Source organism: Eretmochelys imbricata, chromosome 9, assembly GCF_965152235.1.
Source record: "Eretmochelys imbricata isolate rEreImb1 chromosome 9, rEreImb1.hap1, whole genome shotgun sequence".
NCBI classification, from domain to species: domain Eukaryota; kingdom Metazoa; phylum Chordata; order Testudines; family Cheloniidae; genus Eretmochelys; species Eretmochelys imbricata.
The window spans coordinates 85,127,974-85,399,260 of NC_135580.1; the positions used below are offsets into that span (position 1 = coordinate 85,127,974).

Below are 271,287 nucleotides of genomic sequence, written 5' to 3' on the forward strand. Positions count from 1 at the left end.
CACATTATTGCAATCTAAGTGTTAGATTTTAATCCCGCAAAGTGGAAGCAGTAACCTTTGATTTTTCACTTCTTCATATGCTTTATCCTGAGGTCCCTCCCAGGTGATCAGATACCATCGTTAGAGGCCTGATATAAAGCCTGGATCATTTGTACAGTGTATACATACAAAATGCTACATATGAGTCTAAAGTTTCATAGATTCCAAGGCAAGAAGGGATGAATATGACCTAGTCTGACCTCGTTTGTAATACAGACCATAGAACTTCCCAAAAATAGTCCCTAGAGCATATCTTTTGGAAAAATCGTGCTGTGATGGGGCGGCGTGCTATCCGCCACCTCTGCTGTGAACACAGACCTCTCCAAGACCTGCTTGCGTGTAAACACCACGGGGTAGTGTCTTTACTGTGTTTTAATCCCTCCCCTAATACATAGCAGTGTTGCCACATCTTTACAAACCGTGTCTTAACTCTCTAACCCCTTCTCCAAAAGGTGGGGGCAGGTGTCTCTACTCGGAGGACTCTAGGTGTCAGACTCCCCAAGCCTTCCGTTTCTCTCCTCCCCTTGCCCCCCCCTTGTGCCCTTTTATACAGGCTCCCTGCTAATGGGCTAGTTGGCTCATGGAGTCTCTAGACCCAATCTGGCCTGTTAATAAGGTACCTGTCCAAACAGGTGATCTGTCCAATTAAGCCTTCTCCAGGGGAACCTAATTAGTACTAATCGTGACCAGAGTGCAGGCTCAAATGCTAGCCCTCAGGATTCTGTCACATGTCCAATCCTGAAATAAAAATGGTCAGTGATGGAGAATACACCTCGACCCTTGGTAAATTGTTCCAATGGTTAATTACTCTCGCTGTTAAAAATGTATGCTTATTTCCAGTCTGAATTTGTCTAGCTTCATCTTCCAGCCATTGGATCATGTCCTACTTTTCTCTGCTAGATTAAAGAGCCCATTATTAAGTATTTGTTCCTCACGTAGATACCTATAGACTGTGATCAAGTCACCCTTAACCTCTTCTTTGTTGAGTTAAATAGATTGAGCTCCCTGAGTCTATCACTCTAAGGATTTTCTAATCCTTTAATCATTCTCTTGGCTCTTCTCTGAACCCTCCTTCCCAGGATAGAGTCCTGTAAGTATGGCCTACATTCTTTGTCCCTAGATGTATACATTTACTTTTAGTCAAATTAAAACACATATTGTTTACTTGTGCCCAGTTTACCAGGTAATCCAGATCACTATGCAGCAGTGACCTGTCCTCTTCATTATTTACCACTCCCCCAACTTCTGCATCATCTGCAAACTTAATCAGTGATTATTTTGTTTTCTTTCAGGTCATTGATAAGAATGTTAAATATCATAGGGCCAAGAACCGATCCCTGAAGGACCGTATTGGAAACACATCCACTCAATGACGATTCCCCATTTACAATTACATTTGGAGACCTATTAGTTAGCCAGTTTTTAATTAATTTAATATGTACAATATTCATTTTTATGTTGTTCTGGTTTTTTAATCAAAATGTCCAGTGAAAGGCATTACAGAAGTACTAAGTATGTTATCTCAACGCTATTACGTTTATCAACTAATCTTGTAATCGCATCAAAAAAAGATATCCGGTTAGCTTGACAGGATCTATTTTCCATAAACCCATGTGGATTTGCATTAATTACATTACCCTCCTTTAATTCTTTATATCTTTTAATTCTTTATTTTAGGAGATGCGCCAATATTCCTCTGCCTGCCTGGGAAGCCTGGTTTCTTCCCTGTCCGCTCTTGCTGTCACTAGGGGCTGGCTTGCTCTGTCTCCCAGCTGATCTGTGACTTATTTGGCCAACATTCCCATTAGTCAAGGAGGAAGGAGGCCTCATCCCCCACTCAACTGGGCAGGAGACTAGGTGTTGTGAGGTGGGAGTTTGAGGGTGAGGCGCTGCCAGCACGCTAGGAAAGGGCTTCTGCTTTGCTCCTACCATCTCATTAGAGAATATGTGTGTGTGTGTGTTGGGGCGGGGCTGAGCAGAATTCTGATTTTAAAATAAATATTTTCCTCTTCATGTATGCAATCGTGGTTTGGTGTAAAGCCTTTATTTCTGTAGCAGAATAAGTATGAAGACTCCTATGGCAATTTGTTGCAGAGGAGCAGTGCTGGAACTAGCTTCTGTTTCCTAGTGCAGTAACAACCAGAGCTGACTTTTCAATCCATTCTCTGTTTCACTGGTGTGTCTCTATTGAGCCCAATATGTTTTACAAATGACTGTCTTAACCGAAAGCTTAATGCATTATTTACGCATTTTTGTACCATGTGTTTGCAGTCATTTAATTTCATTAAACAAAAGCTTGAACTCTTTTACAAGTAAATGTAGTTTGCTAGAACCCAGCATTAATTAATAAACCCTTGTGCTCTCAGCCTCCATGGAGCATAGCTTTTGTTAAGATGCATTTTGCAGCCAAGCCTTCAGTGGAACACTGTGTCACAAGTACAGTATCTGTAGATGAGGGAAAACTCATGTAGCCTTTTGTTTGGTCTTCTGTGGAATTCAGCTTACAAATCTTGCTGCAGAATAACCTTTCATCCTAGTTGCTGTGTCCTATACCACAAAAGAATCTGAAGAATGGCAGGATACGGGCTCAGTGATTCAACCACTGGTCTCTAGTCTGAGACTGTTGTTTGACTCTGAAAAGAATTCTGAGGAGTCAATATTCAGAGCAGTTTACAAGTTAAACACCTAGCGACGGTCTGTTTCTCTCACTGAGGCATGGGGATTCTATACCAGTACTAGCGTGAGTTACTCTAAGTGCAGCGTCTGGGAGCATGGATCACTCTGTAAAATTGTTGCCTTGTGCCTTAAGGAGAAAGCAGTACCTTCTCAGAGTATGATCCTCAATTGCTGAACACCCGTTTTCAGTAGAAGTTGGGACCACTCAGGTCCACACCCTCCAGGGCGCTCAGCATTCAGACGGCTCCTGTGAACTTTTTTCTGGTTATAGAAAGTATTTGGGAAAGTTTGTGTATGATTTATATATCAACATGCCTCCCCTCCCCCGCAACAAATGACACATTTTGGGACCTCACCCTGCTGGCCATCCTGCTTCCTCACACTTATTGTTTGTATTGTTTTCGTGCCCAGGAGCCCCAGTCACAGAGGAGGACCCCCTTGTGCTAGGATGTGTAATCAAAGTGGTATTATTTGTGGCACTTCTTGTGCCAGGATGTATACAACTTTCTCTGATGAGATGAGGCCTGAGCTATAAGTTTTGCATCCAGGTCCGAGCTTCCCCAGCTGGTCCATGACTGTTTAGATCTAGGTTTTTGGCTATTTCTAATTCTGAAGTGATAGATGTAATGCAGAGGTGGTGCTAATTAGCTACTTGGGAAGAGTCTCTAAAAGCAGTCTTCCATCTCTCTAAAGATTGCTTTTCCTGTTCTGGGTTGAGATAAACTTCGCAGCGGTATCGTGACCTCACAGTGCAGCTGTGCTTTCTACCATTGGCATATGAACAAACAAAGAGAATAATATTTTGTTATCAGGCGGGTTGTTGGTGCGATAGCTCAGAGAACAAATCTTTTGAAAATCGTAGGAATAGTTTCCTTCTTTTCCCTGCAGCAACATAAAAGATAAGCTTTGGTTTCCCAACCAACAGCACATTATTTCACTTAATCAGGCTTTTCTCCCTCTGTGTAGCCAAGAAATTCAGGAAACCAATCTGGGGCCAGAAAATACATCTCAACACCTACTCAGGGGACAACACTCAATGTAAACACACACCCCTCTCATGAACAGGGGGAAACTGACTGAGATTATTATCCTAATTTAGGATGATAATATTAAAATCCCCAAAGCGTTTATAGTTGGTTTAAGTGCAATTCTTTCTTTTAATGTTTAGCTTTGAAATCTGACACTTCTCCTCCACCATCCCCCCAGTCCTAGGTCTGAGAGGGACAACAACATATTTAGAGGCGAAGCAAGTGTTTCATGGTAAATTTGGCATTCTGAGCCTGATCCAAAGCCCACCTGAAGTCAATGGAAAATACATACTTGAATTCAGTGAACTTTAGATCTGGCCCTTTGTGATGGATAATGCAGAGAGCCTAGGAACATGCTCTCCCTCAGCTTCCCTTGTGAACATGGCATCAAACTGGTGAGTGCATGAGGGATCACTACAAAGGGGAGCAAAGGTCACCCACCATATAGCTTTGTTTCCCTTTCTCTTCTCCCTGGCAATGATACTGATGAAACCTTGCCTCTGGTTGAGAGGCAGACACTAATTGGCTCATAGGGATTATATGGAATGGGTCATATCACTTTTACTATATACCTTGGGCCAGATTCCTCTAATGCCCCAGGCAGCCCCAGTGGGTTCTATCTAATGTAATCTATTTACAGGGCTCCAATACCAAGGAGTTTGAGTGCCTGTGATCTCCATGACTAGGGAGCGAGGGTTCAGGACAGTTATTCAGATAGCAAAACATGATGCAACTGCTCCTGGGTTAAATAAAATTGTTTGATTGCTGAGAGATGAGGGAAGTGTCATTTCATAGCATTGCAGTGTGCATTTATACATCAGGACCATGCAACCTTAGCATTGTATGCTGGAGCATGCTTAGAAATATTGCACAGCAACTCAGGACAGAAAATGAAGTAACCCACCTTATCCGATTGAAATAGGGGGGCTGAATATAATTACCTGTGCTGGGATGTGGCTCGGACTCCAAGGTTTACCTTTACTGTTACAAATAGCGTCAAGGGATTCTTAATGACCCCAAGTTGTCAGGACTCCTGTTTTATGTCTCATCTATAAGAAGGGATCACCCAGCAGCATACCATGCTGGGGTATTGGTTCAGACTGGACTCTGATGAGTGCTTCCTGGTGAACTACCAGCACCACTTCCTTCAATGCTCAAATATTTCTTGGGTGTTTCCTATCCAACCATTGACCCAGCCATACCATGCTTAGGTTGGGATTTCTGATGGGGACACATGCACAAGGGTTTACAGCTGCAGGTATATGGGGCTATAATTTCCTGTGAAAGATGCATTTCCTGCTCTAAAAGACAAGGCTTGTGTAAATTTAATTTTTTATAACAAAAACAAAATAATGTGTAAGGCCTACCGTACAAATCCTTGGTGTCCTCAACAACTTCCCAATGGACAATAAGTGCTTAACTATAAGTGCTTTATCCTTGTGCACTAAAATAGTCCAATGGCCTTTGGTTAAATTAGAAAACAGATTGCTGCTAGTTGTTTCAATGGAAAATTTCAGATGACACAACTTCATCTTGCCATGAGCTGTTTCCTTTTTTACATTTTACTTGCATAACCACTTTACTGTAAGCAAGAAGCGAGACATTCACAATAAAGTTCCTTCAGTGGGCACCATCCTGAGTTAGTCAATAGTTGCACGTGGGGTTTGGGGTTTTTTGGGTTTTTTTGTTTTGGTTGTTTTTGTTTTCTGTTTGGTCGTTTTTTGCCATCTTGGGAAAATGTGTTATTATTTAATAATAATAATTCCTCCAATCTGATTTCTTCAAAGATGTCACCTTACCCTCCACTGAGCCGTTGTATGTCACCTACATACACATACTTGGCACATTTACACATGCAGACTATTCTTGCATATTACCAGTACCTGTTTTTCACTGTTTAATATCACTGTGCAGCTTAGAAAAGAAACGACTAAAGGGGGATATAGTAGAGATCTATAAAATCATGAATGGTGTGGGGGAAGTGTTATTTACCCTTCACATAACACAAGAACGAGGGGTCACCCAATGAAATTAGTAGGCAGCAGGTTTAAAACAAACATAAGGAAGTACTTCTTCACAAAATGCACAGTCAACCTATGGAACTCATTGCCAGGAGAAGTCTTGAAGACCAAAATTATAAATGGGATCAAAAAAGAGTTAGATAAGTTCGTGGAGGATAGGGCCATCAATGACTATTAGCCAAGAGGGTCAGGGATGCAATCCTAGGCTCTGGGTGTCCTCAGAACCTCCAGTTGTTAGAAGCTGGTACTGGACAATGGGGGATGGATCACTTGATAATTTCCCTGTTCTGTTCATTCCCTCTGAAGCATCTGTCACCAGCTACTGTTGGAAGACAGGATACTGGGCTGGATGGATGATTGGGCTGGCTGAGTATGGTTATTTGTACGTTTTTATGTTCTTATCAGTAGCATGTTGGTTTCCCTCCTCAGCCACCTTTGAATACTGAAAGTGATTAGGGCTATTAACATGCAATTTAAAGAAAAATCCCCAGAATTTTCTGAGTTGCAAAAATGAAACAAACACAAAATTTCTACTTTTTTTTTTTATTGTGTATGTCATGGGAAAGTATGGAATAGAACTTTAATGGTACATTATTTTTATTTTTTTATATTTGCTTAATTTTTCTTTTTCTTTTTCTTAAATGCACTTCCAAACATGAATGTATTTTATTTAATGTCACATGTTGGCTTTTAAAGGTTGAGTGCTCTTTGTTTGGAAGAAAGCAAACTATCCCCTTTCCCCACTCCCCAACCTACAACCACTTAAATCACCTAGGTGACTGTGCCTGGCAAGGTTAGAAGTAAATATATGCTTGTAGTCAATGAACTTTTGGATACTAGCCAGGTCAGATATCTCTAGGAGGATGGACACTGAATGCAGTTCCATTACTGAACCCCCAAGCAGCTGGCTTATGCTTCAGCCTTCCATCACAATTAGCTATAAATATGAAGTCTGACTATACAGTTAGCTTCACAGCCTGGTAACAGGCTCAGTTTTCCACTCTACAGTAAGTATTTGGTTTCTGTTTGACAGCTATTTTAGAAGAACTATGTTAAACTTCACGTGCTATTTCATGCACCTTTGTTAATTGAGTTTGGATACAACTGATGCCAAAACAAAGGCCCACGGGTCCCTGGCCATGCAGGGTAGAGGGAGGAAAAAGCTCTGGTGGGCTATGTAGAAGGTGAATGTGGGTTACGTGGGTGGTCCTGCCCATTGTATAACTGTCTTATTAACTGTCTTATTGCCCTTCCTCCCTGCAAAATAGCCGTACAGCGAATAGACAATATGGGCTCTTTAGGTGGGGCCAAAATCAGAGGGAGGAGCTGCATTTTGCCATTTCCCCTCCCTCTCCTCAAACTGCAGTCAAACCCCAGAAGAAGTCAGTGGAAAGTTAACACTGCCTGATGCAGCACTGATTCTTTCTGTACACTCAATAATTCCTCTGTCTGGAGTCATGATATGAGTCCATAGCTGTTAGCCAGGGGCAGAATGGCTGCAGGGTCTACTGTGTGGGAGGAAAGCTGCTGGGGAGAAGGAAGGATGCATCCCTCCACATAGTTAGACAAGATCTATGAGACTGGAAGCTCCACCCCCATTCACTCTGTACTCCTGCTACTCCCATGGGCTGGAGGAAGAATACTCAGAAGTGCGTTTATTGTGGAGATGGGGAATGTATGCACTAAAGTCTGTTTGCTGAGATATATAGCACGAACCTCAAGGAATTAGTGCTGAGATCTAGAGTAAGTTAACTTTCTAGGGGGAAGAGGGATAGATATAATATCAAATCACTTTGGCTGGCAGGACTTTGCTTCTTGAAGGGTTTTATTTAATCTACTCTTGGGGGTATGCTGCACCAAAAAATTAAAAATTCTGTGCACAATATTTTAAAAGTCTACAAAATTCTGCATATTATATTTATCAAAATAACACAACATAATCGTACCAGTTTCAATTATTTTGGTAATTTATTTCAAAATACCGATCAGCAAATATGTCTATAACAATACAGACAACAAAAAAGGTTCAGGAAATGTTTGTTGACAAAGAGATTTCTTACTAGGCATATTAATATAGAACTCTGAGTAATAGTTCATTTAAACTACAATACAGAAATATATTTCCTGCACCCCTCAGAAGCAGTGGAAAGGCTTGGGGAGTCAGGGTAACAGAGGAGCTTAGGGAGAGGGAAGTAATTGCTGGGCAGAAGCCTGGGAGTGAACCTGGAGTGTTACTGGGTGTGGGTGGGAGAAGTATGGAACAAGTTTTTTGGGGTGGGAGGGATTGTTAGGGAGTTGGGGAGTCTCCCCCATGCAGACCCTGGCTGACCCCTAGCCTCTCCCATTTAGTCAGGCACATCTGCACTATCCCAGTGTGTCCCATCTCCCCATCCTCATGTGTTCCTGCACCTTCATTCAGCAAACCCCCACCTCCCTTTTCCATGTGGCCCTGCACCTCCACTCCCATTCAGCCCCCACCCCAGTCTGTCCCCCCACTAGCCTTTCTGAACTCCAGTCTATGTGACCCTCCCACAAGCAGCCCTGTTTGCCCCACTCTATCTGTCCCACCCCACATATCCCATGCCTCCTCACCTGGCCCCGCAGGCAGGACACTGTGAGGAATACAGCCTCTCATCCCATTGGCTGCTGGCTGCTACAGCCAGAGCCAACTGCCCTCTGTTCTGGTGCCACAGCAGCCCCTGGTGGGGAAAAAGGTGCAACTGCAACACTTCTCTGGCAGAATGTATTTTATGTGGCGGAAAAAAAATCTGTGGGGGACATGAATTCTGCGTGTGTACAGTGGCGCAGAATTCCCCCAGGAATATTAATCATAAGAGCTGTTACTTTAAATTTAATTTAACAAGAGCCTCTTCTTTCATCCTTAAAGACCTGAGAGTGAGTTTAATACACCCTTATAGAATTCTAAGGGAAAGATTGGAACCAGAATAAACTCCTCTCCTTTCTCTCTTCATTCTTTCCTCCTCTGCCTCCATGTTACCCCCTCCGCTCTAAACAGAGAATCGTCTTACCTCCTTTAAAGTCTTTTGCCCACCCCATGAACAAGTGCCTGAAGTGGACCTCTGCCAATGGAGAACATGCTTCATGCTCCCCACTGACTAGCTGCTTCAAGTAGCTTTAGGGCTCTCCACCAGGACCATATCCAGCCAATGCTTCTGCCTCTTGCTGCTTCTCCTCCTGCAGCATGGAGTAGAAGGGAAGGCCAGGAAAGGAGGTGGAGGGATTCTTCTCAGAAATGGTTCCATCCAGAAGTCCTGATCCTGGCCCCACTTCCCGGCATGCAAAGAGTCTTGTCTGTGCCAAGGATAACACTCCCTACCCCACCCTCAAATCAGGAAACTGGCCAGTCCTGAATGTGTTAGACACCCAAGGATTGGACAGTACCAAAAGGGTTAATATCAAAACGTTATTTCAAATATTCAGCATTTTTCTTAGTCCTGTGCACTAACTTTATCTTTGTCTTTATGAAAACAGGCCATGAACAGTTGAATACATTCAGTCTGGCTTTTGGAACTGGACTATTGAAAGCAGAGAGAGTCCTTTAAACTCCTGCATGATGGGCTTTTTGGAAAGGCAGGAAGTTTGCGTTACAGATGCTGTCAAAACATAACTTTTCACCAAGCATTTTGGTCTTTAATCTGACATGAAAATGCCTTCGATGGTGCACGCAACATTTTCCAGTTAAAGGGACACTGCCAAGGTCGAGACCTCCATTTTCTCTCCTCCCAACTTGTGTCTACAATTTATTTTTTCTTTTCAAATGAATGCACTCTCTCCCCCTCTTTCTTTCTCTGACCTCCAAAAATAGACTTGCGTCTGAGAGCTACTCACAGTCTCACAAATCCCACTGAAGTCAATTGGGTTGAAGTCAAAGGTCACATCTCAGGTGTGGGTCTTGTGAAACCAGCTCAGCATGCAGGACACATCAGTATTTAGCAAGCAGTCAAATGTGGGGGAAATGATTGAGGAAATGGATTTCAGTTTCCTGGTTGCAAAGACTAGTTATAAACAACATATGGAGGAGACAGACGTTTATTTAAACTGTACCAAGTTGAGTGCTCATGAAAGGTTGCCAGACTAACAGCACTGGAAATTAGAATCCTCTATCCACTGAACACATGTGGACAGCGTCAATTTATCCTCAGTGTATTTCATACCAGACCTAGACTGAGCTCTGCTAGAAGTGAAATGGCAATTCCATCTCAATGCTCATTCAGTTACTGGCTTGCATGTTTACTGACTGTGTGAACAAGAAACCCAGTTATGGATGATCTGTGCTATGAGTGCCTGTCGCACTCAACTCATTTCACATAGATGGTAAAGACTTTTGGTCATGACTGACTGTTGATTTGGGTGCGATTTTGAACTCTAAGGGCTTGTTGTTTGTTTCTGTTTTTTAACTCAGGGAATCTGTAATGGAATACAAGCCTGGCAACTCTAGTTCAAATCTGAGCCAAGTAACTGGTGAGTTGTGACCAAATCTTTCCCATCTGATGGCTGTTCGGTGGTCTATATAAAATGAGTTGGTAATCACTGGACTGTGAAATTCAAATTCCATGCTCTGTTTGTAGAGTGCATTGAGCTCTGAGATGACAGGCACCATAGAGGTGAAGAGGATTTGTAAGGGACAGCCGCAGTGTAGAAAAGTTCAGATCTAGAAATTTCAAATGATCTTTCAAAAGGATGCATGCATAGTACAGCCTATAGACAAATATAGTGGTGTTTTGTGCATTAGTTAACTAAGTTTCTGTGCAAAGTCACAAGTTCTTTGTGTTTCAATCTTTTTCTTTTTATTTCTATTCTCTTGTAGCAATTTTTATAAGGCACAAAGTCAGATCTAGTGTACAATATGCAAGCTGTGGGGTGGCCTACCTCTCTTTCTATTTTATTCAGAGGATCTACTGACCCAAGAGTAATGCTGAGGTCAGATATCTGGTATGTTATTTAGATCTGTTAAGAGATTAGTTCTGATTGGATAGAAATTCCACACAAAAGACAGCATGTGCCTTTATTGCAGTTACTAAGATTAAGGGGGCCAGGTATAGCTGTGGGAAGTTGCTCAGATGAAAAGAGAGGTCAGTCTTTGATGTACTGAAAGATTGTTTGGTCTTGAATAGCTTCATCCAGCCTATTACAACAGGGTAGCATGATTTATGACAAACAAACCTGTGGCCTCATATAAAGAAATGCAGAACTCTCTCCCGCACACAGAATAAAAATGACTATCAGGAGGCATATTCTGGAGAATGTTCGGTACTGTACTTGGTAAGCCTGGTAAGTCACACTACCAAAGTATGCCAGAGAGACTGTAGTATGCAGTGTAGTTGTAGCCATGTCTGTCCCAGGGTATTCTCTCTCACCAACAGAAGTTGGTCCAATAAAATATATTACCTTATCCACCTTGTTTCTCTAAAGACATTATGATCAGTTTTGTGTGTGAGATCATGAACATACATCTTCCACTAAGTACCAAATACAGAATAAAGAAATATTGGTCTGGATTGGCAATTGTGGCCAAATTTACTGCTATGTGGACTTCTGTATGTGTTTCATTTTGGTCCTTTCAATTAGTTTTCTATCTCAGACCAATCTCCATGTTAATCCAGAAGATGCTACTGGTAGAATCGTGTTGACAGAGGATGTAAAATCAAGGAGTGTTCAAGAGACCCATGTGGACGAAAAGACTTGGTGCGGAGTTTTCTGAGTCTTCCATATGAGCAGTTTATTTCCCTTAGAATCAAATATAAAACCTTTAATGTATCTTGAAACATTTGGCCAAATACAGCTCACTCTTTTATATTAATATAAATCCAAAGTAAGTCCACTGAGTTCAGTGAAGTTATTTGGATGTACACCAGAATAACTGAGAGCAGAATTTGGCCATAAGGTCAAATACAAACTTGGTGCAGCTCAATATGTATTGATATCTGTGGACGCTGGAGTTGTATCAGTGACAAATTTTGCCCATGGTCTTTAACTGGAAGCGTGGTACATCAAAAGAGGAAAGGAACTGCAGGTGTAAGAGACAGCATGGAGCACCCCAAGAGAGGCAGCAGAGGGGAACGTGGAAGTATGTGAGTTGTTATCTAGGGTGGCAGAAGTTTCGGTGCTCAGATTATTGTTCATCTCACCAGGGAGATGATAGCTCAGTGGTTTGAGCACTGGCCTGCTAAACCCAGGGTTGAGAGTTGAATCCTTGAGGGGGCCATTTAAGGATCTGCGGCAAAAATAAGGGACAGTACTTGGTCCCGCTGTGAAGGTAGGGGACTGGACTCAATGACCTTTCAAGGTCCCTTCCAGTTCTATGAGATAGGTATATCTCCATGTTAAAAGGTGCTTCCCAGTTTGATAGCAAGATACCCATTAGAGCAAAAATCTGGACTGTTGAAGTCTGTTCAGGGCTTTCTCTAAGCAACCGTCTGTTTATGCCTCTTTCAGAAGAGACTGATATGGTCCAAGGTAATCTATGGAGTAAGTTTTCTCAGTTCTTTTGCCTAAAGGTTTGCCTCAAAGTTCTGGGCTTCAAATTTTCACCTTTTTACGCTTCCCCTTTAAACTGTTCAGAAAATCAGGGTTCTCAAGGATTGCAAGCTGAAGGCTTTATGCTTTAAAAAATGGTTATCATAGATGTACTGGGTACATTTCATAATCAAAAGCAGATGCCATAAGGGTGAAGACACTTAACTTTCTATGACACCTTTTTCTTATCAGCAATAGGGATGTTTATCTGAAGTTTGGTCAAGAGTCAGCCATCAATAAATCATCTTGTGAATACAGTAATGAAAAGAGAACATGGGTCAAATTCATCCCTGCTGTCACTACACTGATTTCAGTGGAGTTACATGAAGATAAAGCAGGAATGAATTTGATTCAGTGGCTTTTAGTTTTGTTGGGTGTTCTTGGCAACTCTGTTTTTTTTATTCCTCTTTTCTAAAGTGGTTCTTAAGTACGTTCTATTTGCCATTAAAATTTATGAATATAAGTATTAATATAAAGTTGGCTGCTGTTTTTGCAGCCCTTTCTGAAAAAAGCTCTTTTTAATGCAAGAGCTCCGGTGGCTTGTCTTTAAACGATTTTTTTCTGCTGGTGGTATTCAGTTTTATGGCCATAAGCATAGCCAATACTGAAATCTTCTTGTGTCAGCTGATTGCCTCAATTATTAAATCTGTGGTCCAGGATCTGAAACCCAAGCAAGACAAACATCGCCTTAGGTCCTAATGCTTTAGGATGTGGGATGTGTGCAGCTGCAGTAGCTTAAACAGCTTGCTGTCTGGCCTAGTGTCAGGACTAAAGAAGCAGGCACAGAAAGTTCAGTTATTTTCCGCACCTCCAGCACTAGAACTGGATGGGGAGACCTTGTGCTTTTGAAACCCCTGTGGGATCTTCATTGCTTAAGATCCCACAAATTATAAAGCTGGCCTTGAACTGTCTCCCTTTAGTGATTCCAAAGTGCCTTTATAATTCCTCATTAGAGTAACAAACCAGCAGGTTTCCATATGTGCCAGAAGTCTGTTCATTTTCTTTTATCAGAGATGATTTTCACACAATAAATTCTATGTATTTAAAGAAATAAGAGGCATTGTATACTAAAGAAAGCAGAAACACCCCTAAACAAAATGGGGGGAGAAAAGTGCAGAATATCTGGGTGAGAGAATGGAAATTTTTTTAGTATGATGCCTTCAGAAGATAGCAGCCTCCCAGATGTTTTCCTGCTATTGTTTCCATCGGATCAGTTCCTGTTTCAGAAAACGCTTCTTGTTTCTCACTGCTGATTTAAAAGAAATCTGTGAAGATGACCCTCTATAAGAGAGGCAGCACAGAATAGTGGTTAGATCCAGGAACTCAGAGTTCTAATTGTGTCATGGAATTATTGTATAACCTTGGATCACTAACACTTCTGTGTCCCCGTTTCCCCACATGTCAATGGGAATAATAACACTGACCAGTTATGAGGATTAACTAGCTCTATTTGCAGAGAACTTTGCAGATGTGACATGCTTCATATAGGCTAACTGTTATCCTCAGGAGAGGCTACATATGAAGTCTGAGTTTGAAGATTTCTAGTAATTAGATAAGCACCGTCTGTTCAGCCATCTCTGGCTTGCCACTTGTTCTCAATTTCCCCCCACCCACACATCAGGTACTGTAGTGCAGTCTCTCTATTCAAAGAGCTTTCTGTTGATGGCACTCTGAAAAACAGCTGGTAATGGAAATTTCCACTGGTGGGGTAGCTGGCAAGTTTCCCATTGCTAGTCTATTCATGCAGGCCAAGAGAGCAGCTGATATACTTAAAAGTAGTTAGTCTGACCCAAGAATTGAAGAATATTAAAGTTGCTTCTTTCATGCCACAATGCACTATGCCATCAGCACATAATTAGGCTTGTTGAAACAGATGTGGAGCTTGGGATGTTGCAACAAAGTGTGATGTATAAAGGTTCTAATGAGTGCATGTGTATATACAATCAATTGATCCTGGTTCTGTAAAGAAGCAGCAAGTAGCATGGCTTTAGGGTTGTTTAGCATCAGCATTTGTGCATGATACATTAGGGTCTGTCTTTTGTTTAGCTAAGTTGTTGGAAGTGCCCAAGTTTGGAGGTCTAATTCTCCCCTCCATTATGGCAGTTTTAACGCCCTGAATTACAGAGGTATGAGATACAAATTTGCCCTCCTCTCCACTTTTAGCCAGACTCATTTGAAGGTATGTATTACTACTGCAGTACTAAGATGCTCCTACAACCCCCAGGGCACGTGAATGAAATTGATGGGAGTTGAGGGATCTGAGAATCACAAGATTGGGTCTTTTGTCTTAAGGGGCCTGGTTTTCAGAGGTACTGGGCACGCACATCTCCACTGGACATTTTATAGAGGCACAGTCAAAATTCCTGGAAGCCCAAAAGGATAAGAATATAAACCCTTCCAGATGGTGGAACCACAGTGAAATGCAGGCTTAATTTGGGTTTGAAACAGTGCTTGGGTAAATATCACTTTAACTTCAAGATGAAGCATAAACATTATTACTCTTGTGATCCAGTACCTTGATGTAGTTTATGAAAGACCTTTAAGTGAACTCTAAAATCATCTCTTAAAAAGCAGATGTGTGAAGTAAAACATAGACCAGAGTAATTTCTTTTGATAATGGCATTTTGGAACTTTAATGACAAGGACTATCTGTTCTTTACTTTGAGAGAGTCCTTCATAAAACTCTGCTTATCTGACAAATTCCTTTCTTCTGCTGCTGCTGTGGACCAATCCACTTCCACTACACCCTTAGTCATAAAGAAGGGCAAGATCTACTGATCTTAATAGGGAATCTGAGGTGAAATGAGACCTGAAAGAAGGGATTTTACTCTTCTTCTGACACTAAATCTGTTCCCTGACTCCATTTTCGGACATGATTACCTCCATGGTGTATGAAATTAAAGCCACCAATAAAATAACTCCTCACTTACACCCTGGTATAACTGGTGTAAGAGTCAGCTGAATTCTGAAGTTGTTAGGACCATGGGCTCTTCGCTGTTCACGACTTGTGCCCTACCAATGCACCTTGAAGGAGACTTGGCAACCTCAAAATGGAGTTCTTCCTCTTGAAAGATCAGCAGTTGAGAAACATCTGCCTTTGTAAGAAATGTAAGCCCAGGGCAGAAGGAATTCATTTTGCTATGTTGTCTCCTTAGTTTATGTATTCCATAAGCTCATTTGCTTATAGGCTATTTGATTATAACAACAGGAATGTTAGTAAAACCGTGAGAGTTTTACTAACACCGTAAAAAGTGTTTAGTCTAATGCATGGTTTAAATTCCAGCAGCTGAGACAAGGGAAGTTTATCAGCCTCGGTATAATTATTTACTCTTTTATAATCAGTTGTAATGAGCTGGTACTTGCTCATATGGTCCTCTGACATGTTAGTAGGGGGAAATTTCTCTTTAGTCACGTACAGTCTGAGGTATTGAGAGCCTGTGTGAGGAAGAGAGATCCATCTCTCTGGCTCTAATACATGGCCAAGGTAGGGGCCTGGAGTGCAGCTCCCACACAGTGGTTAATCCAGCCTTGAAATAGTGGCAGAAGCCTCTCTGCACCATGGTGTCTGGGGGCATTGGATCTGTGTACATATGTGTAGTGGCCACTGCCCTGGACTACCCCTCACTGTCATGCTCTGTGCTAGCCTGTGCAGGTTTGGCATAGAGACCACTTCCTTAGTGTATTGCAAGAATACATAGCACCCTAGCATGGAGTTCTTCCTAGTGCCCCCTTCCCACATAACTCCAATAGAGGTAGGATTTAAACACAAGTTTCTTCACACCATGAGTGAAATTAACGCCTCGATAGGAGGGTTTGTTACACCTCTGTCTTTCCATAGAGGGCGGGTCTATTTGCAGAGCTCTCTAATAACTTTCAGACCCATAGTTTGTCTCCCACTGTTAAACATGAAGGTTCCTGCGTAATCCACTGGTGAGAGTGTTAAAGGGCTCCTCATCTGCTGATCTGCAGAGGTTGAATTGTTACAACCCCCAGCCAGAGCCTTGGATCTTTAGCTGAAACTGTAGCAGCTCATGCTTTTAGGTCTGAGGACTTTGTTTCAATCTCCAGTGTGTCAGCAAAGAGGTCGTTGTCAAACATCTCTGCATACGAGAGCATCAATAATTACATGGGCCCAAACAGTCCTTTCTCAAGCAGATCTGCAGGTGAATACACATGGGGCTTTGCTTGAATAAGGACTTCAGGGTTGGGCCCACAATATACACACATTATACTAAGAGCCATGGCAGCTAATCACCACTGGATAAAATATCACTTCTACTTGCTTCTAGATGGTGGGAGAAACTCAGAGGTGAACATGCAACCCATTAATCTGTTCTCTCAACAGGTGTGAAATTCAGATCTTCAGTTGGAGTTTTGCTATTAACATCAATGAACGTTAGATGCCATGGACTTGCTAGAAATCAGCTAAACCCTGAAATATTTAGAGAGAGCCTTATTCTCTGCCCCTTATGCCAATCGTCCTATTGGAAAAAGGACCCAATCCTGCAAGGTGCAACTGCTGTTTGAGTTGAGGGACTTCAACATTTTTTCAAAACTGGCCCAAAAACCATTGAGTCAGTGGGCCTGCTTGCATGAGCAAGTATTGCAGGATCTGGCCCTCAGTCATTACTTAATCAATAGGGATTTGCCTGACTAAGAACTGAATGAAGGGCTGCAGGATCAGGCCCATTAGTATTTTACTAGTGAAGAAATAGTTAAAATTCTCTCGGCAGTTCCCTTCCGTACCCTTATATTACAGGGATAATATTGCAGCAGTTTCCAGCTGCATCAGGCTGAGACAAGCCTAATCAAAATTTTATTTTTCTGAGCATGTTTTGAAGCTATTTAAATATTTCTCTAGATAACATTCCATGGCTTGAATTCTTTCCCCTCCTTCATTACCCAGCTTCTTCCCCAAGCTTCAGCTAAAGAAAGGAACAATAAAGGAAATCCACATTGGCGTGTCATTCCAGGTGCTAATGGAGGAAGGATACTTGTTTTGAAAAGAATAGCTTAGTCTGCATTTAACAATTTTTTTCATGATATTAAACATACTAGTCACATCATGTCAGGACAAATGCATGATGACTTCAATGGAAACTACAGTCATAATTCTACAGACTAATAGTGACTAAGGTATAGGAATCTTCAAATTCAAAAGTACTGTGCAAGCACAAAGAGGAACAGTCCATGCCCCAGACCAACCATGCTTTTTTGGCTGGTGCGTCTGAAAACTGTATACTGTACCTGAGACACCCTCTTAGTATGAAACGGAGACTGCTTTTGGCACAGTATTTTCAATGGGGCATCCTTTGCTCTGGAATTCTTTCACATTCTTCACTTGGTCCACCACATCCAGATCTGATGGCTTCCTGTGGACACTGAGGTGCACCAGGCTTCATAGGCTTTCTTGTGGCTTGGTAAAGAGGGTGTAGGATGGAATTTCATGGAGAGGGATATTGCTAAGAAGGTAGAAGAATCTTTTGGTGACACTGGGCCATAGTTGTTTTTCTACTTAAAAAGATTTTGTAACAGGCTCATTGTAAAAATGAATAAAAAAACATCAAATGCACTCCTACCTCTGGACACAACCGGATGCCTTTCTGAGGGCTGCAAGTGCTCTCACTGCTAAAGTTCCTGCTTTTGACACCATTTTGGGTCAGTAAAAGATCCCATGGTACTTTTTGCAAGAGCAGAGATGTTCATTTGTGTGTCCTGGGAAAATTCCAGCTTGGATAATTGTTAAACCTCTCTCCACAATTCCATTTGGAGAGGATGTTTTTCACTTCCTCCCCTGAAAACTGCGTTGAAGTGTTGCTGCGTGCTTTTCAACAGCTGTTGTGTTCCACTCCAGAGTTGGCCATGTTTCCCTGATAGGTGGGTGATGCCTTGTTTGTGCATTTCTTTGGGATCCTGCAGAAGTAAAGGCTCTCTATAAGTAGCATTGTTATACTCACTAACAGGTTCCAAACCATTGGCTCTTGCATGGGACTGATGGTGTGCTGGGCTCAGGTGAGCAGTCCTTTTAAATACAATGGATCTGATTCACCACTTAGTTATATCTCTGCAACTCCACTGACTTCAGTGGATTTGCTCTTGATTCTCACCAGCACGAGGGAACTCAGACTTTATTGCACATATTGTAACTGGCTGGCAGTGTTTCCCTGAAACACCCTACACTGCTAGCAGGTGTTGAGCCTGCTGGGAAAGGTTACAGTTAGTTCTGCTGTCTTGCTGTAGCAGGTGATTCAATATGTCATGTGGATATAAGGCATATGGGAGCAGTTATTTGGGGAGAGGGGATCTAGAGTGTGAGCTGCGCAGTTCAGAGAGAGGAACCTTGGTAACAGCCAAGCCTGGGAAAAAGGTTTGAGCTGAACTATTTTACCTTGTTGTTTTCTTTGTTGTTAAAGTCAAATCCCAGGGAAGGGGTGAGTTTAAACAGTGCATTGGTTGTAGAACAGGGGTTCTCAACCTTTTTCTTTGAGGCGCCACCCAACATGCTATAAAAACTCCATGGCCCAGCTGTGCCACAATAACTGTTTTACTGCATATAAAAGCCAGGATCTGTGTTAGGGGGTAGCAAACAGGGCAATTGCCTGGGGCCCCATGCCACAGGAGCCCCCGCAAAGCCACATTGCTCAGGCTTTGGCTTCAGCCCCGGGTGGCGAGGTCAGGGCCCTGGGCTTCATCCCCATGCAGCAGGACTTCAGCTTTCTGCCGAGGGCCCCAGTGAGTCTAATGCTGGCCCTACTTGGCGGACCCCCTGAAACCTGCTCGTGACCCCCAAAGGAGTCCCGGACCCCTGGTTGAGAACTACTGTTGTAGAACATATCTTGATCTGTTGCAGACTGGCACTAAATGAGTATCTGGCCCTATATTTTTAGATCAGTTTGGGAGAGTACCTATTCATATTTAACAATGTTATAAGGACTTTGGGATATGGAACATATTGTCTTTGTACTTAATAATGTCCAGGTAAATTAATGGTGCTATATCCAGCAATAGTAGTGCATCCAATCAGAAGTTAAACTACAAGAAATGTTTTCATTATTGCTTTCTCTGACTTGTCTGGTCCTTCAGTTGTGTTGCTGCACTCTAGCCTTTTCCATTCGAATGGATGACACGGAGCTTTGCTGGCTTTTTCAGGGCTGTAGGCCAAATATGCGGTTTGTCCCTTTAGAATGAAGGTTTATGACTTTTTTTCTGCTGTGTGTGTTTTGTTCTCCTTCCCCCCCCACCCCATTCCAGACTCAAAACGGGGGTGCAGGGTTCATGTTAAATCAGAGTGTAATTTGTGTATTTCAGCAAAAAGACTATATGCTAATATGTTAGCAATCTGAAACCACCTAGAATCTTGATCCAGATCCAAACTTTGTGGCAGCTGCTTTTCCCCTGTAACAGCTCTGAATAAAAATCCAAGATCTGGTGGAGAGGGGACTAACTTTTTAGAGACTTCAAAATGTCAAGCGTCATTGGAAGGTTGCATTGTATGGATTTGATACTACCTTAGGATGTCTGATGGCCATCTGCAGCTGAAATGAAAAATGTCTGGGTAGAGCTGTAGAGTGAACTGGATTTAGAAGGGAAGTTAGGAAGTCTGACTAAAGTGAGTTCATTGGTAGAGAACACCTGGTCAGCTCAAAATACAGATGACACTTCTATAATTTCAACTGGAAGATAGTGGCTGGGTCCATCTACAGCTGCATGACTCTTCTAGCCATCATTTTTACACCTGATGAGAGCACACATTAATGAGTTTCTTCTCCTCTAAAAGAAAAGACTATTTAATTTGATGCTACAAAATACTATGGAGTACGTTACACTGCCCAGCAGAGAGAATCTTGTTTGACATCACAAACCATAAACTTCCTGAACTCCTGAATTTCTGGAAGGTCTGTGAAGTAGAGTATTTTAAACTTTAATTTTATGCGCACACATCAAGTCTAAATTTAAATTCTTGCTCTGTGTGTGTATAATGGATCTCAGGTAACCCTTACTATTGGGTCATGCCTAGGCGCCTCAGTCATAGACCAGGGTTTCACTGTGCTAGGCGTTGTACAAACATTACAGAAAAACATTCCCTGCCCCAAACCCTTACAATCAATGTAAAGAAAAGTATCCCTTAGCTACCAAATTTTTTATAATGGAAATTAAAACTCTCCACAGGTATAAGACAGCACACCAGGTGCAAAGCAGTGAAGTATCAGGTGTGGCCTGTTGCCGAAAGTAAAGTTATTAATTCAGTAAGCAGCCCTCTTCCCAGCCAGCAGCGTACGCATGCCTCAGTACAGTGTTAGGGTGTGCTGTGCTGCTGGAGGTACCATGTCTATACTAACATTTTACAGGAAAACTTACCCTGGTTCAGCAGTATAGGTAACTGGCAGTGGGAGCCGTAGTGTAAGCAGGGCTTCAGCATTGGTGCCACTGTGTTGTCTGACCCTCAGGAGATTTTACCCCTTGTTACATTATCTGCTTTGAGCTGTTTTGATGCCATAATGCTATGTACAAATGCCTGAGACCTCTCTACACTTGCACTGCCTTGAGTAATAGTGCAGCTCTGGGAGAGCTCTCCAAAAAGCAGTGGTATGATGATAGCCTTTAAACTGAAATGTAAAATTCCTTGACTACTCATGGCCATTAAAAATCCCATGGCACTTTCTGCACGAGTAGAAGTGTTAGCATAACTGCTCTGGCCAAATTCTAGTCTGGAGATAATTCCATGTAGCATCCCCAGCTATAGGATGTGGGAGTCGTCTTCACTTCTCATCCTACACTCCACAAATCTCCAAGTTCCTCTCCACAAACTCTTCGAATTCCTCCTCCAAAATCCACTTCTCTGTGTGAAAATTTAATAACAGCTCAGCCCTCTTTCCTCAGGGATATAGGATCAGACCCTGTGAGTGTTTAGTGTGTTGTGGTTGAAAACTGTGTTTATCGAAACGCAAAGTGAAGAACCTGAAGTGAAGTGAAGAAACATGCAGTGAAGGAGAGACTCACTAAAATGCCAAAATGCCAGTGTTGTCATCACACCACGTGCCATCTGTTTATGGGTTAGTCAACATCTTGCTATAGGTTCGAAAATTGAGTGAACCTTTGTAGAGTCAGTAAGCTTTCTTTTCTAACCACCACCACCCTTCGCAAATAATCTGAAAGCAACCAACATCTTAATAAGACCCTGCTCCTCCCCGCTGCTCAGGAGTTATCTGAAAGGGGCCATTGTTTCCGTGTTTCAAGGTGGGTTTACAGACTTACACGTTGCCATGGAGTTGGCATATTTTGCGTTCTCAATTATACTTGCTAGTAATCTCAGAAGTTTTTCAGCAAATTAGCCCAGGTGCTTTGTGAGTGGCCGGGTAGTACGTGAGGCCAGTGAAGAACTTGCTTGGTTAATGAGGTGAGGAAATGTGGAGTCAAAAGAACATCTGGGATAAGCCTTGATTAAAGCAGGGAGAAGACATTAAAACAGAAATGCTGCCTGCTTACATATTTTCCCTCCTTATTAACAAGGAAAGGTTAATGATCTAGAATATACATGCTGGTTTAAATATTAATAAGGTGCGTCTAAAGCTCAGTGTTTAAAACGAACAGTTGAGCTTTGGCACTATAGATCTAAATAACAGAAAAAGGAAATAAAGGTATTGGATAATAACTCCTGCTCACAGATCTAAAAGACAAGATACCACCTGTGACAGGATAGTCTGCCCCATAAGAGAAGTACTGCCTGCTGGTCAGTCCTCCCTGTAATGTGGCATGGCCTTTTTAAGAGTTTGGGGTGGTCTGAAAGACAAAGCCTGAGGCAGTATGGGGAGATAGGAAAGGGGCTCTGGGAAGAAGTAGCATTTAGAAGGGACCCTGTTATTGTATCTCCAAGGACCTGGAGCCTTGCAGAAAGGGCAGGGCGAGGCTCACCTCTCACCCAGCCAATAAGGAACAACCTGGGAGAAGGAGCCATTATAAATGCTGGCTGCCTCCTTCATAGCAGGTCAGATGCCTGCAGTCATTGAAAGGAGTAAGAAGGCTCCTGCAGTTAACAGGGAGCAGACACCAGTAGAAGAAGGCTGCTAAACCCTCCGAGCCTGAGGACTAAGTAAGGCTAGCTGAGGGAGATAAATTGTAACCCAACTCCAAGTGGAGAGTTGAGGCTCCTGCCAGGAGGAGAGGTTTAAAGACTGAGAGATGACCCTCAGGGGACTGGGAACAGAACTTAGAGGGCAGCTTCAGATGAACCCTAAAAACAAGAAGTATTTTTTTGTTTATTTGGGACTTTTTGTTATAGCCTCTTTTTAGGAGATATTGTAAGAAACAAGCCCTAAGAGGGGATATTGACTCCAACATCCAGAGTGTCTGAAGTAGAATTATTGGATTCCTGGGAAGGGAAACTGAGGAAGGGAGAAGGTTCAGCACCATACTGACTCAGCAGAGGACAGTACAGCACAGGCAGGACATATGACAGCCCCAATTGGTTGAATAAAAACTGTACATGGTGTTTACATATTTTCTTCAAACTAATATAGATAAAAATACTTTTTTCATTACAGTTTGTTGAAAGTTTTCGAACTGAATCGTTTTCTGTCAGAAAATGTTGATTTGACAAAATCAAAACTTTGCACAGGAATGCAACTTCTTTGAAATTTTCTGCAGCAAATTAAATGTTTCAACAAGGTTGAAAAGTTTTGTCCTGTATCGTTTTTGACTTACGTTAGAATTTAATATAAAAGTCCAAACATTTTAACTCATAATATAAATGTGGAAACAATAAAGTCAAAATAAAACATTTAGAACTTGTTAAAATGAAATATTTCATTTTGCGAAACAATCTGAGATGCTGACTTTCTGTTCCAATTCAGGACAAAACTAAATTTTGAAATCTTGGCATTTTCCTTGAGATGGAAATTCAATTTTTTGGCCAGCTCCATTTTTTATACATATGTTAGGTGAACAATAAAACCCCATAAAGAACTATAAGCATAATAATATATATGACATATACCTCTACCCCGATATAATGCGGTCCTCAGGAGCCAAAAAATCTTACTGCGTGTTATATCGAAACCATGAAACCGTGATAGGTGAAACCGTGTTATATCGAACTTGCTTTGGCCTCGAGCATTTCTGTTAATAGTCACTTCCCGCCCCCTGACTGACCCCTCAGAACCCTCGACCCATCCAAACCCCACCCTCGCTCCCTGTCCCCTGACTGCCCTGACCCCTATCCACACCCCCGCCCCCTGACAGGCCCCCTAGGACTTCCACGCCCTATCCAACGCCCCCGTTCCCCGTCCCCTGACCACCCCGCCCCCAGAATCTCCAAACCATCCAACCCTCCTGTCCCCTGACCGCCCCCCGAGACCATCTGCCCCTTATCCAACCCCTCGGCCCTGGCCTGGCACCCTTAACGTCGGAGCCAGACATGCTGTCGTGCTGATCCTCCGGAGCTCGCAGCCCCGCCGCCCAGAGTGCTGCTTTACCGCGTTATATCCGAATTCGTGTGATCGGGGTAGAGGTGTATTTACAAAACAAATGCTATCAAAGATTTTTGGCCCTCTTTACCATCATATCTTAGCTCCACACTATCATTCATGGTTTTTATCCTCACAACACCGCTGTGAAGTAAGGTAGTATTATCCCCATTTTACAGATAGGGAAACTGAGCCAAAGGGTAGATTAAGTGATTTTCCCAAACTCACACAGGAAGTCTGCATCGGAGCTGGGAACTGGACCGCGGTATCCTGAATCACAGGCTAGTGTTTCACTCAGTAGACCACCCTTCCTATGCTGTAGTTTGGATCCTGTATTTTCCTTAAAATTCCTTTGAGTTAAACTACAATAATATATTCTGAGGAAATGTGTATCTCTGTCCCCATAGCCACTCAGATGGTGACTGAAGATGGTTTACCTTGTCTTAGGCTGCGCCTACATAGTGGATTTTCTGGAATCCTCCTGCCCTTGCTCCGGCCCTGGGGCAAGTGGTCATAGGAGCACTAGCATAGCATGGTGTTTTAATCACTGGGCCATATAAACCCACTCTGAAAAGGGTTAGACAACACTGCGGGAAAGATGGCAGGGGACGGATCTACACTGGTTGCCACCATTGGCAGACTCAGTGGAGCTGCACTATTTCTGGAGCAAAGGTTGGAGAATTTCAGGGAATCCTCTGTAGACACAGCCTATGAGACAGCTCCCTAGGTACCCCACATAGAACATATAAGAATCCTGCACACGTGTGGTTAACAGAATCTGTTTATCTAAGCAAAGAATGAAGAATTTCTTGAACACATGTAGAGTTTGTAAGCGATCTGTTAAAGGGTCACCATGACCCACCTTGCTCAGACCCAAGACGTGTGCTGGACCCCTTCCTAGAAGTCTGAATGATATTCCTGTCTCCAGTGGCTTCTTGTGTCGCACATCAGGGCAGTCTCCCTGCTTTTCTGGGTTAAATGTGTGGGACAGAAACAAGTTGCCTGTGAATGGTGCCAGCAAATGTAGAGTAGTTTAACATAGTTCATAATAAGCTTTGAAAATCAGTAGTTCTTTAATTTGGTATAATTATTTCAGGCCCATTCATGGTGTTGCTAGGAGCCCCAAGCAAGGGGCAGTGTGTTGATGTGCTGCTCCTCCAGCATGAGGAGTGACAATCTACCTCCTGGTTTTCCTCTGCTCTGCGGGGGAATTTCCCTGCAGTAAGCGTACTCACCCTGATGCACTAGTCAAGTGCAGAATGCCAGCTGGAGTGTGGTGAGGGGATGGAGCCATGGTCACCTGTTCCCCATTCTGCTTACTCCCACCTACTTGCAATGGTGCTGGAACACTTTTTATAGTGGGGGTGCTGAAAGCCAGCAAAACTGCGAAGCCCTCTTTTCACCTCATGCCCACCTTATCCTGTCCGCGCCCTGCCCCTTAGAGCTGGGGCTGGGAGCAGGGTCGTGGCTCCGGGGGGGGGACTTGGACAGGGTAAGGGGGCCAAGCCTGGGGCCACAGCTGGGGTCAGGTGCAGAGCCCTGGGCTTAGAGCTGGCAGCCAGGACTCCAGCAAGCAGCGGGATGGGGAGTGGAGCCTGGGTGTGGGGCCAGCAGCTGGGACCCATGTGCAGGGCTAGGAGTGGAGCCCCAGGTGTGGTGCCGGCAGCCGGGACCCTGTGTGCTAGTTCCCACGCCTACGCCCACTTGCAGGTGGGATGAAGCAGTCCCATGGAGGCTTCTCTCTTCTGCACATTTCTGCCTGTGGTACAGTTAGCTGGTGCAAGGGCATGAGAGAAGGCTTACACCTCTCATCTTCCTTGCGCAGGCCACAATCTGGCCCTTCATAAAAATATGACGATTTTGCTAGCATGTCTTGTTAGCCCCAATCAGTTGGATGCTGAGCTATTCCAGGAGGTGCTGAGTGCCCTCCAATCCTGCCAAATCTCCAGAAGGTGCTCAGCACCTCACAGGATCAGTTCCTTTGGGCCCAAGGTCAGTGGGAGTTTTGCCTGTGTCAGGAGTGCAGGACTGAACCTTAATGGCACGTGTATATAATTCTTCTTCGTTGCTTTCTCTGCACTAGCGTTTCTGTGGAGATCTGTGGTATCATTTGGAAATATCTAAACATGTTGTTCCTTCCAAGCAGAACCCTCATAAATGATCATATTTTTAAACTGAAGTCACATTTAAAAACTAGAGTCCAATGAGCCTCTTAAGGAAGCAAGTGGAGGAGTGATTTCTTAAAGGGGCACAGCCAATTTGTAAGAGAAACATTAATGAAACAGAAGTTAAAAGTTTTTTCAGGAGCTGCAGCCATCTTAAAATCCCCCCTGTTGATTTTTGTATAAACATATTTTCCTATTTAAAAAAATACACTTTTCCTTTTTTTCCCTGCCTGAAAGACCCATATAAGCAGAAGAAACAGACTGTACACAAAAGCCTATCAAATGAATAGAGGAAACTAACTGAAAAAATAAAATATCTATTTCTTTTTCTAATCCCTTTCAGCTATATTCATCAAGTTTTCACTTGTGACAATAGTTAGTTAAAACCGTTTCAGGCATAAGTGTGCCTTTTAAGTGGATGGTGTTATTCTGAAGGCAAGAAGTGCTAATTCCTGAAGAGTGACACCTGTCTGCCTATGGAGACGAGCAATAGCTAGAAAATTAGTTGATTGCTATCCTGATCCTGTAAAACCTTGCTCACAGGTCTGATCCTCCATCATTGCAATTCTTGCTGCTGATTTCACTGGGGCTACTAGAGAGAAGGGTGTGCAGAATTGAGCCTAAATAATCAAGGACACTCTGATCATATGCTTTTGGTAAACTTTGCCTCTGTGTTGCATACAACATGTATTTCCCAGCGCCATTGTTTCGGTGAGCCATAGCTATACCTTTTATTGGTATCTTGCACAAAAACAGGTAGTTTCACCAATATGGTTGACAGCTAGGAGTACATGAGCACACCAAGAATAAGAATTCTCTAGGGGCAATTGAAAAATAATCCTGACTCACCATAGTAATCCCACTGATTCCAGTGGGAGGATCAGGCCATAAGAGGCTGCTCAAGTGAAGTGCTATGTGCTCTCAGGGAAGGGTTTGGATGGCCAAGGAAGGCAGGATCAGGCCCAAAACAAATTAGTCTTCCTCTTGCAGCATAAGTTCATTGTTTTTTCAAAAGCTGTCTTTGCAAGCCTGTTGCTTGCTTGGATTTCCCAGCATCAAATCCCTCTGCAACAGTGTTTGTCCTTGACCTCCTCTTTATGAGGCTAGGTTCCTGAGTTGCTTTCTCAATCTTTCACTTATGTTCTCTTCCTTCCAGCCATCGACATGTGCGACTATCTGTAGTACTCATATAGCTCCCATCACTCAGATGTCTGAGCATTTCACAATCTTTAATGTGATTTTTCCTCATAGGGCTGTGCTAGTATCTGACTTTACAGATAGGGGACCGAGGCACAGAAAAGCTAAGTAGCTTGCCCAAAGTCAGAATGGACATTTGTGGTGTAACAGGGAATTACACCCATGTTTTCTAAGTCCTGGGCTAGTGCCATAACCCTGGATCATTCTTCCTTTTGCTAATGTATTCTAAGTGCTATGTACTGTAATTCTTCCATTAGAGAATGCTATATCTATTGGATTGGGTAGAAGTTGGAGGGTCACGTTTTGTAAGAATTTGCTCACTATTTCAACCAGTTGTTCACAGACGCACACACACCTATTGATAAAGGTCTATAGCAAAAAGGATTCTGAAGCTTGCTGGATCTTTTCTGGAGTTTATGTTAAATAACTGTTAAAGTTCTGAATTGGAGCAGACTCCCAAGTCTCTATTTTTACAGTCAGGTTTTGACTTTCTGATGACAGATCCCAGATTCTCTTCCTCCCCCCTTCCCCCCCCCCCCCGCCTCCTTCTCATGGTTTGAAAAAGACTAAAACAAAATAAAAATCCCACATGAGTTTTGTCAAAAAACATCTTGCCTTCTGGGATTAGCTTTCTTGGAAAGGTTATGAAATGATTTTAGAATGGCAACAGCACAAGTTTTTTAGTTATACAGAACATTAGTGCAACTGAAAACATGTTTGCGCAGTATATATTAAAAATATCCATCTGTAAACTGAATTGCATGCCTTGCTTTACATATTTTTTTTTAAGTTTTACAAGATGCAGCATTGAGTCCATTTAACAGAAATTGGGGAAATTAGCCCATTACGCAATATCTTTTTTCATTTTTGTTGCTTGTTTTTTCCTACTCTGTAAAATGCTAAGCAGATCCTTGCACACAGGCAATGTCACATGGATGGTATTGTGTTTCTGTGGCAAATTATAGATCTTAAAACTAGTGTTTGACGATGCTTAGCAAAGAAAACACATGCACTCAGCTTGGTTTTTTACATAGGGTATATTTTAAAGCACTTGTACATGCATCAAATTAATGCAGGAAATGGAGCCTCTAGGAACATATATATTTTTCCCCAACAGAATTTTTAAGTAGTTTATACTGCCTTCATATAGTGTTCTCTGGAGTATGGGCGGCTTACACCTTTTTGATACTACTGTCTCAAGGAAGCATCTTTTCCTCGTTTATCTCAACTCTGCTATTTCTAAAAATAGTTCCTTTGCCTCATTTTTCTTCCCCAACTCATTGCTAATTGACCATGAAATTTATTTGTGTGTTAGAGTAATGTACTGTTCCACGCTCATAATGCAGTGATTTTGTAACCTAGATATCTGTTAAGCATTAAGCTATTTGTAAATAAAAGGGATATGTGTATTCAGCCAACCTCCAGTTTTGTCCTTTTTTGGTTTTTTTAGTAAAAATGACCGAGAGACAAATCACATGAGATTTAATCAGTTATTTCCCTGGCAAAATGCACTCTTATCCCATCAAACACTGTATCAAGCTGCACCTACTCTGATCTGTTTAATCTAGATAAATCTTAAGAAGGAATTCCATCCTTTCCCATTCCAGACAGGTAAGATTATCCTCTGACAGAGTTTGTACATTTTCTCTTGGCAGAAATTTGCAGTGTCTGCAGATGATGAAAAGTGATCTGTTCTGCTCTAAACGTGTCACTATAAATTAAATGAGGTACAAACATTCCAATAAACACTTGGTTATGTAAAGGAATTACTTAAATCTCCTTTGACATTTTGAATTTTATTCCCTGAATCTTGTTTATCTGAGTTTATATCTTCTCTTCTCTTCTCTTCTCTTCTCTTCACCTCCCCTTATTTCTTAACTCTAGGGAAGAGGGTGAGCGGGGGATAGAACAAAGGCAACAGACTTGCCCCTGGTGTGGAATACATCTTTGTTTGTCTCTTAAATGGCTGTTTCATTTCAATGTGGTTTAAGTACTGTAGCAGTGAACTCACTGTGTGGAATTGACATGATCCTTGAGCAATCCATTTTCATGGCTCTGTGGGAGGCACTTGGCAGGCTGGTTCCTTCATGTGGACTGAGGGAAAGGGACTTCGCTCTGGCATGAAATGGGAACAGTTCCTGCTTGCACTCTGTGATAAGGCCAGAACCCCAGTGAAGGATGGAAAGAAAGAGCTGCCTAGAAAACTAGAATGCTCTGAAAGCTGCCCATATCAAATATCTAGCATGTGTACTGCTCCTGCTCCAGTGTGGGGATGGATGGCGGCCTGTTAAAAGTATGATAAAAGAGGAACAATCTCCTGTGATAACTGGGGAAACGGTTGATTCATTTAATGTGTCATGTCCAAAATCCTTAGCCCTGGAGTAAAGCTCCTCTCGCTGCCATGTATGCCTCCTCCACACATGTCCAGCCAATTGCCAAGGGAGTCCAAAGGCCCAAGGGATGCTAAAGTGATGTGGCAGTCCCTCCATAGCAGCAGGCTGAAGCACTGTCTGGCAGCATGCAGCTCATGTGCAGATGAGCACCCCATTCCCCAAACAGCCTCCTCTTTAGATCCTGGTTACCCCGTGGCCTTCATATCACTGGGGCCTGGGGATTATTCCTCCACCTCCCCCCCCCCCCCCCCGGCCATGACAACTGTGTGGCACCCTAAAGAAAGAGAGGCCATGACTGGATCCCTAAAAGTAAATAAAGAGTTCCTTGTTGAAGGAGAAGTTAGGAGTGCAGTGGGTGTTTATGGTGGCTTTGTATCGAATTTATGTCTATATTAGGAGGGGATTCTATTTAAGTAATATGCCCTAGGAGACAGATTGATCCAGGATTAGAATTTGGGAGTTCTGGCCTCCCAGCCTCCTGCTCATACCACTAGACTCCTGTCCCTTTGAACATAGCTGTTTCAAGAGTTAGTTACTCTCCTGAACTACCAGTTGGATGACTGCAGATTAACACAGGATTCTTCTCCTATCCCTGACAGAGCTTAAGACAGAGAGGGTCTGCTCTCGGGTCTCTAAATTGTAGTGCTTTGCTCTGCTTCTACAGTGTTAATGTAGAATAGCTTAATGGTAAAGCTCATCATGATACTTGGGGATGGAGAAATCACATTGACAATCCACAGCTATTTGTGGTAAGAGTTGGGGTGCTAGCCCTGTCTGTGTTGTTCTGCCCATCTACCACCAGCAGGTTCAAAATGTGATACTGTATTCTTCTTTGCTACATGTCTTGGAGCTGTTATGTTTCACTGCTGTGCCCCACTCACTATAGCTGACATATTTCACCTCAGAGGTATCTGTATGTCAGTGGTGGATGAGTGATCCCTTTGTATAGATTCGTATAATATCTACCCATGCTAGCCACCCCACTGAGCATGCTCAGTGGGTGGCTAGCATAGGTAGAGATTATAGCTGGTCAGAAATCTTCCAACAAAATGCTGATTTATCTAAACTGAAATGTTCCAGGGGAACATGTTGATTTTGATGGAAATTGGGTAGTTTTCTGGCAGAAACATACCTAGTACCTTGGCAGCCCTTGGGGCTGCCACCAAGCCAGGAAAGTAGGACCAGAATTTTTCAAAATTTCTATTGCACAGGAAATTTCGCATTTCTGACTTTTTGTTCCAAATCAGAATGACCTTTTTTAAAATGCAAAATTTCCCATGGAATAGAAATTCCAGTTTCTGCCTAGCTCTAGTAGAGACTACTTGTGTGAGTAACATCTTGCAGGATCACATACAAATTTGTAGAGCAATGAGAGATTAAATGTGCATTAAATATAAGATTATCATCATGGTGTTGGGCAGGATTTACTTATACTGGAATACTGTGTCCAGTTGTAGTGCCTTGTAAACAGGTCCCCCTTTCAGCCCCTGGCAACGCTGGCTGGTAAGTCATCTGGGTGAACTAAACAGCATACACAGTTTACCAGGGTACCTTCACAAGTGTCTTTATCTATCCAGCTGATGAGCTAATTACTTCATTAGCTCACCAGATTCTCTCAGGAGCAAATAATCCCTTCAAACGTTCCAAACCCTCTCCTATTCAAATCATACCTTGTATCCTGGGTGTTCAAAGTGACCAGGATGCTGGCTTCCAAAAGGCTCCATGTATAACTGCTACCAGAACCCTGTCATATGCCCACAATTCAAGAAGGATGTTGATAAATTGGAGAGGATTCAAAGAAGAGCCATGAGAATGGTTAAAGGATTAGAAAACATGCCTGACAGTAATAGACTCAAAGAGCTCAATCTATGTAGCTTAACCAGGAGTTAAGGGGGTGACCTGATTACAGTCTGTCTGTATCTACATGGGAAACAAATATTTAATAATGAGCTCTTCAGTCTAGCAGTGAAAGGTATAATATGATCCAATAGCTGGAAGTTGAAGCTAGACACATTTAGACTGGAAATAAGGTGTAATTTTTTAATAGTGGGGGTAATTAACCACTGGAACAGTTTACCTAGGGTCGTGGTGAATTCTTCATCATTTACCATTTTTAAATCAAGATTGGGTGTTTTTCTAAGAAAGGTGCTCTAGAAATTATTTTGAGGAAGTTCTATGGCTTGTGTTATACAGGAGGTCTGACTAGAAGATCACAGTGGTTCCCTTCTGGCCTTGGAATCCATAAATCAATGAAATAGCTTTAACTGCCACAGAATGTGGGATGTTTTTGTTGTTTGTTTTTTGTCCAGGGGAGGGAGAGTTAGAACCTCACTTTAATTAAAGCCCATTTTTGATTTGTCTATCAGGGACGCATGCTTGCATCATTCATCTCAGAAGATACTCTCCGCTGTTTCTAAACATAGTTTACTTTTCTTGATTTTCCTCCTTTGGCCTTTTCTTTGTATTTATAATACACTTTCAGTAGCTTAAAATTATTGTGTCGCCATCAGTTTTATCCTCTGTTTGGGTCCATAGTGGATGCCCTTCTATCTTCAATGGGAGCTTTGACTGAGTAAAGATTGTAGGACCATGCCCTTTATGAACCTTTTATTTTTCTGGGTTGTAGGGATGCAGAAGACCAACATGGCTATTTTGTTTGCTTTGTCAGTGATATGCTTGCAACCTTCTTGAGAATATCATTAGGGGTGTGCACAGTTTTAAGATCGAACCCATATATGCCATTCATTATTTCTCATTAAAATATAGAGCCTGATTCTCCACTGCTCCTTACCTTGTGTAATCATGCATGTCAGTAAAACGTGGGAGTAAGATGATACCACTGATTTGGTGGCATCTTACACCCACTTGGCACAAGTGTACAAGACTACACAGGGTGCAAAGCAGGGAGAATCAGGTCCATAATATTAGTTAGACAATCCTGAGAGAAGTAACTATATATTCTGGCCTGATGGCACCAAAATGTGGTAATTTTTCTGTCTATGATGGTGCGGTAGGCTTTGTAGAGATTACAAATTAATTTGTAGAGATTACAAAATTAATAAAGTTTGTTTAGAATTAATCATATTTATTCTGGTAATGCCAAAGGACGAACCAAGTATGGGATCCCTTTGTGCTCGGCACTGTACAAACACAGAAGAGTAGACAGTCTCAGCCCCAAAGATCTTAAGAATTCAGAGGTAATTCCACAATGAACTATACCACTCTTAAAGTAAGTCCAGGTTTGGGCATAAAGTGCTCGTCTGGGACTCTCTAATCACATTATTCTTATTATCATCACATTATTATTTAAGTGGCACTCGAAATATGTTAGGTGCTTCACAGAATAAGTTACTAAAATAGGACAGGTCCCTGCCCTGAAAAGTTTACTGTCTATGCTCCGTGGGACTGCTCATGGTAGTAATAATTGTGGGCTCAATCTTTTCCCACTGAAATCAGTGGCAAACTTCCACTGAATCATACCCTAATATGGGCAGCATGTAGAAAGACAAGAAAGAAGTGGGGAAAGAAAGTAAACAGGTACGGGTATGGCATAGGGGGAGGAAGGAATCCAGCAAATTAGTTGTAAAATAGCTTATCATGGAATCATAGAATATCAGGGTTGGAAGGGACCTTAGGAGGTCATCTAGTCCAACCCCCTGCTCAAAGCAGGACCAACCCCAACTAAATCATCCCAGCCAGGGCTTTGTCAAGCCTGACCTTGAAAACCTCTAAGGAAGGAGATTCCACCACCTCCCTAAGTAACCCATTCCAGTGCTTCACCACCCTCCTAGTGAAAAAGTTTTTCCTAACATCCAACCTAAACCTCCCCCACTGCAACTTGAGACCATTACTCCTTGTTCTGTCATCTGGTACCACTGAGAATAGTCTAGATCCATTCTCTTTGGAACCCCCCTTCAGGTAGTTGAAAGCAGCTATCAAATCCCCCCTCATTCTTGTCTTCTGCAGACTAAACAATCCCAGGTCCCTCAGCCTCTCCTCATAAGTCATGTGCTCCAGCCCCCTAATCATTTTTGTTGCCCTCCACTGGACTCTTTCCAATTTTTCCACATCCTTCTTGTTGTGTGGGGCCCAAAACTGGACACTAGTACTCTAAGTTACTATAGCTTGGGTCACTATAGTAGATTGAAGATGATGCAGTGGCCACTGATTACTTCTTATTGTGCTCCTTCTATTAACCATGAATCATTTTTTGTTACTTTAGGCTTTGACATGCATCTGTCTAGTCCACAAACTCAGAATGGTGCTATAACTCATAGCTATATGACAGTTCCAGGAGATGACTACATATGTTTTTATTTAGATAAGTATAATTATTTAGACTTTCAGCTGCCTTGGTAATTTTGATCCATTTGTGACTTGTCACATAGAACTCCGGTCTTGCAAAATAAAATGAAAGGGTAATTGGAAGAAAATGAATTTGTTGAGTTTGTTAATCTAGTGTGCCCCAAGGAAAAGAGTGTATTGACCTTGATTTAGACACCGTATGTGAACTGAAAACGGTGGGTAGACTTTATTTCTTTGGGGCATATAGTTTGGTAACTAAACCATGCCTTCACGTGGGAGTAGTTCCTAGTCAGTTCCACCCTGTCTGCATCTGACGTGTACTGACCTATTTTAGAAACTTAATCTAGGCTTGAGTATATGAGTAACCTGAACAGACTAACGCTGCAACCATAACCATTTGTTTGGGTGATGGGCAGAGCTTACTATTAATATATAAATGGAAATACAGAACTGATCTGCTTATAACCTCCATTATTTATGATTGGACTTCAAATACATCAGTTTCTCCTTGTCAGAAAGAAGTGTAGAATAAACCCAGTTATTAATCATTATTTTTTGTAAAGCGGTAGTACTCTTACTACAGTGAATAACTTTTAGAGTTGACATCCGAGTCACAGAACTGAGGTTACCAATAAATCTGGCAACGTGGAATTGGGAGACTTTGAAATGTATTGCATGAAACCATTCACTGAAGATTTCAGAATAATAAATTGATCCCTCTTATAACTGGTTGTAAAGGAATGCTTGTATTCCAAACAAACCCCACCCCCACAATGCAAGTTTTCATACATTCTTAGCCAAATCACCCAAACTAAAAGCTTTCCTTCCAAGAACAGTAAACTAATTTTTTTGCCAGACTAATGCTAAAAGTGATCCTTAGTGTGAAACCAGGACTTGGTGTGTCCTTCATTTGACACTCAAACCTTTTATATTCCAGTGCAATCATTCTCTCTGATGATTATTCTGACACATAACAGTGTGGCTTCTTAAAGAGATACCAGTTATTTTTATTACTGTTCCATGTTATGCAGAGCTTACGGGAAGTTTGTTGTCCCCCCACCCCTTTCCCCCACCAAGTATATTTAGTGTGCAGTATCAGTGGCTACCTTGGGAATCCTTTTTTCTACGTAGTCATAGAGGAAAGTTATAGTCAGGATATTTTCAGTGCTGTCTTCATACAGCTTCCGCATTTATTTGGGTCTGCCATACTCTCAGCAACACATTTTTAATCCTCCAAAAGGAAGGGACTCTGAATTTTTCAAATACAGCTTGATCTCATTCTTTATTCAAGATTTGCACAAAATGTATACAACACTCCAACAAAGATCTACATGGCATATTTTGGGACTTAGTTAAAATATAAACAACTGATAAATCAGCATGTTGCACATGCTTTGTTTTCTATTTACAGGTGCTATACCATTAAAAATAATTGTTCCATTTTAAAGTGAATGGACTTGTTTATACCTGCATTTGGTGCACTTGACACCTTGTCTCCACCCTAAACCTAAGAATCATCCCAACCATGGGAAAGTAGGCTGCAGTTCAGTTTCTAGCAGGATGGGAAGCTTTAAATTTAGGCTTAGACTCTCTAGAAGCCTCTTAGGCTATGTCTACACTACCGCGGAAAGTCAGCCTACGTTATGCGACTCCAGCTACGTGAATAACATACTTGGAGTCGACATACCTTAGATTGAGTTACTGCGGGGTCTACACCGTGGGGGGTCGACAGGGGAAATTCTCCCGTCGACTTACCTTACTCTTCTCATCGGGAATAGAATTCAGGGGTCGACTGGAGAGCAATCTGCTGTCGATTTGGCGGGACTTTATTAGACCCGCTAAATCGACAGCCAGTGGATTGATCTCAGAGAATCGATCCCTGCTGTAGTGTAGACATAGCCTCTGGTACTTTACTTTAGACCCTGATTCAGCAAGCACTTAAGCACATGCCTAAATCCATTCCTATTCAGCAAAGCACCTAGGAAGGTTCTTAAATCCCATTGAAGTCAATAAGCCTTAAGTCTGTGCCTAAGTGCCTCGCTGAACTGGGTCCTTAGCTGTCTTTGTGCTGAAAGTGTCTAACAGGGCACGACAACATGGCATAACATTTTACAACAGGAGCAGTGGGTTTTGAAAGTTCAGATTACATTTTAATTAGGGAAGTAAAAGATCAAGCTAACATATGCTAAAGAGTTGGAATTTAAGGAAGCATTGACATAAATATTCTCTGTCTCTGTGTGCACCATGCATGCCTTCTTTCAGGACCTATTGTAATAGATGACAGTGAGTGAAAAAGGTGAACAAAACAAAGTAGCAGCAGATGATTTCTGATTGATTTATTTTAGCAACGGATTTTTTTTTTTTTTAGGAGAGGAAAAGTAAAAATTTAAGAAAGTAAATCCAGTAGAAGACCACTTGGAATAACACAGCTTTCCTTAGCGCAAGGTAGTCAGGGTATTTCAGAAAGAGGCAGGAAGTTTTGCCTCACTAAGTTGTTGGAATTCCTTTAATGATATTGCTACCGTGGTAGATCCAGGCAGTGCAGTGGGTTACAAGAGTTAGAACATGAAAGAAAACACCTGGTAGTTTTCCTCATAACGAGTCAGTATCCAAGACATGGAGGCTTGGAATAGCTGGTGGATTTGATTAGAAATTATTTGAGCAGAAAAGAAAGGGAGGTGGAGGCAGAACCGACTGGATCTGGTGTAAGCAGTTACTATTCAGGTGCCTTAAAGATTAAGGTGACTAGGTATTCCCAAGAACAGGGAGCATCCTTGTTGTCAGTTTTACAAAAACCCATGCTTTGTCCTGGTTTTCATAACCCATGCATACTGGCTGGACATAGGAGCCTGTGAAATTTACAATAGGCTAGCTGAGCACATAAATGGTTTAAGGACCACTTTTCCCTCTAGGCCTGCCACATTTTCACACCATCCATCAAGAGTTCTCAAACCAGCTGTTCCACACACCCACAAGGCCAAATTCATTCATGGTGTAACTCCACTGTAGTGAATGGAGTTACATCAGAGATGGTTTGGGTTAGAGTCAAATCCACAGGGTGGCAGGGAAGGACTGGAAGGTTGGCTCTGGAGAGGAAAAGGAAGGACATGCACGATTACCTCTCCACTTTGAAGCTCGCCATATCTTGCTATGAGCACCACCCTAACCTCTCCAAGACTATCTCCTATGGGCCATCTCACAACTGGTGTCCTGGTTTTTCACTTTGAAAAGGGTCACTATTGCCTCTTTTCTCTATAACATAAGTCTTTGTAGTCCACAGGTATTGAGAAACAGTGCATTTGGATATGAAACACAGATAACAATTGATATAATCTTTTCAAACCTGCTGACACGTGTTGATTATAGTATTTGAATATCCACCATAATTGAATTACTCTGATTGTAACTCAAGTAAATGAGTGGTGTTATCCTATGCTGCAAGTCAAGTAGACAAGGCATCGATAAGTCCGACTAGCCACACTTACATTTTCTGTCCTGCAATGCTGAATTTTTTCAGTTGTCCATTTCCTTAGCTAGAACTCAAACCTGAATACAACTTAGAGACATACATGGTTCAAAGACCCAGGAAATATGTCACTGTTCGGGTCACCTAACTCAGAATCTTATCCCAAACCAAGAATATCATAAGTCAATGCAAGAATAGAAACTTGTCGTATAACTGTGTGTGAGTAATGATTGCATTGGCCTACACTGCACCAGCCTCTGTTCTCATTGTTAGAGTTGAAATGGGTGAAGTAACCCAAAACACAATATTCCCTGTTTTTGTTTTGTTTTGTGATTAGATTTTTCTAGCCTCGTATTAAAACAGCTGTGTTACTGGATGACATCTAGGATAAGAAAATTTTGAGGGTGGGTAGAACCTGACTCACCATGTGATGGTACTGTATTGCAGATTTGTTCTAGAAGAGGCTGGTTTCCAATTCGGAAAACTTTGTTAGGTTCAAATGTGGACTTCATGTTTGTAATTTAAGATGGACCAATGTTTTTTGCTTATTAAGCCTTAGTAGCATTGAAAATCACGGTATCTTGCAACATAAAGTCTGACAGATCGTGATCCAGTTATGCTCCTACAAAGCTTATTACAGTGAAAGATTCCTCCCTCCCCCCAAAAAAAGAAAACATAACCATTCTCTCGTCAAGAGACCCTTAGTTCCATGTTGAGTAGCAAAGAAACCCAGTGTTCTGCTTGGATATGATGCTCTGCCAGTCTGGGAATGTTTTGACTGTGAAATGTAATGCTACTTGCAAATGCTTAACAGTTATTGAAGTTTGTGCTTCCATCTTGGCAGCTGATAAGGAGAAGTGAGACAGGTTTTAAGATGGCTCAAGAAGAGAGATGATAACATAGGAGAGCGATATCTGCATTGGGACTTGAAAGGCACGTTCAGCTGTGGCATTGGAATCTGTGGTCATTTGGAAATGAAAAGAGTAAAGACGGGCTTTTTGCAAAAATGATTTCCGTGTTTCTAATTCCCTTTCTGAGCATGAGCCCGGCAAATCAGAAAATGGTCTACAAGTTGAGAACCGACCAAATCAAATAAGCGTAGTTTGCTTCAGCTACTAAACTGCACATTGAGTAGTGAAAACACAGCTAGTACATTGCCGTAATTGAGTGGTACTTCTTTTAAGAACACATCTCCAACCTATATGGATATAGTATCAAACAGCCTTCTAAGAAGGCATGACATACTGTCTATAGAACTTAAATATTAATACAGAACTGAAAGGGCGTCTAATAGCAATTCTTTTGATGGGAGAGTGCACATCCTAAATTAGGGATTTTTTTTTCTCTTAGAAGAACTGCCATTGGTTTAATCCAGAGCGCTCCTTACAATTATTTGGATTGGTGAGGCGTGGTGGGGGCCTGCCTATATAAGGTGGTGCTGGGCAGAAGCAAGTGTTTCTCTGCTCCATCATAAATATTTCTGCGAAGTCCTACTTTCCCTCTCTTTTTTTCCATTGGGGCTCTCTGTTGTGTGTGTCCTCAGTATCTTAATTCTTTCTGGATGGAGTTGGTTACTATATGTCGAGTTTGGGAGGTTGTTTGTGGTCACAGCTGTTAGGCAGGTATAACATCTGGACTTTGAGGCAGTTATGCAGAAAAAAATCTACTGGTGAACTGTCATGGTACGAATAATTTATTTAACTTTGATTCCCAGGATCATATCTTGAGGTCCTGGGGCATAGTTTCTGGCCCTGCAGACTTGTGGCTTATCCCTGCACACTGGGCATCCAGCCCATCTTCAGTGGAGAGTGGCCTAAAGAGGGCAGGCAGATCATAATGGAGAATCAGAGTCTCGTTCTGTCCGAATGTTATGTGTTTTTTAGCTTTATGTGCTATGGTGACACATCAATGTGTTCCTGAAATCTGTCTTCAGGTAAATTTCCCATTGTCTCTTTCTGCTACTCATAGAGAACCTATCTCATTATAAAAACCACTCATTAGTGGAGCAGTTTCTTAACCAAGGGTTAAAGCAAATCCTCTGTATATTTCTTCTGCCCACAACCTGGAGTCAAGGTGTATAGCTCCAGCAGTCCATCCCCCTGGCAATCCCTTCTGCACACTATGGGTTGCAGTAATTCTGCAGCTCCTTGTTTTGGGGGGTAATGCATTTGCATAATCATTGTTCCCAGGACATGACACAGCATACCACCCCTATGCTGCCCATATGCACTGGCCTGCATGAGACCTATATGGAGAATTCCCTCCCACATCCCCTAGTGTGAGGGGAAAAATAGGCTCCCCCCATGGCCCATGTGTGGTCTCTCTCTAACGCATGCATACGTACCTGCCAAAAGTATTTAAATAGTGCAGAGAGCCCAGCGCAATATTCTGCATGAATTTCACCCCTAAGAAAGAAGGTGTGAACTCTAATGTATAGAAGAAACAACAGCAGCAGCAGCAACAAAAAACCCAACTATTTCTCGCCAAGCTTGTGTCCGTGGCTGGACTGTGAAGGTTCTAAATGATCTAATATAAATCACAGAGTCTGGTTCATAGGATCTAGTTTTGGAAGCAGTAAGGCATGCTATTCAAGACCTAAAGGTCAGGAAATGCTTCAGGTGTGGATGCTGTCTGTATAGAAATTATGATAGATCATGGTGCAGTGTGTTTCTTGCCATAACACTGACTATATAAGACGTGATAATTCTGTCTTGTATAAGGCTGTTTATTTTCTGACATGTAGTAATTATGCAACAGGTGGCCCAGCTAACTATGTCAGGAAGATTTCTCTTAGAATAATTGCAATATTCCTAAAACCAAGCAAAGAGGGTGAACTCTGATGAAGAGACCAGTTTTCACTGTGGCAGATGAACAAGGGCTATGTTAACAACTTTGCGGACAATAATAGAGACCTTGGTGGAATGAATGAAGAGGCATTCCTAGTGTTTAACCACTAGGATAAAGCTTTTGACTGTCTAAGTTATGTGATACTATTTGAGATGCTGTTATTAATACGTTTTCCTAAACATTTTATTACTCTTCTTCCAGTAATGTGCCGAGACCAGTGTCCAATGGCTAAAAGATATATTGTTCATTGCATGGTGATTTGAGGAGGAGAAGGACGCTGTGTGAGCTGATACTATGGGAATGAAATACTGTATTGGCACTGGAAGTAGAAAACACTTATCACCTGACAGGCAGCACTAAATCTGAATCCCAGCAGTTACTGTATTGCTCAAAACTGCTTTACCTAGCATGTGGATATTGGATAATTTAAACCTATGAGGATCACATCCATCTAATTCAGTGATGCAAAAGAGCTGCTTGTTCTAAAGCACCAAGTCTCTGAGAAGAGAGGAATCTGATCATTTGGATATCACTGCTGCAATTCTCCAGAGATGTTCTAAATGAGATATGGGGTAGGCATGAAAATCAAACCAACAAAACTAAGAGGCTGAACTTTGACAGATGTGTCAAGGGCACAGTCCTAGAACTCTTAATCAGGCGAATGGTCCCATTGGCCATTGAAGCCAGTGAGACTGTTTATGTAAGAGTTACTGTCCTGAGTATGGAATGCAGGATCTGCTCCAGAGCCTTATTAAAAGAACGGGAAATTTTGTCTCCTCAGAAAACACAATGTACTACATTACTGAATTTATCAGCAATTGATCTTTTTACAGGGGTCAGCTATATTTTTGGCTTTTTTAAAAAACACATGAACTTGTATGATTTTAATAAATGAATACATAAAATGAAATTCCAGTACAGTACAATAGCACGTTTTAAAAAAATAAATAAATAAAGGCGGAGGGGACTCTGGTCAATGAGAGTTTTGTCATTAACTTCAACAGGATCAGGATTTTCCCTTTGTGTCCTTTGAGTCTGACGAAGGGTTAGTTTCTTTTAATATCTTTCATTTAACCTGAGCTGCTAGTTAAAATATTTGTCAGTTCTGTGAAAGGAATGAAAATGTATGAGGAAATCGGTTTGTCTAACAAGGTGGTGAACCCGAACATTAACTAGTAAATTAGTTACAAATTCACATTTAATAGGCTCCGCATAAAAGATAAGCTGGTGGCTTTGAATTTCGTCCCTGCTGATGTAGGCCATAAATAAACGATCTGGTTTTAGCCACCCATGTATTGACTGATCAACTGTTCAGCAAAAAAGATGTATAGCAACCTACCAACAAACCTGGAAGCTATCAGCAGAGTTCAGCAGAGTTCCTACTTGCTCAGAACCAGATTCTGATCTTCTCACTGGCATCAAATAACCATTGTTGTTATTTAATATTTTGGTTGCAGCAGTGCCTGGAGGCAAGTAGCCCTTTTGCTTCAGTTGGACTATGTGAGAAATAAGGTGCTACTCAGGGTGAAGGGCTAATAATCCATTTTACAGTTTTGTGCTGCTGCAGCTTCTCACTGCTGTTGGTACCTGAGCTAGCTAAATTACACCTCTGATTGCAATGCAGACATACCCTGAGTCTATACCATATATGAGAGTTGGTGTGTAGGTAGGAATCTACTGTGATATAGATCAGTATTTTGGAATAGGGCTCTATACACTCCATTAGATCCAGTGGGGAAAAATTGTCATGCTCAGCACAATTTGACACTGGCTTATAGTTTACAAATATTCAGCAAGTTGCAGGAGAAACGTATTGATTTTGAAAACAGAGACCTCAAAGATATTCCCCCCCTTCTATGTGAAATCCTGGTGCCACTGAATTCAATGAGAGTTTTGCTGCTGACTTCAGTGGAGCCAGGGCGTCTCCCCTGTGTGTTTTTCTGTAGAATTGGTTGGATTTTGTTTCAGGTCTTGGCTGGAGCCCAGCAGATGGCAGGCACTTGCCTCAAAAGGTGGAGTTGGAGTCCTTTAAAAAGAACTGAGCAGTCAGGACAAGCTAGGACTCCCCTCTTGACTCTCCCAGAAGGAAAGTTGAAATGAGTTCAGGCAATGTGGAATCCTTCACGGAATTAATTTCTGTTTGCACTGTAATTTAATTGATGATTTTGCTCACAAACGTAATTTTATTCCCACTTGTTTGGCTATTTTGATGCCAGCAAATCCTGGCAACTGTTTCTACAGAAAGCTGGATTGGCAAGACTATCAATTTACTTCTGGCTTTTGACAATCATATGCATCTGCTTGGCATATGACAAAGCAATATTTTAACTGGATCACTTATACCCTTTCTGAGCAATGTGAATAGCTTGCCACATCTCTTGTCCGCTACTAGATTGTAAACTATTTGTGGCGGAGACTGTGTTTTTATTCTGTGTTTGTACAGCAGCAAGCACAGCCGGGTCCTAGTCCAGATCTGGGGCCCCTAGGTGTTACTGCAACACAGATAATAAATAATAACAATGATCCACAGTTTTATGGATTTTAACCTGAAGATCTCCATTCATGTCAGTGGGCTTATTCTGGATTTACATCAATGTAACAGAGTAGAATCTGGCGCATTGACTTCAGTGCAACTAGTTAAATGAAGAATGGCATATATCATATGGGCAAGGGTTCTTAGGATGAGGATCAAACACATATATGTATAAATATAATACTTAGAACTATGTTAATACAACAATGGAAGAAATGAACTATTTATATTTTTATAAATATGAAATTTAAATGTTAAATACTTAAAAGTTAGGAGATGAGAAAAACTAAGGTTTTCATAGTAGCCTTAAGTTGCTAACATGGCAAATAGTTAAACATTTAGGTATACAGTATATCTATCTAATCTAGCTAGGTTTTTCTACTGTGAAATACCAGGCTATTGGAATGTCTTGTACTGTACATTTAACATTCTAATTAGTAATCAGCAATAAATAGTGAGACCCCCAAGCTATCTGGAAAATATGCTGCCCTGCAGGTTCCAGAAGTTTTTATTGCAATCCATTTCCTGCAAACTCAGGAATATAATTACTAGGTTGTGGAGTTTCTCCTCAAAGTTCTGTTTTGGGCCATGTGAAACCTTAGCTCTCCTAATCCGTTCAGCTTCTTTGCAGTTTGGCAGTGTGGGAAATAAGTCTTGGAGGGGAAAACAGTTCATGCTCACTACTTCTCTTCTGGTGAATCCTGCCAGCCTTAGTATTGAGCCATAGTTAAGGGTATGTCTTCACTACCCGCCGGATCGGCAGGCAGCGATTGATCCAGCGGGGATCGATTTATCGCATCTAGTCTAGAAGCGATAAATTGACCCCCGAGCGCTCTCCCATCGACTCCTGTACTCCAGCGCCGTGAGAGGCACAGGCAGAGTTGACAGGGGAGCGGCAGCTATCGACTCACCATGGTGGAGACACCACAGTAAGTCAATCTAAATACATTGACTTCAGCTACATTATTCACGTAGCTGAAGTTGCATAACTTAGATTGATATTCCCCCCGCAGTGTAGACCAGAGCTTAGGTTCTCTCCATCCTCTAGGTTTTTTTTCTTACCAGAGATTCATGTCCTGTTATGAACAGAGGTGTTCTAGTCTTGTAGCACCTCACACCCTCCCATTTTGCTTCCCCACATTTCCAATTTGGTAGAAGGCTACCAATTTACAGTCCATTACCACCACTGATTCTCTAATAGACTGGTGTTTATAGTAGGCCTTGCATTGGTTTAGCCTCTTCCACTGCTGGTTCTTCATCTGTATTCTCTGCGGACATTTGGCCTCAGTTGAGGTGTAGTGTCCTTTTTCTTGGTTGATAGAAGTCTTGATCCTTTGTCAGTGGTTCTCAGCCTTTCCCATACCATGATGCTATGTTACAACTGAAAAACATGGGACAGCCCTCCCATAAAGAAAAGGAAAGTGGTTGCAACTCCCTGAAACCTGTCTTTGACGCACACCCCATGCTGAGAACCCACATACTATGGGGAAATGACTTCTTGAATTTGCTGGGTTTTTCCCTCATGTTGTAGCTATAATTTTTTTTTTTTTTTTTTGGTTTTGCAGGTGATGTAATAATTGTGTATTTTTTTTTTTACAATCCCTTGGTGAGGCTGCACAAGAACTATGTCCTATGGCATATTTTGTGGCATCCCAGCTGTTATATTCCTTTATTTTCTTTGGACCTGCTCCAGAGCACATTGAAGTCAATGGAAAGATTTCCATTTGGATCAGATTCTTTATGACTAAATCAATTATACATACACGCTTGATGGATATATACCAAAAACAGGAGGAATGTTATGTTTTTACAGAAGCATTTGTTTTTTGAATGGCTTTTAAAATAATTATTCACTTTCATAGACATATCCTAAATAAACGACATGTTCTCTCTATATTATGGGCCAGATTGTGATCTCAGCTACACTGGTGCAAATCTAGAGTAACTCAGCTGGAATCAATAAAAGAGTTACTGCAGATTTAAATGGGTATAGTATAAATGAAGTCTGAATCTGGCCCATTTTTAATTTTTATGTGTTTTATTCTTTATGGAAAAATAAACATTTACACTATTTTTAAAAAAACTAACTGCTTCTGATAATTGATATTCAAATAGCTTAACTCAATATTATTATAATCTACAGTACTTCCCACTATGTTCAGGACCCTTCTTTCTTTAGCCCTTGTATTGTTTCCCTCATAGTAGTCCTTGTCAGTTTCAGACTCTGAAATTTAATATTGCAGAACAGTTGGAAAGATCTTTTCCTTGAATATAAACACATACAGACACACATGCGGAGCCTGGAGTGCCCATGCTTACATATTCAAACTGCCATCTATAAATATTTAAATGAGCCTTACATTTGTACATTAGGGGTTCCCCCCCCCCCTTTTTAGTGAAAAATGGATGAATGATTTGTTTCAGAAGTGATGGATGCATTCTAAAAAGTTAAATACAGACCTTTAAAGTTATACACATAAATATTATGTGCATGGCCATTTGCTATTTAAGCAGCCTGGGAGTGTCTGATGTCAGCTACTTCTCCTAAATAAAGTACTTGTGACATGTAACACCTGGTCCATAGCCAACTAGTTTTGGTTTGCTTTCTTTCCCTTCTCAGATTCTTTCATTCGCAAGTGTGTAGAACGACCCCTCCTGCCAGGATAGGAAACTTAGAAATACAGTACAAACATGCCATTTTACATGAAACACAGACCAATTTTTCTGGTTAATATTTGTATTCAATACACCTCAATTACAGCTTGATCCAGCTCACACTGAAGTCAGTGGAAAGATTTCTATTGACTTCATTGGGAGTTGGATTAGGGCCTTATGCAGGTTCATATGCTAAATAAAGTTACTTGGAAAAACACACAAAATTAGGAAAGAATAATTGGCCTGTCTAGTCTAATCACCTGCAGTTTGGACTAGATAAGAGTCCATGCCGCCTATGATGAAAAAAGACTTCTCTTGCATAACTTACACCTGGGAGAAAAACTAAAACGTTAAGTAGATGGGACCTCAGGAAGTGCATGCTTGCTCACAGGGCTACTGGGGCAAGGACTAGACATGCAAAGGGTGGAACAGAAGCTAAACAATCACAAAAACTAAGGCTGAAATGGATGAAAACTTGGATATATCTGGTTCCTCTATGTCCTTGCAGCATGCAGATAGGTGCACAAGGCTGTTGCTGCCTAATGGGAGTGCATCCCGTTGACTTGCAAAGAGATTCTCTCTTTTTCTGCATTTTCCTGGCTGTTGTAAACTGACCTTTGTTTCCCAGCCCCAGTCTCCTAACTCGATCAGGATTCCTCCTGTGCTGGCTATCTTATGGCTTGTCATCTTTCTTTCTTTCTGCTGCTAGGATCCTAGAGGCCTTATGTCCTACTACATTTAGGACATCCGTGGGCAGTGCAAGAACTTTGCAGGAAGTGGCCCTAAAACAGGACAGCCACTTAGAATTGGTGCCACCTACAATTGCATGGACCCAGTCATGACTGATTTGCGGTACAAGGCAACATACCTCCAGGGCAAGAAAACATGTAACTGGCTATTAAAGCTCTTTGGTAATATAGGCTCACTCCACCCTGTAGAAGAAGTAGCTTGCTCAAGTAACTATGCGATCATCAACGTTTTAACAAATGAATACAGTTTTATTATTTTAAAATAGTCTTCAGTGAAAAATGCATTACATCACCCTCGTATTGGACTTGATACTGTTGCCCTCTCTGGCAACATTTTGCTTTGAGAAAGCCTTTGTAATGAGGATTCTTTAAGATGCAGTGAGAAGCTTACTTGTGTGACCTTTTCTCTTCTCCTTCCTTATGCTCCAGATGTTAAGAAAGTTTGAAGGCTTCAGAAATATTTTCCAAGAATGCATTTAGTAGGGAAATGTTTGACTCTAGCCTGGGCTTGTCTCGTACATATCTTGGTCATCTGGGGATGAAGCTGTTATTTCATTCAGCACTTCAAAACCTGGAGACTGCCCTTTGCATCATTCACTTGAGCACATCCATCAGAGAAAGGAGGTTTTGTTTTGATTTTTAAATTGGGGAAAAAAAACCCTTTTCTTTGTGAATGGAATGAATATAGTGCTCCTGAAGGTACTAGATTGAGAGCCATGAAGTGCTCGTTTTCGTCCTATTACTGGGACAGCATTGTCAGTGGCGTTGCAAGCCTCTCCTGCAACGATCCAGCAATGTGCTTCAACCCTGAGATGGACGGAGAACCTTCAGAGGGAAAAGGGTTGTTGAGTCTCACTAAACTAATTTAGTTAATTCTCAGACAGTGGGCACACCCCAAAAACACAAACAAAAGCAAAACACTACATTAAACTAGGAAAGTTCACATCAAGAGCCTGGGATAAAAAAAAACTTACAAAAATGTTGTAGTTATCCCCAAAATAAACAATCCAAACACATTATGGTTTGGAAATGCATACTTAGGGTACCGATATAGTCTTATCTCTGCCCTGCATTGACACGAGCCACCCAGTTGTCCGTTCTTTGTTCTTAGGGACACATTCTGCAAATCTTTACTTATACACTCGAGATTGTGATGTGCATGTTGTAAGATTAGGGACTTTAAGAAGGGTTTAAAAATGGACCTCTATCACTCGAGCTAAAGGAGTATCAGGAGCAAGAATCTATAGCAGGCTTTTTATCCTGTGTGGACTAGTCACTAGAAGGGCAAATGGCATATTTAACTGTTGTGTAACTTATTCTTTGAAAACTGCATTTCTCCATTGCTACAAACATAATAGATGAAATTTTACAGTGATATATAGCTATTTGGAAATGTAACAAGAAAATTCCAAGTTACGTAATCAGAGGGAGATCTGCTCTTTGATTGGAGCTGGTATTCAGTCAGCTCTGTCTCTAAATCCAGTTCACGTACTATGCCATTTGCTGACCCAGGTTTTCAAGTACATTCAAACTGTTACATTTCTTACTCTCCTCCTTACACTATTATGTCTGTTCTGTACTAAGGTTTTTTTTCCCCCCTGCTATTAAAAATGTGCTTAGCTCACAGACTGAGACTAGTTACAAATAGAGATGGGCATAAGCCACAAAGGTCAGATCTGGGTCTAAACCAGAGATCCCCAAACTGTGGGGTGTGCCCCCCTAAGAGGGTGCAAAGGAATGTCTGGGGGGCATGGTGGGCCCTGTCCCAGCCCCCATGAGGGGGCTGGGAGGGAGCGCCCCTGGCCCCACTCTGTCCCCAGTCCTGTTCTGCCCCTGGCCACAGCTGTGCTCCTGCCCCAAGCCCCTGCTCTTGGCTCCTGGCCCTCACTCTTGGCTGCTGGCTCCGGCCCCCAGCCCAGCCACAACTCCACTCCCAGGCCAGGGGAGCACGGCCACATTCTGCTACTGGCAAGGGGGTGTGCAAGAGGAAAAATCTGGGGATGTCTGGTCAAAACTGTCTCCAGGTCTGTGGGATTTGGATATGGGAGGTTGGATCAGCTACAGCTTTAGTTCCAAAGAGTGATCCTAAACTAGTAGGGTGTTTATTATCCCAAGGCAGCCTCAACGCCAGTGACACTCGAAAGGCCTAGAGAGCACTCAACACCTTGCATGATCAGGCCCAGCTTATAAATCTGTCTTTCCTCTAACAGTTTTAAAGACATTTTCTCCTGTTGAGATGATCAGAGTTTCTGAAAATGAGCCAGTTGCTTAAAAGGTACAAGTTAGTTAGCCTGTCTAGTTAATGTCAAACAAATCCGCATGACTAATGTAGATCATCGAAATGAAATGAAATGAACCAGCTCTTAATTACAGCATTTTGACTGCGAAGGATCTCAGATGCCGAGAAGGGTCTGGTTACTCAATTTTTCCTCTTTTTCTTTTACAGGGTGGGAAGAAATCCTATAACGGACCATGTGGGGGTCGAGATTGCAGCGCGGGCTGCAAATGTTTTCCAGAGAAAGGTGCTCGGGTATGTTGGCTCTTTTGCTAGCTGAAGAAAAACAGTCCTTGCATCTCTTATCTCCTCTTTTAAAAAAAACAAAGTTAATATGCTTAAGCCTCCATCTAATGACTTCATGAGACAAGGGAAGTGATGCAGACCAGCTGCATCCAAACTGGCCCTGGCCAGGTTTTTGAAAACTATTATGAAAGTTGAGGTTCATTAGTTCTGCAACAAGGCTTTAATGGAACCAGTCATTTCATTATGTCATCTAAGGGCTGATTTAAAAAGTCAAGTAGCTTTTACATACATAAGCTAGAAAGACAATTACAAAATATTAAATAATCAAATCAAGTTGGCTCCCATAACAAACTTTTGCAGTCTATACTCAAATGCTTCTACAGGGTTGTGAATGACAGATTTGGTTCTGGTCTTTGCCTGGACAATTTTATTGTGGGGTGGGAGTAATGCTGAATGTATTTTTGCATTTTTCTTTCACATGGGCTCTTGCAAATATATATATGTGTGTGTGTATATATATATATATATATTGGTTTAGATTTAGCCCCCTCTGAGTTTTGGGTAGGGTTGCCAGTTGTCCGGTTTTCAACAGGAATGCCCAGTCAAAAAGGGACCCTGGCAGTGCTGACCGAGCCGTTAAAAGTCTGGTCAACAGCACAGCGGGGCTAAGGCAGGCTCCCTAACTGCCTTGGCTCCACATGGCTCCTGGAAGCAGTGGCATGTCCCCCCTCTGGCTCCTACACGTAGGGGCAGCCAGAGGGCTCCGCGTGCTACCCCCACCCCAAGCGCTGGCTCTGCAGCTCCCATTGGCTGGGAACCACGGCCAATGGGAGCTGCATGGGTGGCACCTGCAGACAGGGCAGCGTGCAGCTCCACATGGTCATGCCTCCGCATAGGAGCCAGAGGGGGGACATGCAGCTGCTTCCGGGAGCTACTTGAAGTGAGCGCCACCCAGAGCCTGCACCCCTCCCATGCCCCAACCCCCTGCCCCAGCCCTGATCCCCCTCCCGCCCTCTGAACCCCGAAGTCCCAGCCCAGAGCCTCTTCCTACACCCCAAACCCCTCATACCCACCCCCATCCCAGAGCCCACATCTCGAGTCGGAGCCCTCATGCCCCCAGTGCCGCAACTCCTTGCTCCAGCCCTGATCCCCCTACCATCCTCTGGACCCCCTTGGTCCCAGCCCAGAGCCACCTCCTACACCCCAAACCCCTCATCCCCAGCCCCACCCCAGAATCTGCACCTCCAGCAGAGCCCTCGCCCCCCCCACCCCCGCTCCCCACACCCTGCCCTTGCCTGGAGCCCCCTCTTGCACTCCAAACACCTCAGCCTGGAGCCCACTCCTGTACCCCAAACCCTTATCCCTGGCCCCACTCCAGACCCCTCACCCCCTCCCGCATCCCAACCCACTGCATTAGCCCGGAGCCCCCTCCTGCTTCCTGAACTCCTCATTTCTGGCCCCACCCTGGAGCCCCACCCTGGCATCCCCAGCCAGAGCTCTCACCTGCTCCCACACCCCAACCCCCTGCCTCAGCCTGGTGAAAATGAGCAAGTGAGTGAGGGTGGGGAGAGCGAGTGACAGAGGGAGGGGGGATGGAGTGAGTGAGACCGGGGACTCAGAGAAGGGGTGGGGCAGGGGTGGGGCCTCAGAGAAGGGGCAGGACAGGGGGCGGGGCAAGGATGTTTGGTTTTCTGCCAGTAGAAAGTTGGCAACCCTAGTTTTGTGGGTTGTTCAAACCCCAAATCTCAAAGCAACACTAATAAGGAACTGCCAAATTTCTCCTGGTTTTGTGTTGGCTGTTTGAATGGGAGAGGGCTATCAGCTTGGTCTGATTGTGGTTGGTTGTTGTGTGACTCGGGATGAGGGGAAGCTGCTTGGCTTCACCTTTTATTAAATTATTATTTTAATTTTTTCCCAAGCACTCCTTTTTTTGGCATATGTGCTCTTTTGCATTGTATTCAGGAGAAGGCAAAATAAATGATAACATGACGTATTTTAGTGAAGGAAATGGAATTAGGAGAGAGTTCTGCTGGTGCATTGAGGGAATTAATCTGGAAGATCTCATTATCTCTGGAAGTATCACTGAGTATCTACATTACTTCCTGGATATCAGTAATCAAGCAAATTATTTTTGCTGAAAGAACATGTTCCTTTCCCCTGCCTGCACCGCCATATGGCAGATCTTTACTACATCATGTAGAAAAAGCCCAGTCATGTTACTGATTTTTCCCAACCGATTTGTTTCATGGATATAATTTCATAACAAAATTTGCAGAAAGAACAATAAAGTTCAGTTCTCCAAATTCCTAGCTGGATTTTTTGCTAACAAAAATATATTTACATGACAGGTATACAGTATAGTCTGCACTGAGTGTAATCACTTCCTGATGTGCATCTCCCAATGAGAATAACAGAAGCTGCAATCTACAAAAGCTCTGTGGCCTGTATCTCCTTCCTTTTATATTTTTGAAGCAAGCCCTTGAATGGTAGAGTAATGTGTATTTTACAGCTAAGATCTGCCTCCTTGGATCTGCAATAATAAATTAAGTCACTAGCAGCTGTAAAAAGAGTTTTTAATACTAGCAAGTTAGAGATGAGTTATTTCACTATGGAAAAAAATCACCTTTCAGAAAAAAAAATCTCAGCATTATTATTTATTCCAAGTGTCAACTGTGCATGGTAGGGAAATTCAGGACATCACTCGCCTGTTAACTTAATGAGGCTGAATCTGTTTCTTAGCCTCAATTCAGGAACACACCCTTATTCAAGATTAAATTTAAGCACATTCTTGAGATGGATTTATGCATGTGCTTAAGTATATCCTGAGTTCTTGAATGTTTCACTGTTACTCCATGTGCTATGGATGTTTATTATTCAGAACTTCGCTTGGAGGGTGGGAAGTATTTTTAAAGGGTAGAGCAGGAGGCTGGTTTTATTTCCACTTTGCCACTGACTCACTGTGTAGCCTTGAACAAGTCATTCATGATATGATCTCAGCCATTGATTGCAGTGTGTGCTGCATTGGTCAGCACCTTTGCAAAACACAGCACTCACCTTTGTGTTTCTCACTACACTGCACCCCAGTAAACTGAGTATAAAAAGAGTTCAATGAGCATTCCAAGCATTTAATTATTTGAGGTCACCAAAGTGGATGAAAGTCCTTGAGAAGCCTGAAGAATTTTTAGTTATTAAAGCAAATCTTTTGCATTATCTATTGTGAACAATAAATAGAACACAAAGGCTAAGAAATAAGCCATTTTCCTGGCACTTGTTGCTTGTGATGCTGTAGTACATAAAGCACGTGTAAGCCTTGTTGGACTGTGCTTGTTTCAGTGTAAAGCGTACCTTCTGGAACAGTTGACTTGTCTTGCAGTTTGTCCATATAGCATGTTTTTAAAGGAAGTGCTCAATATTCCATGAAATGAGAGGATGGGAATAAAGAGAGTCTAGCCTTCTTCATAAACCAAAGCAGATGATACAAGAGAAAGAACAAACTAGTGTTCTTCAAATGTCCAATAGGAATTATAGTTCTTTCTTTAATTCAGTGGCCTGATCCTGCAAAGCGCTGAGTGCCTCCTCCAGGGTACTTAGAGAGCTCAGCTCCTACAGAGATCAGTGAGAGTTAAGCACACTTAGCATCTTGCATGATCAGATCTTGACAGTGAGGCACAGGCCTGACTTGCTCCTTGGATTGAATATCCCATAAATTGCTCTGACCCTTGGGCAATGTGGAGCATCCTCCTGTTGTCTCTTTACATTCCCAGTGTTCAGCTTGATGTTTGAACTGGCTGCCACACTGTTGGCCTTGCAGTTCGAGCTCTTGGTGTCTCTCTTGTTAAGATGTCACAGAGATTTTAGACTGTTTTCGTTGCTGACCTGAGAACTCACTTGGCTTTTTAACATTTCCAACATGCCCAAGTCCCGCTGACTTTCAGTAATGTAGGCTCCTAAGTCACTTAGGCATTTTTGAAAATGTTAACTCTGCTCTTATTTTTTGCTAGAGACTATTATACTTGTTCTCTCAGTTTTAAGAGCATCAGATGTCCATATCTTTAAGGGAGCAGCTATGGAGATGGGTTTTGTAGAGAGCACCTGTCTGACTAATCCAGATTTTTTAGAAGGCAGTGTAGTGCAATATTTGTCTAGTGCCCACCTTGAGTATTCCAGTAACAAGGTGACAAGTCATGTTATGTATTAGTGCAAAACCACATCTGTATCTCCAGCTGTCCCTATGCTTTTCATTCACTCTGGGAAGTGCTGGTGACTGGTTGGTTGATTGGGGACAGTTTTCCCTTTTTTACGTTATTCAGTGAGGTTTAATTCAGACCCTGTTAACTTTTAAACCTAGAGGATGAGAGATCAGTTGTGGAAGAGCCCTTGATCTCAGTCATTGATTCAAATCCAGCTCTGGTAAATACTGAGCTGGTTAAATTGAAGTCAGTGGCAAAACTCCTATTGAGTTTGGGAATTGAGGTTTCCACCCTGGAAATTGTTATATCTGACGAAGGTTGATTGAGTGGAGCTCAATTCATTCTGCACAAGCCCAATGCCTGGTGGAGAAGTGTCATCTTCATGAAAACCAATGTCACAACTGGCAGCCTTGCTAGCCTTTCAGATAAAGAAGCCAAGGATAGAATGAACAGAGAGAAGGAGACTAGACTACAATTGTGTCTTTTGCTTTTCACAACCACAACAACTGCCCAGTCTTTAGAGATAGTCCCTTTTTTAAAGTTTAGTTGTGGTGCATTGTGAGACAATGTGGGGGAAGCTTGCCAAGTCATTGTCCCTTGCTGTACCTGGTACTGATGGAATACATCGTGTGGCAATTATGCATAGATGTTGAAACAACCAAGGCAGCTCTATAAATTAACCTCATTCTGCCAATTATAAACCTAGAGAGACAAGGTGGGTGAGGGTAATATCTTTTATTGGACTAACTTCTGTTGGTGAGAGAGACAAGCTTATGAGCCACACAGAGCTCTTCTTCAGGCCTGGGAAGGGAACTCCCAATGTCTCAGCGAAATGCAAAGTGGAACTGATTGTTTAGCATAAGTAGTTAGCACAGATTGTAAGGGACAATTCTGCTATAAATCTAAGAATTTCTGTGAGTTTGTTCTTGTTCCTCTAGGCAATATTGGTTTTAAAATCAAAACACATCAGCTCAGCTCATTTTACTTAGTTACTCTTGGTTAATAAATGCTAAATTAAGATTTGTGCAAGAGGTTTAACATTAAACATAAATAACAGCATAAAAGTAACCCACTGTTCAGTATTCATTACATTTCCTCTTTCTGCTCAATCCATAGAGAATATGACAGCTGCCAATTAGGGAACCTAGCTCTTTAGGTAAAGCTGTGTAGATTCAAGTGTCGAGGTCTGGAGTTCAATCCCTGATGTCAGCTAAGATGGCAACTATCAAATAAATACAGAAAGACTCAGTTTTTAAAAGGAGGCTTATGACAGTGGTCAGGGTAAGGTCCATGTACAAATGTGCACCTGTATTTCCTTGCCCTCTGGTATTAGTGCAATTTGTAGTAATTACACACACAGTCACAGTACTTGTGTGTGATCTGATTTGCACAATTAGGTAACCAGCTCCCCTTGCATTTTTATAGCAATCCTCCTTTAAAAATATGTTCAGGAATGTCAACTAATGAAGCAAAACTCTCTAGCTCGTATGAAATTGAATGGAAATGTAACGGAAAAAGGGGAATGAATGAAAATCCTGATGCCTAGAAAAAATAAGGATAACTAACCAAACCCTACAAAAAGGAAAATATAATTTATGAAGAAAAGGGTACCAAGAAAATCTGACTTTGGCTAGATCAGTTTTAAAATTAACAGATTTAAAGAGATTAAAATAAATTTTCATATTTAGGGAAATGAAAAGACAGTAGTTCTAATACATGTTCTCCATTATGTTGGTGAGTGATCTGCAGCTAAAACATTATCAGTACGTAACACTGTCAGCAGAAGTTACTGTGTTAAAATAACATTTTTCATCCTCCCCCACACCAACCCCTTTCTTCAGCGTTTGATCCAGAGCTTAGGTCAAGGTTAACTTTTGAGCTTTTGAAAAGTTCATTCCATATTGATGGCGTTATTGCCGAGACATGCATCTCATGTGAGCTGGTGGAAATGCATTGAGCAGTAGAAGGCCTGCAACATTTCATCTCTACAGTTTGTTTTGCATCTGTGTATGATGGTGCTGGCTTTCATTTTTTTATACTTTGTCATCTAGTTTTAAACACTTGCAAAGATAAACTACCAGCCGTAGTATTTGCGGAGCGTGTGCCATCTCCTGATGCCTGCTCACTTACCTTGGAAGTTTATATCAATAATACAGCTTTCTCTAAACATCACTTGGTGTATTTTGTTGCCTTCCCACTGATATTGGTCCTGTGTGCTTCATCTCTGTCTCTGTTAGAAAGAGTCAGATTTTTGGAAAGGAAAGAATTGAAATGACACCCAAAGCTCCCAAAATTAATACAGCGATGGTGTATCTAATGTAGCTTTTAAGTCCAAGGTTTACTGAAAGAGCTAAACTTTAGTTCATGGTGTTACTAATTATCTTTAATTATTCGTGTGATTTGTAGTCATGTCAATAAATGTTTCTGTTGCAAATCATGTGCTCTGTAAAGCCCTTCTGCCTGATTAAATGCAAGCCCATTAAGATAAGATGAAGTTATTTATCTAACTGCCCTGTCAATTATAAAACCATTAATGCTGTAAAGACTCTCACTCTTCTGACTCAAATACATTTGCCAGCATCTACCACACAGAGATATCTGAGATTCCACAGCTTCACCCTAAACTTAGAATAACTATGGAAAATGCATGGTACATTAGCTATGGGCAATGAATGAATACAACCACTGCAGGCCAAAATAGTTAGAAGAGGTAGACACATCTCCAAGAAATTTGGACTGAACACAGTAACTGGAGGCCACGTTTTTGGAAGATGTAACCTCGCTGCTATTTACCAAGGGTTAAGGTCATGTTGGCAACAAAGATCCTGTGCTCACCTTAATATTGTGATTAGCATCCCCAACTCACTAAAGGCACAGAGGAGCATCCCTTGGGATAGTTGGTTGAAATTTGATTGACAAATGTCATGGTGTTATTTTTCCCCCCAATTAATTTTTAAATTTAAACATTTTAAAGTCTGATTTTTTGTTTGTTTGTTTTTAAATGTGCTGAGACAACAGAGCTTTTTCTGAATTTTGCCTTGGACGGCTAGATAATGTTACCTCAGTACTTGCAGTCTTTTAAGTAGCATTATCTCAACATTTGCAGTTCCCAAGGGATTCCCTATGTTTCGCGTAGGGCGTCCCCAGAGAATTGTAAATACTGAGATAACATTATCTTAAAAGATTTTAGCGCAACCACCCTAAAAAGGAAGTAGCCATGTTCTCTCACATACATTGGTGTATAAACCTAGAACAAATGTTGACTTTTTAGTGGTGACTACTCATTATTAGATCGAGTTTGATAATGAGAGGCACTGCACAGCAGCAGATTACACTGATTTCATAATACAGATCCTTGGAATAAGTCCTCTAGTTAATATGAGTTCAGGAAGGAGCAAGGATACATTGAAAATGAAATGCCTTTTGCTTCTAGATAGAATTGTTCTTCTTGGGCAAGTTGGAAATAACCTGCCTCCTAACATCTTTTCCTCCCACTTGCCCACCCCTTCTCAGCAAGTTCCTTCTCCTTAAAATACAAGTTGAGTTTCACCATCACCAAAAACCCAACAATCTGACCCCAGCTCCTCTCTAAGTGTTGCCCAATGTACCTTCTTCATTTCACCTCTAAGCTTCTACAACCACGGTCCTCTCTCCAGTTCCATCCTAGGCCCTCTTCAGTCTGGCTTCCCCCCTTGACTCCACTGAAGCTGCTCTTACCAAAATCTCTAATCACCTCTTGGCGAAACCTCAGGGCCCCTATTTCATCTTCTTCCTCTGTGAGATCTCAGTGGCTTTTGACATTCAATGTGCCCGCCTCTCCCTTTTCCCTCCTTCATTTTTCTCAACTCTGTTCTCTCCTGACTTTTCTCCCACTTCCCTAATCATTTGTTCATTGTCTCATTATCGTGAGGAGTTCTCCTCTTCTCTCCCAGTTTTGGTAGGAGTCACAAAAGTTTCTGTTCTGTTCTTTCTGTACACCTTTTCTCTATGAGATCTTACACACTTACATGACTTCAGCTATGATCTTGCTGCTGATTCACACATTTGATCCCTTACTGGTCTCCCTCCCTCTACCCTCGAATCTCAGCATCTCTCCTGGACTTTTCCTTATGGGTGTCTCACTGTCAATCTGCATTGAACGTGGCAGAACTGAACTCCCATGCTTTCACCATGTCCTCTTGTCTTCTCTGTTCTTGGAATTTTTGGCAGCAACACTTTTCCCAGGCCAGTTGTTATTTTTGACTCAGCTCTCTCTCTAGCCCCACACATCCAGGGTTGTATTGAAGTATTGTCATTTCTCCAAGAACCAGCGTTTTCTCTGTCTAGCTAAAACTTTCGCCTAGGCCCCTTTCACCTCTGTCTTGACTACTTCAACCTGCTCCTCTTTGGCCTTTCTGACCCCTTCTCATCCCCCTCTGGTCCATTCTAAGATCATTTTCTTGGCATGTTATTCTGATCATATCACCTCTTTGAATCCCTTCACTAGCTCCTCTGTGTATCAAATACAAGCATCTAGTGCTTACTGTTTAGCTCCTCACTACATATCTCCTCCTATATCATACTGCATTTCCCACCTCCAGTCTATTCCACCAGTGATGTCCATTTGGCCCATGCACAAGAGGCAGCTTTCTTCCTTGCTTGTTCTTGCGCATATAACACCTTCCCGGAACTAATCACAAAGCAACCATCTTCTCCACCTTCAGATTCCCCCTCAAGATCTACAAGAGAGGCCATAAACTTGAAAATTGTGCATGTATCTAGCCCATGTAACCACCAATCACCTTGTCCTCCCTTCCTCACCTTCTCCACCCTGCTTGTTACACCAGCTGATTGTCTTGTCTGAAGTTAAACTGTAAGCGGGGACTCTCTTACTCTCTTATTCTGTATAGTGCCTAGCATGATGGGGCCTCAATCTGACATGTGCTTTTGAATGCTACTGGAGAGAAAAGAATCAGCAGCACCCAGTCCATTCCCCTCTAAACACCGTCTATAACAATCCTTTCAAGCTGTCTTGATGTTTTGAGTAGTTTTGATAGTAATGCAGCACTTTCAGCATTAATAAATATTGCGTTAATAAATATTGGCCTGTGATTGTAAGTGATGCTTGATGCTTGATCAGTTTCCGCTCTGGGAAGACATTACAATTATAATGCCATCATTTTATTTGGGAAGAGGATTATCTTCAAAGTTTAAAAAAATCTTGACCATCTGTTCACTGTTATTGAACATGGTTTTGGCAATATTTCGAGTGAAAATGAGGTAATAGTAAATCAAACAAACTACGTGCCTATGTTGTTTTATTAACAACCGCCAAGACTTAGTTTTTATTATTTCCAAAAATGTTGACTTCTGCCAAATGTGGCATTAAGCAAGTAGTGTACATTTCCTGTTCTCCCCTCCTTGACCGAACCTCAGTTAAATACATTGAGTCCTGGCCGTTCACCAGAACTGGAGTACATGCTAACTAAACAACACTCAGATTGCAGTAGGTATCCACATAATATACGATGGGTATCAAAACTGAACCAGTACATACATACAGATGACATCTGTTGTCTAAACCTTGAATACATTTGTCAAGACTTCTCAAGGGGACAGGCATTCATCTTGCCTTGCTTAGACATCTTGGAAGTTGTAATAGTCACTAAACTATTTTGAAGAGGTCCATGAAGAGGTCTTTTGTTGCTGTTTCTGGGTGTGTTTGCGACTTGACTAAAATAAAATGTGGGCCATGTTGTGTGTGAAATGAGGCCTCATCTACACTACAGAACATACTGAATTAGGAAACTGTTTAAAAATAAAATGGTATTGGCTGGCAAGGTTGTGGCACCAGCATGGTGGGGGCAACAGCTGCTCAGCTCTGTTAATCGTACCATTTTTAAAATCTGCCTGCTAATGTGGCACTTCACGGAGTGGTGTGGGGGCCTGAATGAAGATGTTTTGTAATGTTTACCTTTGAAATACCCCAGAGCAATGGTTCTCAAACTGTGCTCCACAGAGCACTTCCACATGGTCTACAGATCCACAGTGATGAAGTATCCGTCCGTCTTCAAGCACTGATGCTTCCTGCTAGATATAGCATAGGCCAGGACTCTTACAGTTTCCAGAGGCTTTTCTGGCTAGCTAAGCATTTTTAAAGCACCTCTCTGCACCCTGCAGGGATGCTTTATGCCTTTTTTGTTGTTGATTGATTGGTAAGAGAAGAGATTACAGTCTCACTCCATCCACTGGGTCACCAATGCATCCTTCCTCTCCGGCTTGGTCTGAAACCAGGCCCTGGTTGTCTCGAATTTGCCGCTCTCCCCCCCCCCCCCATTGGGGCATCTCAGATTAGTGGACACTTATGAAAACTGAGGCTTAAAAAACGTGCCCAAGGCCACACAGCAAGTCTGCGGCAGTCAGAAACAGAGTCCAAATCCTCTTACTCTCAGTCTTGTCCTGCAACTACAACACCATCCTTCTCATCCACAGATGGTATTTTTAATGTTTTAAATGACAATATTCTGTATTTTACTGGTGCTGGCACCTTAAGCCACATGCATGGGCAGGCTAACATAGAAGTTTTTGTTGTTATCTATTATTTCCTGAGTACCCATCCTACTGTAGGTACTGTGGGTGAAATCCTGGCTTCATTGAAGTCATTAACTCCCATTGTCAGTGGGGATCAGGATTTAATGTTCTGACTCCAGGTAGACTGGGGATCAGAACCAGACCAGCTGCTCTAAGCTTGGGTCTACTCCCTGCTTCTTTGGAGCCTTGCCAGCAAAAGAGTGGCCCTACACATCCTGTGTTCCGGCTCTGTAGTTACAGCACTCTACACATCCCTGATCCTTGGAGAAATAAAATTCCCCTCAACTATTTGTTTTGGATATTTTGTCTGGGTGGGCAATAAAAGAATTTAACAGTGTGGTTTCATATTCCCCCCGCTCTTTAAATGCGGGAAAGAAAATCCAAAGATATTGGATGAAGCAGTAGATGCATTATGACACTTCTGGGTGTCTCTTTCTGACTTTTAATACTATTTACTGCTGCTGAAGAAGGACTAGAGCAGGGTTGATATGGCCTTTCAACTTCTAGTTCATCTTTCTCTAGTGCAGCGGAAGGGGAAGAATCTAACAAGGTCCTAACATTGGGAGAAAAGAGTGAATCAGAGTTCTTGTCGTTCGTCCAACAGCCAGGGAAATTTCCAACAGCCTTATCCAACAGCCAGGGAAATTTCAAAAAAATTACATTCTGTAAAAATAAAACTTCTCCCAGAGAAGCTCTCCTTCTTTTCAGATGGATAAAAGAAAATCTGTTTGTTAATGGAGTCCAACACAGGTAAGGATAAATAAATGTTTAAGTGATTCAGTCATCAAGGTCAGCCAAAATAGAGCCCAATGCATTGCAATGTAAGGCCAGAATAGACCACTCCGATCATCGAGTCCAACCTTCCGCTTAAGACAGGCCATATAATTTCCCAGTGATTCTTGTGTTACGCCCATAAGCGATCAAAGAGAAGTTTGGAGCCTTCTGTGCATTGAGAAACAGCAAGAATGCTCGGCTTTTTTCCAGGAAGACGAACAAGGGAGCAATGTACTGTCCTGAACCTGGCCAAAGACACTGGTTACACCTTTCCTTCCTTCACACACTAACTCTTCACTTCCTATAATTGCCATCAAGGCAAGATAAGAGCTCACCGTCTCTCAACAATATTTTTTTTTCTATATCAAAACCCTTTCTTCCAGCTCCAAGATGCTGTTTTCTTATTTTTCCCACTTTTGACTACTTGCAGTCTTGGACTTCCTGTTTCAATATGTTCCCCTGTGGATGCATCTCTGTAAAGTTTCTAAAAATGAATAGAGGCCCATGACCAGGTTGCCTCTGCAGCACCTTCTTGTGGCCCATCAGGACATGACTCATCCAGCCACAGGTCTCTACTGGTAGGTCATTGTTTCTTGTGAGATCCAAATTACTGGTGCTTTGACTTTCCACCAAGGCATCTACCCATTCTGTGGTGCTATGGTCCAACAGAAATCAGGACCAGAAAACCACAGCTCAAACCAGGATAATCTGATGAACGTTCGGAGGGAACTTGCCCTTTTCTTCAAGGCTTGCCTTCAGAAAGTCTGTGCTTCAGATGGTCTGTTCGTCCCTTCTAGTAGGGCCTCATAAGGCTGTCAAACTAACACAGCACTGGGCTGCAATCAAGCTTCTCTCAGGAGAAGCAGAGCTCTGCTGTCTTTCCTGGATGGCCCCGAACTGAGCTAGGTTTCCTCCTTTTAATTACTGTCTCTGTGCCTAATATTTGCTATAGGTGTAACTGGGCCCACGGGCTCTCATTAAACCTCTCGTTGCCAGCATGCGGCCTCTCTGCCCCATCACAAGGATACATTATTATCCCTACTTGCACCATCTGGGGTAATTTTTAAAGATTGTCATGAGACAGGATGTACAAATGCTGGTTGTTATGGTAAGCCTTGCCCGCCTTTGTCCTCAAATAGAGTCTCAGATGCAAGAGCCAGTGAGCAAGGCCTAGCAGCAAGGAAATGGGCCAAGAGTCGAGTAAGGAGCCAACCTATGTCCCAGGAAAACAGCAGAGATTGTGTCAACAAGGCAAACTTAATTAAAGTAACAGATAGGAAGGATTTTCTCCAGTTGACAAGACTGCACCCAGATGGAGCTTAACAGTGAAAATGGCTAATTGGGCAAATCTCTTGTTTGAAGTGGTAAAAAAGAAGCTTTGGTTCCAGTTAGCTAGACGCAAACCAGAATGCTTGGGTCCCTCTGGCTAGTTGTCAGTCTGGCTCGTTCTGAAAAAGAATGCAGTAGCCTGGAGGCAAAGCAGAAATAATCCCCAAATATAGAGCCACAGATTCCAGGGAAACAGGATGGCACCCTGATGCATCAGTGCTTTTCATAATGATTCTGAAGCTGAGACTCTATTTAGATATGGCTTCCCAATTTTATTTTAATCTAAAACAAAAAGGGAAATAACATGGGAGCAATTGTAGGTTAAGACTCCTTTTCAGAGGTAATATCACATATGATTTAAAAAGTAAGGAAATACCCGTGCATTCTCCTTTGATTTTTGAAAAAGGTAACTTCAGGAAGATAAATCAGTGAGGAAAGTTTAAGTCTTGAGATCCCAATATGGTTGATAGATATAAAAGGTGTATTTTAGGCATTTGTTTTCATTGTTGATGATCTGCTGGAAGATCATCTGAGTGTACAACCTGATCTCCTCTATATGGATATTCTTCTGCTTATTTTTATCAGATGAGCTGGCCAAGGTTCATTCAGTCTGATCCTGGAGTTGTCCATGCTTATAGTCGTAGATGACTTTAGTGTCCATACAGATGACACTTTTAGATTTTCTAGGATCTTCTGGCCACCATGACAACCATTGGCCTGCGCCCGCTGGTTTCTGACTAAGTGTGTATCTGAGAGGACCTTTTGGACCTTTTTCTAAAATTATCATTATCCATAGGTCTGACTTTCACCACCGCCGTTTTCTAGCGAGAACTCACTATAACTCCTGGCAGAAGAGTCAGTGGTCCTGCGTCATTGACCCACCATGGATTGTGATGCTATCAAGTTGGTAGCATGCTAGTGCACTATACATTTATTCCCCAGCTTGCCACTCACTAACTGGTCATATAGACAAGTCCTTAGTAGGATATTATGACCCTCTATTGTTCATGGCCATCAATATGACTCTCAAGCATGTTATCCCCATAAATCAACCTCACAGTTACCGTGATTTACTGGTGGCATGAGACAGATAAAAAATAGTAGGCAAAGGCTAGACACCAGTGGCAGTCATTCCATTCAGCATCTAATCAGTTGTGATACACAGAGTATTTAAAATTCTATGCCATAGATCATAGAATATCAGGGTTGGAAGGGACCTCAGGAGGCCATCCAGTCCAACCCCCTGCTCAAAGCAGGACCGATCCCCAATTAAATCATCCCAGCCAGGGCTTTGTCAAGCCTGACCTTAAAAACTTCTAAGGAAGGAGATTCCACCACCTCCCTAGGTAATGCATTCCAGTGTTTCACCACCCTCCTAGTGAAAAAATTTTTCCTAATATCCAACCTAAATCTCCCCCACTGCAACTTGAGACCATTACTCCTTGTTCTGTCATCTGCTACCACTGAGAACAGTCTAGACCAATCCTCTTTGGAGCCCCCTTTCAGGTAGTTGAAAGCAGCTATCAAATCCCCCCTCATTCTTCTCTTCCGCAGACTAAACATCCCCAGTTCCCTCAGCCTCTCCTCATAACTCATGTCTTCCAGTCCCCTAATCATTTTTGTTGCCCTCTGCTGGACTCTTTCCAATTTTTCCACATCCTTCTTGTAGTGTGAGGCCCAAAACTGGATACAGTACTCCAGATGAGGCCTCACCAGTGTCGAATAGAGGGGAACGATCACGTACCTCGATCTGCTGGCAATGCCCCTACTTATACATCCCAAAATGCCATTGGCCTTCTTGACAACAAGGGCACACTGTTGACTCATATCCAGCTTCTCATCCACTGTAACCCGATGTTGTGAAGGTTAAGATGATCAACAGCTGTAGCTGACCTCTTCTGCTTTGTCGTCAGAACTGCCATCACTTGGAAACGTATTTCTAGCTGCAAAAGGCTTTCTGACATTTCTGTACATAAGGATTTGGACTGTACCCATGAGGATAGATCCATGTGTGGAGGGGACAAATGCCATCCTATCTCTGGTTAAGTTTTAGCTTGTTTGGATCACGTAGCCCTGAGGGCTGTTTCTTGCAGAGTTCTATAGGGTGTGTGGCAAGGCACCTCCTTCATCTCGCCAGACCAAGCACTTCCCACTCTGGAAATAGTGGGCCTGGGGTAAATCAGCCCCACCCCACTGTAGGCAGCATTTGTCCTCCTCCCTTCTGTGCTCCTTTGGCCGTATTTCCTGGGTAGGCCTTAGGGGTGATCTTCCACCAAACAAAAGGGGAATAGTCCCATAAACACAAAATCAAAGGGTGATACCTTCCCCTGCCTCCTTGCTGGGGCTGGGTGTCACCCTGTAGTCTGCCCCAGGGTGTCAGTCCTTCCCCTAGCAGGCACTCAGGCTTGTCTGCTTCCCCTATGGGAAGGAGCACAGCCTCCCTTCCAGGAGAAGCTTACTTCCCTGCTGCCACTAGCCTGATAGCAGCTTGTCTCTTTCTCCCTCCCTCCTAGTTTTAAAAGGTCTTAGGCAGCCCTTAACTGGATCCAGGTGTTCCTAGTTGACCTGAGGTAACCCCTTCTCAGATTATATGGAAGGGGACCTTTAACATTCTAGGGCTAACATATCTGCCTTCCCACATGCTCTTGCAGCCCTCTGGCCTGACTCTGTCACAGGCTATAATTTGTCACCCCTTCAGCTTGACTTGTGAGGGAGACAAGGAGGCAGATGGGACTGTGGTGTTACAAATCAACGGAGCTTCAGTAATTCAGGATCTGTGCTTCCTCAGTGCCAGGTTGAAAGAGAACCTGTGAGAGAGAGATGGCCGAGCTTCAGTCCAGAGAAGAGGACATCATGCAACTTGGTTGGGGGAAGCATCTAAAGTTTGGCAGGGATGGTTCCTAACTGCGCTGTGGAGGGTATATCCTTACCCTTCATCAAGGAGGTAGGCAACCTGGTGGTGCTTTTAGATCCCAATTGCACCAGGAGCCACAGGAGGCTTGAGTTAGCCAAAGATGCCACTAGCAGTTTCCCTAAATGTGAAATTAAGATGCAAGAATTTAAAAAGCAGAATCCGCTGGGTATCTTTTTAGTTTAGCAATTGAAGAACCAGTCAAGGATATCTATAATAACAGTTTCTTTCCACCCACAAAGAAAGGAGTAAGAGGAAAAACAGAGTTTGCTTCTTTGCTTATCTCAGAAGGGTAGCCGTGTTAGTCTGTATCCACAAAATCAACGAGGAGTCCAGTGGCACCTTAAAGACTAACAAATTTAGCTGGGCCTAAGTTTTTGTGGGTAAAAAACCCACTTCTTCAGATGCAGACTCTTGCTTATCTCCTTCTCCTAAGCCATTGCATTAGGCATTTCAGTTAGCATGAGGTCCACATAGATTTGAAATATTAAGCATTTAAGCATTATTGTCTTTTATTAAAAAGAAAAGGAGTACTTGTGGCACCTTAGAGACTGCATCCGATGAAGTGAGCTGTAGCTCACGAAAGCTTATGCTCAAATAAATTGGTTAGTCTCTAAGGTGCCACAAGCCCTCCTTTTCTTTTTGCGAATGCAGACTAACACGGCTGTTACTCTGAAACCTGTCTTTTATTAATTGCAATTGTTTCCAAACAGTTGTGAAAATGTGATTGTCCTAAAAACAATGTTACCTTCATTTTGTGGTAGTGTATTTTATATTGCTGACTTTTGAATAACATTACAGATACACATACCAATCTGAATGGGTTGCTTTCTCCTGGAACTTGTTCAGTGTATCCCATTCTGTTTTTCATGTGCAAAGAAAGCTGTATAGATTCTTCAAGTTAGTGTTCAGCATGCACCAGAACTTCCACTCATCAGTCGTTTCTCATCAAGTTTTCTGGAAAACACATAAGAGCATCTGCTTTTCTGTGTAGCAGATCAGATGGCACCTTTGCTTCTGAAGGCTGAGGGGAATTCAGTCAAACCTGAAGGGTCAAGATGAAAACTGTAGCAGGCAAACTTGTTCCCTAGCTGAGAGCCTTCATGTTAAGTATGTCATCTAATTACTTGGTCTGAAAAAAAAAAAAAAAGAAAAACCTGTACTCTAACTTTTGAACAATGTTTTAAATGTCTGTGAAGTTGCCTGGATGTAAGTGGCCTATTAATATCTGGTGTGTTTGGAAAAGTTGTTGTCTTTTTTTATTTGTTAAGACACAGCAGACTCTTGCCAAAACTAATAAACAAAAAAGCCATGCAATTTTAAATGTCTGGTTTTAATCCACAAAAAACAAAATACAAAACACAAACTTAACTTTGAAGGGGTATTTAAAAAAGTCTGTGTTTGTTCTTTAAAGCTTCTTATAATTGTTTTAATGATGATCAAAGAAGGATCTCTAATAGATGGCTCAACATATGATAAATTCTCAGTATTCTAAAACTCTTCTTTCACTCTGTCTAAAATCCTAAGGGAGATACGGTTATGGGGTTCAAGTTATCTTCTCAGCTGATGTAATGCAGTCTACTTTTAAGTTGAATCTCTCAGATTTGTGTTCAAATCCTATTCGGCTAGCAACATCTGTCTTTCTCCCATGATATCCAGGTGCTATCTTTTTCAGTCAAGCTGCACAGATGTAACTGAAGGCCCTACAAGTGGAACTGAGCTACTGATTCGATTGATGTATGAGGGAGAATATAATTCAGCTCACTCTCCCATAGCTGTACTGGTTGTACACTGTTGAGTAGTAATATATATACTATTCAAGAAGATTGCCTTTGAATATACACAGAGAGCACATATTGTTATGCAAAACAGTGACATTTTTACAGTTATTTTTCAGAGCACACCTGCATTTTAGATGAATTATTTCTATAACCTGGCTCTAGATTATCATGATTTCCAGTTTTAAAAGGAAAGGCATTTAATTAAAAGTCATTGGCAAAATGAAAACATTGATGCTCATGTATTTTATAAGTATTTATCAGGAAATGTGTATGAAATAAAGTAAATGATTTGTTGAAAAATTGATAATAGTGCCTGATTTCTAGCAAATTGTAAACTGATTTTACTTAGTTTTTTCCCCCTTGATATTCTATTGATTGTGGTTGGTGTTCTATTCATATGAATGCTACAAAGATTGCTCTAAAAGATATGACACTTCATTTTGAATAACCTGTAAAATATTTTTCAAATATTCTGAATGCCTAGTTGTTTCATTTATTTGTAGTGTGGTGAGATCTGAGCCAGAGCTCAGCTGTGCTAGGAGGTGTACAAACATATAGTAAGAAAACATCCCTGCCCTGAAGTGGTTGCAATCTAAGTAAATTGTCTGAACTTATTTAAAGGTAATTTATAATTATCTTAAATGTTAATTAAGTAATGAGACACTCATGTTCCTTACTCCTATTTAAAAATGTGTTTTCAGGAAAATAGCTGGTTTTGTAGCAAATCTTTCAGACTGAAGAAACAAAAACATCAAGAACTTTGATTATGCTGTGTACCTTTTTATAAGAGAACTCTGATAGTAATCTAACAAAATTATGCTGGAATATCCCTCTTTCCAAATTTAGGAACATATAAAAAGAAAACCAACACTAATGCTTCTTGTCCTGTTTTCATTATTTAGGCCACATCCTCCAAGTAGCATGGACTGTTTGTGGGAGTAGTACAGAATATTTGTGCACCAGGTGGTCATTTTCCATGTAACTCCAGCTGCAGAAGAGCTGTAAATCCAACAGCATTATAAAACCCATTTACAGAACATCCAATGGCTTCTTTTAGTTTTGGATCAGTGTTTCTGGGACGTTCAAAGGAAAACGTTCCTAAGATTTAACATTTTCTCTTGGAAACAATAAATGACTTAAGTATTATCTCCAAACTTTTACAAAGCAGTGAAATCATTAAACCTCATTTGTTTTTCTAACTTCATGACTAAAACCTGAACTAATCTGTTCCAGCCATTCCTTTCCTTTTATCAGCCGGAATGAGTCTTAAATCCTGAGAGCATTTGGATGAATAATAGTTGTGCTTAGAATGGCTTTGTTCTGTGCACTGGGTGAAAGGAAGCAGGCAGGACTTTCTTCATCTTGCTAATCTGGGTGCTTTATTTTGAGCATTTCTGTCCTGCCCGTGACTGTGGAGTCAGGTACTGCACCATGAAGTCTGCAGTAACTGCTCCCTGCACTATCATAGCTCTCCTGTCAGCTCTTGGCCACACACTCAGGGTGAAATCCTGGCCCTATTGAAGTCAGTGGGAGTTTGCCATTGACTGCAATGGGGCCAGGATTTGACCCTCAGACTCTCCAAGTGATCTGTTCTCTAGGCTGTTAGGAATCCCTTCTCAGACTGCCATTTTCTTGTTAGCCTTGTGGCAGGCTTGAAGAAAATCAGACAAGCAGTATTCCACCAATTAGACCTTCTGTATGCCACAAAAAGGTAGTGGTGTGGGAAGTGGGAGGGGAGAATTTCCCACCATTTTCATGGTCCTTGGACTAGGAATGTAACGTAAAGAAGATAAAAGTACCCTGATTTTACCACACTTGTTTGAGAGGTGAATATGTGGGTACTGTGTATAATATCAGCAAGAGGCTATGCCTGAATGAAAGCAAATTCCCAGAGAGTGCTCGAGCTTAGGCTCCTTTACTGAATGCAGACTTGAATATTCAATGCAGTCCTGGCAGTTAGCTGTGACCAAATTGGGTAGGTGGGGCACTGCAAGGCTATATGCCCATTATCATTTACTCGATTAAGTTTAGCCTGCAGCCTATATCATCTTAGGCTCTGGAAAGGCATTTTACCCAGCTGGGTGAGTCTGTCTGACCAGTGAGTTTCAGGTGCAGTGTTGTGAACTGGGTATTAAACACAATACACACAAGATCTCTCGCTCCCGACTGGGGGACAATGCAGAGATGTTGTCAGGACACCTGTCTATAACTTTGACATGGCCTGTCAAAATCCCCACACTCTTCACCCCGTCAGAAAGTAAGCAGAATAATGAAGCTGTTCATCCGGAGAAATACATGGCCGAGGCGCTAAGGGATGACATCCTGCTTGGGCCCAGCAAGACACCGGAAAGTGCCATCTCCTTCACAAATTAACAGCATCAAGGCAGCATCAGGAAGAGCCACTAGATGGAAATTGACTGAGAGCAAACTTGTTCAGGCTGCAGTGGGGGGAAAAAAAGGGTAAGATTTAAAGCCCTAGGCCCCCTGGGTTACATCCTAGATATCCAATCATAGATGTCAAAGGGAGTTTTGCCATTGACTTCAGTGAGGCCAGGATATCATCCCCTGAGCTCCAGGATGCAGGAACTGCTTCCTCCATCCACCCCAGGGGCATATGTTGCCCCAAAGTGGGCAGAGATATAGTTCCAATGTCCCCCCCCATCTCCTGCACCATCCACCTAGGCCAGCTGCATGGGAGGGAGCAAGCTGTGCCATCCCTAGAGCATGCCCGCTGGACAGACTCCCTTGTGAACTAGGCTCTTTGGGGAGGGAATGAATCGTGTTCCTTTCCTGACCTTTGGGAGAGGCAGCTCCCAGGCCATGATTTGTAGGCACAACTTACCGTAGTATTAGAAGTGTGTGAAAACGAGGCCCTGCCTTTGCACAGCATGTGACTTTCCACAACATGCCAAGATCCAGAGCTGCAGCGGCACAGGTGCACCTATTTCAATTATTAGTGACTGGACAGTATTTAAATACCTGGAGTAATGTGCAATTTATAAGTGAAAACACATTTGATTTTCACAACACTTTGCAATAATTGCATGTCATGGTATACGGGATGTTGAAACGGGATGTGTTTCATTTTAGGAAATAACATCCTCAGGGTACATCTAATTTAATTTCCTTTATTTAAATGGACACAATAATAAATAACTACTGTAAACACAAATACAGGGGCTTGAGAAATACTGAATTCACATCTGATAAGGTCTGTTTGGCATGTCTGGGTCTTGTTTTCATTTACACTCCACTAAAAAGTTCAGCATTTGTTTCATGTTTGCTTTCTAGTAGTTTGAGGTTATTGACGCAAAGTGCCTAACTGATTTAAAATGTTTGACTGAAAGCCCAAAGTTCTGTTTCTAAGATTCCACCTCTGCTGCACGTACACTCTTTCTGCCCTCTCCTGGAAAGTGTATAGTATAATTGAAAAAAGAAAAGGAGTACTTGTGGCACCTTAGAGCTTTCGTGAGCTACAGCTTATGCTCAGATAAATTGGTTAGTCTCTAAGGTGCCACAAGTCCTCCTTTTCTTTTTGGGGATACAGACTAACACGGCTGCTACTCTGAAACCTGTCAGTATAATTGAAGGCTTCTGTCTAGTAGAAATACCAAAGAATCAAAATTACATCTTTGATAATGGGAAAGATACATCAAATAAAACAAAATCAAGGTAAATTTCTGTCTTTTCTGTAAATTTCCATTTTATTTAAAAAAAATACAGCTGCGGTTAGTAGTTTGGGAACCAATTAAGTTATAAAGACAGTGTGGTCCAGTAGAGAGTGCATTGTACTGTGAACCAAAAGACTAGTGTTCTGTTTCTGTCCTTCCTATGTGAACTTGGACAACTCACTTCACTTTTCTGTGCCTCTGTTTCCCCTCTACTGTTGTCAGTCTTGTCTATTTAGACTGAAAGCTTTTTGGAGAGTGCAGGTCACTGTGTTTGTACAGTGCTTAGCACAATTGGGGGCCTGATTCTGGTTAGGGGCTCTAGGTGCTACCATAAATAGTGATGGGAATGTTGTCAGCAAAGAGAGAGGGCTTTGTGTGATTTAAAGCCTAGAGACACATTAGTGGAGCTAAAAGAGGTGCTGATTCCAGTCCTTGATATGACTGTGTTTTATGTTTTTGGGCTTTACTCAGAAACTACTGTGACATATGGGTGCACACAGTGGAAAATTGGCTCTGCAGATGACCTGCCCTTCCTCTGTAGGTTGGTTAGCCTTGTTCAAGATACTCAGCAGTGTAAATAATTTACTTTCTACTGATTTCCAGTGGTGGTTGTTATTTCTGAAAATAATTCTCCCTGGGATATTTAATTTACTTTGGGTTGCTTTGCCAAGGAGTTTAAATATGAGAGAGGATATTTATATTATTTGTAAAAATGTTGGCCTGGGAATTTGAGTAAAGTAAACTGTGAGTGTGAGTGTAAGAGGAGTCCTATGAGACTTCTAACTGCCTTTTTTTCTCCCCCCATCCCTCCCAGCAGAATTTGCAATAGAAATAACCCATGTGAGAGGCTGCTTTTCATCAGTGCTTGATTGATTAATGAGTGCTGTGGCTGGTGTGGGTTTCCTGTATTTAAGATTTTCAGGCAATGAAAGACATTAAAAGCTTGTGTGGAAGAGGGAGCAGACAGGATTATTGCCTTTCCACCTTGACTCAGACCACAAGGTCACACAAAAATGCTCTGGTTTAATAGAATATGACGTTAGTATAATAATTATTTGGAGAGACAGGGTAGGAAGTTAATTGCCACCCACCTTAAAGGGGAACTTTCACTAAAGAGGATAAAGGTTGGAAAGAAGGAACCCCCATGGGAGGAAACAATACATCTGTGATGTCCTGTATTCCTTTTGCTGCTGTCATTGCTGGCTGAGCTATCCCTTATCAATAATATTAGTCATTTAATTTAGCCTAAGATTTTTCAAAACCTCCCATGGGATTTGGATGCCCAGTTCCCTATGTTAATGGGATTTGGGTGTCCTAATCCCTTAGCCTCTTTGTTGTCCAGCTCTAGGTGCTGTGTCTGAGGCTATTTCATCTCTCTTGCTCAAGTAGCGGTCATGGGACCTCTCCACTGCTAGCCACAGCCTTGCAGAGGGGGAGGTTTCTTTCCACCCTGCACCCCCATTGACTCTCTAACTTCCATGCACATTCACCCTGCAGTGAAATCCTGAATGGGTTTATGGTGCTTCTGCTTGTGGAACAGATATTTGATATGGCAACTGCAGTACGGACAAAGTACTGTGTATGCAGAGAGCCTTAACTGATATGGTTCCACTGAACACGAATGGAAAGTCCACACAGGTGGTCTTCAGGCAGGGCCAGGTGCATGGTCAGTGGATCTGCAACAACCTAGAGATGAATCTAGGAGCTGTGGCTCAGACTCCGGATACATCAGTGGAGGGGTATCATGGGACTGCATGTACGGCAACAACCCGCAGAGGAGAAAAGGTGAAGTCTGGTAAAGCTCCGTGAAGTGTGGCAACAGACAGTCTGAGTCAGACACTCCGGAAAAGTCTGGTAGTGGAGCACTCCCCGATTCAGTTGGTGTTTCCATTTGCGTGGCCCAGTGGTGCCTGCACGCTCGGTTGTCCCACTTGTTAAGTCTGGGACTCTGAGGAACCTTCCCACTTTTGATTCGTGGCAAGAGCTGGTCCAATGACATTCGTTTGATTAACTAATGAGTCTAATATTTCTCAAATAAATTTTTTAGCAACCCTATTTAATGTGAGTCCTATTGGTGGCATGGGGACCTTTTTCTGATGGCATCTGATTCTCTCGCAGGCTTGTGGTATATTCCCGCTAGGATCAGACACAAGGAGAGCAGAACACACTAGTGAGCAGGCTTTCTTTATGTAACCAACCCAGTGTACCTGTGAATACCAGGCCAGTCCTAGCCCTCTTCAGAATTAGCCCCAATATGGACACAGTCACAGACACCAGGCCCAGGCCTGTAGTATGCTGGGTGCCTTCAACTCACATTGCAGCCAGTCAGATCTGAGGAGATGAAGACTAGAGCAAGAGCCGGTGGCAATCAGCACCTTGCAGGATTTGGTCCTCCTCGGTACTGGTTTTCCTTCAAAGCGCTAATACTTTTGATACTTGTCTTTAGGTACTAACGTTCAAAGTGCTGTTGGAATTAAGTTTGCAGTTCCTGCCCTGTACTGACCTGACCTGACCTGAATTTACAGCAGTACACAGTGTTGTGAGCACTGATTAATCTGCTCTTGTGACAGGACTGATGAAGCAGCAGCAGCAGCTATCTGCATGTGCTATGTGATTTTGAAGTGGGCTCATATTCCTGTTCTCCATGGAAAAGAGCAAAATGCTGCAGAGGAAAGCCTCTCCTGCCAAAATCCTTCAGCAAACGGTGCTCTCAGATGATATGAGGCTGCACAATTGGAGTTAATACATGTGGCCGCTTCAGAATAAATTCACAGTCCCCCTCCCCTCCCTTCATTCCTATACAGTATCAGTGAAGTACATCAGTAAATGTTTATGGTCAGGGAAAGTTAGTACTAACACTGTGTCATGAGACTAATCAGTTTTAATTATAAATAAAGAATATTGACTTAGTTCCATTTTGCTCCAGATGCAAGTGTTCTATTAATATTTATAAATAGATGAGAATGTTTACTCTGAACCTCAACAGATAGCTGTATTCTTAAGATATGTAGCACCTGGGTTTTAGTGGGGCATTAGGAAAGTTTCCATTTAACTTTCCAACTTAAAAAAAAAGAAAAAAAAAAGACCCATTTAGCGAATGTGCTGAGGCTCAGTTTTAACTAAAGGAATACACTTCTGGAAGTGTTTCTACAAGGTATGCTTCTTAAGTTCTGTGACAAGATTTTTTTTAAATCAGTGGATTCAGCATCTAGATTTCCTTCTGGCTATTTCACATCTTGCTGCTAAACTTCTTACCCTAAAAATGATCCTAGATGATAGTTTTCTCTCTGTTCAGTTTAGATTTTGGATCAGATTCTTCTGACACCAGTGGAAAACCACTATAATAAGGAACTCGGTTGACTACTGCGAAGTTATTCTTAATTTGCATCAGAGTAAATGGGAGGAGAGGAAGACCCAAGGAGCATAGATGTGCCAGCTATGTGAGCCACACATTGTTAAAAACAGGGATCTAAAATTAGCTTCCTAAGCCAATCTTTAGACGTATAAATAAGTGGCCTGATATTCAGAGGTGCTGAGCACCTAGCAGTTCATGTTAGAAGGGCCTTCATGGTCAGGCAGAAAGCTGGAAAGAGCCTAAAACTTCAGGGAATATCTTTGATATATACATAATCCAAGTCACTGGTGTTGAACTATCATCTGTGTGGTGTGTAGTTGTATCACTTTTAAAAAAATGACAAAATATCATCTGGTAAAATAAGAATGTGAATTATTTAGAAGCTTTACTGATCATTCACTATCACAGGAACTACAGTTACCTGAAGTGAAAACTAATTGCTTAGATGTGTCCTTTCTAGACTGTGCCCACACAGAGTTTTAGGGAAGTCTCCCACTGTTGTTCTGGTACCAGTGTTATTCCTAGCTGTAGTGAGAACACCAGTGCTGACCAGCAACCAGCATTCTTGCTACTGTGCCATCTCATCCTTCTCCAAGCAAGTCTAGATGACAAAGTGGTTGAAATATTGGTGCTGATCTAAACTAGTGGACCAATCTCTGTGATAAAATTTGAACAATGGGTAATGAGAATGAAGCATAGGATGGTATTCTGTTCCCAGAAACATCTGCCCACTTCCTCCCTGAGGCGTGAACATACTTTTATCTGAATGAAATTTAGTGGCCTCGGGTACTATAATTGAGTGACTACTGGTTTGAATGAATGGGATGTCTGTGCAAATGCATACACTTTTCTAGGACAAGAATTTATTGCCCCTTGCCTGCACACAAATACTACCGCATACCAGAAACGCTAACCTAATTCGCTCTAAGCATGGCTTAAACTAGCTATTGAAGCTGCAAACTTTTGGAAATATTCCATAATCTGAACCTGCACCACCTGCCTGTCAGAACTAGCTAGGATTTACCCCTAGCACCAACTTTGTGTAGAATTTGATCTTGATTTGCTATGCAGAACTACCTATTTCCACTGTTGCAGTGCTAGAGCAAAGGAGGGACATCATTTGCACAGAGGAAGTAAATGAGATCAGTCTGTGGCTGGCAGTGCATCCTCCCTCACGGCACCCCACCCCCAGTGAATTTTTCTGAGTCAGTGTTTCTCATGTTTGAGTCAACTTCCAAATATTGTGCTGGTTTACACAACCTCTGGAGATGAGCAAAACTATCAATATTAAGAATGTACTCTTAATCTGCCTCTGTGGCAAATCTGTTTTGATGAGCTTTGAAGAGTGTGCCATATAAAGTTGGCATTCCAGTCTCAACAAAATGTATATTTACAAACTGCCTTTCAGATCAATTTCCATGTGGTACACTGTTTGATATGCTGCTGTCTCCATATAGCGAGAGCTGTTAAAAAAAATTGTTCTGAAAGGGCTTTTTGGCTGGAAAAGTATTCGAACCAAATGCAGTGCAAAAGCTGCATGTCACTGCAGAAATTTCAGAACTTCCTTGGAGCTTTTATGTTTAAACACAACCATAAACAGTAATTGTGAAAGATTATTTTATAAATCACTGTTTCCCTTACATAGGACTCACATATGCAAATACAACAGAGATTTTCTGCATTGTCATTGTAAAAGAATCAGATGATTCAGAACAGTAATGGAGAGACAGCATTGTACCCTTCTGCCACTCAAAAATATGATAATGGAGGAGTCAGTTCATTTGTTGATACAGCAATCACTTTGATTAACTACAGTGATCATTCATGCTGAGAATCGAGTCTCTTTTGTTTTGTTATTAATTATTTGTATTGCAGTAACACCTAGGAGTCCCAGTCATGGACCTGAACCTCGATATTCTAAACACTATACAGACACAGAATGCAAAGATGGTCTCTGCCCTGAAGAGTGATAGTCTGAGTACTGAGTTTCTGATTGTAGGGTAAAATGAAGCTCAGCTGGCAAAAAAATAGAGGGTTCAAGGCTACAAAAGACAAGTTCTGTTCTGGATTTTGACCTGGCCCCTCAAAGTACTGTAATTATATGGCCTCGTATCTAAATTATATAATTTACGTAAAATGCGTGATAATTGATTTCAGTGGGGTGTTCTGTCTTAAAATCAGTGGCACAATGTGGCCTCATGATATCACCAGTCATTTAGGGAACAGTCCTGTAAGGTACTGAGTACCTCAGCTCCCATTGAGGACATTTGGAATTGAGGGCACCCAGCACTTCACCAGGACCACAGGCCCTTAAAGCACTGTTGATTACTTATGCTATGACATTGATTTCACAGAACCTTACCCCATCCTTATATGGATGGGGAGATGAAAATATTCAGTGATACTTGGCAAGTATTTCTTTGGCTTCAAAAATACCACGTTCCCTAGTAAAATTCCAGTGGAATAGGGATTATAAAGACATTGTTGGCAGAAACTAGGCAATCGTGTGTGAGTTGGGAGTGATGGTAAAGCAAGATCTGTAGAAACCTGATGAACACAAATACATTCTCTGATAGCTGTTCTCATTCAGTGACATGGATAAAGAGGAGACATCCCTTTCTTTCTGGTTGTCTATGAAGATCTTTGTCTTCTTGTCTAAAGGTTGATAGACAGTTACATTTCCACCTCCCTTGGAAGAAAACCAGGCAAATATCTACTGCTTCTGTGGGCAAAACATTACTTAGCAATGTTAAAGGATGAGATTCCTGAAACCCATATAAAAGCTCCATGGGCAGCTGTTCTGTATGGGGATTGCAAAAATGAAATCCAGTGCCTTCTGCCCTCTCCGCCTCTCTAGGGACAGGCTGTAGGGGGCAGTACAGCCTTTTTGTGATTGTTACTAAGCCTATCACTGCTCCTCCATAACCTCCGTTCCTTGCCACCAGATTCATATGAGCATGCACCCAACAGCCTCTCCCACAGACAACCCCCCAATGCGCTGTTTCCCTCTGGCAGATTGGGAGCTGGCACAGGGCCTAACTCCTTCGTGTGGGGTCTCTGCATGGCCGCTGTACTGGGGCCTCCCACACATGACTACATGGATGGCTCCATGGCATACAGGGCTTTTGGGGGCTGTCGTACAATGAATGAATTTCACCCAACAGACAGGTGGAAGACAGCAGAGACATTCCTTTTCCGTTGTGTCTATCTCCTTTCTTCTTATTTTCCATCCTTATTTTCCTGTATCCCATTGTTAAAATTTCCAAAAACCATTTAACCCTTTTCATTGGCATTACTTGTCTTAAGCTTCTGGCCTATATATGTGTGCGGCAGGTGACAGATTTAAGACAACACTTCTGCTGATGCTGATTCAGCCAAGCAAGGATTGCCTGCATCATCAATAGCAACTGTGGCAGGACTATGAAAAATACCAGGCCTGATTTCTTCTCTCACTTCCACCAGTTTTACACGTCACTGGAGTCACTTCTGGTTCATGTTGGTCTGAGTGAAAGGAGACAGAGTTCCCTCAGACTGCTTAAAACTCAATACAGTAAATGTTTATTCAGACGGCATGTCACAGGGGATACACAAAGCCATCTTCTAGATTTTCCTGCTGGCGCTTACTAAAGAAAAGGCCACCTTGAAAACTAGCCTTTTAAATGCCTGGATCAGGAACAATTTAACCCTGTGTCTGAAGGGAGATAATTTAAGCCCATCCTATTTGTTGGCGCTGGGTACCCCTGGAGCTGAGGTGCTGTGTTGGATATTATATTACATACCAAAAGCATGTTGTTGAAGTGATAAAATCAAGCACTCAACAGTTAGGAAATGCCCGTATTTAAGAGTTCCTGTGCAATCTGTAATCTGCCTCTTTGTGCATATACATTGTAATAATCTTTAATTACAGTTCATTATTTGTATTACTGATTGGTATTACTGGAGCACCTAGGAGTCACAGTCACGGTCCAGGACGCCACTGAGCGAGGTGCTGAACAAACCTTGTTTGCACAGGACACCCCTGCCTTCTTCAGCACTCAGGCTAGGAGCTGCTCCATGAATGAGCTAGCTGTTTAATGTTCCTTTTTATTCTTAGCATTCAATGTGCGACCACAGGCCTTGGGTACTGCACACCATCCAATGCTGGCTTTTTACAAATTTCTTCATGAGCTCTTCATATCTAAAACCATTAAATATCGATATTTGAAGTTTAATTTTTAAATTAAAATTCTACTTTTTCAAAAATGTGTATTAATTACATGTAAAAAATAATTTGCAGTGATCACAGATGACTGGTACCTCTTCCCCCACCCCTATGCTTGGCCCCTGTCCCTGGTAGCAGAGCCCGGGCAGGGAGCCTGCCTCCCAGCCAGGCTCTCTGAGGCAGAAGTGGCTCCGTCCCACTCCCCATCCAGCTGCCAGGGAGAGCAGCCAAACGTGCAGGGAGAGAGGCGCAGGGAGAGAAGGACAGAGTCCCTCTCCTTCCCTGCTCCTGGCAGGCCAATCTGGGGGGCACTTGACCCCACATGGCCTCCCTATGCATCACCTCTGGCTGATGATCGTAAAACATTTTTTCTCAGTATCCATTTAAACTGTATGTTGCTTCTTTTTCTCTAGGAACGATATTCTAATAATTGCCCCCAAGGGCCTAGTTGGCGGTTCTACTTTATCAGACTATTGAGTTCTGCCAGAGGAGGAGTTCTGTATTGTTCAACAGTGACTGCTCTGAAAAGGAGAAGTGATGACTGCATCCAAAGAGTCCTGTTGAGAATATGCTTTGGATCCCTGGGGTTCCATTTAAGGTTGCCACCCATCCTGGTATTTTGGGATTTCCCTGTTTTTACCAGGCTGCTAGCAAGATGTTCACAGTTCCTGAAATATTTTTTGGTGCCTAGAAATATCATCACATTGTAATGTAATGTAGTAACATACATGCTTTGGTACAACATGGTGACATGCGAATACAAATGTCAAAATGTCTTCATATCAGAGTTCACCTTTTGAGACAAACTTATAAGGGTGGCAGCCCTATAATTCCTTCCCTCTCCCTCCCCAGTGCAGGTCTTTGTGTGGGGAATTGTTTGGAGAATGTCTGGTATCCATCAAGCTTCCAGACTGACTCAAATGCAAAACAAACCCAGCATTGCCACCTGACCTGCATCCTTTAAGTGAATAGAGACAACTCATGTTTGTCATACCTGGAGCTTGAAGGTCTTGAATTACTGACTGTAGGAACCTACTACAAACATACCATTTTTCAAGTGTGAAGCAATATGATTTTTATATGTACGCTAACGATTAGATAAAGCAAGTCAAATAACTTTGAAGTAACTAAAGTTATGTCACCTTTTCAAGTCTCTCTCTCTCTCTCTCTATCTATATATATATATATAAAATTTTAAGGTAAAGTATTCTCACTTTGTGTATTCTTATGACACTCATTTAAAGGACTTTTTGAGATACTTTACATTCCGCTCTTTAGATTTGGCTATTTGGAGTGTTTTACATAGCTGAGGGGTAAATTCCTACCCTTGAACATTTTTTACTATACTGAAGGAACAGTTATCTTGCTGACTGTTTGTCACAATATTGAATCTGCTCCTTTTTTTGGAGTGATAGGTGGTTACTGTCTATGCTATCTTTATTTTGGAAAACAGAGTGCTGGTTATTGTTCAGCTAAAGCTCCCTAGACCTGTGTGCAGGACAGTTGTAATCAGGTTATCCTGTCATCATACTGAGTTTGCTGATTATCACATACTGGTGTTTGTGATCTTCTGCAGCTCTGCTTCCTTCTGTCTCATCAAGGCCTAATGAGCACAGACTGTGACAGGTAAAATCTTCCTCTAGACCTCAGATGCTCCCATACAAAGAGCCAGACTTAATCCCTGGCCTAGTGTGTAATTTAGTAATCTGCATGGTCATGGATTCCAGGGATATATGGGCAGGAAGCACAAAGCATTGTGTATAGTAGTACAGGCCTAAAGAGTCATTTAAGCCTTTGTTGTATTGTGTAGCAAGGGATTTCAGAGACAGTGAGGCCTGTCCATCAAAGATTAAGCAGACTGGAAGTGTAGTTTATACCAACAAATGAATGAAGCTTTTTGGAGTGTAAATGTCCGAGGACTTAAATATACAATTTAAGTGATGACAAGCAACACTGGAATTAATCATTTATTCTATATACCTTAGCTAGTGGGAATTCCAGTAGGTGAACAGTTCATTTCCGTCCTTTTCCTGCTTAATATGTAACACTCATTAAGAGAAATGAAAAATCCCCCCCACCCTGACTTTGGATTGAACAGTTGTTTCTATTAAAGACAGTTCATCCTTTGCCACTGTCTGCCAGACAATCACTGAGTGGCTTTGTTCTCTACCAGGCACCACAGGAAAATTCTGCCGGACCTGCTTTGTTTAACACGCCTAAAAAGTAACTGGAATCTTACCAAAGTTTGTTTGGGGGTGTCCTCCTTTGCCCCCTTTCTCCCCTCCCCCCCACCTTTGCAAGAATGGGGCAAACAGTACCCATCTGACTTCTGAGTCTTGACTAGTATTACTTTTTAAATTATTGCAGTAGCTGGTTTTGTTTTAGCAGGTCATTGCAGGGGGAACTGTTAATGGCCACGTAGTCCTCACACCCTCCTGTGGGGTCAGGGACATGCCTGGAAATCTACTCAAACACCCTTGCTCCCACTGAAGGCAAAATTGCTGGGGAAGCTGCTAGCAGCCCAGATCTCAGAGAACCTATTGCCCTGCTACTGACTCCTGGCTGGACAGACCTGCTGAGTGGCCCTGCTTCTTAACATTTGTCTCCTTTTAACTCAGTGAGTCCTTAGGAATTGAATTAAACTCTAAAGAATGGTCTTGGTGATAAATGAGAACTTTTGTTCCATGTCAGCACTGAATGGGTGAGTACTGGCCCAGTGACTGGCACTGCTGTGCCTTTTACTTTTGATCACACACACACACACGGCTACTTCAGTACTCAGGTCTAGAGATAGACTCAAACTGCACACATGAGATCCCAAGGTGAGCTCTCTCCAGTTCTAGATTTGCCTTCAAACTTTCTCAGAGTTCATGGGTTTTCAGATCTTGGGATTTGATCGGAGGCTGTTTCTACTTAGGATCAATCACAATATATAACTAGCTCTACTAAAAGCATAACAAAAAATGTGATGGTTATTTCACAACAGTGCCAAAAAGGAAAAGTGTTTTAAGAAAGACTGGATGATGTATGGGAAAAGATATTTCATCAATGTGTTCAAAACAGAAGGGAATTTAGAACGTACCTGCATTTTTGGAGTATCATCTTAGTCACGGCAGTTTATAGGTATGAATGATCTGTGTAACAACAGAACTTAAATAGAATAGTTTGTGTTCTGAGACTATGAAGTAGAGATGGACCAAGAAAGGCATGTTGAAATCTTGATCCAGAATAGGTTAAACTGTGATTTGGATTCCAGGCTGAATCAGAACAGGAGTTCAGGTTTGGATTCAACAACTCCAGTATCTCACAACCTGTTCTCTCAAGACCTTAAGACAAATTAGAAAAATCTCATAAGATCTGATCTCAAAATTTCCTCCATCTGGAATGCTGCAGATCTCTAAAGTTCTGTTATTGTTCTGAGATTTTTGCTATTTTGAGCAGAAGTAATATGTGAGTATTGCATCTGAAATGGAACGGGTATCTTTTGGACCTGACCTGCAGCAAAAGCTTTAGAGGGAAAAAAATAGACCCAGCCATTTGAATATGAAGTTAGAATGCTAATTGCATTCCTGAGATCAAAGTCCATATTGTTTATATTCTAATGACTCATTAGTTTACCTCTGTGGAAGCAGAGAAGACAAATGATAACTTTTTGATGAGTCTCATTTTATCTAGTTACTACATTGTGGTATCTTAGAAACCACAGCTATTTCCTATTCTAAAAATGAGGAAAAATTGGGCTCTTTCAGATAGCACTGTATAGTTACTCTGCACAAATATTAACTTTTAATGATAAACTCCTGCAAAACACAGCTTTTCTGTGTTATACCGTTGTTTAAATGCAAAATAAAATGCAGTAATCCTGTGTTCTAAACAAAAAGAGACTAATGCCACTATAAATAATATAATCCTAAGAACCATAAAATTATCTAGAATTCAAAACTGCAGAAGAATAAACGTGTAATGAATAAGGATTAGGGAACACCTACAATGAATCTAAGTAACTTAAGCAAATAAATCATTCCATTTGTGATTGCTGATAGTACAGTGATGAGATACTTAAACCTACATAAAAAATTCGATAACATTGCCCACAAGCTGAATTCTGATCTAGAAGGCATGCTGTGCTATATCTGAAACAGAATGAGAAGGTGGACAGCAGCATAGGAGCGGCACCACTGAAATATTTATTACAGATAGTGAAGATTTTTGCATCCAATAGCATAATATGTTTTTAATTGGGGGAGCCAGATGGAATTTTTATGATGCCTCTACTAAAGTAATCCTAGAGGATGTCCCATTTAGAGAAGGTGTCATTCTGGAACCCTTGTCATGGAAGCTAAATGGTCCTTTTGCTATTTGAGGTGGCTTTTTACCTTACAATATCAATTTTTACTCGGATTACATTTAACAATTTTTTGACTATTGTCTCTGCAGAAATGCTATCATCTAACCACATTCCAGAATATCACTTCACTGTGATTCACTGCTATCCCTCTTCAGAGGTATATGTATCAACCTGTAGCTAATAATGAGTGCCTCTTGGAGTCAAACATAGGAAGTCTTTTATAGTTACTAACAATTGTAAATTTCTGAGCTATACGCCAACAAATGTCAAATTCAGACTGAAAGCTTTGGCCTTTGAGAAAGCATTTTGGCTGGTTTGGATTCTGCACAAAATCAACAGATACTTATTGGCCTCTCTTTTAAATGAGAGAGAAGCTCTTGTGTAATTAAAAAATGGATTTGATTTTAAAATAATAAAGTTTGGCAAGAGGTTAGCGTGAAGTTGGAACTATCACTGGGAATGGGCTCAGGTTCAGATATGGGTCTGAACTTTCTCAAACAAATGAACATAGCAATTGCCAGACTAGTTCAGACCAGGCCAGTATCTTGCCCACCTTATCCAGTTGCTTCAGAGAAAGGTTCATGAAATCCTGTGGTAGGTAACTATGAAATAAGCTGCCCAAAGGGAAAGTTTCCTCCTGGCTCCTGTTAGTGGTTGGTTTCTGCCCTGAAGTACAAGGGTTTATCTTCTTGCCAAAAGTCTTGGTTCTGCGTTTTTTGGTTTTTTAATCCTTAATGTTGTAACTCTGCATGTTCTTGTTCTCCACATGAATGTACAATCGTTCTTTTAATCCTACCAAACTCTTGGTCCCCAAGATATCTTGTGACAGTGAGTTCCCCCAGGGTAATTTTCACGGCTTGTTTAGACTGAGAGGTTGGTTTGGCTAATTGCAGAAGTTGTTAAAACACTTCAATAAATGAAATTTCAATGGAACAACAAGATGAAGTTTCACAAAAATAGTCCTGAAATGTTTTCCTGGCTCTTTTGTGAGGCCCTTTGGAAAACCAAAGCTTTTTAGTCAAGGAAGCAGCATACATAATAACTGTTGTAGTAAAGCTGACATCTACCCTAACCCCTGAAACCCTCAAGCTTTGCTTCCTCTCATCCCTTACTCAGTCTCTCTTCTTTCTCCCTGCTTTGAAGCCAGGTTTGCTGCAATCCTCTCAAACTACATCTGCTTACGCTGTTTGAGAGAAGGAGCACCTTCCCTCCCCAGGGGGAAGTTCACACTCTGTCTTCCCCATGCAGAAAAAGGGGTTTGTGTTATTTCTTTCCTTTCCCTTCATCCTACTGTCCAACCCCAACACCACTAGGTAAATTCTTTATGTGGTGCTTGTCTCTGAGTTATTGAGGGAACAACAAGGAAGCTCTCTTGTCTGTGCTCAGCACTCTGTTCCCAGGCAGAGTGAGAAAAGCACTTAAGGTGTCATACTTCACTAGGCATTGTAGCAGCCCTTCAGCATGCATGTTTCAGGTTCAGCCTTAATGCATTCCAGGCTGTACCACAGGTACCAGCAGCCAGGTCAGTCTTTAAGTTCACAAGGACTGAAGTGCTGCTTGAAGCTGTCCTTCTGCTGACTGCTAGGCAAACTACTGGACAGGTTGATGGTGTCAGGTATCATGATGATGGATGTAGCATTAACACCTAGAGAAGGGAGGAGGAAAAGATGGACAAAATAATAGGAGGTATGACATTTATAATATAATTCTCCTCTTCCCCCCAAGATCCCACACTCCCAAAACTCGATCTTGTTCAACATGCACTACATTAATACTATACCTCTTAGACATTAAAATGTCCCCAGATGGAGAACTACATTTCTAGCTATTTCACTTATTAAATAAAATCTGACTGTACCTTGGGTGTCTTAAAAATTTTTTCTTGCCATCTTTGGCAAAAGCCATAAGCCCTGGTTATTGTGACAGAAGAATAGTATCTTATTAGAGTGATAATATGCAAGACAAAAGGGAGCACAAACACTTCCTCTGTATTAGAAACTGTATTAGTTGATTTAAAAGTTCTTTCACTTGTCACCAATTCATCTACCACTTCCTTCCCTGCTGTTTTAGGGTTCTACAGCCCACCTTTTATGAGTGTTTTAAATGCATATGGAGAAAGCCCATTTTATGTAAAAGCACTGTTTAGTACAGACCCATGCACTTTGCAGTCCAGCCTTCTCATTTGCTCGTTCTGGGTTTGAAGAGCTGTGTTCTCAGTACACAATTAGGCTTTGACAGTAACTGCCTTTGTGGGATATGTGAAAGTTGGCATCACTGCCCCTTTGTGCCACTGTGAAAATGTAAATCTTGCCAATCTGCCAAGAAATAGCCGTACTATCCTGGTACAGGAATGAGCACAGAATGCCCATTCCATTACATCTGCCCTAAATTCAGATCCCCATACATTTACCAGGAAACCCTAGCTATAAGGCCTCACAACCTGTGCTAAGAAAAAAGCTTTTAAGATATTTTGAACTGAAGTTCATTGTAAAAGAAGGAACTAAAGACAAGCCCAAACCAAATCCCCAGATCTGAACACAGCAAACTCTGGGGAAGTTTGGATCTGATTCTGACTTTCACATCTGGCTGAACCCTATCTGCCTTACTAGACACAATGCTCCTTTAACAGGAGTCTTAACAACATAGCTATTTGCAAGTTTTCACTTGTTCAATGCACTACTTAATACAACTAATTTTTTTACCAAAATCATTTAGCAACAATGAATCTTCTGTCCATGAAGAAGGGAGCCTGAAAATGCCAGCCAGAGGAGGAGGCAGGAAAAAGTTCATTGCCACTCTTGTTCATTTTAAATAGGTTTCTAGGAATGCTGTGGGATTTTTTGGTTTGTTCTCCATGGGCTGAATAATCCTAAATTCCAACTGTTGCTTCCAGTTCATGGATATTTTCCCCGCACTGCATGCTGCGAATTGCACTTAAAATATAGGGCTTCAGCCACAAGACCAGCTTTCTCTCATCCGTCAAATAATAGAATAAAAGGAACAGGTGCAATATATGTGCCTTGAAACTTTGATAAATATCTTTGTATTCTCATTGTAGTGTACAGGAATTGGGTGGTATCCCTTTAAATAGAATGTGAGCCCTCTAGTGGTGCTCTTTGTGTTCTGTGTTTACAGAAGAGCAGGGTGTATATGTAGCTGGGCCTTGTATGCTCTAAATCAGTGGTTCTCAACCAGGGGTACATTAGGGTACACGTGCCCCATGAGATACACAAAGGTCTTCCAGGGGGTACATCAGCTCATCTACATATGTGTCCAGTTATACAACAGGCCATAAAAAAAGCACTAGTGAAGTCAGTACAAACTAAAATTTCATACAGACAAAATGAGAAAGTCAGCAATTTTTCAGTAACAGTGTGCTGTGACACTTTTGTATTTTTAGGTCTGATTTTGTAAGCAAGTAGTTTTTAAGTGAGGTGACATGGGGTACATAAGATAAACCAGACTCCTGAAAGGGGTACAGTAGTCTGGAAAGGTTGAGAGCCCCTGCCATAAATAGTAAGCCTGGTTATTTGGACTCTGCTGTGCCTGTGTGGTTCCTTCATATTACATTTGTTGTGTAAAGAGCAAAAGACACAAACTCATGGTTCCCTTCAATTTCTGGCATTTGTCAACGGGTCAGAAAAATAACATGATTAAAATATGATAAAAATGGGAGGCCCAGTTTTGATCAGCTGTGATACGTAGGTTACTCTGTGGCAGGTCTGTCTTTTCACATGAAGATTTTAAAGTAAACAGAAACCTAATTAAAGGGTAAATAAGACTTCAAGAACTAGTGGGAGTACAGATAATGAGACATAAAGGAAAGGGATGGAAAACGTACCCTCTTTCTGGCAGTTTAGAATTGTGTATAATGAATCCATCACTATGTATTAATCATGAACCAAACATTTTTTAATTATGCTTTTAAATCCAGTCTCCAAAGAGCAGTCAATAGAGGGGAGTTTAAATGACCCCTCACCAGAGCTATAGCAGAACAGATAGACTAAAGTCTAGGCTTTGCTAGCCTGTGAAAGAGCAGAGAATTGTTGATACCATGGGGAGTAGTAGTTGGGAATCATACCAGCTAGAGAGAGGCCCTGCAATAGTAGCCGGCGGGGTCAGCAGATGCTACTGACCCCTTTTGTAACCCTGACCCATTTCCTGAGCCTGGAGTTAAGAAATAAAAGAGCAGTTTTTTGGTAGCCCCATGCGTCAACTTATGCAGCAGTGGCAGAATTCCTATTGCAGTGTTCTCACCTATTTGCTGTACCTGTGTACATTTTGTGTGAGTGTTGTCATGATTTGGCTCTGATGGAAGAGTAATTTTTAAAAAAACGCCTGTGGTTTTGTTTGTTTTTTACTTTATATATGCTGCTTGGGTTGCCTTTCTGTTGATCTGCAAGAACACTCTAGAAAATTGGAACTAAGCAAGTCCCCGGAGTAGCCCCTCTTTGTTAATTTTCTTTGTAAATAACTGATGCTTTTGTACTGAAAATTCAGCTTAAGACTTGTACACCTCGTGGTGACAATAAGTGCCCTTCTGTTAGGTCAGGGCAGAAAAATGTTGTGACAGCTGCTGTCCTAAGCAAATGGGTTTGGGAGCTGTGAAGGGGGTGGTTTTCTAGTTTTGTTTTTTATCTGTAATGTATGGGCACTGAAAATAGGAGGAGAGAAAATAAGAATTAAGAGATTGTAAAATCTCAGAAACCTTTTGTTTCCCTGTGCACTTTTGGGAAAAGTGCTCAGTTCCCAAAATAAAATAAAAATGGGTTTTCAATCAGTTAGACCCCCATAAGCTGTGATCTTGCTGTAAGAGTTCATAATTTAGTCCACCCTCTGAATTTCAATTTTATTTCTTTTAGGACATTAATGAATGTAACATAAGGGCCAGACTTTCATGAAGTGTGAACAGTTCTCACCCACAGACAACGCCCATTGTTTTCACATGCAGTTGTCACAATTGTTCACATGCTAGACTTGTGCATGCACAATTTCTGATGCCTGAATAGTTACTAATGTGTGTCAGTAGTCAATTTGCGTGTTCCATCACAGTAACTGTACACAAATTGAGTGTGCTATTGCAAACACCAATATGCACCTAGCTCTGGGCTCCCTTTAAAAAAAAAGGGGGAGGTGGGGGGTCCTTAAATGCATCATCGTTCTTTTGCAATAGCAAAACTTTCTTCCTCAGTCAAAGATGAAAGCATGTAAAAATAAAATATATCAGCTTTTAAAAATATTTTCTTGAGCGATACAGCTACTTTAGGAGAGTGATTTTCTAACGCTGGCTGCATAGTTACTATGCGTTTTACACCTTGGTGTGAGCATAATAGGGAAGGAAAGGAGTCCAAGTTTTATCTGTGACATAACCTGAAAGATATTGAGATGTCAGGCTAGCTGGGTGGTCATGACCACTTGGTCTAAATAAACAGAAAGAGAGAAGAGTGGATATGCTAGAAGACTCAGGGTAACAGCCCATCCTGTATTTTTAGGGATGTCACTTATTTGGTATCTCATCTCCTGTGAACCATATAACATAAAGAGCTGCTGATCAAGTGAAAAGTATGATTTTGAGCTATAACCATGCAGAGGATCAGTCAGTGTGATACACGTATGTTATTTTGTTTTTTTAAAAACAAGTTTTGTCCCATATATTTCATATTTATGTCTTTGAAATGCAGGTTCATTGACTGCTTCCAGTAGTAAATCATATGGCTTCTTTGTGAAACCCTGTTGACTTTATTAACTTTCCATTTTTCAAAAATGAAACCATGAAAAATTGTTCCTGTTTTTGTCAAATTTTCTGCAACATTTATGGTATTTTGATTGAATACTTTAAAAGAAAACTTATCAAAATGTTGCTTTGTTTTCCAAAAACAAGGGTTCGGTAGCATCATTTGCTCCATGGGACAACAAATCATTTAAAAAAATAAAGATTGCAATTTTCCATCATTGTGCAAAATATTTGATCCTTAGAAGGTAGAAAGCTCTTGTGGCTCACTTTTTAAAGATTGCCATGTGAACACGCCAAATATCGCCTTACATGAACATAGGGTTTATAAGGTGAATCATGAAATTAAATAATTTATTGTAATATGGAAAAAAATTATCTAAAGAAAAATATAGATGTGCAAGTAAAAAAGCCCATGAGCCTCCTGGTTGGTGTTGAGAGGGTGAGGTGGTTTAGCAGTCCAGGATTTTTTTATCTCTTAGCCATAATTTTTGTTCCTGTGTATAACTTTTATTACTTGTTTTAAGATCAGTGGAGGTGTTTAGCTAATGGAAGTTGTGTGGAGGAATGTAGTGAACGATGTGGCAGGAATGTGGAAGCCATTTTTGCACCTGTATTTCACTGAGTTTTTAGAGGAGGAATTGAAGACTAACTTATCCCATTAAAAGTACAAAGGGATTTTCCGTAGGGAGAATATAATTCCCCAAGGCAGAATTTGACCAGGACACTGCAGGTCTGACCCCTAATTTTTGGAAGGGTTTTTAATTGGTGGTGGTTGTTGGTATAATGATGACAATAATACTTAGAGGCCCAAGTTGAGATCACAGACCTGTTGTGCTAGGCACTGTGCATGTAGTAAGAGAAATCACTGCTCCAAAGAGCTTACAGTATAGACAAGGGGCGGGGGGAGAGGAGGAAGCAGAGGAGCAGGGAGTGGAAGTGACTTGCCCACTGCCACACAGCAGGTCAGTAGGAGAGCTGGGAATAAAATCTATGCTGCCTCCCAGTGAGAACAAATCATATTCATGACGACAAGCAGACAGGGGCTCCGTATTTACATCTCATCCATCCGACGGTAGCATCGGCAGTAGCACGGCTGATCACTCGGTATAGCATTGGTTCAGTGGCTTGAAGCTGGATCCTGCAAGGTGAGAAATGTCTTCCACTACTGTTGACCAAAGTAGGAGCTGAGGGCACTAGGCACCTCTAAAGATCAGGCATATGATGAAATTGCCCATTCAGCACCAGTACTTCCTGCACTGCAGTCCTTGGATTATCCTGGAAAGTTTCAGGACTCATCCTGTTTAGCTTATACAGTAAATTATAACATTTATTTTTAGGGCCAATTTTTTTTAAAGGGCCTTCAGTTTTCCTCCTATGGTCAATTGTGGGTGCAGCATTTTGTGCACAAGTTTAGACTTCTAAGTACCTGTCTCTCGAGTGCATCATTGGCACCAGCAATTATTTTGCATCAGTAAAACTACACCTACGTTTGTTTGTGGAAGAAAAAGTGCACACACTGGCTAGAGTGAGGCCCCTTTAAAAATGTGGGCACTGAAGTCCCCTCCAATCCAGGGCCCTTGCAGTTCTGTACAACAAATAACACAGTGCCATAATTAATTGCCTTGCTAAGATCACAGGTCATGCCAGGGAAAACAGCACTCCGTCTAAATAATGCAGTCCCCAGTTCAGGAAAGCATTAATACACATGCTTAACTTTAAACATGTGCTTACATCCCATTGACTGTTTAATCCATTGAGTCTTAATTTTAATTAGAAAATAACAGTAATACCTAGCACTTTACATTTTCTGTACTTACCCTGGCACTTGCTCTGTTTTACGTCTCATGGAGTCCTGTTGACTTTGTCCCTCTTCATTGCTTGCCGCTGGTGAATCAATAACCCTGGAATAAGTTGCTACTCAAAGTGAGTAAAGGTTATAGGCCTGGGCCCCAAATAAGCAAGTACTTATATTATTTTGTGCCAGCGAACTCAAGGAACAGTTTTCATAGCACTGTCAGGTGCATGATCCTGCTCCAGACCTTGATTAGAGAAAACAGTAAACAAATTGACTCTTCTCCTTCCACCAAACAAAAGCATTAAGAAAATGTATGTTTGGAATTCATGGAGCTATGTGGAGCCACCTCAGCCAGTGAGTGGAAATTTCTGTGGGATATTAAAGTGGTCAAAAGGGGCAGGGACAATAGACTAATGGTGACTTCTTTGTTTGCATGGTAGTAAATTCCTTACTGAGGCACGATCATCGCCCATCATGCTGGCCTTTCAAACTGACAGTCCAGGAGACAGGTGAATTGAAGTGAGAGCCAAGGGGGGCCCCACATTTGATAAAATGATTTCCATTTCAAAAGGCACTGGGATCAAAATGTCTTTTCAGGCAGTTTTGTGTTGTTTCCTTCCATGATGTGGTGCTTCAAAGGGAATATGTTGGCCCCATCACTCAGACACTTTTCAGTCTTGGTTACTGCAAGCAGATACCAGAGCAAAAACATTAGCAACTGGATGAAAAGTTTGAACCACTTGTTTTTGCATTTTTAGCTGTTTGCAATAATAAATAAATAACTTATTTGCAATAAGTGTTTAAATCACATTGAGTTTGTGGCACAAATGGATAAAGTCCAGGAAATGCCAAAAGAAATGTAATGTTCTGTCATGAAGTTATGCCATTTGCTTGGTTCCTACCACAGCGACATCACTCCAAGAACACAGCTATCCTAATCGAGAGGTGGTTGGGTAATAAAAAACAGATACACAAATACATTTGTGAATGAAAGCTCATGTTGTGGTTCACTATCATTCACAAGGTTGAGTTTTTTACCTATTTGGAAATATCCAAACAAGTATTGGGTAGTCATGAAAATGTTCACAAGTCGCAAAAGTTTCAGAGGTTTTAGCACAAGTCCTTATTCATCCAAAAATCCATACTTGGCAGGTGTTGTTTGATATCCATTATTAAAAAATCTATTTATTAAAAAAATTGTCATCCAGTCAAGAATTAGAAACAATACCACATGGCATAGGTGTGCAATGGGGACCTGATCCTGATTGGGGGTCCTAGAGGGTACTATAATATAAATACTGAGCAATAATGATGATTAAAAACAGAGGGCTCTGTTGATCTGCTAAAGTTACTGTTGAATGTGACTTAAAGTTTCTCTTCGGCCTTGTCTTCGCTGCTAAAAAAGATGTGGGGTTTCTTACTTCAGGGACTAATGTGCATGAACTATACCGAAGTATTCAGAGGAGCAGCCGTGTTAGTCTGTATCCGCAAAAAGAACAGGAGGACTTGTGGCACCTTAGAGACTAAAAACACAACGAAGACAAGGCACCTTAGTTTTCCTGAGGTTGGGGTAAACTCTCTTAGATCAACCCAAGGGGGAGTGGGGTGAAGAGCTGACCGTATGATAGTTCATGTGCATTAAGATAACCCACAGTAAAAAATGCCAGGTTTCAGAGTAACAGCCGTGTTAGTCTGTATTCGCAAAAAGAAAAGGAGGTCTTGTGGCACCTTAGAGACTAACCAATTTATTTGAGCATAAGCTTTCGAATGCATCCGATGAAGTGAGCTGTAGCTCACGAAAGCTTATGCTCAAATAAATTGGTTAGTCTCTAAGGTGCCACTAGTACTCCTTTTCTTTTTAGTAAAAAATGCATCTTTTTTAGCAGTGAAGACAAGACATATGTTTCAGCATGGAATACACTGTTTCCATCCTCACAGACTTCAAAGGAAGCAAGGGGAATTCATGAGAGCCTGTTTATCATAGTCTAATCACATTACTTGAGAGATTAGAGGCACTTCGCTGTGTCTTTGTGAGTTTAGTGACATGCCAGACCCATCTTCAAGTGCTATTAAAATCTTCCTTGTGGGATGCTAAGTAAATAGGAAATATTTTACTCCTTAGGATTAGAACACAGAGAACACACTGAATTCCCTCATCAAAGTGAAGGAGTACTTGTGGCACCTTAGAGACTAACAAATTTATTTGAGCATAAGCTTTCGTGATGAAGTGAGCTGTAGCTCACGAAAGCTTATGCTCAAATAAATTGGTTAGTCTCTAAGGTGCCACAAGTACTCCTTTTCTTTTTGCGAATACAGACTAACACGGCTGTTACTCTGAAACCTCATCAAAGTGACTCAGACGGAGACAAGACTTGCATAAGGGTCCATGCTGCCTCCACTGGACACATTTATCAAATTGGATATCTCAGAAAATATATTTGTTTAAACTGTAATTTCATATCAGTTCAAGAGTTGTTCGTTTAGGGGTAGAATTCCACACTTCTGTAATGATGTGAAGAGTTACACCAAGCGAGGGCATCACAGAAATCTTGGGAGACAGGCCAGTCCTTGCCTACAGACAGCCCCGCAACCTGAAGCAAATACTCACCAACAACCACATACCACACAACAGAACCACTAACCCAGGAACTTATCCTTGCAACAAAGCCCGTTGCCAATTGTGCCCACATATCTATTCAGGGGACACCATCACAGGGCCTAATAACATCAGCCACACTATCAGAGGCTCGTTCACCTGCACATCCACCAATGTGATTTATGCCATCATGTGCCAGCAATGCCCCTCTGCCATGTACATTGGTCAAACTGGACAGTCTCTACGTAAAAGAATAAATGGACACAAATCAGATGTCAAGAATTATAACATTCATAAACCAGTCGGAGAACACTTCAATCTCTCTGGTCACGCAATCACAGACATGAAGGTCGCTATCTTAAAACAAAAAAACTTCAAATCCAGACTCCAGCGAGAAACTGCTGAATTGGAATTCATTTGCAAATTGGATACTATTAATTTAGGCTTAAATAGAGACTGGGAGTGGCTAAGTCATTATGCAAGGTAGCCTATTTCCTCTTGTTTTTTCCTACCCCCCCCCCCCCCCGATGTTCTGGTTTAACTTGGATTTAAACTTGGAGAGTGGTCAGTTTGGATGAGCTATTACCAGCAGGAGAGTGAGTTTGTGTGTGTATGGGGGTGGGTTTTTGGAGGGGGGTGAGGGAGTGAGAGAACCTGGATTTGTGCAGGAAATGGCCTAACTTCATTATCATGCACATTGTGTAAAGAGTTGTCACTTTGGATGGGCTATCACCAGCAGGAGAGTGAATTTGTGTGGGGGGGTGGAGGGTGAGAAAACCTGGATTTGTGCTGGAAATGGCTTTTAGATAAGCTATTACCAGCAGGACAGTGGGGTGGGAGGAGGTATTGTTTCATATTCTCTGTGTATATATAAAGTCTGCTGCAGTTTCCACAGTATGCATCTGATGAAGTGAGCTGTAGCTCACGAAAGCTCATGCTCAAATAAATTGGTTAGTCTCTAAGGTGCCACAAGTACTCCTTTTCTTTTTGCGAATACAGACTAACGCGGCTGTTACTCTGAAACCTGAAGAAACCTTGATTTCCTTAGCATAGTTGTATCTGAGTTAATAGGTGACCGCTTGATTGTAGAGGTGATGTGCCCGTTTTCAGCATATATTTCAGCTGTGTTGCCTTTACATCATCATCTGGCCTTCAGTTCAGAGCGTGCCATTGATGTTTGCCTCCGATTGAAAATGAGGTCATAAGAGAGAGACTGCAAAGTCTTTTCAGATCACAGTCCACCCCCTTGCAAATGTTACAATTCCCAGATAGAAAAGGTAGAAAATATTAAACAGATGGTACACTTGACCTCAGCCAAAAGACCAAGAAGAAGCAATTGCAACACAAGGGTTAGGGTCTGAAACTGTAAAAAAACAAACAAACAAACAAACAAAAAACAAAAAACACCTGTCCCTGTAATGAAGGTTTCAGAGTAATGAAGAAAGATCATGGGGTATGTGGTAAGATGATCCATCTAGGATGGGAAAGGAAACTGGAAGGCTTAAAAAAATGGATAAAAAATTATTTTTAAAATCCCAGATTAAAAACAGGTTAAAATTACAAACAAATATATATTTAAAATAAACCACAAAACCTTTTTCCTGCCAAGGCCTGGGGTTAGGGTTCCTTGTGCCTCCAGCAACAGCTCCTGAGAATGGTACTCAGTAGGGAGCTGCATTCCTTACTTTGTTCCAGGGAGTTAGTAATGTTAACAGCACTTGCAAGGGAAACATAGAATCTGAACACAGGTCCTAGAAGGTAAGTAAAAGAGGAGGTGGTTTAATTTTTTTAAAAAATTTCAAACTATATATTTTTAAATGTAGAGCCAAATTGTTTGCTGAAATATCTCTATTTAATTTAGCTGAGTTCTGCCAGCTGATAATATGGCCCTAAATGTCTACACATGTATAAAGTGCAAATGATACGGGATTTAAAACTGGTATTTATCTCTTTTGGATAAACACTGAATTGCCTAACTAGATACTACAAAATGTTAACACAAATCTCTGTTTTTGAGTATACGGTTGCCAGGATTATTTTATCAGGACTGCCAATTTAATGCAAGAACTTCCCATGTCCATTCACTCACCTGGTTGAACTGGCCATCCAGTCTTTTATAATCATCTTTGTATGAGTGACATTAACAAGTGTTTTCTTAACAAGTATTCTCTAATGCCAGCAGTTTAAATGGGAATATTTTACTCTCAACCAGTTGTGCTTTTACCTGCCTTCAGCAGATTTGTTTTCTGGGCATGAATTGAAGAGGGACAACACCTGCAGAAAGTTCATATTTCATTGTTGACACTTGTGAGGCACTAGCATCAATGTGTGTGTCCCTTTTTGACTGAGAAAAAGAGAATTGCAAAGAGAATGGACTATGCTTATCAATATAGAAGAACCTTGTCCTATATGATCAGCCTATGTTGTTCTTATATGCAGTTTTGCAAAATTGTCAAGCCCTTAGCGAGTTCCAGACTTGATTTAAAAGTTTACTTCAAATTACCGGACCAGCATGTGAATTATCTTGTTGATTTCATTTACTAATATTCATTGTAGCTAGAACTAAAGCATGTTTTCTTTTATTTTAAATGTTGTTCCAAATGGAAAACAATACTAGTTAATGAAAGGAAATTGTCTTTAACCTTATTTTTGTGAATATTTTGTGTCCTTGCATGACAGGCACTCTCCACTTTTTTAAAACAGTCGTTAGATTTGGGAAAATGTAACACGTACTATAGAATGTTGATACACATCTTCAGTCTTCTGCAAGTAACATCGGAACACCTGCAGTAAGCTCTATAAGCAGTTACAGATAAGTGTATTCAGATTTGGTGCTTAATTTGTGCCAGAGCTTGGCAGGACTGAGCCCTGGCACCTCTGGGCTTGGCAGTTCATAGCCCTGGCACCTCTGTTCGCTGCATCAGTTATGAATGTAAAAAAATTGCTTGAGCCCAGCACCTAATTGCTTGAGCCGCGGGAACCTCTTTCATTACAAATTAAGCACTGGTCAGATTACACACACTCTTACAAGGCAGCTCTGCATAACTCAGCCTTCGTTGTGATTTCTGTGGTGATACCAGAACAATAAAAGATGTTAAACTGTATTTGTCTCTGCAGTTTTAGAAAAGTTTGCCATCTTCTGGTAATGTTTAGTTACTGCATTATTTCCCCTGCTAATGGAGCCATTGTGGGGCTCTGGTTGCACAAATTGTGTCTGAACACAGATCACAAATATCATGTATTGTGTACATCCTCCAATTGCCACCAGAGTAACACTTTCTTTTCAACTGTAAATCGGTTTCAAAAATGCTGCGTGTTCTTGAGAATTAAGTTGAAAAGCTTGTTGGCGCCTACAAAATAACATTATCTGGATGAGAAAGAGGAAATGGACAAATATGTTTTACTTTTATAATATTGTTTTGTAGTGACTCCTACATATATCTCACTTAATCATTTCCCTGCCATTGCAGGGGCCTTGAGCATTGGTGTCCCTTGCAGCTCCGTCCCTCCTATTCTCTGCCTGTGGCACATCATAGTTTAGTCTCCTGTGGGCTATCATACACTGGACTTCTTTTCGGCTGTTGGATTTAACGTGCAGGCGCTGGCTGGTGTTGGTGGCATATGACATACAGGAGGTCAGATTGGATGATTTGGTGGTCCCTTCTGGCCATGAACTCTATAACTCAAATATGCTGTTGTGGCTGCATAAGCAATTTTGCTCTGAACCCTTTTTTCCAGTCTAATTTGTAGATGTGATCTGAGCCAGAGTTTGGGCAGATGAGCTTCAGTGTGGGAAGCAACTTTTTTAAAAAAATTGTTTAACTTGTATCAGCACAAAAAATACACATAGGGCTTCAACATGCAAAGTGCTGCACACTTTGGCCCCAGCCAGCAAAGCAGTTATGCACATGCTTAACTTTGTCTCATTATTTCCTTGTGCTCCCCTATGTATCTGTCTGTATCTAGCTGTTGTCTCTTGTCTTATGCTTAGATTGTAAGCTCTTTGGGGGCAGGGACCGTCTTTTTGTTCTGTGTTTGTACAGCACCTTACACAATGGGGTCCTAGTCCCCTTGAATTAAATGGAGTGACTCCTACTTTACAGTGGAGTATTTGAACAAAGAATTGGGCCAGTAATATTTATCAGATTGGTCAGCTGCAAGATCAGAGTTCAGGATTCTGCATTTCCCCTGCAGGAGATAATGATATTGTAGCTGTCTAAAGCTTTTGCAGGACAAACATTGTGCTCTGTGTTTTCTTTCTATATAAACCCTACAGAAGGTGAACACTTCCCTGGAAAACGGTATTCATGGCTTTTCTCTTCCTAAAGTTAGTCAGGATAGGAATAATGATGGTGCATAAGGGCTAGGGGGGCATGACCTAAAATCCACGTATTGTCTACCAAGCAACAGGAGAGGACATTGGAGTCCCCACTGATCTTGAGCCAAGTATGGTGATAGCCTAACATAAATGTGTTTTCTGAGTGCAAGGCTTCTGATTGCATGTGACCCATGCAAGACTAGCCATTGTATTGCATTTCCTGGCTTCCCTCTGTTGTGTTTGATACCAAAATGTTTGGTACAGACATTTTGTACTTATCATTAAAGCTTGGAACTGGAGGGGTCAACCTCATCTAGAAGTAATAAACCTAATTTCAAATGCCATTCGCCTCCATTGTTCCTACAGCCTGATGAATTGCCAGAAATCCTCCTGGAAAAGTAGGGGTGTCTTATTATTTGTTTAATTCACTCTTTATGCTTCATTCTACATTGTCTGAAATACCTCTGATGAGCATTATAACCAAGAATGTACAGAAGAACCTTCAGAGATCTTTCCTGATCTGCCTACAGTTCTCTGGCCAGTGTTGTTTTTTTTTGAGACATGCAGGGCATTTGTGAAGCATGGAAAATTTGACTTACCTCTTACTGTAACCCTTTCAGGGTCGACCGGGATCTATTGGGAACCAAGGACCTATAGGTGTTCCAGGATTTGCTGGGCCAGAAGGTTTGGCAGGGCCAAAAGGTGAGAGAGGGGCAGTGGGCTCTCCAGGATCAGCTGGACTGAAAGGAGATAAGGTAGGTTCAGTAAGTGTTTTCCTCTTTTTCCCTGCAGTAGATGTGATCACAGCAGCTCTTTATGAGTGAATAAAAATAGTACTGGACTATCTCACTGCTGTTAAATTTTTGAGAAACATCTCCAGAGGAACCACTGTGTTTAGTCTGAGGGTGACAATCTTGGTCGCTGAATTATACAGCGTAGTATACACAGTCCAGCCTGTCACTTTCTGTTGGCTGATTCACAGTAAAATGGGCTTCAACATTGCATGTGGAGTCTTTTGCTTTACATAACCATCAGAATGTATTTTGCCCTGACATAAGTCACAAGAAGAGATGAAAGAAGGGTGGGGCATTACTAGGATACCCCTAGAGGGAAATCTAACAGCCTTACCTATTTCTGACAGTCAGATCCTACCAAAGTTAAGTGAGTGATCATCATGTTGGGAGGTGAAATTCTTTGTTGGAAAGTGCAAAGTAATGCACAATGAGGGAATAATATATAAATTACTTCTACATCTTATTAGGTTCTAAATTAACTGTAACAACATCGTAAAAAGACTGGAACATTACTGAACTCAGTGAAAACATCTTCTCAAAGGGCAGCAGTGGCCAAAATAGCAAACACAATTATGAGCTATATAAGGAATGGAATGGGATATAATACAGAAGATATTATAATGCCATTAGTGATCAGTTCTGTCACCCCACCTCAAAAGGGACACAGCAGAAATAGAGGGCTTTCAGAGACAGGTGATGAGAATGAAACAAGACATGATCAAACCCTCATATTAAGAGAGATTAAAAAGATTGGGACTGCTTACCTTATAGAGGAAATGAGTAAGGATTCAGAATAATGACAGGTGTAGAGAAAACAGAGAGGGCATGGCTATTCAGCCTTTCTCCTAAGACAAGAATAAGGGAACATTCGGTGAAACTGAAAAGCAAAACATTCAAAACTGAGCAGAGGATATACTCCACCCCCCTTCCCACAGTGCACAAATATCCTGTGGAACTCATTGCTCCAAGGTTTTGCTGAGTCTGAGGTGGGCAGGATTCAAAACAAGGATAAAAAGAACATCCAGAATTATAACAATAACGTCTAAAAATAATAATCAAGAGTTCTGGAAGAGAGAAACTCTCCTGCTTTAGGGCAGAAGCCAGCCTCTGACTATCAAGGATTAGGAAGAACCTTTCCCTGACGGACACTTATCCTGGAGCTGCCTGCTTTGCACCTTCCATTGAAGCAGCAAATATTGGCCACTATTGAACCACTTATCCGCTCCGGGATAGCTGCTGCTATCATAGACATTTTCTTTTACTATGGAGGTACATGCAACATCCAGCAGCTCTAACAGGTTGGCAGAGACAAGACATTATTCAGTTGGAACAGATGAAGGAGTAATGTAAATTAATATAATATTTTGCATATTTCTCAGCTGGCAACATCTGACAATAATGGTATAGGCTGGTTCAGACAAAATTGCAGATCCAATTGTAACATTTCTTGAAACATTTGTGAGGCCAGGATTTAATCTCTATTGAAAGCCATGTATTATTAGCATCACACTGTGCCCCAGAGGTGCAATAACAATTTGTGTTTCACTTTTAAAATACTGAGTGAAAACATTTTGGGGGAATTAATTTAGCAGCCTGTCTGCTGAGCATCCTCAGTTCCAAGCTCATTGACTGCAATGAAAATGAAGGAGCCTGTGTGCCTAGTATGAGATGTTCTACTCCTTTTACTGAGGATATCTGATCATCTACCCTCACAAGATGTAGAATACAAGAGTTACCTGAGTGATACATGATACATATAAAGAATAAAATGCGTGTGACTGACGCATAGGATTGTCCAAGTAAAGTATTACTTGTGTCCTCTTTCCTTTAGGGTCCAATGGGAGTTCCTGGATTTCAAGGCATCAATGGGATTCCGGTGAGTTTTTGTGTGTAAATATATAAATATAAGGCAATTGCATTTGAGCACAGAGACAGCATCCCAGCATGCGCAAGGGCACAATGCCAGGCTCGTCCCAAACCTTTTCTATAATATTTATTATAATAATTTTAATGTAATTATTTTACCACTTTATCTCCTGTCTGGGGTAAAAGAGGAGGGTTGATTAGAGTCTATAGGGGCTCTATGTCATTTGTAAGCGACTCGGATATCTTGATGGTAAGTATCAGATAAATGGACATTTGCAAGGGATACATCCATGTTGTATACGAACGAGAACTGAGTCTGAGGCATGTTTGCACCTATAATTCAGCCTCACCAATGTTCGAAGGTGTTCACATCCAACATTTTAGTTCAGAACTATTTCTAGTAAATTCTTGTTGCGAGTGAAACTGCTAAATTGGAGTTGAGAGACCCTACGGAGATTCTTTGCTTCCCACCACCTGGGGCTCATTAGTTCTAATTTGGATCTGGGCTGGTCAGAACATTTTGCCAATAAAACAGAAAAGAGGCAGCTACAGCGTTTTCCAGATAATAGAGCTAAATACAAACTCTCCCCAGCTTATCCATTTTATTTGCTTTCTTTTTCTTTAGAACTTTGACAGAGAACTTGAACATTTTTTTGTCAAAAAATTGTTTTCTGTCAAAAACTGAATTTTCATAATAAATTCAAAATCCAGAATATTTTTACTTGCTCCACTCTGTTTTCTTGCAGCTCTTCTTGCATAGATGTCTTCCAGATCCCTTCCTTATTGGTTCTGGTTTTGTGGTTTGTTTTTTTTTTAATGATGCAGACTATCCTCTTCTATTCTTTTCTCTCTCTACATTATTTGGTTCACTTTGCATTTTTTCCCTTTCTGTAGTCTAATTCTCTTCTGTTCTTTGCTGATTTTTCCATTTTCTGTATCCTTCTTTCTTCTCCACCTTGTGTGTTCTCCCTCGCTCTCTTTTCTAGAATTGATTAAATACTCAAAAAACTGACAGTTTCTGAAAATGTTTGTTGGAAATGTGCAGTCGGGACCATGTGGGCAAGCTGTGCTCTGCTCTCTCCTGTTCCACCCAAGTTCCTCTCCCTGCCTTCAGCAATTTGTTTCTTTTCTCCTTCCCCTGCTCATCTTTTGCCTGCTTTCTGTTCTCTTCTGCTCCCTTTCCACTGAGGTTTTTTTTCTTTTTCCACCAGCCAATCCTCAAACTGTAACGAGACTGAGCTGTTCCCATAATATTGAATATAATTGAACACATTGTGGGAACAAGCTGTTCTCAGGGTGTTTTTTCAAATAAGGCTCTGGGGAGTGGGAATTCCCAACATGGCAGAGGGTGATACTGTCGTGGAGAGTGCTAGGAAGCTGGCAGCTACAGACATTCTAAGCAAAGGCTAGGGGAGTTAGACAAAGGGGATTTGAAACCTCATGCCTGTCTGGATCTGATCTGTTTTCTTTACAGCATGCTGCAGGTGGATGAGTGGGAGGAGGCTGATTTTGCTCATTGTGAAAACAGATTATTCAAGAGTATGGCCCTTCTTCCTCTGAACTCGACTGGATTGGAGCCATCTTCCCCTTACAGATGCAGAGAAGGGGCAGTGGAAATTTTAAAAGCAGTGCATTTTGTTTTCATTCTTGCTGCTGAGATAAATGCTTCTTTTCATGGTGAAAATAGAGAATCCTGCTACTTGGAAAAATATGTATAGTTCTCCAGTATTATTGTAATCGCATTTCAGGATAGGGAAAAGCTTAGACTTGTTGTGAAATACATATCTACAGTCATTATCTAGGGTGTGTGTGGAAATACATTGCTTTGCCTGCACAAGAGTTAACACCGTAACCGCTGTTCTGATTATGGTATGTGGGCGTGAGGGTGTGTGTTTTATCAGTATTCCCGAGGTTTGCTCAAAGGGGACTCCTAATGGTGACCCTGTGGGAGGTGGTGGTCAGCTGAGGTCACCTGTGAGATGTTGATAGCTGGTAAATCTTGGTGTTGCAGTTGGGCTGATGCATCCCTTTGATCTAGTACATACAGCAGCATGTGTTTATTAATTGTTAGCCTTAGACAGATTGTAGAAAAGGCTTTTAAGTCCTCCTCTCTACTGTATATGTTTAGTTTTTCCCATGGGGATTAGTTTCAAACACATCCCTGGCAAAGGTTTGGAAATAGAGAGAGAAGATTTATATGGTTTTAGCTGAATATACAGGACTCTAAAAGGAAATGTTTCTACGAGTCGTGAGTCATTGCCTGTGCCAGGAAACACAGACCTGGGCAGCAAGAGACTATATTTTGATCTTGGCGCTGGTCAGAATGGTCCCTTTGCTCTAATGCTAAATGAAGCTGCTTATTAAATTAGTTTTGGTTCACTCTTGTTTGCATATGTTTCCCTCTTCTTTTAAATATTTGTTGAGCTCTCCCGTTGAGATTGCCTTTGCACGAAGTCTGTCTGATTTAGAAAGCACGCTCTTCAGAGTCACGTTGTTAGGGTAGAGAGAGAGAGAGAGAGAAAGCAGGGCTCTAGTGCAGGGGTGGCCAACCTGAGCCTGAGAAGGAGCCAGAACTTACCAGTGTACATTGCCAAAGAGCCACAGTAATACGTCAGCAGCCCCCCATCAGCTTCCCAGCCCCCAGCGCCTCCCACCCACTGGCAGCCACCCCGATCGTGGGGTGCAGGAGGCTCTGGGAGGGGGGAGGAGCAAGGGCCTGTGGCAGAGCCAGGGGTTGAGCAGTGAGCACCCCCCTGGTGCATTGGAAAGTTGGTGCCTATAGCTCCAGCCCCGGAGTCGGTGCCTATACAAGGAGCCGCATGTGGCTCCGGAGCCACAGGTTGGCCACCCCTGCTCTAGTGGGACAAGTCACTTTGGAGGAACCGGTTCCCTTTTCTACTTCCCAGGGAACCTTTTCCCTTATGAGCGCCCCCCGCCCCCCTCCCCACGCCCACCCCCCCCACACACTCTGTGTTAGCATGAGCCTGCGAATCATCCACCTTGCCATGCCATAATTACAGACCGTAAAGTTCTCCTGAATTAGTCTGTTGTGGTACCTGTTGTTCCTTTTGTGCTGAGCTAGCAGATCTGGCAAAGCATGTGATAGCCGGAATTAGAGAAGGAGAGAGCAATGAAAACAATTAGTCACAATTTTTCAGGCCAAACGAGCTCTGTTGATCAGTGTGGAAAAGATCTCATTTAAGGCTAGATCCTGGGAGATGATGGGTACCTGCACCACTCAGTGAAGTTAGAGAGTTGTGGTTGCATCTCTCAAGATCAGGCCCTTACAACAGGATGTCACAAATTAACTAAGAATACAGATTAGCCAGAAGGTAGGGAATCCTAGGCTTTTCGCAGTCTGAAGGGAATGTATAATGTATGTGTGTGATGCTTTTTCAGAAGAGGCTTTAACTATCTAACATGTGGACGTTATGGAGACTGATACTGCTATTTAAATTCCAAGCGCCAAGTGCTAACACCTTGGTATTGTGTCACTGCCTGTCATTTAAATACACTTCACTCTACTTGTGCTAGTTCCATTGCACTGTCCCTTTTCTGTAGGGAGAAGGAAGGCATTAAACCACCAAGTACTACACCAGTGCCTGATCCCTCTACACAGGGCCAGATTCTGCCCTGAATTACGTCTGTACTACCCCATTGCTTCAAGTCAGTGAAGCTAGTCCAGGTTTATGATGGAGTGAAAGAGATCAGAATCTGGCTCATCCAGTACAGAAGGTGTTATTAGGATGCTATGATAGAAATGAAAAGATAGCATGTGGGGTCAACGTGCAACAATCTTTGCTGGAAAACTTACAAAAGCCCTTCCTGTCCCCACAAAAGCAACGTGTCCCATGGGATATTTGCTGTATGAACCAATAGCATGTGTTGGGTTTGAAAATAAGAGCAGTCATGACCCAGTGTTTGTATTTCATTACAGAGTAGCACGTTGACGTAAGATATGTTATAGCCAAGCCGAAGATAAGCAAATTAACAGTGATTAGAGTGTTTTATTTTTTTAAAGATTCTTTTGTGGGGAGCATGATATTGTGGTATGAACGGTGGTGTGGAGCCTTGTCTGCACACAAACTTTTGCATGGTTTAATTAAACTGGTTTAGGTATAGTGGTGCAAAACCCTGTGTGGACACTCTTATTTCCATTTAGCGTAGCCCTGTTCCTTTTTGGCTTAAGCGAAACCAAAGTGAGCCACTCACAGAGGTTTGCACCTGTTGAACTAATTCAGTTTAAATTCAGATCATTAGTTAAACCAGTGTAACTCACTGTGTAGACAAGACCTGAGAGTTCTATTTCCAAGACTGCCACTAAGTTTCTGTGTGTCCTTGGGCCAGTCACTTTGACCCAGATCTTCAGAGGTATTGAGGCTCCCAGCTTCCATTGAAATCAGGGGAAGTTAGAGGCCTAAATACCTTTGAGGATCTTGGCCTTAACCTCTCTGTGCCCCTGCTATGCTAGTTTCATCATAGATGAGGGGTTTGAGGTGCAGGACGGGGCTCCAGGTTTGGGGGGGCTCAGGACTGGGGCAAGGGTTGGGGCTCGACGTTGGGGCACGGACTTACCTCCAGCTGCTCCCGGTCAGCGGCACAGCCTGGGGGGCTAAGGCAGGCTGCCTGCCTGTCCTGACACTGCATTGCGCGTGCCCCGGCAGTGGCCAGCAGGTCCGATGCTAGTAGGCAGGGGGGGCAAGACGCTCCCCTGCTGCTCTTGCCTGCCGCAGGCACCACATCCCAGCTCCCATTGGCTGGTTCCCAGCCAATGAGAGTGCAGAGCCGGTGCTCAGGGTGAGGGCAGCACGTGGAGCCCCCTGGTCCCCCCGCCTAGTAGCCGGACCTGCTGGCTGCTTCCGGGGCGCAGCGCGGTGCTCCAGGAAAGGTAGGAACTGGCCTGCCTTAGCACCGCAGCACTGCTGATCAGACCTTTAGCAGCCTGGTCGGTGGTGCTGACTGGAGCTGCCAGGGTCCCTTTTCGACTGGATGTTCTGGTCGAAAACCGGACACCTGTCACCCTAAGTGAGGTATGAGAATGAAAGTGACGTGAATTTGGCTCCAACGGTCATGCATGAAGAATGCAGCATTCTGTAGCTCATTTTTCACTTCCCTCGGATGTGTCATTAATGTATCTAATGCTGCACCGTAAAGATGAATCTTCGGGATTAATTGAAAATGGCTTGTGAAATGGTTCAGGGCTAGGGCCGTGGAGACAGACAGAGCTGTCAGATATGTACTGCTCTCCTTCTGGTCACAAAATTCTGCCTCTGAATGGCACACATCTCATTCCTGTGGGAAGGAGGATGGAATGAGGAGACACTTAATACCCTGGCATTTTCTTTGATTGATGGTTCTGCCTGCCCTTGTATTGTCCACACAACCCCTATGTCACTCAAGAGAAACTAATTAAAAGGGCCATATTCTGATCTTCTTTACATCAGTGTAAATCAAGAGTGACTCCACTGTAGTTAATGGAGCTACCCCAATGTAAAACTGGTGTGAGATCAGAATCAGGCTCATTTCCCTGCTATTAACTGATCATTACAATGACTTTTGTTCAAGGCAATTAGTAAAAGGCTTTCGGGTCAGTGAAATAATTTGAATGTAGAACAGTTTGGAACTGTCAGTGCGCAGCACTGTTGGGCCTATTCCTGCTCTGACTCTTATACATTCAGTTCCCACTGATGGCAACTAGGAGTTACACCCCTCTGTGCACTAGGCCCATTGCCTGCTGTTTCCTACCAAGTGTGCTGTATTGCTTGCACTGTGCTGGAGGAATGTAGAATGAATACTGCCCTGCTAGGACCCCACAAACACAAGATGTTTGTGCTTCTTTTGACACCATCCCAGGGAGACAGATTTTAATTAATAATCAGATAAATTTATCTAAGAGTTTTGCAGTCAGGTTCCAAAGTAGAGAGCACAGGCTGATTAAGCTCTTACTACTGCCCTCTGCAGGCTTGGCTTTCTCTGCAGGTGGAGGAAAGCTGCCACACGGCAGAACTCAGGGGTGAGCCCTAGACTGTCTTTGTGTTGTGCTGTAATGTGGTAGACAATAGGATTTGTGGGACAATATTTTTAGTGCTAAAATATTGTATATAATTAATTCTCTCTCTTTCTCTCTCTCTTTCATACAGGGCCACCCTGGCCAGCCAGGGCCCAGAGGTTTTCCTGGCCTTGATGGCTGCAATGGTTCTATTGGGAGTCCTGGTGTTTCCGGGTTGGATGGGTTTCCTGGTACACAGGGGCCACCTGTACGTTCTTAGGCTAACACAATATTTTCTGGCGCTCTTGCTATTTACTAAATGACTCATGAATCCTTGGGGAACATGGATAGTGTTATTTGAAATCAACTCATGTTGTTTCTAGGTGAATTTTTTTTTTAGATTCAGTGAATAAAAGAGTAACTTTAGAAGATAAAGTTCCTGAAGGTGGGTATGTTGCCACATTAGAATAAACCTTCAGTCCCTGACAATCCTCACGTGGACTTCAAGGTGAACAGGATCTAGCCCTTATGTGTTTAATTCTGCGAGGTGCTGAACGCCCCGAGGTCTCATTGACTGACTGTAGTAGGAATTGGAGGCACTTGCAGGATCAGCCAGAAGACGCCCAATTCAGAAAAGCATTTAAGTGTGTGCTTCAGTGCCACTGAGTCAATTGAATTGAATCGTGTGCTTAAAGTGAAGCATGCGCTTTAAGCACCCTTCCTGCATATGGGTACTTTCATGAACTGTGGTCTAACTCAGGAAATTGAGGTCTTAGGATACTTAGGAAAGATTACCAGCAATTTAACAAGCTGAATAATTGATTTACTAGCTGTAATGGTTGCTCTGGATACCTCTTGTTATGAGCAGCATAACATAGTTTTGTGCAGTATGTCACAAGATATGTCTAGCTGATGCCAACTCTCATCAGTCCCTTGCAAGACACCTTTTCATAATGTGTCAATGGTTGGCTAGATGGAAGGATTTCAAGTTAAGTCTCAAACTGTTTGACTAGTCTAATTCCACTTGACAGCCTAACAGTGACTATAGTCTTGACTTGCTCATTTCCATGGCACTGTTGGGAATCCATTAGTGCATTATGCAAGTCTGCATTAATCTATATTTGCTAAACAACATCAGCAAAAAAGACTAATGGTAAAATTTTCAAAAGCATCTAAGTCTCATTGAAAGTCAATGGGATTTAGGTTCCTTAATGTGTGAGTCACTTTTGAAAATGGGACTAAAGCTCCTAAATTACTTGGAAAAAAGAAAAGGAGTACTTGTGGCACCTTAGAGACTAACAGATTTATTTGAGCATAAGCTTTCGTGAGCCACAGCTCACTTCATCAGATACATTCAGTGGAAAATACGGTGGGGAGATTTATATACATAGAGAACATGAAACAATGGGTGTTACCATACACACTGTAACCAGAGTGATCACTTAGGGTGAGCTATTACCAGCAGGAGAGTGGGGGGGGGAACCTCTCCTCACTGTATTTTCCACTGAATGCATCCGATGAAGTGAGCTGTAGCTCACGAAAGCTTATGCTCAAATAAATGTGTTAGTCTCTAAGGTGCCACATTCCTCCTGTTCTTTTTGCGAATATAGACTAACACGGCTGCTACTCTGAAACCTGTCATTAAATTACTTGGGCACTTTTTAAAATTTTACCCTAAGCCTTTAAATAAAGCATAAAGATATGCAATTATTTTCAACGTTGTACACTACCCTAGACACAGAATGGACTGGAAAAATGATCTTACAAACTTAACTCATATGAGTAATAGTTGGCAAATACGAGTGACACTATTAATGTCAATACACTGAATCTATATAAAAAATGTGGTACAAATGTATGCATGTGTCGAAACCAGAAGTTCACAGGACACTGAAAAACCCTAAGCAATATGATCAAGTTTAAGCGATGATTTCTAGAGAAGCCCATTTACTCATACATACTGTTCAAATTTCTTTTTTTGATAATCCTTGTAGGATTATATTTTTGGCCATAAGAGCTGGTTCTGCTCAGCTATCTTCCTTCAAATTAACATGAAATTACCTAAAATAAATCCAATAGGATGATTAAGATTAAGATCAGCTGGCTAAACCTAGAGCTATAAAATGAATTCATCCTGTATATAACTGCAGTTTCTTCAGTGGAGTTATCCCAGGATTCAGTTTGTCCCATAATGATTAATGTGTCTAAATTAAATTTAATTCAGTGGTGATTGGTTCAACCCGTCACAGAACAGATACGTGTATGAACAGAGATGTTAATAATAGAGTTACATACTATCAAAGAATATGTTAAAAATACTGGGACTCATGCCTTGTCTACACTACAGGGGGGAGATCGATCTAAGTTACACAACTTCAGCTACGTGAATAATGTAGCTGAAGTCGATGTACTTAGATCTACTTATGGCAGGGTCCACACTACACTATGTTGACTGGAGACGCTCTCCCGTCGACTCCCCTTGTACTTCTTGTTCAGGTGGAGTACAGGAGTCGACGGGAGAGCGATCAGTGGTCACTTTAGCGGGTCAAGACCTGCTAAATCGACTGCCTATGCATCAGTTGCCGTGCGTCGAACCCCTGATAAGTGTAGACAAGCTTTCAGTTGTCTGAATCCTCAAAATAAGAGAAAAATCTAAAGTAAGTGGGGAGAATACCAGATAAAATGTTTGTAGAGCTTCATTTAATTATAGCATGAAGATGCTTTGGTGTGAGAAGGTAAATATAAAGGGGTAGGTCCTCAGCTGGTATAAATTAGCATAGCTCCATAGAGGAGGGTCTGCCTCAGTGTATTTTGCTGAAAAAAAATTTCAAATTTTTTTAATACAGATTATAGAAAAATAGCTTTGTAAATTCATTCTTTTAAAAACAGGGTCGCTTTGGTCCCAAGGGTCCCAAAGGAGAACCTGCGTATGCCCAAGGTGGCCTTAAAGGAAGTAAGGTAAGAATTGTCAACATGCAGGAGAAGAAATAGCAGAAGAAACCTACATGCGCTCTGAATGCTACAGGGTCGATACTGTAGGTTAAATCACGCACAATGTTGGGCAAGGGTTCCATGGGTATGCTTGGATGCAGAGGCACAAATTATGGCTTATGAAAGCAGGCCGTAGCTTTATTTTTAACAACATAAACATTATTACACTGAAAACCTACAAGTACATAGTCCTTGCAACACAGATGCAAATTGTTCATCCGTCAGCAGGACTAATGTACACCCGCAGGACCATGGTCACCATGTCCGATTGTCCCCATATAGTTAGTAGACCATTGTTGTAGGGCACACCTAAGAATCTGGCACCTCTAATGCCAATTCTTGCACCTGCAGAAACCAACCATCCTCAAACTGAGAATGAGGGACCTCCTGCAGGCTTGTCCTGCCTTGTGTGAAGCAGTGGCAGGAGCTTCTAGGTGCAGGAATAACATGGAAGAGACCTTCTGTAGCAGCCACGACCCCTCTGTACATGGTCGCCTTCTCTCTTACATTAGATCTGTTGTGATAAAAAGCCAATGGTAGTCCTTGCCCTTAGAATTCCAGAGCGAAATCCTGTGGCAAAAATTCCTATTGACCTCAGTGGGGCCAGGATTTCACCCTGTCTCCATTAGTTAGGTAAAGCCACTGGATCATTTCTGAGTGCGACCAGCAAAATCTCTAGTGTATGTTAACATTACTCTTGCCGTTGGATTCCAAGCACTACCTGTTATCCCCATTGCTCTTTGACTGGGATGTACCAACTGGAAAGCTATTATATTCTTTAAACACATGAACATTATGGACTCGGTCCTGGCCCCAGTGAAGTCAGTGGGAGTTTTGCCACTGACGTTAGTTAGGTCAGGATTTCACCTTATGTGATTAATGAGGAACTGAGATATTTTTATTCCTGAAGTAGAATTTATATATATAATATATATATATATAAAATAAGAGTTTTGATTGCACAAGGAATGCAGGATCTGGCCTGAATCTACAAAGGGCTCAATACTTCCAGTGGGGTTCTGAACGGGTTGCATTAAAGCCATAGAGATTTGAAGGCATTCATTACCTTTCTGCATCCAGCCCTTGATATATCAACTAAGGGAGAGAGAGTGTATGTGTGTGTACTTACATACTCTGGTGCTACATAGGTACTCACTACTACTAAGTTATTAGAACTAGTCAAAGTGGAAAAAATTTTACAGAATTTTTTCTCCTTTTTTGGTCAAAGTTTTGAACTTTTCTGACCAGTTCTATCAATTATATACACTAACTTATTAATTTTTATTAAATAGATAATTATTCATGAACTTAGACGTTCATGGAAAATAATCACCATCTGAAATGTTAATAATAAAAGGTATGTTTAACAGTAAACAGCACTTTTAAAATTTTTTTAAAAAAAAATACAATATTGTACTGTTCACTGTACAGATTTAATTTTCTCAGTGTTGCCTTTGCTCAGACATATATGAATGCAGTTGCCATGGCTCATGGATTCTGGACTTCCTTCACTGTCTGATCCAAATACATATTATTTAAGTATAAATATTTTTTCTAATTACGTGATCTAATATTTACGTACCTAAAATATTCCTGTTTATACAAAATATAATGACCATAAATTATATTTTGTTATTATAATGTATTTTTCATGACTTTATTTTTTAATTTTTAGGGTGAAAATGGTCTTCCTGGTTTGGATGGGATTTCTGTAAGCTAATTAATTTATTTTTGAAATCATGTTTTTATGAGTATTACTGTAAAGGAAAATAATACTATAGTTTTTTAGGTCAATTCCCTCACATTAACTGTTTGCATTAATCAGCTTAGGCACATTTCTACTCAGTGGTCCAAATTCTGATCTCAGTAAATCCAGAGTAATTCCACTGGCTTCAGTTACATTACTCCAGATTTGCACCATAGCAAAGGAGATTGGATTTTGGACATACCTGCAGTCAATTTTACATTTAAAGCCAAACACCCTTCTAATGCTAAACTCTGTAACAATGATTTTCCAGATAAACAAATGCTGATAATGTCAAATGAATTGTTATGTGTTTTAAATTAGACGCATTTTTCCAGGGACATTGTCTATGACTTTAAGACACACCCTGCCTTCAGCTTGTCAGGATTTCATTAGGAAAGGCCTGGTCGTTCTGTAGGTTTTTTCAATCTGCTCTTCCTTGCGATTCCCATTCCATCACTGAAGAACTGAAAGGGACACTGCCAAGTTGAATTTGGCCTTGAATTAATATTTTGTAAAAGCAAACTTTTATCAAACATAAGGCTAATGGAAATGGTTCCCTTATCTGTCACCATGCGCCGCCTCCTACAGTTTTTGGAGGGAAAGTTCCAAAATGGCAGAGCAGTGTCTTTTTAAGAGCCTAGTCTTGTGAAATGCTGAACATCCTCAGCTCCCAGGGAAGTAAGTGAATTTAAAGGTACTCAGCATCTCGTCGAAGGTACTTGCTATCTCACGTGACGGACAAAATTAATTTTTGCTTTTGGGGTGAGGGTATTTGCTTTGTTAATGAATAGAAGTCAGTGTTGTGTTCTGGTCTGTCTTCTTGTGTCTTAATATTTTCTCATGTATTAAATTAACTGGGATCAGGCATCAGTGAAGGGCAGAAAAGAATGGTGGCAACTGGTTAAATGGGAGGGTGGGATCTGGAAGAGTTGAGTTCTTTAATACATTTCCTAAAACTTTTTATGATAGGGTGCAAAAGGTTTCCCTGGCCCAGCAGGTTCTGTGGGTCCTATAGGATTGCCAGGTTTGCAGGTAAGGAAACCTTCACCTTTGCATTCAGTGTTGTTAATAAAGTAGAGCTATACACAGGCATTTTTCCACCATTGTCCATTTTCATGTCCCTGAAATTGTTTGTTTTGATTACCTATGTGAAAATGGTGATTTGGCTACAAAAACCTGCATGGCTGTGGAACCGAAGTGAAAATCATTGCCTTTGAAAATGTAATAAAAACAGGAACGATTTCAAATTTGCAATAATAGGAAAGCTCCGTTCACTCTCTTCATCCAACTTGGTGAACCCATTCCAGTGCAGACTCACTGCATGGAACCTAATATTGGGAACAACATATGTAGTTGGCCTTGTAAGTACAAACTGGACAAGACAGCATGATGTAACACTCAAAATGGGAGGAGAGGAAGTTGGATCCACTGTAGAGCAAAACTGACCATGTTTATACAAGAAGGGATTGCAAATGCAGCAGCATCACTTTTAAATATAGAATATTTTTGAATTCAGAGTATATTGCGGGCACTAGAGTAAAACTTCTGCTCCTTGTATGGAGTATTGGTCACTAAGTTCCAATCCTGCAAACACATGCATGCTTGAATTTATTAATGTGAGTAGTTCCTACTCATGGTAGCAAAAGTTTAAGCATTTGCAAGTTTGCATGTTCAGGCCTAAGTCCCCATGCAATAACCTGAAAAATCACCTTTGATAGAGATGCATTCAGGAGACCAAAAGACGGTTTCAGTTTGGCTCGTGTAAAAATGCAAAAACTGCAGAACACCTGTGTCATTTTTGTGAAATGATTTCAATTTGGGGCCATAGATGCTGGAACTAGGGATGCTGAGGGTGCTACTGCACCCCCTGGCTTGAAGTGGTTTCCATCATACACAGGGTTTATAGTTTGGTTCAATGGCTCACAGCACCCCCACTATACAAATTGTTCCAGCACCCCTTTTTGGAGCTGTAGTTTTCTTCAAATTGTTCATTTTAATTTATCACAATGACAATATGCTTTCCTGGCCACTTAAAACCACTGAAGGTCAAGGCCCACTGATGTCAATGGGTCTTGGGTCATCCTCAACTGAGCAACACTTCAAAATTATGTTAAACACCCAGACATTTTTACATAGTTTGCAGTCAAGTTTAAAGTTAAAATAAATAAAATCTTGATCTTGTTCATGTTTAGGGGCCACCGGGTGCAATGGGGCCACCAGGACCAAAAGTGAGTACCTTCCCTTCATGTCTGCTTTTCATACCTGAGTACTAAAGAGAGACATTCCAGATTTTTTGCGGGGAGTTTATTATTTTTTATCGTTTCTGTTTTCATCCATTTAAATGTAAATATTTTATACCCTTGGATGAAAGGTGCTAACCCAGGCCAGGATTTAGCAAAGTACTTGTGCATGTGATTAAGTCCCACTGAAGTCATATGCTTGAGCACTTCGCTGAATTGTGACCCTAAGTGCTAATTTGTCGTCGTCGTCGTCTTCTTCTTCTTCCTTCTTTATTCATTAATTCTTACTGTTTTTTCCTCAGGGTAACATGGGATTAGGTTTCCAAGGAGAGAAAGGTGCAAAGGTAAGTGGAACGGATTCACTTCTGTAGAGAACTACAAAAATAGTTATCCATAGTCCTACACGTGCCCACTAGAAATATCCCCTTCAGACATAAGTCCTCAGCTCTGGCATTGAGAAGCTCACTACACATTGTTATCTGACCCTGTGTTGGTAGTGCTCAGAAGGGGGATAAACAAACAGGAGGTGATTTCCCAAGAAGAATTTCTTCTAGGACACTTACTACCATGGTCAAGAATTCAACCCAGAGATATTTAGAAGACAAAATGGAGTCTGAATAGGAGGAGAGCTAAGATTGCAAAGGGAATGGGGCTAGAGTTTGGGAGGCATTCCTCACAGCTGGAAAGGCAGTGGTGGATAGAGAGGAGAATGAGAGAAAATTCTTCAATGCCCTGATCCCACATGATGCTGAGCATCTCCTGCAAGGAAGGACTCCACTGAGAGATGATGGCCCTCAGTACCTGTCGGATCTTTATCCTTCATTCCATTCCATTCCATTTCTTAGGTAGCTCTCCTGTTAAATTAAACCCACTTAGCTTGGTGAATATAGTGGGTTATATTCTGGACTGACATAAACTCTGTACAGGCCTATTGTGCCCAGTGGGATTTACCTGGCATGCACACAAGTGCCAATCTAGACCTGCTAGAGCCTCGCAGGGTGAGATTTTTCAAAAGTGCCCAGCATTGGCCTGACTCTGCTCCCATTGTGGCTAGTGGTAAAATCCCTATTTACCTCAACGGGACCAGAGTCAGGCCAACACTAAGTGCTCTTGAAAATCCCACTCTGCCTGGTTGTTGGGAAGTGTGGGGAGTGATTACGTGATTGGAAATGCACTCCTGCACTTCTGGAAATGACTTCTCCTCGCATCATCTGCTTCATGATGTTTTGTGTTTGTTACATCCCAGTCTTTCTAGTTGCCTTGCCTTTCTGTATTTCATTTTCATCTCTTTTGTATCTGGCTTCAGGGTCTTTCCTGTGTATTTTTCTGTTTTTTCGATCACTGGCCTTTCTTTTTCTTACCTGCTTTTTTACTTCACATTACTTTAATACAACGCATTTCGTTCTTGTTAATTTGCAGTCTGACCTTTTGCCTTTCATGGCTAAGCATCCACATCAGCTTTAGTACCTTATCTTGTGCATGCAAGGCCTGAGTTGAGTGGCTTTCAGTGAATCATGGGCCATACACCTTAGATCTCAGCTGTTCTGCTTCCATTAATATCTTCCCCAATTGTCAACAGGGAGATGTCGGGCTACCTGGCCCTGCAGGTCCCCCACCATCCACTGGGATACTAGAGTTCATGGGATTTCCAAAAGGGAAACCAGGAGCAAAGGTTTGTAAACACAACTCTACTGGAAACAATGCTGAATTATTGCTTTTCTTGATGCTAAGGCTGAGTGAAGCAGTTAGACAATCCTGGGGCTATTCAAATCCTGCATGGATTGGTTCCTGATGGTGTTTGCAGACTGAACCCTGTGACTTGGTTTGCGAGAGGATAAGAAATGAACTAGTCCCTACAGATTCACTCGGAGGGTCAAAATAGGGCAGCGAGGGGGGAACATTTCCCTCTTCTTCCCATACATGGGTTTTCTCTCTCACTTTAGCCATCTCCAACCCCAGCAAGCCTCGGGGATCCTGAAGAAAGATTCTTCAAACTGAAATAATTCTCTGTGTAAAGGAATACCTTTGCATCAGAATAAGCAACAGCCCATTTTCCAAACGCTGCGCCTGATTTATTGCTCATTAAAGTGAATGGAGATACTCCCAGTGACTTCAGTGGACATGGGTGCAGGCCCAGCTTTGGCAATATTTGTTGCATCTTTTTCAGTAATTGGCTACATTTGCTCAGAGTTGAGACACCTGTTGTGGGAAACATACTATTTAATTTCTGTTCCCTTGGGAAAGGCAAACATTAGCAACTTGTCTTGCCCTCCTGTGATTGTTTTGGATTGTAAAACATGGGTTGTTTGCCTGGAGTAAAAATGAAATTTGGTGATTATATCTCAGGGGTTTTTTTGTTTTAAAGCCACCCATTACACAGTCCAAGCTAGCTGTGCTGTATGATTCTGCAGCTCTATGAATGGTTAACTGAGCTAGGATCTAGTTTTTTCAGGTGAAGAAGGACTGATCAATACTTTTCTGCACTACTTTTTAAACTGCCTTAAATCCTTTTGAACTGAAATCTCCGGATGCTTGGCTCAGTTCATTATGGTGGATGAGAGAATCCAAGCCCCCAAGAAAGAGGAGTCTTAAGCCTACCTAAGTTATAAAGTTAAAAAAGTGAATGCACAAAATAAAGAGCCGTCACTCATTTCTGCTGGATCTGTGAACTGCGAAACCACATTAGCCCTAGCAGAAAACCTAATCCTCTCAAAAAAATAAATAAGGAAGAGTGAAGCTGTAGCTTTTTTGTTGTTGTTATGCCGCACGTTGGTCGAAAACAATCAGATTCATGTGCTTGATTCTCCTATCCCAGCCAATTATTGAGATATCTGTTTAGCTCATCGGTATTTCTACAAATATAATAAGGATCTGGGATAAATCCTGCAGTCCTTACTCCAGCTCAACTTCCAAGGACTGAGTGACAGCTGCAGTTTTTGGGCCCTGGATAGTCTCATTTGGGGCCTGAGTCTAATCTCAGTTCTAACTGTATGTCGGGAGAAACACCCTGTACTCGGTGTGAGTACACTGATGTGAGCTCAGACCCAGGCCTTCCTGTTGGATTTCTCTGTCTCACTGTCTGTAGTGTGATGGTAAGTATAATTGTGAAGATGTGTGTTTGTAAGGCTTGATCCTGCCCAAGCTGATTACCTCCCAGGAGGTGCTGAACACACTCAACTGCTATCCACTTCCATGATAAATGAGGGTGCTGAGCACTTTGCAGCATTGGCCGTTTGGCTTCGAGTTTCCCTTCCAGCTATGGGCCTCCATCTTATGAAATCATTTGACTGAGGGTGCACTGGGTGACTGTAAAAGGTCCATCTCAATATGCACTTTCAGTGAGCGGGACAATCCTCTTTTTTTCACCTCATCCCTTTTATGACTCACTCACAGTGTCTATCCTTTCCTTGTTGGCAGGGTGAGCCAGGCCCTAAAGGATTCCCCGGGATTGGAGGATTACCTGGCCCTCTGGTAAGGCTATTTTTTTAAAAATATTCAATGTTAATAGGCGCTGCGTGCCTCAGTGCATTTGAAAATCCCACTGGGTGCCGATTTCTAACTTTAGGCCCCTCCAAGCCTTTGAAAATCTGCTGTAAGGCCTGCGGGTTTTGTCCCTCAAGTGGAAATGTATCTGGGGGCTCTTTCTTACACAGATATTGAGACAGTGGTGCTGCTGTGCAACAGATATTACAGTCACTGAAATGCTTTAATTTTGTACACTTGATTTGCAATTTGCAGAGACGCTGAAGATAAAGTCATCACAATCCTTCACATGGCCACTAGATGGCACCATATCTTAACGTTCCTTTGCTGTTGCAATACACTAAAAACGCTAGAAAATTTGTACTTCAGGCAACTGTTATTCTAAACACAGTGGTTTTTATTAGGCTTCTTAGACACAGGGCTTAAATTCAGCTGGAGCCATCCAGAGTGGAGTTCTGGTAAATATTTTCAAACCCGTGGGCACCTCAGCACATCCCATGGGGCAGAAGCCCTGAGACCCCCTGCCCCACAGCTGTTGCTCAGAGTCCCGAATGGGGAAGGGTGTGGGGGGCTCCAGGAAATAGTCTCTGAGAATTTAAGCCCTGCTTGGACATACTCCATTCCTCTCGTTAAGGGAGAGTTTGTGTGCGTGTGTAGCTTGAGTAGTCCTGTCTGAGTCAATGGGACTGCTCCTGTGTGTAAATTAAAGCATGTGGGAAAGTGTCTGCAGGATTGAAGCCGGAGAAGTTCTTAGCCACTGAAACTCTCACTGAAATCAAGGCTTGGCACATCCCTGGATTTGATCCCTATTGGGTTTTTTTTTCTTTTTGGGGGGGGGGGGGGGAAAGAAGAGAAGAGGAGTCCTTAAAGCTGTTTTCAAATGTTGAATGTGAAACTGCTGTGTCAGTTTCCTTTTACACTATAAACGGACAAATGGGCTCTCTGATTCCTGTACTGGACTGTTATGTGTCAAATTTCAACCAGCTTTTTACATCTAAGAAATAGATTTGAATCTACTTTTTAATGGTGAATGTGGTACCAAATTGCAGTCAGAAGGTTCTGCTGTTATAGTTTATAGAGTTGACTTTTTTCTATTAAGAGAGGCAGTATAGTCCAATGCATAGTTTGCTAGATTGGGAGTTTGGAGACAAATTCAGTTCCCAATTTTGCCACTGATTTGTGTGATTTTGTGACCTTTAAATTCTCTATGCCTTAGTCTCCTTATCTGTAATTAGAGTTAATGATATTTACCCAGGTTCCTAAAGTGCGTTGAGATTCACAAAGTAGAAGTGCTGGGTAAATGTCAAGTAACATGTTACGATTCATTAAATAATTGTATTGCTGTAACTTCTGTTCGTGGAATTATTGATGCAGTATCACTGCAAACTTCTTCTCCTTGAGTGAGTCGGTGGGCAGCATTTAACATGGCACTCAGATGATTGCTAATGATCTTCTCCTGGCACAGGAATCAGGGAGTAGAAGATTCACCATGGACTCACAGTGCTTCCATTGTCCCTTTAAGGTTATACATAGAACTGGTCTGAAAAACTTCAACAGAACAATTCTCCATTGGAGAATGCAGTTTTGTCTAAAATGCTTCATGGAATTGTGTCGATTTACCTGAAATTCCATTTTGGGGGGGAGAGTTCTGACAATCTCAAAACATCCTGCTTCGACATTTAAAAAACAAAACATTTTGTTTTTTCCCTCTCTCTGTTTCAGAATGTATTTTGTTGTTTAAAAAGTCAAAATATTGTGATTGATCCAAAATTAAGCAATTTTGCAGAGAATTTTGACATTTTTTTAGGTTTTGTTCCTAAATGGAAAAATAATCAAATTTCAAGCTATCTAAATCCTCCTGTGACAGAGCTTTGGGCAACACTGCTGAGCCAGCCCTCTGGTCCCTGCAACTCTAATTAATTATTTCAGAGCAAACCTCATTAAGAAGAGCTAATTGACGGGCTGAAGAGAACTAAGAGACTAATTAGACCACGAGGCAGATCATACAAAAGGCACAGGAAGGAAGTAGGATGGGAGGAAGCAGAGAGTGGGGGAGAGTGATTATTCTTCCTTGCTTGCCTCTGGAGCTGAGGGCTCCCTAGGTCAATAGGTGTAAGGCTGTCTAGTGTACAAAGGTTGGGGAAAACTATTGTAAATAAACTGCACAGTGCGTTTTACCAGAAAAAGGTCTCTGAGCTGTTTGTGGACTTGAGAAGAGGCAGGAGCGAGCAGGACCATACTACATCTCCACAAAATGGAATTTCTGTTTTCCATCCAGGTCTAATTATAAGGGAAGGGGGCCCAGGTGGCATCAGGGTGACTCCTTGTCAACCAGGGTGCTTGCACATACTGCCAGCGGTCTGCGTGGAAGGGTTTTTTTTCTGGGGTTAGGAGGCCCAGTAGAATGTCAACCCAACCTTGCTTCTCTTGTGTATGTTTGTAGAGAGTTGATACACTCACCTCACCTTGGGGCCACATGGCATTTGTCTCCAGATAGATTTGGGAGTTAACATATGTGACTTTGGCTTTTTCCCACAGGGCTTTGGGGTTATCGGAGAAAAAGGAGAAAAGGGGATCCCTGGCTTACCAGGTGGCAGGGTAGGTAACTTTACTGTGGCCTTAAATCCCTGTTCTTGACAGGAGAGGTACAGACTGGAATTTTCAACTTGTTTGTAAAGTCTCTTTATTTGTATTATCATAGTGCCTGGGAGCCCTAGTCCTGGACCAGGCCCCAACTGTGTGAGGCACTGTGCAAACACAGAACAAAAAGATGGTACCTGCCCCAAAGAGCTTACAATCTAAGTGTCAGACACAAGACAACAGACGGGTACAGACAGATAAGTCAGGGGGTTCAAGGAAACAGTGAGACAATATTGATCAGTCTAATAAGCAGTGGTCACCAACAGCCTGACTGTTGTCATGTTTTTCCACAAGTGTCACACAGCAAAGGAGAATTTTGAGGAGGGATTTGGAGGAGGAAGATGAGGTAGGTATTGTGAGTGTTACGAGGAGCACCTCCCAAACATGGGAGAAAGCACGAAGATGCTTGTTTGAAAACATAACAGATGAACAATGGAGGCTGGTGACACAGGCTGATCAAAGACAAGAGTTGACATCTAGACAGCAAATGAGAGATGGTTGGTAGGGTGGGGATAGGCTATGAAGAGCCTTGGAAGTGACAAGTAGCTTATGCTAGATGCGGTAAAGAAGGGGGGCCAGTGGAGGGATGCAGAGAGAGGGATGGCGTGGCCCAGGTGACAGGCTGGTAAAATTACCTTTGCAGCAGCATTCCGAACGGACGTGAGCAGATACTGCTACGTGGCCATTCTTATTCTTTAGTCCCGCCTGTTTTCAACCCATTGCAAACCCCATTCCCCTACTTTGCATATCTGCTTATTTATACTTCCAAATGTATATTCTGCTTGACTCTTGAGAACGTGCTCAATCCTCACAAATTCCATCACCAGAGCTTTCATCTATGCTGTAGTCATCTGGGACTGTAACTACAGCAGTCTCCTCCTTGGCCTTACAAATGACAGACCTTTGAGATCAATTCACAAGCAGAAGAAAAGGGCAACTGATATTCACAATGAACAGCCCTGTGACCTCCAGTGCTGAGCACCTTCTGTGGGGTTTTGCATCCTCCGTTTCAATGGAAGTTAGTAAGAGTTGAGGGGACTCTGCTGGCAGGATAAGGCCCTTTGGGTTCCTTTTCTCATCTGGTCAAGTTTTGGTGCCTTTACTCCATAGATGTGACCACAGCAGTAGCTCCAAACATAAGAAATGTCATGAGAAAGAAAAATCAACATGCCTCCTTTCTCTTTGATTTTAAATTTTAACAATCCCACATTCCTGTTTTCACCAATACCCATTGTTTTTCTTCTCCTAAGAACATAAGCACCAACACATTGTATATTTGTAGTCCCTCTCATACAGGACTCTTTACTCGCTAGCCTTCTTTTGTGCAGGCATTGATATTTGAACCCATAGGTTTTTTGCACCTGCAGTTTAGGTCACTTGGATTTGCACCCTGCCATGGATTTAAAAACTGGCTAACTGATAGGTCTCAAAATCTAATCTCCGCATATCAGTCTGTTGGAGATGTGGTTAGCCCCCCGGCCAAGGCACAAACTTAACTCTTCTGGGGTAGCAAGAGTCCAAACTAATAAGTTCCAACAAACAAAAGGTTCTTCTGCCTTTTGGGGCTTCTGTTTAGCCTGCTCTCTGGGCCCTGTTCCCAGCACCTTTCTGGACTACCTTTAAGAGTCTTTCAGTCTCTGGTATAGAGCACTTGGCCCCCAGGCTGATTCCCCTGGTGTACCATTCGCGGACCCTGACTCAGAGCCTTCCACAAGAGCCTGTCCTTTCTCCATGATTCCTCTCCACATGGCTCTCCTTATTCCCACTCTTTCAGGCTGGGAAGCAGCTAATTAATTATGGCACAGTTGTGGTTGGCTTTCTCTCCCCTTAAAGGGGCCAGTTACCTGTGACCGTGTCCCTTAGTCTGAGAAGTGCTGTTGGTTTGAGAATATATATCTCAAACATGGTACCTGCCAAGAGGACCTGCCCACTTCCCATCAGGTGACAGTCACACAGCCATCCTTCAGACTGCCATGAACAGCCTGCAGAGATGTGCTTTTCACATACAACATGAAGACCAAAAGGATTCTTCTGCTTTTTGTCCTTCAAAAGTTTGAAATTATTTTTCAAGATAAAAATGATCCATCTATTAGTTTTATAATGTGAAACTCGACACCAAGGGTTCAGTAAGTTGAGAAACCAGGACTGATTTTGTTTATAAGCACTTCAACTGTGCTAAATATGATAATGGTTACACAAGATGAGACAGCTTTTGGCCTTTATACGATTGAATTCTTCTAGAAATGGCTTTTGATACTCAAGTTATTTAGGGTGAAATCCTGACCCTATTAAAGCCCAATGGTGGTTTTCCATTAACTTCAGTGGGGCCAGGCTTTCACCTTTAGATGTTAAGTTCTCAGGAGCAGGATTCACATATTTGTGCGTGTTCATAAAGTACCTAGCATATTGTGACCTAAACCTGATTGTGACTTTTGAGTATGAAAGAAAGATAAAGGTTAAATAACTCGTATTTTTCTGTTTTAGGGATTTCTGGGATTGGATGGATCTGATGGGTTTCCAGGGAGAAAGGTACCAGGCTTGTTTAATTTTGGAAATACTTTTAACGTCTCAATAAGTCATCTGAGCGCCTAGGGTCTTCTCCTATTATCCCATCCCCTGTCCTCCTTAATGGGCTCCACATCAATGTCCCTTTCTGGGACATTGAGAGTTGGCCAGAAGAATGTCTAAAAACCAATGTAAGATTTTCTCTCCCTAACCATTTTCCCCACCGGAGGCTTAGAAAGTAACCACCACAGAGATTTGAAACTGTACACTCCCTCCCAGTGTAACCAACTCTCTCACTTTTCCTCTGTCAGGGCCATCAGTTACAGAGTGTCCTGCACCCTGGTGCAAATGGTCAGTGCATTAACTATCTGAAAGGCTGTGAAGGTCCTGGCACCCTCAGTTGTACCAGTGCAATGTGGTCACAGAACAGCTATCATAGCCATTTTTCACCAGCTTATATGCAGGCATTGAACACTAAGATGTTGGCAGGTCCTTGGGGGCACGGAGGGTTAGGTTGGATCCTCACTGCTTTCTTGTCTAGTCCTGTTTTCACGGTTACTGTATGTGAGAGTATTTCCCAGTGTACTTTAAAGTGAATGGTCATGAGACAGAAATGAGTCTTGAGAAGCGGGATTCTGAACCATGCTGTTTATGAGCTGGTCTGTGGCTATCCAGGAATTCAGGATCACAGGCTGGGATAGAACCCAACAGACTTTTCTCTATGAGAATTCCCTTTAAATGCCGCCACAGATTGGCTTATGACCTACACTGGAGCAGGATTTGATAGTCATTCCAGTAGAGGGCAGCAGGGAATTTTGGTGGCTCTGTATCAGCAGCAGACTCCTCTGAACCATACACAGTCTTACCACACACTACTGGGAAATGGGTAGTCAGTGAGATAAGACTTTAAACTTACCTGGTTTAGTGCAAGTGACTTGGGGGAGAAGAGGAGGCAGGAGAGAGAAATTACATACTGGGCACGGTTTGCCGAATGTCCTCTCCCTCACCAACGGTCACAGAAATTCTGTCAGAGCCCTGAGGATGACATCCTGATTTTCCCTACTTCCCTACATTCCACCCCATCACCGCCCCCACCCTTCTAGCTGAGTAGGCCAAGAAAAGTGTCTTTTTGGAACTATGTTTCTCAGTAAGAGGGCCATTGAGACCGTGCCACTGCAAACTTTTTCTTCCCACGGGCCATTCTTACTACTCCTGCAGACCGCCTGCAGGACGAGATACTGGGATTAAGATTCAAACACAGGTATTGGAGAGCACTAAAACGAGTCCTCCATGGGCCCTCCCTTCTTGTTTCATAAGCTAATGTTGTTGTGTTTGTTTTACAGGGTCAGTTTGGTCTCCCTGGTTTTCCTGGGCTGGATGGAGTGCAAGGAATGAAGGTAACTTCTCCAATGGGAGCATTAAAGCACTGCTCCTATTACAGAATTTGTCATTACTCCAGTCAAATCTCTTTCTTTCTTCTGTATCATTGTGATGTTTTCTTTAATGTCACTTCTCCATCTGTTTCATTGTCAGGGTACTAAATTGGTGGTTATGGTTTTCTGGTGAACCCTCATATTTTAATTGCCTTATCTGAGTTGTCCTGATAATACTATGTTTTGTGTGTGATAGCTGTATGCTTCCTAGCTGGAGAGAAATGGAAGTACAATCCCTTCCATATCCTTCAGTCTACCCCAGTGAATCTTCGCTATAGAAGGAGTAGAGATACTGGTCTACTCTCAGAGCACTATTGCTGGAAGAGACAACAAAACAACATTTCATCAGCAGGCACCATCAGGGCATTAGTGATGAGATGCAGGGTGACATTGCCAACTCTTGATTATTTTAGTTGGGTGAAGTCACGTATGGCTGGAGGCTGGCATGCTGCACAAAGCTCAAGTTACTAAACTTCAGGGCTAAAGGGCCTGTAGATAATGACAGGTATGGGTGACTGAGACCCGCATGTATTAACAACCACTCACCTGGTCTTTTGCCAAGGGGTTGTACAGAACAGGGTGAGCAGGGATGTGAACCTGACATTGGTCCATATGTTGGCTTGATAAATGAAGTTTTGTGAACACGGTACAAGGCTGCCAGTGCTCTCTCCGGAGCTAGCAAAATGCGGGCTGGTAAGGGATAAAAGCACCTTTCTGTGGACAGCCATTAGTTTCATCATACAAGTGGTGTATAGGTCATGCATGCAGAGATCATTAGGAAGAACAGAAGAGCAAAGGGAATAATTCATTAAAACAAGGAACTCTTGTTACTATTAACTTCGCCACTAAAGCAGATCCTTGCATAGTAACAGGCACTCTTTCGTCCCTGCTTTCTGGTCTTTAAAGAACTTGAAAACAATATGAATCTGTTTAAATTTACAGGGTGAATTAGGTGAAATGGGTCCTCCAGGCCCTCTTATTTCTCTCGATAGAGAAGACGGACTCTTCTCAGGTAACTCCTTAGATTTTGTTTTGCAAAGTAATTTTAAATGCACCTATTTTAATCCAAGTTATGTGCTTCTTATTCTTTTATGTTAATACACATTTTCTTATTCACTCACCAGCACTGTTCAGTGGGCCAAATTCATCCCTGTTGTAATTACATTGACTTAGTGATACGTTTGCATATATCTGCAACTCTCCCAATTAAATGCAATGCTATGTGAATACAGGCGGAGTGATATGTTTAGAGCATCAGTGATTGACTGTGTTAGCATGGTCCTGTGTATCTGGAGCTCAGAAAAATATATACCAAGCCTAGGGCTTATTTCAGTGTAGCAATGCTATTAAGAGAAAACTCCTCCTTTTCCCTCTTGCAAATAAATAAGTTGAATGCCTCTTTAGTATTCCAACTCACTCGCTGTTGCTAGATGTTATTGAAGAGAATAGTGTAGTAAATTCCAGGGCTGAATTAGGCATGGGGGAGAACAACATCTGCAGCTCCATTGGTGAGGGCAGAAATAACACAGGCTAGCTTCTGTATATAGTGGTTTGGGGCATAAGATGATCACTACCTGGGGACAGGGAGAAATTTCTGCCTGTGTTATTGTATTGGATGAATAGGTACATTAAAAAGGGGCCTGCACCTTTTACTAGCACAGAGCAATGGCCAATGTGGGAGACAGGGGAGCGGACTACATGTACTCTTTCTGCAGGGTCATTTTTAAATTTTTCTCCTTTTAATATTTTTGTCCAATAGGTTTGCCAGGAGATCCCGGGATTCCAGGGACTCCAGGCCCTCGAGGAGATGAAGGGATTGTTGGTTTACCAGGCCTTCCTGGCACCCGAGGTCTCTCAGCTCTTGTTCGAGGTAAAACATTTGCTAATATGAGTTCAGAGTAAGATGTTAGCATGTTGTTTGTCCACATGTTTGTAGCTGCCTTTGCTTATGTATCGACACAATGAATTGATCAGCTGTTGATTCGCTTATTAACGGAGGTGCTGAAATCCCCACTTCAGGCATTGCAGCATGCATAACTTCACTTAAGCAGCCTTGGTGATACACTCTGCCAAGCGCAATAGCTAGAATATTGTAACCTGTGTGAGGAACAGTATTTTATATGAAAACAATTTAATTCAGAGATAGAGACAGATAACCTGGGAGAACCAATATCTAGCCTTTTTCTCATTTGCCATGCAAGACACACAGGGTTTGATTTGATACCCTCTGAAGTCATTGACATTGACTTAAGCAGGAGCAGGATCAAGCCCATAGCAATTAGGACATATCTTAGTGCATTTGCTGTGAATATGCAACACAGCTGTGTTCGTGGCCTTTCTGTGTTTGTGAGTTCCCTGGCGAATGAGTTTGCTGGCAGTTTTGTTCACAGAAATGGAGAACTCTAAATAAATACTAGAAAATCTATTAAAAATTACTTTTGAGTGTAAATACTCACCCTGGAAACCGAAACTAAGAGATGGATGAGCTAATCATGGTACCAAAACAATCTGGTGTGTCCAGTCAAAAGTAATCAATATAACCTGAATTTCACACATTGAACACTTGCCCTCAAATGATCTACAGATTGAGAATTATTTGTCAAATTATTTTGCTCCATGGACAATTTGCAAATAGGAAAAAAAGTCTATATTTGTCAAATTATCCACTATACATTATTCACTCAGTAACAGTAATATAGCTTTTATATTGTGCTTCACATTTTCAGAATATATCATTAGCTTGCTTAATTATTTATGCTCACTAACCAAAGTGACTTAACTGAGGCTCTTCACTAATGCAGTATTTTCGCTGGCCTAGGCAGCTGCCTTTTATAATAGTAAAAAAAAAGTGTGACTCTCAAAGATGGCTATTATTAATAGTCTTCCTTTTATGTGCAATGATAAGACTTCCTGCATGAACATAATATCAGCCCAATGTGCAATGGTAATATTCATAAAATGAAAAATATCTGGATCCACATGCTGCTGGAGAGTTGGCTAACTACATAGTATATGCCTGTGTTCTCTTTAGGGGCACCAGGTCTCATGGGATTTCCAGGTATTCCAGGTATTACTGGTGAACCAGGAGACCAAGGGAGAGCAACAATTGGATTACCAGGCACTCCAGGCATAGGTGGTTTACCGGGTATGCCAGGACCTCCAGGACTGCCTGGTCCATCACGTATGTAAACTTCTTAGACCTGCTTTTGTACAGGATTGAAATATAAACAGACCTAATAATATTTTGGGGTACTCTCTCTCTCTCTCTATATATATATATATGTATATTTTTTACCACTAAAAAATATGCATCTGTCTATATTAAGTACTTATATGGCCCCTCATGAGCACTATATGTGAGTGCTCACAATCTGTAATGTATTTATCCTCATAACACCCTGGGAGGTAGGGAAGTGCTATTATGCCCATTTTACAGGTGAGGAACTGAGACAGAGAGAGACTAAGTAACTTGCCCATGGTCACGCTGGAAATCTGTGCCAGAGCGAGGAGTTGAATCTGGGATTCCCAAATCCTAGGCTAGCGCCCTAATCACTGGCCCAAGAAACAGAAGAAATGGGGTATCAAACCTGGGGCCTCATACATGCAAGGCATGTGCTCTAGCACTAAGCTACATGCCTCAGTTACATGAAGAGCACATACTCTAGCATTGATCTACGTTCCCCATGTACTGTGTACTCAGTTTGGATTATTTCATTCTAATCAGACTAACCAGGATGGGCAGGGATGGTGTCCCTAGCCTTTGTTTGCCAGAAGCTGGGAATGGGCAACAGGGGATGGATCACTTGATTACCTGTTCTGTTCATTCCCTATGGGGCACCTGGCATTGGCCACTGTCAGAAGACAGGATACTGGGCTAGATGAACCTTTGATCTGACCCAGTAGGGCCGTTCTTATATTCTTATGTTTTTATATAGTGATCTTGCATTCTAGAGCACTGCCTTGTATGCTGGGTAAGGAATTTGGTGTTTTGTGCTGATGACCTGTCTTCCTTTTGATAAAGCTGAACTTTCAGGATATGAGGCTGACTTGAATAATCCAGCCAATGAAAATGTGATGGGTATTATGTGTCCCTCAGTCTGTTGACATGGTATTGTCAGACAGTATTAAGTCAATGGGGAAGGCACAACCACTCCGTTATCAATAATTGACTCAGTTGAATATGTAGAATTAGGCGCTTTTACTGCTGCTAAAAAGTTCATACCTTTTTAAAGCAGTTTTGTTTTATTTGTTTGAATGGACGATTAGGAAGGTGTGTGCTGTTCAGTACAGGCAGTACCTCAGACCTAATGGGGTCTTTTAAAATGGCTTTACTGGATCTACTTAAAGCCAGGCCTGCCAATCACTTAATGTCAAACGAGGCTGAATTTTGTTCTAAAACAGAGGCGGGCAAACTACGGCCCACGGGCCACATCCGGCTCTCCAAATGTTTTAATCTGGGCCTCGAGCTCCCGCCGGGAAGTGGGGACTGGGACTTCCCCCGCTCTGGCACTCCAGCTGGGGAGTGGGGTCGGGGTCTTGCCCCACTCCGCATGGCTCCCAGAAGCAGTGGCACATCCCTCCTCCGGCTCCTACGCGTAGGGGCAGCCAGGGGGCTCCGCACACTGCCCCCACCCCAAGTGCCGCCCTCGCGGCTCCCATTGGCCAGGAACCACAGCCAATGGGAGTTGCAGGGGCGGCGCCTGCAGACAGGGCAGCGGGCAGAGTCATCTGACCGCGCCTCTGTGTAGGAACTGGAGGGAGAACATGCTGCTGTTTCTGGGAACTGCTTGAGGTAAGCGCCGCCCAGAGTCTGTCCCCTTACCCCCTCCCCTGCCCCAACCCCATGCCCCAGCCCTGATCCCCCTCCCGCCCTCCAAACCCCTCGATCCCAGCCCGGAGCATCCTCCTGCATCCTAACCCCCTCATCCCCAGTCTCATCCCAGAGCCTGCACCCCCTCCCGCACCCCAACCCCCAATTTTGAGAGCATTCATGGCCTGCCATACAATTTCCATACCCAGACATGGCCCTCGGACCAAAAAGTTTGTCCACCCCTGTTCTAAAACCAAGTTTGTGTGGAAAGGATTTTAACCGTAGTATTTTCAAATCAATTTTCCCCTCTGTTTTCACTTTAACCCAAGTTCCACTCTCTTCTCCTACATGCAGATCAATGTAGGGAATAATCCTGCTGTGATGGAGAGGAAGTAGGGGGGAGGGAGCAGATCGTTTTCATCTCTAACTTCAGTAAGCCAATTTGCCTTCCAGTCTCTTAGTTATTTTAAAATAAAATCCTGGTCCCAGCACACTGGCAAAGTAACTGGGAGAGAGGCTGGGGAGCTCTGCAGGGGACAGGCAGCTGGGGTGGGGTGGAGAATGCAGTCCTTCACACCAGCAGCAGAGCCATTGTACAAACACTAGGTAACCCTGATAGCTCCTGTTCCCGTAGGCCTCAAGAGTGCAATGGCAGTGGAAGTGCATAGTCACAGATCCATTGATTTTCCCCCCTTTCAACTGCTCTCCCCTCCTCCTTAAAAACCCTGTGCATTGGGGTGCAGGGAGTTCCCATAAAGTATGGCTTCCCAGGGCACATAGTATACAGCCCTCTCTGTAGGGTCCCAGTATCCTGCCTTCTTGGTGCAGTGAAACCTCAGGAGTTCTACAACATCAGGTCCCAATGTGGAAATGGAGGCTGGGGGAGGCAAGGTTTGACCTGAATAATTTTCACTCTTCTCCAGAATCTCTCAGTTTCACCTTGGTTTGGTCTTGTGCTGGTTGTTTAGTTTTTGAAATAAGAAGCGTACCTGGCAGACCAAGAGAAAAGGAAAACCCCAGAGTATTAATACTGTGGGCTTCTTCTGTTGGTCTCTGTGGTACCCTACCAAGCCAAAGCAAACTTAACATGGACCACATTACGATACTGGGCCACATTCTGTTCTTCATGGAACTGAAATCAATGCAGTCGCATCCACTTATACCAGGACTCAGTATGGCTCCAGGCCATCTGCCCAAAGTAGCTGTTGTTGTGGCTGGCTAATGGAGCTGAATGAAATTTAGACTTCCCGTGCCTTTGCTGATATCCTTTCCTCCCTGTGTTTCTATCTGAAGAAATCCTCAATGGAGAACCTGGGGAACCAGGAAGACCTGGACAACGGGGGCCACCAGGAGTTTTGGGACTAAAAGGGACCAAAGGTGAAATTTACCTTAACTTTCCTACCTTGCCGCTTGCATCATCATTGAAACGTGTGCAAAGTAGTGTGAAATGCAACCCAGCCAGAATGGCTTTATACTCACTTTGCTCATTTTGTACTCACCGATGACACCAAGTGCAAAGCAGTGTGCGGAGTTCAGGCAATGGAGGTCCAATTATCTGTTTCCACAGTGCTGACAAAGACTCTCTTTCACTCTGTTTTCCAGGGGATCCAGGTGATTGTGCTTGTGATGGAGGAGTCACAGGAGCTGGACCAAAAGGTGCACCAGGCCCTCTGGGTCAACCAGGAAGTCCTGGTAAACCTGGGTTTAAGGGTTCTAGTGGAGATCCTGGCAGTGTGGGTGCACAAGGGCCGCGAGGGCCTCCGGTAAGTCAGGATAGGATTTCTTCAGTCTCTGCCGGTTAAAGGAAAAAGCCTTGTTCTCGAGCCATTGGCCAAAATTGTCTAAATTGAAACCTGAAGGATTTTTTTTTTTAACGATTGTTTCTGCTTGTTTGGGTAAAAAGGCAAAAAACAATTTGTAGGAATAAGGTAAAAGCCCAGAAATGTCATCAATGCAAGGTGTTTGAGAGAGAAGGTGGGTGAGGTAATCTCTTTTATGAACCACCTCCTGTTGGTCAGAGCTCTCTATGTAAGCTCAAAAGCTGGTCTCTCTGCCACCTGAAAGTGGGCCAGTAAAAGAGATTACCTCCCCCACTGTGTCTCTCTTTTGTCCTGAGACCAGCATACCTACAACACCACCGCATGCACCAATGCAAGGTAGTGATTCGGAGAACTCATTTGTCAGAGCAGAGACCTTTAGTCACCATAGGGCTAAACAGCTCTAGTCAAGTGGGAAGTAATGAGTATTGGGTTATGGGCTCTCTCTGGGCCAGAGGTTGGTATGGAAATGAGAAATGCATTTGGATGAAGAAAAGATAGAGAGTAAAATGCTGATCTCTTTACATGTTGGTGGCAGTAACAGTAAGTGGGCCTCTCTGATGCAGTTCTTCCCTAGCTGCTGCTGTAATGCCATTTTTAAGTTGAGCTTTTATTTAAAAAAAAAGAAGAGTGAGATTTTCAAAGTGCTGAGCGTAGGCCATCTGTGAGGACTTTTGAAAATCCCCCCTCTAAATGTTTCAGAATAGTCGTGTCAGCTTCAGTGAGCTCTATGCATTTGTTGTTAATTTATTATGTAAATATTTTATCTGTCATTAATTTTTTTCCTGCTCTTGAAGACTTCTGTGGAGTGAAGGCCTTTCCATGCATGTTCATATATCTCTTTTTTCTCTTTCTGCCTGCAGGCTTCACCTGGTCAACCAGGTTCTCCAGGCCGTAAGGGAGAAAAAGGAGATCCATCTTTTGCAAGAGGCAGAGGTTTCCGGGGAGATCCTGGTGCAACAGGAGCCAGAGGGCCTTCTGGCATCCCAGGAACTCCTGGCAGAGATGGATTCCCAGGTTTACCAGGTCAGCCAGGTCCTCCGGTGAGTTTATACTTATGCAACAAAAATAAGAGTGCTTCAAAATTGTAATTGTAAGAAGGAACAATGATAGTAAAATGGCTGAATCGTTAGTCACGATTAGACCTGCTTTAAGTGTCCAGAGATCTAAAGCTGTGCCTTGTATTCATAAGCTGACACTCTGTGGATAGACTCTTATTTCACGTCATCCTAACAAGACAGAAATTTCATAGTTTCATGACGTTTAAGGCCAGAAGGGACCATTAGATCATCTAGACTGATCTCCTGTGTAAATTTTACTTGGATACCCCTAGATTGAACCCCGTGATTTTAGTTAGACTAAAATATTTCAGTCCTAAGGAAACTAAACTGTTGTGTGCCACAGGCAGAGGACAAGAGAGACCCAAGTACCGAGGCCCCTCCAATGGCAGGGAATTAATTAGACGGATAAATGATGGTGGCAAGCACTGCTTATATATGTATAAAGGAAAGTGCAAGTCACAAATCCTGGGCTTGGTTTCCCACAGCAGCAGAATCTTCTCTAACCCTTCAACCACATTGGCATGATGCCACAGCATCATTTGTGACCATCAGCATCGCACAGGCTAACGACATTCCATCAAGCTGGTGGTGTTTTGAACAAGTCAAAGCAATTAGAATAAGGGGCCCTCACACACTTCTTACTCAGAGGGTGACAAATCTAGAGCAAGAGTAATGTGCTATAAGAATTCCAGTGCTTCGTCTGGCCCAGGGTTTGGGTAAACTGCCCCAAAATCCTGACAGCTCTTGGTTGCCTCTACGAGTTAAAAGACAAAGATTTCTGTGCTCTCTTCTAAGGACTTGTCTTTGCTACAGTTTGCAATCCTCTTTTAACACATGGTAACTAATATGACCCATCATAAACTATAGCGGAGAGAAGGAACAGAAATGCATTTAATAATAGTCCTCTTCAATCGGCCAGTTAAGGGTTGTGTACACTACAGACTGCAATAATGTTTTCACACGTCAGCTAACACAACAGTAAGCTCTAGGGCACATGAGCTCTAAGTTGACTTATTAAGTCAATTTCTTAGTCTTCAGAATCTTTCAGGCACTGCTCCCATGGGAGAATGAGTGGAGCCAGAGAGTTAAGATTGCAAAGCAGGAGTCATATATGAGTTGGAATTTGAAGTGCCCAGCTGGATGATTACTGTAATATTTACACTTAGTGCAGCTGAGCAGTGTTAAGCAGGACACTTTGTTAAGGAAAATCTATTCCAAAGGCTCTTGCCGTCTGAACAGGAATTTCTCTCTCCTTCAAGATTAATAATAGCCCCTCAACACATCTCTGATTACACAATCATAAGATAGATAAATAGGTAAAGATAGGTAGATAGATAGATAGATAGATAGGTAAAGTCTGAGAGAGAGAGAGAATTCTCAAGCGACAGGCACTACTTTCGTTTTAAGATTTGTTCTTTTTAAAAACAAAAGATACTATCTACCAAATTTTAAGAGTCGAATACTAAAACAGAAAAAGCTGACCGTGAACGTTTTAAGCAGAAAGATACAGGCAAACATGTAATATTTATATTTTGGCAAATATAATGTATTATGCAGTGGTTTCAGTAGAGTTTCCTGCATTTGAAAAGATTGTGAGCATTAAATTTACAAGATTTCCATATACTTTATCCATAGAATCATAGAATATCAGGGTTGGAAGGGACCTCAGGAGGTCATCTAGTCCAATCCCCTGCTCAAAGCAGGACCGATCTCCAATTAAATCATCCCAGGCAGGGCTTTGTCAAGCGTGACCTTAAAAACTTCTAAGGAAGGAGATTCCACCACCTCCCTAGGTAACGCATTCCAGTGTTTCACCACCCTCCTAGTGAAAAAGTTTTTCCTAATATCCAACCTAAATCTTCCCCACTGCAACTTGAAACCATTACTCCTTGTTCTGTCATCTGCTACCACTGAGAACAGTCTAGAGCCATCCTCTTTGGAACCCCCTTTCCGGTAGTTGAAAATAGCTATCAAATCCCCCCTCATTCTTCTCTTCTGCAGACTAAACATCCCCAGTTCCCTCAGCCTCTCCTCATAACTCATGTGTTCCAGTCCCCTAATCATTTTTGTTGCCCTCTGCTGGACTCTTTCCAATTTTTCCACATCCTTCTTATAGTGTGGGGCCCAAAACTGGACACAGTACTCCAGATGAGGCCTCACCAGTGTCGAATAGAGGGGAACGATCACGTCCCTCAATCTGCTGGCAATGCCCCACTTATACATCCCAAAATGCCATTGGCCTTCTTGGCAACAAGGGCACACTGTTGACTCATATCCAGCTTCTCGTCCACTGTAACCCCTAGGTCCTTTTCTGCAGAACTGCTGCCGAGCCATTCGGTCCCTAGTCTGTATCCGTGCATTGGATTCTTCCATCCTAAGTGCAGGGCTCTGCACTTGTCCTTGTTGAACCTCATCAGATTTCTTTTGGCCCAATCCTCCAATTTGTCTAGGTCCCTCTGTATCCTATCCCTACCCTCCAGCATATCTACCTCTCCTCCCAGTTTAGTGTCATCTGCAAATTTGCTGAGGGTGCAATCCACACCATCCTCCAGATCATTTATGAAGGTATTGAACAAAACCGGCCCCAGGACCGACCCTTGGGGCACTCCACTTGATACCGGCTGCCAACTAGACATGGAGCCATTGATCACTACCCGTTGAGCCCAACAATCTAGCCAGCTTTCTATCCACCTTATAGTCCAATCCACCCACATAATCCAACACATTTGAACCTGCTGCTAAGAATTTAGGCTGGAGCCTTCTCCACTAGCATCACAGTGTCCAATAGAATCACTTAGAGCAGCACAAAACCCAACAACATTTTGGTACGCTTGTCAAAACTGTGGCAATGTGCAATTATTCCAGGTTCTCTTGGTTCTCAGCTGTAACTGTCTTTGCTATATGTAGGGTGATGGTGGACTAGGCTTTCCAGGCGAAAAAGGCCTGCCAGGATTACCTGGCTCCAAGGGCCGGCGTGGGGAGAGCGGTCTTCCTGGCATTGGTTTCCCAGGTCCTAGTGGAGTTCGCGGCCCTCCAGGTGACCCAGGAATGGATGGTTTTCCAGGACAATCAGGTCTTCCAGGTCCTCCAGGTAGGCTTGTTAGGGACTACTGTCATTTTGAAAAGCTGCAATGCCCCTAAAAACCAGCCAACCAAAGAAATATTCCACTTCATAATGGGATCCTAGTATTTTCAAAGCAGTAAACTAGACGTCTATTTTTAAATTATTTGTGGATAGTCTATAGGCAGGTCAGACCTGATCCTGCAGTCCTCACTCACCCACATAATCCTGCTGAAATCAATGAGATTACTTACAAGAGTGTGGACTACTCATGCCAGTAAGGGGTGCAGGATGGGGCTACTGACAATAGCTAATTTTATAGCTAGTAGCAAACCTAAGGTGATTTTCTGCTAGGGAAGTGGTTAAGATGAAAAAGCTTTAGATAAAGAAAGGCATAAAAATTAGAGCTACATATAATAAAGTATGTGCAAGACTCAGTGACTGGGATCTTTTCATGGTAACCAAACACCGGGATCAGTTTTGACTGATTTCACTAGGTTCTGCCTATATTTAGCTGGTGGTACGCTACTCATGAGTGTGTTGCAAGTTCCACTCTGTGCCAATTTACAGAAGATATGAGTTGCTAGACCCTGGCTACAGAGCTCTTTAGCTCAAGCTGAAGAAGTTGATGCTTTTAGCTCTGGCAGTTCCCCGGTTCAGTCCCTGCTGAGTCAGCCAAAATAGCAGACATGACATGTGCAGCTTGAGAACGGTTGCAGGGCAGATGTAGTATTCGTTTGATAGAGTTGATATGACCATACAGAGCTAGGTACACTTAATGACAAGTGAAGAATCCAGTAAATCTGGGCTTTATAGGTGATATTTCAGATATGCTAGAGTCTGGAAAATGGATTCACCACCAAACTATTGCACATAAATATTCCCTATGTCTAGATTTTAGAGCTGGCATATTAAGGGGATTTTAACAAAAGCAATATCTTTCCTTTTCCGCTGCTGCTTTTTATTGTGTTTTCCACCTTGTTCGTGTATATTTAACCTTCTGTATTTGCAATGCTTGCACTATTAGTAATACAACTAAATATATTCACAGACATAATATTTTCCCCAAAACCCTAGTCACTGCTCAAATGACATTGAACTGAATTCAGTTATTCTTCTGACTCTCAGGATGAAACCAGACATGTCTACAATGTACACAAAGGAAAATGTCTGTGAGCATGTTTGGCCTATTGGTTAAAAAAAGTTGCTTTCGATCGTGTGGGTTTTCTGACATGGTTTAACCTGTGCTCCTTTGCTTGGCTGGTATAGGTGACTGCTGCTGCGGTGAGAAGGTTGGTAAAGGAGTCTTAGACACAGAGGGAGGTGAGAGCTAGGCCTTAGTGGTTGCAAGAATAGCAATGGGAAGAGTCCCCATTCTTCAAATCATTGCACAGACACCCAGAATGGCATGTTACAAAGCACCGGTGTTGCATTTGGTTGTTGTAATGGGCTGATTTATAATGGCCAACACTGGCATCCCATTGGAACTTTCTACATATGCCTTTTCCTGACTCACATCATGTGCTAAATGCTAAAAGCTCTGCTAACCTATAGTATGTATATATAGCTTGCTTATTAAAACATCTCTTACAAGGACTGCTAAATCCAGATTGCATCATCAGATAACTAGAGGGAATATGCTTCATGCACTGACATTCACAGTCTCATGAATACTGGGTATCAAATAGGATGCATCATAAGTCAACAAATTATGTGAGTGTTACATCAAAGCCTCGCTAACAATGAATGGCTTTTTTTGTAGAAGAGCATCTATAATCAGAGAACGTGAATGAGTGTGAATAAGTCATTAGCCAACTCAATTTACACCTGCACAGATATTTGTGAGAAAACTGTGAGAAAACCATCTCTCTAATACTTGGAAATCATTTCATTTCTTAAAAAACACTTTTGATGTATTAAGCTTCATCTAACATTAAAGAAATCTGCTTGGTCAGAAGAAATAATTGCTGTTTACACTGCACTTATTGGAAGGTTTTATGATGAAGACCAGAGAACATTTTAAAGAAAGACATTGACCTACTGAAATTATCTTGCCAAAGGCAACATCAAGGAATTTTGCCTAAGACCACACAAAATGCAGTTACAGTAGATCAGATTAAAATTCTCATTTAAAAAATAAATGCTGTATTAGGACCTATTCATGCAAACCTTCTTGCATGTGCTGAATTCCTACTCAAGTGAGTAGTCACACTGATTTTCCTTGAGTTGCCTTCAACTGATATCTGTGACCAGTGGATAGAGTGTTAGAACAATACTTCTGCACAGTTAGCGAGCACTATTATGAAATTGCTCAGAAGTGCTATTGGATTACCCATTTTGTGCCATTGTTGCAATTCCCAGCAGCTTCTCGCTATGTTTTCACAATTGACTTGTTCCCCTGGCCTTCGGAGGCCATTGTCTGTATTGTGAGAACATAGGACATTAAGTAGCTGGTGGGCACTAAGCCTTGGTTACTTCATTGTGCTACAAGACTCCAGGAATATGTGAAAACCATTTCTTTAGCGTATTACCATTGCCCTTCAATTGCTCCACAAATACAATTCGCATTGTGCTTCCACTCTAGTGCTGGCTAGTTACATAAAGTATTGAATAGTGTCATTTTCTGGACATTCACTTAAGCAGGCTCTTAAAAAAATGTGTTTGAATATAAAAATGTTAATTAAACTGCCCTCTCTAAGCTGGTTGATGGATTGGACATCCCCTTTTTGAAAAATGGCATTCTACACAATGCTGTGATTGTGGAGGGATTATCGGAGATGGATTTTAAAACATTCAGTGTCAGGCTCAGGAATGCAGAATGCCAGGATCTGAGCAAAGAAATCACATCTTTAAATGTTGCTACCCTCTGAACAGTTAAAGTAATCTCCTATAAATGTACCTATAGGTAGGCAGCAAACTGAACGTTAACATTCTGAAACCTAAGAACTTGTTTCTCACATCTCTCTACCTCTGAACATAAATTAGACTGGTGAATGTTTTATTGTATTTATCTATTTTAATGCTCCTTGCTTTAAGTTTAAAATGCAGGATTTAAAGCTGAGCTGTGGTACCATCTAGAAAGAGCAGTGGTTGGTTTTAAGACAGAATCAGTATGCAAGTGTTGTTGCAAAGTTTTGTATGTGTGTTATTCAGGGGGTTAGTCACTTAGAAATTCATTCTGTTATCAGCTAATGCCCCTCATCAAGGTAAAAGTAATGAACTTGAACACTGACCTTTGGTCTTCCAGTATCAAAGCAGAACATCTCCTGTTGTTTCTTCTAGTACTTGCACAGCAGTGTCAAAACACAAGTACATTAGAGCCCTAGGGGGTTTTCTTCCCCGCCTCCACACACCCCTTCCCCCCTCCTCCCCCCCACCCCGGCTCCTGCACCTTCAGCTTCATATCTCATTAGCTGAGGTTAAGGCTGCCAGCAGCCCTGATTAACTAGAATTTGTGATTTGGGTCATTTCTCTCCTCTCCCCCGCTAGCCCCATCTTGTGATCACATGAGTCAGAATTACAAAATCATTGAATTTGGAGTTGGGGGCAGAATCTAGAGGTGGGGAGTGGAAAAGGGTTACCCAGTCTGGAACTCTCATGAGATAAGCTGCTCTCACAAGACCTTTGCCAGTTTTACTGGAATCTCTTGAGAACAGCCCACAAGGTTTTGATGCCATTGATTGAATCCTAACCCTAGCTCTGATTCAGCCTCAAAACTAAATGGAATCCATACACCACCTTCTTAGCCCATCGATAAAAAAGACCTCTTATGTCATTTGATCTTTCTTTTGGCCATTGCCTCATCCCCCATGGGTTCCCTATTCCTGCTGTTGATTAAAATCAGAAGAAGTGAGCCATATTGATTATCTCTGGTATAACTCTATTGTCTTCATTGGATTGACACCAGGAATGATTTTATCTCAGTGTCTTTTATTGCTAAAACTCAGAAGCCATCTGAGAATTGCCATTATTTGAAAGAGTCATTTACAAAATGAATTCTTAAGCTCACACTATCCCACTGTCAGTAAAAGATCTAGACTTACTTTTCCTGGTCCACTCATTACGTCTGACAGCAGCAGAAATGCAGCCGAGATTGGAATGCCTTGCCTGGTGATGCAGCCCATGTGTTGGGCTGGAATATCAGGTTGGGAGTGGGAATTGGGTGGCAAGCTCTTGCAGAATTAGTTGTAAAAAACAAGAAGCAGCTAATCCACAATTGCTGATTGGTTAATCACTGAACCTGCAGAAAAAATTGCACCCGATTTTAATGGCCCAGTATTAGTAATCAGTGGAGTAACTAGCTATTTAACTTTTTGTATAGAAAGACTCCAAAAGGGGAGGGGCAGGAAAAAAGTCTCCCTTCCTCCCCCTCAAAAATATGGTCTTAACCTAACTCTAAGGATCAGTTCTGATGTGACATTAATTCAGATAAAATATATTTTTTAATCCTTTAGGATTTTGTTTTTAGGAGGTTAATTTATTCTATGAGTTTTTAGGTCAAGCCTGCTCTAATAGTGTAGGCCCTAACCCTGCAGTCCTTTTACTTAACCAAATGCCTATTGAAGAAAGTGGGATCTATTTCTTAATATAAAGGGACCACAGGATTGGACTCCCTAGTTAGTAATGTCAGCAGTCATGTGTTTTCAGCACTACTGTATCCATGGTGTGTCAAATTGCCAGAGTCTGACAAAGGTGAACATTGCAGACATAAGAGATTTATCAAATAAATTTGATAGTCTGATGGCTCTGATAATGCCACTCAGACCTCATCCCACTGATAAGTTAGATACTTTCGTTTCTCATAGAAGGATCACAATGAGCTGTACAACCACTGATTCCTATTTGCTGCTCGTACACTAACAACTAAGCCGTGTGGTTACTTTTCAGACTGATGGACTATAGAAGAATCGGTAGGAGAAAAAGCAGAATTAAAAACAAATACACTCGTGCACACACAAAACTCTAGTGTAAACCTGTGGAAGGACCCAGCAGAAAGCACAAACATGGGGACAGTCAAGAAGGGCCAAGATTTTTAAAAATTAGTGCCTAAATTTTGCTTCCTACATTGATTTTTGTCATTGAATAAATTACTTGAGTTTTCAAAAGTTCTGGGCACCCACTAGCTCCCCCAGTGTAAGATGACTCAGTACTTAGACTGTACACTCCTTGGGGCTGGGACTGTCTTTTCAATCTGTTTTTACAGTGCTAAGCACAGTGCAGCCCTGATCCTTGACTGGGGCTCTTGAGTGTTACCATAATACAAATAATAAATAGCAGTTCTTATGTTCTTGTTTTCAGTTCTCATCACCATTTTACAGGTGGGGACACAAACCCGGTCACACAGTGAGTCACAGTCAGGGCTGGGATTAGAAAATAAATTGAACTCGCAGTCTTGTGCTCTAGCCACTAGCCCACACTTCCTCTCTTTAGTTTAACGTCAGTAAACTTAGAACATCAACAACGTTAGCCATAACCGTCCCACAAGGCATTAGATTTTGTTACCCTGTGGCAGATGTGAATGTGCATTACATGTAGTGATTTGCAGTGCATAGGTTCACTCATCATTGCACATAATTTAGTCTGGACATTCAATGTTCTCATCATAACCAGCTAACTACAAGGGAGCCAGGTGCAGTTTCAGCGTATTTCTTTTTCTAGGGATCACCTTGCCCTGTGTAGTTCCTGGAGGGTTTGGTGCCCCTGGGCCTCCAGGCATACCAGGACGTCCAGGTATGGAGATTGACTTTTAAATACTCTATGTAATACACTGGCTTATTGTTTGTGATGAGTCTCCCTCCAGTGAGGAGATATCCTGCTGCTTAATCACAGTTAAATAATAGTTACTCCTGTAGCTCAGGTGGGTGGGGCTTGTGTGTGCTTCCTGGAAGTGCTGGGTTTGATTCCTACTGACAGTTGTGCTGTCTATATATATATATATGTGTGCAGCTCCTATTCAGAATTGTGGAAGTCATTGTTAATGAGGGGTGTAGAGAACTTTTGCCCTTCCATGCAGCTCCTCCAGACAAAACACTTGTCCCTCTGTGTTTGTTCAGTTGATGAGATGAACACAGTCTTGGGGCGGCATTGACTAGTTTAAATTAGTACGGTAGTTGGGCGTTTTGTGGTTAGCTTTGCATGAAATATCTAATCCCACCTCACAAGAATATGCTTGTGTCTCCCATCCTGAACTGAATTTTTTTAATCCTCAGGTCCCAAGGGCAGACCGGGGTTTCCAGGCATTCCAGGTCAACCTGGATTACGTGGATCAAAAGGACAACCAGGTATTCCAGGATCAATGGCATTGCCAGGAGCACCGGGTAAGAAAGGAGTTAGTTATGGAACTTTAGATTGTCTGTTTAATGTACCATATTTTATCAGTGGGGCTCTCAAACTCTTTACCCGTCCCCTTCTATTCATGAGCACCCAGACCGCTCCCCATCCTAGTGATAATCGTTGTTATTTTAGAGCCATTGCTACATGGGAAAATAATATTGGGGAAGTATTGAATGTGTTTTTAGCTGCCTTTCGTATTTTATGAGGAGAGATTAATAAGACTGGGGCTTTTCAGTTTGGAAAAGAGATGACGCGGGGGGAGATATGACGGAGGTCTATAAAATCATGACTGGCGTGGAGAAAGTAAATAAGGAAGTGTTCTTTACTCCTTCTCATAACACAAGAACTAGGGTCACCAAATGAAATTAATAGGCAGCAGGTTTAAAACAAACAAAAGGAAGTGTTTCTTCACACAATGCACAGTCAACCTGTGGAACTCTTTGCCAGAGGATGTTGTGAAGGCCAAGACTATAACAGGGTTCAAAAAAAAACTAGATAAATTCATGGAGGATAGGTCCATCAATGGCTATTAGCCAGGATGGGCAGGGATGGTGTCCCTAGCCTCTGTTTGCCAGAAGCTGGGAATGGGTGACGGGGTGGATCACTTGATGATTACCTGTTCTGTTCATTCCCTCTGAAGTACCTGGCATTGGCCACTGTCAGAAGACATGATACTGGGCTAGATGGACCTTTGGTCTGACCAAGTATTGCTGTTCTTATGTTCTTAATGTGATGTAGCAGCTACGACTAAGGAGGAGAGCCAGCAACCATGTGACCATTGAGCCCAAGTGTTCTATGGGATACAGTTTGGAAACCACTGATTTTTAGTGTAAAATGGGTGTGGCATCTGCATGGCTACCCCAGTCACTTGGTGGTGTGGCTATGGGTGTGATAATCAGCATATAACATTTGAAACGCTTTTTACGTTCTGTGATTTTTGTGATGTTTGTAGTCAAACATACAGAGTAATACGCCATGCAGAACAGCAGAAAAAGGAGGGAGGATTTTTAAAGTGTGTTTTCCTTCTGTCTGTTTGTCCCTGAGGACACCTGGCCTAAATGAGGAAATCATTGCAGAGGCATTGCTGACCTTAATTCCCTCTAAGTTGCGCGGCCGCACACTGCTTATTAAACCCCATACAGGGGCTCAGGGCTGCAGTGGGGAGAGATGCCTCTTCCCCAGCATGGACCTGCCGTGCTAGGGAGAGGTGCCTCTCCCCGCCGGCCCCAGCAGGGACCTGCCGTGCTAGGGAGAGGTGCCTCTCCCCGCCGGCCCCAGCATGGACCTGCTGTGGTAAGGAGAGATGCTTCTCCCCGCCGGCCCCAGCACAGATTTGCCGTGGCCGGGGGAGAGGCACCTTTCCTCCCCTCAGCCCAGGTGCTGCTGCAGGGAGAGAGATCTGGGGGAAGTCCTCTTTCCCCTCCATAACCCTGGGCAGCCTGCACCCCAAACCACTCATCCTTGGCCCCACCCCAGAGCCCACACCACCCCTTGCACTCCAATCCTCTGCCCCATCCTTGAGTCCCCCTCCCACATTCTGAACCCCTCGGTTCCACCCCCAGCACATGAATTTTGTTATGTGCACCAATACCATGATATTGGTGCACATAACAAAATTAATTCCATACATGGGTGGGAAAAATTAGAGTGAACACTGTTGCTGACATGAAAATGCTCAGTTGTTTTGTCCTTGCAGCAGTTTAGCAACACTCTTGATGGTGTCCTTTCAGCACTTCCGCACACCATGCTTTCCAACCTTTGTTGTACCAGTGTGTTCTAGGACTCCTGAATCATCTACCCCATCGTGCCAAATGCTCTCCTTGGGAACGCTAGGGCTTTTGGGTGATAGCCACACATGAGGCACTAGGATAGAGTGTAGGATAGAGCGTAGGATAGAGTGAGATGGACTTGGTGAACAAGTGCAGCTTCAACATTTATGACTTGCCCTTACTAGTGAGACACAGTTTACAGACTCTGATGGTTGTAGTCAGACTGTAAGTAATGCCTTTGTTGTAGGCAATACATCCATCTGGTAAAACCAGTACTTGTAAAGCAGTAGAGATCGCTAGTGTGTGTGCATTTATAACTTCAAAATGCTCTAAAATCTTCATTTCGTTTAAGATGAAAAGAACTTGTTTAGAAAACCAAAGGTCTTCCATTTAGTTTCCCTTCTTTTTGTCCTTTTCCACCCCTTTATTAAACATTCAAAACCAAAAAATATTTCTGTTTTCAAAACTAATTTTTTCTGTATGAAACAAAAAAGTGCATTTGTTAGACATTTTAATTCATATGGATATTGTTTCCCTCCTGCTGTGTATTTTCTGCTGTGTATTATTGGCTGGATTTTTCTTTAAGGCTTTCCTGGGCCTCGTGGAGATCAGGGACCACAAGGGCTTCCAGGACTTGATGGAACAGATGGTTTCGCTGGAAAGATGGGAACTCCTGGCTTGTCAGGGGCAAAAGGAGCTCCTGGTGAAGTGTTTGGTGCTGAAAGAGGAGCCCTGGGTGAGCGTGGCAGACTTGGATTCCCAGGAGATAAAGGACTTGTTGGAGAACCTGGATTTCCTGGACAGAAGGGTGAGCACCCTTGCTGCTGGTTTTCTGGAATCTGGAGCTGTTTATCTTTCAGAAAAAATGTTACTTTCTAGTATCTTTTTGAGGCCAGTTCATCAGTTCCTCTGAGCTGTTTGTAGTTCCATATTTACTAAGTTTCCCTGAGCATCTAGTTTAATTCTGAGATGATTTATACAAGTTTTAAAAGCAGGTAACTTTATTCTCACCTGTGAAGTAACATCCCACCTCTCACTCTCAGGTGTTGATGGAAGGCCTGGCTTACCGGGTTTTAAAGGTGAACGGGGTAATCCAGGGCTCCCAGGTATTGATGGATTGCGAGGACCTCCTGGTCCTGGAGGTCCGTTTGGCATTAAAGGAGAACCAGGTCCCAGGGGAGCAGTTGGCTTCTCAGGATCACCAGGTATGTAGTGTCTCCAATGAGGCTGAGTGGCTTAACCAAACACCAGGATGTTAAATAAGATTTAGAATAGATTTGCTGTTTGCTAGGAGTTAACCTGAGGTTGCTACCCAGTGGGGCTGGATGTGTGTATCTGATCACAGAATTTGGGCCTCGGACTCCTCGCAGCCAGAAATGATGTTATTGTGCTATAAGCCATCAGAGGAGAAGATAGAATGAAGTATCTTAAAAATACCAGTTTTTAAATTACTTTATTATTGCATATTTGCTGGATGAATGATGAATCTCAACGTTCATGCTTTAATTTCAAATACATAACAAATTGTTAGAAAAGTGACCCTTGTCAGAGGGCAAAATCCTATTAACTGGATGGGCTGAAAATTGCTGGGCTTCTTGGCACAACTATACGTATCTTCTTCATCCCCTGAGACAGTGGAAGACCATCTTGATTCCCCCTCCCTTCATGGGCCCAAGGGACTCTGAGTAGAATAGTGGCTTTTGAGTTGCGCTACACAGGGTCTTTCCTGGTAGCACAATATGCAACATTATGACAATCAAGCAAAGGAGAGACCAGATGTTTAGTAGAACATAATGGTCTGTGAGAACATCTGTCTCTTACACAGTGGTTTGCAGAACGACAAAGCTGGAGAACTATTTGAGGAGAGAAATAAAATAAAGTTATACCCCAAATAAAAAAAAGTAACAGGACCAAAAAAATGCCACAATGGCAAACAGAGTAAAAGAAGGTGATTAGAGGCAAAAAAATCCTTTAAAAATTAAAAGTCAAATTTTACTAAGGAAAATAGAAAAGAGTATAAACTCTGGTAAGTCAAATGTAAAAGTATAATTAGACAGTCCAGAGAAGACTTGGAAGAGCAAATAGCAAAAGACACGAAAACTAACAGGAAATGTTTTTTAAGTATATCAGAAGCAGGAAGCCTGCCAAACAATCAGGAGACAATCAAGGTGCTAAAGGAGCATGTAAGAAAGAGAAGGCTGTTGCAGAGAAGCTATATGAATTCTTTTGCATAGGTCTTCACTGCAGAGGATGTGGGGGAAATCCTCACACCTGAGCCATTCTTTTTAGTTGAAAGATCTGAAGAACTGTATCAGAGTGAGGCATCAGTAGAGGTGGTTTTGGAACAAATTGATCAGTTTAACTGTAATAGGTCACCAGGATCAGATGGTATTTACCCAAGAGTTCTGAAGGAACTCAAATATGAAATTGCAGAACTGCTAACTGTGGTACGTAACCTATCGTGTAAATTAGACTCTGTACCAGATGACTAGAGGATAGCTAATGAAATGCCTGTTTTTAAAAAAGTCTCCGTCGGTGACCCAGGCAATTACAGGCCATTAAGCCTAACTTCAGTACCAGACAAATTGATTAAAACTATAGTAAAGAACAGAATTACCAAACACACAGATGAACACAATATGTTGAGGAAGAGTGAACACGACTTTTGTAAAGGGAAATCATGCCTTACCAATGTATTAGAATTTTTTGAGGGTGTCAGAGAGCATGAGAACAAGGGGGATCCGGTGGATATAGTATTCTTGATCTTCCCCAAAACCTTTGGCAGGGTCCCTCACCAAAGGCTCTTAAGAAAAGTAAGCAGTCATGGGATAAGAGGGAAGTTCCTTTCACGTATCAGTAACTGGTTAAAAGATAGGAAACAAAGGCTAGGGATAAATTTATCAGTTTTCACAGTGAAAAGTGGTAAGTAGCGGGATCCCTAAGGATCTGTGCTGGGACCTGTGCTATATAATATATGCATAAATGATCTGGAAAAGGGGTAAACAATAAGGTGTCAAAATTTGCAGATGATACAAAATTGATCAAGATAGTTAAGTGCAAATCTGACTACGAAGAGGTACAAAGGGTGACTGGGCATCAAAATGGCACATGAAATTCAGTGTTGTTAAGTGCAAAGTAATGGATAATGGAAAATATAATCCCAACTATACGTACAAAATGGCAGGTTTCAGAGTAGCAGCCGTGTTAGTCTGTATCCGCAAAAAGAACAGGAGTACAAAATGGTGGGATCTAAATTAGCTGCTACTACTCAAGTCATAGTGGAGAGTTCTCTGAAAATAACTGCTGTGTGTTCAGTGTCAGTCAAAAAAACTAACAGAATGTTAGGAACCATTAGGAAAGATGATAAAACAGAAAATATAATAATGCCACTATATAAATCCATGGTATCCCCACACCTGGAATCCTGTGTGCAGTTTAGGTTGCCCCATCTCAAAAATAGTATATTAGAATTGGAAAAAGTGCAGAGGGCAACAAAAAGGATTAGGGGCATGGAACAGCTTCCAAATGAGTAGAGATTAAAAAGACTGGAACTGTTAATTTTAGAAAAGAGACTACCAAAGGCAGGTTATGATAGAGATCTATGAAAGCGTGCCTGGTGTGGAGAAAGTGAATATTTACCCTTTCACATAACACAAGAACTAGGGGTCACGCAAAGAAATAGGCAGCAGGTTTAAAACAAAAGGACGTACTTCTTCACACAACACACAGTCAGCCTCTGTAACTCGTTGCCAGGGGAAGATGTGAAGGCCAAAAGTATAACTGGCTTTAAAAAAGAATTAGATCTGTTCATGGAGGATAGGTCTGAAGCATCTGACAACTGGCCACTGTCAGAAGACAGGATACTGGGCTAGATGGACCCTTGGTCTGACCTAGTATGCCCATTCTTGTGTTCTTAAACACTAATCTCAGAGTTGCCTCTGAGATTAGCATTATAAAGTGGACACCAAAAAGTATTGTTTTTTAAGTTGGGGGAGGCTTTTTCTTCTGTATAGTTTTATATTCTTGGTAGTTTGCATGACGACTCCCCTGCCTTTAATTAATTTTTTAAACCCACTAATTGGTGGATGATAAACTTTAAGTGACTAAGGTTTTGCTGCAGTATTCTTTCTGAGTCATTAATTTCTTTAGTGCCCTTGTGCTTTCTGTTCATGTATTTCTATTTTTCCTTCACCATTTTTCTATTCCGTTTACCATCAACTCTCCATTTTTGATGTCACACTGTTTGGTTATGTGTTCTTCACATAGGCTGTCAAGGTGAGAAAATCCACTGTAGCATAAAAGGTCATGAACTAACTCCTAGCTTTTAAAATGCTACAAGAATTGCTTTGACTATAGGTTGCACCCCTTATTTTAACCGTACCAGAGAGCAAAGAATCATTGCACCGAGTATGCTCAGATGGTAACAAAGAACAAAGGCCATGGGGAAAAGTCTTTAATATTCTTAGACTTAAGCACACGTTGTCTTTCTCTTCTTTAATTAAGCAGATATTGCATTTTATGTTTAAAAAAACAGGTTGTAGCTTTAAATGCTAAAATCCAGGGTTCTGCAAAGCTCGCCCATCTGATATTTCCGCTTTATGTGCCGTTTTTCAGAAGCTACCTGATTTTTTTTCTTTTTAACGCTATAGCTGAGCATTCCCTTTTTCAATGGTTTAGGCCTTTACCTTGTTTGTTTTTTTCTGAAATAAATGTTTTCCAAGGTGCAGCCAGAAACATTCTGACATATGCAGAGACTGAATTGTGCACAAATGTTTCAACAACGTTAATCCTGGAGATGCTTTTATAGTAACACATTCAGCAGCCTATTCCTTTAACTACTAACTGATCTAACTTTTAAGAAGTAGCACCTTAATAGCAGAATGAACAGGCCACTCTTCAGTTGACCCCTTTGGTTGACCCAGGTGATGTGGAAGTTAGCATTATTGATGCTCCTTATTCCATGCTCTGGTTTTCTGCCTTGAAGTTAAAAGGTGAGACCTGCTGCTGCTCTGCACTCTAATGGCTGACAAAGTGGGGGAGGAGAATAATTCAAAAAGTCTCCCTGTTACTGGTTTTGAAGTGACGTAGGCAGGTCTCTGATTGCTGGATGACTAATGTTTTTGCCTATCTAAACACTCTGCCTGCTAGAAGGCTGCATGTGCCATCATTTTGAGGTCCAGCTCTCATATTAAAAGCAATGCTACATTTAAAGAACGTGCAGAAGAGTTCACCAAGCTGTCCAGAAGCTTATATGACAAAAGCTATTGAGTTTGCTTGTATTGATTCAGGACTTCCTGGAGTCAAAGGACCAACTGGTGATGCAGGTCCACCAGGCCCTGCTGGTATGAAAGGATTCCCAGGTCTAGAAGGTTTTCCAGGACCACCTGGGGACAGAGGATTCCCAGGGTCACCTGGGCCTTTGGGTAAAGATGGACGTCCAGGTTTCTTTGGAGCAAAAGGTAAGTGTATAAATTAGGAAATGGTCATATGGGGCTGGATTCAGATGCACAGCTAAAGTAACATGAATGATGATTTTAGACCCGACTTGTTGGGAGAGATGGAAAGTTACAGGGAACCTGTGTTCAGATGCATTCATTTCACTGCTAGATTGCTGATGTGACTGCAGATTGGGTTAGTAATTAAAAGCTGCATTGGACCCTGCCAAAGGATATATCGGTTCAGTTCCTAGGGTCCACCACACAGAAACCACTATCCAAGTTGGGGTCATTGTTAGCAAAGGGCATCTATAATAGCATTTAATATTCACATTGAAGAAGTTAACCCTTCTGAAGTGATTTTTTACTTAATGTGTAAAGTATACTGAGGTAAGTTGATACAACAGAAATATCAGAAATAGATAATGGAGAAATGATTTCAGGAATACCAATGTGTTGCATGTTGTATCACCATTTGTCTTCAAAGATAAAAATTATTTAAGGTGCCAGTCACCCAGTACTTTTTTTTAATCTGATCACAGCCTAATGGGAGAGTGGCACGTTCTTGACTGTCTCTGTCATTCTCTCTTGGGAGACAGGTGACCCCTTGGTGGGGAAGACAGAGCTACATTGGGGATAGATGTGGTGAGATTTTCCCTCACTCAGTAGGAAGCAGTGTCTTAGGTGAGCAGTCAGACATTGTAATTCCACATGGGAGCCCCAGATCTGGCCAAGAGATGATCCTGAGTCCATATGGATAGAATCAGAAAAGTCAGTGTGGGATTGTGAGTGGGGGAAATTATAGGTGGTGAGAGAACGAAGAGTTTGGGAAACGTCGTACGGAAGAGAAAACGAAGCACAAACTGGCAGGGAAGTAAAACTTAAAACAGCCATTTAGAGTTGACACTGCTATAGGTTCTTCTTCGAGTGATTGCTCATGTCTATTCCACAATAGGTGTGCGTGCTCGCCACGTTCACTGGTGTCGGAAGTTTTTCCCCTAGCAGTACCCGTAGTGGGGGAGCGCCCCCTGCAGCCCCTGGAGTGGTGCCTGCCTGGCACGGTATAAGGGGAGCTGCGCTCTCCCCCCACCCTCACTTCCTTCTTGCCACCAGTGAAGGTGCGATGGAACTACTCTGTTCCAGCTTTGCTGTAGCTTGATCCCCAGTTCTGTTCGTTTGTTCAGTGTTAGTACCTGTAGTTAGTTAGCTGATTAGTCAGTCAACAAGCCCGGGCCGGGGCATGCCCTGTGCCCTGGGGTTTAAGTAGTGTGGCTCTTGTAGGTGTTCTGTGCCGAGAAATGACCCGCACGCAGACTGTTTGCGCTGTTTGGGAGAAACCCATGTCAGCGAAAGGTGCAAGATTTGCAAGTTGTTTAAGCCTCGGACCAAAAGAGAAAGGGACATTAGGCTCCAGGCCATCCTGATGGCATTGGCGCTGACCCCGACTCCGGCACGCTGCTCCAAACCGGTATCCGGCACCACGGCATCGGTATGTGGCGACCCTCCAGTTCCATCAACCATTCGGCACCGCTCCCCATTCATGGGGCACGCCAAGAGGGCCAGGAAGACTCCCTCTTCTCAGCGGCACCGAGGAAAATCTGGGACAGAGGCTAGACCCATGTCCAGCAGTTCTCGCTCCCCACCGGGCCCCAGGCCTCTGACTCATGTTGAGTGGAGTAGCGTGGCCCCTTCGGAACAGGCCTCTTTGGGTGTCTGGATGCCTTCCACACCTGAAGCCCTCTGGGCGGCCTGGGATGTTATGTCCATGCCGGTGCCAGGAGCGCCGCCAATGTCCGCCCCACACTCCAGAGGCAAGCCACCGCTGGGATCTCCGCAGTCACCTCCGGCTCAGTCTCGGTCAAGGAAACGTTCCTGACGCCATTCACCACCCAGCGACTGCTCGGCGCAGAGTCCGGTGGATCGCCCTCGACGCCGACCAGACTGTCTGGTTGGGTTCCGGCTGGCCACGACTCTAGGCACCGCTCGTCCTCAAGGAGCGATTATTGATGGGACCACGGCAGGCGCCGCCAATGGTCCTCATCTCGGAGGGGGTATCGCAGCTGGTCACGGCATGGTCGTCGACGCCATTCCCACTCAGACTCCCGCTCCAAGTCTCCGCCAAGACATTGCAGCCCTGGGTGTCAATCGCCAGCATCTCGCGTCTCGCCATCGCGGGTCCACCCGTCGAGGCCATTCGTGGAGCAGCTGCTACCCTCGGTACTGGTTCTCCACGTCGAGATGGCGGTCCCATGGCTGACGTCGATCCCGGCTCCGCCGTTCCTCCTGGGCCAGAGGCAACAGCAGACTGTACGCCAGCCCGGCCTCCATTCGTAGCCGTGCTTCGATGGGCCAGGCCAGCCAAGCCGAACAGCCGGCCCTGCTGGTGCCACAGCAGGTGCAGTGCCACCGAGCGTCATGGCCGACCCAATGGTACCAGTGGGCACCGTGGCCTCCGGCGCAGCCCCCGGTGGGGGCTCGCTCGGTGGCCGGAGCTTTGGAAGCACCATCGGCCTCCCTCTCCGGACCCCCTTGGAAGGAGTTGGTGGGACGTGCATCCTCGGCACCGTTCCTGGAGTCTGACGGGGTGGTGGACTCTCCGGTGCCGGCCGATACCCAGAGCACCGCACCGGCCTCCTCACCCCGCCCGGAGGACGCCGTAGTGGCTCCGCCCCACAGGAGGACTTCAGGGCCCATCAAGAACTCTTAAAGAGGGTGGTAGCATGCCTCCACCTCCAGGACCCTCAGACTCCCTGTTTAACATGCTTTCCTCGTCGACACCGGGTAGGGTGGCCTTGCCTCAAGGGGTGGCTAAAATTTCAAATGCCCTGTGGCAGACACCAGCTTCTTTGGCCCCTATCTCGAAGAAGGCAGAACGCAAGTACTTTGTACCCACCAAGGGGCATGCGTACTTGTATACCTACCCAGCGCCCAACTCCCTGGTGGTCGAGTCGGTCAACAACAGGGAACGGCAGGGTCAACCAGCCCCAACCCCAAAGAATAAAGACTCTCGGAGACTGGATTCTTTCGGAAGGAAAATTTATTCGTCTTCGAGCTTCCCGTTGCGAGTGGCAAATCATCAGGCTCTCCTGAGCCGGTACGAATTCAGTCTGTGGGGCTCCCTGCCCAAGTTTGAGGACTCCGTCCAGGAGTGTGATAGAAAGCAGTTCAAGGCGCTAGTGGAGGAGGGGGCAGCAGCCGCTAGGGCGTCCCTGCAGGCAGCCTCGGATGTTGCGGATACGGCCGCACGATCCATGGCCTCTGCGGTGTCCATGAGATGGGCGTCATGGCTCCCGCTCTCTGGGCTTTCCAGTGAGGCGTAGTCCTCCTTGCAGGATCTCCCATTTGATGGGAAAGCCCTGTTTGCGGAGGAGACAGATACAAGGCTGCACGGCATGAAAGACTGCTGGATGACTCTCCAGACTCTGGGCCTATATGTACCGGCTCTGGGAAGACCTAAGTTCAAGCTGCAGCAGACGCCCGTCCAGGTCGCCCTCCCGAAGTATGAGGCCACACACAAGAAGCAGCAGGACTATAAGAGATGCCCTCAGAGGCAGTCTCGGCTGGCCCCCAGCCTGGCTCCTCTAAAGGCAAGCAGGCGGGGGAAAGGCACTTTTGATGGGCCACTCGGGGTCACCCCGCCAGTCCTCATCAGGGATCCAGCCTCAAGTAAAGCTCCCCTTCTCCAAATGGTTGCATGCTTTCCTCCCAGGATGGTCACGGCTAACCTCAGACCGATGGGTCCTCAACACCGTCTCCCGTGGTTACACCCTCCAGTTTACTTCCTCCCTGCCCAATCACCCTCCACCCCGGTCCCTATTGGAGGACCCCTCACATAAGGCTCTGCTCGAGCAGGAGGTGGGGCAGCTCCTAGGACTAGGAGCAGCAGAGGCGTTCATGGGCAAGGGGTATTACTCCCGATACTTCCTTATCCCGAAGGCCAAAGCGGGCTCAGACCCATCCTGGACCTGCAAGGTCTGAACCAGAACATGGTGAAACTCAAGTTCCCCATGGTTTCCCTGGCCTCCATCATCCCTCCCTGGATCCCGGGGACTGGTATGCTGCCCTCGATCTGCAAGACACATACTTCCACATCCGCATATTTGAGGGGCACAGGCGCGTCCTCCATTTTGTGGTGGGACAGAATCATTACCAATTCACTGTCCTCCCATTTGGTCCACTGCCCCCAGGGTATTTACAAAATGCATGACGGTGGTAGCAGCCTACCTCAGACGGCGCAGGGTGGGGTCCAGATTTTTCCCTCTCTGGACGATTGGCTGGTCAAGGGCACCTCCCGGTTGCAGGTGAGGGATCACATGGCACTCCTACTGTCCACATGCACCGCCTTGGGCCTGTTAGTAAACAGCACCAAATCCACGTTAGTCCCGGTCCAACGCACAGAGTTTATCGGGGCGCTCCTGGACGCAGCATCGGCCACAGCCTCTCTCCTGCCAGACAGATTTGAGACCCTGAAAGGTCTCATTGACTCGGTTTCAAAGTTCCCAGTGACAACAGCCAGGGTTTGCCTGCAGCTCTTGGGTCACATGTTGGCACGCATGTGCATGGTTCGTCACGCCAGACTCAGGATGAGGCCTCTCCAACTCTGGTTGGCCTCGAAGTTCTCTCAGGCCATGGACAGGATGGACAAGGTCTTCACTGTGCTGGACTCTGTGATCACCTCCCTACGGTGGTGGTCCGCTCCAAACAACATGCTCCAAGGGGTCCCGTTCAGGGACAGGGCTCCATCGTTGGAGCTGGTGTCCGACTCATCGGACCTGGGTTGGGGGGCCCATGTGGGGAACTTTCAGACCCAAGGCCTGTGGTTGGCCCAAGACCTGACCCTACATATAAACGTCAAGGAACTCAGGGCAGTGCGGCTGGCATGTGTGGCCTTTTGCTCGCACCTAGAGGGCAAGGTAGTCAGGGTCCTCACAGACAACACGGCCTCGATGTTCTATATTAACAGGCAAGGCGGGGCCCGATCCTCTGCCCTGTGCCACGAAGCCCACAGGCTGTGGGACTTCTGTGTAGCCCACGACATCCACCTGAAGGCCTTCCACCTACTGCGCTCCTGGAACAAGAGAGCGGATCGCTTGAGCAGGAACTTTTCCTCGCAACACAAGTGGTCCCTCCACCCGGAAGTGGCCCACCAGCTCTTCCGAAGGTGGGGAACTCCCAAGGTGGACCTATTCGCAACTTGGCAGAATAGGGATGTCCCTGGTTCTGCTCCGGGGGGGCCTGGGGAGGGGCGCTATCTCCGATGCCTTTATCCTGTCCTGGTCAGGCCGGCTTCTCTATGCCTTCTCCCTGTTCCCTCTAATCAGCAGGGTCCGGGAGAAGATAAAGCTGGACAAGGCCCGAGTCCTCCTGATGGCCCAGGCAACATTGGTACGGGACCCTCACGGGCCTGGCGGTAGCTCTGCTGTGGCCGTTGCCGCTCCACCTGGACCTGCTCTCTCAGGACCAGGGCCGCCTCCTCCATCCCAACCTAGCAGCGCTTCACCTCACGGCATGGCTGCTCAGTGGTTAGGTGGAAAGGAGAGGATGTGCTCAGAACAGGTTCAGCGTATCCTCCTTGAAAGTAGATGGCCTTCCACTCGCCACGCTTATTTGGTGAAGTGGTCCCGTTTTTCTAGATGGGCGGCAGACCACAGTGTCTCTCCACTGACCGCCCCTATCCAGCTTATTCTGGACTACCTCCTCCACCTGAGAGCCTAGGGTCTGGCGCCTTCATCAGTCAATATCACCTGGCAGCCATATTGGCCTTCCATCCGCTGGTGCAGGGGCACACAGTATTTTCCCATGCTATGACTGGCCAGTCCTTCAAGGGGTTGGACCATCTTTTCCCATATTCTAGATCCCCACTCCCACGATGAGACCTGAACCTGGTGTTGACTCGTCTCACGGGGCCCCCTTTTGAACCACTGGCCGCGTGCTCCTGGTCACACCTCTCATGGAAGGTGGCCTTCCTGGTTGCAATCACGTCAGCCAGCTGAGTCTCGGTGCTCAGGGCCATGACCTCGAGCCTCCGTACATGGTTTTTCATAAAGATAAGGTCCAGCTCCGTCCACACCCCGCATTCCTCCTGAAGGTGGTCTTCGCTTACCACATGGGTCAGGACATTTTTCTACCAGTCCTCTGCCCCAAGCGTCCAGTGAGGAGCGCCGTCTCCACACACTCAATATGCAACGGGCTCTGGCTTTCTACCTCGAGTGGACCAATCCGTTCAGAAAGTCCTCACAACTGTTCGTCACCTCAGCCGAGCGCACGAGGGGCCAGCCGATTTCCACTCGGCGGCTTTCCAGTTGGATCACCTCATGCATCCATACCTGTTATGAGCTGGCAGGGATTCCCCGCCGCCCATTGTGAGGGCACATTCGACTTGGGTGCAGGCTTTGTCGGCTGCCTTTGTGGCCCACATCCCATTCAGGACATCTGTAGGGCTGCCATGTGGTCTTCGGTTCACACATTCACCTCGCACTATGCAATCGTCTCCCAATTCAGGGATGACGCCGGGTTCGGCGGGGCTGTCCTCTGTCCTGGGAACTTGTGAACTCCTACCCACCTCCAACAGATATAGCTTGGAATCACCTATTGTGGAATTCACATGAGCAATCACTCGAAGAAGAAAAGATAGTTACCTTTTCCGTAACTAGTGTTCTTTGAGATGTGTTGCTCGTGTCTATTCCACATCCTGCCCTCCTTCCCCTCTGTCAGAGTTGTCTGGCAAGAAGGAACTGAGGGTGGGAGGAGCGCGCAGCTGCCCTTATACCGCGCCGGGAAAGCGACACTCCAAGGGTCGGGGGGGCACTTCCCCCTACGGGTACTGCTAGGGGAAAAACTTCCGGCACCGGTGCACGTGGCGAGCTCGCACACCTATTGTGGAATAGACATGAGCAACACATATTAAAGAACACCAGTTACGGAAAAGGTAACTGTCTTTTATTTTACGAGGATAGTCAGTCATGATTTGAAAGCACATGCTGCTCCGGTTGGATCAGTTGATATTGTGTGCTCTAGTGGGAACAGGAATAGACCCTTGATGGTGAACTGGAAGCTAGTGAGTAAGTGGTGGTGAATAGAGGCTTACTACAGCAATGGAGACATCTAGCAGAACTCTCCTACGTTTGTGCTCTAGGATTTTTGACTGCCTGGGTTTGTGCAGTAGGCCGTACCTGCCCTGCTCCCAGCTTCCACTTCTATTTGTATGAAAAATACCTGTAAAGACTGAATTTCTCACTTTGTTTTACAACTTCTTTCCAAATAGGTGAAAAGGGTCCTTCCGGGTTGATTGGCTTTCCTGGCATGCCAGGCCTGCCTGGTATCCCTGGGGTGAGTGGGCTGAAAGGAATTCCTGGGTCAGCTGGAAGGGAAGGAAATATTGGATATTCTGGACCCTCTGGTCTAAAAGGTGAGCGCTGAAAAACAAATGTGACTAAATTACTGGGTTGCTGCAGCAAGGGGCCCAAGTAGGGTGACCAGGTACCCCGATTTTATTGGGACCATCCTGATATTAGGGGTTTTGTCTTATATAGGACCCTATTACTGCCCACCCCTTGTCCTGATTTTTCACTGGTCACCCTAGGCCCAAGAGCAGCAAGGGAGGAGAGCTGCTTCCGTTTTTTGATTGCCAGTTTATTATCTATTCGGGGTGTAAAGTAGCTGTAGGCTGGTTTTAAAAGGTGCTGAGCACCTACAGCTCAAATGGCTTCAGTGGGTGTCACAGGTGGTCCGCAGCTCTGAAATCCAGGCCTCTTGTGTTTAAACACTTTTAAGAGACCCTTCTCTCGTACAGCTTAATTCTCTTACATCTTCAGGTGACAGGGGTGATCGAGGTCCACCTGGACTCCCGGTTCTTAGGCCTCCAGAATTGGCATTGGCATTCAAGGGAGACAAAGGTGATCATGGGTCACCTGGACTGAGAGGATTCCCTGGACCTAGAGGTATTTACCAGCATTAGAATACATTCCAAATGAAAGTTGCCACCACTAACCACCCAGTAATTCTGATTGCTCTGGGCAGAGGATGTTCTGTCCATTTAGCAGCCTGCAGTATTGTTACTTTCAGATTCTACAAAGATTTTCCACACAGCCACTCTGAATTTGAATCAAGAGTTGCTCTTCAAAGCTGTGCTTCTTTATTGCAGAAATAATGAAATCTCCTCTTCTTCTTTGCAGGGAGCATTGAAGAATAAGCTTCTTGACTGGGCTGAATGTCTTTATGATGATGTAGCCACACATTTTTGTTTGCTGTATACATTTAGGTGATAAAGGATTCCCTGGACCCCGTGGACAACCTGGTCTTCCTGGTCCACGAGGATCGCCAGCCACAGATAGAGGACTACCTGGTGATGCAGGGTTCCCAGGCCTGCCTGGACCACCCAGCTTGCCAGGACAGAAAGGACAGGCTGGAATCATAGGATTACCCGGATTTCCAGGAGAAAGTGTAAATATGCATCTTCCATTCTGAGTGCACTTAGAAAAATCCCACATACTGTATCAGAACAACAGAGGCTGGCAGTACTTTTGTCTACCACACCACCTCACTGATAAAATCAGCTCTCCTCTGGTAATAGCTGGCACTGATAAATGAAAAAGAGGGTTTTCTTTTTTCTCCAGACAGATTGGGGCGCAATTCACTGCTATCAGCACAACCCAGGCTGCAGGCAGGAGGCATGAGGATAATCATCTATTATTTTTTCCAGGGTTCAGAGGGTATCTCAGGAGCACCAGGGTTCCCAGGAACTGTTGGTTTCCCCGGTCCAAAGGGTAAGAAAATGATTTCCAGCCCCCAGGCCTTTTCCAGAGTGTGACCCAGCAGAAGAGAGTGGGTGAGAGACTGTGAGGGAAAAGTTGCCAGTTTTTGATTTGCTTGGATGTAAATATTCTGAGCAGCTCTCATAGCAAATAGGGGACGTCCCTTAAAATACAGGATGGGTGGCTGGACAAGTCAGTGGTTACCAGAAACCTTCTGAGGTAAATCCACTAGAAATCTGCTCTGTGTATTCCTCCCTCTGTTGTTATTTAAATGCATTTAGTTCACTGAGAATCACAATGCGGACAGGAGAGGCAATTTTCAACTGTCCCCTGCTCTGGTTGTTTTAACAGAGTTGTACATGTTAAGAGATGCAGTCAGGGAACTTTTTGCAGTGGACCATAAAGCAATGAACAATGCCACATACTCTTGTGTGCCAGTAGATGGTGCTCTTTGTTTTAACCACCTACCTAAATATGCAGCTAGGCGGGATTTTCAAAGGAATTAGGATCCCAACTCCCATTGGAATTTAGTGGGAATTTGATGCTTAAATAGCAAACACGCCTTTGAACCTTCTCTCCATAGCACAATACCAGAGACATCCAGAGATCTAGAAAATAATCCTGTATCAATCGTATAAATAAATAGAAGCTGTGAAGTTAGAAGCTAGGAGAAAAGCTAGGTGTTACCTGTGATCTAATTTGTGGCTTATTGGATCATTGCATAGCTCTGCATCCAAAGCTGATGCAAATATTGTTAAAAGGATTTATGTTACCCCAGGCAAGTAATTTGTTTTGCCTTTGTTAAGTCCATGGATTTGAACTGTAGCAAAGGTGTATTTTCAAGAGAAAGAGTAGTAAGAAACATGTAAAAGCTACAATTGAGGAGTGAATGGGTTAATTACAGAATGGTCTACCAGCACAATCAAGTCCGGAGAGCAAAATTTCCCTTTCTTGACTTCTACCAGGTGACCCGGGGGAATCACTTGGAATTTCTGGTGGGTTAGGAGATAAAGGAGAACGAGGGGACCGTGGATTCCCAGGTAAAGTAACCCTTGATGGTTATGAATTTCTGAAATGAAAGCTGCAGGGTTTATCCTTGGGCATTGCTGCACAAGCTTGTGATTTTACTATCTGAAAACACTTATTGAGTCTTCTCATGCAGATGAGAGATGTGGGGATTAGAAGCTGGCCCATGCCTGAGCCTAAAAAATTCTAAATGCTCCAAAACCAGCCAAAATCCTAATCTCAATCCCAACCCTCAGGTCCCACCTAACTTCTCATATTCTGTAGGTTCCAGAGCACCCAGTCTCTGGCATCCTGATAGCATTGTCCAGGCCCCTGTTCAGTGGCCTTTGGTGCAGCAGCATCAGGAAATGCATATACTTCTCATTTTCTTCAGGCCTTTCTCTAGTATAGCTTCCCTGCCAGATTAGAGAGAAGAAGCAGTGTAGCCTTATGGTTAGAGAAGTGGACCGAAAGTCACCTTTCCTGCTGACTTACCATATGAGTTTGGGCAAGTTATTGAAATATATCATAGCACCTCTTCTAGAAGGATCTCAACCAAAGTGCAGTATAGAGCATTGAGATAACGTCCTCAAAGCAAGCAGAGTAGCTGTTATGCCACTAAGAGTTGGTGTAACCTAAGACTATTAACTGGTTCAGCTGAAAGGGGGAATGATGCTGGGACACTTTTTTATTTTTTTTTAAAAAGAAAAGCCATGGGATCATTAACTTCCACCTGCACAGTTTCTAGGGATGGGCAGAAATTGACACTGATTAGGTGTCTCATCTGAAATGCCTAGCCTTGGACGGCAGTGACAGCAAAGTCTTGTTATGAAGTTAGAATTTATAGAACCTGATTTTCAGAAGTTCTGAGCACAAACAGTTAAAATGAGTCTCCATAACTTTTTGATCCAGTGGGGAGAGAGTCACCCACTGAGCCATAGTGACACAGAAATTACTGTGACTTCTTGATAGTAGAAAGGACCTTCCTGTCTCTCTCTCCCATTTTTATTTTTTTTATTCCTAGTACTCGGCAGTGACCTGTGATTGGTTGCAAATGTTCCATCTGGCCAGTAGCCTGCTCCATTGGATATTGCTGCTCATCCCTTGACCTCACAAAGGATACTGGGAGATCATAACAGCAGTATCCTATAGTCTACTCCAATGGCCATAGCACTGCAAAGCAGAATTGTTAGTTCATTCCCAACCCTTAGATAACAGATACATGATGGTATGGTCTGTGGGCTTTTATATGGTCTAACATGATTTTCGCTCTTATCATTTAAGGCGAGAGGGGGAAAGATGGGCCAAAGGGTGAATCAGGATACCCAGGAAGCACTGGCCTGGATGGGCCTAAAGGTGTCCCAGGTGACCTTGGCCAAGAAGGACCACCAGGTATGGCAGTGAGCATAACATCTAACCAGTGAGGTTTGTGGATGGTCAAAGATATAGTTTTGTTGTTTTAGTTTTTGTTCTTATGTTGCTTGTGATAGGGCTGCCTCATCTTAATAGAGAAATAAACAGAAAAGACCTTTAGTAACAGACACATCTGTCATCTGGCACTCTGTATTTTCCTCTATTCTTGGTCTGAAAGGTAGGACCACTTTCTGTAGTGATAAACCTAGAGGCAGATCCTGCATTGTAATGCCTGTGTAACATAGCACAGAAGATACAACCAAAGGGAAAGGGGAGGAGGAGAGCTGAGTTTTAGCCACCTTTGCACCTCCTGGATCCTGTGCTGTTTCTGGGGTTCGAATGATCCCTGGTGTGAGTTACAGATGGTAATTTACAGCAGGCTCTCCGTGGCTGATTCTCCAGCCATTGTCATGATTAACAATGTAGATAGTCAATGTATATATCTGTGAATTATTTACCCAAGTCTATAATCTGGGCAGATGATGAAAAACACATTGGTTGAATAATTAATATGGGAAAAAATAGTGAAATTAATCAGATAAACTGTTTGATAAATATTCTACAGCTAGTTGTTGTGATGATATGTGATAATAGAGAGTGTGTGTTTTGGGGTTGCTTTGTCTAGGTAGCAGTTTGCTCATCCACCACTTCTACTTTACATTGCCATGAGAGGGTGAAAGACTGCAAATTGTAAAAGACAGTTGTCCAATGCTTACTCTCAACAGTGCGGGTACTTGTGTGAAAGTCCATCCCTTGTCATTTTGTCACTTCTTTTCAGGCCTCCCTGGAATTGCTGGGTTGCGAGGAAATGCAGGTCTCCCGGGTTCTCCAGGGCAGCCTGGACCTGTAGGATTCATCGGACTCCCTGGGATAGCAGGGCCAAAAGGTGCATCTTTCTTTAACTTTCCACCTGGGGAAAAAGTCAAATCAAGAAACTGGCATATTGGGTGGGCAGGAAATAGCAGACAGCACAGTTGTAGTCCACTGTGCTTGGGCTGGTGTGCATTAGTAACTGCCCCTCATTTCTTAGTAACTGCCCCTCATTGTCAGTGTTGGCTCCAGCTGTTCAAAACCCGAAGAATGTCTGAAAAGGGAGAGGCTCTTATCTGATTTTTGAGGTTTGGGTCACTAGTAGGGTTTTGTTGCAGGTAAAACTATAAAAGTAAGTGACTATGGGAAAAGCTCTTCGTCTTGCATTAATGGGAGGTGTCTAGAGGAAAATCTTACTTGCATTGATCTCCAGAAGCACTAAACGCATACACAGCCTCCTTGTTTTGTACATTTCCTTCAGATTAGCAGCTTCTTATATGCTACAAGCTATTGACTGTCCATTCAAGCTTCTATAATGTCTCCTCAGGATTCCCTGGATTTCCTGGTTTAAATGGTCTGAACGGCTTACCAGGCACAAAAGGGTCACCTGGAACACCAGGTAAAAAATTGCCGCTGGGGTATATTTAGAGGGGTGGGGTTTGAGTGACGATGTAGTTTGTCACAAAATGGCTCCATTTTAGTCATGTTCTGGATTTAACAGAAATAACAAGGAACCCACATTGTACATCTTGCGTCAGTATTCTTACTAAATGTGTGAGACCAAATTCTGCTTCAATAATGAAGCATTAGCACTGAATTCAATGGGGTTTCACACATGAAAACGAGAGCAGAATGTTTTCTGCAGGTGCCATTGGGGTTGTAAGTCCTGCCTCAACACCTGAACCAGCCTGTAACCGCTACAAAGTTAATTTGATGAAAGTATAGGCCTGTTCTCTCCCTCATTTCCGTTACTCTGATTTCACCCGGACGACATTTGGATGTTTGGTTAGGTTTTGGTTTAAAGATGACAAGTTGCCGCATAGATCTCAATTACACTGGGCCTGTGCTTGTAGCCCTCGTTCATGAGAGTAGCATCACTGAAGTCTGTGGGCTTCCTCACATGAGTGAGAGCACCAGGCCCGTAGGCTGCACTTAGGAATGTTCTGCTGGATTTTCATATTTTGATGGTAATATGAAAAATAGTTCTTTTTTTCTCAACGATGTTTTGACAAATTCAAAGAGGTGGAGAAAGACATATGGGGAGAGAGGCATATCTAGTCAGAATCATCCTCCAAGTCTGAACATTTTAAAAATGATAGCAAACGTCAGATTTGTTAACTTTAAATTGTAACTGGATAAATGAAAGAAGCACAGGCGTTACTGGACATAAACAGTGTTAAGACTGAACATAAAATTTCTAGTTTGTAAATATCTCTCTAGTGCTCTCCATGTTTCCCTGATTTCAAAGTCTTTATTTTTGGGAAATAAAGACAATTGCCATATTTTCTGAAGCACTCAAATGATTTGCATTTGTTTTCTGATTTTCACGTCTGTGAGAATGAAAAGACTATATAATATTGGCTCTTGCCAAGCACACCATGGGAAGCATCTCCCAGAGCCCTGCCTCTATCCTGCAGCACCTCATGCTTCACTCCAGATCTTCTTGAGCAGTGGATGTTGATTGATCCCTCCATCTTGAAATCCTTTGAACAGTGGGTTCAGCTCTGTATTGTATCTCCTGAGAGGAGCGGCACAGAAGACACAATCCAGGGGGATGGAAGGCAAAATTGACTTTCCCAAGCTGTCTATGAGCTTCACTGGAACCCAGAATCCTTGTTGCACCAAGCACCATGGGCACATCCTTACACCAAGGCTCACAAAAGGAGTAGCATAGGGCTATGCTGTTCTTAGGCTGGGAGAATTCTTCCCCAGCCCCTTGGGTCTTATTTACATCCACTGTGCACCATCAGAGCAGCATATAAGGGACTGGAGTTGGGACCAGATTCGGCCCCAGTGATTTCTCTGAACTCCAGGCAGTAGAGGGGTGAATGGCTAACACTGTATACTGACTGAACATGCAAATGAACTTACATCAAGCAGTTTTAAAAGGCTCCTCTGTCCCCTTTAAACATGTTTGATTAGGTCTGAGTGAAGCTGGTCTGAATGGCCCTGCAGGGCTTCCAGGTCCTAAGGGTGAAGAAGGTTCCCCAGGCATTGGCCTAGGAGCCCCAGGACTCCCTGGGCAGAAAGGATCATCAGGAGACATGGGTAAATAGTAATGTCTGTGGAAGCAGATGAATTGTATTGACTGATGGAATGTACCTAGACTTGGGACAGCAGGGAGTATATGTAGGGTCAGTGTAGTTTAATAATGGAAATTCACAGTCATAAAGATGTGAAGGGGCCATTGGTTTGTTGATTTGTAAACACAAAGTAAAGGTATGGCATGGTCTAATGTATGACAAATGATTGAGTGCATAGTTTGAATTAGCTTTTATAGTTCTCTTGTGGTGCTAATGAGAAAGGGAGTTTGTTCCTTCCCTGGAGGGGGAGGGGGTGTTGTTTGGGATAACATTCTGTATCCATATTGATGTTACACTGTCCACGTGGATCATCCCTGATGATCACAATCGGAATGCAGGCATTGCCTGGTTTTTTTTCAATATTCATCTGTAATTCTAGGTCCTCCAGGTACCTTGGGTCTACCTGGTTTACCAGGGCCTCCTGGCATCTCTCTTCCTTCAAATATACCTGGGAGACGTGGTGATCCTGGCCGACCTGGAGTGGATGGGAATCCAGGTATGAAGATGAGAGCCTCCTTCGTGTACCTCATTTGTGTTATATGCTCTAACTGTGGAAATGGCAAGGTTGACTGCCATTCATATACACATTTCCTGGGAACAGCTGAGCAGGGGAAATTGGATTTTATGAGCAATCAGTCAGTCTAATCTGGTGTTTAGAGCAGGGATTGGGAATCAAGAGGTCTGGGTTCTCTGTTCTTTGCTCTGCCACTGACCTGGAGTAAATGGTTTTATTGCTCTATGCCTCGGTTTCCCCTGATGTAAAATGGGGATAATAATACTGTGCTTATCCAACTTCATAAATGCTTTGAGCTTCTTGGGTGAAAGGTGGCAATATAAATGCAAAATAACAATTTCTCATTAATCACGAGTATGATTTAATTATTGTATTCAGATTTCATCATGCCGTCGTTATCATCCTCATTCCTGTTATTGTTCCTTTTTTATTTGTACTGCGGTAGTGCCTGGGAACCCCACTCATGGACCAGGCCCTCACTGTGCTAGGCGCTGTACAACCACAGAACAAACAGACAGTCCCTGCCGCAAAGAGCATCACTGTACATACTCTGATCAATCACAGTGCAGCGTGACTCACCAGCGCTCGCAGGGGGAAGGGATGTGAACTCCCGTCGCTTGCAGTTGGGGAACCAAAAGCAATAGAGATTTGACCTACAACACAATAGTTTGTAGTAAATCCTCCTCCTGGCCTGCTGAGCTGACTGTTATGAAGGGGAAATGATATTTTTGATGATCCCTCACCCTGGAAACCTTGCTCCCATGCAGCCAAAGAGTGAATGAATGAGTATTCCATAGGGTGACCAGCTGAGGATAATAGGAGCATTCTGTCTGTTACAGCAATTGATTTTTCTCACCCATTTTGTTCCTAGGCCCCCCAGGTCCTCCAGGTCCTCGAGGGCTCTCCGGCCCAGCCTCCAATCAAGGTGATACCGGCCTTCCAGGTTTACCTGGAGTTCCTGGTTTGCCAGGCATAAAGGGTGACATAGGACTCCCTGGTCCAACTGGAATTCCAGGAGCTTCAGGACTCAAAGGTATTTTTGTACAGGGTTTTGAAGCTGCCCCCTGGGAGTATAAAGAGCTGTCACATGTTGTGAGCCTGATAGCTGTGAAATCAGCTCTGATGTAGGTGTGTGTCACTCTGGGATTTGTTTTCTGTTCCGGGAACGCTGAAGGTAGGTTTCTCCAAAGCACTCCATTTTTACCTACAGGGATGGAGCGACGATAGGCCACCCAGCCCTGAGCACTCTTGAAAATCCCACCTTGCATTTTTTCACTTCTCTTCATTATTTTAGGTAACAGCTGCCCACAGACAGGAACACTGTCTTTGCTGTTTGCTGCTGTTGGTTGGGATTGCCTATCCCCAGATCCACATACAGATCTCCCCTCTTCTGTGGGCCAGGAAGAGCTGCTGCCACAGCTCTCTCCTACCCATCCACACATCCTCTGGGCCTCGCTTTGGCCACACCATGGACTTGGAGATCCATGAGGGGGCAGAGACAGAGTGGTCTGTGGGGAGTCAGGCAGGGCCAGTGGGGGAGCACATCACCCTTCCTCTGGTCCCCCCCTGTAGGAAGCGTCATTCTACGGGCGCTATGGAGCTTGGGAGCCAGGTGAGGAAGGACACTGGAGATCAAAGCTGCTGTGAGAGCACGAGGCCTCTGGCAGGTTCCCTGGGTTTGTGGGTGGGCTCCAGGGCCTATTCGTGAGGGCAAACCCTGCCCCCTTGGGGGTGTCAGTGGGGAGAAATTTCACATGGGGAAGATACCTCCTCCTCAGAACCCCCTCCCATGGCTTTTTCCACAAGAGGGAATGATGTGTGCAATGATTTCAGAGTCAGTGTAAGATTCCCCGCTAATAATGTTACAGTGGAAGCTCTCACAGAGTAGCCCCGCAGAGGTGCCAGTCAGTTCTGGGAATCAGAACTGACACAAGGGTGCGACTATGTCGTTTAGAACCACACCTCTGCCCCCCGCTGCATCTGCCAGTATTTCATGCAGGTACAGAACCAGGGATTCGTTTTCGAGATCCATTACTCTTTGCTCTGTATCTTCTCAGGTGTGAAGGCTGAGCCAGGCTTTATGGGGATGCCAGGTAAAGATGGGCTTCCAGGGGACCCTGGAATTCCTGGGCTGAAAGGTGAAACTGGCCGTCGAGGTGAGCACAGGATGGTTTGGAGAGCTGTACTGCGCTTGCAAACAGCTTGTGGGGTGGAAGGTCGGGGAGCACAGTGAGTTCTTTTGGGGTTTGTTCCTTTTTTCTACCCAAGTATAAAGCCGGAGCTTTTGGTGACTTTTAAATGGGGATGGGCATAAACCAGCAACCCAGCTCCAAACACGCCCAGACTTTGGGAATGTTGGGAACCAGTCTTTGCAACTTTGTTACTTAAAATGTATCTTCTTTAGTGTTTTCTCTGTGGAGACAACTGCTTGCAGAAATTGGAACTCTCTCTGTTTCTGTGTTGATCTTTCTATCAATCTCTGTGTCTTTCCTGCTGGGGAGGAGGGTGGGCAGGAGGATTACTGTTTCTCCCCCAGATCCCCAACAACCTGTATTTGTAGCCAAAAAAATAAAAAAGGGGCTGGGACTTAGGGAAATTAGGGACTTTTAACAAGAGCTTGGGAAGTCATGGGAATATACCCAGTGCTAACATACAGGGCATTCTCAATTTGTTGAACTACATCCTTGGGCTAGTAGATCATCCTATCTGTGCACTTTATGTGGGGTGCTTACGGTGCCATTTGCAATGTGTACAGGTTTCCCGGGCCTACCAGGCGCTCCAGGCCTAGTACCAAAACCAGAAGAAGTCATAGTTCCTCCAGGGCTACCTGGTCTGCCAGGAATTGATGGGGTCCCTGGCTATGCTGGAGATCGTGGATTTCAGGGACCAGATGGGCAGCAAGGTAAAAAGCAGCACATCGAATAAGTGAAACTGAAATGTTGGACTTCTTGCAGTCACAGGAAGCGCCTCTGTAAATTGTGCTGTCAAAGTTCATATGCTTTTCTTTAGAAGCTTTGTAATGGAAATGACCACAGTGTATCTATCTTTTCTTTTTATTAGAACCGGCTAGAAATATTTTCTTGTACATTATGTTCACAGGATTTTGTAGCCTGTTTTGCGTTAGGTTCATGGAACTGAAAGCAGCCGCCATGATGCAGTTGGCATGATGGCAACGCGGATCTGGCAGCAGATCTAATCAGTGTGAGAATGATTCATTTTGGAGAATTATTGAGATTGTGTCAACATGAAATACTGTAACACGTTGCTTTAGGAACCTAATTTTGCACTGTTGTAGTTCTGCCATTGACTTCAGTGGGTGCAGGATCAGGTCCTACATAGCCACCACTGCAATGCTGAATGTTCCTTGTCATTTGGGGAAATGATTACAACTTAATCTTAAATATTAACACAATTTCTCAAGGTGCAAGCTCTTGGAGAGACAGAATCCCAGTAGGTGTCTGCTCTTTTCCCTGCACGCTGGTCTAAAGCACAAAATTACAATATTAAACAGAGACCTCAAGTGCTAATTCCATTGAATTTTACAGCAGGTGGGAGAGGGGAATTTAGATTCAAATCCATGGATCTAAACTTGCCATTATGTAACTTTGGAGCGTATGAGATCCAAAATTGGAGGATGCCCATTTGGATGTGGCTGAAATCAATCAAAGATAGCTGCTTGTGTAAGGGTTTAGCCCAAAAATGGTGGTAGTCTTCTGAGACCAGGTAATCTTTTCTCTGTTTACAATGGCAGAAATCTTGAGAGATCAGATGAAAATAATCACAAAATTTTACTGGCATCATATCCAAACCTGAATCCAAGTTCTGCTTTGGCTTCAAACTCAAATCCACTGGAGCCTAAGCCTGACCCAGATCTGAACACTGTCTCTTCTGTTCATTTGTAATGCTTGAACATGTTATACGCATCATGTCGTAGGTCATATTGAATCACAGTGCCAAGCTATTAATTTGTTAAATTTGTTAAATTGTAAATTTAAGCCCTCAGCATTGTTAATCATGATACATCCTCCTGTTGATGCCAGGAGTGAAGTCTTTGATGAGAGAAGCAAATTAAATAATAATCATTACATTTAATTACAGGTCCAAAAGGTCTGTCAGGCAGATCAGGTCAGGTGGGCCGTCCTGGTTTACCAGGGCCAGATGGCACAGTTGGGGACCCAGGAACCCCAGGTATTCCAGGACCACCAGGATTGGAAGGTAATTTTATTCTTTAATTTGTTCTTTTGGTATTCTATGAGTGCTCAATAAGCAAGATTTCAGCTGGCCTCCTAATGCAGGGATGCCGCCCAAGGCCACAGACATCACAGAAATTCCACGTTATAGACTTAAAAAAGAGGGACCTATGTGGTGCCCAGGATCTTGTGCCTTGTGTCTGCATTGATGTGAATTTCACCTTTAGTGAGACAGTTGGGAGTAAACTCACCCACTGCAGCATGCTGTAGCGTATGCGATTACTATCTGTTGATACTGATGATTAAGGCAACAATTTTGTTACAGAGGTCAAGGAATCTGTGACTTCCAGAGACTTCCATGACTTCAGCCCACAGTGGCTGGGAGCAGTAGGGTCCCCCGCTGCCCACGGTGGCCCGGGAGCTGTTGGGTACAGGTGGCAGTGGCCCTCCGGAGCTTCAAGCTGCCGAGCCTGTGGGCAGCAGGGGCTCCCCACAACTCCTGGCTGCCCCAGGCAGTGGGGACCCTGGAGCTCCAAGCCCCCACAGGTGGTGGGGCCCCCAGATCTCTGAGATGGGGCCCACTGCAGCTGCCCAGTCGCTGTCGGAGGTGTGGGGGCTCCACAGCTCCCCATTTTGTCAGGCATATTTTTAGTAAAAGTCACCGACAGGTCAAGGGCTTCCATGAATTTTTCTTTATTGCCTGTGACCTATCCGTGACTTCAGTAAAAACATCCATGACAAAATCTTAGCCTTACTGATGATTCATTGTATAGGATGCTGGACACCCTTCTAGCTGTAATAAATAGGGAGTCGTCAGGAGGGTTTGGAAGCACAGGAGCAGGGCATTCCCTGTAGAATTTGAAAAGGAGCGAGTCAGAGAGGAGAAATGTGGTTGGAGTGGGATGGTGAATGGGAGGCACATCCTGGTGCTTGGCTGAGAGTCAGAGCGTCTGGGTTTTGTTCCTGGCTGTACCACAGACTAGCTCTGTAACCTGGGACAAGCTACTGAACCTTTGTGCCATCAGGGTAAAACACCACCACCTACAGCACTTGTGTGGGAATTAACGAGTGCTGGAGGGCCTCACCCAGAAGGGCAAGGCAGAATTATTGTATTATGAACTACAGTTGCTAGTGCCTGCATACCACTGCGATTGGGTGAGACACAGAAAAATTAATGGTATGGAAAGTGATTAATGGTGAGTCAGTACCGTAGTGTCCTGATCGGCTTTGAGACTCAGCCGGGCCTATTCGATCACATGGCACCCATCAATATTTGAGCTTTACGTTGCTTGCAGGTAGGGCAGAAGTGACATAAATGCCCAAACACAAGTCAGCTAACTTACAGTGTACTCGCAACTTGTGACTGACTTTCTCTCCCAGGTGTCTCTGGAAAGCCAGGCCTGTTTGGTTTGCCTGGAATGCCGGGTCGGAGTGTAGGCGTTGGATACACTTTGGTGAAGCACAGCCAGTCAGAGCAGATCCCACCATGCCCAATTGGAATGAATAAGCTCTGGGAGGGTTACAGCTTGCTGTATGTGGAGGGGCAGGAAAAGGCGCACAACCAGGATCTAGGTGAGTCAAAAAGTCTCTGTCACAAATGAGGCAGGCCAAATTCCACTCCCCCATACACACTGCACAACTCCCACTGATTTCACTGGGCTTTGTAAGAGGTGTGAATCTGAGGGTGGAATATGACACTGAGGGAGTAATGATACTTGCCACTTGCTTATCATCTGGGTCTGGTCTTTACTAGCTCTTGCCTTTTGGCAGCAGCTTGATGAGCCCTTTGTTCTCTTCTCCATTCCCCTCCTCCCTGCCTCCCTCCCCCACTCAGGTTTTGCTGGCTCCTGCTTGCCTCGCTTCAGCACCATGCCATTTATTTACTGCAACATCTATGAGGTGTGCTACTATGCCAGCCGAAATGACAAATCCTACTGGCTCTCCACCACTGCTCCCATTCCCATGATGCCAGTGAGCCGTCTGGAGATCCCACAGTACATCAGTCATTGCTCAGTGTGTGAAGCACCTTCCCAGGCTATTGCAGTACATAGCCAGGACATTACCATCCCGCAGTGCCCCGAGGGCTGGCGCAGCCTGTGGATCGGATACTCTTTCCTAATGGTAAGAAAATCGATTTGTTAATGCAAAGACGGTCACACTATACGAGGCTTGTTTTAATATTGGCATTAAAACCTAAGCATTCACTCCTTAGGTCAGCTTGTTGTGGAGCTTTCAGTTTCTTGGACGCAACTGTTAAAACTAGCAAACTTAGTGGCAAAGTCAAACTCTGCCACTAAGTTTGCTAGTTTTAACAGTTGGGTCCAAGAAACTGAAAGCTCCACAACGAGCTGACCTAAGGAGTTCCTTGCGTATTACCAGCAGGCCTAGTATAACCTCAGCCATTTTGTTGCCATTTAGCTAACTTCTCAAGTGTATTGATAAAGTTTACGGTGGGGTGGAAGAAATAGAACACTTCCATACTATCAAAGAGACTAGTGGCCCGTAAGAACTGATTCCTTTAAACCTCAAAACAGCTAATTAACTATAGAGAGACAAGGTCGGTGAGGTAATGTCTTTTACTGGATCAACTTCTCTTGGTGAGAGAGAAAGTTTTTGAGCTTACGCTGAGCTCTCCTTCAGCTCTTCCCAGACCTCTAAGCCCGAAGGCTTGTCTTTCCCACCACCAGCAGTTGAGCTAATAAAAGATATTATCTCACCCACCTTGTGTCTCTAATATCCTGGGACCAACATGGCTACAACACTGCAATTACCTATAGCACAGACATAACCCCTTCTTCTCCCTGCTGTATGGCTTTTTCCAGAACGTTCTACAATGAGATTTCCTGGTAGCTCATTAAAGTGTGATTGCAAAGTGATTCTAAAAATAGCACTGTGATTCTTTATTGTTTCTCAGTTTTCAAATTTCCTCACTTCGTAAGTGAAAAGCTGCTTTTTATATTACCAGAATCCTATATTCAACCCAGGGTTTGCATTCTTGTGCTTTCCCCCATAACCCTTATCCAAGTGACATGTAGCTACAGGTGTCCTGGAGGAGCAATTTAGATTTCCCCGTTTTGTTCATGGCAACAAATGTATTCCGGGAGTCCCCGTGTAACTGCCTATTTCCTTCTTTGGAACTCAATTAAATGACCATATTCATTCTAGCACACTGCAGCTGGCGCGGAAGGCGGAGGTCAGTCCCTTGTCTCACCCGGCTCTTGCCTCGAGGATTTCCGTGCTACTCCTTTCATTGAATGCAATGGTGCCAGAGGAACCTGCCATTACTTTGCAAACAAATACAGCTTCTGGCTGACCACAGTCGAACGCACGCAGCAGTTTGTCGGTGCTCCTCCCTCAGAAACTCTGAAAGCAGGACAGCTCCGAACCCGAGTCAGCCGTTGCCAAGTGTGCATGAAGAACTTGTAGCAAAAACAACCCAAACAAATAAAACTTTGCTACCTAAGAGTTTAAACCTCATTCATTGGAAGAACTATAAGCACATACACCCATTCTGCTGGTGGTTTGTGGATAAGTTACAACAGCCAGAACACTACTGAAATTATGTTTTAGATCCATAAGAAACATAGCTTCACACAGAAGGAAGGAGGGACAGACTAATCTCTGAAACCTCTGACTGTTTTGTGGAACATGGTGCTACACTTTTTCTTTCATGTTTGTTTTCCTATTCATGGCTACCTCAGAAAGTCTCTGAGCCTTTCTCATTCACATTGCAGAGTGACAATATTATATTATACAATATTATAATAAAGCACTCCATATTATATCACCCATCCGTTTGATGCACTCATCTATAGCCAATGATAGATTTTCTTAAACAAGTTTGTGCTTCACAGATTAGTTGTCTTTGCAGAAAGCATTTGGCATGGCCTAGGGCAATACGCATTGATTAGATGAGAAAATATGTAATGAAATGGATTTTCAGTTGGAAAGGAACTTAACTCTAAACTAATTAAAACAAATCACTGCAGCAGAGGTGCTCAGAGTATTAAGCATTAGATACTGAGAACTGGCTTCCCTGGGAAGTTCTTACTTAAAGATGAGCTTGTTTTGTTTTGCTTTTTAAAGGAATTGGCATAATCTTTGGTTTCAGTGATGCACGAGCAACTTGGAGCCAAATTCAGACCAGCTGTAACTGATTTTGCATTCCCCCTCCATGAAAAATTTGGATTTCTACCTGGACTTAAAGCCATTTTCATTATTCAGCACAGCTTTATCACTATTGAAGTGTGTTCTATGTAAGCACACAGTTCAAGATTTGTTGTTACCCTTTTGCACCCTAGCAATTTGTGACCTCCAGAATAATTTCATTAGTATGTACATATGAAATCATCTTTCCGAGGTAGCCTTGGAACAGTTTTTTTTGTAAGTATTCAATTTGTGTATATTTTAAAATGTAGAAGCCTTATTATTTAGCATTCAAGTTTATGGAAACATAGAAGCAAGCAGTTGTTGGATGTACATTTTTTTACTGCTAAAATCACCTGTTTTGTATTCTTCATCCACTGGGCTTTATTTCTACTAGTTAAAAAACATTACTGTATTTCTAATGCACTGTTAAATATTCACACAATTCCTTCAGGTTATAATTACAATCAGTGGTTTTCAGACTATATGGGAAAATAGAAATTAAGAGAAAGCCATAAATACAATATGTCTATGCTGAGAACTAATTAAGGCTAAAGTTATTAATTTCAGCTTCTTTCTACAGTGAGGTTGACAACACCATTGGTATCAGCATTTTTAGAGGATTTGAAGCGAGGGCCTTGTAAATTCCAAATCTTTTTTTTTTTTTTTTTTTTAATTGAAAGACAAAACTACAGAAAAATGTGTGTTTTAGTTGGGCCTGCTCTGATAAATCACATGGTATTTAAAATGGGGATTCGGTGAATGCTTAGGTATGAGACTTTGAAATTCACTTTCTGCGAATATTGTGGTCAGTAAAACTCAAATCACTCCAGTGTTTGTTTTAAAAATTTGAGCAAATATTTGTGGAAAACATTTTTATTTATCACCCATTCTACTCATTAGGTGCCAGCAATAGAAGCATCAGAGCACCAGTTTATTTGTTTGGATGTTGAGGGGAGGGTGAGGAAAAGGGGATTCTGCTCTAGATGTACACGACTGAAATACACAAGTCTTTTCAGGAGCAGGGTCTATGTAATTGTTTCGCTTTATGCGCCATGAGTAATCTCATTGCTTTCAGCGACAGACCTTCCATTGACTTCAGTAGGGCCAGGATTTCACCCCGATGGGTACTGTTAAGCACGAGCATGTCTTCGCAAGATCAGGGCCACAGTCTATGATCTTCTTCCACTCCTGGCTCCAGAGCTTCTTCCAGTCAACCCTGTATTTACCCCCTCTCCTTCCAGTTGCTACCCAAGACACTTTTCCACGAGGCCTGTAAACTTCAGATTTACCCTCTGAGTTGTGTTTACATAAGGAAAGATAACAGGAGGGCAATTAAAAAAAAAAAAAGGATGGACTGAGCAGGACACATGCCTAGCTTCATTGCTCAGTCATCTAATGGGTACTTCCCTTTTCTGGGTAGAAGTCAGTCATCCTTTAGAATGTCAGCTTTTCAGAGCAGGGGCTGCATTTTCATTTTTGTCTGGAAGGCACCAAGCACCACTATGGTCTTAAATGAATACTAGAAAAACAGCGTGGGGTGGCATCTCCTTTTGTTAATGTTCAGTTTCCTAACTGTGGTTAATAAAGGCAAACAAGACATTAACTATTGGTCTGGGTAATTATTTTTGTTCAAAAGTCATGTTTTCCCATTCAGATGCTGAGCATCAGCATCTCGCTTCACTTGGGTTTTGCAAGTACTCAGCACATCTCCCAATTAGGCCCAGTATTCTCATCTATTTGTGAAGAAAAAATGAAAATCTCCCAAGTTCAAACTGCACTATCATACCAGGCCTCATCCAGATGGGAACTGTGTTTTTAGGAAACATAAAATGTGACTCAAGAATTCATTAAAAGCCCTTGTACTCAGTAAGGGCTTGATATTTCTGAACCATTGTTCTCAGAGCTACTAGAGATATCCTCAGTTTAAATAAACATCCAACCACATAACTCTGTTAGGGACTTCTATATCTAAGGTTCTTTTACCAAAATAGTCTTGATAAGGTAACAAGGCAGAATTAGGGACCTTAAATAATTTGTGTGTATCATCAGTTTGGGATAATTTTTTGTTTTATATTTACGGTCTGTGCAAAGAGCAAATTCACAAACTATAGCAAGTAGCCTATGAAATGCTTAAGAAATTTATTAGATGCACAGATAAAGTGCTGTTACAGAGAAACTTGTGTAAATAAATCTATTTTAAAATAAATAAGATACAGTTAAAACAAACCACCTTTGACTTCTTGTTTTAACAAAAATCATCAACTTAAGTTTTAAGTTCAAGGTGAAATATGTCATACCTATAGCAGTGATCGTGATCTGTATCAACTAATTGAGTCTCCTGTTTGTTTTAGGTCTCCCAGAAACAGGAAGGCTATTCCAAATTTATACATTAGACATAGTTCCTTTTACAGAAACATTGTTGTAATAAAAAGTGTGGTTGCTCAAATATATGTTAAAATATTTAACAAGGAAACAATTTTCTCCTGATCCAGTTGATCTTTTAAACAAGATGATGAATTTATTCCTATGATGCAGCCACAGGAGGGAACAGAAGTAAACATCCTCCCTTAACTCAACACCATTTTGCTTTCTTTAAGGACTACACATTTGCATCCGAGAGCAAGAATATCCATTTGGGTCATCCCTTTCTTCAAAGGTAGAGCCCAGTGATATACCATAGTCTTTATTTTAATATACTGTTTTTGCCTTCATCTCAAAAGGTCCATTTGTCTTCAAATAGGATGCATGCTGGAAGCAGAGATTCCCTTTAAGTGTCTGACAATGGGATCTTTGCTTCTCTTTCCACCCAGGGAAAATCTTGTTAAACTGTCACTGTCTGAGTTTTGGGTGCTGCTATGGTTTTGTACTCTGTTGTCCATAATTTCAGGCACTTGTGGGCTAGAATGGCTGTTTCTCTAAAGTCAATGCAATATGTTCAACACAGAAGAATCACCATAGCTTCCTTCATACACTCAGGATTTCAAATTCTTCTTCCAACTCAAACAGTTTATCAGTAGATTCAATAAGTTCTGCCAACAAAAATGAAAACAATATGAACAGACATGCCTATTGCTTTTCACTTTGGAAGACTTTTTAGGGCAAGATATTTTGTATGCTGGAAATCACATTTAGCCTTTTGTAGATAAATCTGGTGTTCAAGTTGCTACCGGTATTAAAGAATGGATTAGCTAATCACATTGAGCATAAGAGACACTTAGCAAAGCATAGCTGCTCCAGCTGTGATTATTTCTCCTACCTGTAAATTGAGGAACATATTGCTGCACTATAGTCCACTCAAGTCAATACCCGTACCTGCTCCTGACGTTGTCACTTCTGGTTTTGCTGGAGGTATGAAAGGAGGCCAATGGGCTGGATGATTTTGGACTAACTCAAACATCCGAAGACTCTGCTGCTTCAGAATCTCCTGAGGATAAAGCACTTTTTTTATTAAAAAATATATCATATTAATGGAAAGTCCAACAACAGATCTACTTGGCTGGTCAGTCAAAACAGTTACAAGATGCAAAAACTAATAATAAATAAATTATGCCCATGTGAAATGGAATCCTGTTATACTTTGTGCAACCCTCATTAAAGGTCATCATTTTACAGATCTACATATAGTGAATTTCTTCGATCAGAAACATGCATGGAAGGTAGATCTCTCAAGCTCTACCACAGATTGTCAGTCATGTTATAATTAGCTCTGATAAACAAAAATGATAGTTTGTGTGTGTGTATGTGCAGCAAAGTGGCACTAAGAGCATGAAATAGTTTCCTACCTTTGAAAGTACCAAAGAAATTACTCTTAATTAGATCCTTACTAAGTGCACCGTCAGGTGATAGGAGCAGAGGACAAACACAGCAGCTCCAGAAAGTAATGGATTTTGAAGGACAACTTTTGATCTGAGATGATCTGATTTGATCTGTTATTACTAAAACAAAGTTCCACTGTACCTCAAATCTGGTGAATTACTTCTAACCTGTTTTTTTTAAATGGGTTTGCAAACTGCCTTCCTGAGGAAACCATCAACTGGTTTTAGGAATAAATATTTTCTGGAGTTTGAAGTCACTGGGCCCTCAGCCTACTATTACTTCCCACAATAAGTTACTACTAGGGCTACTAGGATGATCCAAGGAATGGAAAACCTGTCTTATGAAAAGAGTCCCAAAGAGCTTGGCTTGTTTAACCTTACCAAAGAAGGCTGAGGGGAGATATGATTGCTCTCTATAAATGTATCAGAGGGATAAATACCAGGGAGGGAGAGGAATTATTTAAGCTCAGTACCAATGTGGACACAAGAACAAATGGATATAAACTGGCCACCAGGAAGTTTAGACTTGAAATTAGACAAAGGTTTCTAACTATCAGAGGAGTGAAGTTCTGGAACAGCCTTCCAAGGGGAGCAGTGGGGGCAAAAGACATAGCTGGCTTCAAGACTAAGTTTGATAAGTTTATGGAGGGGATGGTATGATGGGATAACCTTTCTGACCTTAGAGTCTATAAGTTGAGACCAGAGGTGAAAGTAAGTCGATATTGTCTGGTATGGCGTACTGGTAAGAAAAGCCGACAGTACTGGCAGGGCCACTGATGGGGCGGGGGCAAAAGGGGCAGTGGCTCCGGGCCCTTTAAATCACCGCCGGAGCACCAGGCGGCGCAAGTTTGGCCCCAGGCCCTTCTGCCTGAGGCCCCGCCTCTTCCGGAGCCCAGAGCCGCCCCCCCACACCCAGGACCCCAGCTGCCCTGCATACTGGTAAGTCCAGTAAGTTACTTTCACCCCTGGTTGAGCCCATGCACAATGTGAGCATTGTCCTGCAAAGGGCCAAGAACTGTCTGTAGGGTGCACAACACACTCAGCTCCTATGACTTAAAGGGATCCAGCCTCTCACAGAATCAGGCCTCAGAGACTCACTATAGCGAGTTTTAATTATAAGGCATAGGATATTTAATAATACATCACTATTAAACAGCAATAGGAAGTCTCAGGAAAGGAACTAGCCAAGACAGAGCCCAAACCATTGGTCATTCAGTAAGAATTGGCTTTTTAAAATAATGTGTGTTTTTAGCAGCTAACTAGATTACTTTAGATCTTTTTACACCCACTTTCCAAACGCTAGGGGATCCTGGTTTTCAAAGTGCTATATAAATCTTTGCTTAGCACTTCAACAGCATTTCTCTTTCCTTATATATTCTTCTATAACTCATTTAGCAACTGTACACTGACAGATATTTACGGGGAGTTTTCATTTACATTTTTGTTGGTAAAATATGCCTAACCTGATGCAGATCAAATTAAAAGAATATCCCATTGTTACCTTTTGTACAAGACTACACCAGTTATCAAAGTCTTTTTCTTCTTTACAAAAGAAGCCCTGAAGGGGGGAAAAACACAGATAATTTTTCCTCTGCAAGTTACATGCAATATTAGCAAATAAGGCAGAATTAAGCCACTGTTTTGCAGTAGCACATACGATCATCATGCGTAAGACCCAAAATATGTATCAGACTAAGGGCCAGATCCTGAACTAGAGTAAAATGAACAGCACAGGGAAAAAAAGTTGAAAAAACAAGGAACTGACATGACATTTGCCACTCATCATACTGAATGCTCTGCTCTTTTCCCCCTCTCCTGTTCATCTGTCTTATCTATTTAGATTATAAAATCTTAAGGGCAATGACTGTATTATTATATGTTTGTACAGTGCCTAAAGCAAATCTCGATTTGAGGCCCGTAGGCTCTACTGGAATTCAAATAATAATAATTGCAGCTCCACTGAAATCAATAGGACCATACCAATTTACCACATTTGTGCATCTGGCTGCAAGTTTAACGTGCCACTGGGGATGAACATCCATATATGTGACACTTCCAAGAATGGCTGTACTGTGAATATCAGACTCTTGGTTCTATTACTGAATGGACTGGTTGGTTGTGCTTTTTCAGGGTTTGAGCATTTGCATAGTTAAATGTTACTAAAAGCAGATACTTTCCCGCTAAAAGTGATATTATTAATAACATGTTTACATCATCTTTCATTCAGGAACTCAAAACACTTTACAAACATTGGGCCAATTCTCATCTTACAGAGAGGAGGAGAATGAAGAGTAACCTTACTGATGTCAATAGGGCATGTAACTGGAATGAGATCAGAATTAGAGTCATGAAGCATTGTAAATATCCCTGTAAAGTATCCTGGACTGTATCTACTACTAGTTTGGTAAACTGAGGCATGAGGGAGAGAAAGTAACTTGCACAGAACCCAGGAATTCTGATTAAATTCCCTGCTTCAACCACTGCACTACAATGGCTCTGCAAAAAGTGGAGGCTTCTCTATTACCAAAAATAATTAGCCACCCCCATTCAAATATCCAGTTTCCTTCTGGAGGTAACAATGTAATCTCAGCAAAATTACTGTATAATTTATCCGTGAAGATAAAGTCTGCATTTGTGAAAAAAATTTTGTAGTTATTCATTACTCTGCTCAAGCAAATGCACAACTACCCTTATCAGTACTTATGAGCAGTTTTGTAATAGAAGTTCATGCTACATTTCTTCCTGACACTTACTAATGCTACGGAGGGATCCAAATTCATGATCTTCATTCGATGTGGGGCCTGCTGACAATGGAAGCTCTGGTCATCAACCATACCGTTTTCCTCCAAATCTACAAAAATCTGAGTGGTGTGAGGATCTAAATAGATCAGCTGGTTTCCTGTGCAGGTAAAATATATTTAATCAAATTTAATAGTTTGTAATAGCACTGAAGCTGGACTTGTAAGATAGAATTTCAATCATCATCATGATTAAGATTGATTAGACTTTTGCTAGCTGTGTGTTCTGAAAATGGAAAATTCAGGAAGAGCAATGCATTGTGGCACCATATCTGGTATTGCTTACTGTGGTGATCTGTAGTGGTTTGAGCATTGGCCTGCTAAACCCAGGGTTGTGAGTTCAATCCTTGAGGGGGCCATTTGGGATCTGGGGCAAAAACTGGGGATTGGTCCTGCTTTGAGCAGGGGGTTGGACTAGATGACCTCCTGAGATCCCTTCCAACCGTGGTATTCTATGACCCTTATATTTTCCTTTATTTCCTAGATCTAACATAACATTTAAAACTTTTAAAATGTAAATTCTGCCATTCTACAGGTCACAGGATGACCACTCAGTTAGGCGTTCAACATTGTTTCATATTAGGTTTGCTGAGAGATTGAAATAATGAGGTCTGAATAAAAATACCACAGGTTTTATAGAAAAATGGACTGATAGGTCATAAATAGAGAGCAATTATTCGTAACAAATCAAATGGGGTGAAGTTTCAAAAAATGAGTCTAGCACTGTAACTGACAAAGGAAAGGCAAGTGATAAAATACATTGATGCAAGGCTAGCATTAAAAGACAGCAAGATCTAGTGAAGTTAGAGAAATGAGCAGAAATTTTAAAAAATGAGCTTTAATCAGGGAAAATGCTGAGTTATACCATTTGAAGAAAAATGTGAAGCAAAAGAATAAAATGTAAGACTACAGATTAGGAAACAATACAGGACTACATACTAGTGACATCTGTCTAATAGATTTGCCAAATACTATTCAACTAGCCTTTCATATCACATTACTCTTGCTGATGCTACTTATTTCTATACCCAACTTCACTCTACCTTTCCTATAAAAGATCATAGTGTATTATTCTGGAGTTATCTAATTATCCGTTTCTCCTATTCCCCTTATCTCTTTCCTTAACTACATTTCCAAGCAGCTTCAGTTTTAAATTTCCTGATGTTTCTTCAGACCAGGCCCAGTTCCTTAGCCCATCAACTTATCTGTAATTAATTTTTTCCTTACCTAAAAATCCTACGAAATAGTAGGCATTATTTGGTTTCCCTCCTAATGCCCCCAAAGACTGTGGCATCTTAAAACATTCCTAGAGATTCAAAGGGGAAAAATGAAATTTTAGTTGTCCTGTATATTTGTATCACAGATATCTAAACTGTTTGTAAATGACATGCAGCATAACAATCATTTCAGGGACAGTGACTTACTTTAAAAGCATCAATATAAATCGGATTGATGTGATTTATCCCTAGTCGTAGAGGTATAATGAGCAAGAGAGGTTTCCAGCCTGAGCAAAACACTGCTGTGTTCTTGTTTTGACTGAGAGCACTTCTGTGGGAGAGTGTGCTGCCACGTACAGCAGTGCTGCTCTGAGGAGGGGACCAACACATTTTCTCTGTGGGAGCAAGGAGGAGAGACTTGTCAAGTCACTAAGGACTATATTATAAATGTTTCAAATGAATGGAAAATTAAGATGCTTTTTCAGAAATCTTTCTTACAGAAGGTCCCAGATGTTAAGGAGGATAGTTTGTACGTTGTGGCTGTATAATTACAAGTAATTGTAGTAGGCACAGACTAGGGCGCTGGGTTACAAGAAGATGTTAGGGCTCAGGTCGATGACTAGGAGATGATAATTTACTAGATGAAGGTATGTTTAACCACACATGTAGCACCGTAAGCTTTCTTGGGTCAAGATACCTCTTGCTAGAGGAGGGGGTAACAAGGCGATGCACAGTATTAGGTATCCCAAGACCTCACTCACTTACACACACACCCACCCACCTTATTTCTCAGCTAGGGTAATAATTAAGGCCCAAAATGCATTTTGTTTATTGACTATATTTTCTTAGGGTACTTGGGCAAATAAACTCTAGTTAAAGTGAGAACCAGTGTTTGTAACTTACTGATGTCTTCAATGACCACGGTATTGTCCATAGATACATAAACAGCTAAGGAATTCCATTCATCAAATAAAGCAAGCTTTCTGGAAAACATTAAGGTAGAAATTAGTGAAAAACTGCATTGTCATTCAGAAGCCAAAACTGTAGCTTGGCACTCAGTGATATTAGATGGATTTTGAATAAATATATAAATAATTGCTTATCGAAAACAGCATTCATTGTATTTTTTTATTAGTCAAAGTATAATTATGATGTAGAAGAGAATGCAGAGATAGCATGAAGGTGAAATAACTTGTGTGAAAAAAGTCTTGGCTTATTCCCAATAGCAAAGCAATCGAACTCAACAACCTCGCTACTTTATTATTATTTTTATTATTTGTGTTACAGTAACACCTAGGAGCCCCAGTCATGGCCCAGGACCCCATTGTGTTAGGCGCTGTTTAACACAGAACAAAGACAGTCCCTGCCCCAAAGAGCTTACAAATCACTCATGCATGTGTGTAACTTTATGCATGAGTAGTTCTACAGAGCTCAGTGAGACTACTGATGTGCATAAAAATGTTGGTAGGATCAGGCCATAAATCTGTCATAAAGCTCAGCCCCAACCAAGTGAAGTCACAGACACTATGCCGGGTCTGCTATACTATTTTTATGTAGTTCAAAAGAACATCCTTAAATGAATATACTGCCTTACAGCTCTGTAAACCGCTATGTAGGTTTCATTGTTAAATTCTAGTTAAAGCAGCTAAAATTAAATATATTTTGTAGGGCTCTCAAGTGATTAAAAAAATTAATCGTGATTAATTGCACTGTTAAACAATAATAGAATACCATTTATTTAAATATTTTTGGACGTTTTCTACATTTTCAAATATATTGATTTCAATTACAACACAGAATACAAAGTGTACAGTGCTCACTTTATTTTTGATTACAAGTATTTGCACTGAAAAAAAAAAAGGAAGAAATAGTATTTTTCAATTCACCTAATACAAGTATTGTAATGCAATCTCTTTATCATGAAAATTGAACTTACAAATGTAGAATTATGTACCAAAAAACCTTCATTCAAAAAAAACAAACAAACAACGTAAAACTTTAGAGCCTGCAAGTCCACTCAGTCCTACTTCTTGTTCAGCAAATCACTCAGACAAAAAAGTCTGTTTACATTTGCAGGAGATAATACTGTCCGCTTCTTGTTTACAATGTCACCTGAAAGTGAGAAAAGGTGTTCTCATAGCACTGTTGTAGCCAACGTAGCAAGATACTTACGTGCCAAATGTGCTAGAGATTCACATGTCCCTTCATGCTTCAACCACCATTCCAGAAGACATGCGTCCATGCTGATGACGGGTTCTGCTCAATAACAATCCAAAGCTCGTTCATTTTTATTATCTGAGTCAGATGCCACCAGCAGAGGGTTGATTTTCTTTTTTGGTGGTTCAAATTCTGTAGTCTCCACATCAGAATGCTGCTCTTTTAAGACTTCTGAATGCAAACCCCACACCTCATCCCACTCAGATTTTGGAAGGCACTTCAGAGTCTTAAATCTTGGATCGAGTGCTGTAGCTATCTTTAGAAATCTCACATTGGTGCCTTCTTTGCATTTTGTCAAATCTGCAGTGAAAGTGTTCTTAAAATGAACATGTGCTGGGTCATCATCCAAGACTGCTATAACAGGAAATATATGGCAGAATGCGGGTAAAACAGAGCAGGGGACATACAGTTCTGCCCCAAGGAGTTCAGTCAGGAATTTAATTAATGTTTATTTTTTTAATGAGCGTTATCAGCATGGAAGCATGTCCTGTGGAATGGTGGCCAAAGCATGAAGGGGAATATGAATGTTTTACATATCTGGCACGTAAATACCTTGCAATGTCAGCTACAAAAGTACCATGCAAATGCCTATTCTCACTTTCTGGTGAAAGTGTAAATAAGAAGAGAGCGGCATTATCTCCCTTGAATGTAAACAAACTTGTTTGTCTTAGTGATTAGCTGAACAAGAAGTAGGACTGAGTAGACTTGTAAGCTCTGAAGTTTTACAGTGTTTTGTTTTTGAGTGCAGTCATGTAAAACAAAAAAATCTACATTTGTAGATTGCACTACGTACTTGTATGAGGTGAACTGAAAAATCCTGCTTCTTTTGTTTATCATTTTTACAGTGCAAATATTTGTAAGCAAAAATATACACTTTGATTTCAATTACAACACAGAATACAATATATGAGAAAATGTAGAAAAACATCAAAAATATTTAATAAATTTCAATTGATAGTCTATTGTTTAACAGAGCATTTAAAACTACGATTAATCACGATTAATTTTTATCGCAATTAATTTTTTTAGTTAATCATGTGAGTTAACTGCAATTAATCGACAGCCCTAATAATTTGTTTTATCACTCTATACTGTCAGCATAAATAAATAAATGTAACCTACTTGTAAAACATGATTTTTTTCATATAAAACTTTTGTAGAAGAAATGCATTATTTTTCTTACGTATCTCACGTTTGATTTAGAGACAGTCCTACCTATGCCCTTGTCAGACATGGACAAGTCTTGTGACCTCTGACTCAAATAATCCTTGTATATAATTGACTAAAAGCAGGACCTCAGTTTAGAGAATACATGGGTTTAAGCCAACGCTGCCAAACTTTACATTGTTTCAAAATCCAGAACTGGAGGTCATCACTCTTAGACAGCTATGCTGCATCTGAATTGAAATATTCAGGGTAAGTACATTCTAAATACATATGTATGTTTTGCTTACTTTAGCACTTGTGCAACTGTATTTGGTCCAAACCATTCTCCAATCGACTTCCCCTCTCCTACACCCATCTGTGCTGTTTTTATTAGAAACAAAACACATACAAAAGAGCACAAATATCAGGTGACGACATATTAAATGGCACATCCTATTGATATTTTGTTGCACGCATTCTAAGACTATTGTAAAATATTTACATATAATCAGATTATTGATATACTATCTATTCTCTTTTTACAACTGCAATGAAGATTAGTTTCTGTAATTGAAAAGAAGCCTCTGAACTGCATTCTGACACACTGGTCCATAGACTGTAGTGAGGGGTGCCAGTAAAGAGAATCTATGTTGGTAAGCACTAATTTATTATTATTAAAGTCTGGTCCCTAATAGTCACATATTTTATCCAGAGCTAGTTGTTATTTCTATTGTACATGCTGGATTTAGACCTCAGTATACACTTGGATGCATTAAATCTTCTATATATACACACACTTATCCACTTTGTCTCCACAATCCTCCTTTTGTTTTGTGACTATATATTTTAAAATTAATACATCTTAAACACATTAGCAACTTGAGGCATAAAAAGCTGATGATACCTGTCCTTACCCATTTGGTGGATAGAATAACAGCAATCTTTTCTGTCTATGAAGCATCGCAAGATCTTGTGATATTCTTCAGGTTGTTTTTTGTGTCTCTCCCAATGCCAATCTTACAGGGAAGAAGTTATATAGATTAACTAACATACTCCAAACGCTATCTAGCATTTCATACTACACAATCATGAGCGGCGCTTTCCCCCCCCCAATTTACACCAGAGGGCAACAACTCTTTAGAGGCAGCATCAGGAGATTATTTAATTTAATAGAGAAAAGGTCATGAAGATTCCACTGAATGCATCCGATGAAGTGAGCTGTAGCTCACAAAAGCTTATGCGCAAATAAATTTGTTAGTCTAAGGTGCCACAAGTCCTCCTTTTCTTTTTGCAAAATAATAGTGTCAGCTTCTCTCAATAGGAAGACGTGTGTTCTGTCACAAAAAAGGTGCTGAATTTATTCCTGAATGCAAAAAAAAAAAAAAAAAAAAAGGAAGAGATTGCTTTTCTAAAATACAACAAAATGAACAAAGAATGTTTGAACAAAAATCTTGATAGTCAGAAGGAGACAGTAAGAACTTGTCTACACATTTTTTGTACCACTTCACTGTATCGGTTTAGAAACAGATATAGTTAAAAGTGGCACACTCTTTACTGTGGACTAAGTTACATCAGTATATAGGTGTCCACAGTAGGGTCTGTACCCATTTAACTATATTGGTATAAACTCACATCCCTAACCAAAACAGCTGAATCTATACAAGAGCTCTATGAATATTAGGCCTAAGATTACTCTGGTTGTGATCCTGAAATACTCATACAGGTGTTTGGGTCCACACTTAGTGAATTCCGTTGCAGGATTGGGGCCTTAGGGTGGAGGTAGGGAAGCTATCTGCATATTTGCCTGTAATTTGCAGTATTGTTGTAGCCATGTTGGTCCCAGGATATTAGAGCGACAATGTGGGTGTGGTCATATCTTTTATTGGACCAAGCTATCAAGCTACAGAGAACTCTTCTTCATTTTGCCTATAAAGCAATTAGTACAATTTGGGCACCACAATTAACAACACAACAGGAAATCAGTCAGGCGGCCGCAGTTTCCACCCAGGCACCAGCTTCGTTATTTGTCATGCAAAGCTCTATTAAATAATAAAGACAGGAGTCCAACTTGGTAAACCCTTTGTTCTTATTTTTCTGCTTAACCACCAAAACAATTCACCCCTACTGGGTCAGAATGAAACACTAACAGTTTCCTCTTGTCTGGAGACATCATTTACTAGTAATTTCTGCCAATTATTCTGAAGAGACTTTCACTAGTTACTTTAGCACTACATCTCTCAGCTGATGTCTATTGTACTGGGCTTTCACACCAACATTAAATGCCACCCAAACAGCACAGAGCCTCCTAACATATTTCACAAAGTAACAGTATGCTCACCCCTTCCTAAATGCCTGCAAATCAGAGCCTGTGCCAGCATCATCTGTCCACATCGCAGCATGCATCCCCAGCCAGTATCGGATGAAGGGCCTGTGCCTCCTATTAACAAGAATTATTACAATTAATATGGGTTCTTGACTGAAATTAGCACCACAAAAATCTAATTGTTGAAATCTAGGTAGTCAAGAAAAAAGTTTGGCTCTTTAACAAGCATACTGTGGATGAAGAGAAACAGAAAGAAAGATTTTTATCACCAGTCTGGCTTCTGGATAAGTGTTCAGGATCTGCCAAGCAGATCTGTGTGGAAACCAGTACTGATACAGCTCAGTAGAAGCAGAATTCTTTGTTGATGCAAGACAAAAGCAAAGAAGCAACCATGTAAAGCTGTTTACCAAACTGTGCCAAATTCAAGGATAAAATGTACAAGCCTATATGCAGGACTCTGTACACTGTGCTAAGCCAGACCTAAACTCTGCAGTGAGGCCCTATGAGCACTATGAAACCGAAACAAAAATGGAGGTGTAGGCAGCAGACCTAATGGAATTCAATATGGAAAGAGTAATGCAATCAGTACAGTAACCTCCAAATTTTAATATTACATGATAACCCTCATTTTCAGTTTGCAATATACTAAAAGTATATATGTGTGCATATATATATATATATATATATATATATATATATATATATATATAAGTAAATACGCTGTATAAGCTTTGAGGGTTTGACACTGGAGGTTTTAGCATTTGGGTAGGAAGCAAATACAGATTTTGGCATCTGGTGAAACACTGGACACAGTTGGGTCTGTGGAGCTAAGAACACTGGTTGGATGTAGTGAAATAATGAGAACCTATTAAGATTATTAGGAAAGGTCACACCTCTCCAAGCTATTGCTTCAAACCATCTGCAGATTCAGGAAGACAATATTTTCTATTTGTTTATGTTTTAAGGCTGTCTTCACAATCATGAGGGCTAGAAAGATAAATCAGTTTAAACTAAATGCTTAGATTCTTAAGCAAAGTTCTGCATCTAGAAGTGGATTCTACGGTAAATTCCAAGAGTTTCCTTTATTTGTTTCTATTTAATTTAGTGCTTGAGAAAGATGCTAAACTGACTGTCCTGGAAATCTATCAGAAGAACAGGCAGAGCATGGACAGTGACAATGAAAGCATTTTTGATGCTGTTCCATCAATCTATCTCAACCCTGCAGTAGAAAAACTACCTCGAGTGGTGAATGGTACTTACTCTCTAGCAAGATTGCCAGTAGTGTTGTCAATCATGCCAATTGTGGTGGTGGTTTTTTCAATCGTGGCAGAGACCATGAAATAACAGGTTTGGGACTCTATCCACCTGAGCTAGATTTGAATTGGCAACCTAAAGGTAAAGGCTCTGTATCCCATTACCAATCCCATAACTTATCCAGTCCAAACATTTATTTGGGTGATGATTTGGGAAATTAATTTAATTCAACCAGAAAATTTAAGTAGGCTTTTTAATTCCTTTAATGTGAAGTCATTTTTAGTGTGTGAATAAACAGGTTAAAAACATATTTCTTGCACAACAGATCTACTGTGCATTCCCCATTCATTTGAGAAACATTCACAAGTTATTTCCACTGCTAGTATAAACACAAGGACCAAATTTTCTACTGGTGTAAGTGAGCACAGCTTTCAGTACTAGCGAATCTGGCCCATTATTTCCTTTTTGTTTTCAGGAGTAAAACTCATACCTCTAAGTCCTCTAATAATTTAGGAGTCAGTAAGTTCATATACGATTATTTGACTCCTCCCACAATTTTAATTTCCAACAAGACAATAATACAGAAAAATTGGGCTGTTCACCCTAAAGATACCCACCAATTGGTGAAAATTTTCTTCTATATGTAAACCACAGACGAGCACTTATATCCAACAATAATTTAGATTTGTCTGGAATTAAAAAACAAAGCCATATTAAACTACTAACTCCTAACTGCAAAGATCATTTGGCATTAACAAAACATATAGGATATACAGGAGATGTCTATTTACTTTCAGACACAAAAATAACGTATCACTTTTAATATTCAGAGCACTTTATATATACAAACTAAACAAAGTCTATTGGGAAAGTGTGAAGCAATTATTAGCCATCAAAGGTTAAGAGAGTAGCATTTCTGTTTTGAATAGCTACGATGAACTTGAACCAGTTACCACTATGCAGAACTATTCCTTCTGAACAAAATTACACACAGGACAAGAAACTTGGAGAATTTCTACTAACAGGGACCAATTTTGGTCTGAAGGAGGAAGGATGAGCCTAAGTGCATAGTCCTTTCTTCCTCCACTGAACCCTCTTCTGCATATAAAGGGACAAGACTTGCAGGGAGAAAAAGTGAAATGTCCACTTTCCATGGTATCTTCTCCCTCACACTTGCAAGGATTTCACCACCTTAGAGAATGTTAACCCTGAATACCACAGGGATAGGTGGGAGCATGTCAATTTTTACTATTTAATTCTTAAAACCACCTTAACTTTCAACTGAGAATATCATGCTTTAAGAAATTCATACATCCAGCATAGTGGATTTGTTGTTGTCTGAACTACTGTACAGACTTAATTTTCTGGTCTCCTGATGCAATGAATCAGCAATTAACAGTATTTACTTCATATTTTAAAATGCAATTTATCACTTCAGCATATGCTTCTGATTTACAAAATTACAAAGGATTTGTCTGATATTTGCTGCATCACCACATCCAGTTTTAAAATGAGCTACAGTAGATACTCAGCTGCCTGCTCTTTTCTTATAGGAGAAACTTTAAAGGGTATTGTCAGGACTTTACTTTTTTTGGTGGGAAGATTCTGTGTAAAAAACGTTTTCTCCGTAACTGATAGATAATATCACAGATATTAAACATTCTTAAAAAGTCAATTATTTATTCCATGACATTTGATGACTAGAAATAACCCACCTAAAGTGAGACTAATCTGCAGGATAAGCGTGCACTGTTTGCAGAAACTGTGCCAGATGCTGTACTCCCTACTTCGGTAAACCTCCTGCCAGCTAATTTCATATTAGGGTGACCACCACTATATACAGTTGGTCTGCTTTTTAGAAGTGAGTTTATTTTTGCTCTCAGAGATTTATGTAGTGATAATGTTATGAACACTGAGAAAATGTTGTGGCATATGAACTATGAAAGTTATAGCTGGATTTTCAGTATAAACATACCTGTCTTAAGGTGGTATTGCCTTCCCAAGATCCACACTGACCCATCTGTTTCTGGAAATTCTTCTAGGTATTCCGATAAGACAGTGGTTTGGTTTTCATACTTGGATAAAACTGAACAGGGACATAGAAAGTTAAAACTCCATTTTGCTCCCTTTGTTCTTTTTGGAGCACTTGGAGTTCTTATACTGCAGCTAGCTCCAACCAGTGATCTAGTCCAGGGTTTTGGGGTTTTCTGACCAATACTTCATTCTGGCAGCAGCATTTACCCTGTTTTCCCTCAGCAATATGCACTGCCATTAAAATGGACAGTGTTCGTAGCAATTTTATATATTAACTCTCCAGAGGCTGTGGGAGACACTATGGCTGGCACCTGGACCCTAGAGCCCAGGGAAGAAATCCTGGTGCTATAGAAGTATATGGGAGTTTTTGCCACTGACTTCAATGAGGTTAGGCTTTCACCCAAAGTCTAGATGAACAATTTAAGTCCCAGTCCTGGACTAAACACAGTTAACTTTAAGTACATGAACAGTTCTACTCATTTCAATGTCACTATTTTTGGTGGGAGGTTATGGAAATGAAGGAATAATTCTTCAGCTGTAAAGCTAAGCAATTGTTTTTATTTGCTTTGATTATTTTTTCTTTCAAATGACATATTTAAGAAATACACAATGAACTGATGTTTAAAAATTAAATCATATATATACACATGCTAAATATGTTTAAGTTGCATGTAATATTTATATTACTAAAGATTTATAGGCTCTACTCAGGATTACCCGTTTTGCTAGGCACTGTACAAACACAGAAAAAGATACAGTCCCGGTCCCAATGAGTTTACAATCTATGACCCAATCTTGAAAATACTTTTGCATGCAAGTAATCACAATGAATTTAAAAGGACTCCTCACATGTGTGAAGTTAATCACGTGTCTTTCTTTCCTAATTGCCATTAATAGCAACTATACACAACCACTTCTCTTACTGTAAAATAATTTAATGTGCTTACACAATAGACTACAAAATACACTGGCTTAGAACAAAATGTCTACAGAAAAGATAAAGTTGACATTCTGGCCAACATTTTAGAACACTTAGTCCCATTTTAACTATTAGATAAATTAGGTCCAAAATGTAGGCTCTTTGTTGAAGAAAAAAGATTTTACCGCAACTAATAATAAATTTTTTCAAAATGTCAAACAAAAGTTTTATATTATTTAAACATTTCTGAAAGTACTGAAATGTAAACAGCACCATTTGTTTAAGTGCCTGAAAATCAGAAGTCAGAACTGACTATACTCAGAAAGTGGAACTGACCAAGTTTTACTGTTCAAGGTAAGCAGAGTGAACATTAAACAGCATAAAGAGTAAAAAATATTGACTGTTTTAAATTAATTTTAATAATATTAGGTAAATAACATACTTAAGGAAACATGCAGTTTTAAAAATATTATACTTTAGAATACCCTAGAGAGTTTCACACAAACCCTCCTCAGATTAGGGTATATTATCCAGAAAATTATCATTCAGGCATCAGCTATAATATTTTTCTATTCAACTTGAATAAATGATTGCTAGTTACTGTAAAACAGTGAACTTTAACTATAAGTACTGTGTGTACACACACACACACCCCTGCTTCTACTGGAGCCAATGGGAAAAATCCAGGGCCATAATGAAGGATTCACTTAATACCAAGACATTTACATGCATAATCAAAATGATTTCTGATATCATAATCTATTGAATGCATATTGTATTGACACATTTTATTTATTCCATCCAGTTGGCAGTCACAACTGTCAAGGGATCAAGCTTCACTGCTGCAGAGAAGTTGATGTCAGCACTATGCTAAAAAGCTTGAATTAAATATCCATGCAACAGTAGAGCAGACTTTTACACTATAAATCCGGGCCTAGATCCTGCAATTTAATAAGTGTAGTGACAGGATTTAGGTGAATTACATGCTTTGAATACTTCTAAATTTACCCAATAAACATATCTAAATATGACAACTGTACAAATGGATTTACTCAGCTCTATTTTTTGTCCTAAGACTTCTATTAAGTGGACACCAACACCTAGTTTAGGCTTCATATTTAGGTTCTGTAAAGAAGTTTCACAAAAATGTAATACTGTACTGCATAACATAAAGTTATGCAGTAACTTTATGCAGTAACAAAACACAAAGTTTTGAATTTAACCATTCTACTGTACGATTTTCAGTAAAGAACATCAGAAATGGAAATGTGAAACTGACAAGTGTGTTTTCATTGGTCCCCTGACTGAACTGCAAAAAGCAAACAGCATGGATGGAAACAAAATCAGCTCTGCACTTTTTAAGATGTTCTTAGTAACTGATCTAAGGAAACTCCGTGGTGTTTTTAATCAACGTTATTTTCATCTGGCTGGACAACCAAGTTTGAGATGAGTCAAGACCGCTCAAGGATACACCGAAACCTGTCACCCACAGCCACCTGGCCCAAGAGCTAATCAGACTTCAGTCCCAGGCGAGTTCCCCACGACCAGCTGCCCTGCATCAGGCAGGCACCTCAGGCCCTTTGGGGGCTGTCACTACTCGGTTTCGCTGCTGGGTTCACACAGATTTGCCGCTGGTCCTGGAGGTCCCAGCCTGAGGCTCTCGGAAGAGTCCTTACGGCAGGACTGACACACGGAGACTTCGCAACTCGCTTGTGTCACAGCGCCGGACCCGCACGGAACAGCGGCGGCGGCTGCCATCTTCCTCTAGCGCAGCGAGCCCGCCAACTGCCCCCCGCCCAACCCCGCCAGCCTCTGCGGCGCGCCCCGCCCAGCCCAGCCCAGCCCGGGGAAGGCAGCCGGCGTCCCGGCCCAGCCGTGGCCGCCGGGCTCGAAGCTCGGCGGGCGGAGGATCGGGGCCCGGCGCTGCCCTCCCCGGGAGCTCGCCCGGCGGGCCGCGTCCCAGCACCGCGTCACCCCTGGGCTGTCACCGCCCGCGGCCCCCGCAACGCGCCCGGGCCTGGGGCTCCCGCCCGCGACCACCGCCCTGGGCCCGGATCTGCACCGCCCGCTACACCCGGCCCGCGCCCTAGGCCGGGCCCCCTCCCTGCTGTCCCGCCCGCCCCTGACTGCTCCCTTCCCGCCACTACCCCGCAGCGCCCCTTCCGCCGCCCAGCGAATCCCCCTCACTCGACCCCGCCGCGGCTCCCCCCGTCTCCCCTCACCGGACTCCATCCTCCCGCTGTCACCATCCTCCCAGCCGACACACAACAAGGCGGCGGCCGCGAAGCACGCTGGGAGTTGTAGTTCTGCGGTGGGGGGAACACTCAGCCCCAGCGCCCTCCGGGCCGGCCTGCCTCTCTGATTGGCTGCCTGGAGGGGAGAGGCGGTGGCGCGTCGTGGCTCCGCCCCCTTTCCTGAGGGGACGGGCAGAGCGCCTGCCGGGCGTCGGCATGGAGGGCTCCGTGTCCAGTGTGGAGATCTGTAACCTGGCCTACACGGGGCAGCTGGAGTTGCTGCAGGACCGGCTGAGGGAGGACCGCGGCCTGGCTACCCGTAGCGACCAGGTCAGGCGGAGCGGGGTGTTCGGGCCGCAGGGGCTCTCAGCTGGGCCGGCTCGTTGGAGGGAGGCAGGGGCCAGGGCTTGGGGGTGTGCCGCGTAGGGTGCCGTGCGCATGCTCAGTACACCTGCTGAAGCCACTGCCGTTCGCCCTGCCCTGATTAGCCCTACGATTCCGCGGACTGCTTTTGACAGGGGTTACAAAGGGGGTGAATCGGGGCAGGGGGTGACCCGGGTCTGAGCAGGGGGCGGAAATTGACCGGTCGGGGGGGTCAAGCAGCTGGAGGCAGCATTAGGAGAGGGGCTCAAGGGCAAAATCAAGGCTTGGGGGGAGGCGCAGGAGTTAAGCTCGGGGGGAGGCGCTGGCAGGGGTGTCAGAGGGCAAAACCCGGCCCAGGCAGGGGCACAGGGGGTAACCGTTACCCCAGTGGGACTGAGACACCAATGTTTGCAAAAATGGTGGGGGGCAAAGGGACTTTCTTATTTCCCTTCTCACAGACAGTACCTCTCCGTATCGGCTTCCCAGGGCTGGGCTCAAAAAGGCATAGGCAGCCAGTCGCACATTCCTACGCAGAGCAGTTTACTACACTACAGGGGCCCTGTCAGTCTGTCTCAGCTGGAGACCTGGAGCCCTGCTCTCTCCCATGTATTTTCCCCCCGCTGCCTGCCCTGCCGTCTCCCCTCAGGGTCCTGTGCTAGGAGCTCAGCTGACCCATGCCCTGTGCGTTCCTGTTTGCAGGATCGCAGAACAGCGCTGCACTGGGCATGCTCAGCGGGACAGACGGACGTCGTGCATTTCTTGTTAGGCCTGGGCGTGCCTGTCAATGACAAGGACGACGTAAGTTCTGTACATTCCAAGAAACATTCTTCTCCGCTTTCAGGAGTATGTTCTGTGCAGCTGTGGGCTTGATGGACTGATTTTTTAGGAATCGAGAAGGAAGTGAGTAGAACTGGCCAGATCCCAAAGCTCATGCCTTTGTTACCGCTAGTATATCGGTTGGGTTTGATAATCTACATGCTCTCAGTGCTTAGTCCTGAGTCTTGCTCCATTTTTAAGCATGAACCACCTGGTGATTGCGGAAGGTTCCACAAGGAGACTGTCCCCCTAAGGATTTGGTAGCAAACTCATTTCCATGGATAGTAATTATAGATTACTATGAATACTGGACTACTTGTTATGTAACTAAAATCTTATTCTGTTCTGCATAGATTTGTATGTTGCCTTCATTACTGTAATATCTGAGTGCCTTCCAGTAGTGCATTAAGTGACATGAATGACATCTGTCACAAATGATTTGTTCTGCCTCTCTCATCTCCTTTCTGGAAAGAGACCTGTTTGTGCAGTGTAGTGTGTGGTTTTTCTGAGTTCTTAGTAAAATGTACATGCTGCTTTGTGTTGGACAAGGTAGGCTGAAGAAGTGTAACTTCTCCAACAGACAGTGATAACGTTTGTGATGGTCCTAAGTTCTTGTGGGAGTTCGTTTCACAGTCTCGGACCAGCCCCCAAAGAAGCTCTGTCTGCTGCATAGGGGAGCATTATCCTTATGCATGAACCACCTGGTGATTGTGCCTGAGGAGCAGAATTGTCTACCACTGTCTTTATCCTGGAGTTTTAGGGGATCTTTTAGATATACTCGGCCCAGGCCTTTGAGCACCTTGAAGGTATGGACTGAGATCTTGAACTTTGACTTGATATTCTACAGGAAGCAATCGTAGAGAGCAGAGGATAGGTTTGATGTGCTCAAGGTAGCCTATGTTGCTGACGGGATGGCGTTTTCCTTTAGTTGGTGGACAAACTGGAGTAGTAATGTCTATTACGAACAGTACTGCAAGAACAATAATGTTTTTAAAGAAGGGGAAGTTGTCAAGTTCTCTTCAGTGTTCTACTGTCTACTGAAAATAATCTTGCAGAAACTTTTTGAAGGCCTTTCTGCCACTCTTACTCGGACTAGTACCTTACTCTATAGTGGGCTTTTTCCTTGCAATTGTAGGGTTTAAACTATTTTTTCCTGCCTCTGTAGGCTAGCTGGACTCCTCTCCATATTGCAGCTTCAGCAGGCCATGATGAAATTGTGAAAGCTCTGATTGGAAAAGGTGCTCAGGTGAATGATGTTAATCAAAATGGCTGCACACCTCTGCATTATGCAGCCTCCAGAAATAGACAAGAGGTATGGTTTCATATGTAATCAGGTCTTGCTCTTCCTTTGTATTATCATTAAAATGGTCATTTATGTGATTTTTTTTCCCCCCATTTCCGCACATGCTTAGATTGCAGTTATGCTGTTACAGAATAGAGCTGATCCTGACGCAACAGACCACTTTGAATCCACTCCATTACATAGAGCAGCAGCCAAAGGAAACCTAAAAATGATACAGATCCTGCTGCAGTACAAAGCGTCTGTGAATATCCAGGACTCTGAAGGGAACACACCTCTGTAAGTGATGTTACGTTTCTGTTGTTTTTTAATCTCTCTGAACTGAAAAGTCCATTACTTAAATGCAAGTATCCTCAAACTATCAGTTCCTTCAGAAAACTTTAGAGAAGGGTAACAAGATGTTTCCCTCATTTCCAGTCATCATGTTTTAATTTTTTTTTCAAATACGTACTAGAGATTTTTCTACATGTTTCCTGATGAAGCCTAAAACCCAGTTACAGTAACAATCACTCAGTAATTCAACTCTACTGGCCCTAGAGGGTAGACCAATGGTTCTCAACTTATTATGTGGCCCACAACTGTATGACCTGGGCTGCAGGGGCTAGGTGGCAGGGCAGCGGCAGCTCAGACCCCGACTCTGGATCCTGGAGCTTGCGGGGCTGGCCGGCTGCCCCAACCCCGGATGCCTGCCCCATCCCATACCGTGCGGCTCCTGCCCCGCCCTGTTGGGTAGCAGAGCAGCCAGGAGCCTGGGACCCTGACACGCAGGCCAGCCTTTAGCACGCAGCTGAGCTGGGCCACAGCTGTGTGTTAATTGGGCCGCAGGTTGAGAACCGCTGCGGTAGACAATATGCCAGCAGTATAAATGCTAGACGAAGCTATTCTGTTAGTCTTCTGTAGGGCTGTTGATTAATCGCAGTTAACTCATGCGATTAACTCAAAAAAATTAATCGTGAATAATCGCAGTTTTAATTGCACTGTTAATAGAATATCAGTTGAAATGTATTACATATTTTTGGATGTTTTTCTACATTTTCAAATATATTGATTTCAATTACAACACAATACAAAGTGTATAGTGCTCACTTTATGTTATAATTTTTTATTTCGAATATTTGTACTTTAAAAATGATAAAAAATAGTATTTTTCAATTCACCTCATACAAGTACTGTAGTTCAATCTCTTTATCATGAAAATACAACTTACAAATGTAGATTTTTTTTTTTTTTTTTTGGTTACATAACCACTCAAAAACTCAACAATGTAAAGTTTTAGAGCCTACAAGTCCACTTAGTCCTACTTCTTGTTCAGCCAATCGCTAAGACAGATAAGTTTGTGTACATTTACAGGAGATAATGCTGTCTGCTTCTTATTTACAATGTCACCTGAAAGTGAGAAAAGATGTTCGTTTGGCCCTTTTGTAGCTGGCATTGCAAGGTATTTACATGCTAGATATGCTAAACATACGTATCCCTCTTCATGCTTCAGCCACCATTCCAGAGGCCATACTTCCATGCTGACAACACTCAGTAAAAAAAATAATGCAATCATTACATTTATTGGGGGAGAATTGTAAGTTTCCTGCTGTTTTACGTGCATTCTGCCATATATTTCATTTTATAGCAGTTTCGGATGATGACCCAGCACATGTTCATTTTAAGAACACTTTTGCTGCAGATTTGACAAAATGCAAAGGAGGTACCCATGTGAAATTTCTAAAGACAGCTACAGCACTTGACCCAAGATTTAAGAATCTGAAGTCTAAATCTAAAACTGCGATTAATAACAATTAATTGTTTTGAGTTAATCACATGAGTTAACTGCGATTAATTGACAACCCTACTATTAAGCAAACAAGCAGAAGTTAAAGTCCAGTATTTGAAATGCAAGTATCTAGGGCAATATCCATATGTAAACTCTTACAGTAAAATTTAAGTTGATGGCAAAACTAATATTTGACTAAAATATTAGTGAGGATTTCACTTCTATTGTTTAAGGAATAATTGCATTCTGTTTGCTATTGTTGTGCAATAATATCAGATTATATTTTTAAAAAATCAATTGCCAATTGGCCAATGACAGATAAAAATGGTATAGTTGCTAATATGTATTCTTTTCCCATTTTTGATGAGGGATTTTTGACCAAACGCAGGCATCTCAATGCATGTGGAGGCTATTTGTGTGTGTGTGTGTTGTATAATTGAGGTTCAGATATTGGACCCTTTTTGACTTCCCAAAGCTGGCTGGCTGCCTTGGCGGGGCTACAATCTAGTGTTGAAATGGTCTTGGGCTTGAGAAGACAGCAGCCTTGGGAAATACTCAAGCTGTCTAATGGCAGTGGAATGACTGGGAACAGGCATTGAAGTCTATGTTCACGTTTGGAATTGTGTGCTCTTTCCCCATATTCCTTTACCTCCTACCCCTGTGAAACATCCATGACACTTCAATTGTGACTATATATGAACTCCTTAGTGACTGGCACTTTAAACTTGGTAGATTTGGCAATAATCATGGGTTTCTCGTTCTTGTTACAGCCATTTAGCCTGTGATGAAGAGAGAGTGGATGAGGCAAAGCTGTTGGTGTCCCATGGTGCAAGTATTTACATTGAGAATAAAGAAGAAAAGACCCCACTGAAAGTGTCAAAAGGTGGCCTGGGAACTGTACTTAAAAGATTGGTGGAAGGCTAACAGTGTTGGATGAGTTATGCCTTGAATTCCATTCCTGATGCACACATTTAAGACTATTTTAATATTTATTAGCTTAATGGTAATGGCTTAAATGTTGTTATAATGTGCATATATAATGTATGTAGTGGTATATATCAGTACCCTTCAATTGTACCACCAAGTGCACTTCTTCTAATTGCCTGTTAATTAAACCAGTCAGCACTTTTTAAGTATTTTTGGTATCCTGCAGTTTTGTTTCATGTAAAATTATTGTTACTCTTATAAATCGGAATTGGAAGAAACCTATTAGGTTCTCTTTTCTATTTTACAGGGCCTAGTGTGGGATTGTTTCTTTATAGTATATTGTGTTCAGACCTGTTGCTTGAGCCATTTAAAATTAGGTTTGCTTTGGAAGCCCATTCCACAGTCTGATATTACTTTTTGTTACAGCTGGCCAGAAAATGGAATTGAAGTTCTGTGAAAAACTTCCATAAACTACAATGTTTTAGGTGTTTCCAAAACAAAATATGCTTCTTGGAATCCCTGGCTGCCCACCCAGATGAGTTACCGAGGAGCTGGGGATCCCAAGACATACAGGTTGCTGGCTTCTCAGCAGCCCACCTGATGGGGATCGCAGGGAGCTTATTTTGGGACCTCTGGAAGCCAAAATTCAAGGTCAGTTTGCCTGGCAGGTTGCTGAGGAGCTGAGACTTCAGAAAACAGTCCTAAAAAAAAAAAAACATTCGATTGGAAAATTTCCAATCAGTTCTGCATCTTGTAAAGGAGCTGGTGTTTTTTTCCTTTTTCCTTCTTGGTATTCATATTACACAGTTGTTATTTTCAGTTTAATCCAATTCGTATTTCACTTCAGACCACTCTAAATTATTCCTCTCCCTCCTTGTTATCTACACGACCATTTCAACTACTTCTAGAAGTAAATTCTATTTGCCACCCCTTTCATTTGTCAAACCCCCTTTTGGCATAGCTATGAATACTTCACTCTCAATACGTCCTTGTTGCCTGGTCTGTCTGGCCCTCTAGTCTGTGATGTTCCCTTCAGTTTGTCAAACACTTCCTGGTTCTGAGATACTCAAACTGTGTCTAGTAATGTACATGCAGACTCGCTAATGCCCCCTAAGAGACACTGTCATCTAATTACATTGCTTTCTGCTGGCCCCGTATGTCTCACTGCAAGCTCCCATCTAATTTTACTGTCTGCTATCATCATGTGCCTTTATTTAATATCCCAGCTTTTAAGAGGTGTTGTGCCCATTGAATATCTGGATTTTTTCCTCAGATGTACTAGCTCAAATCTCTTTGCAGTTCCTTCTTTAGCTGTCAATGCTGGTGATTTGGTGCATCCCACTGTGTAATATTATCTCTGACATTTAATGTACTGTTTACCTTTTTAATATCAATAGTCCAGGGCACCCTTTATTTACCAGCAGCAACTTCTGCTTCCTTAGTTATAGGAAGATAAAACTGTTGTATGACTGAAAGATGTGGTGTTCATGGGCATGTACTGGTTTTTGTACTAATAGTCTCGTAGGTGATAATTGTAACAAAAGTTCCAAGCAGTACCCTGAGGTTGCATCCCTATAGTGAGAGTTATTACTTTACTTAACTTTCTTTGAATTTTCCCTGCTGTGATTATGTGGCTGTAAAGCGCCTTCCAGCAGAAGCTCCTCCTAGTCCCATGAACACTTACGAAATAAAACTGGTCTTTCTGGAAACCAGTTCTTCTGGAAAGTCCTCCTCTTCCTAGGAGGACCACAGCAGTGCACATTCATAACTTGGAGCTGAACTCTTCTGGAATAGGAACACTTCTCCGAGGTCAAACTGTCACCATTCCATTAATTCCTTGTCTCTTTTGTTTGGGGGGGCAGAGGGGCCTCAGACTTAGCTGTGAGCTAGCTTTGACTCGGATGAAAAGAAGCTTTCATGGCAAGACAATTTCCAGTAATTTCATATTCCTAAATATGAACTTTCAGAGTAGTGGGAGAGTAGCGTATCCACCTCACATTCTCCTTTCGTGAGGAGTCTGAGTTGCATAAAGTTATATTCATAGGCTATGAATAGATAGTACTTTTTACTGTGAATGAATTCCATGCTGTTCCCTCCCCTCTGGACCATTCTTTGTCAGAGGAGTAAACCAATGAAGTGATGTAGTCCTGTGGCCTTGTCTGCTAACCAAGCATTTGATGGCTTCCTCCTCCTCTCCTTGGCAGTGTCCTATGTCTTACGTTTGTGCTGATGAACACTGAATGGGTAATAGAAAACCTTTTTACGTGACCAATACATTCAGTTTGTTGTTATTCCTGAACAGAGTTGACATTGCCCCTGCACTGCTTTAGGAAGCATATGATTAACATAATTCACTGATGGAAAAAGCATCTCAGTATTAGGGAAACACAGAATTGAGAACACAGGACTTAGCAGCAAGGAACTGTTTAAGAGATGACAGTGAGACTTCTTAGACACCCTTTCTCCCCCCCCCCCTTTGGTGGATTTTTTTGTTTGTTTGTTTGTGTGGGGTTAGGGTGCTTACGTAACAAAATTCTGTTGTGAACAATATAATAAAGTTTTGTAATGGCAAACTTTATTAAACTTATATGTAACAAAAGAATCTGTATCATTAGCTAAATCACTTATGCACATAAGTCAAATAAAAGAGCAAATCAGTAAGCTGAAATATTGCCAGAGCTGAGATGTGGGAGAGAGAGACTGCATGTAAATAGAATCAGTCTATCCTTCAGTTACAAGGAAAAGTCACAAAACCAGATAATAAAACTTTCACAATGTGACTGCTTCTGTATAATGGACTAAAGGGATTGCAGTTTCCTACCAACAATTGTAAAGCAAACCAGAAAATTGTATCTGAACACTTCATACAAAGTGATCTCCACACTAGAAAATAAAATGCAGTTTTAAGTTTTCTCAGGAGAGAGTGGTAGGGTCCAAGCAAAACTTGTTCTTTAATAATAAGCTGTTGACATGCAAAATTGAGAGAGAGAGAGAGAAACCAATGATTTTGGCTAAGCTGCTTTTCAACCTGCATCTCTTAAATACTAAATTCCAGGAACTTTCTGAACTAAGGACTATAACCTTCGTTCTTATGTCCTAACCCCTGTGTTGTCAGAGCTGTATAATATTACTGCAAAGGGTTATGATGGAGAGAAATATAGAATCAAACTAAATCAGAATGATTACGTATTCTAAATCATTGTATAGGTTTTGGTGGTGATAGGGTTAAGTATTAAAATGTCCAAGGTTTGAGCTTTCAGATCAGTAAAGTAATCTTTGGTTTGGGATTTATGTCAATAACGAAGTCTGTTACTCATCTATAGGTATGAGTACCTTGCTGCAAGGAGTGAAATTCTACTCTAATGCCCCTATTGCTGTTGTAGAGAGAGGAGTGAAGCCAGTGTGTCATCAAAACTGTGCGGCTCCTATGGGGAGATGGGATACAGTAGGACAGAAGGGAACAGAGAGAGTAGCTTTATATTGCTTTCTCCCTGGCAGTATTTCCAACAGGTGCTTAATGCTGCTCATTGCAACAACTACCGTTCCATGCCCTCGCAGCCCCTGTGTGGGGACACGGGTGAAAGTAGAGAACCAAGCATAGCATAACTTGTGCGTCAGCCATGCTACTAGGGGAGAGGGGAGTACTATGGCAATCCTGAGCTGTAAAGGGGTGGGGATGGAATTCTGTATGGCTATTTGGGATCTATTCAGGTCAAAGACATTGCTGCATTCCTGTCTGTCAGCCTATGAATCCTGCTTTTGCCAGGAGATAATGGCTAAGAGACATTGTGTGACTTTTTATATGGAGCTTCCCTAGTGTGATGAAGTAGGAATTGTCTGTAATAATTTTATGAATCCTAGGCAGGCCTCAGTTTCCCTCTGTACATTGCATTGCTACCCAGTAGGTGCAAAGGGTTTAACCCTGCTCTGAAACAACACAGGAGTTGTCAGGGGTAGGGGAGCAGGAAAAGAATAGTCACTTTTTTTTAAACTGTCTTGATCTGATCCAAATCAACAGAGGGACTGGAAGAAGGGGGCTTTTGGAGGGACTCAAGTGGCCAGACCAGAGAGGGCTCATCAGGGCACTAGTTTGACTAGGATAGACTATTGCTTAACTGCTGCCTCTGTGTGCTAACATAAGGACTTTCAGATTCTGTGTGCCAGGTAATAATAAACCGTTACCTTGTTTGAAAAGGCTCCCTGTGTTGCTGTGAGCATTGTGTCTTGAAGGGGCCGGCACAAGCCTCCCACCGGACTCTGGCTTGGTTGGATTTGCTGCAGGGAGCCAAGGAGAAAGACAGGGATTGCTGGTGCTGAGTCACGGAGGCCATGGACCTGCCTGTTTGGAACTGTGTAGGTCCTTGGGGCCTGGCCCATTAAAGGGGTCACTCCCTGGAGACTGGTTACAGGCTGGGGCATAGACCAGACCCTGTGACTCCATGGCACCTAATAATGTTCCCCCATCTCCCCAGAGAAGATAGTTGGGTCACACAAGAAAAAATGTCTACCGCATCAGAGCAAAGTTCTGAAAAATAGCGTCCACCACTCATGCAGCTCTTCATGGGTTTCTGTGCTGTACAAACACGATTGATTATTTTTTATTTAATTTGCCAAGATGTTCACGGAAAGCAAAAGCACAGTTATAATCCTACATCATCATAACCCATATGTTTGAAGCCAGCTCTGTTGCAGTCATATCTGGATGCATCCCAAAATGGTAAGAAACATATCAACCTCCCTTAGTAAAAATACACCCACATAAACTTACTTTGTCTGAAAAACCTCCCCCACTTCCCCTCCCCCAAAGTCAATCTAGCATTCTGATGAGGTGCATTAGAAAAGCTGATGTTAGGAAGTTAGCTTTTTATAGTCACTGAGAACTGCTGTCGCACACTTTATTTGCAATTAGTTTTACGTAGGCTGCAGATCCCATTCGTATTCAGCAAATGCGTGACTAGTGGTAGTTCCATGAATATTGAAACGACCTATATTATTGCAGAAATCATAGTAACCTCTTCTCGTTATAAGGCCTTGTAACTTAATTTACTAAGCTATGTTAAGGAAAAAAAGCAAAGAGATCAGGTGAAGAAAACCAAGAAGAGATGTTAATCTATACAATTACATAATATGCTTATAAAAATGAAGACCATGCTATTTTATAGAGCCAAAGGACAGTAGGTAGTTTTTTTAAATGTCCGTATCAAACCTGAAGACCTGAGAAAATCAATTAAAAACAAACAAAAAAAATGTAGCTATAAACAGGGTCACTGATAAAATCACTTGTATTTTGCATGCTAGGAGGAGCAAAATGCTACATAGGGTTTGCCTATTACAGTGGAAACATTTTTACTAATAAAGTTTATACTGTTGTTAGCTAGGTAGAGGGCTCCCTCTGTCTGGCATTCACTTGAAATATTTCGTTAGCAAACATTTTTTCACCTGTGGTGAGGAATGACATATAATCAATGAGCAGCTTGTACTGCCTCATTACTTTTTTTTTCCTAGTGAGATTGTTTAGTACTGTAGTTTTTGTCATACTCACAAGGCAACTTCAATAAGATTACCGAAAATTTCAGGTAACCTCATAATGATCATGGAATTTAAGGACCCAAACCTGCAATCTTTGCTCAGGCAAAATGTCCATTAAAATTAACGGGAGTTTTGCCTGTTGAGACAGCTCTGAGTAATGACTTTAGATTTGGCCCTGACGTTTTAGATATTTGGGCTTGGATACCTGCTAGGGTGAAATCCTGGCACTGTTGACTTCACTGGAGATTTTGCCATTGACTTCAGCAAGTTCAGGATTTGACCCCTATCATCTAGTCCAGTCAATTTTCAACTGAGGCAACAAAACTGAAAAATGTGTCCGAGTACATTGTACAACAGTATGTGGAATTTGTGTCTGTATGTATAAAGTGAACTCACTAGAGTATAGCAAAGTGATAGATATGGAATTTCATAAATAATGTTAGTTGGCCAAAACAGAACCCTCTTTTATAGTACAGATCATAATTAGCACCTTATCAGTCTGAATTTCTGAGTTTGCCTCAAATGTTGATACCCTCTTGTTTTGGTTAATGAGCCATTCATACAGACTCTGATCATCAGTGATAATTGAACTCAGGAACTTCAGCAACATTCCTACCAAAGCACTTCTTTAGTTAAAGGTGTAACTGCATTAGCTGCGAGTGAGTGGCAGGCTGTTTCTGTTGCTGGGGATGGCTACTAGAGGCAGATACGAACACATGCTCTAAGAGTCTGCTCCTGTACCTGTTGAAGTCAGTGGCCAAACTCCCATTGATTTCCAAGGTGCGGGATCAGGTTCTTAGACACTGTAACGTATTTGCTAAGAGAGTCGTCCTGTGTCATTCTCAGCACATGCAGCTCTTCAGATTGGCTGGCAATGACCGTTTTCTTTCAGAAAAGGGACTCCTGTGTTTACAGGCCATCACAACTTCACCAGCAGCCAAGAAGAAAGCTCCAGTGTTGTCTGTCTTTCCAAACCCATTTAAAATTAATATTCTCAAATGGGTTGGATAAATGGAGACATTAGCTATGCTGTCATTCGTATTTGGTACACAGTCATAGCTAGATAGTTAATAAGTGCAATAACAAAATTGAAAAATGAGGCCAGGATATGCGTACTTCTGGGATGGTTGAAGGCATGCCCTTCAAACTCCTGCCTTGTGATTAATACCACAAATGCAGATGTGTGGGTTACAACCACACTCCTTCCTGCGTTAATTCAATACCAACATTTTTGAAGATGGGGTCCATAGCAGATAAGGAAATTGCAGTAGAATTTTTAGGCTCTTGCTTGTGTCTCCACTCCTTGCATCTCATCATTTTCAGGCATTCCAGAGGCAGCAACTTCCTTAGAAGTAGAGTATTCATTGGCTGCATTAGCTTCTCTGCTTGGTGTAGCTGTGGCAACAGACTCATTTTCTTGGGTGGGTATATTAACATATTCGACATTTGCCTGTTGTTTCTGAGACATTGGTCTACAGGAAGGCAAGATGAGGGTTAGACTAGTTAATAACAAATTGAAATCCTCCCTATAATAGAGCCTCCCAAAAGGAACATCTTAGAAAACCCTGACCTAATGGCTATAGTATGATTGATTATATTACACACTAGCACCTAGAGCTCCCCATTGTACATAAAAGTATTATGATACAATGGCTGGAAGTTAAAACCACACAAACTCTAATTAGACAGACTCCCAAGGGAAGTGGGAGATTCTTCATATCCTGAAGTCTTCACATCAAATCAAGGCTGGATGCTTTTCTGGAAGATATGCTTTAGTCAAGCACTTGGGCCCAGATTCACAAAGTCACTTAGGCACCTAAAACCCAGTTTTAGGCTGCACTGTGATCCACAACACTCATACTTGGCTGCTGCCTAACCCTGTAGGCACTTAAACCTACTGGGCACCTTAATTTTCATGGTAAAAGTTCCCCTAGGCATCTAAGTTTCTGCTTCTGGACATGCACACTGCTGCCTCACTCTAGGAGTCCAGATGCCTGTCTCCTGCATGAGCCTCAGCCCGATCCACGAATGGGAGGAAAACAGGTAGAGGAGCCTACAGGGGAGCCTCTGGCCTGCAGGGTGTGATCTGGTAGGCATGCTCAGAGGCCACCTACTGGATCAGTTTCCATTCACAATTCAGTTGGAGGGGGTGGTGATGCCACCCACCTTATAACTTTTAGCCAGTGCTTAGAGCATTCACTTGGGATATGGAAGACCCAGGTTCAATATCCACCTCTGCCTCAGAGAGGAAAAGGATTTGATTAGGGTCTCCTACATCTCTCAGGAAAGTGCTCTAGCCACTGAGCGATGGGATATTTTGATGTGGGACTCCCTCAATCTCTCCTGTTGAAGCTATAATGAGAGAGAGACAAGGTGGGTGAGGTATTAGCTGCATTATTGTCAGATTTTTAAACAGGAGGGAGAAGAAAAAGAATAGAATAATACCTCACCCACCTTGTCTCTCTGATATCCTGGGATCAACACAGGTACACCAACACTGCAAGAAGCTATAAATAACAGTTTCAAAGTGAGACAAAAATAAATAGTCTTACTTTGTAAATGTCATTGCACCATATTTGACTTAGTTCCAAAGAAACGTTTGCGGTAGTTTTGGTTTTGGATCCATATTGACCATCTCTATTGAGGGGGTTGGTCAGGAAATGTTTGTCTTACAATCAAGCAAACAAAAATTCTTACTGCATTTCACTATTTGCTGCTTTCTCTTTTGTCTCCTTTTTCTTCTCCCTCTTGGTTAAAAACCAGACAATAATGCAGATAACAACTGCTCCCAGAATTGCTCCAATTAATGCTCCAGCAATGAGACCACCTTCTGAATCTGGAAAAATATGTGCACAGTGTTAATTTTAAAAAGCCACCAGTATAGAGATAATCCCATTGAAGGGGTACCAGATGGAAAGAAGATATTGGGCTCAAAGAGCTGAGAACTAAAATCCATGCTTTCAGGAAAGGGGGAGTCAGGCTTTCACTATTCTTTGCCTCCCTGCTTCTTGCTAGGTGGCACTATATTGCTAGCTGTTCTCTACCCAAGCAGACGGAGAGAGAAGTGGGAGGCTCAACAAACCTAAATAATCCATTCCCCACTTTTATGACTGGCTACAGGAGAGAGAAGATGTTTGCTGTTCGACAATATGGAGGGCTGTTTGGCTCTTCAACCCTTGCAAACAAGATTTTAATTCTGGATAGCCTCTATCTCCCATTCTCTGTTGAGATATAAAATGCAAGCCCTGCCTGTCTATGATCGCTAAGGATCCTAGGTCATTTTCATGGGTGTTAGCCTGGTGTCCTATCCAAGTTCCAATTCACATCGTTACAGTCTATCTACCAACATCTCTCTGGTAGTTTCATTTGAGCAAGGCAATTTTTTTATTTTACAGACCACTTAAGAGAGAAATTATCTCAAGGACCCACCCCAAGCCCCTGTTGCTCCGTTCTCAGAACATTTAATTCTACTGACTAACAGGTAAGATCACACAGAACTCTGATAGTCCACAGGCTGAGAACAATAGGGGTAAGGTACTCTTCTTTCTTTCCAGCCTAATGTTGCACTATTAAACAGCTGCAACACTCCACTCCATAGACTGGAGCATTTCAATGGTGTTTGTAAAGTGTTCTAGGCCCCACTGGGATTGTGAGCTTGAAGTCAATAGACCTAAGGCCTGGATCTGGTTGCTCAAAGCCAATTAGAGACTCGTGTTTAGATCCAGAGGTCCAAGTTTCAATCCCCACTGCTGACAAACCACCCAGGGATGGAGAATTACAAAGTGGCGATCCATGCAGAGATTTGAAATGGGTGGATCTCCCTAGATAGGAGGTGTGTATAACTCAGGATGCTTACTCAGTGTTGCTCTGTGTCCCCCTCTACTGACTGAACCACATAAAGGTTTGTGAGGCTGCTACAGCCTTCCATCTAACAGAGCTAGGTTTATCAGTTAACTCATACTATAGAAGCTCGTGGTTATAGATCCAGAGGTTCTGGATTCAAATCCCTGCTGCTGACAACCCAGTCCAGGGTGTGGTGTTATATTGGCATTTCTATAGTGTATTAGCTATTTAAAGTAGTTTAGGAACATTAACTAATTAAGCCTCACAACACTCCTGTGAGATATGTTGCTAAGTATACATTAGTACGCCCATTTTATAGGAGGAAGATGGAGGCAGAGAGGTTAAATGACTTTCCCAAAGCCACGCAAGGCCCAGTTGAGTTGAGAACTGAGGACCTCCTGACCACCAACCCAATTCTTATTCCAAAACAATCTACCTTTAAAAAAATGTTAACTCTTTTTGTCGTTCTGATTATGCTGTATGTAAAGCATATTTTATTCCATTCATATGATGAACTCACGTGCTGCAGACAAGTCAACTTCACAGCTGCTGTTTCCAAGGCTGTTACTAGCTGTGCACCGGTAGTATCCAGTTTCAAAGGTGGTGAGATTACCAATAATGAAAAGCCCAGTTTTTGTATCTGTGACAAATGGAAAACATATGAACATGCATGTTTATATACTGTATGGGTAATTACTTGTATTTACTGAATAAGAATCATGATTAGTACAAGGCATGGGAGGTTGTATTGTAAATTTTGCAGCATTTAAATAAAGGGATTTCCTTAAAAACAAATCTATTTAGAACCATTTATCTTCTTTGAAAACAATTGTTCCAACATTTTACAGAGAACTCTGCAGCATCACATTAAGTGTATGAGAAACCAGGTCCCCTATCCTGCAAACACAGAAGGATGTAATTTTACTCATTTGGGTAATACCATTGAAGCCAATGGGATCTCTGCAGGTGTAAAGTTATGCACATGCTTAAGTGTTTTCACAATGGGGGCTGTCATAAATATAAAGGGAAGGCTAACCACCTTTAAATCCCTCCTGGCCAGAGGAAAAACCCTTTCACCTGTAAAGGGTTAAGAAGCTAAGATAACCTCACTGGCACCTGACCAAAATGACCAATGAGGAAACAAGATACTCTCTGTCTGTGTGATGCAGGGGCCTAGAAAACAAAACTACAATTTGAGTTCCATTGAGTATAAGTTTAGTATAAATTTGCATCTCACTCACTCCAAGGTGAGTGAGATTACAAAAAAAAAAAAAAAAAAAATCAGTAAATTAGATTGTTGTAGTTCTTTTCATTTTAATGCGCTGAGGTGTCATTAGTATCACAGGTAGGAATTTTTTTTTTTTTTTACATAATTATCTGCTCTGAGGCCAGCAGCATTATATATTGTAAAATCAACAAAACCAGGCTAATGATTTATGTAATGGCTGTTAGTAAGTTTTGATAGGTTAAAAATAAATTCAATCCACATTATTGCACACAAAGGGGGGAAATGCATTCTTTTCTATATTGACTAGAATATTGACGGCATGGTTCAAGCCATCACACTCTAGGTCTTGCACGTTACACACTAGTACTGAGGAAGTTACTCACTGAGTTGTTCTGTCATGGGTTTGAGGGTCTCCCCTGATACTCTATACCACTGGTATGTAGGCGCAGGCATCCCTTCTTCAGAATAGCAGGAGAGAGAGACAAGGTGGCCTGTCTCAGGGGTTCCCCGTAAGCTACAGTGAGGCTGCGAAGGTTTGACTGTAAAATAACAGCAGGAAAAATAGTTAGACCATGGGTACAAATTCTGGGCCAAAATCTTGCTAGACCAAATTCTACTTTGTTACACTGGTGTAAATAATCTATTGACTTTGGTGATGTTGTTTTAGATTTCCACCAGTATAACAAATCAGATCCTGGCCCAGTAGTCTGACCACAATCTCTCCCACATAGACATGAGCAGCAATAAAGAAAAGTGAACAGTCAGGGGAAAACTCTTACTGCCTTTCATGGTGTTTATCCTACTAAATACTTTTATAAAGGCTGTAAGGTATTACTTCTTGATAGAAAAAACTATCAGTTATTTCAATTATATTACGAGTGTCACTTTTCATCCCAGTCAAATCACTTTCTGTCTCATGGGATTGTAATTTATGGTGTAAGTGGGTCTATTCCATATGAATGCAAAGATCTATATAGCCTGATTCTTCACTGCTTGGCACCTGTAGAGTCATTGACACCTGTGCAAAATGCTACCTTTCTGTTTTGGTACTCAGCCATATCCTACTCTGAGCTACACCTGTGTTTGTGTTTGTTTGCTCACGTCACCCATTTAACACAATTTAAACATATTGTTGTGGGCCTCTTCTGTAACTCCACTGCAGTGGAATTACACCAGTGATTAATCTGGCCCAGTTTTTGCATGTATAAGTACAAGCAGTGATGCTTGCTTTTCTAGGGAAAACAGCAATCCCATTTTTCAAGCTTTGAGTCAAACTCATATATGCTCTTGTTTATTATTCTGCTGCAGAGTAACTGCTGTTTGGTTTGTTTTTCAGGATGGTTTTAATATCTGTGCTTTGAAAATTTGTTTCTTCCAGTGGATTTATCTCCATTTGCCTTTAATTGTCTCTTCTGTATAGACAAATGACACAGTTGGAGCCATTTTCACATATGCAGTGACTTCTCCCTCTAATCAACTATCCAGAGGGTATGTGGATAGTTGTTAGATGGGGTTAGTATTAACATTTATCTTGTTAGCAAGTAAAATTTTTCTTCTCTCATTGCTTTTCATACTTGTTCAACTATCTGTTCAGGGTTGAACTATTGCTTTCTTTCAGCTGATGTGTACTCTGTACACACCACAGAACAGAGAGCTACATTGATTAGACTTTTTAATAGAGAGGCAGCATTTGGACTGTTTATGGAACCAGGACTTCTGGATTTTACTGCTGGCTCCACCAATGACTATCTGTGTGTCCTTAGGCAAGTTGCAGTGGGGGAGGTTTAGATTGGATATTAGGAAAAACTTTTTCACTATGAGAGTGGTGAAACACTGGAATGCGTTACCTAGGGAGGTGGTAGAATCTCCTTCCTTAGAGGTTTTTAAGGTCAGGCTTGACAAAGCCCTGGCTGGGATGATTTAACTGGGAATTGGTCCTGCTTCGAGCAGGGGGTTGGACTAGATGACCTTCTGGGGTCCCTTCCAACCCTGATATTCTATGATTCTAAGTTGCTATGGCCAGCATTTTCAGATTTGGGGGCCTAAAACTATATCAAAAAGTGGCCTGCTTTTCACAGCTGCTTTAGGCTTCCAAATTTTAAAACGTTGGGCTCCGCCTTAAAGCCTAGGCCAGCAATCCTAGCTCAGGTAATGTTTTCAGGGTGTGGTTGTGGTTCCCAACTAAAAGTGTGTTTTAATTACTACCCAGTGAAGCTGGGTAGTAACAGCTACCAAAGGGACGTATATTTCTCTGGCCATTATAATAGGTGGCTCTATAATGCAGCAAGGTTTACATGGAGGACTCCCATGGCGACTCAGATTTTACTGGCCATTAGGACCGGTGAGTGTAGTTATTAGTTGAGCAAAGGTTTCAGCATAAACATGTCACCCTGTTCACTAGGGGTGAGCAATGTTCCACAGGCAGTGTAGTCAGCAGTCCTTTCCATGATTGCTTCATCCAGGCCAGGACGAAGAGGGTGGGTCTACATGCAGCTGGGAGTGAACCTCCCGAAAGCCTGAAGTCCAGCCCAAGCCACAATGTCCATACGGACAGGTTTCAGACCATACTGCTATTTTTAGCATGCCATCTTGAGCCCCTCTGGCACGAATCTGTCTACCTGCTCTGAGAGGCTTACTCCCAGCTGCAGTGTAGACATACCCATCACATGAGGCAGCACGGGTGCTGTTTGTCTGGGAGGTGGAGAATACCACTGGCTCTGTCTGTGTCCAGCAGCCCGGAAAAAGAATCTTTCTATCAATTAAAATAAGTCCTGTTTCTTTACCATGATGGTTACTGCATCGCACAGCTCCAGGGGGCCCACTGCACTAACTGACCAAAAGATGCCAATGTTCACATCCACTCCCCATTACATTATTCTCTTGGGTACCCTGTGGTGCATTTTTGAATCCCAATTCAACACTATGTGATAAAGCAACATGAAAACACAATGCAAAATAAATTACCCAGTACACTGACAGCCACTGATTTCTGGTTCCGTCCATTTGAATCTTGTGGGTTGAAAACTTCGCAGGTATAGAACCCGGTGTCCGAGGGCTGCATGTTGGAGATTGTTATTGATGCATTTCCTTGGTTTGTTGTCCCATTTATTCTGTTCTTGAACTCTCCATACTCATAAGCCTGTCCATTCTGAAAATAATAGATCTGTGACACAAAACAGATCGTTAGTTAACTAAGAAGTGAGCTAATTGCATTTTGTTTGATGTTGCTATGTCAAATACAAAGAAATTTCAAAAGAAGAAAAGCCATCTTATGCCCAATTCCCTGTAAAGAAAGCTGTGATTAAAACATGCTGTACATTGCAATCTAAATTTCTAATTATATTCTTAGATGATAAGCTCCTCAGGGCAGGGACTGGGTCATTCTGGGTGTGTGTCTAGTAGCTAATACACTGTGGAAACTGCAGAAATAGAGTGGGATATTTGGGAAAGCATATTTTCTTTACAAGAAACCAACTGCCAGGCAAGATTATGGACCATTATGTTACACACCTAAGCAATAAAGCTAAGTTATGTACTATTAACAGAAGGGCTAATTAGAGGGCAAATTATTTGTAATGTAACTGACAATACGTCCTGTTACAAGATTATCATGTATGGCCAGTACAAGATTATCATAAGAAATGGAATTGCCATTGCAAAGAAAAATGGATATTTGCAGGGTTAGTGAAAACTCTGCTTTCTAAATGAAAGTGTAAGCAAGCAGTAAAAGAGATGAAGTGCATCTAATTAAAGATGGCTAAGACTGGCTAATTCAGAAAGACGAAACACAAGGGTAAGCAAACCAGAGACCAGCTATGTTTGCAGTAAATGTGGAGGCAATCACAATACAGGGCAGAGGTGTCTACCACAAGCCATTGGAGTACCATACATACAATAAAAATACTAGACATGCAATCAAAATGTTTCCATCCCCATCAGTGTCATGCAGGGGTGGGGCTATTATCAGAGACGCTCAGGCAGGCCCCAGCTCTTTCCTTTTCCCAATATGCTGTAGGGATGTAAGTCAGGAGTAACTTCTCCATCTAATGGGAAATTATTGACATATTGGGCACATTGTGGGGATTTGCATCTGTCTTTCAAACATCCAGCATCTTCCCTCAAATAAGAGACTTACTGTTGTACATTCAGATGAGCTCTATTGCCGTTAGTAGTGTTACTCCTGATTTATAGCAATGTGAAAACCAGAGTGGCTTCTATAGACTTATGGACTGAACTTGCTCCCATAAAAGTCTATAGCAAAACCTCCATTGATTCGAATGAAATGTAGAACTGGGCCCATTGTGGATGGTAGTGGTTTGAATCTTAGGCCTTCAGTCTATCTAGGACTACTGATATCTCAGACCCCATGGTGATGGGTTTGGTTTAGGAATGTAAAAAGTTCTGATAGACTAGTCACACTCAGCCCTGTTTAGTTCTATTATAAAACAGTGTACTGAAAAAAATCAACTTCTATGAAAGACATATTGAAACAGTTGCCATTTTTATCCAGAGTTTAACAATAATACTCCTGCATAACAGTGCTACAGCTTGGAATTTGTAGTGCTCTACTCTATGCCTGCTTTGATAAATGCTGTCCCATGACTAATTGGCAATGTACAACTTGACGGGCTCTTCTTGTAAACAATGTGCTCCAGGCATAATGAGCTGATCCATTGTTTTAGTGGGTCTTCCCATGGTAGTCAGCAATATTAATATGTCCAGGATTAATATGTCCAATATGTTTACAGGATTGGGTCCTTAATTAGTATAGCATCTTTCATATCAACTGTGTTTCAGGAACAATGATACAATAATATTTGTCACTGCTGGACTGACAGTTGGCTTATTACAAGAGGTGGTTGAAAAGTGTGTGAGGGGAAGTTTCACAAATTTTGGTCAAGTTCCATTTGCTTCTGACTCATCAAAATTTTATTTTGTCAAAGATTTCCAGTCAGCTTTAGTTCATGCTATGAATCCCCACCCCCCAGACAATAAGCACAGTTCCATTTGCCTTGCAGATCCGTAGATTGCATTTTGAAGAAAAAATAAACACTTGTGCACCCTGACGCAGTGTTGACTGAAGTCTTTAATCAATGTTATCTGGATGTCTTTGTTAGCTTAAGGCAAGCTACACCCCAAAACTGCCAACGTACAGTTGGTTAATACAATGATAAGATTTTTCAATGAAGGTCAAAACCCAGGCTGTGTACCTGCTGTGCTATAGCAGCTACTGTATTCCCACAGCATGACACTATCATAAATGTACCAACATCTTCATTCTAGCTATGAAGAGGGATAAAAACACATTAAGGGTGAAATCCTGGCCTCACTGAAGTCAGTGGGGGACAGGATTTTACCCTGAGGGTGTTTATTTTTCCCTCAGAATACATCTAGAACCTGTAGCATTGTCAGGCAGAGAACAGAACTCAAAATGTGAGTTAAAATAGACCACAGCTTTTCCTGCCATTGATTCTGCCAAACTTTACTCTCTCAACCATCCCAGGCAGGAATAACACTATGTACAATAACACTATGTTGGGGGAGTTATAGCTCAGTGGTTTGAGCATTAGCCTGCTAAACCCAGGGATGTGAGTTCAATCCTTGAGGGGGCCATTTAGGGATCTGGGGCAAAAATTGGGGATTGGTCCTGCTTTGAGCTGGGGGTTGGACTAGATGACCTCCTGAGGTCCCTTCCAACCCTGATATTCTATGATAGAAAGCTTTGATGTTAAAGCAGCTGCAGGTGTGCCCCTTATCAGGAAGTTAATTGGGTAGGAGGTGAGCTCAAATGGGAGTATAGCTGTGGTAGAAGGGGTGGGTAGGGAGAAGAGAAAAGCGAGCGCTGAGCTCTGCATGCTATAATAAAGACAAGCTGAGCTTTGCTGATCTACACCTCAGTCTTTATTACCCACATAGGCCCAGACGCTCAAAGGTATTTAGGTGACTAAACACCTATGAAGATCTGGGCCATTATCTATGCAAATAATATTTTTCTTTGTTTCTATGGTTAACTGATGAGGTGAGCTGTGGTCACTAAGATTAATGCAGGAATTGTTTTATTGCAACAGACTAATGAGGCATCTAGTGTGACATTGAATAGCAGATGCTTCAGAGGTAGATTTTAAATGGTCATTATATACCTACGTTTGCAGTACTGTGTCATGGGAGGGGAAGTTCTTCCTGACTACACGTGTATCCCCTGAAGTATAAGCATTGACTGCTGCTCTTTCCTCTTAGCTAGTATACCTGTAGATGCTCTTATTCATATATGTGAGATAAGAATTGAAAACTCTTTTCGATACATCTCTCTCTCCACAAACCACTGGTGCATATATCGTATAAATCATTCTGGCCTCTATTTTTGCTGCTTATTTAATGACTGTACTTGCTTAGAACCTACTACAGCTCCTCAAAATATATTTACAGGTCAAGGTTACAACAGAACACAGATACTTTTGACACATCTGCCTTGCAGTGTCACTCAATAGCCTCAGAAGAAAGGTGGAGCATGCATAAACTTGAATCTACTTTCATTCATACCTGTCTCACACCAGAGTCATGCCACTGAATTTGGAGTCTCTCCTGATTAACACCAATGTAACAGAGTAGGGTGTATATGGGGTGAGCTCAAAAGGTAGCACCTCTGAGTAGCTGGCATGCTAAACCTATTGGGCAGCTAGCGGCAACAACTGCTAGTGAAAGGGCACGCTTGGCTTTCAAATGTATGAAATCTCCTACAGTGAAACCAGCAAACCAAGTTCCAAAGGACAATATTGGCAGAAATAGTACAGGAGCAAGCTAGTGGATAGCTTAGAGCACTGTTACAGTCAGATTACAATATGCTGGTCAACCACAAAGCCAAGGAGTTGTGGTTGAACACTTGGTGAATATTAGACCACACAAACCAAATGAAAAATGGAAAGAGAAACAAAAGTAGGCTGGCTTGGTTGTCGCCCAGACAAACCAGGGCTGTGTTCACTGCTCAGAAATTGAATTGGGGTGAAAAGGATGTGATCAGAACAAACATAGCTACATGCAGAACAGGGAATTACGTAATGGACTCAAAAGGAGGAGACATTTATCGGAACATGGAATGTAAGAACATTATACCAGGCTGGAGCACCTTGCACTAATAATGCATGAGTTGATAAGATATGAGTGGGAAATTGTCAGTCTATGCAAAATGAGATAGGAGCGCAAAGGAGAATTCTACTACAATGAACACAGGAAATTGACATTGGGAAGAGAAGATGGTGGACGCTGGGACAAAGTCACATTGGTGCCAAAGCCAACGGCAAACCAGGCTCTTATGGCATTTAAGATGATATCTCCTTGTACGTTGAAGGCAGGATTCAGAATCAAATCCTGTGCAGTCTCAATAGTACAAGTATATTCATTCACTTCAGCAGCACTCAGGAAGAAACTGACAAATTTTATAATAATCTACAGAAAGCAATACTAGTCGTTTCAAGACAGACATTATTGGTGATAGGAGATTTTAATCCGAAAGTAGGTTTGGCCTAGAATTCCTGGGCTGGAGCAGTGGTCAGATTTGGACTTGGTGAAGAAAATTAAAAAGAAGAGCTATTAAATTTCTGCCTAAGGAACAACCTGGTGATAACCAACAAGCTATTTCAGCAAATAAAGATGCAGAGGAAGTGGACGTGGATATTACCTGATGGGCAAATGAAGAACATGACAGAATTTATGTTTGTGACTCGCAGATAGAAATTGAGCGTGTTGTCGTGCCGATCATTTGTGCTAATATCAGATTGGATCATAAATTAGTGCTGGCGTCAATAAGGTTGAGGTTGGGAGCAATCAAAAAAGTGCTGAGAGCTAAGAACTATCGCATGGACAAACTGAAGGAGCAAGATATCCAGAAAAACATGGTCTTTGGTGAACAGTGTAAACAAGCAGAATACGCAAAGCAAAACAAGAGAACAAAGCAAGATATATGAGTTGAAGATATCAGTGTGAAAGACAAGTGTGGGAAAATAAGCAAAGAATAAGGAATGGAAAGAATATTTTGAAGAGCTGTTCAATTTGCAGAACACAGTAGATGAAAAGGTCCTGGAAAAGCTCTCCATTACAAATGAGGGAGAGCAGATGTTGGAATTCTTAGAAGTAAAGATCTCGATAGGAAATCTGAAAAAGAAAAAGGTGCCAGAAAGGTGCTTTATCGACTTCAAACAGGCTTTTGGTAGCATTTGGTAGAAAGGGTTATGATAGGTTTTGAGAGTGTATGGCATCCCTGGGAAACTGATCAAGCTGATAGAAACATATACAGTAAGTCGATAAGTGCAGTGGGAGTAGACACGAAGCCATTGCTAGTGCGAGTCTGTCTATCCAGACTGGGAGATTTGCCTTCAGCTGCAGTGTAGACATTAGACCTTAAGGGTCCTGCTTTCCTCTAAGAATCTGTGCTTTCCTACTTCTGCTAATGTTGATTCATATTTTACCACAATTAAGAATGTTTTACTGATGTTTAGAGGTAGACCTGCATTGCAGAGTTAGGATCTGAATCCGGATCCTAATGCCCCCAAAGTTCAGATGTTTGGATAAAGTGGTTTAGTACAGGCCTGTCTCTAGTATCAATGGGCCAACCTCATTTAAACTGGTGTACATTAATAACAGCAAATGTGTCACTCTAGACTTACCCCATGTAACTGAGAACAGAATTTTGCCCAGTACTGTTTACTTTGAGAAGCTGTAGTTACAAAAACAATAGCATGGGACATCATTCTCCTCTCACACTAATGTTACTCTGTTGATTTTAATGGAGTTACTAGGATTTACAGCTCCATTAAGTCAATTGCATCAGTGTCTGTGAGATGAAAGTGAGAAACATTGGGCCTAATCCACACTCACACTATTTTTACACCACTTCACTGGAATTACTCCTGATTTACACCAGCATAAGTGGAGCAGCAGACTCATTATGTTCAGTCAAAGTGCTTGAGTACCAAAAAAGACTAAATTCTGCTTTCAATTGACCTCAGAGCTACTTAGCATTTGTATCAGTGTAAATGATGTCAGAAGTTGCCACACAGAATGCCAGATCAGTATAAGTTACTCTTCTCCTTTCTGTGCCGTCATTGTCACATCTTCCTCAGGAATAAGTCTTGAGTAACATGACCATGAATTTCACACACAGTTAATTCTCTGCAGTAAACATTAAAAATTGCTGCATTAGGCTGTGGTTTCAACAATGAAACTCCATTTGAAGTCAGTTGGGGTTGTGTGGCTAAGCCCCATATGATGTTCTGAAAAGCTAATCCGTCGTGTTCCATCTTTGTAGCTAAATGAATACAGAGAAAATATTTTATGTATGCAGAAAAATCGGGGACAGGTGTCAACAGAGCCAAGAATATTTACTTTTTTTTTTTTTTTTACAGATTTGAACAGACCCTTTCAGTTTTCTTATAGTAAAACATAAATGCAACTGTAGATCCTAAGGAAATGCACTCAGTTTCACTGCAGTTTCTCCCAGTCTCTCAGCAACTGTGTCATTTGTTTATCACTCTGAGGAAAGGTGATGAATACTGAAAAGACTAAGTAATGTGATTAATTAGAAACGATATTTTATTCCAGAGGTATGAGTGGATTTTGTACACAGGAAACTTCATTTAAAATGTAATTAATTTTAATTCAGTTAATAAGCTGTAACTTAATTGCTGATTTTAAACAAGTTCATTCAAAATAAGTACTTTATATTTTGTTTTAAAATGCTGTTTTTTAATGCTGTCCTTCCAGAGTTTTCATCTCTGCCCTACAAGGAGTCAAAATGTGAATGTTTACAAAACTTAATTTCACACTGTACATCAGAGCCTATCTAACCTTTGAGATCTTCCTTTGGTCTGGCACTGCTACCCTTTTAAATAGTGCGTGAGACCCATTTTGACAGTAAGTCTCTAATATGGCAAAGTTACCTGAAAGTAGAGCTGGTCCCCTCTTTTTTTTTTTTCCTGTGAAATTTTTTGACACAAACAAACAATTTTTTGTTCTTTGTCAACATTTTTGTACAAAATTTGTCAGGGTTTTGTTGAAAAACTACAAACCAGAAAACTGGGGAAAAAACAGAAACCCCTTTCAGTTTTCAGCAACTGAAAGTCAAAACAGCTGGTTGGGGGAAAATGTTTTGGTTTTACTGCAACTTTTCATCTGTTCCAGCCAATATTTTTTCCAGTTTCTGCTCAGACTAGTGTTTTCAATGGTAAACCATCCCAAAATTTCCTTGAAAATTGACATTTCCCTGCAGAAATTACCATTTTGATGAAAACGGCATTTTTCATTAAAAAAACCCCACAACATTTTGTATGTAAAATGTTGACCACCTCCACCCGAAAGTTTCAATCTTCTGTAATACCTTTAGTGGGCTAAATGTAATGCTCAGTTACACTGATGTGAATCTGGAGCAACCTCATTGAGGCTACTATTGCAAACTGAAAGCTGAATTTGCTCCAATGGGCTAGATTCTGCTGTGTATACGCCAGGTCTCAGGAATCTCCTTGGTGTAAGGAGGGTCCTTTGGCAGTGTAGAACTGATGCATTGACTCTATGCTGCTCTCCCTACAGCCTGTGGAATAGAGGCTGTACTGTGGAAAGAAAAGGACCACAGTTTGCTGCCTGCTGTCTATGTTTGCAACAGCATAATGGCCGTAGGGGGTTGTTGCAAGACAGCACAATTTACAGCAGCCAAGGGGCCGAATCCAGAAATTGGGAAGCACAAAAGTGACACAGAGAATCTGGCCCTATGTTTGCATCTTGCCAAACTTCATTTTGGAGAGTATCAAAAAGGAAAAGTGGCCAGGCCCAGGGGAAGGTGGACCTTTTGCCTTAAGAGATAGTGGTTCTTACAAGAGCATCTTTGGCCTGCCACAAAACACACAATAAGATTTATATTCCTATTAACTAAATCAATCAATAAAGCTACTACTTGTTCTAAATATATTTGTAAGAGTCTTGAGATAGATAAGAAAAAATAATGGCTTTTCAAAGAACTAAATCCAACTATATGATCAGGATGGAGTCTTCATAAAATTTCACCCTTCACATAATAATCTCATGTACACATAATGCAGACCCAAAGCGCCTGATTCAGATTTCATTTACCCTTGTGTTAATCAGGAACAACTGCAATGAAGGTGATGGAGTGACACCAGTGTAAAATCACTGTGAGAATCAGGCAGTGTATGTGGGAAGGGGGGACAAAACATTATGCACGTTCTCTCCACTAAAAAAATATGGAATAGTTTGCTGGGGTGGCTGCAGGAGCACATGAAGCTCCCAGAGAAACAAAATGAAAGAACAAAACAGGCACATCAGTAACCTGCTGCATTTTTGTGGTGCATTTGCTCTGGGCCACAAAATGGCCAAAGGCCATTTTGCCCTGTTTTGGCAGGAAGTAGGAGCACTGTCTCCTTGTCCATCACGTCAGCTGCCACCTAACAAACCTGGGATCACATTCCACTGATAAACCAGAAGGAGGTGTTCAAGAAAGCATGAATCTGGGGCCTTCCGTCTCTCTGATAGTCTTGGCCAATCAGATGAGTTGGAGTCCAAAGGTCCTTCCTGAAGCTGGCTGTTCCACATGGTGGTGCAATAGGTGCCTACAAGCTGGGCACCAACTTTTCCTGCATCATCTTGGTTTTAATTACTTTCATAAAAAGGAGAAAAAGAAAACATGCTTAGTGCAGCCAGAGGAGACCACTGTGCATGCCCCATACCATGCTCCAGCGGAACATTGGTCAGGTCTGATGAGCTGAATATGTGGGCATTGGTAAAATGGCTTCTCTGTCAGTGAAACATTCATAACACACTGTGTTTGTGCTGCCTCTCAGTGGAGGCTGGTTTGCTGATATGAGTGTCAGGTAGAAATGAAGCCTTTCCACTTTTCACATGAACAGATGCTTGTGGTGACTCATTTGTGAATCGACAAACTGACATATTTGTCACTCCTAGACGTATTTGTCATCTGTCCATTCCTGCATACATTGCTTCTGCCAAACAGCCCTGGTTCTAGGAAAGCATCTGCCCAGCTGTAGAAGGGACTTCATTATCTAGCTCTCCAAACTCCACTCCACACAACTGAAGTCAACATTTTCCCTTCCCTGCTGACCAAAGTCAGTGGAGCTGGTGGAACTGAGAGAACTATTTACACTGGTGAAACTGAGAGAAGAATTTAGTGTTGTATGTTTTCAAGGCAGTTGTAGCAATTCATCCTTGTGATTTTGCATGTGATTTGGGCTGCAAACAGGGGTTAAAATAAGGGAGAGCATGGGGAAGCTCAACTCCTCCCTCTTCTCCCTCACACTGGCTTGAGGGAGCCAGTCATCTCTCTCATATACTGGCTGTCCCTCCTCCATGGCTCGTGAGATGAGGACTCATCTGAATTGGGGGCAACAGGCAAACCTGATGCCTGTGTGGGGATTTGCTGGGGCTCCCTGCCTACTAGCAGAAGAAGCAGCAGCAGCCGATGGTGGAGAATGAGGAATCTCAGCTCGGAGTCCTCTATCCATCTCTTCCCTCTCAGAAGTGTATCTGACCCCTGCTGAGTTCCTGTCCCCTTCAGCAGAGAAGAGACTTTCCTCCATCAGCTTCCTCTCCCTTCAAATGTAAGTAGTTGCATCAGGTACTTCATTGTTTTCAGGGGAGGAACCCCATGGCTTCCTAGGAGTCTACATTGCAGCATTTATTCAAAGGGGCCTGGGGATGGCATGTGCCCTACACTGTCTCACCCCTGGCTCGTCCAATATTCTGTTTTGCTCCCTATGGACTTGTTTGGGGACACGGATACTTTTCTTCTCTTGTCCCACTCTCTTCCTCTTGCTTCACCCAGTTCCCGCGAGATAATGCCATTCTACAGCACTACCTGTGATGACAACCACCAAAACTGGGGCACTCCCCTTATTTTTTCAATCTATGTTATTATAATCAAAGGGCTGCAGACTTCCAGGACTGAGTACTCAGAAGATCCAGCCACACTGCACTGTTTCATCACTTTCTGATTAGCATTTTCTCTAATTACTTTGCTAGATTCTTTTCCACACCAGAAATAAAGGCAGAGAAGAACCCATATCAACCTCTTTATCATTCTGACACCATTGCATCACTCCAGGGTCTGAGTCTAAACAGAACTTAAAAAACAGCGAAGAAAAAAATGTATTCAGCAATTATTCCCTTTAAATATCTTACACACTAGTTAAAGAACAAATGCCGTAGACCTTAACTACTAATCAGAGACCAAGGCCCAGATTCTCAATTCAGCTATATAGGGTTAAATCCACACTAACTCCCTTGATTTCACTAGAGTCCCTTTGACTTCAGCAGAGTTACTCTGGATTTATATCACATGCCTGAGATCAAAATCTGGCCCCAAATGCCTTTGGCAACTTGAGCTTCCTTTCCACACATTTTTTGGTTACACTGTGATCTGCCAGAGAATGGATAGGACTCTGATACATCGATTCTGAGATTTTTTGTGCAGGTTAATTAAAAAAATTAATGATGACTGCAGGCCTCTTGTCTCTGCTGCATGTTGTGAGAATTGGTGTGGGGAGGCATCTTAGGAAACTTATAAAGTACAGCAAGGAGACAGGGGAGGGCTGAAATCTTTGAAAATTAGCGATGTAAATCAAAGCAGCCCTTGGCCAGCTTTCAGTGATGCAGGAAGGGCTTGAAGATCAGGTCACTTCTCACCCTCACTGTGTCATACGGCACGTACCTGTGGCTGAAATGTTCTTGAGTAATGCACCAAGCACAAATAGGCTTCTCTTCCACATTGGCTATGCAGGACTCTAAAAAGTAGTATTAAGCTTCAATATACAGTGGGCTATTTCCTGCTCAGTTTGGAAGAAAAATCCCATTGAAGTCAAATGGTGTTCTGGAGGTGTGTGGATGGGAGGTAGAACAACGGATAGCTACTGTGGCTACTTTGGAGGAAACCATTTCTGCATCCACATTTGAGTTCCTCTATATCCCTCCTGCCAGGGCAGAATGCACCCTGCTTTATGGTGGATGTTCTGAACTCCATTGGCATGGGACAACAGCCTGTGTCTATTACTGCACTCCCACAAATGGTGCTCTATTCTGAGTGTAAGCAGGAGGGAGCAGAAATGAGTTCTTGCCCCCATGTAAAGCCCTTGTACCAAGAGTGTCTGGTAGCCGCAGCTCTTCAGGGTTCCGAAGAACAGATTGTACTGAAAAAGTTAGACCATCAGTTCCCCATCCAATTCTTGTGCGTTTGCCATTGATGAAGCTTGCCTCTCTTTAGCACAATGATGTGGAAAGCACGCAACACAACTTACAACTTGCACTGTTATCTCATCAGAAGGTGCACCCTCGATTCCTGTGAGGGAAATCTGAATTCAAACCTCACTTGCTCAGACACAGTGCGGAGGCTGATGGTGTACACTCATTGGACAGAATACCATGCAGCTGAGGCCCTAGTCGAGCCACACAGAAGAGCTGTGGGAAAAACAAAAGCTACAGCCAAATAACGTTGATGTTCTGGCTGTGAAAAGTGCAATAAAAATCAGGGCAAAAACAAAAGTCAAAATAGGGCATTTATTTTATTTCACCTCAGTTCTTGTATTGGCATTAGGATTTCAATATAGAACAATGTTCTATGGCTCCAACCTGGTAAGAAAAATGAAACTATGTAATTTTTAAAGATTTTTACTTACCTGGTGTTTCCAGCTACATCTCCCCCGTGCATCTGTCACATACACCGTCTTTTGACAATGATTGACTGACTTTTCATCCATACTCTGAATTTTGCGGCATAGGGAATGCTGTATTTGAGTAGAAACGTGCTGATCTAAGAGTTTAATGTGACTTTGAATGTTCACACAAAAGCACAGAACATGAGAGCACCCTCTCTATACAACTGCTCTGAATAAGTCAGTGAAGTTAGCAAAGTTATAAAGGGGTCGTTCAGCAGCATTTGTAGGAAGACTCTTGTTTCACAATACGTCTTAAACCTTGAGCTGTAGAGTGAGGGTGCACTATTGTGATATTACTGAGTTATGTCTAAAATTACACAAACCAAGTGCATAATGTAATTGTTTGCTCTAAGCACAGCAGATAAGGCCTGATCTCTTTCTGATTCCTTTCTCTCTAGACTCTCGGTACTTTTGCTTTTTTCCAAGACCATGGTTCACTTTCCTTGTTGTTTTACGGGCCAGATTCTGATCTTCGTCCCCCCAGTGTCAACCAGAGGTAACTCCACTGGCTTGGATGAAATTGGTTATGGTGGTGTCAATATAGAATAATTCCATTGCCAGCAGTGGCATTATCCCAGAATGACACTGTTGCAACTCAGATCCCAATCCGACCCTATCCCTCATAATTAGAAACTGTTTTGTTTCCACTTTGCAGAGAACAGTCCAGTGGTGCCAACTCAGTGATCTAAGTCCTATGTACATGACAACAAAATCTGCATTTGATAAATCCAATTTTAAAATCAGGCTTGGCCCGAGAGAAGTTTTCTTATAATATGGAGAGGGCCTAATTAGTAAGCTGCCTACAGAGCTATGCAAGAGACATTGGTCTGATTTCCTGGTGGTTGTGTCTCATTCCCTGAACTGGAACTGACCGTAATGTGGAGGCAGCATTATTAGCCCCTCAGGGAGTGTTTCTTGTAACTCAGCAAAGAGCCCACCAGGCTGCAAACAGGCTATACAATGAGTGCTGTCAGTCTCCATCTGTTGGAGACTGATGATGGGGTCTTGGGAGGACGAGATATGGCCACCCCTGCTACCACTCTGGGGTCGGGGGAAGGATATTCTTGCTCTCAGTGGTTTGTGTGAAGCCTTTAGAGGAGTCAGAGCCTAGTCCAGTGCCCTGAACCAAAATCTCCCCTCCCCAACTATTGCACAGTAGGTTGTGCACCAATTAGTTGTCTCCTTTGCCCCCAGAGTGGCTCTCTTTTAGCGGTGGTGTTTGTTCATAGTAGGGATGCAGGAAGCATTTTGTTATCTTTCAGGATGAAAGCTGATACAGAAAATAAATGTAAAATATTATTAATTTCACCTATTATTAAAATTCTTTCCCTTCTGGTCCTTTAGCCCTGTCTTTACAAAGACAGTGATGTCACCACTTGCAAATAGTCAAGCTTGATTTTGTAAAAAATGAAAACTCTGCCACTAAATATAGTATAACATGCAATGTAATGGCAAGTGTCAAATTCATTTCCATCACTCTCCTAATATTTTAACTTAAACTTGCTATCAACAACAGTATTGTACTGGTTACAGCACACAATCTCTTTTGTAATTCTACCTTTCACATATTTAATCTGGTTTGGGGGCATTACTGTAGACTTTAAGAATAGGTCCATATAGACTTTGGAGTCAAGAGATTTCAGCCCTGATCCTGCAATTGGCTTCATGTGGCAGAATCCAGTCTGCCTGTGCAGAGCCAATTACAGCATCCAGACATTGGGTTCCCCTCCTCTAAACATTATGCAAATGCTTAATGTTGAAGTCAATGAGGCTACACACAGGGTTTGTAAAGTTAAACATGTGTGTAAGTCTTTGCAGGATTGGGGCTGTGGTTTGCACACCTGTTGTGTTGCTGACAAGATGTGTGACTTGGGGTCAGTCAGTTAACTACTCTAGCCCAGATCCTGAAAGGTATTTAGGTACCTAACTCTCATTCCCTCCCCTGGAAACCACTATCAAAGTGCAGAATATTGTCATTGCGCAGCCATGGTGATCGGGGAAAACAGAGAGAAAAACAGGTAAAGAATCATTGATATCACACTGTTAATTTGATATTTACAATGTTTGGTTGAAATAGGGGGAACCTATCACATTTATATTATCAGAACAAAAACCAACATCTCATTTCTATTCATGCATATTGCACTCAGTGGTGTAACACACTACATAAGAGATAAGAAACTTCGTAGGATAAGAACAGGGTGAGGCTTTATATTTTGCAGTGGCCTACTTAGCAAAGAAGAACCAGATTCACACTTTATATAGCTGCTTTTGCTATGAAATACTCATTGCTAACACCTGTTATTCCACAGCTTGCTGCACCCCTACTCATAGCATTGTCTGTGTGCAGCCTGCTTGTGGTATTTCATCTTCTCCTGTTTAACTGCCTTTGCTTTTAACTCTCTAGCACCTGTGGCCAGCATTGCATATGGCTGGCGATGCAGAACAGGATATGAAAACACCAGAACAAATAGCAAAAGAAGCCTTGCAACTGCACAATGGGAGCTAAAAGATCATTCTGAATATACTCTGTGAAACAGCAGCACTATGTACCCCGATGCCAGGTATAATGGCTATATAGCCTTACAAGACTTACACCTTAAATTAACATTGGCAGCACTCCTGATCCTACTCTTACTGATTTCATTAGGAGTAGTGTCAGACCCAGCCTTACAATTTAAAAAGTTACCATGATGTTCTACAGTAAAGCCCTAAACACTCCAATATCCTTGTAGCTGTAGTATTTGGACCATTGCTGTAAAATACTGTGACTTTTCTAAAATGAGAGCAGCTATGGCTCATTGCTGTATCATATTAGGCCTTTAAGACAAGGCAACCCTAAATGATCCCTTATGTACTTGAAACATTGATCTTGTTTAATGACACAAATTTGCCTTCATTAATCCTGAAGTTCCATAGAATTTGCTCTATTACTCAGTGCTACTGTGGAAACAATGGGCCAGCTGTAAATCAGCATTGTTCCATTGAAATCAACAGAATTATGTTGATTTACACCTGGTGAGGATAATTTCTCTGCATATGTTATATATTTCAGGCAAAAGGTGCTTATACTTACTCATACAAGTAGACCTGCCACATGAGTAAGTGGAGTGGTATTTGGTCCCCCTTACCATATCTAACATTTGCTAACACATCAGAGATAGTTAAAATTACAACTGTATGGGGAAAGGTAAATATTTCCTACAGATGCTTTTGAAAAAAAGGGGGGAGGGGAATTTTTGCAAAAATGTTCTGGCTTTTTTAAAATATGAAAACGGGCGGGGGGAATCCAGGCTATGTGTTGTGTTTGTTGGTTAGTTTTTGTTGGGTGTTGCAAAATGATAAACTTTGAATGAAAAATTTTTCCACAAAAATTTTCATTCGGGGGACAAAAGGCCATTTTAAATACAAAAAAAAAAAAAGTTTGAGGGGAAATTTTTTTTACTTAAAATCTGACAAAATCGGTCAATTTTGTGATTGTTATAATGCATAGCACAAGCTACAATACTGGTATATTTAATGTACTCTTGTATTGTACCATTCTACTGTATGTATGTTACGGTAACTTTTGCTAATTGGTTAATCTAGACAAAAGAGAGTGTCACAGATATATTTTAGCACTATAGAATTTTGAACATAAGCTAAATTACCCAAATTGTCCCACTTAGCCTGTGCCATTTATATATGCTGGTTATAAACCCTGCAAACACACACCTGACACATCACTGCAATGGATTCATTTTCTAACAGTAACAGACGATGAGAATAAAAATATGTGAACATTTAATTTAAGATACATGCACAGTTCAGGAAAGATTGAAAAACCAATTGCATCTTAAAATGTGTAGTGTAAAGAGTTTATTTAAAAGGATATATATGCCAAATAGTTCTGTGAAAATCCACTGGCTTTAGTCAGGGTCCTTTCTTCCTTCCCCTATTACTTGCATTTGCATGATGAATTTTATATTATATTTGTTTAAAACTGTAAGGTATTACAGCGCTATTGTGAGGGGCCCCAGCGAAATAATCCAAGGTTAAACAAACAGTTAAAAGCATTTAAGAAAAAGAGTAAGATCCCAATCCTACATTAATGGCACATACACATGCTTTTCTTTAAGCACATGAGTAGGATCACTGAAGTCAGTGGCAGTCTGCATGTGTTTGCAGGATTGTGCCTAATGCCCTAATTGGACTACCATGGAAGCACAAGGATGTTTTGCCTCTAAACTCTGGCCTTTCTAGATTCCACTCTAGGTAACAAAACTGTGTGTCCTCCATTACAAATGTGTGGGGGGGTTGGTATGACATGAAAATGAATTTACTATGTATTTGGTTTCTTATAGGAGGAAAGTCAGATGCAATTTTCCTCACTCATGTTTCATGCAGCCTTCCTGGTGGGCACAAAGCTTCCATGGGAGTGCCAAGTGTGTAAGAGCAGATGAAGCCTGAAGGGGGCTTGATCTTTGTGGTTCCTTGGGCATTTAGGATCTTAGTCACTTTGTTGTTGTTGTCAGCTCAGAACATTCACAACATCTTATGATTAGAAACCTCAGGTGTTGTTTTCTCCCCACCAGTTCCATTCTACACATGGTTCCAAATGCCTGAATCCCTTGAAAGGTTCTGATCAGCCCTAAGCCCAAAGCTGTTACTTAGAATTTCAATTTATTCATTTTTCTTAGTTTCAACCAGAAAACATATTTTATTTGTTGGTTTTGTGCATTAATAATTTAATGGAACTAAAATACAGATTGTGGTTTCTAAGCAAATCTAAAAGGATGTTTTTGAATTCTACTAGAGTGCTGTGCTTGCTGTCTGAATGTGAGACTAACATTTTAATAGAATACACTGGACTATTACAGTACAATATTACACAGGGCTGCAATGCACACAACTTGCGTTTGCAAATGGAGCATGATCCTACAACCATTACAGGAGCAACCTTTATTCATGCAAATAGTCTTAACGAGGACAGGATTACTGGTATGAGCAATGTTTACTCACACAATTAGTCACTCTTAGAGTTCATATAGTCTGGTAATGTACTGTATACACATCTTGATAGAGTAAGGAATGCAGGGTTGGGCCATAATTTATATTTCTCACTGATATATTTGCTATCAAATTATTATTAACTGCTATAGTATGGCAGATAGCAGTTTAATATAAAAATAAGAGAACTATTTCTTTCAAGCCTATATATTCTTCTTTAATGCCAGTGATGTGCTAGATTCTGTACAATCCACAAAATACAGACAGTTCCTGCCTCAGAGAGTTTATGATCCAAGTACTATTTGTGGATCTACCAGTGCTGATGTACCTCCTGCATATCACTTAAAGTATACAACAGTTAAACTGATCAACAACAACAATATTACTGGTCTGTATTAAATCAGTCAATCTGTTTAAATCAACTCTCAGTTATAACACCCAAGCAAGAACTCTGAATTTCTGGAACAAAACTGTTAGTGAAATTGTGCAAGACAAAGGGACTAGGTATCTAGTGGCCATGACAAGGCACCAGAGCTGGGTATTTCATGGGCACAGAAAGAATGAATTGACACATTTAGTCACCATTTCTTTGTATAGAGAAAAGGCTGCTGCAGATTGGTTCAGTCCTGCAAGGTGCTGAGCACAGGGAATTCTCCCTGAAGTTAGAGGGAACTGAGGGCACTCAGGAACACAGAGGACCAGGCCTGCACGTAACCATGAAGCAGGAAACACTGATCTAAGAGTTACTGTGACATATGCAGATTACGTTCAGAAGTCTCATGATGGCCACGAAACACCTGCTACCACAGCCTTGTATTTTACGGTTGGGGGAAGGGAGGCGTAGAATGGATTAGGTTTTACTACAAAGAAGATGGAGTAACTGACCTCGTGAGAAGGCCAGGGAAGCAGTAGAAGCATGGATAGAAAGTTGTCCGGACCCATCATTAGCCACTCAAACAATCTGCAAGGTCATCTGCTAGAGCCGCAGAGGAGAGCAACCGGGCATGGTCCAGGGTGTCATCTGTTTGTTCAAGTGTGTGTGTGTGCCTTGACCTGAGAATGGTCTCTGTGCTGCTACCAAAGGCTGCTGTGCACCCTTTCCCCAGCTGCACCATGATTGTGGCTGGATCTGTGCCCTCACCACAAAACATTTCATGCTAAGATGCAGGGAGCCCCATGGCACTCAGAGATTGGAGAACCAATGCACTGGCTCCCCACATCCTGTTCCCCCTCCACCTCATTGGTTCCACTGCCTGTCAGGTTTCATGTGCCTACTGACAAGGGGTAGGTGTAATTTGCTTCTAACCCTGGTAGGTATGATGTTTAGATGATCTGGTGATCCCTGCATATTGCTGCTATGCAATATGAGACTATGTCTCTGCATATTGCTGCTCTTCTGATGCCTTTGTGCTGCTGGGAGGTACTTAACAGGGCTTTCATGCCAATGAAATTTTACTTAGTGGCTGATAAGATGTTTTCTGTCCTTTTGAAGGGAACAAACCTCTATTAGTATTCTCCCACTCTGTGCTGAAGTTAGCATATGCTGCCTTCCGGGTTACACTGAATAATATTATGAGGAAACTTTATAGTGACCTGGAGATACAAGTGCTGGGGGAAAGAGCTTTCATTATACCCTTAAAATGGGGAACACAGATGCCTCCTATTACATGACCCACTAGTTCTTTTCAATGTCTAGATCCTACCAATATCTTAAGAAAGCAGAATAACAACCTATGGCATTGAAAGCAACATCAGCCAGACAGACAAGGAAGGATAGCCCAAGGGTTAGGATGTTAGCCGGAGACTCGGGAGACCTGGGTTGTTTCCTGCTCCACCGCAAATTTCCTGTGTGACCTTTGGCAAGTCAGTCTCTCTGTCCTCAGTTGCCATCTGTAAAATAGGGCTATTAGCACTTCCCTATTTCACAGGGGTGTTGAGTATAAACCATTAAAGATTCTCAGCTATTATGGCAATAGGGGCCATATAAGGACCTTAGAGAGACAATACGTACAGCTGCATATATAAATTTTAAAAAACAAATCTCTCCTTACTGTTTGAGGTTGTTTCTCTTTGGCACTGTAAAAACTCCATTGAATGAAAAGTGAATCCACAGACCCAGTTGTTCTATATGTGCAGAGAAGAGTGGCATTTCCACCAACACTGACGTTCACCATGCTCTGGGGAGCTGTCACAGTAACGCTGCTGATGTGGCCTGCAGGGAATAAGCATGGTGAAGGGAGATCAGTCAGGGGCTGCTGCACACTAAGAAACACTGCTTTGAGTTCTGTTGGACTGGTTCCCCCGTCCACCCCCTGCTCTGCAGGAAACATGTGATAGCCCTCTTCACTCTGTTCAATAACTTTTTCCCTGGTGATCGGATGAGTGTTCTAGATTTAGTAGCTGGGGAGGGATGAAGATGAAATAGGACCCAGATCCACTAAAACTCCATGCCCTCTTTTAAAAGAAAAATAAATCTAAGTTTCCCAGGCCTGGTCAACACTACACAGTTACATTCTTTCCCAGCTGAGTGCTCACTGCTGCCTGGAACGTGAACTCTTATTTCCCAGCCAGATCATTCAATCAGAGGTGCTGGAACAATCTTGATAGTGGGGGTGCTGAGAGCCATTGAACTGTAAACACTGTATATAATAGAAACCTCCTCAAGCCAGAGGGTGCAGCAGCACCCCCTCCCCCAACCCCCGCACTGCTAGTTCCAGCACCTGTGCAATCTATGTTTTTCCAGCTCTCCCTTGCTTCCTTGCACTTCTTCCTCACAACCACCATCAGAGCTCCTTGCTCTTCCTCACCCAAGTGGTACCACGCAGCACAACCCCAGACAATATGTATTTGTCCCCAAGGGTCAGATAGGCCAGTCCCAACTCTCACTGGCTGCTGCACCTGGTTCCTCTAAACTGTGGAGCCTAGATTCCTAGAATCCAGCATCCTTCCTCAGTTCTTCTCCTCTAATAGCTTAGCTTCTTGATGTGCTTCTCAAGGCTCTGGTGCACATCTATGTATTTGCGCTGTTCCCAAATGGAAGCTGGGGGCAACGGTGGCAAGAGCTAATTAGGTGCTTTAAAAATGTAAAAAGCCCTAAGTATTATTTACCACTAGCAGGGGTCAGCAACCTTTCAGAGGTGGTGTGCGGAGTCTTCATTTATTCACTCTAACTTAAGGTTTTGCATGCCAGTAATACATTTTAACGTTTTTAGAAGGTCTCTTTCTATAAGTCTATAATATATAACTAAACTATCATTGTATGTAAAGTAAATAAGGCTTTTAAAATGTTTAAGAAGCTTCATCTAAAATTAAATTAAAATGCAGAGCCCCCCGGACCGGTAGTCGGGCCCTGGGCAGTGAGAGTGCCGCTGAAAATCAGCTCATGTGCCGATTTTGGCACGCATGCCATAGGTTGCCTACCCCGTTCTAGAGCATAGGGTGAGCTGATATATTGTGTTATAGTGAGACTAGGATTTATTTTTATGGTCACATTATCATCTTTGGAATTGTTTTCCCCTTTTGGGGTAAAGGAAATTCTGTAAAACTGATCAACCTACATACCACATGAAACAGATGGAGTTGAGATCAAAAATAAATATTTAATATATAGTACACCATTAAAGGTGTCTATTGCAATTTAAAATAATAAGTGTCTGTTTGAACACAATTCTTTGCATACTTTCCTGTAATTCTGACAATAATTCTTGCCTGTATAATTTATACATTACTGGTGTGCAATAGGTATGATAAGCCTGGCAAAATTTGATTTTTTTAAAAAATAAGTATTATAATTAAACCAGATGTTTATTTAGAAGCATTATTTTCTATTTTTATCAATTCCACGGTTGTGGGGAAATTATAGGGAGGTCAGACAATAATTATGTAATGCCAGTAGATGTTGAGATTCAAAATAAGTTCTCAAGCAGCACTTTCTTTACCTCTCTGTAAATTTCAATTAGTATAGAGGGAAATATTTTTTTCATTGGTTTGTGCATGTATGGGTGAAATTGACATTTACCAACATTTACAAATAAAAATCTAATTCTTCAAACCTTAAGTAGGATCATATATTTCTTATGCACCTATTTATCACACTGAAGTTAATCAGAGTTGGAAAGGAATGTGGAATTGGTCCCTAAAGGTTAGACAAGGCAACAAGCTAATGTGAATTTCATCTGTCAATCAAAAAGAAATCATTAAAGTAAAGCAGTCTGGACTTCAGCAGAATGGGGTTTTTGTTATACTGTTGAATCCAATTTTCAAACTACAGCTTTAGGATTCTGATGGTGCATCTGTCCATTCTTAAAATGTTCCACATTGAAGAAAAATGTAAGGTTCCTGTACTTTCCTATGTGAGAATTAGGTGTGAAAACTTTGCATTGAGAAAATAATGCTCCCGATGGGCTTGTTCCACTTACAATTGATCGAGATACCAGGTACAAAATATTCTTATTTTGAAGGAATATTTGTGCATTTTTTCTTAGGGGGCTGTTACCAATTTTTAAACAGAACTCCATCCTCACTAACATCAATAGGGTATTCTGCTCAAATAATCCATAGTATGATACGATCTATAGTGTGAAAAGAAATACCATAGATTCTGATATATTTTAATTATTAAATATTCTTTCTTTATCAGCCACTGCAATGAGTGAAAATATTTTATAAATGGATTCTAAGCTCTTCAAGGCAGGGACCTTCCTGTCTTCCTATGTGTTTTTACAGCACTGTTCTCACTGAGAGAACAGCACTGTTCTCACCCAGTCACAATCCTGACTGGGGCCTCTCTATGAGCATAAAATAAATATTAAATAATACTACCACTCTGGGTTTTTGTGTTAAGCTATCCTCTTTGGTATTAACCTTTAGAGCTGGCTGGAGGAGGATAACTTTCAATGTTTTAAAATTGGTTTTCGTTTTACATGAGAACAAAACCAAAATCTTTCAAACATTTTCACAAAACAGCCTTGTGTCAAAATGTCTGGGTTCTGATTGAAAAGGTCAGGTGTTGGATCTCTCTCTCTCTGTCTCTGTGGTCAGAAGGGCCCAGAGAGCACTGGACCTCAGAAACCTTCCTGTCCTTTCCATTGCTGAAATCGATACATCGCCGCACAATGTTTTGGCTGCGACGAATTACCGTATTTCAATGAAAATACATTTAGCTGGAAATATTCCAACCTGCCCTATTAACCACCATCCTGCCAGCATTTCTCATCCAGTGCTGGCAGGATCCTAGCCAGTGCTGGTAGCAAGCTAGTGCTCACTATTGTGTTTGTAGGACTGGACCCAAAGAGCCTGATCCAGCAACACTGAAGTCAATGGGAGCTTTGCCATTAACTTCAGTAGGTGCAGGATCAGTCCCATAGCCCTTGCTCATGCAGGTAGTCAATGAGACAAACTGTGAATAAGTTTATGTGCTTGATCTTGCAAGCCTTTCCTTACAAGTATTTAATCTGTTTATATGCTCTATGGCATAACTATGAGAGATTTCCTTGCTACAGAAAAAGTTAATATATAGTTTTTAATGGTAACAAAATAAATTAAGCGGGAAACCAAACACTCTGCTAGACGCTAAAAAATCGTGGATGCAATAGAGACTCTGATTGTGTGTCTTATTACAACAATCTGTAACCCACTAAGGCAAGTATACACTACGGAGCTTACAGCGTAGCTGCTCTGTGCCGGCGGGAGAGATTCTCCCACTGATACAGAGCTGTCCATACCGGCACTTCTGTCATTTTTTTCACACCCCTGAGCAACATAAGTTATACCCACAAAAGTGGAAGTACAGACATGGCCTCACTCTCCTTTTGTCCTATGACAGAGGTATTAATTGCCCACTTCATTCTGAATGGGTTTTTGCAACATGAATTAATTCCTTATGCTTAACAACCTGTTCCATCTTGTATTTAGCTGTGACACTCTGATTACCTTTCCCAGACCTGAAGAAGAGCTCTGTGGAGCTCAGCGCTTGTCTCTTTTACCAACAGAAGTTGGCCCCCCTAAAAAAGATATTACCTCACCCACCTGATCTCTAACAAACTAAATGTAATTTGGTATCTTGATGTTGGCAATTGCAGAGGCCTGCACTGCTGATGTACACAGTCCGAGTTTCCATACTGAACATCTGCACCATTTGAAACCTAAATCTGTAGTTTTAAAATTTAAACCAAATAGTTTCACTAACACCTCTGCTAACACTGAGTTACTTAACACTTCTAAGGTAACTAGCTATGCTTAGAGGAAAAATAGACTTGTGTATAATAAACAACAGTCAGGAGTAACTGCTTAAATTGTTCATGTGACCTCCAGAAGAAATAATAACATCTCTAAGTCTTTATCTTGCAAGGTGTATCTGTGGTGTGGTGAGCACCCTCAACTTCCATTTTCTTCAGTAGCAGTTGAGGGTACTTGGGAGCTCACAGGATCAAGCTTTTAATGTCTATTTCTACGTGTCTTAAAAATAATGCTCAGTGTAACTAAACTTCCTTTAAGCATTAATAATGTATAAGCCTTAATATACCATATAAATCCCAGATTTCACAAAGATTTGCATCCATATTTAACTTTAAGCATAGGAGTAGACCCAATAAAGTCCAAAGGATTATTCACATGCCTAAAGTGAAACGTGGGCCCAACGTCGCCAAGTCATTATTTCCCAAGGATATAGCCCATAGAAACAAGATGAGCATGAACAAATCTAATTTTGAGATGTCTGGAAAACGCTAAAGCTTACTCTTGCCTTCTTCTCAATTTACAGCAACAAAGCATTAATGTAAAGTAGGCAATGCTAAAATAGTATCCTACGACAAAATACTAAATCACTATTCTGTCTGTTACGATTCCACAAGATATTTTCTTTGGATCATCTCCACAGTTTTCATTCCAGCTAGAATTAAATCTCTGATGTACTCCTACTTTGCTGGCAAAGCTCACCTGCTATTTTATTTATGTCCTTTGTTTTTCTCACCTGAAAGGGCTGCTATAATAGCAACTATCTTCAGCATTGTTGCAAACATCTTCGTGAAGTCTGGAGAGAAAAGAACCCAGATGCTGCTGCTTACATGGACTAAAACTCAACTGATTTTTTTTTAAGTGGGTTTTTTTGTTTCCCTTATCAGCAGCGTATCAACGTGTCAACAGGCTTTTTCATTTTCCTCCTTTAACATCTATAGACCTTTCTCTGAGTAGTTTGTGACTGTTCAGTTGAAACCATTTCATGGGGCGTGTGCACCTGAGACGCTTGTTAATAATAAACCCTAGAATTCCGCAAATCACAGAGGGCTAGGTTCTACCACCATTATTCATGCCAAGGCAGTCGTTGGCTTCACAAGTACTCCCAGTGACTCCAGTAGGAGTCCTTGTAAAGTACCACTCAGCATGAGTCCAGATAGCAGAATCTAGCCCCTGGTGAATAAGGGTGACAGAATTTAAGAAAAAATTCTATGATTTGTTTTGAAAAATGGATACTGTGGCAATAATGCTTTGAGTATGTTTGAAAAATGGAAACACGTAGTTATATAGAAATGCTACACTGTGCTCTCATGCATAATTCTGCTTTGAAACATCTACAGGGAGACCATACAAGAGACAACAGCCTAAAATAAAATTAAAAGAGCCTGTTGTGTTTTTTTTAAATAATGGAATATAATCAATTTTGATCCATGTACTTGGATGGTGCTAACAAATTTGATAAGAAAATTGCACTATGACTTTGTTTAGTTACAAAGAGTTAACAAAATTATCAGCATCATCAAGGTAAATCCCAAAGGGACGTAGCCTCCTTGCAGATCAAGCTCTCCATCTAGGTCCCTAAGAGAGTCTGGCTGGATATTCAATCTATATCCACCACCTACAGAGCTTAGTAGAAAAAGCAGGATAGTCCAGTGAACAGAGTTTAGGACTTGATGATCTGGGTTCTGTTTCTGGCTCTGCTGGTGACTTTGGGCAAGTCATTTAATGTCCCGGTGACTCAGTTTCCCCACATGTAATAATGGGGCTATCCATGCTCACCCCTCTTTGTAAAACACTGCGTTCTGTGGTGGCAAAGTTCTATAAGAGCACTGAGTGTTCTATTCATGATAATGATTCACAGGATCAGGGGCCTGATCCTGCTGGGGGCTGACCACCTCCTGGGAGTCAGTGAAATTCATGAGGAGCTGTGGGTGCTCAAACTCTTGCAGGACCTGGCTCTCCATTCTTTATTCCATCCACTTCGGTTGATATTGATTCAGAATCACAAGTTGCAATGATTAGAGTTGTTTCCACTTAAGCAACATTGTATATTTAGGTGGATGCATGACGGAGGGCAGTGCTGCCTTTCTCCTATGCATAAGGCCACATGTATAGATGGGGTACTGGAAGCGTGCATGAACCAAACCCCAAGACTCAAACTCCTCCCCAAAACTTTGTGAATACATGGCTCTGGGGGCATGCTTGGTAATCTATGCCTATCACTACAGATGATCAAATTTGATAGACAATTGATCTGACCAAGTTAGATGAATTCTATTCTATGTTCCAATATTTCTGTGGCTGAAAAATGCCTGAATATTCCTCCCCCCCACACACACACATTTTTGCTCTGTCTTTGGGTATGCTCTGGACAAATGTCAGGATTTGATATTATTCCTGTATGGACCATTTCTATAAGTACTGGATAAAGTGTTCATTTTTCCTAGTTAGTGCTCCTCATAACGTTCCTACAGGGTAGCAATATTTTCCCCATTTTATCCCTGGAACAGTGACTTGATCACAGATGACCTAGAGGGGCAGCTGTAGATTCTGGGATTCAAATCCCAGCCCAAGTCCCTCCCAAAATATAAAAGGGTTCAGGTTCAAGATATTGACCCATTCCTAAGTACCTGTTGACTTTCATAGGATCTGCCAGTGCATACTTTAGGCAGAATACACGCTAAGGACTGAGCCTATGCTATTGTTGCTGGTACCTGTTCACAGCAGCAGACATCCTGACAAAGGATCTTACATGACCACCTAGTTATAATCTGTGGTATAAGGTAATAGCTCACCTTAACTGATCATTCTCATTATAGTGTGTATGGTAACACCCATTGTTTCACGTTCTCTGTGTATATAAAATCGTCCTACTGTATTTTCCACTGCATGCATCCAATGAAGTGGGCTGTAGCCCAAGAAAGCTTATGCCCAAATAAATTTGTTAGTCTCTAAGGTGCCACAAGTACTCCTGTTCTTTCTTTGTTTCAGTAGTTTAACAGGTGGAAGTATTTCCTTGTGCATTCCAAGCCCTGATGTAGCCAGGCAAGTTTTATGCAAGTAGCAACAGATATCAGCAAAATATGGTGTGTGTGTGGGGGGGTCCTCTTTTAGATTATACTTAAGATCCAGGGAAAGCCAATTATCTTGTAGTAGCTAAAAAGGGATGATAAACACAAGGTTATTCTGTGAAAGGATTCAAGCCTAATGCATGGTTCAAAATGGTTACCAGACAGATAATGAGTGATGGGAAGAGATAAAGCTCTAATCTCTCCAAACTCACAAGTAGCAGGGACACATTTCTATGGGGCTGCATTCCAAGCAGATTTCACTTATTTATTTTGATAAATAACAATGATAAATGCCCAGCCAGGCCTTTGAGCTCTCCCAACAATTGCAATTCACACTCATTAAAATACAATGGAAGATAATAACAGAGGGCTCATCAATAATCAAAGGACCCTCACTTTTACCTCCTAGTCACCCGTTTCCCCAAATCTCAAGAGAAAATTTTGCTTTGCAGTGTGTCCAGAAGGTTAATAGACCTAATGGACCAGAGAAAGAAGCGCATTCCAAAGTCAAGGGACATTTATTGAGAACACACTATAACCTGCTCTCCCTTATTTAAACCAAGGGAACTCCAGCTCATGTACCTCCAGTGATCAGAACCATGGTAGTATGACATAGGGTGAGAGATGGGCCCTCAAATAACTAGACCTCAAGCCATTTAGGCCTGAGGTCCACTGGGGAGCTCATAGGCAGCTAGTGTAGATTGCAAAGGCCTAGAGTTATGTGCTGTTTCTGCACAACCCTGTATCACAAGCCCGTTGTCACATTCTGGATCAGATTCAGCTTCTGAATGGTCAGAACATATAGCCCCATTACAGCAGCCCAGACTCCAGATGATAAAGGCAAGAACAGTGTTAGCAAGGTTACTAAAGAAGTAGCTGCACTCAGCTTGCCAGGCACAGATGGGGAAATGCCTTCTCGGCCACAGCTGCTACCTGAGCATCCAGTAGCAGCCTTGGACCTAAGACACCTAAACTACAAACTTTGTTCATAGATGGCAGCTGAAGGGTGGGAAGATGCTTTTCCTTAACCCCGGGTGAATCCTGTCCACCAGGGGGCACCCATTTACCCACTGTGTGGGATTTACACATGAGCTCTTTTAGTCAATTGATATGATATTGCTTTAATACACTCTTTGATGTATCAACAGTGATGTCCTGGAACCAAATCCTCGTCAAAAATCTCACAATTAGCTCCACCATGATGATCCAATGTTCTTCTGTATATGAACACAAAATCACTGCAGAGCACCCAAATCTGCCCTGTCATCATCTACAGTTGTTCCTCTCCTCTTATACCAGTTGTGAAAAGAATTAGTATGGATGCTGAAGTTATTTGCTTTAGGGATTTTCCCCACCCCTCCCATCTCCATCAGATTTTCAGCAATGAAAATAGCGCTACCAGAGTGGCACGGTGAATCATGTCCTCTTTATCAATCTCATAATATTAAGATCATTTTGACATATGCTCAGGTGGCCCCTGCGGAAGTGTAACTTTGCAATGATATATTTATCCACTGCAGCTTTTCCAGGGGACAAAGAATTCTCTTGGATTTTGCAGTTATCAATCAGGGAAAGGGTAATTTTCTTTGCCAGCTTCCCCCCAATCTGATGTTTACATTCACCCCACCAACCATTCAGCCTGCTGGAGGTCTGCTTGGTTTTTAACTTTGCCTTCTGTTTCTAGGTTTGCATAGAATAGCTTTTCAGGTACAACTCCATGTTACAGCTCTGGTTCTTTAACTGTCATCTGAAGATGAGACATTGTCATTGTGGGAGGTGATTGTAGGCTCCACTGTTTTTCTTTGAGGAAAAGGTTGGTTTCATTTTGTTTTGTGTCTGGCTTGATTAGCTGCGCCTTCACAGTTAGATCATCAAACAAGCTGAAAGTTTGCAATCTGCCCCTTTTACCTGGTTTGGAGGAAGAGAACGTATCCTTGACTTTGAAGGAGGAGGGTACATTATATCTCAGCATAAGCAAATTTTTCCTTGACTTTACTTGCCAATAAGGGCATATCTGGATTTATATGAGCAGTAATAATTTGCACTTCAACTGCCCTTTTAATCCAAACAGCTCAAAGTGCTTTGCAACCTTTAATGAGGTAAGCCTCGCATCCTATCTGTAAAGTGGACAAAAGATACCTACACTTCTCACACCACTCAACAGCAGCCACCTCTCAGGTGAAACATGGTGATTAACAGCACACAGTAACAGTCTGTGAGAGGAAGTGAAGAAGAATGGTATATCCAACTGAAAGTGCAGGGAGAATTTAAAGACCAAAATGTTATTACCTCAAGCTAGAATTTGGGCAGAACACTGAAGTCAACACTAAAATTACCGTGGAATCTTGAATAACATTTTACATTTCAGCAGGATTTCAAATATGTATCAGGGAAAAGATACTACCTTCGGCATTGCAGTGCCCCTGAGTATCATGTTGGGCCATTGGTTCAGCACTGACTCATCTATTGAATTGCCCACACCATCTTCGGTGCTCCTTGGTGAACCTTGCTCCAAGAAAGCACTGTCCCATCCCTGCTTAAGTTATGAGATTTGGCTGGAATGCATCACCAGGTGACAGGGCTGCTCATGATATTGTGAGGGTTGTCCTTTGGGATAACATTAATAACTGGGGGGGGGAGGAAATGGAAGAGAGGCCTGGGTAAACGTATTCATAAATACACTGCATGCCCCCCAGCACACCAATCAGCTGGTGGTGGCAGCTTTCATGTAGTTTTCAGTAGCAGTCTCTGGAAGACAATATTGCAAGACATGGCACTGGTGTCCGTGTTCAGACACTGCTCTGCCTTTCCCAGAAACCCCACTTCTGAGACGCTGGCTCAGTGCGTTACAGAGAATGACATGAAGGAACCTACCAAGTTTGGAGGGAGCAAAGCTACACACACCCTACAGCCTGACAACACGATTGAACTCCTCTCTGGGAGGGTCTCATTTTCTGTTGGTGGACTAAACCAAGTGGGAAGGTAAAGAAAGCATGTCCTCTTAGAGACACTTCTGGTGAGTGAGTGTCATGTTGCAGCTTCTTGCCAGCAAGACTAAATATAAATCCATTGCAAGCCTTTTTCCTAAAGAAATTGCAAGCTGATGCTTGTCAATGGAAGTACAAAAAGATCACACAGGGCCCGATCCTGGGAGGTGCTGAGCATCTGCACCCTCCGTTGACTTCAAGGAGAATTACAGGTATTTGGCACCCTCCAGGATCAGGCCCGTTAGTTTCTAAAACTCTCTATTTTAGTGTATCCCACTGTATTGAAAGCATTTCAGACATTTGCATTATTAGTGGGTGATTTTTTTGATTAATTTACTAAAAAAATACATTTTAAACCCCTGGCTCTAAATTCCTGGAAGGGGGGGCATCTACATTCCACTGCAAGTCAGTGAGAGTGCGGCACCTCCCTGCCATTTGTGCCAATGAAAATCTTCCCATGACAGCCCTGGAAAACAAAGACTTTGATTTAGCTACAGAACAGGTACGGCATGGGCAGCTCCAGGGCAGGGTGCTACCTTGCCAGTGTGTCTCAACCCTAGACTGGAGGAGCCACCTCTAGGGATGAAGGTGAGCTCTCTGTGGTGTTAAATGAAGAGGCTGAAACTGCTACCAAGGCAATTATAGATGACAGTAAACCAGTTTGTTTAATATATTACACACGGGGCAGTGGAAAAGATATTACAACAAAGCAGAAGAAATAGCTTCAGTTATTACCCAATACACACACACACACACACCCGGTTTAGGCCTGGTATTTATTTTGTTCTAGGATACAGAAAAAATGTACGTAATTATTAGTGATGGGCTGAAAACCTCAGAGAAAGGTTTGGGCCTTGATATAAACCTTCCCCAGCCCCTAGGGTTCAGGAAGTTCCAAGGACACTTTTTGAGTTGGAGCTAGAGGGTTGAAGTTGGATTCAGAAAGCCTAGGAGGGTTTGGACTTGGGGTTCTGGTTTGGGTCCCTCTCCAATACCGTAACTAACCACTGGTCAGCTAGAAGCTTCACAGCTGTCCCTTTGCTGCACACCACAGCCACATGGAATATTGTGGCAGAAGTGGGATCAAAGCCCAGATTCTCCAGCTCCAAAAGCACAGGCTCCCTGCCAATTAAACTAAAGGAGAATCTCCAGTCGATGTTAGCAGCATTCAGGCTGTGATATGCCAGTGAGAAATTCTTATTCCATAGAGTAGAAGCCAGGGCTACATGTACACACCAGCCCACACATCAAAATACATTGCAATGTGTTTCACGAATGAGGAGTTACATTATAAATATTAATCAAATGCAACAAGAATAAATGATAAAATATTGCATAGAACTAAATATTTTTCTGATCAATGCATTGTGACTTATCCTAGCTTGGTGCTGCCCACAATACATGGTTTGTATAATCAGATCATTTACTGATCATCAGTCTTTAGAGAGCTACCAGACATTTAATCAGTTAACTCCAAACCATCTTGAGGTAAAGAACACTCTTGGCACCATGATATAAGACATTTTTTTAGACATCAAATGATGCTGTACAGTAGCAATCTGTCATGTGCATTTGAAAGGTCAACCTAATGATGGATTTAGGGGCTTAAAGAAATTCAATTTCTGCACTTGTATGAAATGTAATTAAATTCTTCTGTTCATCCACTGCAATCAGATACAATACTGAACTTGGGAACTCTGTGAAGCAAGTTGTACTCTGTTTTTGGTGTCTTTGAAGAATAACTTATTTAGCATATTTCAGAAATACAGAGGGCTTAAAGTGCTGCAGAGCTTAGTCCAGCCAAACGTGGAGTTACTCAGGAAGTTTTATTAATTAGTCAAAGCCATGGCTTCATATAGAAATAACCAGCCTTGAAGTATGACGTAAGTGCTTGTCTGGGGGCTGGCTGGACGGCCTGCTACCTTCCCATGAGTATGTGGCAGTGGGTTTTGGTTTTTAACGAGTAACACTTGTGTTTGTAGAGTGTCTAAATGGGAATTATTTAAGAGTGGACCTTCCTGAGTGCGATTCAGTGTACATAGGTTTGAGTCACATAGTCTGTTAACATGCAGTTCCTGGTACTGGCCCTCTCCATTTTCCATCTTATCTTTAGATAAGAGTTACCACTCCACCCGCTTCAAACTGACTAGTCCTCATTGTTGAAAATGTCTACACTTATCTGAAGGAAAGCTGAGCCACTGGGGAAGCTACAGCCTCCATTTCATGGAAGAAAGATTTGAATATTCAAAAAAAAATAGAGGGAAGTTGCTTTGTACATGGAGATATCTTTCTACTGTGATTCCCACAGATGTTGTTACAGTCTATTGCGTAAGAAGCACAATAGATCCTGGCAGGTTCTATCTGTCATCTTCAAAAGAGACTCAACCAAAGAGGCTGGCTGGACTAGGAGACTGATAATAGGATATATGCCATTTCACTTCTAGGTTGCCTGTGTGAAACGAGCCCATGCTTGCCGTGGCCAAAAGTTCTTGGCCGTTGGATGGCCTGTGTGAAATGGGATTGATTTCTGCAGTTCAGTGTCTAGTAAACCTTCCCACATCACACAAGTCACAACCACCGTTGGCGCCAATTGGCAACTTTGTCGGCAGTCTCATCCACGTGTCCCTCATTGGTGGGGAAGTTGTGCTGCTGGCTGTGCTCTTCCTGTTCTGTGGGTAAACAGAGAACATCCTCCTCCAGGGGATAGAAAACTATCACCTTTCACAGGCACTGAATTCACACAAAAATCAATGTGAAGAGAGGGGAAGAAAAAAAAATACCCAGTGAAGCTCCCTGCATGAGAGTCAGACAAAAGAGAGGCATCTGGGCTATTAAATGACAGGGAATTAGAGAATGATACAGGCCTTTTGGGCCATGCAGGTACATGCTGACCTGCAGATAGGGACAGCAATCTTTCTTGGCATCTTCTGGGAAATTACTGCCTGCTACAGGGATCAGTAATTTAAGAGCTCCTAGTCAGATTCTCTGCTGAGGGAATCCTTGCAAGGCTACCTGCAAAGGAGCAAAGCAGTATTATAATGGGGCTATATAATACCACAGGTTATAACTGGGTGATAATCACTACAAAAGGTTTTTTTTTCTTTCCTGCTGGTAATAGCTCACCTTAACTGATCACTCTCATTATAGTGTGTATGACAACACCCGTTGTTTCATGTTCTCGGTGTATATAAAATCATCCTACTGTATTTTCCACTGCGTGCAATTGATGAAGTGGGCTGTAGTCCACGAAAGCTTATGCTCAAATAAATTTGTTAGTCTCTAAGGTTCCACAAGTACTCCTGTTCTTTTTGCGGATACAGACTAACACGGCTGCTACTCTGAAACCTGAAACAAAGAAGTTAGTTTAATAAGGAGCACACTCAATTCCCTCTGACATTGAAGGCAGATGAATGTGCCTCAGCACCTTGTATGAGGTCTTCAGCACCTTCCAGGATCAGATCTTTAATCTGTGGCAAGAAGTCTAAGTGGAAAGGGGAAAATTCCTTTCATTCAGTGTTCACCATCTGAGCCCCGGACAGATCATCTCTTCTAGCCAGAGTAATGCCCTATCCATGTGCTTATTTGAACTCTCAGCTATGAATACATATCAAGGACACTATGTGGTTCTTAGTAAGTCTGCTGATCCATAACCCTGGTGGATATGTTATTCCCATTGAAGTCTGTGGGTGTTTTGCATGTGCAATGACTTCAGAATCAGGCCCTAAATCTTCAAGGTTGACTGTAATATTTTCTCTCTTCTCTCTCCACCTCCTTTCCTGGGACAAATAGTTAAGAACTGGGAACTAGCTGCTAGTGACAGCCCCTAGTTTTTTTGAAAGTCCTTTTACAATTGGGATATTGCATTTGTCATGGCCATGAAACTCCCACTGAAACTGGTGATAAGATTGGGTGTTGTAATTTTAGTTATTGTGCATTTGGAGAAAAATTTGGCAGTGCAATTGTTTTGATATAAAAGATGACTTTTACTCTCTTGCTAAGTTTCCCTGGATAGGTAAGCAAACAGTTCAGCACTTCCTGTGTGCTAGACTTTTAAGAGTGTTCCAGTTAGCTCATTTCACACAGTAATGATTCACAAGATAGCACTCTGCTTTATCAAAAAGGACCAATGTAAAAGAATCAGCTTACTTGTTCCATGGTCTAGGTGACAAAAATCAAAGTAAACCTGAGTCAAGTTACAATAAACTGATTCTGTGCTGGTATCTGGCTTTCTTTTTCTTTTTTGCTTGATGCATAATCTTTTCACTATGCACAATTAACCTGGGTTGCTAGAACCGTTTTGTAGTTGAGATTAACTTCTGAAGCCAAACAAACCAAAGATTAATATTTCAAAGGATTTGGGGATTGGATAGTCTATTAGCTTTACCAGCTGGAAAGTTCATTTTTAAAAATTTGCCTTATGCAATTGCACATTACATGAATTAACAGTTACTGACATGGTTAAAAGAAAAGGAGTACTAGTGGCATCTTAGAGACTAACCAATTTATTTGAGCATAAGCTTTCGTGAGTGACAGCTCACTTCATCAGATGCTGTAGCTCACGAAAGCTTATGCTCAAATAAATTGGTTAGTCTCTAAGGTGCCACTAGTCCTCCTTTTCTTTTTGCAAATACAGACTAACACGGCTGCTACTCTGAAACCTGACATGGTTAAGTGGATGCTGCTGCTAGAATTTGGTTTGAAAGATATGTAAGCTGAAGTGCAGCATCTGCTGTATAGTTAAAATGAAAAATGTCTTTGGTTTAAGAAAGGATGTAACAACTTCATTTAGTAGTCCCTTGACTATTTTAACAGGTGCAAGAATTTAATTGTGATTGTTTTTTTGGACTCCCAGGACCAAATGTAAACCTGTTATAAAACAGGTACAACTACAATGGAACCAACAGTTTTGCATCTCCTTTACACTTATGCTTTAGTCACATTCATATTAACGCAACCCTAGAAGTCATAGTATTGTCAACTTTTCTTAAAGCCCCAGCTTCTGGAGTAATGTGATTCTGAGAGAATCTTATCTGTCATTTAAAACAAAGGTCAGTTTCTAGCCCTCTTGAATCTAGTGTATCCTATGGGCCCAGGAACCAGAAGGTAAATTCAAGTAACCTAGAATGTATTATTTTTTAAAAGTCTCATTGTTTTAAAGCCAATCACATGATTTTAGGGTCTTGACTGATTAATTTTGTTGAATATTTGGGGTTGGCAATACTGAGATTGAGGGACGGCTCTTCAGCTAGCATACATTGGCATATCACCACTGAAGTTAATGGAGTGGTGCTGATTTATAGAAACTAGGATCTGACCCTGGGAATTTAGTTGCACAGAAGTCAGAAAACGCAGCATTAAGGTTCACACAGCAGTCTCATCTCTGTTCCTTTGCACATATGCATTGTATTGCAAAATGCTACGTATTTGCCTCTAAGCTTATTGAAGTGGAGTCTCAGTAAGTCTTTAGTCATGTTACAGAAGATGTCTTGCTAACACCTTTCCATGTTCAATCTGATCCAAATGTCACAGCTGATCCCTGTCTCCACAGTGGGCTAAATCAAACTTCGGGATCTAAATACTGTGGACCTGATTCGCCTCTCGCTTACACTGGTTTTGCATTGGTGTAACCAAGCCTGGTGGGAACATTCTGTTTTGCATCAAAACATTGTAGCTCCGCTCCATCTCTAAATGAGTCTAGGTCCGCTAGAAATGCAATGCTTTTTGCATTTCTTCCCTGAAAAAATATAATTTATTTTCATCTGTTCCCTCTGAGCTACAGTTCTCTCTTGTCTGCCAAAGAAATACTTGCTTGGGTTTTTTCCTTGCACGTATCCTGAGACTGAAGTCTGCCTCCCCCTACTGGTTCATAGAATGGTATTTCTCTTTCCCCTGCTCTCCTACGCTGTTTGTCTCATGATTGTTTGCTTAACAACTAACAAAAGAAGCAATCCATTCGTGATGGCCATGGCACCTCACTCTGCTCTTTGATTCAGGTATGATATAGTGGTTGCTGTTCCCCAGTCTTTCCCTGTCTTACATGATACAGATGTATGCATTCAAAGCTATCTTACCTCACTTATTTGAGGCCTTCAGGACAACCCAGGTCATCTTGTTGCCCAGATTTGTGGACTGTCAAACAACCGATTATTGAGCAACTTTAAAAAAATGTAGTCCCATTGCAGCACACCTTCTGCTTCCAAAGCAGCCATGCCTGGAGATACCTGAAGCCAGGAGGCAGATTGATCCGGAAGAAACAGTCCTTATGCGAATACCACAAGCATTTAAAATCTGTATACAAATAAGGCACCAATCAGCTTTAACAACCATCGTTATCATGTTCCTGTTCCTTCTCTGTAATTTTAATGCATGGTTTTTTACATGTCACAGGGTGACTGGCCCCTTTAAAGGGATATAGAAGCAGCCACAGCCGGGCCACAATTAATTAGCTGCATCCCAGCCGGATGCAGGAGGCGGAAGTAAAGAGATGGGGGATAGCTTAATTGACAGCTGAGCCTTAGGAAAGGGCTAAGAGAGCTCAGGCTGGAAGTTGGAACTACAGGATGCAGGTAAACTCTTGGGGAAGGCCCTGAGCTAGGTGGCCAGATACTCTGTGGGAACCAGCCTGGAAGTTCAGTGCTCTATACCAGAGCAGGGAAGGATGCCAGGAATGGAGTCCAGTAGGCTGAGTGCTCTATTGCAGAGCCAGAATGACTCTCAGAAGTAGCCTAGAAAGGGTCAGAGAACATGGTCCAAAGTGGGGCTGAAGAGAAGTCCCTGAAGGGCAGAAGAATCTTTCTGTTTGTTGGAACTTTTTCATTGACCTCTTGGTACCCTGGAAAGGGTTGCATTTGTTTGTGACTGGGCTGGAGGGCTAGGCCACATCTCCAGCTCAGTCTGGTATGTGGTGACTCTGGAGACCCACCTCCAGAATGGAAACTGAGGCAGGGAGCACCAGTATGGGGTGCCTTTACCCTATGACATTATATCATTGCTCCCAGAAAGATCCTGAGCGGATGTAGAGAGCTCAGAGACAAAAATTTAAAATGGCTAGGGTCATAAGAAGATTGATTTAAGAGGAATGAATATACCCAGCTTTCCTTTGGTGACAAAGGAAGAGAATATGTTAACAGTCTACAAATACGTGAAGGTTATAAACACCAAAGAGGAAGAGGAATTATTTAGAGTTGATCAAATGGCTATAACTAATAGGATGAAATTAAGAAGTAACAAGCCATGGAATGTTTTCCTAAGGGTTGTGTTGGAGGCTGTTAAAGTTGGACTGGTCAGAACACTAGGAAATGTGTTGTAGGGATCGAGCTTACCTAAGTAGGGGGCAACCTGGATGATCTAGTAGGCCTTCTCCATATCTAAATTCTATTATTCTGATTTTTAATTTTCCTTCTATTCACACCAACATTTGCAGTAGGAAGAGATTTTTATTCCCTGTGGGAATGACTTGACCTTGTAAATCCTGCTTTGATAATAATCTCATCACTCTTATTCTAATTAAGTGTTTTGGTTATGACATCCTGCAACAGCATATTTCTAGTACGGCTGGCTGAACTATCCTGACCATCAATAACAATCTAAAGCAAACTGGTTGCATTGAACCCAAAATGCAATGTCATTTTCTTGGCATGTCTTTGAGGTGCCTTTGGCAGACAGTCTGTGTATCTGACACAGCAGCAGACCAAGACTCAGAGCTTTTGTTTTGTGTTCTTCTACTTCTACTTCTTTGAGAGCATCTAAGTTTTCATATCCCGTGGTGAATGCGTGTGGAGTGAGCCTGGAAATTTCAAGGCAGTAATTGAGAATCAAACTGTCAGTAATCCGTACGTCATCAGCACAGCTGGGAAGATAATAATCACGGTGATATCAGCTGGAAACGCCATAAATACTAGTGATAGCTTGACTGTAATCTTGTGACGTGCTGATATCTAATCATGTTGCCCAGAGAAAGTTGGCTTAAATGAGTCAATAAAAGCAGCAGTACTGTCTGCATTGGTGTAGTTACAGTTGTCACCGCTCTGCCCAGAGCTGGGCCTTGCAGGTCTAAAGAAATCAGTGACAGGGAATCTGGGTATTCTTTGTGTAACTTGTTTTATTCATGCTGTGTATGTATCAGTCCTTGAACAGAGGGGGGTCAAGTGGCAGGCAGGTAAACCTCTCTTTCAGGAGACTCAGCCAAAACACCAACACTCAGTTCCCCAGGAGCAGCTCTGCCACAAGAATTCACTGTTGTCAGGGAGATTAGAGAGGAGAGCAAGCTCTCCTACTGCTTACAACAATAACTCTCAGAAAGAGACTGCATCACTCAACTAACAAATATGCTGCTTTTATTCAAACACTGAACAGTGCTCACAAGCCAAAGAAAAGCAGTTGTAAAACTGTGTGTAACAGCGCCATCTGGTGACTGATATTATGACAGTATTTAAAAAAAAAAATCCTCTAGCATGCATTGTACATTAAAGCATATAGGACACTCCTGAAAAACTTCGAATCCGTCCACATACATCACTGCAGGCAAAATTAATGTCTTAAAATCTGGTTCACAAACATATTTATTCTACTGTGCTGATGTAGCTGATAATGAGGCCAGAGTTATCTCTTTCTCTGTGCCTATATATGATATGGAGACTGATGGTATAGGTGGATTCTTTCTGTACGATCATCTTCTAAGTGCTCATTCCCCTAGCAATGATTTTGTTTTCACTAGTTTACCCAGTTTATCACCAGAAAGTAGAACACTGGGATTTGATATGTAACTCAATCCTAGTGTTTGTTACCAACAGCAATTGCATGAATATGGCTTCCTGGGACAATAGTCCCCTAACCTTGCAAACACTTATGCACAGACCTAATTTTATTCATGTGAGTAACCCCACTGAAGTCAATAATGCCACTTATGCTTTTAAAGTTAAGCACGTGCTTGTGGAAGTGGGACATAGGATTGGAACATGTGCAATTGTCATGTGTGGACGCCATTTAACACAGGTTCACTTGCTTTGGATTCAAGCCATGTGCTGCAGAAGAGTCTGGTGTTTTACTTGTATGTTTCATCCTAAGACTCTTTGCAATTGAAAGACTTTCATCTGAGATATGTCAGTGCTGCTGGCTTCCTTGATTTCATCATGAGTCATGTGATATTTCATATTTTACTTCAAGCCCCAGTGCCTGGGAAAAGGGGACTACATGAGAACCTCAGCTTACATTTTTTAAAGTTTCTAGCCCTTATGGTTGCAGAGAAAAGCTTTAAAATATGACTCACAGGTGCACCCTAAAGGCTCAGAAACCAGAAGACAAATACAAAAAAAAAACCTCACCCCCATTTATTTACTTATTTTATACTTTAAGATGTTTACAGCGGTGTAGCCTCTTTTATTGAAAGTCTGTAAAGCATACAGCATGTTTTTGGCTCTATACGTATAATAATAATTAATAATTAATATATAGCATCTTCCTGGCAGATATCTCAGAAGCTTTATACACATTAATTCATTAAAGCCTCACAACACCCTTGCAAGGTAGGAACACAAATGAATGAACATTTCACACCCTCTTCTTCTGGTCATAGCTGAGAATTAGGCCCTTAGTTGCTCTCAATAGCTGGGATCAACCAAGTACTGAGTCCCTCAGTTAAGCTCCTTCCTATTACCATCAGAGTTACCATCAGAATTCCTTTTGCCAGTGACAGAACCCAGCCTGTTTGATAGATGAAAACAGGGTGGAGTTCGGCTGGTTGGAATTACATGAAATGTTTGCCCCGGGGCTGTAGGGTTGGAAAATGTGCAACTGCCCACCATGTAACACAGCACTACTTGCTCGGATTTGGCACTAGTGCAACCAAAGAGTGGTGTTCTACTCATACACTTAATCATAACAGTACTTTGCACTTTGCACTTAAAACCTTCCATCTGAGGCATTCAAACCACTTTACACAAACTTAACTTAGCCTCATGACGCCTCTGTCATGTTCAGGTGGGTAAAATGAGCATGGAGAACCAAATTTACTACTCATTTCACTTCATTGACTTCACTGGAGTTACACTGGTGGTGAACTAAGTCCAGACAGTTAAGTGACTTGGCCAAGGTCACAGTAAGTTAGAGGCAGGGTCTGTTAGCCTGAGTCTGTTTCCCATTTTTAATTACTAGTCAATGGTATCTCCCACTCTGGGTCAGAATATTTCCATTGTACAGGTTGTTACAAAGCCTGGAGGAGAGGAGAATCTTTTCAGACTCAGAAATGGTAACAATTTTTCCACCTTCTCTTTCTCTTTTCAAACTGCCATTGTACCTGCAATATCTTGACTACTATCTGTTTTCATGGCCTTTTCTAACAAGAGTCAGTGTTTTCCCCTTGCAAATGAGGAGACTCCCCTTCTGTTGACTGACATTTGTGCTGCACGATGAGCAAATGAGCCTAGTACTGCAGAAGTTTTGCAGAGAACAAAATATTATTTCTTTTCTCACTAGGTGTATAAAATCATGTGACTTTTTATTGCAGGTTGGGTCATGATAGGGACAAAAATTCTACCCCACAGTCTGAGGTGCACTGAAATAGCTGTCATCAGTGCCAGCAAATAATAGAGAGCTTGTAACATCACTGAAATCTAGGGTTAGTTAAACCCACTCATCATCCAAAACTGGTTTGGATTGGAAATCTGAACGACATGGCTCCAGGTGCATGGTATTCTGGTGACAAAGTACTTTCCCTATATATACTGAAATTGGTGTACCTGGTCGGTGCACTGTAGGCCTGATGCAATGGTGTCCGTGAGCTCTGAAACTCCATTGTCTGCTATGGCGTGTTATTCCTGATTTGCACTGATGAGAAATCAGAATCAAACCCTAAGCCTTGCTGCTTCTGTTTCAAATTCTTTTCTCTTTGCTCTTTCAAACTGCTATCAATGCAGTAAATGCCGAATTATTTCATCTCACTTGGCATTTAGATTCTAGTTAGGAATATTTTTTCAGAAATTCACATGACTATCAGTCCTTGGACTGATGTCTGTAGGATCACTCATACAACTCAGAAAACACAGAGACTTACTTACAGTATTTGAATCCAATTAGGGGATGGAGAATTGTAATTCAAAATGTTGAGTTTGTTGTTAAGGGCCTGATCCAAGGCCACTGAAAGCAATTGACCTCAGTGGATTTTGAATCAGGCCCTAAATAATAGCCAGATCTTAATGAAAGCTTTTATATTATTCTATAAAGGAGGAATGTGTGTGTGTGTGTGTGTGTTTTAAATCAACTAGATATACTTTCAGCATTGGAAATCAATGTCAACCTCTAGACAGGTTTGTCCAAAATATGCTTTATGTGCTTATGCACTGAATGGTCAAAAAATTCAAGGTTTTGGACTTTACAAGCAGTACATATTTTATGAAATATTGTTCTATATGTGCATTATGAAGCAGAACAGGGGGAGAAAAGTCATTATAATGCCTGGGTTGAAAAAGCATGACTTTGCTGCAAAATATTTTGTTGACCTGAATCGTCTGCTTACAGTACAGTGCATTTTCAAAGAGGTTTGCAGCTATGTCAATCCCAAATCCCATTTAACACAACAAATTACACAAATAAATAACATGCTTCCAAAACCTACATCCACCTCTCTACCATTCAGAGTAACATAGGAATTGCCATGTCAGATGGACCACTGCGTTTATCTAGCCTGATGCCCTGGCTCGGACAGCGGCCAGCACCAGATAGTTCAAAGGAAGTTGTAAGAAACTTCATAGTGGAGTATTATATACTAACCTGCCGAGAGGGAAAGTTTCTTCACAACACATCAGTTAGCAGTTGCCTTCTGTCCTGAAGTTTGAGGGTTTATATCTCTGAGCATGTTTTTGTATCTTGTCTAATGTAATTTCAGATGTTCTCGTTATCCATATAAATGTCTAATCCTTTTGTGACTCTTGCTAGGCACTTCGGCCTCAATGTTATCTTGTCTTATGTGATATCACACTCTGATCTTCTAATAACTGCTTTGCTTGGGAAAACTCCTTCATAAGCTGAAGGGAGACATGTTGATAGAACATAGTTATTCTTACTATACAAAGTATAGCAAAATCCTGCTTACCAGTTATTGATAGACACCTACCTCACTGTATGAAAGAAGGTTTGTATCTTTTTCCTGACATACCAACATGTGTTTTTTGATGGCAGGGACTCTATAATTTCCTCCTGTGGGGCACTGCAGTTTTAAATGAACCAAGTTAACAAGGAATGCTTATTTGGAAAGACCGCCTGCTGATGTGTCAGGGAGTGTGCAGTGCATGGATGAGGGAGGGAGGCAGTGAACAGAATGCTCAATGGGCATCCGTCTGCAGCGCTTCAGCAGCACTGCCCAGCAACTGTTCGTTTCCTTCCACAGCTGCAAAACAAAAAGCTTTACCACTTGCTGGTTCTTTCAGAAGCCAGATTCTATTCTCGGTTGCCCTTTCCAATGGGATCCCCGGGTTATTGCAGGCATTATGAACATCAGTAGCAGATTCCTCAAGATACATTATGCACTAGGCATCACACATCTGTTACTAAGATGATGGCCCTAAAGTAGAATTGTGCAGACCTGGAAATACAAGGGTGGCTGTAGCTTGCTGGCACTTCAAGAATAGCTGTGTGGATTTTTTAGTAGTGGTTTAATATTTGCTATACCACTGCCCTACACTCATGGCTACATTGACATGAATGGAACTGCTATCTTGGATTGAGGGCAGTATGTGGCCAATACAGCAATGCTGATGTTATATCTTCCCCATGTAAACTTTTATCCATTTTCTTTCATAGCAGTCATTTTTGAGTCACCACGTGTTATAGGCCTTACATTTGACCAGGTAAATAACACACACAACTGACTTTGGAATGATCTATTTTAAAAACCCCTTCCACAAGGGCTTTCCTGTGTATGTCAGAAGCATGTAATTTTGCATCATGCTGGTCATTTTGGGCGCTACTTGGTTTTCTTACTGGACATTGGAATAAAGAGTTCCTTAAACCCTATATGAATTCTTGGTATCTAATGTCTGAGGTAGAACCAAATCCTGCTCACCTGACTCAGGTCAGTAGTCCCGTTGAGTACTTGCATAAATCGGGACCCCAGTGTTTGCAGAATCAAGACCCTTATGTTAATAGAGCTAAGAATGCTTTTTTGGAGGTATATGTTTCTCACTCTATGCCACTGCTTGTCAGGAGGGGAGTGACACTATGAAATGTGGTGTTTTTGCCATAGGTGACTTGTGAAATAACCCCTCTTTCCCCCATGACTTATGACACCTGATCATTCTCTCAAAGGGCCTTGACAGGTTCTCTCAGAAGCATGAGCCAATTTCTGTTTTCAAAGTCTTATCAAGAATCTTTCGGAACGAGCAGGGCTGAATAAGATGTTATCAGGAATCTTTCATACCCACCACTGCTAAGCAACACCGATTTATATCTTAACATGAAAAGGCCACCGTTCTCAACTGAAACAACTCAACTCTGCAACAGGAAAAAAAAATCCGATGATCCACAATGCCAGATAAAATAAGGCCAGATCCTCTCTGTGACTTAAAGTAGTCCAGCTTCATTTGGTTTCAGTGGACCTACACAGGAGAATTTTGGCTCCTGTACTGGTTTCCTGCTTTAACCAAGTAAATAATACACACAACTGACTTTGGAGGGATCTATTTTAAAAGATCCATCTTTATTCCGCACCAGCTGAGTCTCACAGATACTAAAGACAAAAATTGAATCATATGCATTCCCAGTCGTACCATATTTTCACTATGAGCCTAAAGTTATATTCATGGCTTTTCCTTTTCTATGTTTGTATTGGTGATTTGGGGATTGTGTTTGTTTTTTCATCCTGGCCCTCTGTGCATTTAAATGCTAATGCACAGTAGACAATTTGAGTGCGCCAGTCTGTTGTCAATAGAAGGGGGCGAGCTTTGAAAATATGGTAGGAAGTACAGGTCATCTACAAGCACTGTGTTCTTTCGATGGAGCTGCCATTAATTTTAGCAGTGAGGCTATTCAGCAAATGTATGATGGAAGAAAAGCTGCAGAGACATGTAAGCCAGCTGAAATTTACAATGAAATTGTTGCCAGTGATTCTGGTATGCTGCCACATTGAGTTCTATTATCACCGAGTTGTGTAGAAATGCTGAAAGTATTCGTCATCCTGCTCGACAGTTTTTAGTTACATTTGGCAGCCTCACTGAAGTTTGAAAGTCACAGCTAAAAATACTGAAAACACTTCTGAACTAAGTGAGATCTTAGCTTTGAAATGTTAAACCCCTTTTCTTTAACTATCTGTCACTTTCCACTTTTTGTTCACACTGGAACAACATGGGCACCTCACCACCTCCCAGGAGCTGTGGCTGAAGCATGCTCCATTTCACTGATCCCTGACCAGCATAACAGCCTCTAAGGATTATTACAATAGTGGGTGATTTAGAGCAGCCCTAAGGCAGCTTTAAATTATGCTGAGGGCTTAACCAGCCACTGGTTTCCATGGGGATCAAGGAAGCTCAAAGGTGGCTAAAGCCTCTTTTACCCTCTCTGTCTTCTCATCTGCAGTAAACAGAACTCTGAGAAAGCTGCGGATCAGGTCCTTAGGTTCAATTAGACCAAAGGGGGAAGCACGTTCTAGAGCCAGAACCAATAGCTCTCCCTGGAGAAAGTCTGGTCTCCATTCCCCAGCCATCGTTCCGGCCTATACAAAACAATGTTTCTGGGCCTAGGAAGTGAGAGAAGGTCCCTGGTCTGATCCCAAGAGATGATGAATGCTTCCTGGGAGTTAAAAGCAATCAGCACCTCCCAGGAGGCTTGCAGCATCCTGTATTATCCAGTTGCTGAATGGTCCAACCCTCAGACATAAATCAGAGGCTCTCTTAGGACCCAAACCAGAGAAGAATAAATACATGTGTGAGAGTGTCTCTCCCCCTCTCCACCCATTTTTCATGCTGTTGTAATGTAACTGCTGCCTGTTATTCTCATTAAGACAGTCGAAGACTCACCGATGAGACAAACATAGTTGCTGGAAATAACAGGCTGCAGTAAAACTGTATTTCTGCATTGATTCTCCAGACTGTTGCAAAATTGCCTCTGTCCATTTGAATTTATTGTTGACTTGCAACTCCACTTCTTTTCTGTTACTGAAAATGAATAGTCTTAGTAGCAGCCCTGAAATAAAAATGTTACCTTAACTTTGATTCCCTCTCCCATCTAATAAAGAATAATTTACTTCCCTACAACCTGTACCTTCCAATTCATAGTTTGCTTCTGCGGCTTTATAGACACTAACATTTTCCAAGCCTGCTGTAGGGTCATTATCAATAGGAAGATTATAACGGCCTGAACTTGGGATAAACAGCCAACAACTTGAAAGTTGTGGTTGTAAACGTAAGGAGCTACATTATGTCCTGTTGAGTCTGAACAAGAAAATTCTTGCTGCAGTTGCCACACCCAGTTTGCACATATTCATTTGTTGCTGAAACTGAAAAATGGACTCTGTGCAACTAACTGTGGCAGCCTCACAAATGAAGAGTTTCACAATGGAGACTTCAAAGCTGAGTTACAAGAATAGTGCGTTGGCACTAATATAATACTTTCATCCACAGCTCTCAAAGTACTTGAGTATTCTTCCTTCCATTTTACAGGCAGGTTACCTAATTTAGCATACAGTACACAGCTGAGTCAGAGCTAGAACTCAGCCTGTCTGAGCCCCAGACCAGTGCTCTAGCCACTGCTTTACTTTCTCTTCCTGTACACAACGTTCCCATAATGACAGACTGCATGAAGGAGCTGAAGGCAGTAGGCATGCTGAGGTATAACCCAATATCTTCACAAGAACTCATGTATAATGCACTCTGCTTACTTGAGCCTCAAGGAATGCACAGTGTGGGCTAGATTCTCAGCTGCTGTAAATTGACATAGTTTAACTGAAGCTAATAGAGCTACACTGATTTACTCCACCTGGAAATCTGACCCACAGTGTTTGCCACATGGAGCAAATGTTCCCATGATGCCAACATGATGCCACAAAGTTTTGCACTCCTGAGTATGGCCCTGAAAATATCAGCATATTATTGGCCCACCAGAAGAAGTGTTGTCTAGTGGTTAGAACATGAGTGGAAATCAGGAGGTCTGCCAGGGACTTACAGTGTGTCCTTGAATAAGCCACTTAACCTCTCTCCTTCAGTTGCCCCATCTGTAAAATGGGAACAATAAGGCCAATCTACCAACTGGCCTGAATGGTTGTGAAAAAGGGCTGTTCAAGGTCAGATGCATGAGTATTTGCAGAAAATGAATTTGAAATGTGCATGAGTGAGGTACTCATGTTGGAAGTGCTCACACCCTTATCTACTCAGGAAATGGAAACCCTGGAACTTATCTCATCAATCGTAATTAGGCAGCACCGCCCACATTTTAAATGTGAACAGAAGGCTTGTGTACACAGCACCAGCAAAGCGCACCAGAGTGATGATTTGTAAAGTACACTAATGTGCTACGCTCTGACTGCTCCATGTAGCTTCAGCTGCCATGCTCTACACAGTGTCTAGCTTGTATTAACACAGTCCTGTTTCAAACAAGACTATGTTAATGTGAACTAGGTACCTTTAGTGTGCAGCAGGGTTCACACAGGGCAGTTAGTTTGCTTTACAAATTACACCACTTTGCCAGCACCACGTAGACAAGCCCGAAGTCTCAGCAAATTATCAGTGATTGTCATGGTTACTAGGCAAGCTGGGCTTTAGAGCCCCTTTAGTCTCTCCTGAGTGCACCCCTCTGGTGCCAGGCCTAGCTCTCTTCACCTGTCTCAAGATGGAACCATACCATTGTCCCTACCACTCTGAGACTGGAGCCACAACCTGCAGCCCTACTGGTTCCCAATCGCGTTAACCCAATAGGCCCAACTGCTCTTAGCACTTGTAGACCTTTTCCTGCAGGAGCCTGTGACCAGTGAGCTGGTTAAAGTGACTCAAAAGCAGCTTCTTCAAAACAAAGCATTATTTATTCACCCAAAGCGGTACATAGCACACAGGGCAACAGGTAAAAGCAATAAAAGGCCTGTATGCATCCCTCCCTTCACCTACACCTTAATTTTTCTTAGCAAGCTTTGGCAAGCTCCAGTCAACCCAGTCACCTTCAGCTCTAGGCTGGGGAAAACAGAAACTACTTGATGCAGCTTCTGTGTCTCTTTCTGCCAGGGACTCAGTTCCAGCCACTGCTGACAACCTGCTCAACCTGCACTCCTTCCTGCCTAGGCTAGCATCTTTAAGGTCTGAGTGTACCCATTGATCCTAGATTCAGCCCAATAGGAGTAAACTTTGACAGCCTACTGGATGCCAGGTCAAGGGTATTCCCCACTTAAGAGGTTCCCTGTTGTTTCCCCCAGAATCCTTGGCATTCTTTAGGATAACAAATTATCTTTGCCATTGTTTTGTTTCCTCTTAGTTTCCCCCTTACAGCCTAGATTTAACTCTTTGCATTCAGGCAGGGTAATATCACACAGGTAACCTGTGGTACATATGATTTTTTATAAAAAAAAAATATGAATAATTCCCTCATTATTTGTAGTGATCAACCCACAGAGTAAAAATATTTGCAGGAAAAAACCACTACATTTGAATGAAAAAATGTAGTAGGGGAAAAATCACAATTTACTTGTGGATATTCCAGTGGAAGATAGAGGCTGAACTGATCTGATATTTGTTATGGATTATTTGCTCAGCACTGCTCTCTGTCACCACCCCAAGGCTGTGTGTAGGGACACAGGACCAGTATTAACAAGGGGAAAATAGATATGCCACACAATGCATATTAAATGATATAGTCCTAAGTGGTTATTTCTCAAACTAGTGGTTCCCAAAGTGAGACTCATAGGTCACTTGTTGGTGACTGCAGAAAACTGACTAACATAACTGACTGATGTTTCCGATTGCTAAATTGTATTAAAATACAACTAAAATGCATTAAATACTTCCCTGATGTTACTTTGCATGTGAGCAATTGCTGTGGCTGCTACATCAATGTTATGTGATCATGAATGGGAGGAGACATATCCATGAGACCATCTGTGTATTAAAATGTGGTCCATGCTATGTAAAACTCTGGGAACCCCTTTCTTAACATGTCCATGTAGACGAGTAGCCCTTTTCTAGCATGGATACCAAATCTTTCCATAGCTGAACTATTCTTTTATTCTAATGTGGCTTTTAGATGCACTTGAAGTGTTCTGTATCAGATTGCCCACAGTCTGAGAGGAAATGAGTATTCTATCGACAAGTTGTATCTCTCTCTAGTTAATTGTATGTCTTTAATTCAATATATCAACATAGGAGAGGCAGTGTGCCAGGACAGGGCAGACTAGGCTACAGCATACTTGACCTAGCCAATGCACCACTTCCTCTGGAATTTTTAAATTCTGTTTGTTTTCCAAATTACCCAAGACCTGCAGCCACAATTTATGCCGAGTTGAAGTCTGAAATGGAATTCAATCTAGATGCTGTTAGAGAGATAAGGAGCAGATATTTAGAAATTAAATTAAACCGCAGGAGCTGAAAACATATCTGTCCGAACATAAAAGAAATCTTTGGAATTAAGGGCTCACCTTGCAGTACCCGCTAAAATGGACACCAATCACATAACTGCTGAAGATATGCTAACAAAGATTATGCAAAAATATGCATAAAAATCTTTATAATAGAGATGGAACTGAACTAAGACCAGGGATCAGAACCTTTGAGCCATAGCTGAACCTGCTACTTCAATGGGACAAATCTGAAGACTGAACCTGATCTCTCCACACTTTGAGTTGGTTCGGATTAGGATCTGGATTTCAAACTCCCAAATGGGAGAGAGTTTTGATTCACCAAACCATAAAAAGAAGAAATTAGGGTCCGGATTGGAATTTGGATGTCCAATGTAAGTCAGGAGTTTTGGTTTTGGATCTAGTTTCTAGTTAATACAGTGCATTTTTACAGCCATACTCCAAATTTCTTGGGGCTAATTCTCCTTTCCTGCCGCCATGGGATATAAATAACTCCCAATGACTTCTATCCTGCATTGAGAGAACAAGTCCATGTTTACTGGTCTGAATAAGCTGTTGACTAGCATATCCCTAGAATGTTTGATTCCTATTATCTCACCTTATTTTCCTTCAGGAAACCATGTGAGGGAAGATGGTCACATTTTCTTGCAGAGTAACTCACTATACCACCTTGAACAGAAATGTGGGTGGAAGGCATGAGTGAATTGGCTGCTCTGCAAAGAGTTGTTATGTTAGATCTAATTGCTTAGATATTCTTAATGCCATATGCTCTTTTTACTTAGAGCTTTCTGACTAATATAGAAATACTTATTAATCAGTACCTGTTTTCATGTTATATGTTAAATTTCTGAGTCAGTTTTTGATTCTATTGGCAATGGAAATAACTGCAACATTCACCTGTTCAGGTATATTTTTTTCTTTAAAAATGACATAATAAAGAAAAATGATAAATACAGTCTAAATCTGAAAGGGTTTAAGGGCATCCTTCTCTCCCGTTGACCTCATTAGGATCTGTGGAGTCATCATTCCCAGGAAGTGCTCAGCACCATGCAGAACCTTACCCTGAGTAGGAAGCAGAAACTTCCTAGATGACTTGCATAAATTATAGTCATCAACAGGCCAGTTATGATGTGGAACTGGCAACTGGCCTTAATTTAGGAACAAAAAGACGGTGCAGCTACAACAGAGCATCAGGAGAAGGGAGGTTTTTCATGTTGATTTTGTAATAATTACACTGAAAAATGCAGCAATATGTGAATTCTGGGTCTCCATATTTATGAAAACTCACAGCTGAATGTTAGTAAGTGGTATCAGAACAAGGCACCCATTGGTGCCTTTCTGCACATAGGGTCTCTTTTTGCAGCCCTTGCTCTGACGAGTGAATCAGTTGATCTACTTATATGAGTAACGGCTATTGAACTGGACCAATAGCCAGTATTTCTCACTAAAACATCATGCTGAGATTTTCAAAGCTGCTGAGAAGATGTGGATCCATTAGGAGGCTTTGAAAATCTCAGTCTAAATGAATAACTGTATTTTAACTAATATTAAAAGGGGGTATGGTTAGAAATAATTCTTCCTCACACAGCATGTAGCTGGACACTGGCAGAGCTAGTCCAGTCTCCAAGTCCATTCACCCCTTGGCCTCTCTTCTGAGTCTGCCAGCAAGAATGCCAGTTGCTGAGGCAGTGGATTTTGGACCGTCTCACTGAGGATTGGGCTCCAAACACCATTTCACTAAGCCCACTGGACAGCAATCAGCTGTATCTCCTGTTTGTTTTAGAGGTACCTTGGAACAATGAGTATGAGTAGAAGGAGAAGACTTGGCATCATACATGCCTAATATCAGGCCTTTAGCCTCAGCATCAGGCTGCTTTGGAGTTCCCAGGTTCTCAATGTTGCCTCCAAAACCTCAGCGCCTTTAAGAATGATGCCTCCCATGTGAAACAATGCATGAACTACTCCTCTGAAAATGATGTTGCCTAAAAGGGAACAGAGACACTGGCAGGACCATAAGGAAGACAGCTCTTATGCCTCACAATTGTCCATGTTCACTTAATATTAGTCTCCTGATTTAAAATAATAATAATAATAATGCATAAATGTGTTTGATGACAGAAAAATTCTGAACCCACGGGCTCATTGCTGGGTACTGTTGGCTCGCAGATTCACACCCAGCTGGGAGAGGACTCCATGGTCCTTCCTGTTCATGAAAGGGAAGTACAACGTATGGTCAGACGGGACCAAGGTTTTGGAGATGGGCAGGAGTAGCAGCCTAGCAGCTGGCTGGGAAGAGAATATGGGCAGCTTGGGGACCTGGCCTGAAAGGCTGACAGGGAATCAGCGGCAGCCATGTCAGGCCGATGTTTGGGAGCAGCCTGCTAAAGAGGGGGTTTGTGTGGATGAGTCTAAAGAAGATGGACAGAAGAATGGAGCCCTGGCCAAGGATCTGCAAGCTAGTGCGTGATTGATCCTGGGAGGGTGTATCACTGCCACAAGGCCAGAGGAGCCCCATCTTCATACCCCTCGACTGGGCTGTCCCTAGGGGCTGGCTAGGCACCATTGGTCCTTCTTTTGCTTGTGACTGTTAATTGTGCCAAGGGTATAAGCATCATTAGCTTATGGCAGCCCCAGTTAATGAACCCTTTGTTATTCCTCAGACTCTGTGGAATATGTTTATGGGGACCCCCCCTCTTCCGCAGGCAGTGCCTGTAGAACCTAGAGCATGGAGCACTTACAACACTTGCCTCCAAGCTCATGGTGGACCCAGCACTTTCCTAGGCACATGGGGGCTGGGGTATCACAACACCGGTGTGACACCCTGCATCAGGGGTCCGTTACGGTAGCCAGGCAGAGGGACCTCAGGTTTTTCAGTTCCCTGTTGGAGGCTGGTTCGGCTGGCATGAAGGCTGCCAGTCCTTGGGCAGGGTGCCCTGTGGGTCGAATAGGTGCGCTGTGTGTGAGCCCTGGGGGAGCTCGGGTGGGTCACTATGTAACGATCCAGGCCAGGTTTTCAGGCTGCTGGGGCCTGGGCCCAGCAGCTGTTCTGGTCACTGGGCTGGGATCCAGTCCGGGTTTTATAAGGGGAGGGAGCCTAGGCACAGCACTAGTATGGGGCAGGGCGCGTGCGAGATCCAGTCCGGGTTTGCCGGCTGCCCGGGCACGGGGCTCAGCTGCTGTCCCGCTGCTGCCGGTGCGATGAGCTCCCCGGGGGAGAGCCGCGCGCGCGCCCAGCCGCCTCTGCCCCGCGCCGCCCGCCAGGTAAGAGACTCCGCGTCCGCCCGCGCTCAGGCGGAGCCGCTGCCAGGGTGCCCGGCTTCCCAGGGAGCCTGCGCCCCGGCGAGTGCCCTGCACCGGCTCTGGAGCGGCTGGGCAGCTGCTTGCGACCCCGGCACTGGCAAGTGGGGTCGAGGATGCATCCGAGCCGCACCAGGCTCGCTGGCTGCCCCGGGAGAAGCGCCATCAGCCTGACCCCATTTGTCCGAAATCACCCCCCACCACACACACTCGGATCCTTACTTTGTGTCCCGTTCGTGTACCTGGTGCACCGGCCAGCACATACTGGGGTGACTCGCCGTCGGCGCGCACCGGGTTGTGCTGTTTACGCCTGTGCAAACGGGGTGTAAAATGGTACCGGATCAGAACACTGGAGTTTCGTGCTCCCTTCGCACAGGTGTAAACGGCTCCCTGAGGTTCAAGGAAGGACATGATCAGGCCCTTTCTGTGTAGTCCACGTCTGTTTTCTCCCCTTAGGCCCTGATCCTGTAATTAGGTGCATGCCAGCAACCCCGATCTCAGGATCAGGGCCTTAATTTACTGTCCCCGCTTCCCCGCGCCCCATGTTTGTTTATGTGACTAGTCCCCACTGCAACAGGGGAGAGGAAAAATATCTTTAAAAGCAGGAAAATGTGTTTGTAAAACTACAGAAATGGAAATGGGGATTCAAGGACACTGCCCGAACCTAGCTTATAACTTTTTTTTTCTAATTGGCTAGATTAATAAAGTTTATGTAAACTTTTTTTCCTTTGAAAACAAGTATACCATGGACAGGTCCAGATCCAAATGCCCCCTAAACTTTGGGAGTGGAGGTCTTTGGAATCAGACCCCTGATCCCAGCTTTGCAGCTGCCTTGCTTATCTCTGAGTTGAAGTAAATCTAGTTTATGACCAGCCCCAAACTTTGTGGGGAAGAAAGGTTGAAACTGAAATCCATTTTTCTGTTCAGCCTCACTCATCTTTCACTATAATTAATATGCACTGAATGGAGCATATTCATTTGAAAAGTTGAAGGTTGTCCTTTTAAAAAGTATTACAAGTTACCATCCAGCAGATATGGCCAGAAGAGAAAAGGGAGAGCTCAGCCGATCTGTGAGTTATCTGCAGAAAATTGGAGACATTCTGCTCTCTGCAAGTTAACAATCCAAACTTTAAAATTCATGTTGCTTTTGGGAAAAGGGACGGGTGTGTGGGGGGGAATGACAAACCAATCCACTTTTAAACAAAGTATGAAGAGTGTATTGGTCACCAGGAAACAGGTTGCCATTGAGATTGTCTGCTATTTCCACAAACACCCGCTACTGTTTTATTGCCACTTAATCCTATCTCAACTGCAAATGTGATGCTTGTGCATCTACAAAATCATGTTGATTTTAATAGTTGTCACAATGTGGATTAACAAATCCTGCTTTCTGGAGATCAGAGATAATAGCGAAGTAACTTTGTCAGCAGGTATGTCGTTCCTCAGTCCAGAATGCAGAAACATGTGCTCCCTGATATAAGAGAAAATATCTTGAAGATGGTTCAGGAAAATGTGCATGGGTGGAATAAAATGAATGGCAGTCAGGGTTAGCAAGAAAATCAGATCAAGGTGGCCTGGCAAGAATATCTGATTTAACAACAAGGAAGAATAATGGGGCTGATTCTAGCCCCTGTGTGCCATTCCAGGACCACAGTATGCCCTGGGCTCAGCAGAATATGGCTACTGTAAATGTTCTATGCGTCCCCTCACAGGCTCCAGTGCAGGGGTTACGCTAGGGGTGGGAGGATGTGTGTGGCTTGTGCTTATCACCCCAGAGACATGGGGCTTCTGTGCAGCCCATAGGCAGCCATGGGGAGGCTGACATAAATTAGAGCACCCCACAACTGCTTTAATTTATGCCAGAAGCCTTTTTAGCCCTGTTAGCAGCCTAAAATCTGGGTGTTGCAAAGGTGGCTTTAAACTTTAGTGTTAGAAGTTGATTATGAGAATTTGCCTTAATGTTAGAAGTTTAACCGAGCGTGTGTGTGTGGTAGTTGGTATGACCCTCTTGTTTTTGCATACAGCAAAGGGCCCTGTATTTGTTTCACTGGTTGCAAAAAATGTTGGCTTACAAATCCTGATGTATCCTGAGGCAGTATGATCCAGTGGATAAAGATGGGGAATCAGCACTCCAGAGTTCTATCCCCTGGTCTATTGCTGTCTTCCTGTGTGACATTTGTCAAGATCCTAACTTCGAAGCATTGTTAAGTGATTATAGAAATACTGTCACTATTCTATAGAGAGACTGTATCATTGCAGACTTTGACAGTCTACTATAGTACACATTTATATGATGTATGTGGGATAAGGAACTGTATCTTACAATAAAAGTACAGTATAGGTCTGCTCTCACTACCACTTAAGTCAATGAGAGTCTTTCCATTAACTTCACTGAGACTTAGATCAGGCCCTATATGATTTCATATTGTTACAAATTCCAAATGCCTTGTCACTGTACAAGAACAATGATGTCATGTCTTTTGGTTTTTTGACTTCTCATGAACATGGTCAGCACTACGGACGTACAAATTTTCATTCCATTAAATCATACCTCCTAAATAAAACTTACTTTGATGAGTTGTTGTCAAGGCCTTTGGCAATCCATTCTAAAGAATGGTTTATGGCCAGTATCAAGAATAAGATTGAGGCAAGCATGGTTGCCGGGGGGGGAATCAACAGCAACCAAAAAAAGAAAGTCCCAAGATGCGTTTGGAATAGTAGGAAAAACATTCCAGGGGGCTTCTCCTAAAATACAGAGATTTTTATCATGTAGGTGGATCTCCCTGACAGCTACATCAATAGCTATTTCTAAGGGATGCTGTCTAATACACTGTCTTGTTTCAGAAATTTCTTAGAACCTGGAATAGAAGAACTCTTCCCCCCCACCCCCACGCCCCCCACTGGATTTCTCCTGCTCCTTTGTCTTCCTAGGCCTTCCCTCTATCCTGTGATCCTTAATTCCTCTGGGCCTGTTTTATTTACTTCCTTGTTCATGCTCCATTGTTGTGAGTAATAATAAGCCCTACTCTGTGCTGGCAATTTCTGTTCCCTCTGCAGCTGATCACTCTATGTAAACAATGGTTCTGTATGAGTAATGTCTATTTTTGGCTATTCCCATTAATTTTATTAATAATAATGTATTTTTTTCCTTAGCAGTGAGTATCATATTTAGAATCAAGCTCACCTCCCCAGCCAGATCACAAAAGCTACGTTGTACCCTCTGCTTCTGTCAGGGCACTCAAGGGACAGGCTACGTATGGCATTGTTCTTCACTTCCCAACCCCCACAAATGATCATTTTGGGGTGAGAGAGAAGAGAGGGGACAGGACACAGTCAGTGTGGCCTAGATGTAGCAGGACACCAAACTTTTGTGAGTAAGTTCATAGTGACTCATTCAGCATTTATCTTGCTCATATACACATGGAGGGGGGGGAATGGGATAACCCCCCGTTCTCAGGGGAAGAGGGATTACAGGTCTAGCAGAACATGAGGGGAGTTGCTCTGAAGGAGCTGTTGTCGACAGGAGCCTGGACAGTCACAGATCCTCCATGAAGATGGCCCTGTCTTCCACATGTTCCTCATGGATCTTGGGGGGGAGATTTGCTGGTTTTGAGGATTGACTCTCCTGCTTCCTTCCCTCCCTCATGGAAGAACTCCACAAAGGGGGCCCTCCCTGAGTTTCCGGTCCCCTACATGGGGCCCATATGGCTCTGTAGTTGAAGTGTAAATCTATGGGGTTTTTTTGTTGGTTGTGGTGTGTTTTTGTTGTTTTTAAACCCTAAGTCAGTGGTTTTCAATCTGAAGTCCGCAGACCCCTGGAGTCCACAGATGGTCCAAAGGGCTCTGCACCTCCATTTGAAATCTTTTAGGGGGTACACAAATAAAAAAATTAGAACCACTGCCCCAAACTAATTGACCCTGTCCATTTAATGAGCCTGCAACACTGAGTCAAAAGGTCCCACCCCCCAATAGTTTGCAAGTAGGCAGTCCTTAGAAGACACACAATACGGCACAGCAAGGACAATGTGTTCATTGTAGGGCAGGCATGCTTTCATCGCATTTTAAATCAATACTGTTATCTACAATTCAAAAGGTTATGGGAAGAATGGAACAGTAACAAATTATCTAAGTAATGTGGTAGTAAGGTCAAAGTGAATAAAAGCCCTTTCCGCCGTTGTTAGTAAACTGCAGATCTGTACAGAGCTGTAAGAACTGATCTTGTTGATTGTGGAATCAACATCAAATAACCTTTTATAGCAGTGGTTCCCAAACTTTTCAACATCACGCCCCCTTCTTAATTTTTGAGAAACCCTCATGCCTCCCACCTCTCCTTTACCATCATCCAACACCCCCCCCCCGATCCTTGTCCCTTGACCACCCCCTCCCAGGACCCCTCACCCCTAACTGCCCCCCTGGGATCCCACACCCTATCCAATCCCCCCTGCTCCTTGTCCCCTGCCTGCTCCCTCCCAGAACCCCCACCCCCCGGGGACTCCCCTCCCATCTCCTGACTGCCCCGACCCCTATCTACCCCCCTACCCCCTGACAGGCCTGCCTGGGACTCCCATGCCTATCCAGCCCCCCGTCTCCTGACTGCCCCCTTCCCGAACTTCCGCCCCATCCAGCTGCTCCTTGTCCCCTGACTGCCCTCCTGGGACCTCCTGCCCCTTATCCAATCCCACCTCGCCCCGCTCCCTGCCCCCTTACCAGGCTGCTCAGAGCAGCAGGACTGGCTTATTGGAAAGCCTGGGAGGTGGGTGGGTGCAAGCTGCACTGCCCATGCAGTGATGTGGCTGCGGGGGAAGGTGGACAGGAGGGAAGGGGCTGGGGGCTAGCTGCCGGGAGCTCAAGGGCCAGGCAGGCTCGCACCCCACTGGGAATTTTTTCATGCCCCCCAGTTTGGGAATCAATGTTCTATAGCTTAAATCTAATGGAACAATTAATCTTTGGGGGGGGGGCAGAGACGACATTATAGATCAGGACAACAATTTACTGATATTCACTTTCAATGGCTATCCTGTTACACTGACAAATATGCCATCTGTGTACTTGAATAAGCTCACTTCATTGCAAGCTGTTGACATTGAGCAATTACACCCTCAGTTCCCCCTGTGCAACCCTATTGCGTTAATTTAATGCTACAATGCACAATATTGTGCATCATCCAGTATATGCCCCAATTTGCCCTTACAATTGTGCAACCCTTTGCACTTACTATACCTTGGAACCCTGGGCCAACTGTCACTGGGGTGGCAGGTGTGTAAATATGGGCAGGACTCCAGGCCGCCTCTTGTTACCATGTGGGAAGAGTAATCCAAGCCAATGGAACTAGGTCCCCAAATACAGAATGAGGGAATAGTTCTGCTGTTGCATGCTTCCCCCTTGGTAGCCCCTTCCTGGCTACTCTGTAGGTGTTGGGGAGGATAGAAGAGAATGGCAGTCTTGACCTCATCACCATTATCTGATGCAGTTTCTCTCTCTACAAATTGAAACTTCCCTGAGGGCAGATTTGGGACAGCTGTTTGTGGAGAACACACACAAGCATGGCTCCTGACAGACATGCACACCCATGGAGAAGAACTTGAGAAGCAGTGTGTATAGGCCTCTGTAACTAGCCTGCACTACAAGATCTCCCTCAGCTCTCCCCTGCTGCAGAGAGCCAATTCAGAGGAAACTGGCCAGGCTCATCTCAAAGTTTGCAACGGGATTTGTCTCTATTGTAGGCTTCTCTGTGGAAGGGGACAGTAGGCCCCAGTCCAATATATGGTGCAGTTTTGCACTGCAGTAGTAAATTAGGTCAATGGGATTGCAATGCGGGGAACTGACAGCAGAATTTTGGCCACTGCCATTCAAATAAAAGGTTTTAGAGGACGACAGCTTTCCATGTGAACACTCAAAAATAAAGAAAGTTTATTCAATGACGCAAGTGAACCAGTTGTGATCTGAAATGTCCTGTTCCCCGTCTCTCTGGAACATTAATGCATGTCTGTTGGGTTACACAGATGTAAAGAACATCTTGGCTAGACAGAAAAGTCATACCAGTTGTTCAACCTAAATTAGTTACTAAACTGATTTCAACTGGTTGCAATCCTTGTTTGAATTTCAGCTTGGTTTAAATCAGAAACTTAAACATCTTAAGCAAAACTGAAATGAGCATCTCACAGGAGTTTGCACCAGTTTACCTGAACCTGTTTAAAATCACACCTTTGGTTAAGCTAATGTAGCTTTTTAGTGTAAACAAGGCCTTAATGTGGGGACAACTTGGCTTTCGCTATGTAATGAATGTTGCACTTATTTTGCATTTCAGTATGAAAGTCAGTCTGACCCTTTCCTGTTGTGTGAGCTGCACTGCCCTTTTAGATATTGTGGATCACACTTCACTGGATGGACTCTAACTTGGGGACTTTTGAAGTAACAGTGGAGCATTGAGGAAGGGAGGGAATGGGCCCAAGTGTTTTGTTTTTCCATGTTCTTGGTTAACAAGCACTGCCAAAAATGTGTGACCTGCCAGCTCTCCCCATCCAGCCTGATCAAATGAAACCTGCTCCAGTAAATGAATGTGTGATTGAGTTTGTGTTTGTATTGGAGAGTTGCATCAAACCTAGAAAATGAGCTGATTTGTTCAAAAATATTCCCCTGTACGGATTTGTTTTCCCACAGAAGAATGTCTGCTAGGAAAGGGTGTAACCATAGCTAACTCGATTACTGTACATGCAGTTCAGGGATTTGCAAGGTAAGAAATGAAAGTGAAAGCGTTTGTTTTTTCTTTTGAAGCCTTAAATATTTAATGTCTGTCCAATATCTAAAACAGCACTAGGTCTGGACCTAACTCCAGAACTGAACACTTCTACAATGTAAAGGAATCCTACCTCATTTCAAGTGTAGCTCATTTCAAGTCGCTCGTTCTAGTCCGAGTTACCTATGCACCTTACTACATTGGAATCCCCTCTCTTTCATTCTTGTCATTTACATCACAAATAAAGAATCATGAAACTGAGATTACGGAAAGTTATTGACACGGAAGGAATCCTATGGCATCCTAAATTTGCTGCATGATTAACTTTTTGTGTGTTGGGTCTTTGTATTACATTGCATCCCACATTTTAGATCTTGACAAGTTGAGAAGTATGGGAGGAATTGGCCCCCAGGGTGTTCAGCCTGGTATGAGCTCCTGCTTCATTAGAAGTAGCTAAATAAGGTTTGTTTGTTTTTTTTTCCATTCCTATTTTTTGGAAGAAAATAGGGCTTCCATTATGATGCTCTTCACTGAATGCTGACTCTTACTTGCTGAAGTGCTTGGTGGGATGAGGTATATGACAATGGGAGTTCATGCAGTGACAGAGGCTTAACTACAGTGTAGTTATAATGTCTTGGTTGATCTGACCCGTTCTCTGATTGCCAAGAGGTTGCTATGCCTTTGAGCTCATAACAAGTGAGGTTAGGGAAGAGACTGACTGTGTAATAAGCAAAAGGAAATGAAGGCAAATCCTTCTGGGTGTGAAGCAGCCCTGGGGTGTGCAGGTGTCTGTTGGGGTCAAGAAAAAGTCAAAAGTTGTAATGAGCAACCACCGTCGTCGTCCTCCTCCCATCCTGCAGTTTCTCATTAGAACAAGTCTGTAATTTACGTTATCCTGTTTGTTTAAAGGTGGCACGGTAAAGCAGATTCGAACTGTTTAAAAAAGATGAGTATGGACAAACAGGAGGGGACAAGTCCAAAGTACAGGAATGTGAGATGATTTGTCTAAATACATGCCTTCCTTCTGCAGTGGTTCAAATGAATTATTCCTGGGCTTTGTACTGATAAGATCTCACCTGCAGATGTTTTCCTAGCACTCTTCATTTTATTTTTTACACAACCTTTTTCAAGTTGCCTCACAAATAAACAGCGTACGCAGTTTAAAGGGCATTTTCCACTTTCTTTGAAGCACTTACAAAACAGGCAACCACATATTTAATGCATAGATATGATGTGGGGTTGGGTTTTTTTTCTTTGGTGAAGAGTGGCATTATTAAGTGTTGTGAGGGAAAACAAGATGTTTCCATAATGGAAGTTTAAGTAGAATAGAACTCGGGCTTGATTTCATGGGGAGCTCCTGATGAGAATGGAGAGTTTTGAAATACTACCAATTAATAAAAGTGGTAATTGCAAGGTGGCAGGAGGAATGTCTTCTGAAAAGTCTCTTTATTTTGGGGGTGTAAATCCAAATTCTCTGAAAGTCCAGAAAATGTCCTTGTGTAGTGTAGGAGCAGAAGAAGAACTCTGTGTGGCTCGAAAGCTTGTCTCTCTCACCAGCTGAAGTTGCTCCAACAAAAGAGATTGCCTCACCTACCTTACACAGTGGGCACTGTACAAACTTTCCCACCAAACTTCTTCACTTTCAGTGCATCTTCACTTTCATCTCGACCCCATTCTCCCCACCCACCTTCTGTCCCTGGCATCTACAAGGGATTCCAAACTGAAGACTTGATAGACCAAACAGACTTAGCCATGTGACACAAGAGGGTGGTTCCAGTAATAGCAAGTTCTTTAAAATGCTGGCATCCTCAGCTTCATTTGGGACACTGCCATGCATATTAAAGGGGAATAGCAGAGGTTTACTCTGTATCCCTTGTAAGCAGTGCTTGTTTATTTGTGTTCTAACACTACACAGTTACAATGAACTACATCCTGTAAAAGCTTTGCAAATATTCCCCACCTATGAAGTAAACAGAACTCTCAAATATTTAAACTAAAGCATCCAGTTAACAGTTTATTAACAGAAAATGGGTTTTGGTTTGTGGATTCTGAGTCACCTTTTTCCTGTAAATTTTTTTTCTTGAAGGCATAGATGTGTATAAAATAAGGTTGTTCTCTTTAATTTAACCCTATTAGGTCTACATATTCTTTTTCATAATAAAAGAACCAGGGATCACCTATGCCAATTAAAAGGCAACATTTGACACTGATAAAAGGAATTCTGTTTAATAAGTCTAATGCAAAATTAACCTGCAGAGCTCTCTGCCGCAAAATATCACTCAAGGAGAGAGATGAGTAGAGTTTAGTGAAGCATTAGAAATCCAGTTACAGCTGGTTTGCGGCATTTAGGAGGCAGGGGAGAGAGCGGGAGCCTGTGTGGGTGTGGGGTTCTTGCTCCTGCCTCCTGAACACTGCAAATCAGCTGATTGCCGCAGGCAGGAGGTGGGGGGAGCAGGGGGAAGACGCTGATCCATGGGATCCACCGGCAGGCAGGGGCTGCTGGGGGGAGGCATGGGGAACTGCCAGCTGTGGACAAACCAGGCAGCCAAACGACATTATAGTGGAGCATTGCACAACTTTAAACAAGCATGTTCTGTAATGGAGCAGGGACATAAGATTGAAACAACGTTAAGCTAGAGGATGTTAAGTGGGGAGTTACTGTACTAGTCTCTGTCAAAGGTTGAACTACCATGGACCATTGGCATGATCCATTATGGCAATTTCCATGTTACGAAGAACATTTCAGCAAGAGCTGTGCAAATAACTGGAGTCTTTTTGGTTCACTGGCAGTTCCAGAAAATTGTGGGGGGTGGGGAGGGTTGTGAATTGTTTTGGGGTTTACCTGAACAATTTTTCAGTTCAAAATCTTCAGTGAAATGTTTTCATTTATTTTTGATTGAATAGAATGTTTTGTTTTGATCTTGTGTTTTTGTTTGTTAAAAAAAAATTTTTGACGACTTTTTTTTTCCCCCCCAGGAATTTTTTTTTTAACCTGAGCAATTTGAATTGCAGAATGTTTCATTGACACTGAATGTTTTTCCCTCCTTCCCTCTTCCCCCCCCCCCCAAAAAAAAAAAAAGTTTCACCTGAAAAATCTCACCCAGGTCTAATCTCAGTGACATCATTTGTTACTGAACACCCTTTATAAGCTGTTTATGGAGATGTAAGAGAATTTTTTTCTATTAATAAATTATTGGGAGTCTCAATCATACCAAGTGTTATTAGAAAGTGTGTGTATATGTGTGTGTGTGTGTGTGTGTATATATATATATATATATATATATATATATATAATGGCAGGCAATACTGAAACTATGAGTCCACCCAAGGTTGTACTCTTGTCTAGTAAAGTGATACAGGAGATATGGGTAAAAAAGGTAACATGAGTAGTTCTGAAAATAAAAAGCCATTGATCTGGTCAGAGCTGCATTCCTCCGTTGGTGCTTCCCTGTTTACCCATCTTTGTGCCTTCAATGGGAATGACTAATTGGGTCACGTACAACTTCTGTCATGCACAGAAGGTGGGTTTAAAAAAAAATCCATGGGAAGTTGAGGTAAATAAATTACTGTGCTGCAGGATTTCCATTTTGAGACTGGGGAACTTGACCAATCAAACCCCTCACGGAAGCAACTCTGAAAGGTGAGAGATGTTCACAGGTAGGCCTTGACCAATGCAGAAAAGGTACAGCTGTAAAGAAGGCATTCTCACGGGAGACTGATGTGGAAAACCACACAGCCTTCTTTGTTGCAAGTTTATTCTTTATCCGATCAGCTATTCCTACAGCTGTTTCTACAGAACTCAATCACTTGGTTTTATTATTACGAACACTGGGCATGATTGTCCTTTCACAAGGGTGTAATTCCATTACAGTTCATGCAACTATATTGCTGTCTGAGTGAGAGGAGAGTTGTTTCTAATGTAGTAACTTTTCAGAAAACTATTACATTGAATTCAACTTCCACACACTAGCCTACACCCACTCTTTGTTTGCCAAAGCTAAGGTGGCTTAGTCACTATTGGTGCTGTATCTTATTTTAAAAAGAATATTGTGCACCTCTGTGAAGCACTCCACCTGAAGAAGTAAAAAGTACTTTACACATACAGATGAATTAAACCTTACAACATCCTGGTGAAGTAGGGATATTTTTCTATTTCATAGCAGTGCGGGGAGAAACTGGGGCACAGAGTTAGGGGCATGTCGTAGGCCACATAATGAAGGTTGCTCTACACAGCAGTTAAACACCCATGGCTGGCCTTTATCAGCTGACCTGGGCCCCAGCCCAAGCCCAAACATCTACCCTGCAATTTCACAGCCCCACAGCCTAAGCCCTGAGAGCCTGAGTTGGTTGACATGGGCCAGCCATGTGTGTTTAATGGCTGTGTAGACATACTGAGTCAGTGATAGTGTTGTGAGTAGAATCTAGATATTCTGACTTCCAGACCTGTGCATTAGCTACTAGATTGTGCTCATGTTGGCAGTTTAGGAAGCTCTAAATTTTACATTCTAGGCATGACACACTGTCAACTCTCCCTACCGCCCAACTGGTCTTATTTGAAAAAGAAACTGGTATGTGCAGTTTGGAACTTTGCATCTGTATTAATATACCTTCAGGCCTAGAAATCTCTGGCCTTGTCTAAGGACAATAGAAGGAGTTTAAGTATATTAGGATCAAAAAACCCCAGCAATGGTATTTGTCTATTACAATAAATATTTCTGGTCCAGATTTGGGGCGGGGGGTGGGGGGACATAACATGCTTTCCATTCCACTTGTATCTTGCTGTTAAACAGCAGTTATAAAAAATAGTCATTTTTAAATCAGCAGGTCCAGATAACTTTCAAGAGCTTTAAAAGAGCTGGCTGAGGACCTCGCTGGACTGTTAATATTTGGGTTTTTTTTGTTCAGTAAGTCTTGAAACACCAGGGAAGTTACAGAAGACTCAAAGACAGCTAATGTTATGCCAATATTTAAAAAGGGTAAATGGGATGACCCAAGCAGGCCTGTCAGTCTGACATCAATCCCGAGCACAATAATGGAAAAGTGGATACTGGACTCTATTAATAAAGAATTAAAGGAGGGTAATGTAATTAATGCCATTCAACATGGCTTTATGGAAAATAGATCCTGTCAAACTAACTTGATATTTTTTTTTGAGATTACAAGTTTGGTTGATAAAGTTAACAGTGACATAATATATTTAGATTTCTATAGGGCAGTTGGCTTGGTACTGCATGACATTTTGCTTTTAAAAATAACTAGAAAGACATAAAATTAACATGACACATTAAATGGCTTAAAAGCTGGCTAACTGATGGGTCTCATTATGTAACTGTAAATGGGGAATCCTCATTGAATGGGTGTGTTCTGGTGGTGTTGTTTTTTTGGTCCTACACTATTTAACACTTTTATTAAGGATCTGGAAGAAACCATAAAATCATCACAGATGAAGTGGTAAATAAGGAAGAAGACAGGCCACTGATACGAAGCAATCTACATAGCTCTATAAGCTGGGGGCAAGCAGACAGTATGTGTTTTTAATATGGCTACAGGTATATTTATGCATCTAGGACAGAGGTGAGCAAACTATGGCCCGTGGGACCGTCCTGCCCCTGAGCTCCCAGCCAGGGAGGCTAGCCCCCAGCCCCTCCCCCGCTGACCCCCCCTCCTCCAAAGTTGTGCTGCCATGTGGGCAGCACGACT

At 42.3% G+C, this 271,287-nt stretch overlaps 4 protein-coding genes across 8 annotated transcripts; 2 read left to right on the forward strand and 2 right to left on the reverse strand.

The window, feature by feature from the left end:
* Window positions 1–47,566: 47,566 nt before the first annotated feature.
* Window positions 47,567–168,555, forward strand: COL4A6 (collagen type IV alpha 6 chain). Its single transcript, XM_077825567.1, has 45 exons — window positions 47,567–47,593; window positions 48,520–48,603; window positions 96,788–96,922; window positions 98,793–98,837; window positions 104,968–105,084; window positions 107,706–107,774; window positions 109,483–109,518; window positions 110,524–110,586; window positions 111,747–111,782; window positions 112,097–112,138; window positions 113,374–113,466; window positions 115,212–115,265; window positions 117,816–117,875; window positions 120,402–120,446; window positions 121,766–121,819; window positions 122,798–122,867; window positions 123,615–123,725; window positions 124,887–125,036; window positions 127,959–128,042; window positions 128,268–128,428; window positions 129,346–129,525; window positions 132,451–132,634; window positions 133,874–133,927; window positions 138,263–138,334; window positions 138,814–138,921; window positions 141,293–141,514; window positions 141,750–141,911; window positions 145,995–146,165; window positions 153,406–153,549; window positions 153,956–154,081; window positions 154,402–154,583; window positions 154,843–154,906; window positions 155,860–155,934; window positions 157,184–157,291; window positions 158,091–158,198; window positions 158,670–158,741; window positions 160,265–160,390; window positions 160,805–160,921; window positions 161,811–161,972; window positions 162,997–163,095; window positions 163,695–163,841; window positions 165,038–165,154; window positions 166,510–166,701; window positions 166,964–167,250; window positions 168,295–168,555. The coding sequence occupies exons 1-45, from the start codon at window positions 47,567–47,569 to the stop codon at window positions 168,553–168,555; spliced, it is 5,076 nt and encodes a 1,691-aa protein (XP_077681693.1).
* Window positions 168,556–171,403: 2,848 nt separating this feature from the next.
* On the reverse strand, window positions 171,404–189,311 carry ATG4A (autophagy related 4A cysteine peptidase). Of its 3 annotated transcripts, none has more exons than XM_077827138.1 (13): window positions 189,224–189,311; window positions 186,024–186,134; window positions 184,666–184,737; window positions 182,810–182,908; window positions 181,386–181,487; window positions 180,780–180,852; window positions 178,012–178,091; window positions 177,316–177,503; window positions 177,119–177,197; window positions 175,847–175,992; window positions 174,595–174,651; window positions 172,591–172,702; window positions 171,404–172,307 (listed from the first exon to the last, which is right to left on the reverse strand). In XM_077827138.1, exons 1-13 carry the CDS (start codon window positions 189,231–189,233, stop codon window positions 172,243–172,245), a joined length of 1,194 nt encoding a protein of 397 aa, XP_077683264.1. In that variant the 5' UTR covers window positions 189,234–189,311; the 3' UTR covers window positions 171,404–172,242. The 3 variants fall into 3 exon arrangements, with proteins under 3 accessions (XP_077683264.1, XP_077683266.1, XP_077683267.1); XM_077827140.1 differs by having other exon boundaries at window positions 172,535–172,702; XM_077827141.1 differs by lacking the exon at window positions 174,595–174,651.
* Window positions 189,312–189,405: 94 nt separating this feature from the next.
* On the forward strand, window positions 189,406–194,615 carry PSMD10 (proteasome 26S subunit, non-ATPase 10). Of its 2 annotated transcripts, XM_077827144.1 has the most exons (5): window positions 189,406–189,565; window positions 190,298–190,396; window positions 191,580–191,726; window positions 191,827–191,993; window positions 194,250–194,615. In XM_077827144.1, the coding sequence occupies exons 1-5, from the start codon at window positions 189,452–189,454 to the stop codon at window positions 194,401–194,403; spliced, it is 681 nt and encodes a 226-aa protein (XP_077683270.1). In that variant the 5' UTR covers window positions 189,406–189,451; the 3' UTR covers window positions 194,404–194,615. The 2 variants fall into 2 exon arrangements, with proteins under 2 accessions (XP_077683270.1, XP_077683271.1); XM_077827145.1 differs by lacking the exon at window positions 190,298–190,396 and having other exon boundaries at window positions 189,408–189,565.
* A 2,364-nt stretch (window positions 194,616–196,979) lies between these two features.
* Window positions 196,980–231,786, reverse strand: VSIG1 (V-set and immunoglobulin domain containing 1). 2 transcript variants are annotated; one of them, XM_077827143.1, is made up of 8 exons: window positions 231,692–231,786; window positions 226,773–226,933; window positions 219,694–219,801; window positions 207,971–208,169; window positions 205,390–205,545; window positions 204,299–204,418; window positions 202,633–202,771; window positions 196,980–201,407 (listed from the first exon to the last, which is right to left on the reverse strand). In XM_077827143.1, the coding sequence occupies exons 1-8, from the start codon at window positions 231,738–231,740 to the stop codon at window positions 201,212–201,214; spliced, it is 1,128 nt and encodes a 375-aa protein (XP_077683269.1). In that variant the 5' UTR covers window positions 231,741–231,786; the 3' UTR covers window positions 196,980–201,211. The 2 variants fall into 2 exon arrangements, with proteins under 2 accessions (XP_077683269.1, XP_077683268.1); XM_077827142.1 differs by lacking the exon at window positions 219,694–219,801.
* Between the last annotated feature and the right edge of the window lie 39,501 nt (window positions 231,787–271,287).

Excerpts from the sequence above, each read along its gene's own strand:
- PSMD10 (XM_077827144.1), top strand. The coding sequence starts at position 189,452 with ATGGAGGGCTCCGTGTCCAGTGTGGAGATCTGTAACCTGGCCTACACG. Across the intron at positions 190,397-191,579 it reads CTGTCAATGACAAGGACGAC|GCTAGCTGGACTCCTCTCCA; the intron begins GTAAGTTCTGTA and ends CTGCCTCTGTAG. Across the intron at positions 191,727-191,826 it reads CCTCCAGAAATAGACAAGAG|ATTGCAGTTATGCTGTTACA; the intron begins GTATGGTTTCAT and ends GCACATGCTTAG.
- COL4A6 (XM_077825567.1), top strand. The coding sequence starts at position 47,567 with ATGCCATTTGCTGACCCAGGTTTTCAA. Across the intron at positions 132,635-133,873 it reads AGGTCTTCCAGGTCCTCCAG|GTGACTGCTGCTGCGGTGAG; the intron begins GTAGGCTTGTTA and ends TGGCTGGTATAG. Across the intron at positions 161,973-162,996 it reads AGGAGCTTCAGGACTCAAAG|GTGTGAAGGCTGAGCCAGGC; the intron begins GTATTTTTGTAC and ends GTATCTTCTCAG.
- ATG4A (XM_077827138.1), bottom strand. Across the intron at positions 180,853-181,385 it reads TTATTCTATCCACCAAATGG|CACAGATGGGTGTAGGAGAG; the intron begins GTAAGGACAGGT and ends TAATAAAAACAG. Across the intron at positions 172,308-172,590 it reads AGTGACAACGTCAGGAGCAG|AACTTATTGAATCTACTGAT; the intron begins GTACGGGTATTG and ends TTTTGTTGGCAG.
- VSIG1 (XM_077827143.1), bottom strand. The coding sequence starts at position 231,740 with ATGTTTGCAACAATGCTGAAGATAGTTGCTATTATAGCAGCCCTTTCA. Across the intron at positions 219,802-226,772 it reads AAGAGAAACAACCTCAAACA|CATTCCCTATGCCGCAAAAT; the intron begins GTAAGGAGAGAT and ends ACTCAAATACAG. Across the intron at positions 205,546-207,970 it reads AGTGGCTGTCAGTGTACTGG|TCAAACCTTCGCAGCCTCAC; the intron begins GTAATTTATTTT and ends GTTATTTTACAG.